This window comes from Phyllobates terribilis, unplaced genomic scaffold (genome assembly GCF_046119375.1).
Source record: "Phyllobates terribilis strain yellow unplaced genomic scaffold, ASM4611937v1 Scaffold_3__8_contigs__length_932513732, whole genome shotgun sequence".
Classification (NCBI taxonomy): Eukaryota; Metazoa; Chordata; class Amphibia; order Anura; family Dendrobatidae; genus Phyllobates; species Phyllobates terribilis.
The window spans coordinates 723,345,653-723,634,010 of record NW_027362763.1 but is presented as its reverse complement, the minus strand read 5'-3'; the positions used below and the strand labels follow the sequence as shown (position 1 = coordinate 723,634,010).

At 44.2% G+C, this 288,358-nt stretch overlaps 1 protein-coding gene across 2 annotated transcripts; it reads left to right on the top strand.

Moving 5' to 3' along the window:
- Window positions 1-49,095: 49,095 nt before the first annotated feature.
- SRBD1 (S1 RNA binding domain 1) lies at window positions 49,096-232,685 on the top strand. 2 transcript variants are annotated; one of them, XM_073672054.1, is made up of 23 exons: window positions 49,096-49,228; window positions 55,566-55,611; window positions 57,179-57,252; window positions 57,388-57,523; window positions 57,788-57,832; window positions 58,414-58,764; window positions 60,170-60,336; window positions 62,198-62,315; window positions 62,394-62,532; window positions 66,534-66,630; window positions 70,019-70,160; window positions 84,050-84,153; window positions 84,754-84,861; window positions 87,466-87,623; window positions 88,735-88,831; window positions 92,318-92,425; window positions 105,980-106,071; window positions 137,886-137,968; window positions 209,393-209,499; window positions 210,701-210,877; window positions 215,563-215,721; window positions 226,318-226,502; window positions 232,025-232,685. In XM_073672054.1, the coding sequence occupies exons 3-23, from the start codon at window positions 57,179-57,181 to the stop codon at window positions 232,312-232,314; spliced, it is 2,937 nt and encodes a 978-aa protein (XP_073528155.1). In that variant the 5' UTR covers window positions 49,096-49,228; window positions 55,566-55,611; the 3' UTR covers window positions 232,315-232,685. The 2 variants fall into 2 exon arrangements, with proteins under 2 accessions (XP_073528155.1, XP_073528154.1); XM_073672053.1 differs by having other exon boundaries at window positions 57,788-57,892; window positions 232,025-232,682.
- Window positions 232,686-288,358: the final 55,673 nt, after the last annotated feature.

The following is a 288,358-nucleotide window of genomic DNA, read 5'->3' as shown; positions in this document are numbered from 1 at the left end:
GCCTCAGTAGTCCATTGGACCGTATTCGCACCTTTCCTGGTGAAATCAGTTAAAGGCTTAACAATTATAGAAAAATTCTTAATGAATTTCCTGTAATAATTGGCAAAACCCAAAAATCTCTGTATAGATTTCAAACCAATAGGCCTAGGCCATTCCTGCACAGCCTGAACCTTCACCGGGTCCATCTCAAAGCCCTCGCTGAAGACAATGTAGCCCAAAAAACTAATTTTCTGCACAGCGAACTCACATTTCTCCAGCTTAGCAAAGAGTGAATTATCACTCAATAACTGCAAAATTTCACTACAGTCTGCCAATGGGACTCCAGATCTGTCGAATAAATCAAAATGTCATCCAAATACACAACCACATTTTTACCAATCAAAGGTCTCAAGATGTCATTAATAAGGTTCTGAAAAAATGCAGGTGCATTGGTAAGACCGAAAGGCATCACTAGATTCTCAAAATGACCTACCAGAGTGTTAAAAGCAGTTTTCCACTCATCACCCTCCTTCACTCGTAACAAATTGTATGCCCCCCCGGAGATCAATCTTAGAGAACCACTTGGCCCCCACTAACTGGTTAAACAAATCAGGAATTAACGGTAATGGGTAGGAATTGCGTATGGTAATCTTATTAATTTCCCGAAAATCCAGACATGGACGCAAACCCCCGTCCTTTTTTATAACAATGAAAAATCCAACTGCCACAGGCGACTTAGAAGGTCTAATGCGACCAGCAGCCAGGCTAGTCTGTATGTACTTCTCCAAGGCCTTTCTTTCAGGGATAGTTAGATTAAACAAGAGAGTCTTGGGAAGAGTAGCTTATGGAATAAACTCAATGGCGCAATCATAATCTCTATGAGGAGGTAAAACTTGCGACTCCTCCTCCGAAAAAAACCTCCAAAAATCTTGAATAGGCACAGGTAATTCCCCTTTTCCCACAGCCACAATGTGACCATTACAACATTTATCAAAGAGGAGACAAGAAAACCAGAATAGTCCATCGGAATTTACTACTACCCTTTGATTATCTCCCACCACAACAAGACTTCCCAGAAGTAGACTGACATCGTCCAAGATCGACTAAGGGACCACCACAGATTGCAGCTGCGGAGGTGGATAGTGACCTTGTAAGTTCCGATGAAAAAGAACACACCGTTGTATTTCTCGGACCGGCAAGGAGAGGAATGTACCATCCTCAGGAGGGTGAACTAAGTCCCGAGGCTCCAGAATTTGTACCAAGGAGTACAGATGAAGTCCGATTCAGATTTGATGATCGAACACCGGTCCCTGAAGAGACCGTTCGACACTCAGGAGGAGCGGAGTTACCAGACCGTGTGGAAACAGGCGATTCAGAAGAAGTACAGGAACTTACAGAGGCAGCTCCAAGAGCATCTGAGGAAGCACTGGAAATGAGTGTGGCGGAAGAAACTCCTGTGACCGAAGAACCCGTAGTATCTGAGGAACAACCCATCAGGAGGATATCGACTCCGTGATGCTGACGTATGAGACACTTGGTGAACCGAGTCAAGTGCCAAGTGTTACGGATCCGGGTGGTGGAACCTCTGTGCTGCGGTGCAAGGAGGGACCCAGAGGGACGTAACTAAGTATCAACTCGGACTGACCCTGGTCGTACGGCGGCTAACGACTCCGTGACCAGGGAGGGACCCAGCAGAGAGACCAGGTGCTACTCTGGGGACGACCTTGTAAGAGAGCAGGTGACTCCCACGGGTCAGATGGCTGAGACTGACCGATACTGCAGATGGGCACAGCAGGCAGGCAGACGAGCGGTCCAGGTAGATGAACTGGCAGAGACAGCAGGCGACAGGCGGAAGTCTCTAGGTAGGCTGTCAGGTGGTCATGGCAAGTGACGGGCAGGAGCCTCCGGGTAGGCAGACAGGTGGTCACGGCAAGTGGCCGGGGACTCCTTAGGGTGAAGCGCGCGGCCCCTTAAAAAGAGGAAGGGAGCGCGCGCGCGTGCCCTAAGCACGGTGCCCGGGAAGCTGCGTGCGCCGGCAGCAGAAGCAGGAAGAGGAGCGCTGGAGGACGCCGGGCAGGGAGCGCGGCGGTGAGAGGGACGGCGTCTCTGCCTGGCAGAGGGCAGAGGCACCGATGCTACAGTACCCCCCTTACGCCCCCTCTTTTTTAGGCCAGAAAGAAATTTTTCAAGAAGAAACGGGGCATGAATGTTCTCCTTGGGTTCCCAAGTTCTCTCCTCTGGGCCAAACCCATTCCAATCCACCAGAAAAAAGGTTTTTCCTCTTACCCTCTTGGTGGCCAGAATGTTCTCTACCTCAAAACCGTCCTCAGCGGAAACCGGAGCAGGGGGAGTACCTGGATTGTTGGAAAAAGAATTAAACACAACTGGTTTGAGGAGAGATACGTGGAAGGAGTTGGGAATCCGTAAGGTGGCCGGGAGTTTTAACTTGTAGGCCACTGGGTTGATTTGTTTGAGGACTTCAAATGGACCGATGAACCGAGGACCCAACTTGTAGGAGGGTATTTTGAGCCGATCATGTTTGGAGGAGAGCCAAACCTTGTCTCCCAGATGGAATTGAGGCGGATCCAGACGTCTCTTGTCAGCATATCTCTTCATCCGCTCGGAGGACTGAAGAAGTGCGGACCTAGTATTCTCCCAAATGGAAAATTCGCTGACCAGAGACTCCGCGGCAGGGTTGTCCACAGAAGCGGAGACAGGAAACGGAATCCGGGGATGTTGACCATAGACTGCAAAGAACGGGGACTTGGAAGTCGATTCGCTCTCATGGTTGTTGTAGGAGAATTCGGCCCATGGTAGAAGGTCCACCCAATCGGTAAGGTGTGCATTAACAAAGTGCCGGAGGTAGCTGGTAAGGATCTGGTTGATACGCTCCACTTGGCCATTGGACTGTGGATGGTAATCGGAGGAGAAATCCAGGGTGACATCCAGCAGCTTACACGTAGCTCTCCAGAAGCGTGAGGTGAACTGAACCCCTCGATCCGACACAATGTGGAGGGGAAGGCCATGGAGACGGAAAATGTGAAGGAAGAAGTCCTTAGCCAGCTCTGATGCAGACGGGAGACCAGGCAGAGGGATGAAGTGGGCCATTTTAGAAAAGCGGTCGGCGACCACCCAAATGACTGTACAGCCGGCAGAAACAGGGAGATCTGTAATAAAGTCCATAGCAATGTGTTGCCAAGGGGCAGCAGGTACGAGAAGAGGCAGGAGGTGACCGGCTGGAAGTTGTCTGGGAACTTTGTTGCGGGCACAAGACGAACAGGCCGAGACGAAGTCTATTACATCCTTGCGCAGGGTGGGCCACCAGTAATGCCGGGTAATGAGCAGGAAAGTCTTCTACTGACCTGCATGGCCGGCTAGTTTAGAAGAATGACCCCAGTGAAGAATCTTCTCCCGATCTGGAACTGCTACAAACATCTTACCGGGTGGGAGACGAGTCAAATCTAAGGGGGCCATACTCATTACTTTGGAGGGGTCGATGATGTGCATAGGCTCCTCCTCTAGATCGGAGGACAGGAAGGATCAGGACAAGGCGTCAGCTTTAACATTCTTGACCGCTGGGCGGAAATGTAGGATAAAGTCGAAGCGAGCAAAGAACAAAGACCACCAGGCCTGACGCGGATTGAGTCTTTGGGCATCCTGGAGATATGCAAGATTTTTGTGATCAGTATAGATGATCACTGGGTATAGAGGCCCTTCAAGCAGGTAACGCCACTCCTCCAGCGCCAATTTGATGGCTAGCAGTTCTCGGTCTCCTATGGAGTAGTTGCGCTCAGACGAGGAGAAGAGTTTGGAGAAGAAGCCGCAGGTTACCATTCTCCCGGATGAAGATTTTTGGGTGAGCACCGCTCCGGCTCCGGAGGAGGAAGCATCAACCTAGAGGAAGAACTGTTTGTTGCAGTCTGGACGGTGCAGCACTGGGGCAGAGGAGAAGGCTTGCTTTAAGGAAAGGAAGGCCTCCTCAGCTTCGGGCGGCCATACCTTGGGATTTGCTCCCTTACTGGTGAGCGCAGAGATGGGAGCATTCCGAGAAGAGAAGTGCAGGATGAAGAGACGGTAGTAGTTGGCGAAGCCCAGGAATCGCTGAATCGCCTTCAACCCCTCCAGACGGGGCCATTTTAAGACGGCAGAGAGCTTCTCGGGGTCCATTCGTAGACCTGTCTGGGAGATAATATAACCCAGGAACAGAAGGGAGGTCTGCTCGAAGAGGCACTTCTCAAATTTGGCATAGAGGTGATTCTGCCTGAGCCTAAGCAGGACCTGACGAACATCCCTCCGGTGTGTGGGAAGGTCCGGAGAGAAGACCAAGATGTCATCCAGGTACACGACCACGCAGGAATATAGAAGATCACGGAAGATGTCATTGACTAATTCTTGGAAGATGGCGGGGGCATTGCAGAGACCGAAGGGCATTACACGGTATTAATAGAGACCGTCCCGGGTATTGAATGCCGTCTTCCACTCGTCTCCTTGACAGATCCGGACCAGGTTATACGCCCCAGCTTGGAAAAGATCCTAGCACCCTTAAGGCGGTCAAACAACTCGGAGATGAGTGGCAGGGGGTATTTGTATTTGACCGTGATTTGGTTAAGTCCTCGATAGTCTATACAGGGGCGTAGTGAACCATCCTTCTTCTTAACGAAGAAGAATCCGGCTCCAGCCGGGGAGGTAGATTTCTGGATGAATCCCCTAGCCAGATTCTCCTTAATGTATTCCGACATGGCCCGGGTTTCGGCCGACGACAACGGGTAAATACGCCCACGGGGTGGAGTTGCACCGGGTACCAGGTCGATCGGGCAATCATATGGCCTATGAGGTGGCAGTGTCTCTGCTTCCTTTTTGTCGAAGACATCTGCATAGGACCAGTAAGGTGCCGGTAAACCGGGTAGATTAGCCGGGGTGAGGGGCGGACGAACCGGGCGGACCAGAACCAGGCAGGTCTCATGGCAATCCTGCCCCCAACGGAGAACTTCACCGGATTGCCAGTTCAGCACAGGTTCATGTCTCTGAAGCCAGGGTAGACCTAGCAGAAGGGAGTGAGAGAGACCGGAAAGCACATGGAAGGAGATCCTCTCAGAGTGCAGCATTCCCACCTGCAGGGTTATAGGTTCTGTGACGAGCAGGATGGTCACCGGAAGGAGTCTTCCATCCACGGAGGCGACTGCCAATGGTTCAGCCAGAGGTTTGGTGGGAATGTGATATTTCTCTACCAAGGACTGGGAAATGAGGTTCCCAGCAGCTCTGGAATCTAGGTGTGCAATTTCAAAGTAGCGGTTCTCTCCCCAGGAGATGGAGACAGATAAAGTCAGGGAAGGAGAGGGTTTACTTTTGCCTAGGACGACCTCTCCGAGTGGTCCTAGGTACTGGCGTTTCCCGGCTTCACCGGGCAGGAACGGATGAAGTGCTCCTTACTGCCACAATAGAAACAGCTCCCCTCGGCTCGGCGTGACTCTTGGCGATACTTGACCATCTTGGTCTGGTCGACTTGCATAGGTTCGGGCGAGCGTGCCCGGAGAGTAGCTAATTGAGAGACAGGTCTCTGGAAAGTCGGAGCAAGGCGAGGAAATCTTCGCTCCCGGGTAGTCTCTTTAGCACGTTCCAGGAAACGGATGTTGATCCGGGTAGCTAGCGACACCAGATCATCCAGGGTAGTAGGAATGTCCCGGCCGGCCAACTCATCCTTAATCCGGCCAGAAAGGCCCTCCCAGAAGATGGACACCACGGGCTCGTTGTCCCAGGCAAGCTCAGAAGCGAGGGTACGGAACTGTATGGCATACTGGCCCACGGTGAGACTCCCTTGGCGGAGATGGAGCAAAGAGGAGGCAGTAGAGGATTTTTGTCCTGATTCATCGAAGACTTTCCGGAATGCAGCAAGGAAAGACGATAGATCGGACACCAGGCGATCCCCTCTCTCCCACAGGAGATTAAGCCATGGCAGTGCTTCCCCAGTGAGGTGAAACATGATGAACGCCACCTTGGCCCGGTCGGAGGGAAACTGATGTGCCAAAAGTTCAAAGTGTAGGGTGCACTGGTTTATGAAACCCCGAGCTAGAGCGGGGTCGCCTCCAAAACAAGGAGGTGCAGAAAGCCGGGGACCTGGGTTGGATGCCGTGGTATTGATGGGCAGCAGCGCTGCCGGAGCGGGAGTCGCACGACTCGAGGCGGACACAGGTGGAACAGGTAGTGTGTCCAGGCGGGAGTTGACACTCCGCAGGAAGTTCAGGATGGTTTCCTGTTGGGCTCTCTGACGAGAAACCTCCTGGTACAGGTCAGAGAGCGAGGGGGCTTGGGGGCCACCGGGTTCCATGGCCCGAGCAAACTGTTGCGGATCCGGGTGGTGGAACCTCTGTGCTGCGGTGCAAGGAGGGACCCAGAGGGGCGTAAATAAGTATCAACTCGGACCGACCCTGGTCGTACGGCGGCTAACAACTCCGTGACCAGGGAGGGACCGAGCAGAGGGACCAGGTGCAACTCTGGGGACGACCTTGTAAGAGAGCAGGTGACTCCCACGGGTCAGATGGCTGAGACTGACCGATACTGCAGATGGGCACAGCAGGCAGGCTGACGAGAGGTCCGGGTAGATGAACTGGCAGAGACAGCAGGCGACAGGCGGAAGTCTCTAGGTAGGCTGTCAGGTGGTCACGGCAAGTGACAGGCGGGAGCCTCCGGGTAGGCAGACAGGTGGTCACGGCAAGTGACAGGCGGGAGCCTCTAGGTAGGCTGTCAGGTGCTCACGGCAAGTGACGGGCAGGAGCCTCCGGGTAGGCAGACAGGTGGTCACGGCAAGTGACAGGCGGGAGCCTCCAGGTAGGCTGACAGGTAACAGGCAGGTGCTCCCAGGTAAGCAGGCGGGCGAAGCCCATAGACAGACTGGCGGACTGAACGGAAGACAGACTGTCAGGCTGGAGAGTAGTCAGGCTGGCGGACTGGACTGATAGTCAGGCTGGCGGGCAGGACTAGTAGTCAGGCTAGCAGTGGGACCTGAGGGCTGAAGCAGAGGTAAGTACACTGTGCATCAACTATTGCTCGGGCACCTCCATTTTGGAGGAGGTGCCTTATATATGGGAGGACCTCTGGCAATTGGCCGGGGACTCCTTAGGGCGACGCGCGCGGCCCCTTTAAGAGGAAGGGAGCGCACGCGCACCCTAAGCACAGTGCCCGGGAAGCTGCGCGCGCTGGCAGCAGAAGCAGGAAGAGGAGCACTGGAGGACGCCGGGCAGGGAGCGCAGCGGTGAGAGGGACGGCATCTCTGCCTGGCAGAGACACCGATGCTACATCAAGGACTGTCGACTGGAAACAGGTATCTCTGCCTACGGAGCAGGTAAGCCCACTGAAGTGGTATTCACCACCGCGAGGCAGTATGGAAGATGTTGCCTGGTGGAAAGACTTGCTTTCATGCTTTGACTTTCCTTAAAAGACTTTGTAGAAACAAAGAACTGTTAAGGCTTAGTGAGAGAGAGAGCTGGTTGAAGATGTACGAAAAGCTCCAGCTGAAGAGACGCTGATTGTGTTAATTGTTTATTTCTTACATTTCTTACTACAAGAAAAAAGTCGTGGAATAGGTTGTTATAAATGGTTATAAATATTATGCCAATTTGTATATAAAGTTACTCAACTTTCACCACTGTTTCAGAATTGGTCAGATTGACCAATTAAGACGAATGTCGAGGATGACATACAAAAAGGAGGGAAGAGTGTGACATGCAGAAGTAGTGCTGTTGCTTCAAAAGCATGCAGCAACTGTTACAAATAACACAAACACAGGGGACAGGAAGTGTTGTGCTTCAGAAGCATCCAGCAACTAGAGGGGTTAACACAGTCACAGGAGACAGTGAGTGTTTTAGCAGAGCCCCAGGGGGATTATGGGGAACTTGTTATTGTAGTCTGGCTGAAGCCAAAGAGAAAGGTGGTGTGTTATCCAGATCTGACAGAAGGCAACTGAACAGGATTCAGATCAGGAGAGAAACTAAACACAGGTCAGATAAACTCCCTGAACTAAAGACCCCGTCACACTTAGCGACGCTGCAACGATCCCAACAACGATACAACCTGTCAGGGATCGTTGCTGCTTCGCTATGTGGTCGCTGGTGAGCTGTCAAACAGGCAGGCTCACCAACGATCAGGGGAGCAGCGACATCGTGGAAAGAATCTTTCCACAATGTCCTGCTCCTGGTTACCAGCCTGCTGAAGCAGAAGCAGGCTGGTAACCATGACAAACATCGGGTTACTAGGGGCACACGCGCACCTAGTAACCCGTTGTTTAACATGGTTACCACTCTGCTACGGGAGGTTACCGCTCACTTTAGCAGGCTCGTAACCATGATAAACAGCGGGTTACTAAGTGCGCGTGTGCCCCTAGTAACCCGATGTTTATCATGGTTACCAGCCTGATCGCTGCTCCCGCTGGTCACACACAGTGATGTGTGCTGACCAGCGGGAGGGCAACGACCAAAAAATGGTCCAGGACACTTTGCAGCGATCAGTGACCTCACAGCAGGGGCCTGATCGCTGCAAAGTGTCACACATAGCGACATCGCTGGTGAGGTCGCTGTTGCGTCACCAAAACCGTGACACAGCAGCGATCTCGCTAGCGATCTCGCTATGTGAGATGGGGGCTTTACAGTGCAGAGTATTATCAGGCAGGAAGATCAAGACTAGAAGGAATTGTGTCACAGGGATCATCTCCCTCATCAAACCCATCTCCCCTCCATCTCCATGCAGGATAAAAATGCTGTGCACTATTGTGTTCTTGTGAAGGAAAAGTTTGTGGTTGTGCATGCATAGAAGTGTGCTGCTAAGAGATCTAATCTATGCTGAATTATGCTACTGAAGAGACTGTAATATTGTGCCTTGTGAAGAAACTACTGTATTGTTACTGGAGCCGGTTGCTCAAGAAACTCAGACTGTACTGTAATGAAAATTGTTGCTGTAATATCCCTGAATTGCACTGACCGAGCTTCAGATTAAATTCTACTATTAAACTGTTGAAAAAGACTCTTGTCAGATGTGTCTGGTCAGCAATTGAATCTATTGTGTGCCTGAGAGAAGCTGCAGCCTATGCTCGCCCTGAGTAATGGTTCCCCCAGGATTCCAAAGAATTCATGAAACCCGTATCGCCCTATCTGAACCTAACGGCGTGCGGGTAACACCTTGATGGTATGCTTTATCCTGATCGAGGACAGAGAACCAGGTACTTCCTGATAGACTATCCAGCAAATCATGAATCTTTGGTATTGGGCGCCGATCTGGTACTGACTTTCGGTTTAGTTCCTGGTAATCGTGCAATTTCCTCCCCTGGGCAACTCCTGTTCCTTGGTGGGGAGACTGAATTCACGGAAGATCCCTGGACGGATCTCAAACTGGCTGGATATACAGTTTTAACGGTTTCAATGTGACAGTCTTTGAATCCAGTCTAATTTCGTGTTTCGTAGTATCAACTTGATCTAGGCCTTCCGGAAGTTCTGAGGAGTCTTTTGGCACGAACAGTCTTTTCTTGACTTTTCTTCCCGGTTGTACCCGGACTCCACACCTCACCCCCACTATTTGGTTTGCAGGGATGATGGTTGGACGCCAGCCTACCTTGACTTCTTTTAGGTCCATTGTATTCTGTGCTTTCTTTACTCTATGAATCTCATTTTCTGCCACGGCTTTAGGTATGGCAAGTTATGCGGCAATTGCATCCACCACCAGCGTCCCTGCCTTGTGTTTCGTGATGACCTCACTGATTACATTATAACCCAGGATAGAATACTCTGCCATGTTCTGATCACTGGTCACGGGAAAAGGTACCAAAAGCTCAATGGTGTTGCTGTTCATCGTGGCCCCCAATTGGAAAGTCATTTCCACCCAACCTTTGAAAGGAATTCCGGTCTGGTTGACAGATTTGCCGGGGAGTCCCACTAGTCCTAAGAGTTCTTTTAGCGACTGAAGGCAGGTATGTGGCAGCTAGCGCCTTCTCCATTCTTCATTTAAAAGGCTCGCTTGGGCTCCTGTGTCCCACAGTGCTTTTACCAGGAGTCCATCTAGCTGGCACTGTATAAAGCACCTTTCACCGATTAGGCTGATGAGGCTATCTTTACTGACCGAGGAATCCTCCTTCCAGGAGTACATCATTTGACCTCCGCACTGGGCATTAAGTAACTGATGCCCCTGTCTCTCTTCCAGCTGTTGTAGACGGGAACACACTTGGGGATAGTACTGACGCAGTCCTTTTACCTCATAAGCCGTTCTGGGGTTTGGTGAGATTTGGATTTGCTTCTGGGACCTCCTCCGTGTCGCGGTTACCAGTGGCCCCGCACTGGCAACCTCCTGTCTTTCAACCCAAACGACAGTGACAATTGGCATTCCTTGGCATAATGTCCTTCCTCACCACATCTTAGACAGTGGACACACACCGTACTCTGATTTGATGAACGGCACGCTTCGCAAGCCGGGTATCTTCTATTTTGGAACCCACTCCTGGGTCTGAGGGATACGGGTTCTGGTATGGAACGAATCAACTTTTTCACCTCAATCAACTTGGCTCGCCGTTCTCCTATTACTTCCTCCCAGTCAGCGCTGGCGGTCCTCTCTTTTGTTGGTGATTTAAGGTTCCCTCTCGGAGATGGCACTGGAGGGTCTCCATGATGATCTTCAGACTGGCCACTGTGGGTCTCCAACTTCAGCTGACTCATTTTGGTGATTTTAGGAGCAGAGCCTTTCTTTAACTTCTGTTTGCTCTTGACTCCAAACTAGCTGCCTCATTCATTTTTTCAATTAGGACTTCGTCCAGAATGCCAGGATCTTCTAGGTACTGTTTCAGCTGCAACTTGATGTCTTTGCTGATTAACCCCGTTCCCAATGATCTCAAGAACTTCTTCTGGACTAGTCCAGCAAAAAAACTTCTCCTCCGCTTCTACATCTCTGGATGCAAACAACAGTCTATCCTTCAGTTCAATTGCTCTGAACAAGAAACTTTGGGGTGATTCATTATTTTTCTGTGAGAGGTTAATGAGTTGGTGGAACAATTCTGAAGTACTCTCTTCTTTATAGTGCCATTTTAAAATCATCTTCAGCTGTTGCAAGGTCAATTGACTCTTCATTTCTAGAATACTACGGAGGTTCAGTCCTGGGCTGATCGCTTTCACCACCCCCTTGACGATCTCAACTGGCTGGTAGCCTTTCTGTAAGCCTGCATCGATCTGGTGCAACAAGTTCATATAAGACAGTTTCTCTTTCTGTTCACACTCTCTAATCTGTCCCAGGATCTTGAATTCTTTCCTTATGGTGATTTGTGGTGTTAGAGAGGACTGTCTTACTGATTTATCTAACTCGAACAGTGTAAAGGTTCTGTCTGAGTCTGTCACCTGTTCAGAGGTTTTGGTCGATTCCTGCAGGGCTGTTGTTAGGGCTTTGAATTGTTCTTTCAATTCCTGTAGTTCTGTCTGCGGAGATTCTCGCTTTTGGTAATTGGTGCCGCCCCTCCATCCTCCAACTTCAACCTGGTTAGAAACGGTGTTAGCTCCTGGAGGAACGTCCCTATGACGTCTTCAGCTTCTTTCTCCCCCAGCTCATCCATTTTTGCATTAATGGCAGCTAACAGTTGCCTGCGGTTGTGTGCTTTAGAAATCTGTTCTTTTGACATCTTTATATGTTCTGCTACTGTTCTCAATTCTTCACAGGTTAACTGAAGAACCATCTCACTAATTCTGTCCATTTGTATTTCCACATCCATTGCTGCTAGTGAGTTTTCTTTAGGGCTGGTCCCCTTTAACTGGTGCAGCAGAGTTGAAATGAGGTGCTGTGCTGCTGTGTTTTTCCAGACACTTTTCCTCTTCTCCCTCTACACACTAATTCCCACTCAGGATTCCCCGTACGGGCCACCAATGTTACACGCACGCCGCTAGGTTCAGATAGGGTGAGACCGGTTTCATGAATTCTTTGGAATCCTGGGGGAAACCGTTACTCAGGACGACCATAGGCGGCTTCTTCTCTTAGGCACACGACACATCTGACAAGAGTCTTTTTCAACAGTTTAACAGTGGAATTTAATCTGAAGCACAGCCAGTGCAATTCTGGGATATTACAGCAACAATCTTCATTACAGTACAGTCTGAGTTTCTTGAGCAACCGGCTCCAGTAACAATACAGTAGTTTCTTCACAAGGCACAGTATTACAGTCTCTTCAGTAGCATAATTCAGCATAGATTAGATATTTTAGCAGCACACTTCTATGCATACACAACCACAGGCTTTTCCTTCCCTACGACACAATAGTACACAGCATTCTTTATCCTGCATGGAGATTGAGGGGGGAGGGTTTGATGAGGGACATGATCCCTGTGACACAATTCCTTCCAGTCCTTATCTTCCTGCCTGATAAAACTCTGCACTGTTAGTTCAGGGAGTTTATCTGACCTGTATTTAGTTTCTCTCCTGATCTGAATCCTGTTCAGTTGCCTTCTGTCAGATCCAGATAACACACCACCTTTCTCTTCGGCTTCAGCCAGACTACAATAACAAGTTGCCCACAATTCCCCTGGGGCTCAGCTAAAACACTCCCTGTGTCCTGTGACTGTGTGCTTATTGCTGGATGCTTATGAAGCACAACACTTTCTGTCTCCTGTGCTTGTGTTATTTCTAATAGTTGCTGGAAGCTTTTGAAGCAACAGCACTACTTCTGCATGTCACATACACACTGCACAGTACCACTCCTCCTGTCCTGCCTAAATATACACTGCACAGTACCACTTCTCCTGTCCTGTATATATACACTGCACAGTACCACTCCTCCTGTCCTGTATGTATACACTGCACAGTTCCCCTTCTTCTGTCCTGCATATATATACACTGCACAGTACCACTCCTCTTGTCCTGTGCATAAATACAATGCACTGTACCACTCTTCCGGTCCTGTGTATATATGCACTGCACAATACCACACTTCCTGTCCTGTATATATACATTGCACTGTACCACTCCTCTTGTCCTGTATATATACACTGCACAGTACCACTTCTCCTGTCCTGTGAATATACACTGCACAGTACCACTTCTGTCCTGTGTATATACACTGCACAGTACCACTTCTGTACTGTATACAGTGCCTACAAGTAGTATTCAACCCCCTGCAGATTTAGCTGGTCGACACATGCGGAATTAACTTGGCATTGTGACATTTGTACTGTAGATCAGCCTGGAAGTGGGAAATGCACTGCAGCAAATTTTTTTTTTTTTTTTTTAAACGTAAAAAGTTAATTCAGAGTGTTATTTATTATTCAACCCCTCAAACCACAAGAATTCTGTTTGGTCCCCCTAAAGTATTAAGAAGTAGTTCAGGCACCAAGAATAATGAGCTTCACATGTGTGGATTAAAGATCTCCTTTGCCAGCCTTTTCTGACTATATAAGACCCTCCCCAAACTTGTGAACAGCACTCAGACATGGTCAACATGGGAAAGACAAAGGAGCATTCCAAGGCCATCAGAGACAAGATCGTGGAGGGTCACAAGGCTGGCAAGGGGTATAAAACCCTTTCCAAGGAGTTGGGCTTACCTTTCTCCACTGTTGGGAGCATCATCCGTAAGTGGAAGGCTTATGGAACTACTGTTAGCCTTCCACGGCCAGGACAGCCTTTGAAAGTATCCTCCCGTGCTGAGGCCAGGCTTGTCCGAAGAGTCAAGGCTAACCCAAGGACAACAAGGAAGGAGCTCCGGGAAGATCTCATGGCAGTGGGGACATTGGTTTCAGTCAATACCATAAGTAACGTACTCCACCGCAATGGTCTCCGTTCCAGACGAGCCCGTAAGGTACCTTTACTTTCAAAGCGTCATGTCAAGGCTCGTCTACAGTTTGCTCATGATCACTTGGAGGACTCTGAGACAGACTGGTTCAAGGTTCTATGGTCTGATGAGACCAAGATCGAGATCTTTGGTGCCAACCACACACGTGACGTTTGGAGACTGGATGGCACTGCATACGACCCCAAGAATACCATCCCTACAGTCAAGCATGGTGGTGGCAGCATCATGCTGTGGGGCTGTTTCTCTGCCAAGGGGCCTGGCCATCTGGTCCGCATCCATGGGAAGATGGATAGCACGGCCTACCTGGAGATTTTGGCCAAGAACCTCCGCTCCTCCATCAAGGATCTTAAGATGGGTCGTAGATTCATCTTCCAACAAGACAACGACCCAAAGCACACAGCCAAGAAAACCAAGGCCTGGTTCAATAGGGAAAAAGTCAAGGTGTTGGAGTGGCCTAGTCAGTCTCCTGACCTTAACCCAATTGAAAACTTGTGGAAGGAGCTCAAGAATAAAGTCCACATGAGACACCCAAAGAACCTAGATAACTTGGAGAAGATCTGCATGGAGGAGTGGGCCAAGATAACTCCACAGACCTGTGCCGGCCTGATCAGGTCTTATGAAAGACGATTATTAGCTGTAATTGCAAACAAGGGTTATTCCACAAAATATTAAACATAGGGGTTGTATAATAATTGACCCACACTTTTATGTTTAAAATTTAATAAAATTCAACTGAGCAACATAACTTTTTGGTTTGTAAGATTTATGCTTCTGTTCATAAAACCTACTCTCGTTTGCAGTTTGAAGGCTCTAACTTATTTGCATCTTATCAAACCAGCTAAATCTGCAGGGGGTTGAATACTACTTGTAGGCACTGTATATACACTGCACAGTACTACTTCTCATGTCATGCATATATACATTGCACAGTACCACCTCTCCTGTCCTGTATATATATACTGCACAGTACCACTGCTCTTGTCCTGTATATAGACACTGCACAGTACCACTTTTCCTGTCCTGTATATACACATTGCACAGTACCAATCCTCCTGTCCTGTATATATACACTGCACAGTACCACTTCTCCTGTCCTGTATATATACACGGCACAGTACCACTTCTCCTGTCCTTTATATATACACTGCACAGTACCACTTCTCCTGTCCTGTATATATACACTGCAGGTCTTTTTTTTTATTGATAGAATAAGTACAGTACATGACAGAACAATAATACATTACAGGACACCAAACATAAGAACAAAACAAGACGACAAATCACAGAAAATAGAAACAAAATAAATCCCCCCAGGAATATATACATAGAGAAGAAATAAATATTATAAAACCTATAAAACCCCCGGGCCCAGCTTCATTCATACTACTATATACAATCCCACACAACGCTCACACCGTCCTATATACACATAAAACACTGTCCTATATACAAGATTATATACAATAAAACACTAAACCTAATATAACGTATATACAACCGGGAACTAACACTAACCTACTGGTCCCACTGCCTGACCTTAGTCACACCCTTACCGCACCTCATTCACACCACAGAAAACCAAAAATAACAATATATACAATAGTGACATGAACAATTTTAAACCTTTTTTTTTTTTTTTTGTATATTTTTTTGTATTTTTTTTTTTTTTGTAATTTTTTAATATATATATAAAACACAGACCTACACTAACTATCCCGCCACCCCTGATCCAGCTCTGGCCACAAAGTTCAGGATTACTCCGAGCTAGGATCAGGCCCCAAAGTTTTTCCCCAGGCGGGGCCTGGACCAGGCCAGATCAGTCCTCTTATCACCGCTGATGAAGAACCCCCCCCCAAATCCCCCACCCAACCTAACTAAAAACCCCTATTATACATTATATACAATATAAACAGAACACAACCTACACACTCACCATCCAAGGCTCAAGTTCGATGCCGGCAAACCTTCTATTCAGGAGACAGAAATACAAAACAAAAATCTAGGGTGAAAAGACATCAGCCCACCACCAGGATATAGGAGTACTACCGGACTAAGGCACCCTGAAGGAAAAGCCCCTCCAGAGACGGGCCGCCCTCCGGGCACCCAGTCTTTCATACTCCAGAGAACGTACCTTCACCAGGTCACCTAGGATGTTCCTACAGACTTCATCTACATGGAGGATTTTACTCTGCGTCGAGACTAAAACTCGTGCTTTCCACGTGAAATACCTCACCACTGCGCTGACTATGAATAAAGTGTCTCGGTCCCTTCTCCCAAGGTCTCCGAACGCTCCATAGGCCCACCCGGCGTAGGACAGAGTAGCCAGCCGTGGCCAACCAATGGAAGCCCCCACCCTGTTGTACACCTCTGTATTAAAGGGACAATGAAGCAGGAAGTGCTCCATGCTTTCCAGCACGTTAGCACAAGCCTCACGGGGGCAATTCCTGTCCTCGGAGCTCCTGAACTTCAAATTGTCCCTCACATACAGCTTACCATGGAAGCAGCGCCAAGTCAAGTCCCAGTACTTCTCGGGGATCCTGCTAGAATTTAACAAACTCAACCCAACCTCCAGATCCCGACTTGGGCAGTCTTTGAGGGCCAATGGACTCTGAAAATGAGAAAGTAAGACCCTCATATCGAGGAGTTTCCTAGGGAGGGACCTCACCTCCCACATTCCCAGACCCCACCGGCGGATCATTTTCAGAACCGGGGTAACATAAGCCGGGTGGTGTGCGAAGATCCTTCAATCTTCCCCCTGTCTCCCATTCCTGGAAGAAAGGCTGAAACCATCCCTTGCAGGAGAATACCCACGGAGGAGCCCTCTCTTTCCAGAGGTTTGCCACGTTCACTTTCAAGAAGGTGTTCACTAGGAACACCACGGGGTTCACCATATTCAAACCCCCTAGTCTCCTCGTGCGGTAAGTGACCTCCCGCTTGACTAGGTTCAGTCTGTTCCCCCATAACATCTGGAAGAACAGACTGTAGACCCGTGTCCAGAGAGGCTCTGGCAAGACACAGACGCTGCCCAGGTAGATTAGCAAGGGGAGCAGGAAAGCTTTGCACAGGCCAACCCTTTCCCTCAGGGTCAAAGACCAACCCCTCCATTGGTCCACTCTTTGGGTGACACCTTTGATTCTGCCTTCCCAGTTTTTCGTGGGGTAATCACCCTGGCTGAATTCGATGCCCAGGACTTTGGCATATTCTTGGGGTTCGGGGAGGGTGTCCGGAAGATCAAACCCGGGATCTCCGCCTCCCAGCCAGAGACTCTCACACTTATCCTGGTTGACCTTGGACCCGGATGCCTCCGAGTAGCGTTCCACTTCTGACATCACCACCACTGCCTCCTCTTGCGAAGAAACAAAGACGGTGACATCGTCCGCGTAGGCCACCACCCTCAGGATAGCCTCCGGCGACGCCCCGCCCTTCCGCACCCCCGCCAACGGTCCACAATCGATCCTTCTGAGGAAGGGATCGATCGCAAACGGGCAAAGCAAAGGGCTAAGAGGACAGCCCTGACGGACACCGGATCCTACCCCGAAAGGTCGTCCAATCCACCCATTCACCAGAGGGAAAGTCTCAGCCCCTGCATACAAGGTCTTAAGCCAGTCCACAAACCCTCCAGGCAGACCATACCTCAAAAGAGTGGACCAGAGGTACTCGTGGTTAACTCGATCAAAGGCTTTTGCCTGATCCAGGGTCAGCAAGAACCCCTTCCAGAGGCCCGCCCTGCCTTGCTCCACGGCCTCTCGGACACCTAGAACAGCACTAAAAGTGCTACGGCCAGGAACGCAACAGTGCTGAACCTCCGAAAGGAGCCGGGGTGCAAACTTCACCAGCCTGTTGAAAAGTATCTTAGCCAAAATCTTCCTGTCCACATTGAGAAGTGCTATGGGACGCCAGTTCTCAATGCGTGACGGATCCTTACCCTTTGACAAAATGATCAAAGCTGACCTCCTTAATGATCTCGGCAGAGTGCCCGAGGAGAGACACTCGTTAAACACCTGAGTCAAGAGGGGGACTAAAGAGTCCCTAAAGGTCCTAAAGAACTCGGATGTTAAGCCATCCGGACCTGGCGACTTTTTGGGCCTAAGCCCATCGATCGCCAGTCTCACTTCCTCTTCTTTGATCGCTTCTGCCAAATCGCCCAGCAAGAGGTCAGCCCCTGGCTCAGGAACGGATTCAGCCAGGAAAGCCGACATCCCGTCACGATCAAGCTCCCTCCTTCCCAAGAGGTGCGAGTAGTAGGAACTGACGACCTCCAAGATCCCTGATCTGGACCTTCTCAGGGACCCCGTACTGTCCACCAGCCCCGTCACTATCTTACTATTCACTGACATCTTACAGTTTCTGTAAGGGTCGGGGGAGCAGTACTTCCCGTAGTCCCTCTCGAAAACCAAAGATGCGTGCCTATCGTACTGACACCTCTTCAGCAAGGACTTCACTCTGGAGATCTCCTCGCGGCTACCTCCAGTCGAGACAAGATGCTCGAGTTTCCTCCTCAGGCTCTGATACAGGCGATCCCTGTTCAGGCTTCTGAGGTTCGAGAGCTGCCGGAAGAATCTCGCCACCCGATGTTTGAACATCTCCCACCACTCTGACTTAGTGTTACTTAGGCCCAGCAATGGTACCTGGCTCTGAAAGAATTCCTCAAAAGACCGTCTCACAGCTTCTTCCTCAAGGAGTGACGAATTCAGCTTCCAATAGCCTCTTCCCATCCGAGGAGTCTCTGTAACGTTCAGAGAAAACATAATCAAACAGTGATCGGAGAACTCCACCTCCACAACCGACAACGGTGAAGAGACGGCCTCCTCCTTCAAATAAAACCTGTCTAGCCTAGACCTGCACTGACTACCTCTAAAAAAGGTGAATCCCGTGTCGCCCAGGTTGTGCCGGATGTGAACATCCACCAGGCGAGCCTCACTCACTATCCTGTTTAACGCGACGCAGTCATAAGCCAGCCGGTCTCCGGAACCTCCTCTATCACAGGATCTCGTGACATTGTTGAAATCCCCTCCGAAGACCACCTGTCGACTCGAAAATAAAAAAGGTTTGATCTTCAGGAAGAGACATTTGCGGTGCCACTTGGACTGGGAACCATAGATGTTAATGAGCCGTACCTCTTGTCCCCCCATGGAGACATCTAGGATCAAGCATCTCCCCATTTCTAATTCGATCACTCGTCTGCATTCAACCGCTGCGGTCTTAAAAAGGACCGCCACCCCGCTATACGGCTCGGCTGCAAGAGAACAGTAGGAGGGCCCATGCCTCCGCTCCCGCCTTGCTTTATGCAAGGTTGATATATCGGTCAACCTGGTCTCCTGCAAAAACAAAATGTCGGCGTCAAGTTGGCCGAGAAAATGAAAGGCCGTGTACCTTGCCGCATCTGACTTTATGCTGCAAACATTAATAGTTGCCAGCGTCAACGGGGTGGGTGCCGCCATCATGATTGACTGAATTAGATAGCCTTTTTCTTCCCACCACTGACAGTCCCAACCTCTTCCTCCAATAATGACGGGTTTTTAGTGCGCTTAAGACAAACAGACTCGTCCATTCTCTCCTTACATACATTCTTGCCCTCGTCTGGTGGTCCTGGGTTAGTCCCCCCCCCAGAGGGCTTTGTATTTGCCCCCCGAGAGGAAGACCCAGCCATCTCCTGAGCCCCAACCACCTTGTCTGCAACCTCCGGCCCCGGGTCCCCACTTCCCCCCTCCAGAGGGAGGTCCTGGAGAGCCCCGAACCGGTTGGAGAGATCCACCAGAGGGGGGGCGGCTGAACCCTCCAATGGCGCTTGGATCACGGCCAGAGAGTCAGAGGGGTCGCACTCCAAAGAGGCAGCTCGAGACCTGGTCCCCCTCCTACCTCTGGCCGTTTTTCTGTTACCCTTTTTCTTTTTCTGTGACCACTCCCCCTCTCCCTCATCTAGACTGTCACCAGAAGAGGGTTCCTGGGAAGACGTGGCGTCCTCTCGCTCTTCCCTTTCAAGTCTCTTGACTTCCTCGCTCAATTCACTGTCTTTAGGATCCTCAGCTGCAAGTGAAGTACCTGGGTCAGAGTTTAGGGACATTACTCCCTGCCCCCTGTCCCCACGGCGCTTCTCCTGCCGCCTGATGGTGGATGGCGGCAGCTTGCTCCTCACCAGTTCCCTGCCTCCCCCGCCCCTACTGGTCCCTTCACCGGCAAGATTAGTTCCAGCTTTCGCCTGTCCCGCACTCGCCGCTTTCAGGACCACATTGGCGAAGGAACGCGGACAGCGACTGAACGGGTGACCGAGGTCACCACACAAGTTACACCTAATCCTGCGACAGGCAGCAGCAAGATGACCGAGGTCCCCACACAGTGCGCATTTCTGGGTGGTACACTGCGCACTGAAGTGTGTGGGACTACCGCACCTGTGACAGACCTTAGGCTGCCCCCGGTAGAAAATCAAGATCCTATCCCTCCCCAAAAAGGTTGAGGAGGGGATATGGGTAACAGTGTTTCCCGAAACCTTCAATCTCACCATGAAGGTCCAGGCCCCTGACCAGATACCATGGTCATCCAGATTCTTTTCGGGAATATTGGTGACCTCTCTGTATCGACTCACCCAGGTGGTAATGTCCATACAGGAAAGCGACTCGTTACTAGTCAAAACGGTCACTTTCCTGACTGAATCTTGGCGGGTTATTGCCAGGGGAAAGAGACCATGCCATTCGGGGCGACTCCGAGCCAGCTCATGGCGAGACCAGAAAAGCTCAAGGCCCTCCGGTCTCACGAAGCTGACATCGAAGTAGGAGGTCCCGTAGGGATGGATCAAGGCAAAGATGTCATATGCCGCAAAGCCCATCCCCAGCAGGAGCTCAACCACCTTCGACCTATCAGGACAGGCATCCTTGCTTACCCACTGGAGACGGACCACGTTCCTACGGTTATTCCTCTGCCCCGTTGTCGGCAGAGACCAGACAGTCTCTGCCCCTCTATCTCGGAAGGCTGAAAGACCATGTCTCTCTATCCAGAAAGACAGATCAACCTCCCTCCCCTCTACAGTGATGGTGTTAGAACCTTGCTCTTAGGTTTTTTTTTCCTTTGCTGGTCACATGACCTTGTTGGCCTATTTAATCCTGCTCCGCCCTTCTGGCTTTGCTGGACTTCATTGTATATCTACTTTCTAGCTAGCCTGTGCTCTGTGTCTTGCTCTGTTAGTTTGCTTGGTCTACTGACCTCTATGTTCTATATATTTTGTTTGTTCGTCTGTCTGCTACTATTTCTGTTAGGAGGTGTCCCATATTCCTCCCAGTCCTTAGTACTTGTAGGGATTCCTTCCCCACATCTATAGGTCTCCGTACAGACTAGCTTAGGACTTTAGCAGGTCTGATCGCAGGATCAGGTTCCCTGTTACATCGTAGGGATTAAGCTGAGTTCTATCGTAGGGACAGATCTCCTCTCTTTCCTTAGCTCTGGTAGCAGAACATAACAGTAAGTCCAGCCAGCAAATTCTCTAAGGAAAGATTTTTCTGTTTCATCATGGTGTCGGTTCAGGATTTGGTTCATCGCCTGCAGGGACTCTCTCTGGAGGTGGCCGAGCTCCGTCAGCACGTGAGTAACTGTCCTGGAGCACATTTCTTGGAGCCTAAGGTATGTTTGCCGGATTTATTTTTTGGTGAACACCGAGAATTTTTTTCATTCAAAAATGCTTGCTTATTGTATTTTCGTTTGAGACCTAAGTCCTCTGGGGATGAATCCCAGCGCGTAGGGTTCATAATGTCACTTTTGCGCAAAGAGCCTCAGGAGTGGGCCTTTTCTTTGCAACCTAGTGATACAGTCATATGAAAAAGTTTGGGCACCCCTATTAATCTTAAGCTTAATGTTTTATAAAAATTGGTGTTTTTGCATCAGCTATTTCAGTTTGATATATGTAATAACTGTTGGACACAGTAATGTTTCTGCCTTGAAATGAGTTTTATTGTACTAACAGAAAATGTGCAATCTGCATTCAAACAAAATTTGACAGGTGCATAAGTATGGGCACCTCACCAGAAAAGTGACATTAATATTTAGTAATTCCTCCTTTTGCAAAAATAACAGCCTCTAGTCGCTTCCTGTAGCTTTTAAGGAGTTCCTGGATCCTGGATGAAGGTATTTTTGACCATTCCTCCTTACAAAACAATTCCAGTTCAGTTAAGTTTGATGGTCGCCGAGCATGGACAGCCCTCTTCAAATGATCCCACAGATGTTCAATGATATTCAGGTCTGGGGACTGGGATGGCCATTCCAGAACATTGTAATTGTTCCTCTGCATGAATGCCTGAGTAGATTTGGAGCGGTGTTTTGGATCATTGTCTTGCTGAAAGATCCATCCCCTGCGTAACTTCAACTATATCACTGATACTTGAACATTATTGTCAAGAATCTGCTGATACTGAGTGGAATCCATGCGTCACTCAACTTTAACAAGATTCCTGGTGCCGGCATTGGCCACACAGCCCCAAAGCATGATGGAAGCTCCACCAAATTTTACTGTGGGTAGCAAGTGTTTTTCTTGGAATGCTGTGTTTTTTTGCCGCCATGCATAACACCTTTTTGTATGACCAAACAACTCAATCTTGGTTTCATCAGTCCACAGGACCTTCTTCCAAAAAGAAATTGGCTTCTCCAAATGTGCTTTTGCATACCTCAGCCGACTCTGTTTGTGGCGTGCTTGCAGAAACGGCTTCTTTCGCATCACTCTCCCATACAGCTTCTCCTTGTGCAAAGTGCGTTGTATAGTTGACCGATGCACAGTGACACCATCTGCAGCAAGTTGATGCTGCAGCTCTCTGGAAGTGGTCTGAGGATTGTCCTTGACTGATCTCACCATTCTTCTTCTCTGCCTTTCTGATGTTTTTCTTGGCCTGCCACTTCTGGCCTTAACAAGAACTGTCCCTGTGTTCTTCCATTTCCTTACTATGTTCCTCACAGTGGAAACTGACAGGTTAAATCTCTGAGACAGCTTTTTGTATCCTTCCCCTGAACAACTATGTTGAATAATCTTTGTTTTCAGATCATTTGACAGTTGTTTTGAGAAGCCCATGATGCTGTCTTCAGAGGAGATTCAAACAGGAGAAAAACTTGCAAGTGGCCACTTTAAGTAGCTTTTCTCATGATTGCATATACCTGGCTATGAAGTTCAAAGCTCAATGAGGTTACAAAACAAAAAAAAGTGCTTTAGTAAGTCAGTAAAAAGTATGTAGGAGGATTTAAAACAAGAAAATGATAAGGGTGCCCATACTTATGCACCTGTCAAATTTTGTTTGAATGCAGATTGCACATTTTCTGTTAGTACAATAAACCTCATTTCAAGGCAGAAACATTACTGTGTCCAACAGTTATTACATATATCAAACTGAAATAGCTGTTGCAAAAACACCAATTTTTATAAAACATTAAGCTTAAGATTAATAGGGGTGCCCAAACTTTTTCATATGACTGTACATGCTTCAGATTAGTGGATAGTTTTTTTTTCTGCTTTGGGACTATTATATGATGATCCTGACCGTGTCGCATCAGCTGAGACTGAGTTGAGACGTTTAAAACAAGGATCAGGTAATGTGGAAAAATATTGTACTCATTTCCATCGTTGGTCTACTCAAACAGGGTGGAACGATTCTGCTCTGAAAAGTCTATTTCTTGCTGGGCTCAGTGAAAGGGTTAAACACCTGCTAATTGCTTATCCTACACCTGAAGATTTGCAACAGGCTATGCAATTAGCTATACGGGTGGATAGAAGACTGCGTGCAAGGGTTAATGAGAGCAAATCCTCTGCTATGTCAGTTTCTGGTTATGAGAATGTGTGTACTAACAGTGGTGAACCGATGGAGATTGGATCGGTGGCACCTCGCTCTCAAGAAAAAGACCGTCGATTTTTTGAAGGCTTGTGTTTCTATTGCGGAAAATCTGGTCATTTGATTAAAGGCTGTGAGCTTCGTATGAAGAAAGAAAAAAAAATGGTCAGTCATGCCCGTATTGCCTGTTTAAATTCCAAGGGTGTATTTTTAGCTGCTTCCACGATTGCTCAGGAAAAATTAATGGAATTTCGGGTGTTTGTCGATTGTGGGTCTACTCTGAATGTTATTGATGGGGGATTCGTGGAAAGACTCAATTTAAAACCTGAACCTTTATCATCCCCCATTGCTGTGGTTTCTGTGGATGGTTCCCCTTTGAAGAATATTACTCTCAAGGTCTGTGAATTTCCTCTCACTATTAATGGTGTTCACCATGAGAAATTGGATTTGGTAGTGTTGAATAACTTACCTTCTCCAGTAATATTGGGATTGCCCTGGTTAAAATTTCACAATCCTGTACTGGATTGGTCTACCAGTGAAATTAAATACTGGAGCCATAAATGTTATGACAAGTGTTGTAATGGGCGTATTGCAGCTTTGGATAGGGGAGAATTGCCTGTTCCTATTCAGGATTTTTGGAGAGTTTTTTCTGAGAAGGAATCGCAGGTTTTGCCTCCCCATAGAGACTATGATTGTTCTATTGAATTTGTCCCTGGAGCGACTCTTCCTAAAAGTCGTTTATTTAACCTTACTATTCCTGAGAGGAAGGCTTTGGAGGAATACATACAGACAAGTTTGGCCGCCGGTCACATTAGGCCCTCTAAGTCTCCTGTGGCGGTTGGATTTTTTTTTGTAAAAAAAAAGGACGGCGGTTTACGTCCTTGTCTGGATTTTCGTGAGATTAACAAAATTACTGTACGCAATCCTTACCCACTGCCATTGATTCCTGATCTGTTTAACCAGTTAATGGGGGCCAAGTGGTTCTCTAAAATTGACCTTAAGGGGGCATACAATCTGTTGCGCATGAAGGAGGGTGACGAATGGAAGACTGCTTTTAACACTCCTGTGGGTCATTTTGAGAATCTGGTTATGCCTTTTGGTCTTACTAATGCTCCTGCATTTTTTCAGAATCTGATTAATGACATCCTTAGACCTTTGATCGGTAAAAATGTGGTTGTGTATTTGGATGACATTTTGATTTATTCGCCGGATCTGGAGTCTCATTGGCGGAGCGTGCGTGAGGTATTACAGTTATTAATGGACAATTCGCTTTTTGCTAAGCTGGAGAAATGTGAGTTCGCTGTACAGAGAATTAGTTTTTTGGGCTACATTATCTCCAGCAAAGGTTTTGAGATGGATCCGGTTAAGGTTCAGGCTGTGCAGGAATGGCCTAGGCCTATTGGTTTGAAATCGATACAGAGGTTTTTGGGTTTCGCCAATTACTATAGAAAATTCATAAAAAATTTTTCTAGTATTGTCAAACCTCTGACTGATCTCACCAGGAAAGGTGCTGATGCGGTTCAGTGGTCTTCTGAGGCCATTGAAGCTTTTGTGTATCTCAAGGAGAGGTTCACCTCTGCTCCCATCCTTATGCAGCCTGATGTTACTAGGCCGTTTTTGGTTGAGGTTGATGCTTCCTCTGTGGGGGTTGGCGCAGTATTGTCTCAGGATAACGGGGATGGATTACATCCCTGTGCCTTTTTTTCAAAAAAATTTTCGGAGACTGAACTGAATTACGATATTGGTAATCGGGAATTATTGGCTATTAAACTCGCATTTGAACACTGGCGCCACTTCTTGGAAGGTGCGGAATTTCCCGTTCAGGTTCTTACGGATCATAAAAATCTGATATATCTTGATGCTGCCAAGCGCCTGAATGCCCGTCAGGCTAGGTGGGCACTGTTTTTCTCGCGGTTTAATTTCTCCGTTACTTATGTGACACCCCAGGGGTCTGGTTGCCACAGTGATAGAGATATTATGTCTGAGAGCAGGTGGGAGGTCCTTTGGTCAGGGATCCTGTGCATGCCACACCTCCTGCCCAGTCTTGGGAGGGGAAGAACTTCCCCTATATAAACCCGGGGCTGAAGCAGGGTGAGCAGTCAAGGAGAGTAGAGACAAGAAACAGTCACAGGAAGAAACAGCAGAAGCTCAGTGGGAGCAATACTACTACAAGTCAGGGGCTGGCAGCTGCAGAGCTCGCCCTGACTGAGAAGCTTTCTTACCGGACCCAGCGTCCGAGGCTGTGGGGACTAACTCTTACCCAGCAGCAGAAGCCGACCGGCAGGGGATTTCAGGTCCTCAGGCCCAGAAACCCGAAGGCACGGTCACACGCGTGGGACCAGCACCGCCATCGTGGAGCGGAAGCCATTAGAAGGCCCCGAGTCACCGGCCATACGGGTGAGCACCACACGGTACACTCAGGGACGTGGGCTACTTATATCCGCTTCTAGCAAGGTAGCCAGAAGAGTACAGTCAGTTTGGGAGGCCTACAACTCCGCCTGGCCAGGGGAGATCCCATCTGCTCAAGGACTGACCAGGCCCCGTTCACTAGCAAGTACTCCGGGAGGGTCTATCGTTGTTACCAGTAAAGACCCTGAATTACACCGCACCGTCTCTGAGTGGTTCCTGCTACCCCCATCATCCACATCTGCTGCCCTGAGGCCATACCCCTCCCGTTGGGGGTTATACCATCTACGCTGCACCATCCATCCACCGGCCTCAGCGGACTGTCCTGCAGCGGCAGCTCCATAGCTGCATTCAACGGGTGGCGTAGTCGTCCTGCATCTACCGCTGTTACATCGCCGCTCAGTTTGACTCCCTGGGCACGGACCGGGTCACCGCCACGAGACTACAACCCTCAAGAGATCCGGCTCCGGGTAAGCTCCCGCGTGCGCAACGCAGCGCGACACAGGCCCAGGGGCGCGTCAACTTTGGCGTAGTCGGCAGGATTTCGTGCCCGCAACCACCGGGTACTGCGTGCCTGAAAAAGAGACTTTTCAAACTTACCTGTGGTGAAGATTCCCGCCATCCGGCGCCATCTTCAGCCTTCTTCCCGCCATCGGTGAAGTTTCCCGCCATCCGGCGCCATCTTCTGCCTTCTTCCCGCCATCCGTGGAGTTTTCCCGCCATTGGACGCCATCTTGAGGACGCCGCGCGGGAAGAAGAGGGGCGTGGACTCCGAAAGCGCGCGAGAACTGAAGCCCCGCCTCACGTCCGGACGTTGCGTAAGGTCCTGGAAGGAGCCCAGCAGACGCCGACGTCACAGGAGCGCGACGGAAGGTCCTCAACCCTGACGATCCACTGCGGAGCCGCGGCCTACGGAAGAGGATCATCGCAAGGTAGGCCACGGTCCACTAGGGGGGAGGAAGATGTCGGATACGGAGGAGAGCTTCACTGCCTCAACCCCCGCCAGCGCTACCGCTGCTGCAGTTATGCCCTTCACCATGCCCTATATCCCGGGAGCAGCTTGGCTACCCCAGTACTCAGGGGAGTCACATACCCTGCATGACTTTAGAGAAAAGCTGGATAGCCTCTTCCAGGTGTACCCCCTCACAGAAGAGCAAAAAGTGAGCATCCTGGTGGCCCAACTAACCGGGGCAGCCAAAAGGGAAGTAAAATCCTGGCCACCTGGGAGGAAGACTGTCGCAGGGATACTAACCCGGCTGAAGGACACCTTTGATACCCGCACCTCAGCCGAGATTAAGCTTAGATTCTACGGGTGCAAGCAGCGAGCGCATGAGAGTATAAGGGACTATGCACTAAACCTACAAGAGGCCCTGAGGGCCATTAAGCAGACCGACCCTGATGGAGTGGGAAACGAGGACAGGCTGTTGACCGAACAGTTTATAGAGGGACTGTATTGTAATACCCACCGAACCCAGTTGCGGGCAATGGCCTTACAGGATCCCCATCTGGGCTTTGCCCAGTTCAAGGACAGAGCCATCCGGGTGCTCCGAGAACCGGCACCGGGTGGCGTTGTGACCCACAAGCGCCCTGCTATCACTTACCACCAGGAGGCGGCGCCCTTGTCGGCAGGGCCTGTGGGAGCTGATGCGCAGGCTTTGGACAATGACCCGGCTCCAGACCTACACCATCAGGTCCAAGAGCTAGCTAAGAGCGTTGCTGCGCTAACCCGAACTGTGCAGTCTTTACAGGCTTCCACCCCAGGGAAGATCCAGCTGGCATCCGGACCGGAGGACATCCCGTGGCGTCGACCAAGGAGGACCCCACCGGCCAGAGGAAGACCCAGTGACCGATACAGCGAGGACGGACGACCCATCTGCCGCCGCTGCAATCAACCTGGACATATGGCAAGGTACTGTTCTTTAAACGGGCACAACCTGGGGTAGAGGGCCAACCCCCAGGAAAAAGATCACCAGGCCCATCGAACTGGCGCAACAGATATGTGGGAGGACGTCCAGTCTTGCCTGTGGTACTGGATGGCATTCCCATGAGTGCCCTACTGGACACCGGGTCACAGGTCACCACCATCCCGTACGTGCTCTTTAAGCAGTACTGGAATGACTCGGATATTACCCGCTACCCTGACGACGACTTGAGTATCATCGCCAGCAATGGCCAGCCCGTGCCACAGATCGGATTTAAAGAGGTGACCATCAAAATCGGTAGAGTCGAACTGGCAGCACAGGGATTGATCATTGTAGATATTGACAAACATGAGAGTCACCCAAAAATAACTCTAGGAACTAATGTAATTGAAAATTGTCTTGCAGAGGTGATTTTCCTTTTACAGCAGGTTGCCAAGAACGCCAGCTCCGGCGAGCAGCGGGTGCTCCAGAAAGAGATCCGGGCACTGATGCGACGGCAACAGGTGGAACTCTCCGGCGGTGAGATTGGTAGCGTAAGAATGTGTGACCCTTTTCCTATTGCCATGCCCCCAAAAAGTGAAATGATGATTTGGTGCCGGGCAGCTATTGGTCTGAGAGGTAGAGATTACCAGGCAATGGTAGAACCAGTTTACTCAGACAGTAGGCCCACCATTTTGACAGCACGGGGGGTGGTCAATGTACGCCATGGGAGGGTGCCCGTTCGCATAATCAATATCGGGGAGAGGGAAGTGTACCTGCCCCGGTATGCCACGCTAGCCAAATTATATACCATTAACCAAAATGCTATACAATCTGTGGAACCCTTGCCTCCATCTCACCCGGAGGAAGGTAACGGCTCTAAGAAAACAAAGGAGGACTGGTGTCAGCAACTACATTTGGGTACTGACTCCACTCCCTCACATCAGAAACAGGGAGTCTATCGGGTGGTTCAAGAGTACGAGAGAGTGTTTAGTAAACACCCGTTAGACTTCGGGCGAGTCAAGGGGGTAGAACACCACATCCCCACGGGAGACCATCCTCCCATAAAAGAGAGGTATCGACCCGTACCCCCTGCACACTACCAACACGCCAAGGGGATGCTTAGAGACATGAAGGAGGCTGGGGTGATCAGGGATAGCTGTAGCCCCTGGGCAGCTCCACTAGTCTTAGTCCGAAAGAAAGACAACACCATGAGGATGTGTGTAGATTACCGGAAAATCAATCGTATCACACACAAGGATGCGTACCCCTTACCAAGGATAGAGGAGTCATTGGCTGCTTTAAGATCTGCTAACTTCTTCTCTACCTTGGATCTCACTAGCAGGTACTGGCAGGTTCCTGTAGCAGAGGCGGACCGGGAGAAGACCGCATTCACCACCCCGATGGGACTTAGCGAGTTCACCTGCATGCCGTTCGGACTCTGCAACGCACCGGGAACCTTCCAACGACTAATGGAGTGTTGTCTGGGCCACAGAAACTTCGAGACGGTCCTGTTGTACCTGGACGATGTCATCGTATATTCCAAGACGTATGAGGACCACCTGAAACACCTGGCGGAAGTGTTCGAAGCTCTGGCAAGTTACGGCCTAAAGGTGAAACCCTCCAAGTGTCACCTCCTGAAACCAAAGGTGCAGTACCTGGGACACGTGGTGAGCGCTGACGGAGTGGCTCCCGACCCTGATAAGATCACCGCAATTAAGGAATGGCCAAGCCCCTCCAGCGTAAAAGAAGTGCGGCAGTTCCTCGGGTTGGTAGGCTACTACCGAAGGTTTATTCCCGGTTTCACCAAAAAGGCAGCACCTATGCAGGACCTCCTGATAGGCCAGTCCCGGAAGGCCAAGAACCAGAAGCCGCCCTTCAAATGGGAGGAGCTGGAAGAAGAGTCCTTCCGCCAGCTGAAGATGGCCCTCACGGGGGACGAAATCCTGGCGTACCCGGATTATAGCCAGCCCTTTATCCTCTACACCGACGCCAGTAACATCGGGCTAGGAGCCGTACTGTCCCAGATCCAGCAGGGGAAGGAACGAGTAATCGCCTACGCCAGCCGAAAACTGCGACCCACCGAAAGGAACCCCGAGAATTACAGCTCATTTAAGCTAGAGTTCCTGGCCGTAGTATGGGCAGTCACCGAGCGCTTTAAGCATTACCTCGCTTCTTCCCGGTTCACCGTGTACACGGATAACAACCCGTTGACACACCTGGACACGGCAAGACTCGGTGCCCTGGAGCAGAGGTGGATGGCCCGTCTGTCCAACTACGAGTTCACAATCAAATACCGGGCAGGACGCTCCAATACCAACGCGGACGCCCTGTCCAGGATGCCCAACCTGCCGGACGGGGGAGAAGATCCGGAGGGACTGGAAGAAGTTGAACTCCCTGCGTTCCACCGTCATGGGACTATTCAGTATTCCCACCAGGTAAGGAGTAAGCAGACTGCTACGTTGAACCCCTTACCCCACTACAACTGGGCGGAAACGCAAGACAGCGACCCTGCCGTCCGACTGGTGAAGGAGATGCTGACTCGGCCGGAGGCTCGCCTTGAACCAGACGCTCCGGAGGAAGCCAAACAACTATGGGCAGAGAAGAGTCGACTGTTCCTTTACAAAGGGAAGTTGTGCCGCAGAATGGTTAACTCCCGGACGCATGAATTACTCTGGCAAGTAGTGGTGCCACGAAGAGACGCAGCCATGGTGATGGAGGCATACCACGACGGAGCTGGACACTTCGGGTGGAAGAAGCTGGAGTTCCTGCTGAGCGAGCGGTTCCACTGGGTAGGCATGAGGGGAACCATCGAGAAGTGGTGCAGAGACTGTGGCCCGTGCAATCTGAGAAGGAAGGACCGTGCCAGCCAGAAGACTCCCCTGCAGTCCATCGTCACCCGGCAACCGTTGGAACTGGTAGCCTTGGATCATGTAAAACTGACCCCAAGCAGAAGTGGCTACGTCTACGCGTTAACCATCGTGGATCATTACTCCCGGTTTCTGGTTGTCGTCCCCGTCAAGGACTTAACGGCTCAAACAGCAGCTAGAGCCTTCCAGCAGCACTTTTGCCGTCCACACGGGTACCCGGACCAAGTGCTGACGGACCAGGGACCTGCCTTTGAAGCGGAGGTCTTCCAGGAATTCTGCAATCTGTATGGCTGCCGGAAGATAAGGACGACACCCTACCATCCGCAAACTAATGGACTTTGTGAGAAAATGAACCAGGTGGTAATGGATCTTTTAAAAACGTTGCCCCTGGAAGAACGCAGTCTGTGGCCTGAGAAGTTGCCCGATCTGGTGGACCTATACAACCACATCCCGGTAGGTTCCACCAACTGTACCCCGGCTTACCTAATGAGGGCAAGACCTGGTAAGTTACCTGTTGACCTGGAAATGGGAGTCCTGACACCCGAGGACACTTCACCAGAAACAGACTGGGACACAGAGAGGCAGCAGCAGTACCGGAGAGTACAGGAGAGCGTGGAGCGAAGTCTCTGTCAGGCTAGGGAAAGACAAGAGAAAACTTACAACCAGTATGCTCCCGCTGTTCCCCTGGTACCCGGAGAGCAGGTCTTGAAGAGGAAGAGACGGCTCCACAAGTTGGACGACCAGTGGGAAAAGGACCCGTACACCGTACTGCCCTCAAGCCACGAGAACCCGAAGGTTTGTACCATCAGTAAAGACGGAGGGGAAACCACAGCTATTGTATCCCGGGACCACCTGAAGAAGTGTCCCGAACAACTGAGGAACCCTGAAGAGGAACAAGAAGACCATCGACCCGTAGAGGAAAGGGAAGATATGGTTAGTACTGTGCTCGGGGACTTCCCTCGGTCTTGGACTCAAGTCAATGGTGCAGTTGTGGTACCCGTACTCACCTTCCTCCAACCAGCATCCCAAGCACCTACGGAGCAACAGGTAGAGCTGGAAGAACAGCCGGTCCAGGAGGCAGAAGACTCCACACAAGCAGAACAGGAGGATCAACCCTCTGTTTATAGTGAGCCTGCCGTACCCCTAGTGAGACAAAGAGCCGGTAGACAGCTGCCCAGTTTACCCTTGACAGCTCCTACACCCTGTAGTTCAGGGCCAGACAGTCAGCTCCGTAGGTCCACTAGGGCCACTAGAGGCCAGTTACCCGCACGCTGGAGGATTTGAAGTGTATAAATTGTTTTATTTATGTTTATCTGTGTATTGTTGCTTGTGTATAATTTTGTGTTTCCAGTTATTTTTAGGAATCCTTGGTGGATTTACCGGGAATCCTTGTACATAGTTGGAGCGTAACCCAGGATGGACTAGAGACTGTTAAGGACTCGGGGTAGGACAGACCCCTACCTGGTTACGTCTCCCTGTTTTGGTGAAATGGACACCTTGCTTTCTTCAAAGACTGCACCCGGTTACGGACATGCCGTGACCACCTTTATGTGTTTCTTTATTGTATTGTTATTGTTATATCTTGTTATGTTTTTCTAAAATATGTTTAGTCCCGGAGTACTAAATTTCACTAGGGGGGAATGTGACACCCCAGGGGTCTGGTTGCCACAGTGATAGAGATATTATGTCTGAGAGCAGGTGGGAGGTCCTTTGGTCAGGGATCCTGTGCATGCCACACCTCCTGCCCAGTCTTGGGAGGGGAAGAACTTCCCCTATATAAACCCGGGGCTGAAGCAGGGTGAGCAGTCAAGGAGAGTAGAGACAAGAAACAGTCACAGGAAGAAACAGCAGAAGCTCAGTGGGAGCAATACTACTACAAGTCAGGGGCTGGCAGCTGCAGAGCTCGCCCTGACTGAGAAGCTTTCTTACCGGACCCAGCGTCCGAGGCTGTGGGGACTAACTCTTACCCAGCAGCAGAAGCCGACCGGCAGGGGATTTCAGGTCCTCAGGCCCAGAAACCCGAAGGCACGGTCACACGCGTGGGACCAGCACCGCCATCGTGGAGCGGAAGCCATTAGAAGGCCCCGAGTCACCGGCCATACGTGTGAGCACCACACGGTACACTCAGGGACATGGGCTACTTATATCCGCTTCTAGCAAGGTAGCCAGAAGAGTACAGTCAGTTTGGGAGGCCTACAACTCCGCCTGGCCAGGGGAGATCCCATCTGCTCAAGGACTGACCAGGCCCCGTTCACTAGCAAGTACTCCGGGAGGGTCTATCGTTGTTACCAGTAAAGACCCTGAATTACACCGCACCGTCTCTGAGTGGTTCCTGCTACCCCCATCATCCACATCTGCTGCCCTGAGGCCATACCCCTCCCGTTGGGGGTTATACCATCTACGCTGCACCATCCATCCACCGGCCTCAGCGGACTGTCCTGCAGCGGCAGCTCCATAGCTGCATTCAACGGGTGGCGTAGTCGTCCTGCATCTACCGCTGTTACATCGCCGCTCAGTTTGACTCCCTGGGCACGGACCGGGTCACCGCCACGAGACTACAACCCTCAAGAGATCCGGCTCCGGGTAAGCTCCCGCGTGCGCAACGCAGCGCGACACAGGCCCAGGGGCGCGTCACTTACATCCCTGGTACTAAGAATGTTAAGGCGGATGCCTTGTCTCGCAGTTTTTCTCCCATAGTCGGTGCTGAGAAAGAGGAGAACATTTTACAAGAAGGTGTTGTGATAGCTGCTTTGGACTCCGTTTTGGAAAATGAGATTCTTAAAGCACAGGAGAATGCCCCTTCTAACACTCCTCATGGGAGGTTGTTTGTGCCTGGGACCTTTAGGAGAGATTTGTTTGTTGAGTGTCACGAATCTCGGTTGGCAGGTCATCCCGGAATCTCTGAGACCAAGAGACTGGTGGGTCGCAGTTTTTGGTGGCCTGGATGACAGAAGGAAGTCATTAAGTGGGTGCGTCAATGTACTATATGTGCTAGATCTAAGTCCTCACATACTCCTGCTGCGGGGTTGCTTTGTCCTTTGGAGGTTCCCAGTGCTCCTTGGACACATTTGGCTATGGACTTTATAACTGACCTTCCCCCCTCTGAGGGTTTTACTGTCATCTGGGTGGTCGTGGACCGTTTTAGCAAGATGTGTCACTTGGTTCCTTTCGTCAAACTGCCCTGCGCTAAAACTCTCGCTAAGGCCTTTGTCAAGGAAATTGTCAGACTTCATGGCGTTCCTACTGACATTGTTTCTGATAGGGGTCCTCAGTTCATGGCTCGTTTTTGGCGTGCCTTTTGTGATAGGTTGGGAGTTCATTTGTCGTTCTCGTCCGGATATCATCCTGAATCTAATGGCCAGACAGAAAGGAAAAACCAGGATGTTGAGCAGTTCTTGCGTTGTTTTGTGGCAATCAAGAGGGGTGGTCTGAGTTTCTGCCACTTGCTGAATTTGCTCTGAACAATCATACATCTTCTTCTGCTGGTTGTTCGCCTTTTTTTTGTTGTTCTGGGAGACATCCGTCGTTTGGGTCGTTCTCCAAGTTGGGATCTGCCGTGCCTGAGGAGGAGAATTTTTCCGGTGATTTGGAGAGAGTTTGGACGGATGTGCGTGGTAATCTTCAGGAGGCCAACAGAAAATCTAAAGACTACTTTGATAGGAAACGACAGGAGGTTTTGTTCGCTGTTGGTGACATGGTTTGGTTGTCCTCTAGGAATCTGCGGTTGAGGATTCCTTCAAAGAAATTGGGTCCCAAGTTTGTAGGGCCCTTTAAGGTGCTTCAGGTTGTCAACCAATCTGCTGTTAGGTTGGAGGTTCCTACCTCCTGGAGAATTAATCCGGTATTTCATGTCTCTCTGTTGAAAAAAGCTGTTGTATCGGATTGTGACGCCTCTGTCTCTGTTCCTCCGGTGGTGGAGGACGGGGAATATGAAATTTCTCGCATCCTTAACTCTAGACGGTATAGAGGTAGTTTGCAGTATCTTGTGGCCTGGAAAGGTTTCGGTCCCGAGGATAACTCTTGGGTGAGGTCGGATGATGTTTCCGCGTCCAGACTTATCAGAGCGTTTCACAGGAGATTTCCTGATAAGCCTGGTCCTAGGGGATCCGGAGGATCCTCTTAGAAGGGGGGGTACTGTTAGAACCTTGCTCTTAGGTTTTTTTTTCCTTTGCTGGTCACATGACCTTGTTGGCCTATTTAATCCTGCTCCGCCCTTCTGGCTTTGCTGGACTTCATTGTATATCTACTTTCTAGCTAGCCTGTGCTCTGTGTCTTGCTCTGTTAGTTTGCTTGGTCTACTGACCTCTATGTTCTATATATTTTGTTTGTTCGTCTGTCTGCTACTATTTCTGTTAGGAGGTGTCCCATATTCCTCCCAGTCCTTAGTACTTGTAGGGATTCCTTCCCCACATCTATAGGTCTCCGTACAGACTAGCTTAGGACTTTAGCAGGTCTGATCGCAGGATCAGGTTCCCTGTTACATCGTAGGGATTAAGCTGAGTTCTATCGTAGGGACAGATCTCCTCTCTTTCCTTAGCTCTGGTAGCAGAACATAACAGATGGAGCTCTCCCCTCTCCTCAGGGCGTCCAGGAGCTGCTGTTTCAAGTCACCATCCCCAGGGCCACCAGACGAGGGTGCACTACTACCCCCAGCACTGACAGCTCCTGAATAGCTTTGGGCTGAAGCCCCCGCCAATGCTGGGGGGGCAGCGGGACCAGCGCCTACTTCCCCCCCACCAACACCAGTGCTGCTCCCACCATTCACTCCAGTACTATTCACACCATTCGCAGGACCATTACTCCCACCATTCATTACACCACTACCCCCAACATTTGCTACACCACAACTCCCACCATTCCCACAACTCCCAGCATTCATTCCACCACTACCCCCACCATTTGCTGCATCATTCACTGCACCACTACCCCCACCATTTGCTGCATCATCATTCACTGTACCACTACTTCCACCATTCCTACTACTCTCACCATCTGCTCCACCATTACTCCCATCATCTGCTCCACCATTACTCCCATCATTCATTGCACCACTACTTCCATTCCCTTTACTTGTAACCCCATTACCTCTGCTGTTCTCTGCACCTTCCACAGTCACCTCCATTTCTTCCTCCCTTGTGTCTGGTGTCTCTGCACTCACACCTGCTGGGCCGGGGGAGGGGAGCACTCCCAGAGACTCCTTTCCCTGCAGCACCACACCCGTTTCCCTTTGGTTGCTGCTGGGTTTCTGCAGGTCGTCTCCTGGAGCGCCCCGCCCCCCTACTGCAGCATTTTGGTCCTTGTTCTGGCCAGACTGTTTTCTCGGCATCTCTGCCCGCCCTGCACCCACAGACTTTGGGGTCTTAGTGTCCTTTTTGGGCGCTGGGGCACACTGCCCCCCTGTCGCAGCAGTGTGCCCAGTGTTCTTTGCAGATGTGTTTTTCACATCCTTCCCTGCCCCCCCAGCCCCGGTGATAACCGGCTTAGCCGCAGAGGGCAGGGTGGGAAACTCCACAGAACTTCCTATGTCCGGCGCTGTGAGTACCTCCACAGCCTCGCCCCCTGCACTGTTCCCCGCACAGATGGCAGCATCGCCGGACGTCCTCCTCCTCTCCCCACCTTGCCTCTGCCTCGAGCCCACTGCAGAGCCCGTGCCTTTAGGTTTGGTGGGATTTAAACAGAAGGTGCAACATCAGACATTGGTACATACTTGTAACTCACCACCTCCTGTGCAGCTCCTCCGGTCTTCCTCTTCCTCCTCTTGGTCTCCTCCACTGGTTTGTCCTCACCGAAGGAAAACCGCGTCAAGTCCACTGGAGACTCCAGCAGTCGGATCTCCCTCAGCAGTCCCCCTTCCTCCTCCTCCCCCGACACTCCAGCCTCTGCTGTCGGAGTCCTCTGCCCTGCAGGGAGACCACTTGAGCTCCGGCTCTGCCCCTCACTGGCTCCAGCAACTGAGACTCCAGTCACCTCTTCATCCTCCTCCTCTTCTTCACTAAGGACGCCGGCTGGCGGTTCTCCTGAGGTGTTTAACCCCTTCATTTCTGAGAACCGCCGCTGGTTCTTAAACCTCTCCAGGAAGGGACCTGCGCTTTTCTCAATCCCCTCCCGGAGGAGCACTAACCTGACCACCTCGTCTCTGAGGGCTTTAAACCTCTGGGAGGTCGCGGGTCTTTCCTTGTTGGACGCCCGGGTGTTCAGGACCCGGGACTCCCTCAGCTCCTCTTTCAGCTGGGTTAGTGCTTTGCCGGCGTCCTCGTACTCTCGCAACGTGGCGACCACTCGGGAGGAGAAGGAACTTGTTGACTCGCTGGAGCTCATCTCCCCCCAGGATCTTGCTGGGCTCTTGTTCCTGGGGCCTGGGGTGCCCCGGTCTCCCTCTCTGGGCGGGCGGTGAACAGTCTCGGGGTTGGAGCAGGTGGATGTGCTCTTCCTCACCCTTCCCGATCTCCTCACTCCCTCCTGGGCCGGTTGTTGAGGCTCCTTCTCCCCCGCCGGCATAGACCGGGGGATAGGAGGCTGGGAAGCCATGCCGGCCTCCCAGTAGGCCTGCCTCTCCCTGGGGAGAAGAGAGGCAGACGACGACCCTCCTCCTGGAAGTGCTTGAGCTCAGGAGGCAGGTGCTACTCTCAGCACCACTTCTCCTGTCCTGTATATATGCACTGCACAGTACCACTTCTCCTGTCCTGTATATATACACTGCACAGTACCACTTCTCCTATCCTGTATATATACACTGTACAGTACCAATTCTCCTGTCCTGTATATATACACTGCACAGAACCACTCCTCCTGTCCTGTATATATACACTGCACAGTACCACTTCTCCTGTCCTGTATATATACACCGCACAGTACCACTTCTCCTGTCCTGTATATATACACTGCACAGTACCACTTCTCCTGTCCTGTATATATACACTGCTCAGTACCACTGCTCCTGTCCTGTATATATACACCGAACAGTACTACTCCTCCTGTCCTGAATATATACACCGCACAGTACCACTTCTCATGTCCTGTATATATACACCGCACAGTACCACTTCTCCTGTCCTCTGTATATACACTGCGCAGTACCACTTCTGTACTGTATATATACACTGCACAGTACCACTTCTCCTGTCTTGCATATATACATTGCACAGTACCACCTCTCCTGTCCTGTATATATAGACTGCACATTACCACTCCTCCTGTCCTGTATATATACACTGCACAGTACCACTCCTCCAGTCCTGTATATATACACCGCACAGTACCACTCCTCCTGTCCTGTATATATACACCGCACAGTACCACTTCTCCTGTCCTGTATATATACACCGCAGAGTGCCACTTCTCCTGTCCTGTATATATACAACGCACAGAACCACTTCTCCTGTCCTGTATATATACACCACACAGTACCACTTATCCTGTCCTGTATATATACACTGCACAGGACCACTCCTCCTGTCCTGTATATACACTGTACAGTACCACTCCTCCTGACCTGTATATATACACTGAACAGTACCACTTCTCCTGTCCTGTATATATGCAATGCACAGTACCACTTCTCCTGTCCTGTATATATACACTGCACAGTACCACTTCTCCTGTCCTGTATATATACACTGCACAGTACCAATTCTCCTGTCCTGTATATATACACTGCACAGTACCACTCCTCCTGTCCTGTATATATACACAGAACAGTACCACTCCTCCTATCCTGTATATATATACCGAATAGTACCACTTCTCCTGACCTGTATATATACACCGAACAGTACCACTCCTCCTGTCCTGTAAACATACACAGCACAGTACCACTCCTCCAGTCCTGTATATATATACCGCACAGTACCACTCCTCGTGTCCTGTATATATACACCGCACAGTACCACTTCTCCTGTCCTGTATGTAGACACCGAACAGTACCACTCCTCCAGTCCTGTATATATACACCGCACATTACCACTCCTCCTGTCCTGAATATATACACCGCACAGTACCACTACTCCTGTCCTGTAAACATACACCGCACAGTACCACTCCTCCAGTCCTGTATATATACAGGTCACAGTACCACTTCTCCTGTCCTGTATGTACACACAGAACAGTACCACTCCTCCAGTCCTGTATATATACACCGCACATTACCACTCCTGTCCTGTATATATACACCGCACAGTACCACTCCTCCTGTCCTGTATATATACACCGCACAGTACCACTTCTCCTGTCCTGTATATATACACTGCACAGGAACACTCCTCCTGTCCTGTATATACACCGAACAGTACCACTCCTCCTGACCTGTATATATACACTGAACAGTACCACTTCTCCTGTCCTGTATATATACACTGCACAGTACCACTTCTCCTGTCCTGTATATATACACTGCACAGTACCACTTCTCCTGTCCTGTATATATACACTGCACAGTACCAATTCTCCTGTCCTGTATATATACACTGCACAGTACCACTCCTCCTGTCCTGTATATATACACCGAACAGTACTGCTCCTCCTATCCTGTATATATACAACGAACAGTACCACTTCTCCTGACCTGTATATATACACCGAACAGTACCACTCCTCCTGTCCTGTAAACATACACCGCACAGTACCACTCCTCCAGTCCTGTATATATACACCGCACAGTACCACTCCTCCTGTCCTGTATATATACACCGCACAGTACCACTTCTCCTGTCCTGTATGTACACACCGAACAGTACCACTCCTCCAGTCCTGTATATATACACCGCACATTACCACTCCTCCTGTCCTGTATATATACACCGCACAGTACCACTCCTCCTGTCCTGTAAACATACACCGCACAGTACCACTCCTCCAGTCCTGTATATATACACCGCACAGTACCACTTCTCCTGTCCTGTATATATACACTGTACAGTACCACTCCTCCTGACCTGTATATATACAGGTCACAGTACTACTTCTCCTGTCCTGTATGTACACACCGCACAGTACCACTCCTCCTGTCCTGTAAACATACACCGCACAGTACCACTCCTCCAGTCCTGTATATATACACCGCACAGTACCACTCCTCCTGTCCTGTATATATACACTGTACAGTACCACTCCTCCTGACCTGTATATATACAGGTCACAGTACCACTTCTCCTGTCCTGTATGTACACACCGAACAGTACCACTCCTCCAGTCCTGTATATATACACCGCACAGTACCACTCCTCCAGTCCTGTATATATACACCGCACATTACCACTCCTCCTGTCCTGTATATATGCACCGCACAGTACCACTTCTCCTGTCCTGTATATATACACTGTACAGTACAACTCCTCCTGACCTGTATATATATACAGGTCACAGTACCACTTCTCCTGTCCTGTATGTACACACCGAACAGTACCACTCCTCCTGTCCTGTATATATACACCGCACATTACCACTCCTCCTATCCTGTATATATACACCGCACAGTACCAGTCCTCCTGTCCTGTATATATATACCGCACAGTACCACTTCTCCTGTCCTGTATATATACACTGTACAGTACCACTCCTCCTGACCTGTATATATACAGGTCACAGTACCACTTCTCCTGTCCTGTATGTACACACCGAACAGTACCACTCCTCCTGTCCTGTATATATACACCGCACATTACCACTCCTCCAGTCCTGTATATATACACCGCACAGTACCACTCCTCCTGTACTCTATATATACACTGCACAGTACCACTTCTCCTGTCCTGTATATATACACTGTACAGTACCACTCCTCCTGACCTGTATATATACAGGTCACAGTACCACTTCTCCTGTCCTGTATGTACACACCGAACAGTACCACTCCTCCAGTCCGGTATATATACACCGCACATTACCACTCCTCCTGACCTGTATATATACACCGCACAGTACCACTTCTCCTGTCCTGTATATATACACTGTACAGTACCACTCCTCCTGACCTGTATATATATATACAGGTCACAGTACCACTTCTCCTGTCCTGTATGTACACACCGAACAGTACCACTCCTCCTGTCCTGTATATATACACCGCACAGTACCACTTCTGCGGTCCTGTATATACACACTGCACAGTAACACTTCTCGTGTCCTGTTGTCGGAGAGGTGGCATTGCACTTCTGGATTGTCATTATTGGTTTATTATTTTCTACATTCCTATAGGCAATTAGCAAAAATGTCCACAGTCACATACTCAATAAAGCAACACCCCCATAGAGGTGTTTTGTATTGGAAGTGCCACATGGCAAGTGTAGCTGATTCAATACATACCACAACATATATCCCATAAGAAAAGAATGTACATAAGAACCACATAGATGTATTAACCATATCAACACCTTATTTAGAAAAATTATACAAAAGTTAAAATCACATAAAAGACATACAGTATAAACAGTGAATTAACCACTAGGTGGCACCACAAAACACTAAAAGACATCAGCATGAATATCCTATAGGCAAGTAAAAATAAATCTTGAAAAACCTGTTTAAATGGGTTATCCCAAGTTTGGAAGTTATCCCCTTTCTTCTGGATAGGGGATAACTTTCTGTTTGCTGTGGATCTGACACTGGGACCCCCATGATCCTGAGAAACGTAGCTTTGAAGAGCACCATGTAAATGGAGCTGTGGTTGATCATCTGCATTCCGGCGCCATTCACAAGTGACTCTTCAAATAACTCCTTTAAGAGAATGGTGAGGGGCACGACAAAGTAAAAGCAAAATTCACTTATTGGGGCTAATGGGTGTTACAGTATGTGGGCTGGTGGGGTTTGTGTACCAGGGCTGCTTTTTTAGTCCCAGTCCCGGCCCTGATTGCAGCTCTGCTGCAGAGGGGACCGAGAAAGTAATTTCTCCATCTCCTTTGTTGCTGGCATCGGCGGGAATCGCACTGCACTCAGGTGATATCCGAGTGCAGTGCGATGTTTCACACGCACCCATAGGCTTATATGGTTGCGTGCGATCCGAATCCAGCATGCTGCGATTTTGTTTCAGACCGATCGCCATCCGATTGGAGCTGGAAAAAAAAACGCCACTGAGCACACCATCATAGGATTAAATTAGTCCAAATACCTTCAGATTTTTTATTGGATTGCATCCGTCCGATTTAATCGCAAGCGAGAGTGAGCCCTCAGTCTTTGTGTAGAGATTTGTTTTTTCTTTAACAGAGGAGTCATCTGCTGAGATTCCTCTATACTCACGATCAGTGTGTGCCACCATACTTGTACTCAGAGTTATCAGATAGGAGCCCACTCAAAAGTTTCGCCTCCCACCTTCCCCCCTTCCCACCGAGATGAACCCCTAGCTACGTCTCTGGCTGGGATTCATAGGAAAATGGCATTTTCACTAGATACTGCAATAATGTGGTGTTGCTACTCTTGCGCTTTGCGTGTTTCGCGCGAGCGTGGATTGTGGTCCCACGAACCAAGGAGTGCCTGGAAGGGCGTGACTAAGTGCCACTCCCAGACTGACTTTGGATGCACGACAACTGATTGTGCCATGATCCGAGGAGAGCCCGGGAGGGGCGGAACAGGCGCTACACCAGGGCAGACCTCAGACACACGGCTGTTGACCCTCAACGAGGTATGCAAGTACTGGCAGGTTCAGCTGGTATACAGATAAGCCCTGGCAGGTGCGGACAGGCCAGGCTGGTATACAGGCAGGTACTGGCAGACACAGCTGATATACAGACACAGGTAGGACCCAGTTCAGACTGGACGGACAGGCAAGGAAACCGCAGACACAGCAAGTCAGGGCAAGACTGTTCACAAGGAGTAGACAGGGTCAGGTTCACACAGGACGCATACAAGGATAGGCACGGACAAGACAGACTGGAACAAGTTCACATAGGGTACTTACAATGTTCGCTCTTTTTACACTGCTCAAAAAAATAAAGGGAACACTCAAATAGCACATCCTAGAACTGAATGAATGAAATATTCTCATTGAATACTTTGTTCTGTACAAAGTTGAATGTGCGGACAACAAAATCACACAAAAATCATCAATGGAAATCAAATTTATTAACCAATGGAGGCCTGGATTTGGAGTCACCCCCAAAATTAAAGTGGAAAAACACTCTACAGACTGATCCAACTTTGATGTAATGTCCTTAAAACAAGTCAAAATGAGGCTCAGTATTGTGTGTGGCCTCCACGTGCCTGTATGACCTCCCTACAATGCCTGGGCATGCTCCTGATGAGGTTGCGGATGGTCTCATGTGGGATCTCCTCCCAGACCTGGACTAAAGCATCCGCCAACTCCTGGACAGCATGTGGTGCAACGTGACGTTGGTGGATGGAGCGAGACATGATGTCCCAGATGTGCTCAATCGGATTCAGGTCTGGGGAACGGGCGGGCCAGTCCATAGCTTCAATGCCTTCTTCTTGCAGGAACTGCTGACACACTCCAGCCACATGAGGTCTGGCATTGTCCTGCATTAGGAGGAACCCAGGGCCAACCGCACCAGCATATGGTCTCACAAGGGGTCTGAGGATCTCATCTCTGTACCTAATGGCAGTCAGGCTTCCTCTGGCGAGCACATGGAGGGCTGTGCGGCCCTCTAAAGAAATGCCACCCCACACCATTATTGACCCACTGCCAAACCGGTCATGCTGAAGGATGTTGCAGACAGCAGATCGCTCTCCACGGCGTCTCCAGACTCTGTCACATGTGCTCAGTGTGAACCTGCTTTCATCTGTGAAGAGCACAGGGCGCCAGTGGCGACTTTGCCAATCCTGGTGTTCTGTGGCAAATGCCAAGAGTCCTGCACGCTGTTGGGCTGTGAGCACAACCCCCATCTGTGGACGTCGGGCCCTCATACCATCCTCATGGAGTTGGTTTCTAACCGTTTGTGCAGACACATGCACATTTGTGGCCTGCTGGAGGTCATTTTGCTGGGCTCTGGCAGTGCTCCTCCTGTTCCTCCTTGCACAAAGGCAGAGGTAGCGGTCCTGCTGCTGGGTTGTTGCCCTCCTACAGCCCCCTCCACGTCTCCTGGTGTACTGGCCTGTCTCCTGGTAGCGCCTCCAGCCTCTACGCTGACAGACACAGCAAACCTTCTTGCCACAGCTCGCATTGATGTGCCATCCTGGAGGAGATCCCACAGGAGACCATCCCCAACCTCATCAGGAGCATGCCCAGGCATTGTAGGGAGGTCATACAGGCACGTGGAGGCCACACACAATACTGAGCCTCATTTTGACTTGTTTTAAGGACATTACATCTAAGTTGGATCAGCCTGTAGTGTGTTTTTCCACTTTAATTTTGGGGGTGACTCCAAATCCAGGCCTCCATTGGTTAATAAATTTGATTTCCATTGATGATTTTTGTGTGATTTTGTTGTCAGCACATTCAACTTTGTACAGAACAAAGTATTCAATGAGAATATTTCATTCATTCAGATCTAGGATGTGTTATTTGAGTGTTCCCTTTATTTTTTTGAGCAGTGTATTTTGAAGCTCTATAATAATTACTGTACATAGTCTGGTCTTTTCTGTGCTAACATACAGATGCGAAACCTGGATGATAAAGGAACAAGACGGAAGAAGAATCAACGCCTTCAAAATGTGGCGCTGGAGAAAGATGTTATCAATACCCTTGATGGCAAGAAGAACAAAGAAATCAACTCAGACATGTCACTCGAACCAAGGATCATCAGGCTACGACTTGCCTACTTTGGACACATCAAAGAGAGCAATCACTGGAGAAGGACATCATGGTTGGAAGAACAGAAGGAACAAGGCGATGAGGAAGACTAGCAACTCGCTGGCTTGAAACTATCAAGATAATGGGGAGAAGATCCTGGTGGACCTATCTAAGTTTGCACAAGATCGATCTTCCTAGAGAGCGTTCTTCCATCAAGTCTCCATGGCCGTTAAATAATTACTGATCAGATCCCTTCATGTCCAGCTTGAGATGATGGCGATCAGCTCTTCCGGTCGATCTTCTGGTTCGCCATGTTTAGCAATATTCTGATAGTGAAGTAGGAGGAGATCCAGGAGAGGGCAGCTGTGATGTCAAGAGAAGAGAGGATCTGTAGTAGTTGACGGTGTTGAAGGCAGAAGACCGATCTAGAATGAGGAGTATTGAGAATTGACTGTTAGCTTTAGCGGTAAGTCAATAGTAATTTTGGTCAGGGGAGTTTTGGTGGAGTGTAGGTTGTCAAATGGTGAGTTGGATGAGACTTGAGAGGAAAGTTCAGCGTGGAGATGCTGTTCAAGGAGTTTGGAGTTAACTGGAGCAATGATATGGGACGATAGCTGGACGTAGAGGTCCAGTCGAGGGATGGTTTCTTCAGGATAGGTGTGACTGTGGCATGTTTAAAGCAGAAGGAAAAACACGAAAGGTTAATGACAGGTTTATCATGTAGAATTCAGAATAGACCCATCTCTGCCGTATAGTTTACAGTAACTTTTACCACTTCTGCTAAAATATTGACCACAAGCTTTAAATTATGATACAATTGGGTAGCATGGTGGCTCAGTGGTAAGCACTGCAGTCTTGCAGCGCTGGAGTACTGTGGTCAAATCCCACCAAAGACAACATCTGCAAGGAGTTTGTATGTTCTCCCCGTGTTTGCGTGGGTTTCCTCCGTGTTCTCCGGTTTCCTCCCACACTGCAAAAACATACGGATAGGGAATGTAGATTGTGAGCCTCAATGGGGACAGTCTTTAAATTGTCTGATTTGTAAAGCGCTGCGGAATATGTTGGTGCTGTATAAATAAAAAGATTATTATTATTAAGTAGCAAGTGCACGCACTAAAAACTAATGTTGCACAACGACAACAGATTAGAGATAGGAACTCATTCAGACACTGCAGGTTGCAGACACAAGAGGTGAAGGGAAAGATCCAGACACAAACAGGTTTTGGGATAGGTCCCAATTCAGACAAGAACTGACACAGGTAACGAACGAGCCCCCCAGCCTGGCAAAAACAGGACAGGACCTATCAACTCACAAACACACTGAAAGAGTGTGTTGCTCAGGCACCTCCCTACCAGTGGACATGTTTTAAGTACCAAGTGCCTCCTTGCTATAAGCTGGGGACACATTAGGAATGTGCGCACTGTTCCTTTATGAATCAGGAAGTCCACACGCGGCCGCCCTAAGGATACAGCCAGCCAGGAAGCATGGCCTGGAGTGGTGAGTAAGTCGGTATACCTGCATGGTGGGGGATGGGAAGCCATGCAGGTATGCCAGCAGTGATGTTACAGGTATTTCCATATATACTATAAGCGATTAACAGGGATGTCCGGCCTTAGGGTACAAGTCTGAAGTCATTCTATGTGACTGCAGACTTGTGAATCCTCATATTGCGCGCATTGCTCATTGTGAGGATTCTCTGGTGCCCTGAGCAAATGACCACAAGTATGTGATTTGCATATATGCGGTCACATGCCAACTGGACGAGGCCGGACACGTCTATTTGGAATGTAGCTGGAAGTATGCAAATCGCATACTTGCAGTCACATGACCGTCCGCTCCCAGCGCTGGAGAATCCTCACAATGAGCAGTGTGTCACATAAAGTATACTCAGTGAATACTCAGTGCGAGAGGTATATACCGTATGGGAATAAAAGGGCCAGAAATAAGAGGAAACCAATATGGTTGAATAAGAACGTAAAAGGGGCGTTAAATAGCAAAAAAGAGGCATTCAAGAGATCAAAACAGGAAAACAGCAAGGAGGCACTAATGTGTTACAAGGAAAAAACGAGAACCTGCAAAAAACAAATAAAAATAGCAAAGGAGGAAACAGAGAGACGTATTGCTAGGGAAAGTAGATCAAATCCCAAACTGTTCTTTACGTATATAAATAGTAAAAGGATTAAATCGAATAATATTGGACCGATAAAAAGTGATGAAGGCAAAATCATAGAGAAAGATGAGGATAAAGCTAATCTATTAAATAAATTTTTTTCGTCAACTTTCACAAAGGAAAAAGAACTAACAGGCGAAATGAGAAGTGACAAGCTTAATCCTCCACTAAGTATGACAAATCTAACCCAAGCTGGGGTACAGAAACGCCTCAGTAACATTAAAATAAACAAATCACCAGGACCTGATGGCATACACCCACGGGTACTAAGGGAACTAAGTCATGTGATACACAGACCGTTATATCTTATATTTAAGGACTCTGTTGAGACTGGGTCTGTACCACTTGATTGGCGACAGGCGAATGTAGTGCCAATATTCAAAAAGGGAGCAAAAAGTGACGCCGGAAACTATCGGCCGGTGAGTCTGACGTCCGTTGTGGGCAAAATTTTTGAAGGCTTTATTAATGAGGCAATCATGGAGCATCTTGATGCTAATAATCTATTAACCCCGAACCAACATGGATTCATGAGGAATCGCTCCTGCCAAACAAACCTGATTGACTTCTACGAGGAGGTTAGCTCTCGAGTAGATCAGGGGGAACCAGTGGATGTCGTGTATCTCGACTTCTCAAAAGCGTTCGATAGCGTGCCACATAATAGGTTGGTATACAAAATGAGAATGATGGGGCTGGGGGAAAATGTCTGCAAGTGGGTAGCTAACTGGCTAAAGGATAGAAGGCAGAGGGTGGTTATAAATGGAATATACTCAGATTGGGTAAGCGTCACTAGTGGGGTACCACAGGGGTCTGTACTAGGCCCAATGTTATTTAATATCTTTATTAACGACATAGTCAACGGGATAAATAGTAAAATATCAATATTTGCAGATGACACAAAGTTATGTAAAACAATTAATACAAAAGAGGACAGTGCAGACCTACAGAGGGACTTGGATAAGCTGGGTAGGTGGAGCATTAAATGGCAAATGAGGTTTAACGAGGAGAAATGTAAGGTCATACATATGGGAAGGAAAAATGGAAGTCACCAGTACTCACTGAATGGGAAATCATTGGGGAATTCAGAGATGGAGAAGGACTTGGGCATCTTGATTGATAGCAAACTAAATTGGAGTGCCCAAAGTCAGGCCGCTGCTGTAAGGGCAAACAGGGTAATGGGATGTATCAGAAGAGGTATAGCTGCAAAGGATGAGAACATTGTTCTTCCACTGTACAAAGCACTGGTCAGACCACACTTGGAATACTGTGCTCAGTTATGGGCCCCAATATATAGAAAGGATATAAATGAGCTTGAAAAGGTACAAAGGAGGGCAACAAAATTAATAAAGGGAATGGAGGGACTGCAATACCCAGAGAGGTTGGCAAAACTAGGACTATTCAGCCTGGAAAAGAGAAGGTTGAGGGGGGACATAATAAATGTGTACAAATATGTTAGGGGACATTATAGAGACCTTGCCCGGGATTTGTTCAAAAGGAGGGATATTACGGTAACAAGAGGGCACTCACTAAGACTGGAAGAGAAAAGGTTTCAGCACCAGCATAGGAAGGGGTTCTTTACGGTAAGAGCAGTGAGAATATGGAATTCACTGAGTGAGGAGACGGTAATGTCGGATTCACTACACCAGTTCAAGCGGGGACTGGATGCATTTCTAGATACCAGGCAGATTTCAGCGTATACTTAAAAATAGAATAAAATAGTAGGTTGATACAGGGATTTATTCTGACTGCTGGTTTCAGAGTCGGGAGGGAATTTTTCCTCAGGTGAAGATTGGCCAAATCATTTGGGGTTTTTGCCCTCCTCTGGATCAACTTTAGCAACTACAGAACTTACAGGTCGAACTTGATGGACGCAAGTCTTTATTCGGCTTTACAAACTATATACAGACTTATACCCCAAGGCTGGACAATCCCTTTAAATGATCGCATTTCTAAGTCCTTTAGGAATGCTGAAAATTTGATTACAAATAATAAAAAAAAATAACATTTTAAATCTCCGCACTTCGACTGATACAAAAATAAAAAAATTAAGCACATATTGTATCGCAGCGTCAGTAAATGTCCGATGCATCAAAATAGAAAATGAATTAAAGTGCAAATAAAATTCCAGCAAGAAAACAAAAATGAAAACACCAGAAATTAAGTTTTAAAACTACAATAAAAAGCGACTAAAACATTGTATATTCCCAGAAACTGTATCAATAGAAACGTGAGCTCGCCACGCAATAAACAAGCCCCATCGACCGAACAATAAAACCTTACAGGCCGTAAGCTATGGCGACACAAAAAAAAAAATATATATATATATATTTTACAAAGTTCATAATTTTTTTTTAATTAAAAAAAAAATAAAACGACACAAGTTTGGGATCACCGTAATCCTAGTGACCTGGAGAACAGTGCTGCCGCACATTGAATGGCGGAAAAACAAACGCGCAGACTCCCTATAGGTGAGGAAAACTAGGCTGCGCATGCGTGGTTGAATAATACGTTCGAAAATTGTGGAGGTAGTTTGATCCGTTCTGCGCCCTGTAGAATGAGGCGGGGCCGAGGAAAGCGCTGGAAGATTGAAGAGGTGCTGCCGGAGAAGGACGCGTGTGCTGTGCACTCACTGAGGTCAGCGCTCGTATATCCCGGAGCTAGGGCTTTGTGTCTGTATTCGGTCTTGACTCCTCCGCCGGCAGTAGTCCCTGATGCTTCTCACTCCAGTCCTACAGCACACAGCTGAGGCATATGTGACGGCTCTGTGCCGTATGGCTCTCCTGTTGTCGTGAGGCATGCCGGGAACTGTAGTTTTACAACAGCTGGAGAGGCTCAGGCTGCAGACCACCTCTGTAGGATGGTAGACGGGGGTGGTGGCTACTTGTGGCATGTGATGCCAAAATCAGGGTGTTGCATTAGTGTAGAGTGCAAAGTGCCCCTTGAATAAAAGTGGTACAGTCCATTAAAGTGGTAGTCCAAGGGATTCTCCCGCAACATCAGCTGCAATATACTTAAAGGGATGGTCCAGACGGGTGTTTTTAAATTTAAAGCGTTCTTCACAGAGAGGTGTTATTACTTTTGCAACGTACCGCTCATTAAAGTTTTCAGCCGTCCTTGAGATATTTACACTTTTGCTTACAGCTTGTTGCCTTGGAGACAGACCACCAATGCTAGACAGCTGATTGTGCTCACTGCTAACAGGCAGGGCCAGCGTCACCACACAGCGCACCATACCGTGCCGTGGCCCTGAGCAAGCGAGGGGCCCACTCGCCGTTGGGGACATCGGCAAATGGGCCACCCTCCGTGCTTTAAAATGGCCTCATGTCCTGTCTGTTCAGCATCTTCTGACTCTGACGTGTCAGGGCAGAGGGCGCGACGACATCACTACAGCGCGTCCTCTGCTCTGAGCAGTGCAGAGTCAGAAAACGCTGAAGAGACAGGACCTGCGGGGAACGAGGAGAGGGGAGTATTTTATTATTTTTTATGTATGAAGCATTTTATGGGGCCCATTATACTGTATGGAGGACTATGTGGGGCCCATTATACTGTATGGAGGACTATGTGGGGCCCATTATACTGTATGGAGGACTATGTGGGGCCCATTATACTGTATGGAGGACTATACGGGGCCCATAATACTGTATGGAGGACTGTGTGGGGCCCATAATACTGTGTGGAGGACTGTGTGGGGCCCATTATACTGTATGGAGGACTGTGTGGGGCCCATTATACTGTATGGAGGACTGTGTGGGGCCCATTATACTGTATGGAGGACTGTGTGGGGCCCATTATACTGTATGGAGGACTGTGTGGGGCCCATTATACTGTATGGAGGACTGTGTGGGGCCCATTAAACTGTATGGAGGACTGTGTGGGGCCCATTAAACTGTATGGAGGACTGTGTGGGGCCCATTATACTGTATGGAGGACTGTGTGGGGCCCATAATACTGTATGGAGGACTGTGTGGGGCCCATAATACTGTATGGAGGACTGTGTGGGGCCCATAATACTGTATGGAGGACTGTGTGGGGCCCATAATTCTGTATGGAGGACTGTGTGGGGCCCATAATTCTGTATGGAGGACTGTGTGGGGCCCATAATTCTGTATGGAGGACTGTGTGGGGCCCATAATTCTGTATGGAGGACTGTGTGGGGCCCATAATTCTGTATGGAGGACTGTGTGGGGCCCATAATTCTGTATGGAGGACTGTGTGGGGCCCATAATTCTGTATGGAGGACTGTGTGGGGCCCATAATTCTGTATGGAGGACTGTGTGGGGCCCATAATTCTGTATGGAGGACTGTGTGGGGCCCATAATTCTGTATGGAGGACTGTGTGGGGCCCATAATACTGTATGGAGGACTGTGTGGGGCCCATAATACTGTATGGAGGGCTGTGTGGGGCCCATAATACTGTATGGAGGGCTGTGTGGGGCCCATAATACTGTATGGAGGGCTGTGTGGGGCCCATAATTCTGTATGGGGGACTGTGTGGGGCCAATCATACTGTATGGAGGACTATACTGTCCGGTCTGCACTGTGCGCTGCGAGGATCCGGTTTCTGAGCTATTGTAGAATTTACAATAGATATCACTCATGTAATGTAAGAAGTGAAATCTTTGCATTGTACTATATATATATATATATATATATATATATATATATATATATATATATATATATATATATATATATTTCTCTGCGGTATCTGTGCATCATGAATCGTGGTATGTGTTAAAGGGGCCCACTGAGACTCTTTTGCCCGGGGCCCACGAAAACCTGGAGCCTGCCTGGTTACAGGCTCTTTAGTGTTGCACTGGTCTACAGCATACAAGCTAAACCGCAGCGGTGGTCGGTCTCCCAGGCAACGAGCTGTAAACAAAAAATAAAGTGTAAATATCTGAAAATTGGCTGCAGATTTTAATAAGGGGTAAATTGCACAAGCGTTTGTTGTTACGAGCACTATCCAACGATGTCCATCTATGAAGCCTTTAGGCTTCGTTCAGACGTCTGTGAGTCACGTATTTGTTTATTTGCGGGTTTCAAGAATAGAACTTTATAGTCTATGGGGGCGTTCACATGTCCATGTATTTTTGCAGACTGCGTATCTGTGCAAAAACCACGGAGATGTCTGTTTTTTTTTTTGCTGGCATCACAAATGAAAATCATAGACCGCCACGTAGGGCTCAGTATGCAGTCCTGACATTGACCAAACACTGATAACACTCAGATCCAAAACACTGATGACATTTGGACCTTTTTTTTGTGTACGTGAAAAATCACTGTGAACGAGACCTTAGGCCACGTTCACACATTCAGTATTTGGTCAGTATTTTACATCAGTATTTGTAAGCCAAAACCAGGACAGTTTATTTGGCAGAAACAATTTTTTTTTGGTTCATATTTCCCGCTATTCATTTTAAAGGCTTGTTCACACGTTGCATTTTTGCTGCATTTTTTTATCTGTGCTTTTAAGGGTAAAAAAATATATAATGCTTAACCATCCAAGAGTTTTTTTTTCTAACATGCAGCGTGTTCATTCTTTCAGTGTTCATGCAGCGTAGAAAAAAAAAAAAGCGTGAAAAAACGCAATTATTTTACTCAGCGTTTTTTCTTGCCAACACACTGGTTTTTGGTGCAAAACAATTTGCTGCAAACAGTCAGCATGTGCACATACGTTAAAACGCTGCACTGAAATTGCTTTATTTTTTTATATTTTTTTTTTAGTTCATATCCAAAAGAAATGCATAAAAATGCATGAATAAATTCAGAAAATATGTATGGATTTTAGATGCAGAATTAATTTTATTATTCCGGACTAAATATGCAATGTGTGCACCTAGACTAAGGGAGCTTACACGCTGCGCTCAGGCTCCTGTTCACTCGCCCCGTCAATGCATATGCCCGAATCCCCCCCTACCCCATTTTTAACATTACAGGTCATGTGACTTTAAGGCTTCGTTCCCAACATCCGTATTTGATGAGTTTTTGATGTTGCAGAGTTTCGCAAGTAACCTATTTTACAGAAAATCTACAACATCAAAAGCTCACGGTGGGAACGTAGCCTTAGTCATGTGTCATTATAATACCATGATTTTTAGCGTCAAAAACTAGAAGACGCATTGACACACGGTATTATTATAACAGAGGGAATAAAATAATTTCCCGAAAAAAAAAAAGCCAAACCTAGAACGTGCTGAGATTTAAAACAAAAGACACAAACACGAAAAACGCAAGAACAGCAAAAAAAAAAAAACTCCTCGTTGGTTTTGCACCTTTTTATAGTGCCCGTGGTCAGGGAATGCTCATCCTGCACCTACAGATTTGAATTTGAGGCGGAGTTGCAGTACTCTGCTGCGGCCACTAGCAGAAGACAGAGCAGCTCGGCAAGTGAGTACTTCCGGCCGCCGACACCGATAACAGCCAATCAGTGGGGGTGGCAGTTCCAGCCGCCGCTGATCGTCGGCGCAGCATCGGTCAGACATTGATCACCTGTTGTAAGGCTGTCCATGTTGGGGTCCCAGACAACCTCTTAAATGGCAAAGCTCAAAAGACGCCAGGCTGTATTTGAGCGTTTTACCATTGTTATTGCTTAAAAAAACAACAAAAAAGAGCTAGGGGTTTCTTCATTATTCAGTGGAGTGAGAAAAAATGACCTTATGTGCACACAGCGTTTTTTAGATGCCAACGTAGCCGCCAAGTCTTCCGAGGCATATGCACTTCAGAAAAACATTGCTGGTCGTTTTCCAGAAGCAGCTTCGATGGTGGTTTTGCCATGTTGTGGCAGTTCTGACCCTCTAGGAATCTGCCTGAAAAAGACATTCCCTTAAGAAGATGTCACAAAAACCCTCCGAAAAACCTTCCAGTTTCCTGAAGCATCTTCTGCTTGAAAAGCTTGGCCTGAGTTTAAGAAGAAGGCGATGTATTCCGACATGTCTCATCCACGGACTGGTGCATGCGGAGATTTCGTTTTGTTGGTCTGATCCATCGGGGTTTCATCCTCCAACTACTAAAAAGACCTATAGTGGAGGTGAAGTAGAGGACAATCAGTGATTTTATATCCCTGGTTGTTCCCGGTCATCACATCACTGGCCGATCACCAGCACCACATTGCCTGATGAGCTCTAGAAAACTGCCCCCAAGGCGGAGATTGTAGAATATGTCTTCAGGTCTTGTCTTGGGGGGCAGCAAAAGACAGCAATCCCATAACCTTTGTGGATAATTTTTGGGTGTCGTTTATACACTGTTCACTGTGTGGTTCATTGTGATGACAAATATATACAGTATATAATTTTCTTATATTTTACTGCTATAAACAAAATAATTCCCAAAACGTGGTTTCTGTTGCTATTTTTGGTGAGCCATGACTTTTTTTTTCCTGCAGATAGAGCTGCGAAACTTGTATTTTAAAAGACAAGCTTTAGTTAGTTTTGTTTTTTTTTTGCTGGTTTTTGGCTACATGCCGCTTTTTAATTACTTCTTATTTCATATTTTTGGGCAACATGACCCAAAAAACAACAATTCTGGAATTTTTTGTTTTTTTTTCACTATGGGATAGCTATAGAATAAATAATGATATAACAGGTTGGATTGTTACAGGCGTGATGGTATCCTTTACATTTATAATTTTAATATTTAGATTCCTTTACATACTACATTTGATGAGGCTGGTGTATTTACTTTGAGAATTCATGTCAGACTGATTTTGTAAAATCCTCAAATTAAAATGAGAATTTTATGATCTTTGCTGGACTGATAAAATGCAATATCTGGCAGGAAAGCTTTTGTAAGGCAACAGCAAGTCCTGATATGCATTTTCAAAGTAAATACTCCAGTCTCATTAGGTCTAAGAGATCTTTTTATAAATGTCTGCATTGTGAAATGTGGTTAAAGTTTTACTTTAAAGGGAATCTGTCACCACATTTGACCTATGTAAACTATTAATATGGCCATACAGGTCATAGACTGCTGAGGACAGTGATCCCTGTATGTCTCATATCAGATTTTTGGTTGTTGAGAAATCATCTTTTATCACTTTATATAAATGACCTCTTCCAGGCTCTGGAGAGGATTTTGGCTGGAACATAACTGCCTCCAGACCTTATTTTACTTGATACAATTGCAGGGTGCTGGTGGGGTCCAATGGCAGCTGCCTGCCTGCTGAAGGCCCCCATGGCTTCCATATTGGTACTTATTTACTCCACAGGCTTTACAGGAGAGCATGATTTTGGCTATTTATTGCAATATTGGGGTTTTGCAGCTTATAGAACAAGCGAACTGATCATCTCAAGTTCAAGTCCCCTAAGGGGACTGAGAAATGTAATAAATAATTTTTATTTTTTCTTAATAAAAAAAAATAATTTATAGATATAATCTGAATGTTCCCCATTTTTTCACATTAAAAATAAACAAATTTGGCATTGCTGCTTCCGTAAAAGTCCGATCTATCAAAATATAATCCTAATTAATCCGTACAGTGAAAGCCAAAATGATAAACAGAAATGAAAAGTCTAAATTGTGGTTTTTTTTTGAGGGTCGCTGCACCTCATCCAAAAAAAAATGTACCCCCAAAACAGTACCAAGAAAAAAAGAAAAAGTTCCACTCGCCACGCGAAAAAACAAGCCCTCATACAGCTCTATGGACAGAGAGATTATAACATTATGGGTCTCAGAGTATGGTGACATAAACCAAATTTTTTTTATTTTCGTATTGCCATAATTGTACTAACCTGGAGAATCATGTCCACGGGTCCCTTTTAGCGTGCAATGAACACTGTAAAAATGAACCCCCACCCCCTCCAAAATGATGGCATTGTTTTTTTTTATTATTTTTTTTACCGTTCTTGGAATTTATCTCCCATAGCTATACAATGCACAGACATGGTGCGTCCTCCATCACGAGGGATAGATGAGGGACCCCTCTTCCTTTCTCTGTAGTCCATGTCCCTAACTTGTTCATGTCTCTCCACAGGTCCCGTGCTGAACACGTCCACTGCTGACAGACGAGAGTAGTAAAGGTAAAGTACGTGTACACACTGGAAATATAAACTGTGCGTGTCCTACTGCAATAGATACTGCGCCATTAATGGACTTTAAGGTTTTGAGTTATCATCGACTATTATGAAAGTAATGCAGATCTTTCACCAAATTTCATAATGCAACCCGCACATGTTAGTAATTAGATCTTAGCCCCATTGAGGCTGGTGTACTTACCTTGAAAATCCATGTCTGAATGACTATAATCCTTTTAAGAAAGTTTTCCTTCCTGGTATTAAAAAAGAGCATTTTAGGAGTCCAGCTCATAAAATGCTTAGTTATTATCAGGATTATGCAGCCATTCCGACATGGATTTACCAGGTAATTACTCCTGCCTCATCTGGTCAAAGAGATATATTTTAATAATGTATCAGATTGTAATGTGAAATGTGGTGATCGATTCGCCTTAAAAGGATCATCAAGCCTTAGGGTACAAGTCTGCAGTCAATCTATATGACTGCAGACTTGTGAATCCTTACAATGCGTGCGCAGCCAGTGCTGGGAGTGGTGGGCATATGACCACAAGTATTTCATTTGCATACTTGCAGTCACATGCCGACTAGACGTGTAAGTGAATTGAGCGAGGCCGGACAAGTCTAGTCAGAATGTGATCTTAAGTATGCAGATTGCATACTTGTGGTCACATGACTGCCCGGCACCAGAGAAACCTCGCAGTACGCACATTGTGAGGAGTCTGCAGTTATCATTTCACCCAGAATACATGAATTATATGCACCAACCCTAAGTGACTTCATGGTTTATAGATCAGAGCTGCGCTCACAATTCTGCAGGCTGCAGATCAGAAATCTCACAGCTAATGCCGTGCAGCAATTGTCCCTTGCACTAGTTGTTTGATGGAGGCACAATCTTATACTCTTCACAACGTATGACATCCGTATGCCAAAGAGCTCAGGAGCTGCTCCAGACAAGCAGGGTGCCTGGCTGTGTCGGGGGCCGGGTTGCCAGTCGTGTTGTACAGTTGACACCCACTTGCAATTGCAAAGATTGGAGTTACGTCTTATTGCAGCAGGTAAACCCTTTAGGTGCTGTGTTAAGTAATGGCTTTGGCATTTACGCAGTTAAGCAGAGGGACGGGAACTTCTGTCACCCCATGGCCTTCTCTTCGCAGTGTGACAGCTAAGGGACGTAATGATGGTGCCCAGACCTGCTATTATTGTACTATAAAGCTCTGCCCCAGTCCAATACTGTGCTGTACAGAATGATTGCAGTGTGTGGTATCAGCGCCCCAGTGTTCAGCTGATTGCGGAGGTCTCGGGGCATCGGGGAAATGTAGTATTAGATGACTGATGTTCAGATGATGGGGTGAGTCTGCCAGAATGACACCTGCTTTTATAGACACCCATATGCCCTAGTAACGACGCACATGTTGGACATTTCTTTTATGAGGTCACCCCCTTTTTTTTTTAATTGGGATATAAGAACTTCTTTAGGCATCTAGCAAGCTGCCCGGTGCTGGCTGGGACGAGGCTGACCTCCGCCTGCCCCAGGCATCGGTGATGACCCAGGGTTCACATTTCTGTCTCTTAGATGTCTGGATTTCCCAAAAGGCCAAGAAAAACGACCGCGGCCCCTAAGCCGGAGCTTTCCTTTCTGAGTGGAACGTGAGTATTACAAACTTTTTTAATTTTTATATTTTTCATGTGTCAAAACCCCAAATCGATTGATCCAATGTAGAAATAATCATTTTTTTTTCTTTGATGAAAGGTACAATGTTTTTTTTTTTTTTTTTAAATTAGGTCAGACTCGGAAGAAGAACTTTCTGCAGAGGAGGACGAATGGATGCCGGAGAAAAAAGTCTCGAAAAGACAAACCACAGCTGTAAAGAAATCTGCTGCAAAGCCGAAGACTGCCACTGCCCCCAAACCAAGAAAGGTGGGAACTGTAACGGGGGGGTTTCAACCCATTAGAAATGTCTACGACTGTCTCTCTACTGTAAATAAAGTCCATTGAACTCACATAGAAGTCTGTCTTCATCCAGCTCCCTCTAGTGGTGGCTGCTACAAAGCCCCCAACTATCAGACATCTAGGGCATCTCTGGATGGAGTGCCCCTTTAAATGCTTTCGTTTGCATAAGTGAGCTCCATGCAACAACATTTTACAACCGTATCTTTTTTTTTTCTTCTTTTTTTGCTTTAGGTTCCTGCAAAAAAAAACACCAAGACGTCCAGCGCTGCACAAGAAGTAAGAGACACTACTCAGGATAATGAAGATCATATGTCAAAACTGTTAAGCAAGCAAGAGGTAGAATATTTAATTGTTTATGGTCAAGCAGGGCTGCAGTGTAAATCATGGTGGTGACAGGGAAGCAACTTGAGCCTCTATAGAGACAAAAAGTGGATTTTGTACATTGCGTTTTTGAAGGGGTTTTATCCAATTTTTTCTTTAATAAAAGTGGCTAAAGGGAAGGGATTAGTTAAAAGCAAAAAAATAAATAATAAAAAAGTGCTGCTCTGGTAGTCTCTTCAAGGACCGGAAGTGATGACGTCCCATCCATGCTGAGGCCTTGGATTGGCTGTAGGGTCAGACAACTGATGGGAGTGTTGGTACCCCACTAGCAGTGATTATGTTCTATCCAATCCGTGGCCTTAGGTAACTAACTAGATGGGATGTCACCACAGCTGGTCCTGGTGGAGCCCTCCAGAGTGCTGGAGAGGCTGCAGGAGTTTTCACCACATTTTTTTTTTTTTTTTTTTTTTATTATTATTATTATTATTATTATTATTATTATTCTGATTTTTTTACATTTATTTATTTTTTTACAGACAATATCTTTTGATAAACCCATTAAAAAAGAAAAGTCACCAAAATTAAGTCCAAAAAGCCCCAAAAAGAAGATGGTGAATCCTTCACAGCTGCTTATGGTAAAGGAAGAGCGGAGAAGTGTCGGCATTGTAGATTTCCCATCTACTAGCGGCCTGGATATGGGAGCGAATGTCAAGAATGAGTTTCCGTCTAAGGAGGAGGAAGAAGAGCCGCCTGATGACTTCACTTTCGGTGGTCCGCCACTGAAGAAAATGAGAACTTCTTCCGATCCCGCTGGGAAGCCGGTGAAGTATAAGGCCAGCGGTTCTGCCGCCTCTCATGGCAGTGAAATGAACTGGAACATTGTAGAGGTAAGAGCCGGATGGGTTTGGGTAGGAATAAACTTCTGACTTTTTATGTCTGTTTTGAAACTACAACTCCCAGCATGCCCCAATTGTAGTTCTAAAACAGCTTAGAGGCCAATGATCTACAGAAAAAGTCGCCTTCTCGGCTGATAGTGATTTCTCTGGCAATCATGTTGTGTCTATAATGGGGTTGTCAGACACACAGAGAAGGCAGAGACTGTTTATTACCATCTTTGCCTTCCCGGTTGCTACTAAAGAAGTTCTGTATATAAAGTACTGGGAAATACTATAACAGTACCCCCTCCTCTGGACCCAGCTCATGTGATTGCTGGGTGTATGGAGAGAGTAGGAGCTCCTGGGTCCTAAGAGGCTCAGCTCTGCTATGCAGCCAGGAGGCTTTGCCCCTGTACCAGGGAAAATTAAGTATAAAAAAAATCATTTAACGTTGAAATGCCCCCCAAAGGTATTTTATGAATTTATGGGTGGGGGACACTATGTCAAATAAACAAAAATTGCATTCATGCTTTAAAAAAAAAAAAAAAAGCAGGAAAAAGTAAATAAAAAAACAACTGTGGCCAATCCAAAATACTATTACTAGCCCCGCATCCATCAATTTTTTTTTTTATATATAAAAATAATTGTTATGGAAAGGGGAACAAATTTTGAAAATGTGTTTTAGTGCTCAAAAAAATATATATGAAAAACAAACAAATATTTCCTTTATTTTCCCACTGATATTGGCAAAAAAATAAAAGAAGAGTATGAAAATAACATAAATATTATGCTACACATATCATGAAAAAAGACACACAAATTATTTGAAATACGCGAATAAGAACATTTTTTATAGGTCTTTAAACCGCATGGAAAAAACAAAACAAAATGTGCTTAGTCAGGAATGGGCGGGAGGGAGGGAGGATGGCCTTGAGCTGTGGATAAGTGATCACTTGTTTTCACCAGACAGCCCCTTTAATTATATGTAATGCCACATAGGACAAAAAATAGATAAATGGACAGAAATTCAGGAGGGCACAGGTAGGGTGATAGACAGAGATGATGGAGGAGATGTAGGGTGGTGCAGAGCCGTGGAGAGCTTTGTGGGTGAGAGAGACGTTTATATTGCATTCTTTAGCGGATAGGTAACCAGTGCAATGACTGGCACAGGGTGGAGGCATTGTTTTAGCAGCTGGACAGAAATATGACTGCACTCAGCAGAAAAAAAAAAATACTAATGTGTATCATCCCGACGGAGGATAAAAGGAACCTTTTTTTTTGCCTTCGTCGAGTCAGTGGGGCCTATGGATACAAAAAGGATGCACGAACGTCTATGTTGCATCGGGAAAGTACCTGAAATGTTTTCACAAATTGTGAATGTAATATTTGCTCATCCTGAAATATTCTCCTCTTTTAGGTTTTATCAGAGAGGACAAATGTTGAATCCTGGGTTTGCTCCAACCTCATTCAGCTCTTCCAGGATGAAAACACCATACCCTTCATTGCTCGCTACAGGAAGGAGCTCATTAACAATCTTGATGCAGACGCCTTGAGAGAAGTACAGCAAGGCTTAGAGGAATTGCGGTGAGATCACTGCGTGCCGACTGTATGGATTTGTTGGAAAGTTAAAGCGGATCTGACAATGTAGTACGTTGCTCTAGTTAAAGGGGTTGTTTGTCATTAGATTACAAGTCTGCAATCACTCTATGTAACTGCAGACTTGTGAATCCTCACATTGTGCGCACTGCAAGAATTCTTCCAGCCACATTCTGACTAGACTTGTACCCTCTTGCTCAGTACACACGTCTAGTCGGCATGTGACTGCATGTAAACAAATCACATACTTGTGATCACACGCTTGCCTGCTCCCGGCACCGACACTGGAGAATCCCTGCAGTGCACACAATGTGAGTCTGCAGTCACATAGGTTACAAGTCTGCAAGGGCTCTTTCACACGACCGTGTTTCCAGTACGTGTGGTGACAGTTTCCACACGTACACGTACTGGAGACACTGACACATGTAGACCCATTCAAATCTATGGGTCTGCGCACATGTCAGTGTGTTTCCACTGATATTGACATGTCCGTTTTTTACACGCTGCACAGTTCTTAAAATGTCTCACGCTGAACACACACAGATGACATCCATATGTCATCAGTGTGACACGTACCGTCGCCTGGGAATCCGTGTACATTTAGCGCTGTTCCCAAGCGCCGGGTGCTGAACGCTGCCCTCATCATTGTCCCTTGCTTGCGCTGTGATCAGCATGAGCAAGAAACAATATTGGGAGTAGTAGTGTCTGCTCCTGCAGTGTCCCTGTGTGAAAAGAAGAATAAAATAATAAAATCCATATACTCACCTGTACAGAGATGTCCCCCGCTGTAATTCTCTGACCGTTGACGCCGAAGAGCCGGGGAGAATGAGCTGCTCCAGCGAGCGGGCCTCCGGAGCTGAGCTCAAGAGGGGTGTCCTGTCATTCAGTTAGCTCCACTCAGTGTAGGGCCCGCTCTCTGGAGCGGCTCATTCTCCCCAGCTCCTCTGCGTCAGCGGTCAGAGGATTACAGCGGGGGACATCTCCGGACAGGTGAGTATAAGTATTTTATTCTTATTTTTACACAGGGACACTGCGGGAGCAGACACTACTACTGCCAACATTGTCTCTTGCTCATGCTGATCATAGTGCGAGCAAGGAACCATGATGAGGGCAGCGTTCAGCACCCGATGGTTGGGAACAGCTTTAACTGTAGCGCTGATTCCCAGGCGCTGGTCCTTGTGATCCTGATGCGGCACACGGGCAGCACACGGTTGCCACACGTGTGACCCACATGGACACACAGGACACCAATATTTCCGGTTCCGTTTTTTTCCGGTACCGGAAATATACGGATGTGTGAGACTGCCCTAAGGCTGGACAATCCCTTTTAAGAGTAGTATATTTTAGAGACAGGTCCATTGTACTGTCCAACCAATATAAAGCCTTGATATTATAGCCTAGCACAGAATACAGTGCTCTCCATGGCCCTGACTCATCTTTTTTCTCCAGAATTCTGGCATAAAACTGCAAATGTTGCAAAATGTTTGCGCAAACTTTTTTAAACTTTTTGCATTTTTACGCTAGTCACGGCCGACTCTGACACCTTTTCAAAAAAAGCAGAAAGCAGAGATTAGTCTGAAGGGGCATGGCCGAGCGCAGCTCCTGGTGTGGTTGGACCAGGAGGCACGAGACACATAGTCCTGTAGTGATAATCTCCTGCTGATAAAACACTGATTGTATTGAAACCACAAAACACAGTCTAATAAGTGACACATCACTGGAATCAGGGTCTCTGTCCCTACATCAGGCTGCCCTCAGATTACCTGCTAAAAGTTTCCTATTCATTTTATTTTTACTTTTAAAGTCACTGAACTATGGAAAAAAGCAATACGAGTTTCTCTGTTGTCAGGTCCGTTGCAAAAAAAGCCCACAGTCTGGTAGAAAAACTGAAGAAAGAAGGGAAGCTGCACTCAGGTTTACACACCGCCATGCTGAATTGCAGAAGCATGGATGAAATAGAGCACGTGGTCAGTATCTGCCCGTATACATGTATATAGGTCACTGTGCGGACAGGACTTCACTCTTCTCTCCCTTTTTCTGTTCAGTACACGCCGTACAAAACTGGAAGCAAAGGCACCAAAGCCCAGAGAGCGAGACAACTGGGACTGGAAGCTGCAGCCAAAGCGCTGATCGATACCCCGCAGCAACTAAACCTTCACATGTATATAAAGCCTAACACAGAAGGTAGGCGTGACATCAGAAATTCCTTACAGAAAATCTGTCAGTAAGGCGAACCCTATATGGGCATGCAGATCTATGAAATGTAAATCCTTCAACACTTTTATATCTTCTATCTGTTGCTGCATTCCTGAGAAATCAGCGTTTTCAAATGAGGCGTTAAGTCCTGTGGATTTGACAAAGCATTTAACAATTCTTTGCCCCTTTAGGTTGTTTCCCAACCCAGCACCAGACTCTTGTGCTTGATTGATATTCCATTGTCTGATTTCCTTGCCTGACGTCACACAGACTATCAAGCCAAAGAAGTGGGGAAATGCCCTCGAGATGCAGAGGATTGTTAAGTGCTTTGCCACGCTTGGAGCACTTAATGCATCATTTGCATATTGATGAAAACACTAATCACTCGGGAATGCAGCAACAGATAAAAGATATAAAGGTGTTGATAGATTTAGCATTTCACAGACCTGCATGTCAGTATATGCGGTTTGGATAAGTTGATCTTGCTGAGAGATTGCCTTTAAGGGCTCGTGCACACAACCGTTTATATAGGACAGGTGCTATCCATGCTTGTCACGGATATCACTCATACCTATGATATTTTATTGTACTCTATTTTATGGGGCCTGAGTGATCCAAGGAAAAAAATCGGTGATGCTCAATTTTGATCTGATCTGGCAGTACACGTCTATGGGTCCGTGAAAAACATCACTTGGATGACAGATCTTCTCGGAATGTCTGGATGGAGAAGGTGAAAAAACTTGAAAAACTGATCCCACTCTGATCCCACTCCCATCAGCATAAATCGGACCATTTTTCTCGGATGGAGAGAGAAACGGTCATGTGCACCTTCCCTAACTAGCTGCTCCATCAGAAATTACACTTAGCGATTTCTTTCGTAGGCTATGTGCGCACGATGCAGATTTGAAGCAAAAATTTCCTGAGCGTTTTTGCCTCTCCCTGGCAGGAAAAACGCATGCGGATTTTACATGCGTTTTTGACTCGTTTTTACATGCGTTTTTTGAAACGTTTTTGGACATCAATGAATGCTTTTTGCAGCTAAATAAACTTATTTGTGGGATATTGCTTAAACCCTTGGATTACCATAGAACTGGGGTGAGTATATTGGCTCATTTAAATGGTTAAATAATGTGTCTGCTGTAATTCAAATAAAGTATTTACTCTGTATCTTTGTGTTTATTTAACTCTTTACTTTAATTAAGTTTGGTCATGAAAAGGTCTGTTTGACACCTTGTCATCACCAAACAAAAGATCTAGGTGTCAGGTGATCCCATACATCCAATCTTGATTAGAATTTCCATTCATGTAATTTATGCGGCTGCTGTGAGCTGTTATTTTTAGCCTGGGAAGGTGCCATTAGGCAAACATTTTCCCTGGCCATAATTAACATCTCACAGCTGGTTCGTTATCCGTTACATCCCCCTGATCAGCACTCAGCAGCGCTTTGAACGCAGCATATTTTTGTTGCGTCCAAAACGCGGTGTTCTAATACCGCACTTTTGTTGTCGGTACATGTGAATCCACCGCATATAATGACACTTCAATCTGTCAAAATCTGCAGCGGAGACTAGAGTATCCGCTACGAAATTTACATACTGCGGGTGAGTTTGGGTACGTGGCCACGGTCAGGAGCTTCTGCAAGTTTGACGCTGCGTGTTTATACAGCATCAAACCCACAGCGTCCAGATGTTACAGCATAGTGGATTGAATCTCTAGAAATCCCATGTCCGCTATGTGTGCATCAGAGGCTGCAAATCACCTGTGGACACTGACATGCAGCGCATCTTTCAGGACCGCAGCATGTCAAATTCTCTTGTGGAGTTGCTAGTGTCCACAACAGAAATTTGATCACTAGAAAGTATTGAATGAGATAAATCCACATGGTTCAGTGAACACGTGAATTTACCTGCGTTCAATAGAATGGAACGTTTTGGACGCAGAAAAAAATTGCATCCAAAGCGCTGCTACGTCTGAATTATGGGCACAGAGCCTAAAATGAAAAAAGATAAATAAAAAAATGGCGTGGGCTCCAGTGTCATTTTTATAACCAGCTAGGGGCTGATATTCGTAGCTGGAGAAGGGGCCATTAGCTAACAATGTTCTCTGGCTATTAATATCCGCCCACAGTTTGTTTAGCCTTTACTGGTTAGATTACAGTGGGACCCCAGAAAAAAAATGACGTGGGGTCCCCCTATAAAATCTAACCAGCAAAGGCTAAACCAGACCGCTGCAGGCTGATATTAATAGCCATGGAAGGGGCCATGGATACTAGCCCTCATCAGTCCCAGAAATGGCGCATCCATAAGATGCGCCAAATCTGGCGCTTAGCCCCCGCTCTTCCCATTGCCTTGTAGCGGTGGCGAGTGGGGTAATGGGGTTGGGGTTCACGTCAGCCTTGTATTGGCGGCTGACATGAAGCCCAGGTTAGTAATGGGGGTCGTCTATAAGACGTCCCCATTACTAACTTCATAGTAAAATGGTCGCCACTTTTTCAATAAAAGACACGGCCAGAATAAAGTATTTTAATGAAATAAACACACACGGTTCTACAATTTATTTTTATTACCCTCCGTCCGCGAAGCCCTCAATCTCCTGAAAAAAAACAAACAACCATATCCCTCACCTGTCCTCCGTCAACGACGCAGTCCACGATTACGCCGAGTGTCCCGCAGCGATCTGGGTCACTTCTACAGCAGGTACATCAGCCATCACTGATCTGATGTCTCTGCTGAAGAAGACAGCAATGTATACTGACAGGGGTGTAAAATCACTCCTGTCAGTATACATGCTGCTGCAGGAGGTCACTGGGGTTCATCAGCTGAAGATCAGTTCCCAGGGTGACGATCACCTGATCAGTGACGTCACCGCAGGTCCTAGCAGCTCAGTACACTACAGGGCTCGAGCCCGCTCCCTGCAGTGTACCGCTGGCCGCCAGGGAGACCTCAATCCTATTGATATTCATTGAAGCCCAGCAATTCTGCAGATTTAGATATTCTACCTGGGGGTTTGCTGTGATTCAATGCAAGTCAATGGGCTCAAATTTGCAGCGGAATTGCGCAATATATGGTAGTGCTGCGTTTTTTACCACAGTGGTAATCCGGAGCGGAAATTTCCGCATCATGTGCACAGCACATCCGGATTACCATTGCTATACATGACAGACCTATTAACAAGCGGTTTTAATGCGTTTCCGCAGTGGGAAAACAGCTGCGGAAATGCATTAAAACTGCATCGTGTGCACACAGGCTAAGATGTGCATAGAGAAACAGCTGTCAATCAGCGGCATGAATATCCAGGTCTCACACATAATGGGAAAGGTCTTATGCTGCACCTAATAATATGCACTGAGCTTTATCGCCATTTTCTTGATTATATTTCACATTTTTAAGGAATTAAAGACAAAAGAAAATTCAACATTTTTTTTATAAACTTTAGAAGAACATCCAGGAAATTCTGCATAGATTCACAGCAGAATACTACCACTAGAGGGCAGTGTTGTATAGCTAAACTGCTGAAGTGGGAAATCTGATTGCAAATTCTCCCAATGGTTTTTCTCCAATATTTTACCAATTTTTCCACGATTCCATTTCCCTAATTATGCAGAATACCCGGACTTAATTTAATCTGATTTTGTGTAATTTAACTTTGTACGTGTATGAACGTGCTCGTACCTGTATGATCTGCTGCCTTCTTGCTAGCACCTTCCTTTAGAGTGGGGTCCATTGTTTCCCATAGTGAAGTTTCTTTTTTTCTCTTTTTTTATTTTACTGGATTCTTGGTATGAATTGGCGTAATCTGCTACGCTTTTCCATACAGTGAGTACATATTGGCTCATAACATATGCATTGGAAGCAAACAGTAATGTGAACACGTCATATGGTGTTCAGCCCAACTCGACTTATTAGCAGTTTTCCCCTGAAGTCCTGAGTCTGGAATGAAATCATGGTATGTGTATGAACATAATTTTATTTTATTCTCTTCCGTTACAGGACTTTCAAAACTTCCGGATATTGAGGCAGGAGTGCAGCACATCTTAGCAGACATGGTCGCCAAAGATAAGGACTCACTGGAACACATCAGAAACCTGTAAGAGCTAAGACGTTCTCTGCCTCTTGACTATGTCTTATACGTGGATGTGCACGCAGCATTTCCCATGTAGCTTTTGTTGCCACTATACTTTGTGGTTTGCAATAGAGCACATATAAAACATTCTGGTGGTGGGTTTGGGCAGTCAGAGGACCTGACAAGTTTCCTTTAAACATGCGGGTAGAGAAAAAATTGCTGAGAAGACTTTGAGGGTATGGTATAAGTTATATGGGTTTTCCACTGCCTGGAGTGATGGCGTATTGCTGGGCCATGGCCGCACTTATTGTTCCATGAGAGGACAGATGGCCAGAACTCCTATTGATCCTCACAATGAAAAGCCACACTGTTGGTTAGAGGAGTTTTCCGCTCTTCTTTTTTTTTTTCTTATTTAGGCATCCTTTCCCTCTGCAAAGATTTAAAGACTGGAAAACTCCTTTTAAAGAGAACCTACCATCAGGATTTTATAGCCCAAACTAATGGCATGTACCATATTTTTCAGACACACTTTTTAACAAGAAAAAATCTTGCTAAAAAGTGTGTGCGTCTTATATTCCGAAGACAGCATCCTGTGATGGAGGAGAACGCTGACACCTTGTTCTTCCTGGTCACTGACAGAAGTGCTCTCTGTCCTCCTGCCCCACACTGATCTATGCGATCGGTGCAGAGCAGAAGAGGAAGCTACCGGGACCTGCACGGAGGTTGCACGTCTTAAACTGATGAAGATCCTTCCATCCAACCAGATCCAGGACCGTTGAGGTCTTGAGATCAATTACGGGCCTGGAAAAAACTGTAAAGTGTAATAATTTATACTGTGTGTGTGTATGTATGTATGTGCATCTTGCAGAGCTGCATGTAGCACAGCCGTGTCTTTCTAGATGTGCATGTAGCGCAGCCGTGTCTTTCTAGATGTGCATGTAGCGCAGCCGTGTCTTTCTAGATGTGCATGTAGCGCAGCCGTGTCTTTCTAGATGTGCATGTAGCGCAGCCGTGTCTTTGTAGATGTGCATGTAGCGCAGCCGTGTCTTTCTAGATGTGCATGTAGCACAGCCGTGTCTTTGTAGATGTGCATGTAGCGCAGCCGTGTCTTTGTAGATGTGCATGTAGCGCAGCCGTGTCTTTGTAGATGTGCATGTAGCGCAGCCGTGTCTTTGTAGATGTGCATGTAGCGCAGCCGTGTCTTTGTAGATGTGCATGTAGCGCAGCCGTGTCTTTGTAGATGTGCATGTAGCGCAGCCGTGTCTTTGTAGATGTGCATGTAGCGCAGCCGTGTCTTTGTAGATGTGCATGTAGCGCAGCCGTGTCTTTGTAGATGTGCATGTAGCGCAGCCGTGTCTTTGTAGATGTGCATGTAGCGCAGCCGTGTCTTTGTAGATGTGCATGTAGCGCAGCCGTGTCTTTGTAGATGTGCATGTAGCACAGCCGTGTCTTTGTAGATGTGCATGTAGCGCAGCCGTGTCTTTGTAGATGTGCATGTAGCGCAGCCGTGTCTTTGTAGATGTGCATGTAGCGCAGCCGTGTCTTTGTAGATGTGCATGTAGCGCAGCCGTGTCTTTGTAGATGTGCATGTAGCGCAGCCGTGTCTTTGTAGATGTGCATGTAGCGCAGCCGTGTCTTTGTAGATGTGCATGTAGCGCAGCCGTGTCTTTGTAGATGTGCATGTAGCGCAGCCGTGTCTTTGTAGATGTGCATGTAGCGCAGCCGTGTCTTTGTAGATGTGCATGTAGCGCAGCCGTGTCTTTGTAGATGTGCATGTAGCGCAGCCGTGTCTTTGTAGATGTGCATGTAGCGCAGCCGTGTCTTTGTAGATGTGCATGTAGCGCAGCCGTGTCTTTGTAGATGTGCATGTAGCGCAGCCGTGTCTTTGTAGATGTGCATGTAGCGCAGCCGTGTCTTTGTAGATGTGCATGTAGCGCAGCCGTGTCTTTGTAGATGTGCATGTAGCGCAGCCGTGTCTTTGTAGATGTGCATGTAGCGCAGCCGTGTCTTTGTAGATGTGCATGTAGCGCAGCCGTGTCTTTGTAGATGTGCATGTAGCGCAGCCGTGTCTTTGTAGATGTGCATGTAGCGCAGCCGTGTCTTTGTAGATGTGCATGTAGCGCAGCCGTGTCTTTGTAGATGTGCATGTAGCGCAGCCGTGTCTTTGTAGATGTGCATGTAGCGCAGCCGTGTCTTTGTAGATGTGCATGTAGCGCAGCCGTGTCTTTGTAGATGTGCATGTAGCGCAGCCGTGTCTTTGTAGATGTGCATGTAGCGCAGCCGTGTCTTTGTAGATGTGCATGTAGCGCAGCCGTGTCTTTGTAGATGTGCATGTAGCGCAGCCGTGTCTTTGTAGATGTGCATGTAGCGCAGCCGTGTCTTTGTAGATGTGCATGTAGCGCAGCCGTGTCTTTGTAGATGTGCATGTAGCGCAGCCGTGTCTTTGTAGATGTGCATGTAGCGCAGCCGTGTCTTTGTAGATGTGCATGTAGCGCAGCCGTGTCTTTGTAGATGTGCATGTAGCGCAGCCGTGTCTTTGTAGATGTGCATGTAGCGCAGCCGTGTCTTTGTAGATGTGCATGTAGCGCAGCCGTGTCTTTGTAGATGTGCATGTAGCGCAGCCGTGTCTTTGTAGATGTGCATGTAGCGCAGCCGTGTCTTTGTAGATGTGCATGTAGCGCCGCCGTGTCTTTGTAGATGTGCATGTAGCGCCGCCGTGTCTTTGTAGATGTGCATGTAGCGCCGCCGTGTCTTTGTAGATGTGCATGTAGCGCCGCCGTGTCTTTGTAGATGTGCATGTAGCGCCGCCTTGTCTTTGTAGATGTGCATGTAGCGCCGCCGTGTCTTTGTAGATGTGCATGTAGCGCCGCCGTGTCTTTGTAGATGTGCATGTAGCGCCGCCGTGTCTTTGTAGATGTGCATGTAGCGCCGCCGTGTCTTTGTAGATGTGCATGTAGCGCCGCCGTGTCTTTGTAGATGTGCATGTAGCGCCGCCGTGTCTTTGTAGATGTGCATGTAGCGCCGCCGTGTCTTTGTAGATGTGCATGTAGCGCAGCCGTGTCTTTGTAGATGTGCATGTAGCGCAGCCGTGTCTTTGTAGATGTGCATGTAGCGCAGCCGTGTCTTTGTAGATGTGCATGTAGCGCAGCCGTGTCTTTGTAGATGTGCATGTAGCGCAGCCGTGTCTTTGTAGATGTGCATGTAGCGCAGCCGTGTCTTTGTAGATGTGCATGTAGCGCAGCCGTGTCTTTGTAGATGTGCATGTAGCGCAGCCGTGTCTTTGTAGATGTGCATGTAGCGCAGCTGTGTGTGTTCTTATTCTCCCCTAGTGTATTGTGCTTGGTCCTGTAGTGGATACTACTGTGTGTTTATTGCCTCGTGTCATCCAGCTATTGTTTTCTTGTATTTCTAGCTGCAAACAGAATTACGTGGCCCTGCAGTCCGCCCTGGCTAAGTCAACAGGAAAAGAGAAGGAAGGAAACGTGAAAGACGTCGACAAATTCCATTTATATCACAATTTCACCTGCAATATAAATAGGATCCAGCACCATCAGGTAACGCCCGCGCCTGTGCTCACATCATCTGTTTCCTTGTCTGTTTTTATTAAATGTGTGTAATTTCCACGGACTATAATTCTGGAGCATCTTTCCCTTGATTTCTGCATTGTGCCTTTCCTCTGTTCTTCCTCCTGGAAATGTATGAACATATTGACCATTGGGTCCTCCCAGCTGGGGGGCGGGGTGGGTGTCACTACACAGTTTGCTTTTTCCAATCTGAATTTGTAAGGACACAAATGTTTGACAAGAGGAAATGTTCACACCTGGTTGTTAAAGGGGTTTTCTCATTATAAATGGGTAAAATTGCAGCAACTTTGTAATTAACAATCCCTCCGTTCTTGAGAACGAGAGGATTTTTAATATTATAGTTTACTCCTCATGGCCTAGGTTACCGGCCACCTCTGCAGGCTCCCAGCAGTGGCCAGTCTCCTAGGGAAGGAGCACACGCTTGCAACCTCTTTTCTATAAAGCTTGTGAGCGCTGCTCTGAAGCCGGCCGGATCATCACTGCGCTCCTGCGATGTGTCTCTCCCTGCATCATTGGAGAGCTCACAGTTCGGAGCAGCGGCGCGACATTGCTGCTGGTCTGAGCTGTCAATCATTGAGAAGCCTGTCACCCCATCCCCCAAAAATCAGGAAGAACTGCAATCCTGAGAACAAAACTTTAATTTATTCTTAAATATTCGGGAAGAGCGAAAGACAGATTTATAAGCAAAATTGCTACTTCATGGAGAATGCTTGTATTTTTCTAAAATTGATGCGTCAGGAGTGTCAACAGGTTCTCATTAAAGCCGTCAGCCCTTTTTTCACATATGGAAGTAGTTGTATGTCTCGATAGGAGGTCGCCCCCCCAACAAAAAGATACTCGCCACCAGTTTATTACTTTTTAAGAAATCTGATGTATCAGGCTGAAAGTGCACTTGGGGGATGGGGTATCAATTTCACTTGTGCTGCTTCTTTCAAGTGCATTGACCCGCCCCCAGTGCACTTGCAGCTTAATTTGCACATGGCTTCTATTTTAGAATTATCATGTCTGGCACATTGGGTGTATACTAATAATGGTATCCTTGTTATTAGGGGTCAGTGCTTATACGGCCATACCACTACTTCCATATGTAATAACGAGCCGACTGTGACACAATATGCTTTCACTGCATAGAAATTACATTTGACCTCTGAAATCCTCAGAATTGACTCAATTGTACAATTATTTTACTATGTATAAGGCCGGGGTGACCTCTCCGATATATTCTCGTTCTGAGTCCGGACTGGCTGACGAGGGAGCCCTGACTCAAATTCAATAATTCAATAGCCTTTTGGGCATCTATGAGGCTGGTTAGGAGACCTGTGTCCGATGTGAGAAAGTGGCCTAATTATGTGACAATGCGAGTGCCGGCGCACGCGATTCGTATAGCATAACCAATCTTTGAATGAGTTGCACAGATGGCGTAGGGGGCGCTATGCCATTGCTGTGCCGTCATGTCCGTGTGTCCCTGTCGCTGTGCCGTCATGTCCGCGTGTCCCTGTCGCTGGGCCGTCATGTCCGTGTGTCCCTGTCGCTGGGCCGTCATGTCCGTGTGTCCCTGTCGCTGGGCCGTCATGTCCGTGTGTCCCTGTCGCTGGGCCGTCATGTCCGTGTGTCCCTGTCGCTGGGCCGTCATGTCCGTGTGTCCCTGTCGCTGGGCCGTCATGTCCATGTGTCCCTGTCTCTGTGCCGTCATGTCCGTGTGTCCCTGTCGCTGTGCTGTCATATCCGTGTGTCCCTGTCGCTGGGCCGTCATATCCGTGTGTCCCTGTCGCTGGGCCGTCATGTCCGTGTGTCCCTGTCGCTGGGCCGTCATGTCCGTGTGTCCCTGTCGCTGTGCTGTCATGTCCGTGTGTCCCTGTCGCTGGGCCGTCATGTCCGTGTGTCCCTGTCGCTGGGCCGTCATGTCCGTGTGTCCCTGTCGCTGGGCCGTCATGTCCGTGTGTCCCTGTCGCTGGGCCGTCCAGGCTGATCACTGTGATATTTCGTCTCCCTTGTTCTCCCGCTTCTCTTCGCTGCTGCTGATCCCGTCTTGCCCTTTTCTGCGCTGTACATGAATCAATATCCTAACCTTTACTGAGTATTGAAGATACCGGTACAATAAGATTCTGACCTGGCGCCGCTCCCTGGGGCAAGGACTAATTTCACTAAAATATATATTTTTTTGGAAGTCGAGTTGAGATCAAGGCTGTTTTTATGAAATCATTGATTTTTTTAGATGCCAGGAGACTTAAGTATCAGAAGCTCGGACCTCTCACCTTTATCGACACGACATAAGAATATGTCACCTTCACAGTTGGGTTTGTTGTTGTGCCGCTCACAGCAAAATAGAAATCCTGAATCCTCTCCGGCCGTTCTATTAGTAACATGAAATGCCAGGGTCTGGACTTAAGGGATTATTTCTATGTAGAGATGGTGCAAATCAATTCTCAGGAGCCGTCAGTGATCTGTGACCGATGGACGGGAGCCCTGCGAATGGACTCCTACCTCTCTGCATTCCCAGCTCTTCTTTATTCTTCTATTAACCGACCACATACCAACTTGCATATAATCAATTGGCAGCCGTTAATTGGCCTGGATCGGCCCGCCTAAAGGGGCTGTTACTCATTTATAGTCTTAAATTACTTTTATTAAATATTTATAAAAAAAAAAAAATCCTATTGAGTTATCTGAGTGTCCATCAGTGAGCTCATTCTGACCGAAGGGTTTATAGCTCCTATTCTCCTTCTGAACTCCTCTAATGTGATTTCTGACCTCATAAGGCTACGTTCCCACAATGAGTTTTTGATGAGTTTTGAAAAAATGCAAGTAACCTATTTTACTATTAATGGGTGTCAAAATAGTGCAGAAAAACTGCAACATCAAAAGCTCATGGTGATCCTATCCCAGTATGTAGTAGGTGTAATAATAATATCAGCAAATACCTCCAATAGAAATGTTGTATAGTTCTTCTGATTCGCTGTCTTTTTTCATGTGCAGGCTTTGCAGGACCTTATGTATCCATGGTTACGACCACTAGCAACTAGCTGTCACTATATCAGTGGTCGTAACCATGAAAACCTAAGGTCCTGCAATGCCTGTACATGAGGAAAGAGACAGCAAATCAGAAGAACTATACTACATTTCTAATTGGAGGTATTTGCTAATATTATTATTATTACACCTACTACATATTGGGATAGGATCTTGGAGATGGGAATACCCCTTTAAAGTTGAGCTGGTCTTTGAGAAATACTGAGTTAGAAACTCTCCTGTCAGAAACAGCTCACTGATTGATTCTAAGTTAACTCATTCTTCAGCCAGCAAAAGACAGTGCAACCATGAAAGTCGAAGTTACTATTGAAATCAAATAGTAAAAATTAGCCAAAAATACAGGCATTTAAGTAAAAATAAATAAATAAATAAGATATAGACCCCCTCAAATATTTCACTTAACCCTTTTCCACTCCAAGACATTCATGGTAAAATTAATGGTATATATCTTTCATGGAGCAGATGTAGGGCTTCACCCACGTCTGTTAATCTGTTATATCCCGCTGTTAGTCTCTGACAGTGGCATTTAACACGCGATGACAGGGGCATCATTCCATTCTCCCATCGTTGCGCCCCTGACGTGATCGCAGGGTGCTGAAGGGTTGCAGTGACAGCCGAGGGTCTGCTGATGCCCCCCGTGCCTGTCATTACAATCTTCCGGTGTCATCGGAGATCGTGATTTTCTCCATACAAAGCAGTGCTGATGCTCTGCAATGTACAGCATAAGCGATCCCTAAAGGGACCATTAAATACAGTAAAAAGTGGAAAATAAAGTTTTAAAAACTATATGAAAAAAATCAAAAACACAAGTTCAGATCACTCCTCTTTTGCCCTATTAAAACTAAAACAATAAAAAAATACATATATTTGTTATCGCTACGTTCAGAATCACCCGATCTATCAAAATATATAGTAAATTAATCCGATCGGTAAATGGCATAATGAGAAAAAAAAAAATCGAAACTCCAAAAAAATGTTTTGTTTTGGCCTCTGCAACATTGTAATGAAATGCAATAACAGACAATCAAAACATCGTATCTACCCCAAAATGGTATCAATAAAAAGGTCAACTAATGGTTCAAAAAATAAGCCCTCACCCAGCCCCAGATCCTGAAAAATCTTGGAAAATGGCCACAAAAGCAAAAAAAAATTTTATTACAAATTTTTTTATTTTTTTTCACCACTTATATAAAAAAAACTCCCAAAACTATACATGTTTGGTATCTGTGTACTCTTACTGATCAGGAAAATCATATTGCCAAGTCAGTTTTAACATATAGTGAACATGATAAATATAAAACTCAAAAAACAATTGTGAAATTGCACATTTTTTGCAATTTCAACGCACCTGGAATTTTTTCCCCACTTTCCAGTGCATCACATTATAAAAAGAATAGTGTCATTCAAAAGTACAACTGATCCTGCAAAAAACAAGTCCTCATACGGCTTTGGGGGACGGAAAAATAAAACTAGTTATGGCTTTTGGAAGAAGGGGAGGATAAAAACGACAACGAAAAAAAAAATGGCCATGGCCTGAAGGGGTTATTGAATGGGGCCGATTTTTTTTTTCCTCGGCATGTACGATTTGGAACTCACTCAGCCATGCAAGTCAATGAGTCTGTAGAAAACATCGGACTGCACTCGGATGACACCTGAGTACAGTCTGATTTTCACTCACTAACAGAATGGAGAAAATGGAGGAATATTTTTGTTTCTCATCTGAGAAAATCGGATTACACCCTGATCCGAGTGTGATTTAATCTAAATAAATAAATAAAAAATAATTAAAAAAAAGTTACGGCTTTTGAAAGAAGAGGAGGAAAAAAAAGATTAAAAATTACCTTTTTCCTTAAAGGGTTTATCTGCACTGAATTGTAGACCTATTTCCAATACAAGAAGGGAATTTTTTTTTTTTTATATATATAAATTTTTGTGTTTTTGGATCATAAATATTGACTAAACGCCACGATGTCCAAAAGGAAGAGTCAGATTGCCACCACCTCTGTAGCACTGACAGATGAGACCTCTGGGACATGGCGGCTCTCTGCTCGCAGACATGGACTCTGGATCCCTGACCCTGTGTGATAGCGGCTCGCCCGCCCTGTCCTCACGTCTCTCCAGCGCTGGCAGAGTCAAGTGTCTCTGGTGTCAGGACCCATCATCTCTCAAGTAGGTGCCAAGTTGCTTGGCTTAAAGCATTTGGTTTGGTAGCGGCGGCAAACATTTTAGCCTGAGACCGGCACAAAAGAAAGCTTTCTAATTACACTTCCAAATGTATTTTTTTTTCTTTCTCTCGACCTCGCTATATTACATTTCACCTTTTTTTCTGGGAATGCTGCCAACCGAAATACATTTAATGTGCAGGTGTTAATAGTATTGACTCATTAGTTTGTGGTATTAGCTTATAGTGCCGGGTTGTTTTTCTCAGACTGCTCACCTTAGACATGACCTCAGTATTACAGATTGTGATTACATCTAATTCCAAGGAACAGGATTCAGATCTATTACTTGTGCTGCAAAGAAATCATTGCTCTCCAAAAGTTGCATTTCAATTGAAATAGTAGATCTCTTATTTTTTGATTATGAAAGATATATATATTTTTAATTATTATAGTTCTTTTATTTTCTATATATTTTTTTTCTCATGAAACTCTAGATCATTTCTTTTATTAGTAAATTATGGCTTTTTCTAAACTTGTCATTTTTTTTTATTCTGAAATAAAATCTTAATATAACGTTAATATATATTTATTATTATTATTTGTTATTGTTAATAATATCAACATGATATTAAGATTTTATTTCAGAATAAAAATATTAATGAAAAGTTTAGAAAAATCCAATAATAAAATAAATGATCCGGAATTTCATGATTACTAAACAATAGATCTAGAATATAATAATAATAATAATCTTTATTTTTATATAGCGCTAACATATTCCGCAGCGCTTTACATACATTGTCATCGCTGTCCCCATCGGGGCTCACAATCTAGATATATATAATAATATTTATTTTTATATTCTAGGTCTATTCTTTTTTAATTATGAAATTCCAGGACATTTGATCATGAAACTCTGGATCATTTATTTTATTATTGGATTTTCCTTAACTTTCCATTAATATTTTTATTCTGAAATAAAATATTAATGTTAATATTAATAATAGCATATACATAATAATAATATTTTTATATTCTAGGTCTACTATTTTTTAATTATGAAATTCTAGGCCATTTTTTATCATGAACCTCTAGGTCATTTCTTTTATTAGTAAATGATAGATTCTTTTTACTTTTTAATTAATAGTTATATATTGAAATACAATATTAATATATTATAAATACTTTATTAATAATATTTATTTTTATATTCTAGAGCTCTTATATTTTAATTATGACATTTTAGGCCATTTTTTTTAGCATGAATGTAGATTATTTTTATTTAATTTCAGTGTGAAATTACATTTTTTTTATTAATAAGTTCTAGATTATATTAATATTACTATTATTCGCTTTCCCCCGATCTGTAACTTTTTGGTTATTTTCTTAATAAAATGCACATAAGGTGATGTTGTATTTTCATTATAGTAATTTTTTTTTTCTCTGTGTCAGAGAAAAAAAATTATTATGACAGTAAGGGCATGTTCCCGTGCAGTGTAAATTCTGCACTTTTCCTACAGGTGTCCACCCCACAATTTCCAATACTTTTCTGTTTAATTTGTTCTCGTTCTTTTTTTCATATGCTTTTTCCTTTTATGCCTTTCTGGTGCGGATTTGATGTACCGGTATATTTTTTTGTTGTTGATGCAGAAACTCTGCAATTCTACTCCTAAAAATTCTATATGCCTTGTTATGTCATTGGAGAAAAGATGCACCAAAAACTGCACCGCGCTGCGTCTTTAGACGTACGGTGGCTGTGAGGGTTCATGAAATCACATACATTTTTCTTGAACTATTAAAAGCAGCGTATTTGTGCAATAAAAAGCAAACAGCAGGAAAAATACAGCATTTATGCTTTGTAGAAACATGATCATAAGGGCAAGTTCATGCAGAGTTTATTTAGGCTATGATCAGAGTTTTTTTTTGATAATTTTTCCTTCAAAAAGCGCCTTAAGGTTAAGTTCCCACGATGAGTTTTTGACGTTGATTATTTTCGCTGCACAAAAAAACCCGCAGCGTCTTACAGTTCTAGAAAAGTGGATTAGATTTATAGAAATCTCATGTCCGCTGTGCTTTTTTTTTTTACGATACATAAACTCCCCCGCGGCACGTTTTTCAAATCCGAAACGCGTCAATTTCTCTTGCGGGTACGCTAAGTTTTATGTGCAGATTTTCCCCATTAGATGCGGAAAATCTGCAGGTAAAAAACGCATCGCAACGCGCCCGGTTTGCCTCCGATAATCTGATGGCACCCATTTAACTCCATGGGTCCTTGAAAAAAAATCGGACCACACACGCTGGTCAAATTTTCACAGACTGACAATACAGACAAGGTGGAGAAACTTTTTTTTTTTCTCCACTTCTGAGAAAATCGGATCCCAGTGTGATCAGAGTGTGATTAGCATAATGGGACCGATTTTCTCGGATGAGAGAGAAACGGTTGTGTGACCCTAGCCTAAGGTGGATCCATCCTGGAATCCGCTCCAAACTTAACACGTCATGCCAAAAAAGCTGTAAAGGACACTTCAGAATAGAAACGACTCAAAACTTCTTCAAAACTTTGCAGGAAAATAAACTAAACTAAAAAAAAAAACCTTTTTAAAAAGTAGTGTTTCCTGAAGTGGTTTCCTCTTGAAAAAAACTCTTTGGTTTTTAACTCTATGTGATCGTAGCTTTAGGCTATGTTCACACATCATGTTTTTTTTGGCCTCGGTTTTCTGCAGCAAAACCTGATCTTCAAGGGCATTTTGTTCAGGATTTGTCTTTCAGTTTTGGTGCTTTTTTTTTTTTAAGTGTTTTTTTTCCACTGTCCCTCTGTCTCTTTTTATGCATGTATATAAAGTTCTGTGAAAAAAATGAACCCCATTCTATTTTGGCATCAAAAAAGCTGATACAGATTTTGATGCTTTTTTTTTCAGCGTTTTTTTCACCACCCATTACTTCCTATGGATGAAAAAACGTTGAAAAAACGCTGAAAGTGACATGCTCTATTTTCCAAAAAAACATTCAAGGCACAAAATCCTGAACAAAAAAAAAACCATGATGAATTCTGGAATCTCATAGACTTTGCTGGAACTGCAAAAAGCAGCTGAAAATTTGCATAAAAAACTGCATCAAAAAACGCTGAAAAACCATGATGTGTGAACATAGCCTTAGGGTATGTGCACACAATCAGTATTTGCTGCAGATTGGACGCAGCACACGTGCCAGATGTTACAGCATAGTGGATGGGATTTGTAGAAATCCCATGTCCACCAATTTTTTTCTCATTCAGAGTGGTGCTCAGAAAATATCGGAGACCATGCAAGTCTATGAAAAAAATCAGGAAAAAGAATTGGACTGCACTTGGATGCGACAGTTTTGACAAAGAAGGTGAAGAACTTTTTTCCCTCTCTCCACATCAGAGAAAAGCTGTTGACACTTTGATCGAGCTCCGATCAGAACGCTCAGACTGTTTTTCTTCGATGTGGAGAAATCGGTCATGTGAAGCTACACTAATAGTGAAAAAAAAAAGGGGGGGAACAAAACGGAAAAACAACCAAAAGTATACTCTAGAAAAAATAATGAACAAAAATTCAATTAACATCTGTAATAAATAGACTGCACAGGAAATCACAGACAGAATGGTACATAGGATGGCGTACTGCGTCATTTGTAATTTTATATTTTTTGGGGGAAAAAAAAAAAAGTTTATTGAAGTCAACAATATAATAATGGAATAAAAATGAAACCTTTTTTTGTGCATGCAATTCTGTGAACAGTGTGTGCATTTGTGTGTGTGTGTATATAGATATGCCTGTATGTATCTGTAGATAGACATGAGTGTGTGTGCATACACTGTATGTGTGTATATGTATGTAGAGATATATGTGTGTGTGTGTGTGTGTATATATATATATATATATATATATATATATATATATATATATATATATATATATATATATATATATATATATATCATATACATTTTTTAATATTTTTTTTCTATACTCAAACACACACACACATATAGGTATTGTATGTACTAACTAACACCCATATATATATATATATATATATATATATATATATATATATATATATATATATATATATATATATATATTCTCAAAGCACATACAGTATATATTTACATATAAACATGAAAAAACCATGAAATGTTTTGCCTTGGGAATGTTGGTACCTTGCGCTCTAGAATTTCATCTGATATTTTTCTTGCTAACTTTCTTGCTCAGTGATATGTCAGGCTTAGTATGTCACTCGCACTGTAAAGTTGAGGAATATAAATTGTTACTATGTCCCGAGGAGGTTTTAAAATGTTGCATTTAACATATGTGACATGTCTGAGTTCTCCAGTGATTGAATTAAACATCTTGATTGACAGGGCACGGCCGGCCGTGACAGTGCTCTGGGCCGATGTGTACAGCTGCAAAATCACCCACAGAGAAAGCCAGAGCTACATACTTTATATTTTCTTTGCTTGACTGTGACTGTAATCACTTCTACCAATCTGTTCTCAATCATTATCTTGTTTTTTAAAGTTAGTGAGAATTAAGGGAAATCTGATGCACTTTTTATTCATAGGGAGAGATGGTGATAGATAGACAGATACTGTAGATCGAGATATAGTTGCAATTAAAAGTATTCACACCCCCTGATTGCAAATTTTGTTTATTAATAATATTTACAAACGTCCTCGGCTCCCCTTTAATTCTGGTGCCGCCCCCACTTCTTGATTTGTCATAGCAGACAATTCAACACAAAGTGGCACTTTTAATCACCTCTGAAGTCTCCGAATTATTCACCTTTTTCATGAGCAGCATCTTTTGTACTTAGTAGAGCACCTCTAGCTGTTATGACCTGCTGCAAGCACCTCTAACTGTTGTGACCTGCTGCAAACGTGATGCCCAGCCAGACACCAGCTTCTAGCAGCGTTTCTAAGGAATATTCGCTCATTCCTGAGTTATTGGCAGTTTCTTCTAGTTTACAAATATTCTTGGGTTTTCAACAGATTGATCCAAAAAGTTAAAAGAAAGAGATCATTGCCCTGTACAAAACATTGAATGCTCCTAGAGGTAGAGTTGGAAGCAGAGTTTACTGTTCAATGATAGAGGAACATTGGCCACTTTACCTGGATGTGGCAGAAAGAGGAATCTGTCACCAGCTGCCATGAGATGCCTGAGGAGGCAAGTGGTCAAAATCCCTTGAGTGTCTGCAGCAAGATGTGGGGGGAGCAGGCACTGTGGTTTTAGTTTGCACAGTAAGGTGCATATTAAACACTGAAGGTCTCCATGCTTGGGCTGAAAACTTGCTGCATCTGGAAGGAATGATGGATTCCATCAAGTATCAGGAAGTCCTAGTAGAAACCATCATGCTTTCTGTGAAGATGCTGACTGCATTAGACCTCCCAACAGGACAATGATCCCAGGCATACCTCACAGTCCACCGACACTTGGCTTCAGAAGATGTTCTGGGAGATTCTGGAGTGGTCATCATAGTCACCTGACATGAACCCCATAGAAAGTTTTTGATGGGATTTGAAGAAGGCAGCAAATCCAAGAATATGAATGAACTGATGACCATTACCGATGAGGAATGGGCTAAGATTCCCCAGGAACGCTGGCAGAAGCTGGTGTCTGGTTATGCATCACATTTACAACAGGTGATAGCAGCCAGAGGGCCAGTAGGTCATAACAGCCTTAGGGGCTCAACTAAGTACTGAACTTCAGTAGTCATTAAAGTAAACCTACCAAGAACAATGTACCTAGAAAACCTGACGTCCTGCGAGATGGGACAGGGAAACACATTTCCAATTACACCTAGTCGTTATCTCGGGCTCAGTGGTGTTGAAATTCATGTTTTATTCTTGTGGTCTGCGGTCCTGCTTCATTTCTCCCAACCAGTGCCGCCCCTGCTTTTTGAATGGCGAGCAGAGGTGGCGTCGTACAGCAGAGCCTCTGTGCTATCAATCGGGAAGTGGGGATGCCGCTGGTGGGGAGAAGTGAAGATGAGCCAAGGACTGCAAGTGCGCTAATATGCCCACAAGTTCACTTGCAGACCTAATTTGCATACAGTATATGCAAAACATGAATTTTGGCACAACGGAGCACTGGCTAACTACTGAATAGACATAATTGGAAATATGTTTCCCTGCTATTTCTTAAAGTGCCTCAGGTTTCTCCGGCACATCCTTTTAAAAGCAGGGCTGTGGAGTTTGTATAAAATGGACCGACTCTGACTCCTAAAATATATAATAAATTGGGTACAGTAGTTCAATGCGGTTTGTGGGGAATATTTTTTCATAAGAATTTGGGAAAGTTATGAAATGCCCTATAAATGTCTGTCCTATTCCTGATCTAAGGGTCTAGACTTTTAGCTGAGATGAATCTGTGCTACAGTAAATTTATCACTTAAACATGAGCCATGTATGAGGGAGTCGGAGTCGGTGTCATGGAAATTGAGGAGTCGGAGGTTTGGCTTACCGACTCCACAGTCCTGTTTAAAAGTGGTATTTTGTGCTGAATTTGGAGTAACTACTTGTATTTAGTTGCTTTGAGCTATTTACATTGTTTGTATCTATCTGTGTCTATGTATCCTCTTATCCAGCACTAGTGTTAGTTACTCTTCACAGTACACCTCTTCTCTCCTGTAATTTATGCCTTTTTCTATATGGAGTACTCACTTTAAATTTGTAAATGAGAACATTACTTCAAAACCAGTGACTGACTTTTTTCTCTGTTTTCGGGAGCCGTGACGTTGAAGGGATTTTCCCACGAACAAAAGTTGATTTTAATCAATAGATCTTGGAATAATAATAATTTCCACAATTGGATGTGTTTAAATAAAATGTTCCTGTGCTGAGATAATCTTATACATGTGCCCCTGCTGTGTACTGTGTAATGGCTGTGTCTGACCGTACAGGAACATGGTCTGATCATACCACAGCTCCTGGGCAGGGGAGGAAGCAAAAGAGAATACGGACATTACAGCAGGGGATCGCAGCTGATTCTTTTTGTGAGGTAAAACATTTCCCTGCTTGTTTTTAAACAATGTTTTACTTCAAAGAAAGACTCAGCTGTGATCCCATACTGTAATGTCTGTATACTCTCTTGCTTTTTGTGAATTAACAAAATACAAAGTGAATGAACAAAAAATAAATTACATCAAATCTATATTTGGTGATCGCCCTTTGCCTTCCGAACAGCATCTATTCTTCTACGTACACCTACACACAGTTTTTGATGGAACTCAGCAGTGGGGTTGTTCCAAACATTTTGGAGAACTAACCACATATCTTCTGTGGATGTCACTTGAGATGATGTTGAGATCAGGGATCTTTGGGGTCATATCATCACTACTAGGACTCCTTGTTCTTGTTTACTCTGAAAATCATTCTTAATGACATTGGCTGGATGTTTGGAGTAGTTGTCCTCTTGAAGAATATAAATGTGGAGCCAATCAGATGCCTCCTTGATCGTATTACATGATGGATAAGTATTTACCTGTATCTTAAGAGGAAAAAAGAACATGGAGTCCTGGAAGTGATGATGCTGCCCCAACAGAGCCCTGATCTCAACATCAACCAGTGGTTATATGAAGAGATTTGCACATGCCTGCATTCACAGAAGATCTGCGGTTGGTTATCCAAGATGTTTGGAACAACTTGTCTGTCAAGTTACTTCAAAAACTCTGTAAGTGACAAGTACCTAGCAGAAACGATAAAGTTAAAAGACGGTCACCAAATATTCATGTGATTTATATTTCTCCATTTGTTCATTCACTTTGGATTTTGTTGATGAAAAGCAGTCTTCTTTTTGAAGGCGTTCCCACTGCGCAGCATATTAACTACACCTGCCTGAAACCTGTATATATAGATCTATATATAATGTGTGTGTATATATATATGTGTGTGTGTATATATATATATGTGTATATATATACACACACACACACACACACACACACACACACACACACGCGCAGGTGCATCTCACAGAATTAGAATATCATCAAAAAGTTAATTTATTTGAAAATTGGAACTCTCGGACCTTGTGGAGTGTGTCTATGACTGCCTTCTGGACATCTGTCAAGTCATCAGTCTTCCCCATGATTGTGGAGCCTACTGAAACAGACTAAGGAACCTTTTTAAATGCTTAGGAAGCCTTTGCAGGTGTTTTTTGTTAATTATTTTAATTTACTGAGATAAAGACTTGTGTGTTTTCATTGGCTGTAAGCCATAATCATCAACATTAACAGAAATAAACACTTTAAATAGATCACTCTGTTTGTAATGACTCTGTATAATATATGAGGTTCACTTTTTGTATTGAAGAACTGAAATAAATTAACTTTTTGATGTTATTCTAATTTTGTGAGATGCACCTGTATGTATGTATATATAATATATCTGTCACTCGCACACACGTAGTGTGAAATGTTCAGTTTAGTTTTGCCCTGCTTGTTGTTAGTATTATTTAATATAATTAATTATATTTTAATGTATTAGTAGTAGTATTATGTTTATTACATTATTATTATTATTTATTATTAGTAAATGTTTAAAAAAAGAAAAAAAAAAAAGGTTCTTCCATGGATGATGGCGTGATAGTTTATCTTTTGGGTATTTGTGTGTCATCTGTCTTTGCCATTTATGTTTGTTCTCAGATTCTGGCCATTAACCGTGGGGAAAATCTGAAAGTCCTGACAGTAAAGGTCAATGTTCCTGACAGGGTGAAGGATGCTTTCTGTAGGTGGTGTGTGAATGAAAGGTCTGTATACATTCTTCCAGATTGCCTTGTATTCGTCTTCTGCTGCTTCTCCGTGTCCAGTCCTATTACTCCGGGGTTACGTTAATATTTTATGTTGGGCTAAAAGGAGGTTTTTGGAGTTTGAGTGATTTTCCTACATGTGTTTTGTGGCAATGCTACACACATCAGGATCTGAGAGAAGACGATTCCCGGCAGTTTGAAGACGTGGAAATTATTGAAAGCTTCCTCTTATATTTTATTTTAGAGATGTCGACGTAGAACAGTCTGTGAGATTTTATTTTTTATGTAGAGATGTTTTTCATTCATCTTTAGATTTTTTTATTTTTTTTTTTACTGAATTTGTTTCGGGTTAGGTCATAGAAGAAAGCCGAGAAATATGTCCTGGTCATACAGGCTCTGAAACCTGTACTCAGGGACTTGCTATTTTAAACTAGTTTTTTTTGGGGTTAATGCAATTTTTTTTTTCTATAAATGTGATTTATTTTTAATACTTTCTATACTATCTATCTATAAATAAAAAAAAAATCAGCCTGCAATTATCACACTGGACACCGACACGTGATCAGGATTAATATTCATCTTTTCTTGTGTTTTTTGAAGATGGAGGCCAAAGCAATTTGCCAGACCCGAGCTCATGAAAATACTTCACAACTCCGTAGAAGACTCCTACAAACGTCTCATTTATCCTCTTCTCTGCAGAGAGTACCGGTATGTCAGTCCATAGAACTAGGAATGTCTTTTCCCTACAACCAACTGGGCGTGTACCACAGGACTTTTTTATTTTGGGTGGGAGGGGACATATTTTGATTGGCCAGAGGAGAAAAAGAAAACGCCCACAAGTTCTGTAATATACGCCCGGTTGGTTGTAGGGACAATTTGCACCATTATTACCGGGGGGAATAACTTTGGAACAGCGAGACACAGAAAAAAAAGAAAATCTGTTCCGGAATCAGTGGAGCAGCAGCATTTGGACGAGGGACTCGGTTTATACTTGAAAGATCAAATGAAATGTCTTCTTTAACCCCTTCACGACATACGACTTACAGCTACATCATATGTCGTGCCCCTGATTTTGATGCGGGCTAGCAAGTCGAGCCTTCATCTTTCTCGACAGATGATGGCTGAGTTATTCAGCCATCATCTGCTTCTAACATCCGTGGGTCGATCGGAGCGCTGATGAGTTGATATGACAGTGGAGGGTCTGCTGAAGACCCCCGTGCTTGTCATGACGATTCTCCTGTAAAAGCCAGCGTTTAGCTGGAGTTCATAGGAGATCGTGATTTTCGCTATACATATTATAGCTGATCAGATGATCTCAGTGTCAAGTCCCCTAAGGGGACTAACAAATACAAGTAAAAGTGAAAAAAAATGTACTTAAATATATGAAAAAAAAAGGAAAAAAAATACAAAAGTTCAAATCACCCCCCTTTTGCCCCATTAAAAATAATAAAAAAATCGCTGCATTCGTAAAAGTCTGATCTATCAAAATATAAAATAAATTAATCCGATCGATTTAAATAACATAACGATAAAAAAATGAAAACGCCAGAATTAAGTTTTCATGGCCACCGCAGCGTTGGAGTAAAATCCAATAACAGGCAATCAAAACATTGTATCTACCCCAAAATGGTATCAATAAAAAATGTCAGCTCGGAGTGCAAAAAATAAGACCTCACACAGCTGCATATCCCAAACATCGAAAACGTTACTAGTCTCGAAAAATGGCGACACAAGCAAAATCTTTTCTTTTTGCAAATTTCAGAATTTTTTTTTCACCACCTAAATAAAAAACAAAACCCAAACTATACATGTTTGCAATCTGCGTACTTTTATTGACCTGGAGAATCATATTACCATTTCAGTTTTACCCTATAGTGAGCATGGTAACAAGAAAAACCCTGAAAACAATTGTGAAATTGCACCTTTTTTGCAGTTTTAACACACTTGATGTTTTTTTTTTCTGCCTTCCAGTGTATCACATGATAAAATGAATGATATTATTCAATTGTACAACTCATCCCATAAAAAAAAAAAAACAGTCATACAGTTATATGGACAGAAAAATAAAAAAAAAGGTTATGGCTCTTGGAAGAAGGGGAGGGAAAAACGAAAAGAGAGAATAGCCCGGTCATGATGAAGGGGTTAAAGGTGTATGACCATAGCATTTGGATTGGTATCTTTGGTAAATACTTTATATTTTTCGTGCTCCACATTTATTCATTCTTTTCACCAGATATTTTATTATACAAATCAATCATTTGCTTCCCCTATAAACCTCCGCCATGCGGTGTTATAGGATCCGTCTGTGGGCACACGGCACCAGGACCCGCTTTCCACGCTTGCTCGCGCCAGTGGAATAGTTTATTATTTAGTGACAGGTGGGGAAATATTCCCGTTGATTTGTGCAATTACCGGCCTGTTATTTCATTCCTTGTCTTCACGCCTCCTTCTACAAGTCATATTGTCTTTCCCGTCTGAGAACCCGAGACTGTTGTCCTTGGCAGTGCGTGACGTGTTTTTATAGGATTTTTTATGCAGATAAGATGATGAAGTTTATACTGAAATATGTTGGCGTTTAGTTTGTCGGAGCCCGCCGTAGTAGTGTCGTTTTCTGTGTCAATAGGATATTAGATGAATTTTTGGGTGAAGTGTTAATGTGCTGTAATGGAGTCAGACGACAACAGGAGAAAATGAAAAAAAAATTAAAGGGCAATTTTGTATTTAATTTTTGTGTTCTCAGATAGCTTTTAGCCTGGGTTAAACTAAGAGCTGCAAATGGGCGGCAGCACGCACTCCCCAAATCCCTCTTTAACCAGTGATATCGCGATAATAGCGGCGATTCTAATGTCATTTTAAAGTTGTTTTAAAAGCAGGCCTGAATCACTCCTGGATAAACTCTTCCATTTGAACAAGTTCACTGACAGATTCTCAGTTAACTCATTCTGCAGTTAGCAATATATAGAGAATATAGAAGACAAACGGTGCAAACGTTTTTAATGAAACCCAATTGCAAAAATTATTTTTAACCCCAAATACAAGGATTTAAGTAAGGAAAAAAAATGATGAACAACCTCTTTAGGGTGTATGTTTAAAGAATTAGTCTCCCAATAATCGGGAAATGTCTATATTAAAGAACTGGTTATATATGTACGATCACTGTCCATTGAAATGAGTCCAAGTCCTCTCTGGATCCTTTTCTGATTTAAATAAAAATCTGTTTATCTGATAGAGATCTGTATAGATGTATTATGTGTCTATTGGCTTTATTGCTATTGTAAGTGTCTCCAGCTTTCTTTTATATTATCTCGATAGCTCGAAGTTGACCTCGGATGCAGAGAAGGAATCCATCATGATGTTTGGAAGAAACCTGCGCCAGTTGCTCCTTGCGAATCCAGTTCGAGGGCGAACGATAATGGGTGTTGATCCTGGATATAAGCACGGCTGTAAACTGGCAATCATTTCAGCCACCAGTGAGTGCATCCTTATACTACAAGCTGCTGTCTTCTCATCTGCTCTCTACAGTAGGCGATCAGTACAGTTTTAGCACCACCAAATAATCTTTGCTTGCTACATCTGTACATGGAGGATTGAACAAGTCTGCATCTCCTTAAATCCTTAAAAAAAAATAATAAAAAAAAAATAAATAAATATATATATATATATATATATATATATATATATATATATATATATATACATACATATATATACATACACGCACACTTGGAAAATGTGTTTCTTAAAGGGAATCTGTCAGCAGACTATTGCTACCTCATCTGAGAGCAGCATAATGTAGGCAAGGAGAAGCTGAATTCAACGATGTATCACATAGTTTACTTGGTGCAGCCGTTCTAACACAATCAGAGCTTTTAGATTTAGAATGAAGCAGAGCTGAGAAAGCTAACCACACCCACACCACAGCTAACCCCGCCCACAGCAGGCTCTGTGTGTACAAAGTCCATAGACAGTGAGCTGCTTATCACAGTGGGAGTTGGACTAATGTAGTCCTGCAATGTTAATCTCTTAGTGATGAATCCTTCACAGTTAGTAAACAACAGCACGGCACTTTGGCAAGTGACACATCCCTGAATTCTGTGTTTCAGCCTCTATCTCCGCCCATACCATGATTGTATTAACGCTCGTTCTGTGCGCATAGAACGATCATCAGCAAGTCTCATCAGGCCAGTAAACGGCCACCGATCGGCTTGTAGATGGGCGATGGTTTCATCGCCTGGATCAGTCCAGGGTTTTAAGAAGTAGAGGACGGGAGAATGTCACTTCTTAACTAGGTAGATTTTTTTATGTATAAGTTCAGGAAACTCAATATCTCAATTAATGGGACATGTCAGCCAGATTCTGATAAACGAGGCGCAGCGAGGAAATCAAATTCTTTTCTGTGACTTAGTTAGGAGATTGAGCAGATTGTAATCCCTGGTATAAAAAGAGCGCAGATTCCCTCTCCACATCATTTCCGCATTGTTCCGTGTATTGATGATAGTTGTTACAGCTGGAGGGACACTGTAATTCGCAATGAATGGTGTTTATGATCTTTTATACTGTTTTTTATTTTTTTCATTTCAGATCAAATTCTACATACAGATGTTGTGTATTTGCACACAGGACACGGGCGCGGGATGCAAGAAGCAGAAAAAATTAGAAAACTTTTGCTGGATTTCAAGTAAGCACAACTTATTTTTCCATCTGATGCATCCTCTGTGTGCAGCTAATCTGTTCTATCCCTCTAGGGGTCTTAAAGTAGTATTCCCATCTCCAAGATCTTATTCCAATATGTAGTAGGTGTAATATTAATAATATTAGCAGATACCTCCTATTAGAAATGAAGTATAGTTCTTCTGATTCGCTATGTTGCTTACCCCATGTGCAGGGCATTGCAGTAGCTTCGGTATCCATGGTTACAACCACTCATATAGTGACAGTTAGACAGCTCTTAGTGGTCATAACCATGGATACCTAAGCAATGGAATGCCCTGCACATGAGGTAAGTGACATAGAAATGTAGTATAGTTCTTCTGATTCGCTAATTGGAAGTATTTGCTATTATTATTACACCTACTACATTTTTGGGATAGGATCTTGGAGATCGGAATACCCCTGTAAGTAAATAAAATAAGCCACAAGGGTTAATATGGTTGCATTTCCCTCCCTTTAATTTCAGTGGACGCAATGGTCTCAGAAATGGCTTTTTGACCTCAACCAACCAAAGCCAACTGGAGTGCAATAAGACAATTTTATTAAAGTGGTTGTCCACTACTCGGACCAGCCCTTCTTAATACCTGTGTCCCCCCCCCGCTGTTCTCACTTCCTCCGGATATCAATTATGTCCGTAAGAGGGGAGAGTGAAAGCCTGCTCTGAGGGATCGCATGACATAGCAATGTCACACAAGCCCCGGGAGAGCCAGTACTGCCACCGCTGGAACGACACCGGCTCTGGAGGTATGTATAGGTGTTATTCTTTTACTCGTGGGAAAACATGGGAATTGAGAAGGAGTTGTTTGAGTAGTGGACAACCCCATTAAGTCTGATTTCCATTATATCTTGCTCAATTCCTAGTAGGTTATGACTGACCGCACGCTCCCGTACAGTACTCCACCTATTTAAAAACGTCAAGAGCAGGGTAAAAAAAAAAGCACATTCTAGAGCGCACACATATCCCCCGATAGCGATTGCTGCATGAGGCTGACAACGACTAATTATTCTCCGCCGGTGATTGATTCTCCCTTCCTATGGGGCTGATATCTCCATTCAACAGCAAAAAGACATTGCAACAATTACCCGGCAGCGGAGAAGTGGCGATGAGCGTCTGAGCACGTCGTCTGTCTGATAATTAGAAATAGGTTAATTTGCAGGGCAATACATAATAGATAGCGCAGGCATAATTAAATCTGAGCTAATTATCATGTTTTCAGGGCAATACCTATCAAAGGAAAAGTTTTTGGAGGGATAATTGGAGAGAGGCTAATTGATCAATTATATGTTAATTACATTGACCCGCCGTTTTGTCGGCTGCAGTCCCGGGTAATTGTGTTTTGCTGAATACGATCATGAGAGCGAGGTCAATGTGTAAAGATGAAGAACGCGCTTAATGATTTAGCGTCTGTTTGTTTATGAAGGTGAAAGTTTCTTGCGTTTATTACGGCACTTGGCGAAGTGACGCGAGAAGCAGGGTGGTGGTGACGTCGTCAGATTGGGGATTGGCTGCTGGAGACACAGAAATAGAGGGTCAGCGCTGACCACCACTTTTGTTAGAAGGGTCCCAAAATGAGATGATCACAGGGTATCCGTCTACTGCAGCACCTCCACTGCATTAGGTCAAATTAGGAGTTAGACCACATTCACACATTCAGTACTTGGTCAGTATTTTACATCAGTAATTGTAAGCCAGATCCAGAGGAAAAGTATAATAGAAACACCTCACCACTTCTGTATTTATCACTCACTCCTGATTTTGTCTTACAAATACTGATGCAAAATACTGACCAAATACTCAATGTGTGAACATGGTCTTACTAAAGCACATTTTTGGAGTTGTCCAACTAATGCATGGATGTGCTGGGTCCCCTGGACAGAGAGATCCTCTTTAGTTGCTGGTGTCCTTGTCACTACTGGTGGTACCTGCTGCATGATGAGCTCGCAGAGGCAGTGCAGCTCCTCCAGGATGGAGCATCAATACCTGCCATCTCAAGAAGGTTTTCTGTGTCCAAATACAGTCTCAAGAGCAAGGACCAAATGCCAGTACACGGACTGATACAAGGAGAGAGCCGGGCAATGCGATAGAAGTCCATCAACCCGGCAACGAGGCCGGTATCTGCTCGTTTGTTCGAGGAGGATCAGGAGGACAGCTGCCAGAGCCCTGCAAAATAACCTCCATTGACTACTGGTGTGCATTTATCCAATGAAACGGTTAGAAACCAACTCCATGAGGGTGGCAAGAGGGCCTGATGTTCTGTAATGGGACCTGTGCCCTCAGCTGGGTATCGGACAGCGTTCGCCAGACAATACCAGAGCTGACAGGTCCACCAATTGCGCCCCGTTCTCTTCACAGATGAGAGCAGGTCCACACTGAATCTCGTTGCGATCCTTGTCTGAGTTATACGGCTGTCTAACTCTCCCCTTACACTGAATTTGGGAAGATTCATTGATCCGGCCAGCTTCAGAGTAGAGCTTTCAGGCTCTAAAGCAAAGTGCTTACAAACACTCCTTTTGACCAATTGCTTGTCTCGGGAACTGTCCACCTCTAATAGACTTCAAAGTGGATGGTTATTAGGAAATGAGCAGTACACACTTGTTTTTACAAGCTGTTTGCAATCTTGTCCATGTAAGACGATGGAAAAACCTCTTTAATTCTTTTGAGCAGTGTTCCCGGTATATACGGTAGCTACCTCTCGTAGGCTTACAGGGGAATCTGCTTCCCGTAGGCTCTCATTGTAAAACAAAAATTGAATCATGTGACTCACTTGTGAATAATGTGACTCCTGTCTATTAAATTCAGTGCTATTCCTACTTTTGTGGTTCCTGAGGCTTCCGATTTGTTATCATAAGTCCCGTACATTGGAATAAACAAGTTAGAAGATCGTAAAGTTGGTATGTACTCCACCAGGCATCCAGCTGAAAAAGAAATGTGAGAGAAGCATTTACATACCTGAAGTCCTCTTCAGCTGGATTCCAGGCATAACTGGTTCGAGGACCTAATTCCACCATTTCACATTTTGCAGATTCTCTTCTATTTACAAAAACATTAGTCCACATCCATAGAACCCACCTATTGTATCAGTAATGTCTGACCATGTAATGTATGATGGCGTGTCCTGACTTTCCACAAGAGGAAGATGTTGGAGTTATAAAGGATTGGGCATGTTGGACTTCAGCATGCCCGATCCTTTATTTTCAGGGTATATACTCCCCTTTCCTATTGAAGGCACAGGTGACGTGCATGTGTGTAGCTGGGTCTGGAGGAATAGCTGTAGGCTATCTAGCATTTATGGCAACCTGTAAATTCACTGACGGCAGAGATATTTTACAAGTAAAATTCTGTTATTTTTTTCATATATAAGTCAGTAATTTTTTAGAATATTTTGCTATCTTCTTCATACGGTCAGTGAGAGATTATAGACTAATCCTCCATTCTGCCTCCTTCATTTTCCAGCTGTTATACTGTCGCTATTGGAAATGGAACAGCGTGTAGAGAAACGGAAAGATATCTCGCCGATCTCATTCAAAGGAAGTTTTTTTCACCGCTCAGTGTCGTCTACTGGTAAGTCCTGCTTTTGTTTTTTAGGTATGAAGTATTAAAAACGAGATGTTACTAATACACTAGCATGATTCCTGGACCCCCATCGATCCTGAAAATGAAGGTCCCCTATAGTCTTCTGTGTGAATGGAGCAGTTGTGTTCATTAATGATAGCTGTTCTAATAGTCCCATAGAAGTGAATGGAGCTGCAGATGCGTATGTGCACTACCGTGTCCTTAAGGATCTCTGGATTGTTTGAATCCCCAGCGATCCTAAATGTATCACATTTCCTATTTATTGGTGACTATTTGGTAGGAAAACCCTTTTAACCCTTCAGTGATGGCCGCCGTACATATATTGTGTCCATGCACAACCAGTACATGGAGTGGTCTGATTTACTGGGCGGGAGTGGTGGCACCAGTAGTAACTAGCCAGCTCTGATTACATCAGTTTAACCTCTTAAGTGTCTGTCAAGTGTGATCACGACATTTAAAAAAACCTTCAAACTTGTGACTGACAGTCTGAAGCCCACGAGTTACTCTTCAACTACACCAGTAATATATTATATAGTATATAAAATTGTACACTTTTCCCCAAATATAAGTAGCAAAATTAAAAAAGAACATTTAGTAATTAAATGGTGGTTAATTAAAGGTGGTGCTTATCTCTTGGCCAAAGTGGAGGGCAGTTACAAAGAGCGCCTCTCACTCTCTCTCTCTGGCTCTCGCTCTCTCTCTGGCTCTCGCTCTCTCTCTGGCTCTCGCTCTCTCTCTGGCTCTCGCTCTCTCTCTGGCTCTCGCTCTCTCTCTGGCTCTCGCTCTCTCTCTGGCTCTCGCTCTCTCTCTGGCTCTCGCTCTCTCTCTGGCTCTCGCTCTCTCTCTGGCTCTCGCTCTCGTTCTGGCTCTCGCTCTCGCTCTCTCTCTAGGTCTCTCTCTGGCTCTCGCTCTCTCTGGCTCTCGGGCTCTCTCACTCACTCACTCTCGGGCTCTGGCACTCACTCACTCTCGGGCTCTGGCACTCACTCACTCTCGGGCTCTTTCACTCACTCTTTCTCGGGCTCTCTCACTCACTCTTTCTCGGGCTCTCTCACTCACTCTTTCTCTCTCTCACTCACTCTCTCTCTCGGGCACTCGCTCTCTCTCTCGGGCACTCGCTCTCTCTCGAGCACTCGCTCTCGCGCTCTGGCTCTCGCTCTTTCTCTGGCTCTTGCTCTCTCTGGCTCTTGCTCTCTCTGGCTCTCGCTCTTTCTCTGGCTCTTGCTCTCTCTCTGGCTCTCGCTCTCTCTCTGGCTCTCGCTCTCTCTCTGGCTCTCGCTCTCTCTCTGGCTCTCGCTCTCTCTCTGGCTCTCGCTCTCTCTCTGGCTCTCGCTCTCTCTCTGGCTCTCGCTCTCTCTCTGGCTCTCGCTCTCTCTCTGGCTCTCGCTCTCTCTCTGGCTCTCGCTCTCTCTCTGGCTCTCGCTCTCGCTCTCTCTCTGGCTCTTGCTCTCGCTCTCTCTCTGGCTCTTGCTCTCGCTCTCTCTGGCTCTTGCTCTCTCTCTGGCTCTCGCTCTCTCTCTGGCTCTCGGGCTCACTCACTCTCGGGCTCACTCACTCTCTCTCGGGCTCTCTTACTCACTCACTCTCGGGCTCTGGCACTCGCTCTCTCTCTCTCGGGCACTCGCTCTCTCTCGGGCACTCGCTCTCTCTCGGGCACTAGCTCTCTCTCTCGGGCACTTGCTCTCTCTCTCTCGGGCAATCGCTCTCTCTCTTTCTCTCGGGCACTCTCTCTTTCTTTCTCTCTGGCTCTCGCTCTCTCTCTGGCTCTCAGGCTCACTCGCGCTCTCTCACTCGCTCTCTCACTCGCTCTCTCTCGGGCTCTCTTACTCACTCTCGGGCTCTCTTACTCACTCTCGGGCTCTGGCACTCGCTCTCTCTCTCGGGCACTCGCTCTCTAGCACTCTCTTTCAGGCACTCGCTCTCTCTCGGGCACTTGTTCTCGGGCACTCGCTCTCTCTCTCTTTCTGTCGGGCACTCGCTCTCTCTCTCTTTCTGTCGGGCACTCGCTCTCTCTCTCGGGCACTTGCTCTCTCTCTCTTTCTCTCGGGCAATCGCTCTCTCTCTTTCTCTCGGGCACTCGCTCTCTTTCTCTCGGGCGCTCTCTTTCTCTCGGGCGCTCTCTTTCTCTCGGGCGCTCGCTCTCTCTTTCTCTCTGGCGCTCGCTCTCTCTTTCTCTCTGGCGCTCGCTCTCTCTTTCTCTCTGGCGCTCGCTCTCTCTTTCTCTCGGGCGCTCGCTCTCTCTTTCTCTCGGGCGCTCGCTCTCTCTTTCTCTCGGGCACTCGCTCTCTCTTTCTCTCGGGCACTCGCTCTCTCTTTCTCTTGGGCACTCGCTCTCTCTTTCTCTTGGGCACTCGCTCTCTCTTTCTCTTGGGCACTCGCGCTCTCTCTCGGGCCCTAGCGCGCTCCCTCTCTTGGGAACTCGCGCTCTTGCTCTCTCTCGGGCTCTCTCACTCACTCTCGGGCTCTCTCACTCACTCACTCTCGGGCTCTCTCACTCACTCTCTGTCGGGCTCTCTTACTCTCTCTCTGTCGGGCTCTCTTTCTCTCTCTCTCGGGCACTCGCTCTCTCTCTCGGGCACTCGCTCTCTCTCTCGGGCACTCGCTCTCTCTCTCGGGCACTCGCTCTCTCTCTCGGGCACTCACTCTCGCGCTCTGGCTCTCGCTCTCTCTCTGGCTCTCGCTCTCTCTCTGGCTCTCGCTCTCTCTCTGGCTCTCGCTCTCTCTCTGGCTCTCGCTCTCTCTCTGGCTCTCGCTCTCTCTCTGGCTCTCGCTCTCTCTCTGGCTCTCGCTCTCTCTCTGGCTCTCGCTCTCTCTCTGGCTCTCGCTCTCTCTCTGGCTCTCGCTCTCTCTCTGGCTCTCTCTCTCTCTCTGGCTCTCTCTCTCTCTGACTCTCTCACTCACTCGGGCTCTCTCACTCACTCGGGCTCTCTCACTCACTCGGGCTCTCTCACTCTCTCGGGCTCTCTCTCTCTCTCGGGCTCTCTCACTCACTCGGGCTCTCTCACTCACTCGGGCTCTCTCACTCACTCTCTCTCTCGGGCACTCTCTCTCTCGGGCACTCTCTCTCTCGGGCACTCGCTTTCTCTCTCGGGCCGCTTGTGTGAGGGACGCAATGAGTGCCAGCCCACTACAGAGAAATATCTTGGCCAAATACACCCTTATAGATAGCATGGAAAAACCAAACAAGAATAGTCAATGCATAGTATCCCTCACCGTTACAAAATCGAACGATTATACGGATAGACACATTCAAAGTGCATGTGCATATCAGAGAAGAAGGGTATTTGCTATTAAAGTAGTCAGGTAGTTAGACAGCATAAAGTTTTCCCACATGAAGAGCCAACGAACAAAAAAATAGATTATAATACAATATTAAAGTGCATGTGCATGAGGGGTAATCAGAGTCCCCTCACAATAGATCGATATCAATCAGTGAAATAGCTTTTATGGAAAGTGCTTGTACATTCGTTTTGCCAAGAAACAAAAAAATGGACTGGTGTATGTTGTCAGAGGCTCTTAGCCCTATGTAGGTGGAAATCATTTAGCAGGGCACATATATGCCTGAGAGGAGCCTAGACATTGCGCTATACGGGAGAGGAGCCTAGACATTGCGCTATACGGGAGAGGAGCCTAGACATTGCGCTATACGGGAGAGGAGCCTAGACATTGCGCTATACGGGAGAGGAGCCTAGACATTGCGCTATACGGGAGAGGAGCCTAGACATTGCGCTATACGGGAGAGGAGCCTAGACATTGCGCTATACGGGAGAGGAGCCTAGACATTGCACTATACGGGAGAGGAGCCTAGACATTGCGCTATACGGGAGAGGAGCCTAGACATTGCGCTATACGGGAGAGGAGCCTAGACATTGCGCTATACGGGAGAGGAGCCTAGACATTGCGCTATACGGGAGAGGAGCCTAGACATTGCGCTATACGGGAGAGGAGCCTAGACATTGCGCTATACGGGAGAGGAGCCTAGACATTGCACTATACGGGAGAGGAGCCTAGACATTGCGCTATACGGGAGAGGAGCCTAGACATTGCGCTATACGGGAGAGGAGCCTAGACATTGCGCTATACGGGAGAGGAGCCTAGACATTGCGCTATACGGGAGAGGAGCCTAGACATTGCGCTATACGGGAGAGGCCACAAACCTTCGATAACTCTGTGGTACAAGTAAATATAAGAAACTTGTAATATATCTTTATTATTAAAATCTGACTCTTTCTCGACCTATGACCCTCACCTCCCAAACTCATCGTTCACTCTGAAAAACTGCTAAAATCTGTCTTAAAATGTTTAGCTCACTGAAGGATCAGGTTACGGGCTGCTCATAGAAGCTTATGGGGAAGGGATGGGCAAAGATGGCCCAATTCATTAAGACTGGCATTGTACAGTTGGTCAGTCTTGAAGGTGTTGTCCACTACTTTAACATTGATGGCCTATCCCTAGGATAGCTCATCAATGTCTGATCGATCAGGCACCAAGAACAGCTGATCAGCGATGGTGCCGGGAGTCGGACCCCGACCGACCATATCCTAAGGATAGGTCATTAATGCTAAGATAGTGTACAACCTCTTTAATGAAGGGGAGTTTTGCAGTAGGATGTGACACATTCATCAAGATTCAATTGGCGCGTCTTTTCAATATTGTGACTGTTCAGGGACTGAAATAACGTTTCTGGTGTAAGAAACTTTGCCACTGTTGATCAATTTGATAGGTAGGCCTAGCCCCGATTCCATAGCTCCACCCATTTTGGCAGAACTGCCCGAAACTGGGGTGTAAATTCAAAAAAATTTGCAACTATTCGAAAAGTTTTAACTCCAGTTTTCTGGCGTAAGCACTTTAGTGAATCGGGGTCATAGGGTTCGTTCTTGTTTTATTTCACCCTAGTGCTGGATTCACAGCTACACTGCTCAGGACTGTGGTATAATGTCTTCCATGCTGCTGCAGCTTGTGAGCTTGTGCTACAGAGACAGGAGAGCATCAGAGCAGTGAGCCTTCATCCATTATCTCAGAGACAGCTGAAATCTGGAGAGATCCTGTAAAGGGGAAAACTGCTCTAGAAAACACAATTCTTGTAATTGTATGATGGTCAGAAGTAGTATTGTTCCTCGCGCCCCAGGACGGCTTACTCTGAGCAGTCACCTGAAACCACCAATACAGTTTAAGACCTGGAGGAAGGAATTTGGGTCCAACATCTCGAAACTTTACTGACCTTGAGAGGTCTCTTTGACATTTCTTCTGCACAGTAGTGGCTGTGTGTCCCAGTACCCTGCATGGGGGGTATCTGGGGGAGCCAATACTCTGAAAAACAGGGAAGGTTGTGTAACATTTCCGATTCAACATTCTGAGGTTGGGTTTTAAAAAAAAATCCAATCTCCAGCAAAATTTTAAGTGGTGGCACCGTTATATTAGGAATACTCCTTAAAGGGGGTTTCCAGTTTTGGAAAACCCTGGTCCCGGGCATAGTTTTTTCTTTTTAAACTGTCCTTCATTCACCCTCCCTGGGTCCAGCTGAGCCTCACTGCTTCTACCAGTATCTGTTATTAGATGCAGTGCACCACTGCAGCCAATCAGTGCATGAGCTGCTGAGCTCAGTTATTGGCTGCATCATATTCCATGTTAGACAATAACAGACACTGAGAGCAGCGGTGGAGACTCAGTCGGACCCGGGGAGGGTGAATAAAGCACACGTGGTTTTCAGAAAACTGAAGGCCCATCTAATGCAAGATGAGGATTGTTTTTATCATTATTGTTTTATTTTGTTATTGCACCATGTGGATGGTTTCCCTTGATGTGAGCGCTGATCGTGTGCTCCATCTCGTCTCTTCTCTTTATAAGAAGTGACCTCTTCCATGGCTGCTGAAAGTTTTATTACTTTTTTCTTTTTTTTTTGCTTTCAAAGACGTCTTCTCACCTGAATCCCCCCTGACACAACCTGTTTCCACATCCTGTCAATACGTAAAGTGGAGGGAAGCACCCACAGGTAGCTGTCACCTTTAGGCCGGAGAGGTGTCAAACTGGCTTTTCTCTCCTCTCGTCGGTGTCTGAAGACGTTGGTTTTTCTCCCCAGGACGAATGTTCAGGAAGCAGCTCGGCTCCGGTAACAGACCGTGGCACCGGCTTGATGTAACAGGTTGTGAGGTTTGCTCTTTTCAGACGTGCAGTCTCAGCGCAGAGCTCTGCCCGGCTGTGACATGAGCGCACCTCGCCTGCCTCCTAGCATCACACGTGAAGCTAAGGCTCCCTGACACCTGCCATTTGAACCCTTTTCCTCCTGAAAAATGTCATCGTTTTCCGACAAGCTAAAGACAGATATCTGATTGTGGTTCCTTCCATCAGGATGTTCTGGGGGCATGTGCTTCATAGATGAATGGACAGCCTCGGCGTGCCGCAATACTGGACATACCTGCCTCACATCCAGCCTCACTTTTACCCTCGGTGTCTCGTGATTTGGGCTTTCCAGTGAACGCCGGCATCACCTGTCACCGCACACGTAGCGTCAACCTTTATTACGACTGTCGGATATACGGAGGATGACAGGTGTTACAAGTGTGTTCACCTTTTTTTTTTCTTTAAGATTTTACAAGAAATTAGAAAGTTGTTTTTTTTTAACTTTAAAAAGCCTGATTTCTTAAATAATAAATTCTAATGAGAATTCTGGGAAATAATGAGAATTCCGGATAATATAAGTTGTTTCCTATGTGACATATTTTATTAATCTGTTCGGCGCTATCTCATTTTTTTTTTATATAGTTACACTGATGCTCCGTCTCTCAGCTTTCCACAGATCCTGAATGGCAGAGACACGGAGACGATGTGCAGCCAAAAGAGGCAGGGATGACTTCAACATAATAAGATCAGTCTCCCTCACCGGCTCTAACCCCCATGGAGGCGACACCGGCCGTCCAGGCACATGACTGCTGCATCTGGGGGTCCGTGACAACACTGGGATTGATGCCACCTGACGTCATTAATTCCTGTCCTGGCACGGACCTCCTGGAGCGTTCTGCACTGGATGTTCAGAGGGTAGAGGAGGATAGTATACTGGATTTTATTATTTTGAAGCCATCTATGTCACCTATTTAAAAGCTGGACAACCCCCATTGAAACTTGCATTTCATCTTACAGAGAATTTAAGTTTCCATTTCATCACATTATAAAGTTTAGTTTTGTCTATAATGACAAGATGGGGCATTAGTGACTGACCGGCAGATAAAGATTGTATTTTACTGCACGTTTATACATTCAACAGCTACTGCATTTACCTTATACACTATATGGGGAAAAGTATTGTCACATAGGTCTTAATTGAATTCAAGTTTCTCATTCAGTCCCATTGCCCCCGGTGTATAACATCTGGTCCCTCGCCCCCCACAATGTATAACTTCCAGCCCCTGGCCATACTGTCTACCTTTACTAACGTGTGACAGAACGGCTGGTGGTGCAGAGATCACTGATTCCAGTGCGGTCCTGTAATAGGAGCCACCGGTGTAACAAGTCCCTTCATGACATTTCTTCCCTCCTAAATCTTCCCCCATCACCTGTGAGTGATATTATTGAGAAGTGGAAGGAACTGCAGCAACTCAGACACAAAGTGGAGACCCCGTAATGTTACAGTGCAGGGGGCCGAGTGCTGAGGGCAGAAAAGTCACCAACTCTCTGCTAACTCCATAACTGCAGAGTCCAGACCTCCTCTGGAATTAACATCAGTACAAACAATGCGACCCCGCCAGGAACTTCATGCAGCAGCTGCATATAGCCGTATATCACCAAGCACAATGCCGAGTGTCAGATGGAGGGGTGTAAAGCCTCCACCACTGGACTTCTTTATCTGGAATCTGATGGAGGAGTCTGGGTTTGGTGAATGCCAGGAGAACTTTACCCCCTGACTCCATTGTGCAGCTGTACAGTTTGGTAGAGGAGGATAATGCTATGGGGATGTTTTTCAGGGGTCAGCCTTGGCACCTTAGTTTCCACTGAAAGGAAATTTTTATACTTCAGCACAAGAGATTTTGGATGATTGTAGCTTCCAACTTTATGGGAACAGTTTGGGGGGGGGGGGGGGGTGGACCCTCCTCTGTTCCCTCTGACCGTGCCTGGTGCACAAGGTCCATACAGACATGGTTGGGTGAGTTTTGTGTGAAAGAACATGACCGGCCCCAGAGAACTGAGCTCTGCCCCATCCAACACCTTTGGGATGAACTAGAACATAGATTGTGAGCCTGTCCTCTCCTCAACATCTTCTGGATGAGTTCCCACAGACACCTCCAAAATCTTACAGCCTCCGCTCTTCTGGGAAAAGGATCTATAATAGCTGCGGAGGGGGAATCGTTACTAATGCCTTTGGATGGAGAGTGGGAGGTCCGAAAAGCTTCTGTGGGTGTGATGTGGAGGTGTCCTGATACTGGTGTCCATGTAAAGTAGATCTTGCAAATGTCCCCAGTTTGATGCTGATGGAAGCTAGAACTTCCACTCTGCCGTTGATGGCCGGTCGTCTGTTGCCTGTTTCCCGTCACCTTTGCACATTCTGACATTTTGCTGCCTGTCATCACTTATATCATCATGTAAACGGGTCAGTGCTTCTCGCAGGATCCGGCTGCTGTAAACCTCCCGGTGATATTACTGCTGTGGGTGGTTTTGTGTCCATCTATTGAGTGAATCTGGACCTCATTCTCAGAGGAAGCCTCCGTTTCACCAGGATACTAAGATGATCTGAAGTCTTGAGCCTCAATGATGAAAGATCCCGTCCCTTTTTTTCCTAGGATCAGCAGTGTTTGATGTGTTTGGAGCCATTTATCTTCTGTAGAGCTGATGTCCTGATGATCACTCTGCTGACATCTGCCCACTGCCACATTTCATTAAAGGGAGCAATGGTCATACATGTGTATTACTGATCCGTTCACACAGGGCACATGGGACCCCTTTTCTCATGACCACTTGGGGTCCCAGCAGTTGGACCCTTAACGATTATACATTTATGACCTATCCTAAAGTTGGTGCACATGCGTGATCACCCCTCAATTCACTGTCTAGATGTGCACCACCGCTGCCATAGAAGTAATAGAGCGGTGGTCATGTGCACCACCCATCCATTTACACGGATATTTCATTCCCCCATTCTCCGGACTGTGGGGGTTTCAATCCCCTACCAGTCCCACAATTCTGACTTGTCTTGTAGATGATCAACAGATGTCACGGACTAACCTCTTTTAATGTCATGTGGCAGCAGGAAAACCCCTTTAATTTTTTTTTTCACTCATTTCCCCTGTCCCTGGTGTTGGTCCTTTTCTCTTATGCATCCCCAGTCTGAATTGGGGTCAGCGCAGGGGAAAGGATTTCCGCAGAAAACTGGCAGTAGCTTTACTGTATTTTCTGATAGTAGATGGTTTTACCAGTGGAATTGGGATTTTAAACCTGTGGATTACCACCGTACGTATATATACAGGGAGAAGGTCCTTAGCATATAGATGCAGAAGGAGGCTCCAGGTTTGGAGTTGAAGTTATAGTTTATTCTCTTTAGCAATATTTTTTAGTATTATTCTCTTATACATGGCACCAACATGTTCCACAGCGCAGTACAGAGATCATCATCACTTCCTGCCCTAATTACCTTAGGAGTATGTGCAGAATATTGGACTGTGAGTGAAAGCGCAGCAGAAGTGTACAAACCTGGACAGATTCGAACACCCCAGTGCTGCAAGGTAGCAATAGTAACCACTGAGCCACCCTGCTGCCAGCGTTTTTTTCCAGTCCAGCTGATTAGGTGTTGCATTTTAGTAATACCCCTCTTGCACGGGCCAATCCAGACTGTTACGTATCTGCCATATACATGCCATCCGGCAGTCGTTTAATAGCCACTTTGGACCGGAATTCTGTGATCATGTTCTCATGTTCATAATACTTTTTGCGTTTCTGATTGTTGTTCAGGACAGTGGCCACAAGGTGGTGCCAGTGTTACACTTCACATCTTTTCGTCTCTGTTTTAGCTGCTGCAATCGCCTGATTGTGATAAATTATACAGCGAGTGTCTGGAGAGAGCAAATAGTGAGGAATTCTCTCCAGCTCCTTATATTAAAGTCCACCAGACTTTTTGCATTGCATTTAATTTTTTTTTTGCTGGATTTTATGCATTAACGTGCTGCGGCTTTAAGAATAACTGCTAATACATTATTGGACTTCTGAATTTTGTACAAATCACACTGTCACGACCTTTAACAGCTCATTTGTGGATTTTAATACTAGAATTTTCTCTAATATTAAAGAAATGAGAATAGAAAAGTTATAGGCCATTTTAAGGTCACAATGTCATGTCATTTCTTTCTTTTAGGTGATAAATTCTCATTATTGTAATAATTATAAATGAAAAAATATATTGTAATAATAATTATTGTGCAGTATAAATGCTGAATAAATAAAAATAAATGCTGAATAATAAAATAAATAAAATATAAAAATAAAAGTAAATGAAATAAATGCTGAATAAATAAAAATAAATGCTAAATAAAATAAAAATAAATAAAATAAATGCTGAATAATAAAATAAATAAAACAAAATAAAAAATAAAATTAAATAAAAAAATAAATAAAATAAATGCTGAATAATAAAACAAAATAAAAAATAAAATAAATAAAAATAAAATATAAAAATAAATAAAATAAATGCTGAATAATAAAACAATAAAAAAATAAAATAAATAAAAATTAAATAAAAAAATATAAACATAAATAAAATAAATGCTGAATAAATAAAATATTCTGGATTATCAGATTTTCATAGAGTATATTAAACTCAACCGGAAATTCCTAGAAAGTTCTAAATAAAATACCAAACTGAAATCTAACACTTTAACGCTTTATCCACTTCCAATATGCTTTTCGACATCGGTCAATAATGGGCTTTGTTGTAGAGGCTTCCTATTTATGGGGCTCTAAAGTAACGGCTGCGCGGCAGATCAGGCTACTACCTGGCGTTACATGCAGCTGTAGTGATGCCGCTACAACCATCGGCTCCAGTGGTCATAGGATCGCCAGGTGACAGGTCATATGACCATGTGGTGGGCACTAACGAACCCAGCATGTCTTACAGCGATGGGGGCAACTTGTCTGTTTTACCCTGTAACTGACAAATGAGTGATTAGTTAATTAAAAATAGTTTAAAAAAAATAAAGTGTCTGAATTTTTGGTCCTCATATAAAAAACGTGATAAAATAAAAAAAAATGAAATCTAAAAACAAGATATGAAAAAAAAAAAAAAAGAAAGACATGGTGGCATGTCATATGTCATAATAACCATTCTGCTGTGGTGGAAAACAAATAATTTTTTTTTTATTTTTCTTCTTAAAAAAAAAAATGAAAAAATAAAATCTAAAAAGAAAATAAAAAAAATAATGGTAAATAATAGGTACAAACGTGAATTTGTATAAATCATAAAGGAAGACACAGTAGCATGTCATATGTTATAATAACCATCCTGCTGTGGTGGAAAATAAATATTTTTTTTAATTTTCCTTCATTTAAAAAAAAAAATAAAAAATAGTTTCAACATAAAAAAGATTTTTATTTATTTTCTTCCTCACAATGACAGTGCAATCTTAGAAAAGTTTTATTGATCATTAAAGGGGTTGTCTACGACTAACATATTCAGATAGGTGATCAATATCACATTGACGGGGGTCCGAAACCCTATCAGTTGTTTTCGGCAGCCCTGGATGTATAGAATATGTGAGGCCGGAGCAGAACAGCGCCGTACACTGTGTAGTGGCCACTGCCGTATGTTTTTTTTAAATTATTTATTTTATCTATTTTTTGCAGTAAAATAAAATTGATTTTTTAACCCCCCCCCTCCCAAAAATAATAATAAAAAAATACTAATAAAAAATTGGCATATATGACCTGTGTAGCCCAGACGGTTTGCCATGCAAAGGCCAACTGTATGACAATGAAAGGGACCACATATAATAATAGTCATTAATAATGTATTACAGTGTGTATTATGTATTATAATGTGTATAATAATAATAATATAGTGGCAACACATTCCGCAGCACTTTACAATACATACACTGTGCGTGTTGTACAAGGATAGCTGACTTTCCTGATCTTTTTTCTTTTCTTTTCATTACTCCCTTCCCCAATAGTAAAGAATAACTAAACTTTTTTTTTTATCTTTGTTTTGTAATATTTTTGTCCAGCATAGCAAGTTTATGGAACTTTGCAAATCATTTTATTAATGGATTTGTGTTCTTTCCTTAAAAAAAACAACTAAATTACAAATAAAAATTTGCTACTTTTCCCCAGTCTATTTGCCTGCCTTTAGCGGAATTGATATCAGAACATTCTCATTTGGAGTCCGGATGATGGCAGTGATGTGTCAGCTCAGCACCTCGGTCTTTCTTAGGCCTCATTCAGACTTCAGTTTGTTTTTTTTTACGTAAGAGAAAAAAATGACCAATTTTCATCAGTTTATTTCACTGATGAGAAAAAAATAAGTTTTTTCACTTTCTCCTATCAGTCAGTGAAAAATGGACATCTGAATGAGCCCCAACTCTGGGGAGAAGCTGCTGTAGGAGATTGTCCTGATAAGCTCAACCCTCAGAGGAAGAGACAGGAGCTGACCTATCACTGCCATCATCTGTACTCCAAATGAGAACGGTCTGATATCAGTGCAGCTGAAGGCTGGCAAATAGACTGGGGAAAAGCCGGGGTTTGTAATACGACGACATGCATTTTTCTTTTTACTGGAATAAAGTTAAACTTGCCAATAAAGTGATTTGCAAAGTTTCATAACTTTCCCTGCTGGCCAGAATTATATATATATATATTAAAAAAAAAAATTAAAATGAAGGTTTAGTTACTCTTTAATCAATACATTTTATTTATCTCAAAATGCCACCAATAAAAACTGCAATATGGCTACTTCAGCTGATAACTAAAACTCATTTTGAAAAGTACATGTTAATAGGAAAGTGAAAACGTTATGGCTGTTGGGATGTGGCAATGCTAATACCGGCTCCTTCAGGCCCAGACTAGGCCGGCTTGTAGATTTTGTACTGGGTCCAATAAATGTGACCTTTATGTTTGTAGAGACAGCGCAACTCCTGCTTACAGCGTTCAGTCTGACAGATGGAGAGAAGCTGCAGCTGCATCTCCCCCTTATCCCTGTCTAGATATATTAGGAAGGAAAAATCTGTTCTTGAAATTGAGAGTCCACCACGCAACTTACAGGATCTTCTGCTGATGTCTTGGTACCGGACATCACAGGGCTCTCCCGTGGCCTTGTAGATCCTATACCGCCGGGTCAGAGCTGTTTTGGCGGCACGATTCGAGACCTTTTTGGTAAATGATTTCAGTGACATGGCAGGTCCAATGACCTAGAAAATAGCTGCCGTTACCTCCACCACCATGGTGGCCATGTGAGTCCAGAATCAGATGATTATAAGTGGTGCTATCTGGAAATGACAGACGAGGAGCATTCTCCTCCTATATCCTATAGAAGCCATGATGACTAATGTAACGTTCTCCTTAATTTTACAGCATTACTAATGAAGCCGGAGCGTCCATCTACAGTGTAAGCCCAGAAGCTACCAAGGAGATGCCAGACCTGGACCCTAATCTGCGGAGTGCAGGTAACATTACTTCTAGCAGCAACTTGTTGTCCGCCATCACTGACCCGAGTCAGAGGGTTTATTCAGGGAAGACCCAACCTGCAACATCTTATTTGTACCTGATCATGGAAATCCATAGAAGCGATCCTAATTCAGTGTATGTATCAATCCCTTATACTGATCGCGGAGTGATGTGGCCATGGTCCGGGTCCACTGGATCTAAATCAGCAGATCTAGCATTACTCCTGATCCCTCCTTTAAAATTGTTCTCTACCTCTCCAGACATCTTTTTATTTTATCTTTTATTGATTTATTTATATATTATTTTACTTAAATGCATATATTTGGGGATAAAAATTATTTTTTGCAATTGGGTTCCATTAAAAAATATTATACCATTTGCCTTGTACAGGTTATTTTTTTGTTTTCTTGCACATTCTACTTTAATGTGGTCTGCAGTCAGAAATCAGCTAAGAGCAGCTTTAAAAAAAAAAAAAAAAAGTTAGACTTTCCCATTTGACAGTCATAATGAGCTCACTTACAGATTCTCAGTTAACCCATTCTATAGCCACTAATAGACAGTACAACAGAGGCTATTAGAAAGAAAACGGTGCAACGTTTTTAATAAACTCATTTACAAAAATGATTTTTAGCCAAAAAACATGCATTTAAGTAAGAAAAAAATTGTCCTGTCCCCTAAAGGTGGACAACCCCTTTAATTATTTGGCGCATATGTGCGTAACTGTACATCTATGCTAGGGTGACAGTATGTTTAAGGGGTCCAGGAGCTGAACTGCCTCCAGACATAGCTGATGTCCGCTATATTAGTGTGACGCAGAGTCTCTTCTCGTGGACAAGCCGAGAATCAGGGTAGTCTAGGGGTCCGATGTCAAGAGCTAGGAGCGTACGTCATAAACAGAGGTAAGAGACAAAGGCGTAGTCAGGTAACGGTCCGAGGTCAAATTATCAGGAGGAAAGCGGATCAGAGCAAAGAGGCTAGGCAAAACGGATGGTCAGAATGAGGTCCAAGGTCAGGCAGCAAAAAGATCCACAAGAAAAGCACAGAGAGACAAACCGCACAGAGCTGAACGTATGTCTGGCAGAGATCTGGGACTGACAGCTCAGCTAAGTAGCCGGGTAATCACCTGGGACAGGAAACACCTGAAGGCTGCCCAGCACCTCCCAGTCTCAGATTGGATGGCCGAGCCATCAATCAAAACACCGACAGCTCAGCACATCCCTTCACCAGACTGGAAGACTGAGCTGTCAGTAACTGCATCCCAGACACACTGAGGGGTGAAATCGTGACAGTTAGCCTCTGTGTGTCACCGTACATAGCGGACTACAAAATGAGTTACTAGGAAAATCCACCAGTGTACTCATCTGATAGCAGGGCCTGTAACCCTTATTTTCAGGATGTCCCTCCTGACAGAACACCAGTAGGTAGTCCTTTTATTTTCTATAGGGACAGGAAACACAGGAGAGGTTAAGTAGCCCCTCACCCACCAGTATTTTTCCTGTCCTTAGGAGGACAGACACATGAGAGGTGCACCGATGCACTAAGAAGCTTACCATTCAGACAGGCTAAGGAGGATTGGGGGGTTTGTTCTCTCCTTCTTCTTGTCAAGAGGTCTGTGGCTGACTCCCCTCTAGGCAGAGGTCCCTCAGCCTGACCAGTCAAGCAGGACGAGGCTCCTTGTTCCAGCTGCTTCACTCCTTGGAGGCTCTCGGCTCCCTACATCTAACAGTACTCCGCTTCCGGTGACACGCGCGTGGCGTGTATTCCAGCCTGGAATGCACTTTTGGTTTCAAGGGGAGACAGCGCGTAGATCTGCAGGCTTGGCGTGAACTGCACAGGAAGCAGGAATCGTTATTTCCGCAGGGTGCGGTCCTAATTGAAATGGACTCCAGGTAATATATATTTATTCTGATCTTTAGTGGGGGCTTACTGTGCTGCTGCTGACACTATGGAAGGAGATTATCCTGCCCGTTCGAATCTGCCTTTTGAGCAATCCCTGAGACATGACAGAGGAACTCCTACAGGGCCTGTTACAACTGCAAAAAAGAGGGCCAAAAGATGTGCTCCTTCTCAGGTCTTCAGGTGTTTGGCACGGTCCTAGAGGAGTAGGTGGGAGGCTTTGTTATTTTGTGAAAGGGTATCGGGAAATTACTCTAAATCAGTGGGTGCTTCAGACGATATCGCGAGGCTACAAAATAGAATTTACCCAGGTCTACTAGAGAAGTTTCAGCTACCAGCTCCTTAGTCCCCCAAAACCATTCACAGACTCAGGAAACATGTAATGGAGCTATTAAAATCCTAAGCAATTATTCCTGCTCCTCAGAATGGTTCCAGGGCCACTACTCAAGCCTCTTCTCCATAAAGAAACCCTTGGGCAACTTTTTTTTACTGTAATAAACCTAAAACCCTGAAATCAGTCGGTCGCATACAAAAGATTGAGAATGAAATCCATAAGATCGACAGTGCCCTTGGTAGTGAAAGATGCAGTACTGTGTACTCTTGGCTTAAAAGCCGCCTACTACCATGTAGCCATTCATCCCTCATGTCAAACGTTCCTCAGGTTTGCGATAGAAGATCAGATCGTGATTCAGCATTTCCAGTTTCAGTGTCTTCCTTTCTTTCGGTCTATACACCGCCCCGCGTGTCTTCACAAAGTTAATTGTGCGGATAGTAGCTTTTCTGAGGGAGAAGGGAATCCTCATCATCTCATATCTAGAAGATTTCCTCTTGGTAGCAAACTCAACACAGGAACTAGAAAGCCTTCTTGTGGTGACCATCTCCACCTTAAAGAAGTTAGGCTGGATAAGAAACTGGGAGAAATCATATTTAAGGTCAGAAAAAAAAGTGTCTCTCTAGGGATCCTCTTGGATTCTCACCGCGGTTCATCTTTCCTTCCACAATCAAAGCAGGTGGAAGTCAGGAACAAAATTTGGTCCTTTTAATGGGGAAAAGAGAGCTCAGTCAAATCCGCAATTAGTATTCTGGGCATAATGACATCCTGTATACCCAGTGTAGATTCCAAAGGTACTGAAGAAGATTCAACAGGACCATGCCAAAATAATCTTAATAGTTCCCTTCTGGCTGAAGAGGAGCTGGTTTCCCCTACTGAACCAGATGGCTCTGGAAAACCCTGTCCTGCTTTCTTTGAGAGACAAACTCCTGTCGCAGGGCCCTCTCTGTCATCACAACTTGGGATTATTGCACCTGTCGGCTTGGAGCCTGAGAGGAAGATGCTGAGGACACAGGGCCCCTCAGATCCATTAATCTCTACAATCTCGGCAACCAGGAAGCTGGTAACCTTGGCCATATATGTCAAAATCTGGAAGAAATTCTGTACACAGCAAGGAGAAATCATCATAAACACCTCCCTTCCAAATATTCCAAAAATATTGGACTTCCTTCAATCGGGGTTTGAAAAGGGTCTGAAGCAAAGTACTCTAAAGGTCCAGATATCTGCTTTGAGTATCATTTTTGATTACTCTCTGGCTCATCATCCCTGGGTCACCAAATTCTCTAAGCGGTCCACAGGCTGAGGCCCTCAATAAGAAAATCCATACTCCCTTGGGATTTAAACTTAGTGTTGAATGCCCCTTGTAAAGCCCCTTTTGGGGAGGAAGTAAACCTTAAGATGCTTTCCCTAAAGACAACCTTCTTAGTGGCCATCATTGCAGTGAGAAGGATAGGGGAGATTCAGGCCTCATCAGTGAGAGATCCCCATGTCCAAGTTCTAAAGGACCGCATAATACTCAGGTTAGACCCGGCATTTCTCCCAAAGGTAGTGTCGACCTTCAACATGAATCAGGAGATTGTCCTTTCCTCTTTTTGTCAACATCCCAGAAACCAAAAATATTGTTTATTTTATTTATTGGATGTTAGACAAGCCATACTGCAATATATGGAGGCTACTAAAGAGCGGAGGCTGGATTCAAACCTCTTCATTCAATTTGTTGGATGAGAGGGAGGTGGTGGAACAAAGGCAAGAAGGCTTCAAAGTCAACTCTGGCTAGATGGATAAAATCCACAATCTGTCTGCAGTACTCTTAGGAAGGGAGAACACCTCCGGAGGAGATCAAAGCACATTCAACAAGATCAGTTTCCACTTCCTGGGCTGAACCGGCAGGGCACTTGGCGGATCAGATCTGCAGGGCAGCAACGTGGTCAAGCCTAAATACTTTTGCCAGACATTACAAGTTGAATGTTTTGTCAACCCAGCAGGCTGCCTTTGGGAGAAAGGTCCTCCACGTAGTGGTCCTGCCCTAGTCCTTTTATTTGGTTTTCTCCTGATGTACTGTCAGTAGGGACGTCCTGGAACAGAGGAATTGATCCTACCAGTAATTCCAGTAGTCCATCATGACAGGACCCTTACATTCCCTCCCTTGAATTACTTGTGCTTATGTGAAGTTAACATCTGTAGAAGGAAAGTCAATAAAATTGAGTTGCATCCATCCTTGGGTGATGCTTTGTAAAGACACTGGTGGGTGAGGGTGGGAGGTGCTATTTAACCTCTCGTGTGTTTCCTGTCCCTATAGGGGACGAGAGGACTACCTCCTGGTGTGCTGTCATGATGGACTCTAGGAAATACAATTACCAATGAGACTAATTCCTCCTTTCTAAGCTGATTTATGACCAGTATAAAGTTTGAGTTGATCATTAGTCGGCTCAGAAGATCAGTCAGGAGAGGAGAGGCAAGTTACAGACCTCGCTGTCACTGGTAACTCATTCTGCAGTCTGCTGTGTATTGTGATACATAGAGACTGTAGGAACTAAACAGTCCAACATTTTTAATGAAGCCCTGCTGCAGAAATGCTTTACAGCCAAATATAATGTTTCCAATGGAGATCATATCCCATGTAGGCTGTAATGGCCTGATATTGTAGAACCTCTATATGAACGTTAAAGGCAATCTGTCACCAGGTTTTTGCCATGTAATCAGAGAGCAGCATGATGTAGAGGCTGAGACCCTGATTTCAGCGATGTATCACTAACTGGACTGCATGCTGTCTTTTTGATATAATCACAGTTTTCTCTGCTGCAAATCTAGGAGCTGTGTGTAACCCCACCCACAGTATTGATTGTTGTTAATCAGTGGTGGGGGCGTGGTTGGACCAGGAGGCACGATACACCTAGTCCTCTAGTGATTATCTCCTGCTGATAAAACACTGATTTTATTGAAACACCAACACTTAGCCTAGTGAGTGACACATCGCTGGAATCCGGGTCTGTGCCCCTATACCATTCTGCTCTCAGATTACATAAGAAAACCTGCTGACATATTCTCTTTAAATAGAGTATTTAATGGATTTGAAGATGATCCATTCCTTTCATAAATGGAGGATTTAAAATAGACAGAGCTAGCTAGACTTCTGAGCTAGTCTGAGAAGAAACATAACTTTGTGGTCTGCTAATTGTGTAAGTTATACCAGTCTTTTATATTGCTGCTGACGTTCTAAATTAAATCCTTATACTAGTACCAAATGCCAAAGTAGATACCAAGTAACATTCCAAGTGAGGTCCTGGCTTACAGTAACAACCATGCACCAATATCAGTTACAGCAAATGTGAGTGCTGTGTACTGTAGGGTGTATACCGGCTCTTCTGTGCATATAGATAGTAAAACAGTGGCTGCGTTCAGTGACAAGAGCTGTATATATAACTCATACATGATATTGCTAAGTATTTTATATTGCTATATATTTTTTTTTTAGTAAAAGTTCACTGTCGTTTCAACTAATGTTCCATAAATCAGTAATAGAAACTTTGCAATATATCTTATCAGAGAGAGTAGCTTTTTTCTCCATTTATGAGCCACTTCTTTCTCTCCTCTCTACCTCCTGAACTCCTCTTCAACTATTAAAAAAAAATAACAGCTGCCTATTAAAGTCTATGGAAAGGGGAGTTGGAGGGAGGAGCAGAGCGAAAAGGATAATGAAAGAGAGGCTCAAACACATTGACCAATGTTTTTGCTTTTTCTCACCCCATTACTGGATTCACAGCTACACTGCTTTGTACTGATTTATAATGTGCTTCGTACTGCTGATTTTGAATATGTGCTCCATAGACACAAGAAAGCAGGAGTCGCTCTATTATTGGTGAAAAGCCGATGAAAAATGCAGGATACATGGCGTATAACAGCCAGAAATCGTGTCATTTCTCCTGTGCACACAGAACAGCTTATTCTGAAGAGTCACCTAAAATGACAATCTGGGGCAGAGAGATATTTAGTTTTGCTGCTCTAACAGTAAAAAAATCCTAGTCTGCAACCATGACAAGATGTCATCCACTACATCTAGAGACAAGATGGTTTCACCAAGTTTTGACTTGATCCAAACACTGATCTTCCAATAATTTCAGAAAGTGATTCTTCTCATTAGTATCTCTTCCTCTAATCATAGCGTAATTTGTAAATGTCTCTGCATTGTTCTCTTCTATATGGTCTTTTTTCCTTTTTATATCTGTGAAAACGGCCGGTCTATCCTTCATCATGGCTCCTTCATGTGTCACCCAGGTTTAGAATAGAAACCACATTGCTACCTTCGCCAGTATTCTGCACACAGCACTCATTCTGCATTGTGTGTATAAAATCAAAGAAGACCACAGCGATTACTCGAGTGCACACCCTTTAGCTTTATGGTTCTTTTCGGCAGCAGCCCTAAATCTACGCACTCCATGTGCAATAGCTTGGGGTTAAGAGGGTCTTTCCATGTTAGAATATGACTAGGATTTGCCACCACTTTACAACCTCATACCTTCTCAGAATTATGGAGCCCCAGCACCAATGTCGCACTACATCATCTCCACTTATAAGCGTCAGTTTACACATTGCCTAGTTGCAGAAGCTCTACCATGCAGAGAAAAACTAAAAGTAGACCCACTGCTACATCAGTACTTTGGTCATTCTCAGGAGCAGTGGGGGTCCCAGAGGCAATTATAAAGTGATGGAATATCCCAGTGAGGGCGCCAACACTTTCTAAGATGGGAAAACTCTTTTATGGACCAAGACTGCCCTTGGTGTATATTCAGCGGGTGGCCCTTTCCTTTAATGGTTAAGATGCTAATGATGATAGGACTTCTTATACAAATTTGAGAACCATTGGTCTTTAAAGGGACCTGTCATCTCTTAAGAGAGGGTAACGCATTTTTTTTTTAGATAAATAGTGCAGCGTCATCAGGAGCTTACTGTGCATGCACCGCCTTCTCTGCGGAGACAACTCCAGGCAATGACAGCACGGAGTCAGGCAACTGAGACAAAGGTGACTCGTCCGTCAGGTACCGGAGGTCAACGGCGGCGGGGAATAGCGAGAGGTAACAGGATAGCTCTAAGTATAGTGCCCAGCCCATACTTGCAGCTCATTAGCATAAAATGTAAACTAGGGATTTCTATTAAACTTCAAAACGAAATTCTACAATTAAGTTCAGGATTTATTCAGCATTGAAGCACCTTACACTCATGCCATTAAATAGGGGTATAATATTCTGCTAACAGCTTCTCCCCTCAAAATGTCAATTAAGCTGCATAAACATTTATAAGGGACTTGGTTCCTATAAAAGTCATGTCAGGCGTATACAGTTTAACATAAATAAAAGTAGACTTTTCAGCAAATCTTAATATGCAAATGAGGGCACTTGAGTGCACCCTTGGTGTGGTTTATACCTTGGTGCACCGTTATGCCCTCCTATTTGCATATTAAAGCCAGTCGCTTGTCTGGATTGACAGCGCTCTGTTGGTAAGAGTGAACGCTGTCTAAAATCAGTTCATATTTCTGTGCTTGCTCCCTGACTCTGGAGGAGCACCTTGGCGCACGCGCTCTAGGTGTCAATGCAGACCCGCACACAATGTGCCTGCTGGCGTGCTCTTACGCTTGGCTGCTGTCTGTCTGTGGCTGGCGCTCGACTCACCTGGAGGTATAGCAAGCGAGTGGCTTCAGTGAGGCGGAGAGAGCATTGCGACGTGTGGCTGCTGTCAGCCACATTGTGGGCGCACCATTGACGCTTGGAGTTCGCCACTATATAAGTTTGAAACAGCACGGTGGCTCAGTGGTTAGCACTGCAGACTTGCAGCACTGAGGTCCTGGGTTCAAATGCCATCAAGGACAACATCTGCAAGGAGTTTGTATGTTCTTCCTGTGTTTGTGTGGGTTACCTTTGGTTAGGGTTAGGGACCATCTAGACTAAGTACACCTTGGCATGGTTGTATGGCTTTTACACTTTTTAGCTTGTTAACATTTTTTTTATCGAAAAAAAATTTAAAAAGTACTTTGGCCCCAGTTCATGAAGACCGGTAATTCTTTTGGAGCAGACACTCCTGATTCATTAAGAGGCCCATGTCTCTTAATGAGTCAGGCAAGGAGCGTAGTGGCATGTGCCTCCGTGTGCACCTTGCCACAAATCTTACTCCAGTTCCCGCTGTAGTAAGACTTGTGGTGTAGTGAACGCCTACGCTACTCATGAATTTGACGAGTGAGGGGTCGCCCTGCCCTGTCCCTCCCCAGCTCCAATTTGTTGTAGCTATGGTGAAAAAGACGTAAAAAGTGTCGCAATTTTTTGGAACAACCTCGAGTTGTGAAAAAATTGTGCCTTTTCAAAGCTTTGTTTTCTCAGAAATTTGGTGAAAAAGCTTTAATGAATGGCCCCCATTATGTTTTTTAATGTATATAGCAATGTATGAATCATATTTATTAATCACAGTGTGCTGATGCACAGGGTATATAGTTATCAGGCAGTGTTGGGATAGTTTTCTATCTGATGATTGTATGTGATGGATCTCGGGCAGCATTGCCCTTCAGCGGGTGAGAGGAAGGTGGTGAAACCTCCAGGAACCCTGAAAGAGGGTAAATTCAAAAAATGAGTATTTTGGCGTTTATGGTTTCACTTATCTACTGGAGGAGAACACAGTCTGAAGAGCAGGATGTCAATAAAGGAGCTGTGGCCGTGATTACAGCGCACTCATTGGCAGGGCTGTGGAGTCGGTAAGCCAAACCTCTGACTCTTCAATTTCCATGACCCCGACCCCACTCCAACTCCCCCATACATGGCTCATGATTAAGTGATAAACTTACTGCAGCACAGCTTCATCTCAGCTAAAAGTCTAGACCCTTAGATCAGGAATAGGACAGACATTTATAGGACATTTCATAACTTTCCCAAATTCTTATGAAAAAAATATTCCCCACAAACTGCATTGAACTACTGTACCCAATTTATTATATATTTTAGGAGTCGGTCCATTTTATACCGACTCCGACTCCACCAAAATGGGCTCAGACTCCACATCCCTGCTCATTGGGTAGTAAGTGCTGACTGGTCATTGCCCCTGGCGCCGCCCTGATTTACTGTAAGCGAGCAGCTGCAGGGTGAATATTTCATTTTCTCCCTGCAGCTGCACTTCCAATTAGACTGCTGCATATAATTAATTTGCCTGCAGATTACCACTACGGCTGCAGGTAAAACCAGTTTTTCTTGCTGATAGGTTCCCTCTAGCGCCCCATGATGTATATATTCTTATGAGTATTGGTAAATGAACCCTTCCTGATGGATATATATATCAAGCTGATCAGGTAGGTAATACCTGTGCACGTGCACAGCTGGGCTCCTGAAACGGTGAAGATGAGTAAAATAAAAAATCCCAGCAGTTTAATCCCTTTATCAAATGGTAAGAGCGCTCAATCTGTTAGTCCATCATCATTCTAGAACTGACCGTTTTTGTTCATCAGAAAATCTTTCATACCAATAAATGACACCAGTGAAAATAACAGCTCGACGTATGGGACTCTGTGGAAGCATAGAAAAGTTATGAGTCTCAGTATAAAGAAAATGAAAAATAAAAATAAAAAAATATATATTTTTTTTTATTTCTTTTTATTTTCTGTATACTGAGACTCGCTGTACTTCTACACAGAGTCACTAACATTTAAATATATATGTATGTACGGTATATTTAAATTTTAGTGACTTTTGTGCAAAAGTACAGTGAGTCTCCGTATAAAGAAAATGTAAAAAAAATATATATATAATATATATTTAAATTTTTGTAACTTTTTGTGCAAAGGTAATAAAACATAAAAAATATATAAATTCGGTATTGTCATTGTCACATCAATCAATAGAATGAAGTTTACATGTCAATTATATCAAATGGTGTATTAAAAAAAAATATCAAAATTGCTGTTTTTTTTCCCATTCATTCTAGCCCTTGAAAAGTGTAATAAACATGATCAAAAAGTAGTATGCACCACACAATCCTACAATGAAAACTACATCTTGTTGCGCAATTATGCAAGAAAATAAGCCTTTTATGTGGCTCCATTGATGGAAAAAGCTCTAGATGTATGAGCAAGCTTACAGCTCTCAAAATACACTCAAGCAATTTTGTGAGTGTTTTAATTGTACAAATGTAATAAAATAGTATAAATTTGGTATTGCCGTAATCGTACTGATCAGAATACAATTAACACTTTATTTGTGCAGAGCGTGTATAGAGTCAAATTTTAAGATGTTTAAAAACAGAAGTAGAATTGCTGCTTTTTTCCCCCCAATTTATCCCTATAAAAAGTTAGATAATGAGTTCTATGTAACCCTAAATAGTACCACTGACAAATTAAAAAAAAAATGTTTGGTCATTAAGGCCACATTAGGCCCCGTCCTTAAATGGTTCATGTACATAATTTCTACAAGTCCAAGTTTACTAGAAATTAGGTAAATCTTATAGGACTGCCCAGATGTGATTTACACGTTCAATTAAATGCACTCACAAAGTGTATTTTTGCATCAGGTTAGCATGCCGAAAATAGAAAACAGCGCTTTGTAAGTCACTTAACCACTGACAGGCCAGGTTTGGTGTTTTCTTTCAGAGTCATTTTGGAAGTGGGATCAATTTTTCCAGTAATTACATACATGAAGCAAATAAACGTCGTGCTCTTTATTTAGTAAGATTTCCTTCACGCTCTCATACAATGCACTAGTTATACCGGCCAGCCCTGCACGAGGCTGCCAAACCTGTTAAATGTTTGCCCTGGCGAGCCATCAGAGGGAGAAAACAAGTCATCTGAATGCTGCCTCGTTCTGTTTCTGTCCTTACGTTCGGAATGTATTTTATCCTGGCAGCTGGAGACGCTGATGGTACTAAACCACTCAGACACGCCATATTCTTGGACCTGGCAGACCCAGGGGTGGTGATAGGAGGCGACATTCTGACGGCCGTCGTCTTTTTTTTTTTTTTTTTTTTTTTTTATTATTATTTATTGTCGTTGTTTATATTTTTTTTATCTCAAACTATTTTAGGGTTTCAGGAAGCGCCTCGTACAGGCCTCTGCTTTTATGGGAAATGGTCAAATTGGAATGCAGATGAAACTGTCCAAAAATTGCATCAAATCCTTATTTTAGAATTTGGGTTAAATAACTGGGTCTTTTCACAGCTGAAATGTCCAAACTGAAGGCGGAATCTCAGGAAATGAAACAAAACTTTGATTTTCTTTTCTGCTGTTAGCCATGTTCTCGCATAGTTTCTGACAAGTTGGTTAGACTTTTGGAAAGGAGGGAGCCATATATGAAACTGTTCAAACTCGGGGCTGAACTAGCACTGTGTCCCTATATTAAAAGTTTTTGAGCTGGGATTTCCACTGGTTCCAGTGACCTATCAGATGGTCGTGTCAGGCTCTCTTAATGAGATGGATCCACGGAGTCTCAGGTTGGGACATGGACCCTGTGCGTTGGTGTAGTTTCCGAAAGGACATGTAGAACCATGAGGACAATCAAAAATCTCAGGAGCAGTAGGACAGATGAAGTGGAACCCAGCAGGGATGAATGCAAGTAGAAGCACAATATGCATAGATGGTGGAGCATACCTAACACAGGTCTCTAGAGTCTCAATCCTAAGACCCAGGTGTGTATCTTAGTGGGCCTTTAATAGGACTAGAGAGATTATGTATTTGAGCCATGCCTGGTAACTTTTAAAACCCAACTTGGAGCACAACAGAGGGCAGTGAACCCAGGGGAAGGAAGCGGAGCCCGTGATACCCAGGACTGGTGTGTAACTGGTAGCTTTTATTTTAAAGAGTGTTTCTACCCAATTTAAAATATCTCAAGTCCCTGAGCAATCTTCCATCATGTTGACTCTGTTTTATGAAAACTGGGTGACAACCAATATGACCACTATACAGCTGTGTCCAGCCCTTGTCAGGCTGCAATGCACAACACAGCCGTAGGGTAACCACACATAGCATAAATGTCTCCTGACACAGTATTGTGAAAACATGTTTTTTATTTTTAAAGCTGGCTATCTTGTAACACCCATATCCTTCTAAGGTCGAACCGGGAGAAAGGTAAGTTTCGTGTGCGAAGTTATACAAAAACAGAGTACGTTTGAAAACTTGGTGCCAACTACTCACAACTCTTGTAGCTATCACATTGGAGCTTTGCGGATCTACAGTATGTAGGGATTCATGTTATTTTTTTAGTGACACAAAAAAACGGACAATTGAATTAATTTCTGTTTATTGGTTGAAAGTTTTGCAACAGCTGAAGAACAGAACTTTTCAGTCATTTTATGCCATTCAGTGAATAACTGAGAGAGAGCTCTCATAGTGTATGTAAATCTGGAAAAGTGCATATTTAGACGGTTTAAGAACATTCACGTTACCAGCAGTGCAAGTATAGAGACAACTCTGCTATAGCGCATGAAGTAAAAATGGTGCTGCCATTTGTCCTGATTTTTCCTTGTGAGTCTCAGGACTGAGTAGAAGCTTTGGTAAGCAGTTAGGTGGCTTGGATTGGTTTTATTGATGTCCAAGTGAAGGATATCTAAAGGATCAAACCATTCCAATAGAAGCAGGTGTCGTAAAAAGGAATCCATTTATTAGGAAAAGTCTCATGGAAACAGCGCATTTTGGACCTATGAAGCTCCTTTATCAAGGCAAAAGAGACATATACATTCAGCTGTTGATTTTGCCTTTTTTTCTTATTAGATGATGGACTGAGGCAATGGCATTCATCCAGACGATGGCCACTGTCTGACATATACCTCATTATTGCATATGCCTCACAGTAGCAAAACACGCTGTATGCATTTAGCTTTTTTTACATTGTAATAAGACAGTCCCTTCGTTGTTAATGTCTACAGTATATGACGCCATAATAAAGTGAAAAATCCTGGGAGCGAACAATTGTTTCTGAGATTTAACATACAGCTAACTGTAAGGAATGCTCAATATTAAAATTGCAACACCGAAAAGAAAAGTTGTGGAATTATGGAAATCACAGGTTGGATAGACAATGATATGGAAATGATGAAAAATGGATTCGAAATTCTAAAAACTTCAATCTATTCAGTGTAGAGTATGAGCGTTCTTAGAGTTCTTGGCTGCTGTCAGTAAGGTTATTAATGGTTGTCTGGGGAATGTACTGCAACACTGAATGCACTTGGGTTCGGAAATCCTCAAGATCCACTGCTGGCAGCTTCCATTGCAGCTGCCGACTAATGATGTCCCAGATGTGCTTGACAGGAGACAAGCCCAGGGGCTCTGCAGGCCATGGTTAGGCCAAGCAGGCAGCTCGTAGTAGCACAAAAACCATGTGGCCTGGCATTGTTGCACTGAAAAACACCTCCTGGGATACTTTAGAGAAATGGGCACACCACTGGTTCCACAATGAAATCACTGTAACGCCGAGCTGTTAAAGTACCTAAAATAAATATGCCACCCCACACCATAATCCTTGGAGTGAGATTGGTGTGACATTCCCTCGTGAAGGCCTCTTATACAACCCCTGGCAAAAATTATGGAATCACCGGGCTCGGAGGATGTTCATTCAGTTGTTTAATGTTGTTGAAAAAAAAGCAGATCACAGACATGGCACACAACTAAAGTCATTTCAAATGGCAACTTTAGGGCTTTAAGAAACACTAAAAGAAATCAAGATTAAAAATGTGGTACTCAGTAAGGGTAATTTTTTTCAGACTAAGCAGAGGGAAAAAATTATGGAATCGCTAAATTCTGAGGAAAAAATTATGGAATCATGAAAAACAAACACACAAAAGAACACTCCAATACATCACTAGTATTTTGTTGCACCACCTCTGGCTTTAATAACAGCTTGCAGTCTCTGAGGCATGGACTTAATTAGTGACAAACAGTACTCTTCATCAATCTGGCTCCAACTTTCTCTGATTGCTGTTGCTAGATCAGCTTTGCAGGTTGGAGCCTTGTCATGGACCATTTTCTTCAACTTCCACCAAAGATTTTCAATTGGATTGAGATCCGGAGTATTTGCAGGCCATGACATTGACCTTATGTGTCTTCTTTCAAGACATGTTTTCACAGTTTTTGCTCTATGGCAGGATGCATTATCATCTTGAAAAATGATGTCATCAGCGTCAAACATCCTTTCAGTTGATGGGATAAGAAAACTGTCCAAAATATCAATGTAAACTTGGGCATTTATTGAAGATGTAATGACAGCCATCTCCCCAGTGCCTTCACCTGACATGCAGCCCCATATCATCAATGACTGTGGAAATTTGCATGTTCTCTTCATGCAGTCATCTTTATAAATCTCATTGGAACGGGACCAAACAAAAGTTCCAGCATCATCACCTTGCCCAATGCAGATTCGCGATTCATCACTGAATATGACTTTCATCCAGTCATCCACAGTCCACGATTGTTTTTCCTTAGCCCATTGTAACCTTGTATTTTTCTGTTTAGGTGTTTAATGATGGCTTATGTTTAGCTTTTCTGTATGTAAATCCCATTTCCTTTAGGCAGTTTCTTACAGTTCGGTCAAAGACATTGACTCCAGTTTCCTCCCATTCGTTCCTCATTTGTTTTGTTGTGCATTTCCTGTTTTGGAGACATATTGCTTTAAGTTTCCGGTCTTGATGCTTTGACGTCTTCCTTGGTCTACCAGTATGTTTGCCTTTAACAACCTTCCCATATTGTTTGTATTTGGTCCAGATTTTAGACACAGCTGACTGTGAACAACCAACATCTTTTGCAACATTGCGTGATGATTTACCTTCTTTTAAGAGTTTGATAATCCTCTCCTTTGTTTCAATTGACATCTCTCGTGTTAGAGCCATGATTCATGTCAGTCCACTTGGTGCAACAGCTCTCCAAGGTGTGATCACTAGTGTTGAGCGATACCTTCGATATCAGGAAATATCGGATCGGATTGGACCCAAAAAGTATCGGATATCGCCGATTCCGATACCGGAAACCAATGCAAGTCAATGGGACACAAATATCGGAATGAAAATAAACCCTTTCTTTCCTTGTAGGTTAATTCTACATGAAGGAAAACAACTAACAATAATGTAGAATGTATTGGGGGAGGTGGTTGCACAAATCGATGGGAACAGTGCTCACAGTGAAACATGAAAAGCCGGCAATTCAGCAGCGGCATACACCGGTACCCGACAATTTAGAACAGAAAGAATAGAGCTTAACACATAGATTAGATACATAGAAACATGTCAGTCACATATATAATAAGTACAGTGACAGTGTTGCTTACTGTACTTGTCATTTAGTGTAAAGGATTTATTTAAAAAAATATTAGTGTTTTCATGCACCGTCTCTTTAAAAAAGCCGGCCGACAATTCAGCAGCGGTACCCGACAATTTACAACAGAAAGAATAGAGCATCACACATAGATTAGATAGATAGAAACATGTCAGTCACATATATAATAAGTACAGTGACAGTGTTGGTTACTGTACTTGTCATTTAGTGTTAAAATAAAGGATTTATTAAAAAAAAATGGGCGTGGGGTTCCCCGTAATTTTAGTCTCTAGCGGAGGTTAAGCAGACGGCTGGGGCAGATGTTTGAAGCCTGGAAAGAGGGTAATACCCACGGAGCTTCCCAGGCTACTAACATCAGCCCCCAGCTGAATACCTAGCCTTTACTAGCTATTAAAATGGGGGACCCCCCCAAAAAAATGACGTGGGGTCCCCCCTATTTTAATAGCTAGCAAAGGCTAGGCAGACAGCTGGGGGCTGATATTAATAGCCCAGGAAGGGTGCCATGAACATTGGCCCCCTGCCAGGCTAGAAACACCAGCCGTCAGCCGCCCCAGAAATGGCTCATCCATAGGATGCGCCAATTCTGGCACTTAGCCTCGCTCTTCCCACTGCCCTGTAGTGGTGGCAGTGGGGTAATAGGGCTGGGGTTGATGTCAGCTTATAATGCCAGCTGACATCAAGCCCAGGTTAGTAATGGAGAGGCGTCTATAAGACACCCCCATTACTAACCCCATAGTGAAAGTTAAAAAAAGCACAAACACCCAGAATAAAGTCCTTTAATTGAAATAAAGACACAATTCTTTATTGTTCTAAATTAAACCATACTTACCATCACGCCCATTCCAGCTGAAGCCAACGATCTCCTGCAATAGAAGAAAAATAATAAAGCAACATCATCCTTACCTTTCGATGGTTCCCAGGACGGCTTCAGCTCTGCTACATCGATATGACAGGCTGGATCGCAGCAGAAAGCTGCCATCCTGCCTGTCATCCCGCAGACACTGAGAAGCGCAGGCTTGCTTGCGCTCCTCAGTGTCTGGCTGTGACGGCATCCAGATGAGCCGACAATGAACTCAGCTCACCTCATGCACGTCACTGACAGCGTGGGAGAATTCTCCTGCGCATGCGGTGAGCGTGAGAGACTCGGCTCATTTTGGATGCCGTCACAGCCTGACACTGAGGAGCGCAAGCATGCCTGCGCTTCTCAGTGTCCGCGGGATGACAGGCTGGATGGCAGCTTTTGGCTGCGATCCAGCCTGTCATCTCGATGTAGCAGAGCTGAAGCTGTCCTGGGAACCATGGAAAGGTAAGGATGATGTTGGTTTATTATTTTTCTTTTATTGCAGGAGATCGTTGGCTTCAGCTGGAATGGGCATGATGGTAAGTATGGTTTAATTTAGAACAATAAAGAATTGTGTGTTTATTTCAATTAAAGGACTTTATTCTGGGTGTTGTGTTTTTTTTAAATACTTTACTAGAAATTCATGGCAGTCATGTGTAATATTGGCGTGACCCCATGAATTTCGGGCTTAGGGCCAGCTGATAATGCTGAGCTGGCCCTAACCCCTTTATTACCCAGTGAGCCACCGCACCAGGGCCCTGGATGAGTTGGGTACAGCGCTAGAAGATGGCGCTTCGATGAACGCGACATTTTCCGGGGTGGCTGCGGACTGCAATTTGCAGCGGGGGGGGCAGAAAGCTTGGGCCTCCCTGCGCTGCAGATTCCAGCCCCCAGCTGCCTAGTTGTACCTGGCTGGACACGAAAATAGGGCGAAGCCACACGTATTTTTATTTTTTTTTAATTATTTCATGAAATTCATGAAATAATTAAGAAAAAAAGGGCTTCCCTATATTGTTGTGTCTAACCAGGTACAAATAGGCAGCTTGTGGTTGGGGGCAGCCCGTTCCTGCCTGTTGTACCTGGCTGGACACAAATATAGTGCGAAGCCCCACGTCAATTTTTTTTTAATTATTTCATGAAATTAAAAAAAAAGGGCTTCCCTATATTGTTGTGTCCGGCCAGGTACAAATAGGCAGCTGGTGGTTGGGGGCAGCCCTTTCCTGCCTGCTGTACCTGGCTGGACACAAATATAGTGCGAAGCCCCTCGTCAATTTTTTTTTAATTATTTCATGAAATTCATGAAATAATAATAAATAAAAGGGCTTCCCTATATTGTTGTGTCCGGCCAGGTACAAATGGGCAGCTGGGAGTTGGGGGCATCCCGTTCCTGGATGCTGTACCTGGCTGGCATACAAAAATATGGCAAAGCCCACGTCAAAATTTTTTGGAAAAATTAATTAAAAAATAAATAATAATTTAGGGACTGCATCTTTATTAACCCCTCAAGTGTCATTTAGTGTTAAAATAAAGGATTTATTAAAAAAAAAATTGGCGTGGGATCCCCCATAATTTTAGTCTCTAGCGGAGGTTAAGCAGACGGCTGGGGCAGATGTTTGAAGCCTGGGAAGGGGGTAATACCCACGGAGCTTCCCAGGCTACTAATATCAGCCCCCAGCTGAATACCTACCCTTTACTAGCTATTAAAATGGGAGACCCCCAAAAAAAATTACGTGGGGTCCCCCCTATTTTAATAGCTAGCAAAGGCTAGGCAGACAGCTGGGGGCTGATATTAATAGCCCAGGAAGGGTGCCATGAATATTGGCCCGCTCCCAGGCTAGAAACACCAGCCGTCAGCCACCCCAGAAATGGCGCATCCATAGGATGCGCCAATTCTGGCACTTAGCCTCGCTCTTCCCACTGCCCTGGTGCGGTGGCAGGGGGTAATAGTGGTGGGGTTCATGTCAGCGCCAGCTGCCATGAAGCCCAGGTTAGTAATGATGTGCGTCTATAAGACACCCCCATTACTAACGTACAAAGTGTTAAAAAGAAAAAACACACACTACACCGAGAAAAAAATAATTTATTTGAAATAAAACACACCATTTTATTTAATTCTTAGTTTACTAAAAAAAAATAGTTACCTGTCCACGTTCCTGCGCTGATCTCCCATGCACAGCTGTCACATCTGGAGATGGTGACAGCTGTGCATGGCTGCTGTAAGGTCACGCTGCCGGGAACACGTCCTCTCCCGGCAGCGTGAGCCCTGACTGAGGTCACCGGAGTGCATTCAGTCAGCGCAGCTCCGGAGACCTCCTTTACGGCACTGCTGTACCGTGGGAATTTCTCACGGTACAGCAGGGCCGTAAAGGAGCTCACCAGAGCAGCGCTGCCTGAACTCCGGTGAACCCACTTATGCATTGACGGGGCTGCTTTGCGGCCCCATCATTCTAGCGGCGGCAGCGGTTTAGAGCGGTCACATTCTACGTGGCTGCTCTAAACTGGAGATCATCGTGGGACACTCGTGGACTACTACGGAGGGGTAAGGATAAGGTTGTGGTTTATTATTTTATATTTTATTACAGGAGATCGATGGCTTCAGGGAATTAGGTGTCTAGGTGAGTATAGGTGTATTTTTTTATTTTTTACTTTATTTTAGGTGGCGATCGGCGGGGACAGGTAATGTATAAACTAATTTATTTTAGGTAACCACTGGCCACCAATGAAATGTATTTAAAATTTATTGGGGACCAAAAACAAAAAATATATATATATGGGGGCCTAAAAGAATAAAACACGTATAGGGGTAAAAATAACATATGGGGCAGTTTAAATAGCAGGATCAGGCTGATGGGAACTACTGCTCCCATCGAGCTGATCCTGCTGGCACGAGTGGACGGGGGACAGACATAGGCCGATGGGAGTAGTAGTGTCACATCGGCCTATGTCTGCCTGCACGCACACACTAATCATGACTGGTCTGATGGTCTGGGAGGTGAGACTGACCTGTGCGGCCGTGGGAAAGTTCATGTGAGTTTATGCAATGCAGTCAAGCATGAACTCACATGAACCCTCTGAGGGCACCGCGGCTACTTCAAATGAACAGCTGATCAGCATCACCTGATACCTCAGCTGCTCATTTGAAATAACCAGCGGGAAAGCGCAGCACAGAACTGGAAAGCCGGCGATGAAGTCTTTTCACTGCCGGCTTCCCCGCCCGGGTCCTTCGCTCCCCGCTCCTTGGTGCTGCGCTCCCCGCCCGGTCCTAACTTGCGATCGGGATGGGAGGTGGTGAGGGGAGCGGAGGATCGGGGTGGGAGGCTGCGGGGAAGCAGTATGGGGCTGTGTGATTGTTTAAAAGCCGGCGGCTTTTTACCGCCCGCCGGCTTTTAAACAATCAGGAGAATTCTTTCAAGCTGGGATGGCATTTTGATGACAGACTGGATCGCAGCTGAGCGCTGCCATCCAGCTTGTCATCCTTCAGAAACACTGCAGAGCGCAGGCATTATGGGAATTTCCGATTCCGGTATTCGATATTGTAAAAGTATCGGAACTCCAATACCGCGAATATCGGCCGATACCCGATATTACAGTATCGGAATGCTCAACACTAGTGATCACTCCTTTTTAGATGCAGACTAACGAGCAGATCTAATTTGATGCAGTTGTTAGTTTTGGAAATGAAAATTCCAGAATTTTTTCCTCTAAATTGAGTGATTCCACATTTTTTTCCCTCTGCTTGGTCTGAAAAAAATTACCCTTACCCTTAAACAACTGAATGAACATCCTCCGAGCCCGGTGATTCCATAATTTTTGCCAGGGGTTGTAGATAGAGACGAGAGACTGCAATGGAGGTCTATCCTCTTCAGCACTTTTGACTTAGATGCAATGATAGCCAGAGTTTTGTCTGGAGCCAACTTGAGCAACGCCATGAAGAGCCTTCTCAAGAGGACATCACAATGGGTGCTACTCCCAGAACTGTAGCGTGGGGTGGCATAATGTACAGTAGCTAGACCGTTCTACTCTTCATTCCAGGTCCTCTAACAGCTTGGCGTTGCACTGTTTTTGTGGTGGAACAAGTGGTGCAGCCATTTCTCCAAAATGTCCCAGTAGCTGTTTTTTCAACCCAACAACGCCAGGCCTCATGTTGCTCATGCTACTATTAACAGCCTGCATGACCTAAACGTGCTACCATTGTCTGCAGAGTCTACGGACTTGTGCTCATCTGGCACATCATTCATCGGCAACTGCAAATGGAGCTTCCAGCTGAAGCAGATGGGCATCAAATCATCAACAAGTGCATTCAGCACAGCAGAACACTCATCAGACAACCATTAATAACCTCATTGATAGCAGCCAAGACGTATAAGTGCGGTGATTTCTAAATGTGGCAGTCATATAATGAATAAATCGAGATTTAAAAAAAATGTGGATGTGCAGTACCCGGCTGCAGCCACTATACAGTCGACGGAGCTGTACAGTTCCGGGACTGAGCAGTTCCGACCAATACCGGGAACAGCTGATCAGCGGGGGTGTTGGGTGTCACACCCCCGCAGATCACACATTTATTACTTATCCTAAGGATAGGCCATCATTGTTAAAGTCCCAGACAACCTCTTATAACATGTTTATTTCAACGATGAGGTATTGTACGTTCAAAGGTCAGAGGTAGCAAATATCTAAAATTCCGAGACCTTGAATCTGGTTGGTTTTGATGGGCAGCTCCTCCATTTTGTCATATATTAGATCAATTTTATACATCAGTGTCATTTGAAATGCTTGCAGCAATGATATCCAGGTAAACATGCAGAAATTGTATACGTTCTTCAGTCGATAATTTGTTGGTGCCATTTTAAGACCAAATAAACAGTCTGCGAGTCCTGTGGTTGAGGAGCGCCTGCATTTAGACATTTCAGGGTCTGGTGGCCTTACGTGCACTTCATAAAGTGATTGAACAGAAGTCGTTTTTTATATATACATACTAAACTTCATTTTATATCGTCAGCACCAGGACATATAACTCATATATCCCTAAAGGACTTCAGGGGTTAAAGCGGAGGCTCAGCTCGTAGAGTTCACTTTCACCTGGAGTTTAAGTTCAGCTAAGATTTCCTTCACTTTCTCCACAGGTCAATATCAGTTTCTCCAGTTTCAGTGTATCTTACATGTAACTGCTTGCGACTTCCAGGACTGTAATGTATACGATCACGGGGGGAAGATTACAAATACAAGCATGTGCGGGATTTAGTGTGTCATATAAAGGCTCAGTGTGTACTTTATTCAACTTGGGACATATGATTGCTCAATCCCAAATTTCCTGTGCATTGACCGTACAGCATTTCTCTCCTATGGCTCTATAAATGGCCTCCTTGACCCAGTATTTGCCGTTTATGGCAGCCTGTATTCCGCCTTTGGACAGCTTGGTGGTTCAGTAGTTGGCATGCTGGGTTCTGGGTCCAAATCTGACCAGGGGCAACATCTGCAAGGTGCTCATATGTTCTCCCCGTTAGTAGCTTTTCTTCAAATACTACTGCATTCTTCCACAATTACCGCTGCAAAAATGAATAGATTGATATGGCATTTGGTTTGTGAGTCACAATAGGAACAGGGACCGATGTGACTGAAGACAACTGCTATAGAAATTATTAATAATAATAATGTAGATTATTGTACAGCTCAGACGCATGAGTGATCGGTAGGGGTCTCAGGACGGGCAATCCCACCAATCTAAAGCATTTTTAAGGGGCTCCAATATTTAAAAATAAATTTCCCAAATATTTGTAACTCTTCAGAAAATTGCCTATTTTTAAACCAAGTTTTTGTTTCCTTATCAGAGGCAAGATTACAATGACAGGTAACACCTCTATACACAGCTAATAATGCGGGGTTTGGGAAACACTGCTCTAGACTTAGCTGAGATGAATCTGTGCTACAATAAATTTATCAATTAAACATGAGCCATGTATGAGGGAGTCGGAGTCGGTGCCATGGAAATTGAGGAGTCGGAGGTTTGGCTTACCGACTCCACAGCCCTGCTAAGTTGGTCTGTTCCTGTAAAAGGGGTTGTTCAGTTTGGCAGGTTTGTCACTCAGGGCTTGCATTGGGTGTGTTGTCCGGATTCTCTGGGGACTGGAGCAGGCGGTCATGTGACCACAAGTATTCTATATGCATACTTTTGGACACATTCCGACTAGACGTGCGCGGCCTCGCTCAATACAAGAATTAAGGATGGCCATGCACCTCTAGTTGGAATGTGGCTGGAAGTATGCATACGTATTGCACACTTGCGGTTGCATGACTGTCCGCTCCCGGTGCGGTCACTGGAGAATCCTGGCAGAGCGTGCTCTGAGCATTCACAAGTCTGCAGTCAATTATTGACTACAGACTTTTGTGCCAAACCCGGACAACCCCTTTAATGTACATGTAGATTTCCTGAGAGAACAGAAAGTATGAATCTAGAAAATCCCAGTGGTCAATGCGAAAATTGCAAAATTAATTATTTTGATTTTTAATTCAGATTGTGATATGGGGTGAAAAAAAAACATTGCCAACATAAAAAACCCATATAACGCAAACTCAAAAGTAGGCCATTCTCTGATGACACATTCTCGTAGAGTCATACTAATACTAGAAGTATACTAGTTATATACTGTTCCCTTATACACAAGTGTCAGGTCAATAGTAAAAAATTATACATTTCACCAATGATGAATAAAAACCATGGCCCTTGACCTAGCTGAATACCAGATTGTTGGCGCTCAGCATTTTGTACGGCAGATTTTGACTTTGTCCAGATTTGATAGACCATGAAAGACATCCTCGCTTCCAGAGGTGCAATGGGGCTTTTAAAGACGCGAAAGCCAGTTGGTGTGGGTGATATCATCAGTTGTAAAAGTGCACAGTTCTATCTTGAGGCTGATTTAATGTTGTGAATTTTAAGATCATTTTTTTGAGAAACCTAAAGGTTCTTTTTATGTCATTCTATGAAGATCTCAGGAGAACTTTGTGTTATTTGACTTTAAAGGGTTAAAGAGCTTAGCCTTGCATGAGCTGGAACCGCTCCGATTACTCCGCTCTCCTTCTACACATGCTAATTTAACGTAATCTAAAATCATGTAGCACACACTAAATAACTTAATCTAACATCATCTTACATCTGGTAAAGTTTAGAACAATTCATACGTTCCCCCCATAGTCACAACGCATTGAAACGCTAAGAACTGATGGGCAGTAGACTGCACAATAAAACCGCTCGTTGCTTACACAATAGGAGCAAAGTGTAAAAGTTCCTGGGTTTTGCTTATTTATTGATTTTTCCAAATATCCTACAGAGCTCTTACTTTTGGATTAGAACAGATATTGCACATAGGGATTTCTTTAATGGAACACTTTATTAATCACGGATTCCAATACGTGACAAGACTCTTATTTGTTTGAATTGGATTTCATGTGGAACACCCTATGTACAGGAACCTTGTGAAATTAATTTAAGGTTATATATATATATATATATTTTTTTTTTCCGCTATTTAGTGGCACCTTAAGTTCCTTATTCGCATCTTTTACTGTTTAAACATACATTTTCGTTAAAATTTACTACACATTCGGTCACGAGTTCCAAGATGACTTTTGGATTTCATTGCTGAGATTTTGATGAATAAAATATTATAACCAACTGTTACGTTTCCATCATCACATACCTATAAAAAAAATAGTCCAAAGATGGCCAGAAACACAATGTATTAACCGCTTGACAAATATGTTCATCGTTGCCCACAGGCAATAATGTGTAAGTAATACCGCTGTGGTCAAGAGTGGGGCAGTGACCCAATGGCTATGGTAATATGCAGCGGTGCCCGCGATTTGGTCAGTACTGATTGTGGCATACAAGGGCAGAAAAAAGCGGAGAGAAGGGCCCCCATTTGAGTATGATCATTGCCCATATCATATATGGGCATGCATCCCAAAATCCATTGAAGCACCCCAGGGCTGTTAGGCTTTATTACCTGAAAAATTGCAAGATATATTTGCTGGATATTTTCTAGGATACTAATCAAAAAACATTCTTTTCATTGTTAAGGCCTAATGACGAATCCTGAAATGGCCTTTTAGAGAACCTTTCACCAAATTTTTCATGTTGATCTAGACACACGATGGAATAGCAGCTGCGGAATGGAATAAAACCTATATATTTTTTGTAATTTCGCCTCTCTGTTACGGAGATAGTAGCAATCAAAGTTTTTGGCCCATAGTTAACTTTTGTGAAGTCCAAGTGGGTGCTATGAGAGATCCACTCATACTGGGAGAAGTACACGCCCCCAGTGAAAACTATCTGGTAACATCCACTTGGGCCTTAAAAGTGAACTCATTATGTGCCAATACTTTGATCGCTAATATCAACACAATGGAGAGGCAAAAAATGTTTTATTCCGCTTTGCAGCCACTATTATATCGTGTGTCCAGCTCAACATGTAAAATTTGGTGAAATGTCATCTTTAAAGTACACTTTTCAGCAGCCATAACTTTTTTCATCACTAACTTGGCTGTATGAGACTTTGTTTTATGTAGAACAAATTGTATTTTGTAATAATATTATATATAATAATAATCTTTTTATTTATATAGCGCCAACATATTCCGCAGCGCTTTACAATTCAGACAATTTTACAGACATTATATACAGGGTGGTCCAAAAGTAGGTGGACAGAAAGTGTAATAAGGTTATGAAGGTTATGGAACAGTCACAGGAGATAAGTAGCTCGAAATTCTAATGAATCAAGTTGTTCCCCAATTACAGCAACAGCCTAATTGAAATGACCTTTATTTCCAACAAGATGGGGCCCCTCCACATTATTCAAGAGTAGTCCGCGAGTATCTTGATGAAACATTTCCTAATAAATGGATTGGCTGAAGAGGCCCACTTGATTGGCCGGCACGTTCACCAGACTTGACCCCAATGGATTTTTTCTTTTGGGGAGTACTCAAGGACAAAGTTTATAGTCGAAAACCAAAAAGTGTCAGCGATTTGAAAAATTACATAAGAGATGCATTTCAAGAAATTAATACCCAAAGAGACTTGTGCAAAAAAGTTTGTTGAAGCGTAAGAGGCGACTTCAAAGCTGTGCAAATTGTAATGGAAAACAGTTTGAGCGCCTGCGTAGATAAAATTTAAGGGCTTTTGTATTATTGTTCAGAAAAAATATTGTTCGCCACATTCTCCCCTACTTTTGTTATAATTCGTGCAATGGAGCACGTCATCATTCTCTAATGGAGAAAAAAAATTGCTGTGCATCTGTGCAAAATTAAAAGCTCGTGTGGGTTCAATATGGATCCATACAGCTGTCCGCATGGGACCTCAGACTCATAGAAGCACTGGGCGCAAAGTATATCCCACCAGGCAAAAGTTGGATGAAATAAAATATTTATATTGTGTTACTGGGCTTGGATTTGTAGAGGAATCATTGGAAAGTTAGAGCCTGCCATTTCTGTTTTCTTCAGTACACGGTTTCTTTAGGGTCCTAGTTAAGCCAAATTGATGCTACTGGGCTCTATAGTGCACCATATAGAGCCTGCAATCCCTGCAGATTGGGTCTGAGGCAAGGATTTGTGGACTTGATGTGGAAGCCTGACCCACTGAATGCGATATTTGTTGGTTTTACTATATAGGTGAGGAAACCCGCTGGAGTTCAGTTAGTGACCAGACGGCCCAGGATTTATTCTGTGTTGTATTGTGACTTACCTTGCCATGTAGGGAAGTTGTGGTCAGGTATGAAGGTAATGGTCATGTATGATGGTTGAATCAAGGTAATGGTCATGTATGATGGTTGTGGCCCGGTATTACGGTAATGGTCGTGTATGAAGGTAATGGCCGTGTATGATGGTTGTGGTCACGTATCAAGGTAATGGTCATGTGTGATGGTTGAATCAAGGTAATGGTCATGCATGATGGTTGTGGCCCGGTATTACGGTAATGGTCGTGTATGAAGGTAATGGCCGTGTATGATGGTTGTGGTCACGTATCAAGGTAATGGTCATGTGTGATGGTTGTGGCCAGGTATCAAGGTAATGGTCATGTATGATGGTTGTGGCCAGGTATGACGGTAATGGTCGTGTATGAAGGTAATGGCCGTGTATGATGGTTGTGGTCAGGTATGACGGTAATGGGTAGGTATAACGGAAATGGCTGGCTATGAAGATAATTGATAGTTTCTAACATGATCTACTGGGTTGGAGTCAGTATTCCACTTGGGCCAAACTTCTCACCCAGAAAAAGGCAATTCCAAGTGGTTATTTGCCCCTAAATTGTCACAAAACATATAAATGATTATGTTTCAAGTAAATAACCTTTCGGAAATTATTTTGTTATGTTTTGTATTTAGTGGAAAAATAGATAATTGGAATTTTTAACAAATGGTTTCTTTCTGCCTCTGCAAATCACTTAGTTAACAAAATTAGACTGTCATACCTGAAAAATCACTCAAATGCTGGCCACAAAATGTCTCCCTTCTGTGTAACTTGATGTCTACTGCCTGTTGTCAAAAGTAATCGGTCTCTAACAGCAGAAACCCTGAGACGGATTACATGTAGTGGGATCGGGGCTATACAGTTGTGCTCAAAAACTTACATGCCTCGGCAGAATTTTTCTTTTCTTAGCCTTGTTTCAGAGAATATGAATGATAACAAAAAAACTTTTTCTCCACCCATGGTTATTGGTTGGGTGAAGCCATTTATTGTCAAACTATTGTGTTTTCTCTTTTTAAATCTTAATGACAACCAAAAACATCCAAATGACCCTGATTAAAAGTTCACATGCCCTAGTGATTTTGGCCTGATAACATGCACAGAATTTGACACACATGGGTTTGAATGGCTACTAAAGGTAACATACTTACCTGTGACCTGTTTGCTTGCAATCAGTGTGCGTGAATAAAAGCTGAGTGAGTTTCTGGGATTCAGACACTCTTGCATCTTTCATCCAGCCACTGACGTTTCTGGATTGTGAGTCATGGGGAAAGCAAAAGAATTGTCAACGGATCTACGGGAAAAGGTAGTTGAACTGTATAACACAGGAAAGGGATACAAAAAAATATCCAAGGAATTGATAATGCCAGTCAGCAGTGTTCTAACTGTGATTAACAAATGGAAAATCAGGGAATCTGTAAAAACCAAACTACGGTCAGGTAGACCAGCAAAAATTTTGGCCACAACTGCCAGGAAAATTGTTCGGAATGCAAAGAAAAACCCACAAATAACATCAGCTGAAATTCAGGACTCTGAAAACCAGCGGTGTGGCTGTTTCAAGATGCACAATAAGGAGGCACTTGAAGAAAAATGGGTTGCATGGTCGAGTCGCCAGTAGAAAGCCAATTACTGTGCAAATGACACAAAGTATCTCACCTACAATACGCCAAACAGCACAGAGACAAGCCTCAAAACTTCTGGATCAAGGTAATTTGGAGTGATGAGACCAAAATTGAACTTTTTGGCCACAACCATAAACGTTACATTTGGAGAGAGGTCAACAAGGCGTATGATGAAAGGAACACCATTCCAACAGTAAAGCACGGGGGTGGATCGCTGATGTTTTGGGGATGTGTGAGCTATAAAGCCACAGGAAACTTGGTAAAAGTTGAAGGAAAGATGAATGCAGCACGTTATCAGCAAATACTGGAGGCAAATTTGCACTCATCTGCCTGGAAGCTGCGCATGGGACATACTTGGTAGTTCCAACATGACAATGATCCAAAACATAAGGCCAAGTCGACCTGTCATTGGCTACAGCAAAACAAAGTGAAGGTTTTGGAGTGGCCATCTCAGTCTCCTGACCTCAATATCATTGAGTCACTCTGGGGAGATCTCAAGCACGCAGTTCATGCTAGACAGCCCAGGAATTTACAGAAATTGGAGGCTTTTTGCCTAGAAGAATGGGCAGCTTTACCATCTGAGAAAATAAAGAACCTCATCCACAACTACCACAAAAGGCTTCAAGCTGTCATTGATGTTAGAGGGGGCAATACATGGTATTAAGAACTGGTGTATGTGAACTTTTGATCAGGGTCATTTGGATGTTTTTGGTTGTCATTAAGATTTAAAAAGAGAAAACACAGTAGTTTGACAATAAATGGCTTCACCCAACCATTAACCATGAGTGGAGAAAAGGTTTTTTTGTTATCATTCATATTCTTTGAAGCAAGGCCAAGAAAGCAAAAATTCTGCCGGCGTATGTAAACTTTTGAGCACAACTGTATATTTACTCATGCTCTTCTGTATTTCAAACTGCAAACAGAAATTACAGATAGGTGGGCTCTCAGTTCATGGCAAGAGCAATGCATGCTGGGAAATGAGATAGAAGGAAGTTCCGGCACCAATAGTGCTGATAGTGTGCTGATGAAGAGGAACCGCTAACTGATAAAGAGTGGATGAGAAATTGTGGGGCGTGAGAATCAGAACAATTACTGTTACGGCAAAAAAGAGCAGGAAGACCATACTTTTCTACAGGTTTTTATGTGAAAGGACAGGTGTAGCTTAAAGGAAGTAGTGTAGCATCTACAAGAGTCAGGTATGAACCTCAGCGTCTCACCACAGAGAACAAGACCCCGAATTGCATTAATAGAATCAGTAGCTTGTGTATCTACGTAGAACATATGTATCAAACTCTGGCCCGCAGGGTTGTTTTATTTGGCCTGCGACACCAGAACCGCCACCCCTATGTGGGGCCCATTATACTGTATGGAGGACTATGTGGGCCCATTATTCTGTATGGAGAACTATGTGGGGCCCATTATTCTGTATGGAGGACTATGTGGGCCCATTATTCAGTATGGAGGACTATGTGGGCCTATTATTCTGTATGGAGGACTATGTGGGCCTATTATTCTGTATGGAGGACTATGTGGGCCTATTATTCTGTATGGAGGACTATGTGGGGCCATTATACTGTACGGAGGACTATGTGGAGCCATTATACTGTATTGAAGACTATGTGGGGTTCATTATTCTGTATGGAGGACTATGTGGGGCCCATTCTGTATGGAGGACTATGTGAGGCCCATTATACTGTAGAGAACTATGTGGGGCCCATTCTGTGTGGAGGACTATGTGGGGCCCATTATTCTGTGTGGAGGACTATGTGGGGCCCATTATTCTGTATGGAGGACTATGTGGGGCCCATTATTCTGTATGGAGGACTATGTGGGGCCCATTTTTCTGTATGAAGGACTATATAGGGCCCATTATTCTGTATGAAGGACTATGTGGGGCCCATTATTCTGTATGGAGGACTATGTGGGGCCCATTTTTCTGTATGGAGGACTATGTGGGGCCCATTATTCTCTGTGGAGGACTATGTGGGGCCCATTACACTGTATGGAGGACTATGTGGGGCCCATTATACTGTATGGAGGACTATGTGGGGCCCATTTTTCTGTATGGAGGACTATGCGGGGCCCATTTTTCTGTATGGAGGACTATGCGGGGCCCATTATTCTGTATGGAGGACTATGTGGGGCCCATTATTCTGTATGGAAGGCTATGTGGGGCCCATTATTCTGTATACTGGTTGTCCCGCGACTTTGTCCAAGTTGTTAATTTTAGCGCTCTGTGTGTTTGAGTTTGACATCCCTGACGTAGAATAAGCCGATTATCCTGAAATTTCTGATAATTTGTCACCTCTGCACTCCCAAGGTTGTTAGATTATCAGAATTTTAATGTTCCAAGATATTCATATTTTGGAAAGCAAAGAATGCTTTAATATGAAGAAAATAATCTTTGCTCACTTGTTTAATCAGCTTTTGCTCCCTGACCGTCTCTATTTTACTCAGCTTATTGTATGCAATCTATCCCCTATGCCACTACAGCATTCAGTCCAGCGATTGGCTGCCGTGGTTCCGTCGGTACCAAGTGATCACCTGCAAGTGATCTGCTGCAGGAAAATATACTAATAGTAGTATGGATCACCAAAAGGGCAGAGTAGTGGTGGAGCAACGTTTTAAAATTCGTTGTAAAGTATTCCCAGTCTTAAACAAAAAAAAATAATAATCTAAATGATGGACAGGCCCTTTAATGTGACATTTTTGTACATTCTGTCAAAGAAAATCTTAATATTTCTCATAATACTTTTGTTGATAACTGTTATTTGCATTGCATATTCACCATCTGTAGGAGCTGATTTGTCAATGTTTTGCAACCTTAAACCTGTCTTAAAGGGAATCTGTCAGTAGGATCAACCCTTCTAACCCATCTATATGGGCATGTAGGTCATAGGAAGCTGAATAAAATGACACCTTGTTATTTGTGAACTGAAGTATTATTCCAGAGAAATCCACATTTTTCTTAATATGTAAATGAGCTGTGAAGATATATGGGCCGGACATAGATCTCCCTGAGAATCTGACCCCAGAGATTATTTTACATAAAAGGAGACCAATGTGAGACATGTAGCTCAGGAGAGCAGACTGTCAGTTATTACATGTCTCACACTGGTAACTTCCCCTTACATGTAAAATAGGGTCTGATTCTTAAGGAGATCTATGTCCGGCCCATAGATCTTAACAGCTCATTTACATATTAAGAAAAACATGGATTTCTCTGGAAAAAGACATCGGATCACAGATATCAAGGTATCATTTTATTCAGCTTTCTATGACCTGAATGCCAGTAGAGACGGCTTAGGAGGGCTGATCCCACTGTCAGATTCCCTTTAAGGCTACATTCCCACAATGTTTTTAGTGAACTTTTGATGTTGATATTTTGCACCTATTATGTAAATTGCGTTTTTTCCTTCACTTTTTTATTGCATTTTTGATGCTGTGTTTTTTTGTCTCTTGTTATTGTCATGTTTTTTAATATTTCCTGGTATTTGGCTTTGATAAAACTTTATTGATAGTCCTGTGTGGATTACATGTGTTTTTTTTAGTGCATTTCCATAGCAAAAGTGCACTAAAAACGCCTATGTGACTTTGACCTTACGGATTTTTTGCATCTAATGCAATTCCGTGGGAAAAGTCCAGGCATAAAACTAAAATTTGACATTTTTCAGATTTACAACAACGCAACACAGGTTAGTTTACGCTGTGTAAAAAGAAAAAAAATTCTATAAATCCCATTCCCTTTTGCTGGAACTGTAAGACTCTGCATTTTTGCTACGTAGAAATCAAAACTCAATGTAGGAACTTAACCTAAGAGGATCCTTTTAGCTTTATAAAGTCTGTGTTACAAGAGGAGTGACTTACAAGACTGAAACACTGATACGAAGGTCGGAGCCGGCTCGGAGAGCGTGACAAGCGCTTGTGTCGCAGGTATCACTCCACGTGCGTTACCAGCTTGTCTGCTTGAACTCTTCTTCATCAATATGACATTAAGTAGTCAGAACACGGAGATCACAGTCAGCCTTAATTATGTGCTACAAGTTTCTTTTGCATAAAATGACGCGTCTATTCTTTTTTTCTTTTTGTTCTTTTTTTTTCAGTTTCCATAGCAAGACGTGTACAAGATCCTTTAGCTGAGCTGGTGAAAATTGAGCCCAAACACATTGGCGTTGGAATGTACCAGGTAAGTCTGTGCCAATTGTTTCAGCTCTGTAAATCAGCGGCAAAATGTTTAATTTGTAACCGAAAAATATCAACTTTTTTTAATGCTTTTTTGTAATAGAACAGTATAATTTTTTAGATTTGACACCTTTATGAAAAATAAAATACACACACACGTCTACAGGTGCATCTCACAAAATTAGAATATCAAAAAGTTTATTTATTTCAGTTCTTTAGTACAAAAAGTAAAACGCCTATATTATATAGAGTCATTACAAACAGAGTGATCTATTTCAAGTGTTTATTTCTGTTAATGTTGATGATTATGGCTTACAGCCAATGAAAACACAAAAGTCATTATCTCAGTAAATTAGAATAATTAACAAAAAACAGCAGCAAAGGCTTCTTAAGCGTTTAAAAAGGTCCCTTAGTCTGTTTCAGTAGGCTCCACAATCATGGGGAAGACTGCTGACTTGACAGATGTGTCAATGACTGCCTTCTTGACACACTCCACAAGGTCCCAGAGTCTGGAGGAAGAGTGGAGAGGCCACAATCCAAGCGGCTTGAGGTCTAGTGTGAAGTTTCCACAATCAGTGATGGTTTGGGGAGCCATGTCATCTGCTAGTGTAGGTCCACTGTGTTTTATCAAGGCCAAAGTCAGCGCAGCCGTCTACCAGGAAATTTTAGAGCTTCCCTCTGCCAACAAGCTTTTTGGAGATGGAAATTTCATTCTCCAGCAGGACTTGGCACCTGTCCACACTGCCAAAAGTACCAATACCTGGTTTACACACAACAGCATCACTGTGCTTGATTGGCAGCAAACTCGCCTGACCTTAACCCCATAGAGAATCTATTATAGAGAATCTATGGGCTATTGTCAAGAGGAAGATGAGAGACACCAGACCCAACAATGCAGACGAGCTGAAGGCTGCTATCAAAGCAACCTGGGCTTCCATAACACCTCAGCAGTGCCACAGGCTGATCTCCTCCATGCCACGCCGCATTGATGCAGTAATTGATGCAAAACAAGCCCCGACCATTTACTGAACATACATTTCAGATTTTGAAAACATTTTTCTAAAGTATTCTAATTTACTGAGATAATGACTTTTGTGTTTTCTTTGGCTGTAAGCCATAATCATCTACATAAACTGAAATAAACAAGTGAAATAGATCACTCTGTAATGACTCTATATAATATGAGTTTCACTTTTTGATGATATTCTAATTTTGTGAGATGCACCTGTATATATAAATATATAATAAAATATTAAATATAAATATATAAAAAATTTGTATTTAAAAATATATATATACATATATAATAGTTATATAAAAATCTAAATATATGATAAAATATTAAATATATAAAAAATATCTAAAATATTTTATTAAAAAAACAAACAAACATAAAATATATATATATATATGTGTGTGTGTGTGTGTATTCTTGAATTTTGGTTGTATAATTCTTTCTATAATACAAGTTACAGAAAAGTTCTAATAAAAAATAACCACGGTTACACACAGACCAATTAATAATCTGTTAAAAAGACATGTCTGGGTTTGTAACCTGATCTTACCAGGTCCCGCGATTCAAAGGCATTTATACTTCTCATCACTCGTCGTCCGAGCCGTATCTCTCTTTGTCTTTGAAGGGTGGAATGCAGATTTTTATTTTTACCATAATAGTTTGTGGTCAGCGTAAAAAAAAATAATTATTGTTAAAGATGTCGATAATTTTATCTATTTTATCAGTTTGCAAAAAAAAGGAAGAAGACGCTCTTTAGGTTGTAAATTAAAAGCTGTATTTCTAGTAAATATTAATCTCTTTACCATCGCTGCCAATATTCAGTTTTATTTTATTCTTTGCTTCTTCCAAGTGTCGTAACTTTTTTTATTTTTTCATTGACGTGGCCGTATGAGGGCTCGTTTTTTTTTGGTTTAGTAAGTTGTAGTTTTCAATTAACCGTTCATTTTACCATATAATGTGATGGAAAGTGGGGATAAAAATACAAGTACAGTAAAATAGTGGAAAAAAATGTAAGTTTGGTAAAATAGCGGAAAAAAAAAACCAACATAATTCAACCGTTGCAGAAATCCGGTGTTAAGTGTGCTAGGAAAATGACCTGGTGATGTGATGATTCAGGTCAGTTAGAATAAAGCAGATTTATAACATTTTCTTTTTTATATTTTAGTAGTTAAAGGGATTGTTCACTTCTAGGACAACCCCTTCTTGATGTAAATGTTTGGCCCCGATAAAATAAAAAAGCTTATACTCACCTCCCGTGACGGTGCTGTTCCAGCGATGTTGGCACTTGCGGTTCCGGGGCACTCGTGCTGTTGTGACACGTGACCCCGGCGCCCAATCAGCACTGGCATCACTGTCTCCGCCTTCTGTCGAATTGAACATGGAGAGGAAGTCCGGGCTGCGGCTGATCTCTGACTTCCTCTCCATGTTCAATAGAAGGCGGAGTCAGTGACGCCAGTGCTGATTGGGCGCCGGGGTCACGTGTCACAACAACCGCACGGGAACCCCGGGACCTCAAGTGCTGACACCGCTGGAACGGCGCCGCCACGGGAGGTGAGTATAAGCTTTTTTATTTTATCAGGGCCAAGCGTGGGGGATGATAAGGAGTTATCCTAGTAGTGGACAAATTCTTTAAAGAACAATTTAGAAATGTGTTAAAGAAAAATAGTATTGGTTTGTGTCATCATTTTCAAAGACCCACAACTTTAATTTTTGCGTCCATGGACCGGTCCGAAGCCTTATTTGTGCATTAGAAGCTGTAGTTTTGATCGGTACCATGTTGGGTACATATTATGCATTGATTGCTTTTTATTGCATTATTTGTAGGAGGTGTTGCAACTGACAAACGTAATTTCTGGCAGATTAATTAATTTATTTTTTATGCTTTGTGGAGTTTATTGCTTGTGTTAAATCATTTAATATTTTTTTCAATCAGGCCTTTGTGGACATGGTGATACTAAATGTTTTTTTTTTGTTAATCTTTACTTAACTGGGGAAAAGTTACATGAAAACGATCTGAACTTCATAGGGGCACAAAGATGGTAGCGACAGTGGCCTTCAACGGGTTTCCGCCTGCAATGACAAACCATCGGAACCTCTCGATTGTATTGCTGGGGTTGCGACAGCCGCCCAAATCTGGGGTATAATGTCGCTTAAATACCACTGGCAATGATTGATAACAGAATTTCAAGGGTTAAACGGCATCGATCGTCGCCAGCTGGGAAGAGGTTGAAGTTTTTATATTGAATAGTAAATATTTTAAATTGATATAATCTTTTTTAATGAATATATATAATAAAGTGCTATTATTGATGTTAAAAAAAAGAAGTAAAAGCATATAATATATCATTTATTTATAGTTTTTTTGTAGAATTAGTTATTCATTTTAGCTTAAATATATTACTTTTTTATACATATATATATATATACATACACAGTACGACCAAAAGTTTGGGCACACCTTCTCATTTAAAGATTTTTCTGTATTTTCATGAGTTTGAAAATTGTACATTCACACTGAAGGCATCAAAACTATGAATTAACACATGTGGAATTATATACTTAACAAAAAAGTGTGAAACAACTGAAAATATGTCTTATATTCTAGGTTCTTCAAAGTAGCCACCTTTTGCTTTGATGACTGCTTTGCACTCTCTTGGCATTCTCTTGATGAGCTTCAAGACGTAGTCACCGGAAATGGTTTTCACTTCACAGGTGTGCCCTGTCAGGTTTAATAAGTGGGATTTCTTGCCTTATAAATGGGGATGGGACCATCAGTTGTGTTGTGCAGAAGTCAGGTGGATACACAGCTGATAGTCCTACTGAATAGACTGTTAGAATTTGTATTATGGCAAGAAAAAAGCAGCTAAGTAAAGAAAAACGAGTGGCCATCATTACTTTAAGAAATGAAGGTCAGTCAGTCCGAAAAATTGGGAAAACTTTGAATGTGTCCGCAAGTGCAGTTGCAAAAACCATCAAGCGCTACAAAGAAACTGGCTCACATGAGGACCACCCCAGGAAAGGAAGACCAAGAGTCACCTCTGCTTCTGAGGATAAGTTTATCCGAGTCACCAGCCTCTGAAATCGCAGGTTAACAGCAGCTCAGATTAGAGACCAGGTCAATGCCACACAGAGTTCTAGCAGCAGACACATCTCTTCAACAACTATTAAGAGGAGACTTTGTGCAGCAGGCCTTCATGGTAAAATAGCTGCTAGGAAACCACTGCTAAGCACAGGCAACAAGCGGAAGAGACTTGTTTGGGCTAAAGAACACAAGGAATGGACATTAGACCAGTGGAAATCTGTGCTTTGGTCTGATGAGTCCAAATTTGAGATCTTTGGTTCCAACCACCGTGTCTTTGTGCGACGCAGAAAAGGTGAACGGATGGACTCTACATGCCTGGTTCCCACCGTGAAGCATGGAGGAGGAGGTGTGATGGTGTGGGGGTGCTTTGCTGGTGACACTGTTGGGGATTTATTCAAAATTGAAGGCATACTGAACCAGCATAGCTACCACAGCATCTTGCAGCGGCATGCTATTCTATCCGGTTTGCGTTTAGTTGGACCATCATTTATTTTTCAACAGGACAATGACCCCAAACACACCTCCAGGCTGTGTAAGAGCTATTTGACCAAGAAGGAGAGTGATGGGGTGCTACGCCAGATGACCTGGCCACAGTCACCAGACCTGAACCCAATCGAGATGGTTTGGGGTGAGCTGGACCGCAGAGTGAAGGCAAAAGGGCCAACAAGTGCTAAGCATCTCTGGGAACTCCTTCAAGATTGTTGGAAGACCATTTCCGGTGACTACCTCTTGAAGCTCATCACGAGAATGCCAAGAGTGTGCAAAGCAGTCATCAAAGCAAAAGGTGGCTACTTTGAAGAACCTAGAATATAAGATATATTTTCAGTTGTTTCACACTTTTTTGTTAAGTATATAATTTCACATGTGTTAATTCATAGTTTTGATGCCTTCAGTGTGAATGTATAATTTTCATAGTCATGAAAATACAGAAAAATCTTTAAATGAGAAGGTGTGTCCAAACTTTTGGTCTGTACTGTATATATATATAAATTAATCATTTTTAGTATACATATATGATGGTAAAAGAATGTATACATTTTTTATTTATATATAATTATTTCAGCATAATTGGAATAACTATATGATGTTTAAAAAAAAAATATATATATATATATATATACATATTTTTAAACATTATATAGTTATACTAAACATGCTTAAATATTTCTATATATATAAAAAAATAAATATATATATTTTTTAAACATCGTATATTTGTACTAAAAATTCTTAAATAATTCTATATAGAATATATTAAGAATTATATATATTATCTCTTTAGTAATCAGATCTGGTGCAAACGCCGGATGTCTATATAATTTATTACAGTCTGTGTACTTTGGCCATCGATATCTGGTTTCATTTCAGTGTAGACATGCGATATTGTGGCTCGGCTAATGCTAATTGATTAATGGCTGGACACTTCGATATAATCCCGCACAGTTGTTAACATATTTATTATATGTATATACACACCAGTCATCTGTAGCATTAAATGGAATACTTGTTCACATTGGTTATTAATTTAGTTAATGTATTATTGGAGCTTTTGGGACTCAGAGCTATTGATGAATGTGACTCTTTTAAGAATACAGAGAGGTGACTTGATTTTACAGAACCTCGTAGAAAAACATGGGCGGTCGTGTGGTTTGGCAGATCTGCACATGTTTTGTTTCTCCCAATGAATATGTGAAGCCATAAATTTTTACCGGGCAATGATGAGTTACTACCGGGAGCAGATGCTCGTTTTTAAAATATGCGGTCATCAGTTTAATCTGAGTTTGTTCGTTAAATAATCTATTGGGTGGAAAAAGGGTTTTTTTTACAGCCAATTTTTTTTTTCTATAATGCAAGTACATCCAATAAATTACCCTATTTTTCGGACTATGAGATTCACTTTTTTCCTCAAAAATTTTGGAAGAAAGTGGGGAGTGCGTCTTATAGTCCGAACTGTGCCCCGTACTCTGTACCTATGGCTGTGGGTGGTGGGAGCGTGGGGGGAGCAGCAGCGGAGGAGCGGGGCACAGGAGGCAGCTGCCGCCTGCTGCAGCCTACACTGTGCCCGCTGCTAAAGAAAATGAACATTCACTGCTCCCCGTGCCAATGGGCGTGGAGAGAAATGAATATTCACTCTCCTTAATAGTGCGCACCCTGTACCCACAGCGCAGCTCCTGCTGTGGTCTGTGTGCCCGCTATTAAAGCTCATGAATATTCGCTACAACGCACTCCCCTGGGTTGTAGTGAATATTCATGGTCTTTAATAGCGGGCGCACTGACCGCCGACCGCAGCAGGTGCTGCGCTGCGGGTACAGTGTGCGCACTATTAAGGAGAGTGACTGGTCACTGCTCCCCACGCGCATAGTTCTGGCGCGGGGAGCAGTGACTATTCAGTATCTCACACTGTGTGAGGGCGCATGGCAGTAACGCAGCAGAGCGGGACGCAGTGCTGGAGGAGAGAGGAGGTGAGTATAATTGATTATTTTTGTGTGTTTGCTTGATGGGGATCAGGGGTGCCAATCATACCAGGAAGAGGGATGAGGGGATGCATTGCATACCAGGATGGGGATCCGGAGGTGCCATGCATACCAGGATGGGGATCAGGGGGTGCCAGTCATACCAGGAAGAGGGATGAGGGGGTGCATTGCATACCAGGATGGGGATCAGGGGGTGCCATACATACCAGGATGGGGATCAGGGGTACCATACATACCAGGATGGGGATCAGGGGTGCCATGCAGACCAGGATGAGGGATAAGGAGTGCCATGCATACCAGGATGAGGGATAAGGGGTGCCATGCATACCAGGATGAGGGGTACCATGCATACCAGGATGGGGATCAGGGGTGCCATGCATACCAGGATGAGGAATAAGGGGTGCCATACATACCAGGATGAGGGGTACCATGCATACCAGGATGGGGATCAGGGGTGCCATGCATACCAGGATAGGGATGAGAGGTGCCATGCATACCAGGATGGGGATCAGGGGTGCCATGCATACCAGGATGAGGGGTGCCATGCATACCAGGATGGGGAATTGGGGTGCCATGCATATCAGGATGGGAATGAGGGGTGCCATGCATATCAGGATGGGAATGAGGGGTGCCATGCATATCAGGATGGGGATGAGGGGTGCCATGCATATCAAGATGGGGTTGTGGGCCACATATAACAGGAAGGCGGGGGTCATATATACCAGGATGGGGGATATTAACAGAATTGGGAGACATTACGCCTATAGCAGTGTCAGCAGCAGACCCCCCTCCCCCTTAACAGAGCATCATGATTACATTTTGCTTGATTTTTTTTTATATTTTCCTCCTCTAAAACCTAGGTGCGTCTTATGGTCTGAAAATACGGTAAATCAGCTTTGTTAAGAAAAAAAAAAAAGGTACTATTCAAATATCCATGCGCTTCTATATTCACAGACTATGACCACAACGTAATCAGATTTGTCCCCTTTTGGTAAACTACTGAATGTATGTGGCAAAGGTGCACATAGCCTGTAACGAGGATCCTAGATGCTAGAGATAAGCATATGGATTCGTAACTAATAAAAATTTTGCGAAGTTCCCCAAACAAATAAATTTACCAAGAAGAAGTTAAAAGACAAAAAATTCTCCTCTCTTCGACCTTCCTCATACCTCTCCTGCCGCTGCCAGTCCTCCGATTGGCTTCTGTCTTCTTCTTTACAGCGCTGCCGTTCTGCACAAGCCCCCATGCCATCATGTGGGTTGCGACCTACAGCGGAGGGAGAGGTATTGAGAAGTCCCAGGAGAGGAGAGTATAAGATTTGTTTAACCGATTCCTGGCAGATTAGATTATTACTGAATTTATTCCATGCACAACAAATTTCTGAACTGATTTTGAGCTAATCTACCAAATTCAAATTTTTTTGTCACCGCTGCTGCTATATGTTCCCACGAAACAACAATTCTGGAGCAGATTTTTTTTAGAACTGTGCTGTTCCTTTATTATTTCTCCTAGAAATTTATGAATACTTTTATAAATGGATGATACCATTTAGGTGGTGCTACCTACACATTTTCTTCAGTCCCATCAATGTGGACACGCTTTTTTTTATTTTATTTTTTACGAGTGGAATGGTAACATCCACTCGTCAACTTATTCATACTTTTCTAGGAGGAATAACAGAACTTCTAAAAAAAAAAAAAATGCTCTTGATTAGTTATTTTATCGTGAATACAAATATGTACTAAAACAGACATGTCAACAGATCTACCAATATTTACTAAAACAGACATATCAACTGATCTGCCAGATCTACCAATATCTTCCAGATCTACCAATATTTACTAAAACAGACGTTCCAGCAGAACTTTGCCTAATTTGGAACTTCTGTACATGTGCAAACCCAGCATTAATAATCATGCTACTGTGTGTTTTTCTTTTTGTCGTTTACAAATGAGAGACAACATTTGACATATATAATTAGTAAAAATATTTTCTCAGCCAAAAGAGCACTAAACATAGAGATGAGGCATAAAAATAAATAGAGGATGACCTTGCCCTCACTGTTTGTGCATTTTTCTGCATGTTCCAGAAACTGTCTTGTAATTCTGCAGAACACACTGGGGTTGATTTCCTTCTCATATTATCAAATTGCTTCCACTAGTTACACAGCATGAAAATAAGCAACTTTGCAATTGACTTGATTGTTCTAGCTGCTGTCATTCTCCTGCTGTGAGAGCTTTTATCTTACATAATGTACAGCTTGTTTCCAATTAAATCAACCACCAGAGCCTGGTTGAGAGTGCACAATAGTTACATTCAAGGAGAGGAGTTAACTCCCAAGGTCCTAGTCAGCTCTCTCCAGCCCATTGATTTCTATAAAGCAGTTAGCTTCTTACCCCCTTCCCTCTCCCTTTCAGTTTCTAACCAAGGTGCGCTTATTACTCCTAGAGTGAAGAGCAAAAGAGTTTTGAACTTTTGAATTTCAGACTCCATATCTCATCATCCACTACTGCTTTTAACGTGAGACTACTATCATTTTATAGATCTTCATATTGGCTATCTCATACATAAATTTGACTTTGACAACTATTTAGCACATGATTAGTTATGCAAATGCTTGTCATGTCACTGCATTGTTACTGTTTTGCTCCTGGTGGTGGAAAAATCTTTTTCTTCCTGTATGCTACAAAATACAACCTGTTCTCACATTCCCTAATAGTGCAGTGTGTTATTAGGTTGATTACCAAGGGAAAGGTCACTGGTTTGAATCGAGGAGCAGCCATGAAGAAGATTTCCCAAGACAAGAGAAACAGCATCATCCAGCTCATCGATAGCTGTGTCTTGGCCAAGAAAATTATGAAACTGCATCATGTGAGCGCTATGAAGTCCGTCCCTCCATTCAAAACCCAAGAGGTGGATGTCCAGGAAAAATATTGGAGTCTACAAGTTGGCTCATCACAAGGTCTATTATTTCTGGTTCGACAAACCCGGCAGTGGAGGTGACTCGGCTCGAGTTTGCAAAAAAGTACGAAAAGTGAACAGTAGAAGATTGGAAACGGGTGATTTGGAGCAATGAGACAAAAGTCAATAGACGAGGCTCTGATGGGTGCAAATGTATTTGGAAGAAACAAAGGAAAAAGTGGCTAACTGATGGAGAAACTGAAGGAACTGTGAAGTTTGATGGAGGAAGCCTGATGATAGGGGGTTGTTTCACAATCAAAGGTGTTGGATACTTGACCTGGATCGATGGTGGTCTCAAAGCTGAGCTATATGTGAGTATCCTACAAGATGAGTCATTTCGTACACTCGAGTACTATGGGTTTGAAAAGGGCGACATAGTGTTCCAGCAGGACAATAACCCAAAGCATACATTGAGATTGGCAAAGAAATGGTCCAATGACAATTAAGTAGAGGTGCTGGATTGGCCCCATAGTCCCCAGACCTCAACCCAATCGAACACTTGTGGGTAGCGTTGAAGAAAAAACTGTATACATACCCAACTGTGTCGACTAGTATGCACCAACTTTGGGAACATGTACAGTTATATGAAAAAGTTTGAGCACCCCTATTAATCTTAAGCTTAATGTTTTATAAAAATTGGTGTTTTTGCAACAGCTATTTCAGTTTGATATATGTAATAACTGTTGGACACAGTAATGTTTCTGCCTTGAAATGAGGTTTATTGTACTAACAGAAAATGTGCAATCTGCATTCAAACAAAATTTGACAGGTGCATAAGTATGGGCACCTCACCAGAAAAGTGACATTAATATTTAGTAGATCCTCCTTTTGCAAAAATAACAGCCTCTAGTCGCTTCCTGTAGCTTTTAATGAGTTCCTGGATCCTGGATGAAGGTATTTTTGACCATTCCTCTTTACAAAACAATTCCAGTTCAGTTAAGTTTGATGGTCCCCGAGCATGGACAGCCCTCTTCAAATGATCCCACAGATGTTCAATGATATTCAGGTCTGGGGACTGGGATGGCCATTCCAGAACATTGTAATTGTTCCTCTGCATGAATGCCTGAGTAGATTTGGAGCGGTGTTTTGGATCATTGTCTTGCTGAAAGATCCATCCCCTGCGTAACTTCAACTTTGTCACTGATTCTTGAACATTATTGTCAAGAATCTGCTGATACTGAGTGGAATCCATGCGTCCCTCAACTTTAACAAGATTCCTGGTGCCGGCATTGGCCACACAGCCCCAAAGCATGATGGAACCTCCACCAAATTTTACTGTGGGTAGCAAGTGTTTTTCTTGAAATGCTGTGTTTATTCGGTCTCCCATGACAGCACCACGTGAGAGAGAGGATCCACCCATCAAGGACAGGAAACCTACAGGTTAAAAAGGGCGGCCCTCTCTTCCCGCCTCAGTTTAGGTTTCCTGTCCATGATGGGAGACCTCGCAGGCTTACCTGCAGAAGATGGACTCCTGTCCCAGAGAGGGCCACAGCAGGTGGTTGGAGCCGGTCCGTCCCGGTCCTCTGGAGACGCCACGGTAGGGCTCAGTGGGGTGCCTCCGTGAGCGTTGCGGCGGGCGCGACATTGCATCACGGGGAGGTAGATGTCCGCCAGGTGTGGGGCCGCTAGCGGGCTTCCTCCCCCCGCTACAATTTGCAGGAGATCCAGGTTGCGCCGGCGGGGAACGTGACAGGCGCGACCTACTGATGTGACTTCCGGTGCACCGGGCAGGAAGTCCCTGTGACGTCACCGGAAGGGGCGGAGCTCGTTTGAATTTTGCACGCGAGCAGCTGAACGCCGGGGGATTAAGGTCCTGGTGGCGAGGAGCCCACCTGGAACCCACCTGGCCACCTGGGGAGGAAGACCAAGGAGCAGGTAACGCCCTCCTGGGGGAAAAAAAAAAAAAAAAGAGCACACACCCACACATGGTACCGGTATGGCCAGTATATAAAGGGTCTGGTAACATACAGAGGTGCTTCCCAGCCCATTCTTACACTGTAATTATGGAAGTTTCACAAGAGCTGTCACCTAGGCAACAACATCTGCTGCAGGAGCAGCCCTCTGGGGAGCCCTCACAACTAGTGGTGCAGCGCCATTCCCGGCTAGGGTCTGGTCGTTCAGCTAGAAGAGCTGTCACTAAGAGCAGGAAGGACGGTCCGGTGCGGCGTGATTCCTCGCCATGCATGTTGGATTCCTCTGCTTCTACGGTACCGAAGGCTCTGTGGGGTGAGTGGAATCTTCGTGAAAGTTCTACTAATATTTCCTCCTTCTTTCTATCTATGACTTTCTTTTAGAGCAAGAAATGTTCCTCGAAATCCAAGCACAGAGAATGTGCCTTATGCAGCTGTCCACTCCCTGATTCATATAGCAAGAGGTTATGCCAGCTTTGTATTAGCAAAATGATGTCGGAGGAAACCCCAGATTTTTCCCTAGGCCTAAGAACTTTAATAAGGGAAGAAATAGGCAAAGCATTGCAGGGTTCAGAGTCTGGGCATATTCCTCAAGAAACCCAGCCGGGTTCAGACTCTGAACTATCGGTCGCCTCCTCCTCCGCCTTCTCTTCCTCTGACAGTGAGCCAGATAGACAGTGCTTTCCCCTGAAGGAGGTCGATGCCATAGTAAAAGCCGTCCGATCTACAATGGGGATAGTGGACACGAGGGCAGAGAAATCAGCTGAGGATGTTATGTTTGGTGGTCTGGGGCTAAAGAAAAGAAGGGTCTTTCCGGTAAATTCAAAGGTGAAAGACCTCATTGATAAGGAGTGGAGGAAACCTGACAAGAAGGGTAGTGTTCCTCCATCCTTTTAAAGGAAATATCCATTTGAGGATGCTATGTGTTCCTCCTGGTTAAAAGCACCCAAGCTGGATGTTGCTGTTACCAAAGCAGCGAAAAGTTCTTCCCTCCCGTTCGATGATTTGGGTGCATTGAGAGACCCCTTAGACAGACGGGCTGATACTTTCTTGAAAGGGGCATGGGAGACAGCTGCGGGAGCACTGAGACCAACAGTAGTAGCTACCTGCACGTCCAGAGCCCTGATGGTGTGGCTTGAACAGCTAGACAGTCAGTTGAAGGATGGGACTTCTAGGAAAGACATTATTTCTTCCCTTCCACTGGTTCAGGGGGCGGCAACCTTTCTTGCTGAGGCAATTGCGGACTCAGTAAGGTTGGCAGCAAAATCAGCAGCACTGTCAAATGCGGCTCGGCGAGCCTTGTGGATTAAATGCTGGCCAGGGGATTTACAGACTAAATCCAGACTGTGCACAATCCCGTGCGAAGGAGAATACCTCTTTGGTCAGACCATGGATGACTTATTGGAGAAAGCTGGGGACCCTAAGAGGGGGTTTCCATCAGTACCTCTACCCTCCTTTAAGAGATCGTTCCGGAAGAGGAAATTTTTCCGGAAGAGATATTTCAGGGAGCAAGACAAGTCTGACGAAAGGGGTCGAAAAGGTAGAGGTCTACTCTTTGGTCCGTCTCCAAAAATTGAGCAGAAGCCAGGGGATACACAATCAGCCCAGGTGGGAGGGAGATTGTCATTTTTTTGTCCCAGCTTGGGAACAGATTTCTCATAGTAATTGGATTTTAAGCCTGATTAAGTATGGTCTTAAATTTCAATTTAAAGCATTGCCTCACAAAAGATTCATGGTTGTTCCCTCCAGTTCTTCCCCAAAACGCCAGGCTGCCCTCGTTTCGGAAGTACAAACCCTAATAAGAAAGCACGTCCTGATTGAGGTTCCGGAGGCTGAAAAGGGTCTTGGTTTCTACTCCCCGCTCTTCTTGGTTCCGAAACTGGATGGAAGTTTCAGGACAATCATAAATCTGAAATCCCTAAATAATTTCCTTAAAATACACACCTTTAAAATGGAGTCTTTAAAATCTGTAATAAAGTTACTTTTTCCCCACTGCTATATGGTAGTGCTCGATCTCAAAGATGCGTATTACCATATCCCAATTCATAGTCACTATCAGAAATACTTGAGGCTGGCCATTGAAATTGACGGGGTGGTTAAACATTTTCAATACACTGCACTCCCCTTCGGTTTAGCTATAGCCCCGCGAGTTTTTACTAAAGTAATGGCGGAAGTTATGGCACATGTAAGAGAAAGGGACATTCTAATTATCCCTTACCTGGATGATCTCCTGATAGTGGGGAACTCATTGGTTCAGTGCGAGACCCACCTGCGGGAGACCATGTCAGTCTTAAAGAGCTTGGGGTGGTTTCTAAATTTAGAAAAGTCTAGACTATTTCCACTCAAGGTACAACAATATCTGGGGGTCATATTAGATTCCAGGAAACAGCTATGTTGTCTTCCAGAAGAAAAAATTGATAGAATCCGGGGGTTGGTAGCACAATGTATACGTAAACCTTCTATGTCACTCCGTAAGGCCATGTCACTATTGGGAACCTTCACCTCCACTTTTCCTGCGGTTCGTTGGTCACAATTACATTCAAGAGCTTTTCAGTGGGATGTGTTGTACAATAACACAGCTTTAGAGGGGCATCTAGACCGTGAGTTTACGCTAGGTCCTCGTGCCATAAGGTCCCTTCGTTGGTGGTTGCGACAAGACAATCTTGCTAAAGGGGTTCCCTGGGAATGTAGTCCAACTGCAGTCTTGTCCACTGATGCAAGTGCTACAGGTTGGGGAGCTCACTTTGAAGGGAGATTAGTGCAGGGAACCTGGTCAAGCATTGAGCGACAGTTGTCATCAAATGTTAAGGAGCTTCTGGCGGTGCAGCATGCGTTCAACGAGTTCCTTATATATTTTCAGGACCAGCATGTCCGTATACTCTCGGACAATCAAGTCACGGTAGCTTACATAAACCACCAAGGGGGAACCCGCTCAAGAAACTTGATGAGGGTAGCGAACGCACTTCTGCTGAAAGCCGAAGATCATTGTCCCTCTCTTTCGGCTACTCCTCTAAAAGGGAAGGAAAACATCACAGCGGATTTCCTCAGCCGTACTTCCGTAAAAGAGGGAGAGTGGTCCCTAAATACGCGAATATTCTCCAGAATCGTAGAAATGTGGGGCCTTCCGACTGTGGACTTATTCGCCACAAGAGCCAATCGGAAAGTGGAAAATTTTTGTTCCTTAGACCCCAGAGAAGAACCCATGGCAGTGGACGCCTTCATGGTTCCCTGGAGATTTCCTCTGGCATATGCCTTCCCTCCCATGATCCTGCTTCCAGCGGTAATAAGAAAGATCAGGGCAGACCGGGCCAGAGTGATACTCATATGCCCCTTTTGGCCCAAAAGACCGTGGTTCCCTTGTCTCCGAAGATGTCCATATCAGATCCCTGGGTTCTTCCGGAGATTCCGGACCTCCTCACTCAGGGGCCACTTTCCCATCCTCCAACCCCGAGTCTACATTTGACGGCGTGGAATTTGAGAGGGTGTTATTGACCAACAAAGGATTCCCTGCAAAAGTAGCGAATACTCTCCTGGCTAGCAGAAAACCTGTTACCACCCGTATTTATGCCAGGACCTGGAGGAAGTTTCTGTCCTTTGCAGAAGTTAAGGTGGAGGAGGGGCCCCCTATTGGGAAAATTCTGGAATTTCTGCAGCGGGGCTTAGAATTGGGTCTCTCTACCAGTACCTTGAAAGTACAGGTGTCGGCGTTGGGGGCTTTATTTTCTTCCAATATTGCAGATAACTATTGGATAGCCCGTTTTATAAAAGCTTCCTTTAGGTGTAGACCCATTACCAAGGTAAAGATGTCTCCCTGGGATTTGAATTTTGTATTAGATGCCTTGTCCAGTCCTCCTTTTGAGCCACTAGATTTAGTCTCCCCCAAAATTATTTTCCTAAAGACGGTCCTGTTAGTAGCCCTAACTTCAGCCAGGAGAGTCAGTGACCTACAGGCCCTTTCAATATGCCCTCCATTTACGCAAATTCTGGACGATAGGATTATATTAAAACCTGATCCGACCTTTCTTCCTAAAGTGGCCACTCGATTCCATAGAACCCAGGAGATAGTTCTCCCGACTTTTTGCTTCCCGCCCAAAAATCAAAAAGAGGAGAGGCTTCACACTTTAGACGTTAGGAGGTGCGTACTAAAGTACTTAGAAGTATCACGTGGATTTAGAAAGGATAAGTCCCTATTTATTTGCTATCAGGGGGCTAGAAAGGGTTGTAAGGCCTCAAAGGCTACAATCGCCAGATGGATCAAGGAGGCCATTTCCCTCGCATACTCCTCAGGGGATAAAGAGATACCGGAGGGATTGAGGGCGCATTCTACCAGAGCGGTATCCACCTCCTGGGCGGAGAAGACAGGGCTTTCCATTGAGGAAATTTGTAAGGCTGCCACTTGGTCTTCTCCCTCTACTTTCTATAGGCACTATAGATTGGATCTGGGTGGCTCTGCAGATCTCACTTTCGGGAGAAGCGTGCTTCAAGCTGTGGTCCCTCCCTAATTTCCTTCGTCTCTGTAATTCTCTCACGTGGTGCTGTCATGGGAGACCGAATAAAGCCTTAGTTACTTACCAGTAACGGGATTTTTCGGAGCCCATGACAGCACTCGTATATTCCCTCCCTTCACTGGTGTTGTGCACTCCCGTAGAGTTGATTTCTTTTTGTGCACTCTTGCGGGAAATTGATGAAAAGTAATGTACTTAATATGATTATGTTTTGTTATAACTAACCTTGGCGGTACTCTCATGCTCTGTTAACTAAACTGAGGCGGGAAGAGAGGGCCGCCCTTTTTAACCTGTAGGTTTCCTGTCCTTGATGGGTGGATCCTCTCTCTCTCTCTTTTTTTGCCGCCATGCATAACGCCTTTTTGTATGACCAAACAACTCGATCTCGGTTTTATCAGTCCACAGGACCTTCTTCCAAAAATAAATTGGCTTCTCCAAATGTGCTTTTGCATACCTCAGCCGACTCTGTTTGTGGCGTTCTTGCAGAAACGGCTTCTTTCGCATCACTCTCCGATACAGCTTCTCCTTGTGCAAAGTGCGTTGTATAGTTGACCGATGCACAGTGACACCATCTGCAGCAAGTTGATGCTGCAGCTCTCTGGAGGTGGTCTGAAGATTGTCCTTGACTGATCTCACCATTCTTCTTCTCTGCCTTTCTGATGTTTTTCTTGGCCTGCCACTTCTGGCCTTAACAAGAACTGTCCCTGTGTTCTTCCATTTCCTTACTATGTTCCTCACAGTGGAAACTGACAGGTTAAATCTCTGAGACAGCTTTTTGTATCCTTCCCCTGAACAACTATGTTGAATAATCTTTGTTTTCAGATCATTTGACAGTTGTTTTGAGGAGCCCATGATGCCACTCTTCAGAGGAGATTCAAACAGGAGAACAACTTGCAAGTGGCCACTTTAAGTAGCTTTTCTCATGATTGCATACACCTGGCTATGAAGTTCAAAGCTCAATGAGGTTACAAAACAAAAAAAAAGTGCTTTAGTAAGTCAGTAAAAAGTAGGTAGGAGTATTTAAAAAAGAAAATGATAAGGGTGCCCATACTTGTGCACCTGTCAAATTTTGTTTGAATGCAGATTGCACATTTTCTGTTAGAACAATAAACCTCATTTCAAGGCAGAAACATTACTGTGTCCAACAGTTATTACATATATCAAACTGAAATAGCTGTTGCAAAAACACCAATTTTTCTAAAACATTAAGCTTAAGATTAATAGGGGTGCCCAAACTTTTTCATATAATTGTAAAAGAGACCTGGGATAAGGTCAAGACATGTTTCAATCTGATCGAGAACATGCCGAGAAGGATTCAGGCAATGTTGAAAGCCAAAGGTGGATCTATCAAATACAAAACCAAAAATTTAAATGTAGATTTTTAGAAGCAATGCAGTGACATGACAAGAGTCCACATAACTAATCATATGCAAAATAATTGCAAGTCAAATTTATGTATGAGAGAGCCAAGATGATTGTTTATAAAAATATGGTAGTCTCACGTTCAAGGCAGTAGTGAATGGTGCAATATGGAGAATAATCCTTTGGCCTACAGCAAAGGGGGGGGGAACCTGCAGCAGCCAGCTTTCTTACAGCCGGACACAGAGCTATTGGGAATGATGGATTGTGTATTGTCTATGTACATGCGTTTAATCCTGCCTGTGATGATAATGACATGACTGCTGAGAAGTGATCTATGCAAAAAGATTACTTTTTCATATACATTATGCTTTGGAAAATTAGAAAGCCATGTGAGGATACAGGCAATACACCATGTTTTTTTTTTTTTCTGTTTAATCCCGAACCCTGGTCCAAGTCGGGGTTCTCTGGCCACGAACTTCCTTACCCTCCAGTATCCCAGGCTCGATTTATGATTAGGTGGGCTGGCAAAAAGTCACCTGTGCGTCACACACATGACGTCATGCCAAGTCTGCTGAACACCAGGCTTAATGGGAGACCATGATTTAACCTATATACTAAAATACTGTTGTATTGGAGTATATAAAGCAATCATTCAGGCAATTACAAGTTCAAGTCCCCTAAAAAGAAAGTAAAATATAAAAAATAACAAATTCTAGTTGCTGCCTGTTTCACCTATTAAAAATAAAGCGCTCACTCCTCTCAAGCGACAAAAAAAAAAAGAAATAAAAACGTTTTGGATCTCAGAAAATTGCCAATATTTTTTTATTTTTATTACTTTTTATATTTTAACATATTCTGAATTTTTTTTTTTCACCAGTACAAAATAAAGTACTAATCAAGTCTGGTATCGCTGTAATCATACTGACTTATGTTGCCAAGTAATTTTTTACCGCAAAATGAACGCCGTAAAAGCAAAGCCCAAAAAAAACAGTACCGGAATTCTATGTTTGTTCGTTTTTTGCCATTTGACTTCATCTGTAATTTTCTCAATTTTTTTATTTTTTTAAAATATGGTAAAATAAATGATGTCATTCAAAAGTATAACTTGTCCCACAACAAAAAAACAAGCCCTCATATGGCAAAGTCGACACAAAAATAAAAAAAAGTTCTGGCTCTTAGAAGAGGAAAAAAGTTACGTGCAAAACAAGGAAAATCGCCAGGTCATGAAGGGGTTAAATAAATCCTGCAAAATGTTTATTCTTTTTCTTCTCTAAAATAGCTTTCACTTTTTATTCTAAGCCACATTACATGGACATTACATCCGGGCTCGTACCGATTATCATGATTTGATACCACGTGATATTCTAGACATAAAAGTAAATTTTTTATTAGATTTCAATAGAAAATCTGCAAAAAAAATAAATATATATATATGACGCGCCCCCTGGGCCCGTGTTGTTTGGGGGATTACCCGGAGCCGGATCAGATGGGGGGGGTTGTAGTCTCCGAGTGGCGGTGACCCGGTCCGTGCCCAGGGTGTCAAGCTCAGTGTGTGGCAGTCCTTATAGATGTTACTAGATGTTCTTTTATGTCGACTACGCCACCCGTTGAATTGCGGTCAATACGGCCGCCGCTGCAGCAGGGTCCGCTGAGGCTGGTGATGTGTGTGCAGCTCAGGTAGTATAACCCCCAACGGGAGGGGTATAGCCTTAGGGGGTCAGGTGTAGAGGATGGTGGTTGTGGAGGTGCAGTGAGGATGGTAATGAGACTCAGAGTCGGGCTGTGCAGTTCAGGGTTTTTACTTACTGCTGTTGTTCTGGTCACTCCGGCCTTGAGTGACCGCCCGAGCCGTGCTGCGTCCACCAGGTCCTGGACTCGGCCAACCCCCAGGTGATTCTGGAGCGTGGTCCTGAGCTCCCTTTCTGACTTGTCCTTCTCTCTGGCCTTCCCCACCAGGGATCCACCTAAGTCCGGCTCCCTCGGGCCTCTTGTTGGTAAACCCTTGTCTCTGGGTTCCCTGACCCTATTCTTGGTTTGCCTTCCGGGTGGATTTAGTGGGTGGTCGTGGCAGATCCTGCCCACGACCTCCGGTCTCTGGCTAAGGATTAGGGCCCTCCACCAGCTTGGGATCCGGTACCCTTGTGCCAACTCTTCACCCTCTGATCTAATCTTGGGTTCTTGGAGTTCTCTCTTCTCCCCCTCTGGGTCCTTCTTTCTCCTCTCTCTCTCTGGGCCTTGGAGCTGCTCTCCTCCTCTGCTCTCTTCCTCTGACTCACTCTACCAAAGACTGACAGACTGACTGACCCTGATCTAAGATGGTTCCCACCTTATATACTCCCTCTATGTGTGAGCTCAGGTGACCAGCACCCAATGAGCTCCTAGCATTACCCAGACTGCTCCCCCTATCTGCCCCTACACTACTGGGATGTTCCACCCCCCCTCCCACTCCAGCCAGGGACAGACACTGTCGTACCTGCACATTTCTCTAGTGGGAGTACCATTGGTCTGTCCCCCGGAAATGGGATGTGTGTAGTGCATGCAGCCTACTGAGCTCAGTTCCACACTCCATCCTTACCCGGGAGTGGAATATCACACCTCTGGCTGAGGTGCAATACCCCTGTAGCAGCCGAATCCTCAGGGTGCTACATTCCCCCCTGGTAAATCACAGCACGTCCTCGGGCTGTAAGAGAATAAACATCCAAAACATACAAGTTTTTTTTTTTTTTCATAAACATAAACATAGAAAACATCATATATATATCATCAGCAATAAACTTTTCATAAATAACATTCTTGTAAACATTCCTGTCTCTGGTTCCTCCGGTCACGGTGCAACTTGTGACTGGGTAAAGTGCGACAGTCTCTTGAAGAAAAATGGTTTTCCCATAAAACCAGTAGGGGGCGCTTTAGGAAGCGCAACTATATACAAAGGGGATATGGCCGCTCTCAGTCCTCGGCCAGGTATTAGGAACTAGGGACACACGGGCATCAGTTCACACTTTGTCCCAACGGGGAACATATTTTAAATAAGTAACAGTTCTTGGTACCCCGACGGGCAACTTTATACAGTCTCTCTCTACCGTACTTCAACGACGGCGTCCTCCTGCTCTTTCTTGTTGGTTGGTTTCAGTTTCAGACCCGTCCGGGTCCTCTTGCTCCTCCTCACACCGCAGCTCCTCCTCCATCAGGCGATGCACATGGAGGGCGTAGGGTCCTTTGGCACACTTGTGCCGGGTGAAGGTGACCTCGTCCCCTACATACAGGTCACGACCTCTGTGTCCCTCCGGCAGATGGCTTTCTACGTCTCTGCGGGTTACAAAGACGTCGCCGGGGGTATGATGGTCTCTTATGAAGCCCCACCCATGCTGCAGGTTGAATTTAATCACAGTCCCGGTGGTACGGGGACCATGAGCTGCACGGGGGTTCCTCCTGGTCCGGCTCTTCTGCCCTGCGCTCTGTTCTTGCAGCCGCTGCTCTCGGACCCGCCTCTCTCTCCGCTCCTTCTCGAAGACTTCGAGCTGCTGGCGGCAGCACTCTGCACGCTCCGCTGCGGCCGCCCGAATCTCCTGAGTGAACCCCATGAGGTCTTCTCCGGTGGGGTCCCACTCAAACTGTGCCTCCTCCAGCGGGGGTGAGGTCCTCTTTACAGGCTTCGGAGCCGGAATTAGGGGCTCGCACATGGGCCTTGCTCTCTGGAGTTCCAGCTGAATGTACTCCTGGGGCCATACAAAGGGCTGCCCATCCGGGCACGTATGCTGGGCAAATAGATTTTCACCCAGGTGCGGCACTCTAGATGTTGAGGGCGCGTTGATGGTAGCGGCGCCCGGGTTGACCAGGCCTTGCGACCAGGCTTGGGGCACCCTAAAGGCAAAGGGCACCGTAAGAACGGCGGCGCCCTGGGTTACTCGGCCCTGCGACCAGGCCGGTGGCTCCGCGGAGGTAGGGGGCGCTGTTGGAATTGCGGCGCCCAGAGGTACTAGACCTTGCGACCAGGCCGATGGTATTTCCTGCTTCGCCGCGCTCAGGGTTGAGGCGCGTGACGTCACAGGGGTCGCGGCCGCGGTTTCCGGTTGAGGCCTAGTCGGCGGCGGTGACGATGCAGCGACGGGCACGGCAGGGGGAACTTCAGGCTCTGCGACGGGGAGCTGGGGCAGGCACGCGGTTTCCCGGCTTGGGGTAGAGACGTCCCCTTTACCTGCCTCCGTCCGTTCAGCTCCCTTCTCGGCGCCGTCTCCGGCCTTCAGTCCTCCTGCACCATCCTCAGAGGCGGTCTGTCTCCTCGTCTCGGGTGGCGTGCTCCGCTGACGGGTTTCGGTCTGCTGGGCCATCTCTCGGCTCCACTCCGCCAACGTCTCTCGCTGTACCCGGGCCATCCTCCGTGCGAGGCTCTCCAGCGCAGTCTGTGCACACTCCCGGTCTCGGGGGAGCTGTGCCAGGACCTCCACTAAGCCTAGTGGGGTTGTTGCTTGCAGCAGGCTCCTGACCACTGGGTCGGTGCTGCCTGACTCTCCTTCCATCTCCGGGTACGACTTCTCCAGAGTCCTCTCCAGACTTCTTGTCTCCGGGTGCGCTCTCTCCAGACTGCTCCAGGCGACACCCATCTTTGCTCTCTTGTTCTGTCTCCGCCCACATTGAGGGTGGTCCCGGGGCAACTTCAGTTCCAGGGGCAGTTCTCTCACGCTGATGGACACTTCCAGCATCACAGTCTCTGTTGGTGGGCGCGGTTTCCGCTTTTGGCGCCATTCTTCGACCTGGCCCACGATGGGAGGTGGCCTCTTGCCACCCTCTGGCACGTCCATAATGGCGTCCACTCTTCCAAGGCGGGAAATCTTTGGAGATGGCGGGAATCGTCTCCCAGTGGCGGGAAACTCCATGGATGGCGGGAAAAAGCTGCAAATGGCGGACAACCGGCGGGAAACGACCTGTGATGGGGTCCGTTGGCGGGGACCCTCCGGAACCGGCGGGAGACTTCTTTTTAAGGTAACGGTGAACTTCTCTTCAGGCACGCAGTACCCGGTTGTTGCGGGCACGTTATCCTGCCGACTACGCCAAAGTTGACGCGCCCCCTGGGCCCGTGTTGTTTGGGGGATTACCCGGAGCCGGATCAGATGGGGGGGGTTGTAGTCTCCGAGTGGCGGTGACCCGGTCCGTGCCCAGGGTGTCAAGCTCAGTGTGTGGCAGTCCTTATAGATGTTACTAGATGTTCTTTTATGTCGACTACGCCACCCGTTGAATTGCGGTCAATACGGCCGCCGCTGCAGCAGGGTCCGCTGAGGCTGGTGATGTGTGTGCAGCTCAGGTAGTATAACCCCCAACGGGAGGGGTATAGCCTCAGGGGGTCAGGTGTAGAGGATGGTGGTTGTGGAGGTGCAGTGAGGATGGTAATGAGACTCAGAGTCGGGCTGTGCAGTTCAGGGTTTTTACTTACTGCTGTTGTTCTGGTCACTCCGGCCTTGAGTGACCGCCCGAGCCGTGCTGCGTCCACCAGGTCCTGGACTCGGCCAACCCCCAGGTGATTCTGGAGCGTGGTCCTGAGCTCCCTTTCTGACTTGTCCTTCTCTCTGGCCTTCCCCACCAGGGATCCACCTAAGTCCGGCTCCCTCGGGCCTCTTGTTGGTAAACCCTTGTCTCTGGGTTCCCTGACCCTATTCTTGGTTTGCCTTCCGGGTGGATTTAGTGGGTGGTCGTGGCAGATCCTGCCCACGACCTCCGGTCTCTGGCTAAGGATTAGGGCCCTCCACCAGCTTGGGATCCGGTACCCTTGTGCCAACTCTTCACCCTCTGATCTAATCTTGGGTTCTTGGAGTTCTCTCTTCTCCCCCTCTGGGTCCTTCTTTCTCCTCTCTCTCTCTGGGCCTTGGAGCTGCTCTCCTCCTCTGCTCTCTTCCTCTGACTCACTCTACCAAAGACTGACAGACTGACTGACCCTGATCTAAGATGGTTCCCACCTTATATACTCCCTCTATGTGTGAGCTCAGGTGACCAGCACCCAATGAGCTCCTAGCATTACCCAGACTGCTCCCCCTATCTGCCCCTACACTACTGGGATGTTCCACCCCCCCTCCCACTCCAGCCAGGGACAGACACTGTCGTACCTGCACATTTCTCTAGTGGGAGTACCATTGGTCTGTCCCCCGGAAATGGGATGTGTGTAGTGCATGCAGCCTACTGAGCTCAGTTCCACACTCCATCCTTACCCGGGAGTGGAATATCACACCTCTGGCTGAGGTGCAATACCCCTGTAGCAGCCGAATCCTCAGGGTGCTACATATATATATATATATATATATATATATATATATATATATATATATATGTATTTAATTTTTAGATTTGGGTAGGGTATATTTACTAAGAATATTACAAACGATAACATTTTTTTTCTTACACCTTGTTGCTAGTAGTAATATCAGCTCCATAAATATTTCAACTCCAAGATCTTCCAGAATGTTAAATTAATCTGCGACTCCTTTATAAATGCAGGAAATAGATTGTACATTATATTACAGTTTGTGTACTCCGTAGGCTGACAGCTGGATGTGATGCTTTCTGTAAAATAGGCTTTAGCGTGAAGGATGGTTCAAATGAGTAAAGTGATGAATTTGACACAGTGGTAATGTGAATTTTTTAATTATTCGTGTAGAAATTCCCCCCAAACTATTGCATGTTATTTTTATTTATGTTGCACTGTTTCCACTTCAATAATACACTTTGCTTTTATTTATTTAAAAAAAAACAAACACCTTCTGTGACCCCCTCAACACCCCTTCTAATCTATGCTACTGTGAGGAGGTTGCTGGGCAGTGTCAAGTGACCTTTTTTTTTTTTGCCAACCACTTTATGATCCAAATTACCAGTCATTTCCCCCCTCCTTTTGTAGTTGTAGATTTAGTCCCCAGTAAGTTCCTAGTTATTCTCCTTTTCCCTCTGGCAGCTTTAAATATAGTCCTTAGTAGGCTCTTAGTCTTCAACCCCCTCTTGCAGCAGTATATTCTCCTAGCCCCTCTGACAGCTGTAAATCTTCTCTTTAGTATGTTACCAGTCAGGCTTGTACCTTTCCCACCCCCCAGGCAGCTGTAAATATAGTCCCTAGTAAGTTCCCAGACAGTCCTGTACCCCCCCCCCCCCTAGACAGCTGCAACTATAGTCCCCAATAAATTCCCAGTTTGTCTTTTACCTCGTAAATATAGACCCTAGTAAGTTCCCAGTCTGTCTCCTACACCCTCCGGCAGCTGTACTTATAATACCTAGTAAGTTCCCAGTCTGTCTCCTACACCCTCCGGCAGCTGTATTTATAATACCTAGTAAGTTCCCAGTCTGTCTCCTACACCCTCTGGCAGCTGTATTTATAATACCTAGTAAGTTCCCAGTCTGTCTCCTACACCCTCCGGCAGCTGTATTTATAATACCTGGTAAGTTCCCAGTCTGTCTCCTACACCCTCTTGCAGCTGTATTTATAATACCTAGTAAGTTCCCAGTCTGTCTCCTACCCCCTCCGGCAGCAGTAAATACAATTATTAAGTTCCAACCACCTCTCACTATGTACTGTGCAGTGACAGAAGCTGCGTCGGATCCGCCTCTATGACTGAAAGCTGGAGACTGTCAGGAAAAATAAAGTTAATTTTCTCCCGGCAATCAGGCTTTCAAGGCTTTCGGTGCAGAGACTGCATAGCTTTAGAATGCTATTAACCTGGAAATTCACCCCATAACTGATAGTGTTTGGGGAGATGACAAGTTTCCTCTAAGGTCCATTTCTTAAAGGGAAAAACCCCTTTACGAAATTAAACCTTACACCGCGCCCATGAAATCCAACGGGTTGTCTGTGTAATGCAGGAGAAGACCGCCTCTCTAGATAGAAAGACCCTCATTATAAGCGCTCTCCACGCTGATCAAGAAATGAGGATCTTCAATTGTAAATCCCCCTCTTACTTCCTAAAATAAAAAGGTGTTCCCATAATAGATAACCCATTTAATCCAAGTTATTGCTTATCAGGGAATCGGCTAATAACTTTTTCTTCCGGCACCTCGACGTGGATAACAAACACTAAAAAGAGTAAAATAAAGTAGGTTATATAGAAAACTTTTTGAAAGGTTAAATCAATAAATAAAAAAAACCAAAAAACCCTGAATGACGGAAACTTCTTTAATTTCCTATGACATTGGCACGTTCTCCATAGTAATCTCCTGCACAATTTCGGACTCTACATATATCTCTTAGGGTGTCCTGAATCCCAGTGACACACGGCAGGACTTTTCTTTCCTTTAGTAATTTGTATCAGCCTAAATCTGGCTTCAAACTGCATTTTTCCCCCTCTTTTAGCAACGATAGGAAATATTGTTTTAGAGACGGAATTCATATTTTATTAGATGATGATCATTATCTTCGACCTTTCCCGGGATCGGCTCTATAAACACACAATCTTCTATGTCAGTCATTGTCTAGAGTTTCATCTCTGCCCTTCTTTCCCTCCATGACGTAGCGCGATTTCTATGAATTCGATGTTGCAGCTACTTCGAGCACAAAATTAAGTCTCTTAATCCCGACTTACGTTGTTTGCTTTCACAACTGTAAGTCATAAGTAATTAATTTTCTTTGGAAAATTAGTTGGGTTACCATTCCCAGTAGCATCATTTGTTGACACATGGTTATAGATAGGTTAATATTTTTTCTTCTGCCCATTGGCCTCAACTTTGCGAGACCTTAAATAAAAAGCAAATATGCACAAGTTCAACGGCAAATAATTCCCTCTTATTCCAGATGAATGTCTTTATTTTTTTTATTTTTTTTTTACCATCCAGAAAATATGATTTCTCGAGTGACGTGTAAACCCCAGGATTGAACTTCCAACCTGTAAGGAAATTATTTTTTGTTTTTCTATTATGATTTAAAAAAAAAAAAAAAAGTCCTTAGAAATCTGTCAGTCAAGGCTTTAATACAAGCTTTCCTCGTGTTTGTTATTCTTGCCGTCGGAAGGGCTGCGACTTCTTTGTTTTGTGGTTTGTGCATTGTGTCACTTGCCTGTCATCTCCTGCTAAAATATAAGTCAAAGCTTTAGAAATTATGGAAAGGTTATGTTCCACGAGGATTGTACAAGTCACCTGAAATCACTTCACTAGGCTCGTCGTAGGGTATGTAAGTCTCTAAACACAAATTGGCCTCCGTAAAGAAGCTATTAATAATATTTCGGTTACGTCGCAGGAATAACGCGCCTTGAGCATGAGGTGATGGGGTTAATACAAAGACGATATCATGCAGTGCAAAAGTTAAAAAAAATCTTTTATAATATATTACAAAATCCCACTTTTCCCCTTATAAAAGGTTTAAGATGTCAAAAAGAAATGGAAGAAACATTAAATCGAATCCTTCAGCAGGTTTTGTTATGTAATCTGAGAGCGGCATAATGTAGGGGCAAGACCCTGATTCCAGCGATGTACCACTTGCTGGTCTGCATACTGGCATTTTCAAACAATCCCTGTTTTCTCTGCTGCAGATCTAGCAGTGCTCTGAATGCTGAGCTGTTTATAACCCCACCCACACCACTGATTGGAATATTTTTGTCAATGCACAGTATACACAGAAAGCAGGCCAATCAGTAGTGGGGGCGTGGTTGGACCAGAAGGCACGAGACACCTAGTCCTGATTCATAATCTCCTGCTGATAAAACACTGATTTTAATCAAACAGCAGCACACAGCGTAGTAAGTGACACATCGCTGGAATCAGGGTCTACGCCCCTGCATCATGCTGCTCTAAGATTACATAGCCAAAATATGCTCACATATTTTCTTTAAATTATGAAGTACCAGCAATTACACAACCTATGAATGGAGTTGTGCCTGGTAGAGATGAAGAGTCCACAACCGTGGAGCGAACACTATGGCCTCGTCAATTAGTCAATCAGTGGAGTTGGATCTCACCAATCTAATATTAAGGGCTAAGTGATTTAATCACTGGCAATGGTATTTAAATGGATTCCCATCTCCCCCACCCAACCCCCGTGTCAATACTAATTTAACTATATAGAGGTTCAAGGTTTCTAAGGAACTTAATAAAATCAAAATAAGAAAAAATTTAATGAAACGTGAAATAAAATACAAAAGTTTAAATTGAAACTTTGTCCCAGTTAAAAATAAAAAATTAAATACATAATAAACATATTTGATATTTTTGTGTCCTTTTAAAAAGTCCAATATACTAAACTCGAAGATTATTATAACTGTAAGTTACAAGAAAAAAAAGAAAACTCCAGAATTGCTATTTTTTGATCACCCAAAAATTGCACTAAAAAGAAATCCATACTGTGTATATACCTTTAATTGGTATCCATAAAAAAAACAAAAGTTCGTCACACAAAAAACAAGCCCTTGTACAGATCCATCCACGGAAATTAAGAAAAAAATGTTCTGAATTTTTTTTTAATCATTAAAGGAGTATTCCCATCTCCAACATCCTATCCCAATATGTAGTAGGTGTAATAATAATAATAATATTAGCAAATATCTCCAATTGGAACTGTAGTATAGTATTTTTGATTCACTATCTTTTTCCTCATGTGCAGGCATCGCAGGACCTTAGGTATCCATGGTTACGACTACTAGCAACTAGCCAACTAACTGTGACTTTATCAGTGGACGTAACCATGGATACCTAAGGTCCTGCAATGCCTGCACATGAGGAAAGAGAAATAGTGAATCAGAATAAATATACTACATTTGTAATCGGAGATATTTGCTAATATTACTATTATTACACCTACTACATATTGGGATAGGATCTTGGAGATGGGAATATCCCTTTAAATATATAAAAATCATACATCTATGTCAACGGAAAAACAGAAAAAGTTATGGCTTTAGAAGAAAGGAAGAAAATAATGAAAACAAAAAGTTGTCTGGTCTCATATATCACTGTAGCCCCTTTGCCCTGTACTTTAGCCCCTTTGCCAAAGCATTAGTTTATTCCACACACAATTTTAGGTTTTCCCGTGTGAACTGTTCAATTCAGGTCTTGCCGCAACCTTTTCATCACTTTCAGATTTTGACTTTACCCAGCCAATAGTTTTATACTTCACTTCACAGATAGATGATCAAATGATTTTCCTTAAAGAGGTTATCCCTTGAGAACAAGGCTTTGTTGAATGCAGACCTGCTGACCAGTGATCGCCAAGTTGTCAAACCCCCCCAAACCGCTGATAATTAGTGAGGTTTGCACTTAGGCGTTCCATGTGGCCACTCGATTCCTTTCCTACATTTGCTTCGTGGCACCTATTAGAATAAATGTGCAGCGGCCACATGGGCAGTCTGTGACCTTCTGACTAGAGTTCTGCGATCCCCTTTCCTACCTGCCGGCATGCCCTGTGCGTCTTCTCATTAGCATGCCGTTATGTTATGGGTGCTTCATGTCACAACGATGACATTGTGGTGGACCTACAAATCAGAAGAGGCATCGGGATGCTGGTAGATAGGAGAAGGTTCACCGAGCTCTGGTCTAGCAGCCACTAAGTCCTTACTCGGCCACTGGACCAGTTTCTTACGACTGGTTTTGATCACCTCTGATCGCTTTTGTTTTGGGCCCATGGGTTTATGTCCATCAGACGTTCATGTTCTCACTTCAGCTTTTTAAGATACTTGCTATGGAAATTTTGCAGTCCCTTCTCTGCCGTGTACCATGGAAATAGCTACTTTGGCCAACGTACCTACAAAATTATCAGGAGTCAGAGCTGAGAGCTGTCGGACAAAATATATCACAATGTCTCTGATTAGTGGTCTACGTGATCTAAGTATTCGCTGTATCTCAGACATTTATCTTTAGGTCTATGAACTATTTTATCTGGTAATTCAATCTTCCACGAGCCATTCAGTTTTATATACTATTACTGTAGTGAAAACTGATGTTTTATTGGGATTTTCTTACAGGTTTATTAGAGTTAAAGCATGTCCCAGGCCAATTAATCAGATTTTTTTTTGCTGTTGAGGTTTTTAAAAACCTCAGTTACTCATTTTTTTTTTAAATGTTTCTTTTCTATAGCAGCAAACGGTCCAAGAAAAAAAACAAAAACTTTTTGATACACAGGTTGCTACTGGGTGTAGATCTCATTCACACAACCACTGTGACCACAGCCTTGAGTGGTGGACTAACTAACAGATGTGTGACGTAGACTCTGTTCCATGGTGGAGCCCTAAGGGACCGTGTGTTCTTCACGCTTCCTGTTGAGCCTCATTCAGATGTCCGCATATGAAAAAAAAAAGGTACCGGTGTCATCAATGTTTTGGATCCGAGTGTCACCAGTTGTCAGGAGATACAACTCCGCTGCCTTCAATTGTCAGGACAATTTACGGAATTGACTGACGAGTGGTGGACGAAGCCATGGCTGTTTTCCCTATTAGGCCAGTTATTGGGGAACTCACAGTTAGCGTATAGTGTATTTACACCTTCAATTCCAGCGCATTGAGTATATGTATGTATGTATATGTGTGTATATGTATATATATATTATATATATATATATATATATATATACATATACACACAAACACATTATACCCCAATAAGATCTCCACAATAACAAAAGGAACTAGCTGCCACCACCAATCGTTTATACAGGCCGATTGGACACCCATTGAGATAGCGTAATGCTTCAGGGGCGCGGTTTACAGAGCAAGAGGAACGGAGCTATAAAATTTTTATGTTTAATCTGGAAAAGTAAGCCGTTTTTATAAAAAAAAATATACAAAGATGTTACAAAATGGGAACAAAACAGTGTGGTATATACAATCACATAAAATAAAAGGGATAATAAAAGAAAAGTACTTAACCGGTGTCACAGAAATAGCTCAGAGCTTAGTGAAGGGAAGTACTCCTTTTGAGCATTCGGACAGAACCACAGGGCACTGTGTCTTCCAGTACTGGCAAATGACAAAAACCCAAACTCTGATTTTTTATTAGATCAAGGTTATGCCCACATACCTCCCCTTGGTGAGCTTGTATGGGGGCTGGCGGTGGTATGTGCTAGGTCTTTAGAAGATTGAGATCTCCAACTTTCAGAAAACCTTTGCTGCTGGAGGTCCCAGGCGGGAGATATTGTTGTCATGTTTCCTATCACGATTTTATCTTTCTGTAGAGCTGAAACATGGCATGGATTGCATAATCCATCTGACCAATATTAAATTGGAGGTGTATGGCCGACCTTATCGTGATGTGAGTAAAGGAGTTATGTTCGTCCCTTCGCCACAACACCGAAAATATATCTCCCATAAATATCGGATCGATGCAAACCTCAATACTCATCACTGACCACTGGCTTCAGAGTGTCAGAGATTCCTTTGAACAAAGGAATCCCCTGTACTTCCCTTCCTCTAAGTATACGAATCCTAGATTTGATTGCTGGCTCTCAGCAGATCCCTTGTTGTAATTACCTGTTTATGGCAGGAGGTTCTACTTCAATGGAGATTGAAGTGTCAGCTCTTTCTCACTACACCAGTTACAATTAATCCCTTATGTTCAATGTGAGGGTGATATGTCCCCTCTCCGGAGTTGTCTTTTATAGGTTTTGCAATTTTTCTCTACAGCACCAGTGTTTTGGATTTGAGTGTCACCAGTGCTTGGTCAGTTTTTCATCATTGCTTGGTCAGTGTGTCATCAGCATTTTTCAGATATGGATAAATAAATTACAAAGCTTCTCCTATGCATTGAGTTGTTAATCATGTAAAGCACACGGATGCCTTATGTTTGCTGTCCCTGATTTTCATTGATCCGTAGACTTGTATTGGCACTTTTCATCCGTGCTGCTGGTGAAAAACAGACATGTCTCCCTGAACAGCCCCATAGACTATAATGGGTACATGTTATGTTCTACAAGTGAATGAGGCCTTACAAGGAGGTACGCACTTTCCCACAGGGAATCGCTAGTACTTCCCTAATGGTAGCCCCCATTGACAACAACTCATAGAAACAGGCCGGTGATTTAAGTCATGGCACAGGGAATGGTAGGCTAAAATCATAGATGGATCACAGTTTGTGGCGGCCTACTTCTGTCGTAAGCAGAGGTCAGATCTGGCCGCAAACACAAAAAACAAGGTAGCAGATTCATAAACACTGAAAGCAAACAGAAGTCTTTGACAGAGTGGGAACCAAATGGACCTTATTAGCCATAAAACTTGGCTTCATACGCTGCTGTTACATGCAGATGCCGGCTGTGTAGGACAGTCTGCATCTGCTGAGTATGCCGCGTGCTCTGTTCCTTGCCTATCTCCATATTTCCGCACCTGCCTTGTCCAATACATGTACATCACATGTTAGGAAGGGGTTAATGCCTAAATATAGGTTTCAAAGGTAATGAGGACTTGAGCTTAAAAGTGTTGGGGGACCTGACAAGTTCCCTTTAAAAAAGTTTGCCCATCTTTGTGATATCTCCTGTGGACAATGAACTGAAATGTAGGCCGATATCAGACACGATGGTAAATGTGTAGATCTCTGCTACAGCAACCCCTTATGCTACTTTAAAAAAACAAATGGTATATTGTGCATATGCAACTTTTTTATACCAGAAAACATACATTTATCATCAATAAATCCCCTCTATGTCTGAGGCTAACACAGCATATTTTGACCTTTTAGGCTACACTGGCATGACCGTATTTTCTGTCCAAGTGCTGTCCTTGAAAAAAGCGGACAGCACTCAGTACAATGTTATTCAATGGGGCCGTTAAGTTATTTATTTTTTTTTCACAGACCGAATGTCTACGTGACAAAAATTACAGGATGTCACTAATCTGCCCCATATTTTGGATGAGACTCGCTCATGGGTGCGGAAAAAAAATCGGATCCCACACGGATCATCTGTATAACATCTGATTTTTATGGATAAATTACAGTTATTAACATTGGAAACTATATTTGGTCTTGTAACTTTTATTAACTGCTGATGTATAAACACGGATGGAAGAAATGGACAAACGTATTGCACGCAGATGAAAAAATGTCCACTTTTTCTGCATGAAAATCGGGAGATTTTTTTTCAAAGCCCGTGTACACATACCCTTATTGTGTTTTGGTGATTTCCTTACGTGGTTTATCTTTAGATTTTTCCTTGATTTTACTTTTGTCAAAAATTTACAAATTACACTTTTTTTTTTTTTACTGTTCTCGAGACACTCTGATCACTGTCGGAGTAAAGTAACTGCCCAGTTCAAAAATTTTTTACCACTTACTGACCTGCATTGTTCAGCGGCATTACATGGAGGTTGTGACCTCTTTATCTTAAGGGTCACAGCATCATATATTATATGTTTAACACTTGTCCTTAAGATGAATCAAGCGCGTGTGTCGTTTTCTGTATATGAAGCGTAAGTTCTCTCAGCACATGCGCTTGTCACATTAACACGGGACAGACTGGATCTTGCGTCATCTTAGAACCAGATATCGCTGGAATGTAACAAGTCCCTGAACGTAGAATGACGCCCAGCCCCTGCGCATTTGACAGAGATTGACAGTGGCTTTTAACAGGTTAACAGCCGTGGGGCGTCATCTGCCAAGAAAGATGCAGGACTGCTAGTGAGCCAGCATCAAAGTCAGGGACCCGACATGATGTAACTGTAGGTTATATGTCTGGAAGGGGTTAAATGGTCACTGTAATTTTAGCAAGCTTTTCAATAGTAGAAGTAAATATAATAAACTTTGTAATATATCTTATCAGAAAAATCTGACTCCTTATCCATTTATGAGCCACTTCTTCTCCTCCCCCTTCCTCCAGAACTCATCATTCTGTTTTAAAAAAACTGCTCAAATCTGTTTTTGAACAAGGCAGCCTCACTGCGGGATCAGATTACTGTTGCCTATTAAAGTCTATGCAGAGAAGAGAGGGTTCAGGTCCAGAGTGACAGATATATAGTGTTGTGTGTTATCTCAATGGATTCACTGCTACTCTGCTCAGTACTCGATTAGCCAATAAATGAGTGTTTTTGCTCGTTTGTCTGCTGATTACTTGGCATTTTGGAATGGTCGGGAACTATAATCAGCCTGTGTAAATTGACCTTCAGTGATATTACATATTAGTGCCATGAAATGATTACCTTAACTCGGCCAAGGAGCACAAATAAAATGTCATCTGGTGATTTCCATTGATTCAATATTTAATTGGGTATTGTATAGTCTCTTTTAAAGTGCTCACGAGAGCTTGGCTGCAATGGCAGAGAGATAATTCGAGAGACATTCTGCTAACAAGTGCCCAATTGGACATATATCCAGCTATTCAGAGGCCACCAAGAAGTCTATTATAACTGACACTTACTCTGCAGAGTTTTTCTTTCTGAATCCTAAAGTCAGTTTAAGTACATAGACAAAGCCAAGTGAATACCAGTTTCCCCTGAACGGGGGCTATTTTTTCAGGAAATCTAATACAAACCAGATGTCCTGCAGAGACCCAGAGTTTTCCTTCTGCCAAGCATCTCATCAGAGGTCAGGGTTCTGGGCTCGGGGCCCTGCTCAAATTCTTTCACAAATTGCTATTCGGTGAGGTTTTTAATCCTAATGGAAAGAATAATGTGCTTGTAAAATCTGCAGTTATTAAAAACACAGCATAGGTACCGCGGACATCAATTCACTGTATATTTTATTTCAATAAACAGATTTCTGACGAGTGAACCGAGGTTTCCCCGGCAAACTGTGATTTTGTCAATTGGGGCATTATCACTTGGTAACTCCCTCTGAGGTCAGTTGCAGTGTGCACTGTCGCCCCTGTGATTGACACTGTCAGTACTCAATAAGTCTTCCTTTTGTGTCTAAATTCTGCTAGACTCATCATTTACCATATCACATATTATAGCTTGTCTGATAAATGTATTCTAGAAGATAAAATACTCTTCCACCTAAAATATTTAGACTTTTTAAGCCATGTCTGTATTTGGGACACCAACAGAAGGTGACCAGCAAATGGCTGTCATTATAGAATCCATGATCATGATCATTGTGGTTTGTCCTGATGAAGAGGTATGATGACCTCGAAACACTTTTATAAAACCGCACCCGTGCCGCATCTTGTCTCCTATTGTATATTGGATTTTCGGCAGCGCAGTTTTACATCCACTTTCATTTCCAAGTTTGCTTATTATTGTTGACCCTTAGCATTCAGAGTGGCATCTGGAGTTCTCCCGACTCGAGCGACACAACTGCATAGAAATACATGAAGCTGTTACACTCGAGTTGGGAGAGCCGCCGACCAATCCCTGCATTGCTTTCCGATCTCTCTACGATCCATGTCCTGGGTGCCCATATAGACAACTTAGGAGGGCTGATCCTACTGACAGATTCCCTTTAACCTTCAGTTAGACACGCCAAAATATTTACACCATTAGTCACATGCACCTCGCTGTGGCAATGTATAGTCAACGCCGCATCTTGCGATGCACTGAGGAGGTAGAGGTGCCCGAGCTAGGAATCTACTGAAACGGACAGTTACCTACCTTCCATACTTGAAGATATATGACAAAAACAAACTCTCTTGGGGTCCAATGCTCCCCACTTGACCAATTAAAGGTTAAGGGCAATACTGCTGCTATGTCTCATCAAAGACAACCTTTTTAATGTCAAAGTCATGCCCTGCTCTAAAGGCCTCCAGCATTGCTGCTTACTGAGGACTGCTTATTTTCTCTGCAATGGCCACTTCCAGGGAGACTTAATAGTACACATGGCCATTGAAATATAATGCATGGATGGAGCAAGTTCTCAATAGCTCGGCACACATGCTGCAGAGCAGGCTGTCAATCAATGTGCTGGGGAGTGATTATAACCCTCACTGTATAGGGAGCTGTGACTGTAACCGCTCCCTGCACCACCCCCATTACTGGAAGTAAGCGGCTGCAGGGAGGTTATAACTTCATATTCTCCCTGTTACCGATCGCTGCTCCAGGAAAGGCAGCATAACATGATTTTAACACTATTTTAACCCTTTAGCTGCAGATAAATAGAATTTCTGGACAAGACAGGTTCGCTTTAAGTGATAGAAGATGACAATTTGCATATTTATTTTCGCAGAGGAGCATGCATGGCTTTTAAGTCTCCTCACTCTGACATGCCAGGCTTAACATTTCTCCTTGTGGACAGTGACATGTTACTCCTTCAACAACTGATCTGCTTAAAAGTTCTATAGCTGTGGTCTGTAGACTTTACCTTTTTGTATTTTTTTAAACAATGGTGTCATGGCAGCTTAAAGTCTTGTTCACATGTAGCATTGTTAGCACAGTGTTTTTTCCTTGCTTTATATATGCAGAAAAATAATAGCAAAATGAATTAAATTTCTAACATTTATTCTGTGCTTTTTTTTTTTCCTTGTGGATTTGACCCCTGCACAGGAGCTGTGGTATGATCAGACCATGTTCCTGTACGGTCAGACACAGCCATTACACAGTACACAGCAGGGACACATTTATAAGATTATCTCAGAACAGGAACATTTTATTTAAACACATCCAATTGTGGAAACTATTATTATTCCAAGATGTATTGATTAAAATTAACTTTTATTCGTGGGAAAACCGCTTTAAATTTGGAGGCTGGCTGTAGAATAGCAAGGCAACATTATTTTTAGCCGGTCATCTATGTGACCCCAAGCTGTGGGCTGTAGGTCACCTCCAGGCACACGATTATTTTCCTCTATATTGAAATAGTAGGCTTCTAAGGATATTTGGGTCTCTATTGATCTGATCATTAATGGAGGTGGGCTGGTAGCCTTGGTTTAAAAATGTCTTTTTAAGATGAGTTAGGTCTTTATCCCTGTGTATTGGGTTGATTATATCTGAGGGTTTGGCTGTAGACAATGGACTTTTTAATGTGTTTTGGGTGGAAGCTGTCCCATCTGCGGTATGTGGACCGGTCAATTGGTTTCCAATACACGGATGTCTGGATTGAGCCATTTTGAATTAACCAAAAACACACAAGTTTCCTATGTGGTTTTCTAGCTACAGTCTGCGGTCTTCATGCAATCAAATTGAACTGTCAAACGCGATGGATTTTCTGTACAAAGAAAAATACAGCGGAAAAAAAAACACATAAAAAAAGCTCATGTTCCTACGTAGCGTAAATACTACACTTTTTCCTAGGTATTTTTATTTGCTAAGAAAATCCACTGCACTTGACAGTTTGAGAAAAGTGGATGTGATTTCATGACAACTCTTACATTTGCATTTAAAGCTGTTGAACTATATTTATTTTTGGTGCATTTTTTTTCTCTGTTGGCTTCTATGTGAATCCTGAAAAACAGTTGTATTTTTAAGTACAGAATCCCAGCGCGTCAGCACAGAAAAACAATAAAAAAGACAATAAAAAAGTGCTTCTTCAAATATGCCCCAAAAACGTGTAAAAGAGATGAAAATTGGGTGAAAACGCAATGAAAAAGGTGGCAAAACACAATAATAAATGTTATGATGCATTTTGATGACTAATAAGTGCAGCGGGAAAAAATGAAGCATTTTTAAATGTGTGAACGGTGCCCTAAGTATCATGAAAAGTATAGAACTAACCATAACCGTCCCGGAAACAATAGAGCTTTGCAGAAAGTTCCGATGTCCCCGGGAGGTCTGCCATGCTTTCACGATTGGTGATAGATTACTTTTGCCATAAAAAATGCATAAAGCCAAATAATCAGTGCTACTAATCATGGACTGTTCTGCTGAGCTCCAAACACCATAGATACATGGTCATAATTTACAGAAAACTACTTTTTGTTGGATAACTTCCACTTTAACCCTTTGTAGTTTATGGTGACTTGTACATTTAAAAATGGCACAAAGTGTGGACACTTTTTTTTTTTACCTTTGAAAATGTTCGATAGGAAATTCCCAAAAGCCATTTCCTGCCCCCTTTGTCCCAGTAGGTAATTTGCAAATACGAGGTATACATTGGGGCACAGGAAATTTAAAGGGAGGGATATAGGGGGTAATGAATTTGATGAAACAGATCTTCCAGTTTCGATAGTTAGAAGGAAGCAGGTTTATTGTACTGTAACTTTTACCTGCGTCAAACATTGCAAATCTCCGACCACAATTTGCAAAACTGTTGGAGGATTTATGACGGCCAAAGCAAAATATCCATGCACAGTGGTAACGGATGAGCACAAACACACAGTGCAACCAGTATACACCACAAAAATAGTGTTTTCTCTGCAATTAGGGAGTTCATTATTACAAATGTTAAAAAAAAGTATAAAAACGTTATTTTGACAACTTGATGACTTTTTTAAATAAAATGGGTCCCCTCAACAACTCATAGCTGGCCCAACTTATTATGGCCATACATTACTAATACTATTTTTTTAAAATTTTTTGGAAACCTTCCCATTTAACCTGCTTGATAACTCGGAGCCTGCACTTCAATACTTGTGTATTGCAATGTATAGTCATTTTAATGCATTCCTAGCACTAACATGGCAGACACGGGGGGTCTTTAACATGCCTTTGGCTGCCATGATAGCCCATTGGCAATGATTGGTTTGCTGTGAGAAGAGGCAATGGGGTGAGACTGGATTACCCCCCCCCCCCCCTCCGTCAAGCTGCTCAGATGCCGCAGTAGTTAATGGGTTGAACTGCTGTAATCAGAGCTAGTAGTTGGCTAGTTACAGGTGCTAATGGACTTGACAAATACATTGTGATGCATCAGGCTTGGAGGACTATGGAAGCTGAGGAGGGCCAAAAAGAAAAACTGCAAAACACTTAATTTTTGTTGATATTAGAATTTATTTTTTGTGGAATTGTAATAATAAACTCTGGTCATTCAAAAAAGGCCTGATACATAGTCAGGTCAAATCTGTTCAAAGAAGAACTTTTTTTCTATTCTGTCTCCTTTATGGCTCATAGAGGGGATGCTACATAGTGAACTGCCCTCTAATACATCCATAGGCCCTAATACGAATCGTGTCATCCTAGGTGCTAGGCTGCAGTTTGATAGATCATCAATATCATATCAATGGGGGTCCGACACCTGACAACCTCACAGATCAGCTGTGTACACAGGGTACAAAGCCATCGCAGGACAGCTCCATAGATAATTTAGTGGCCATTCTAGGGTACTGCAGCTCAAGTGTTATTCACATCAACCTAGCCACTGGGGGGAGCTGCAACAGCTGATTAGTGGAGGTCCCGGGTGTCAGATACCCAACTAATCTGATATTCATGACTTATCCTAAGGATATATAGTTGGTGGTTTCACCTCTAGGTAAAATGGAGATCCTATGCCCCCCATTCTTCAAGCTAAAATGGCGGGTGGTGGTATTAAACAGGATAAGAAATGTGAGAGATCTCTCCGTTAAGAGCTATGAGCACAGTCTAGTGCAAATATGTCAAACTCTGGCCCGCAGGGTGGTTTTATTTGGCCCGCAACACCATAACCACCACCCCTATGTGAGGCCTATTGTACTGTATGGAGGACTGTGTGGGGCCATTATACTGCATGGAGGGCTATGTGGGGCCCATTCTATATGGGGGGCTTTGTCGGGCCATTATTCTGTATGGAGGACTATGTGGAGCCCACCATTATTCTATATGGGGGACTATGTGGGGCCCATTATTTTGCATGGAGGACTGTGCGGGGCCCATTATACTGTATGGAGGACTATGTGGGGCCATTATTCTGTATGGAGGACTATGTGGGGCCCATTATTTTGCATGGAGGACTGTGCGGGGCCCATTATACTGTATGGAGGACTATGTGGTGCCCATTATACTGTATGGAGGACTATGTGGGGCCATTCTGTATGGAGGACTATGTGGGGCCCATTAGTTTGCATGGATGACTGTGTGGGGCCCATTATACTGTATGGAGGACTATGTGGGGCCCATTATTCTGTATGGAGGACTATGTAGGGCCCATTATTCTGTATGAAGGACTATGTGGGCTCATTATTCTGTATGGAGGACTATGTGGGGCCATTATTCTGTATGGAGTACTATGTGGGGCCCATTATTCTGTATGGAGAACTATGTGGGGCCCATTAGTCTGTATGGAAGACAATGTGAGGCTCATTATACTGTATGGGGACTATGTGGGGCCATTATTCTGTATGGAGGACAATATGGAACCATTATTCTGTATGGAGGACTATGTGGGGCCATTATTCTGTATGGGGGACTAAGTGGGACCCATTATTCTGTATGGAGGACTATGTGGGGCCATTATTCTGTGTGGAGGACTATGTGGGGCCATTATTCTGTATGGAGGACTATGTGGGGCCCATTATTCTATATGGGGGACTATGTGAGGCCATTATTCTGTATGGAGGACTATGTGGGGCCCATTATTCTATATGGGGGACTATGTGGGGCCCATTATACTGTATGGGCGACTATGTGGGGCCCATTATACTGTATGGAGGACTATGTGGGGCCAATTATACTGTATGGAGGACTATGTGGGGCCCATTATACTGTATGGAGGACTATGTGGGGCCCATTATACTGTATGGAGGACTATGTGGGGCCCATTATTCTGTATGGAGGACTATGTGAGGCCCATTATTCTGTATGGAGGACTGTGGGACCCATTATTCTGTATGGAGGATTATGTGGTGCCCATAATTCTGCATGGAGGACTATGTGGTGCCCATTATTCTGCATGGAGGACTATGTGGGGCCCATTATTCTGTATGGAGGTCTATGTGGGGCCCATTATTCTGTATGGAGGACTATGTGGGGCCCATTATTCTGTATGGAGGTCTATGTGGGGCCCATTATTCTGTATGGAGGACTATGTGGGGCCCATTATTCTGTATGGAGGACTATGTGGGGCCATTATTCTGTATGGAGAACTATGTGGAGCCATTATTCTGTATGGAGCACTATGTGGGGCCCATTATACTGTATGGAGGACTATGTGGGGCCCATTCTATATGGGGGGCTTTGTCGGGCCATTATTCTGTATGGAGGACTATGTGGAGCCCACCATTATTCTATATGGGGGACTATGTGGGGCCCATTATACTGTATGGAGGACTATGTGGGGCCATTATTCTGTATGGAGGACTATGTGGGGCCCATTATTCTGTATGGGGGACTATGTGGGACCCATTATTCTGTATGGAGGACTATGTGGGGCCATTATTCTGTATGGAGGACTATGTAGGGCCATTATTCTGTATGGAGGACTATGTGGGGCCATTATTCTGTATGGAGGACTATGTGGGGCCATTATTCTGTATGGAGGACTATGTGGGGCCCATTATCCTGTATGGGGGACTATGTGGGGCCCATTATCCTGTATGGGGGACTATGTGAGGCCATTATTCTGTATGGAGGACTATGTGGGGCCCATTATTCTATGTGGGGGACTATGTGAGGCCCATTATACTGTATGGAGGACTATGTGGGGCCCATTATTCTGTATGGAGGACTATGTGAGGCCCATTATTCTGTATGGAGGACTATGTGGGGCCCATTATTCTATATGGACGACTATGTGGGGCCATTATACTGTATGGAGGACTATGTGTGGCCCATTATACTGTATGGAGGACTATGTGGGGCCATTATTCTATAGAGAGGACTATGTGGGGCCCATTATTCTGTATGGAGGACTATGTGGGGCACATTATACTGTATAGAGGACTATGTGGGGCCATTATTCTGTATGGAGGACTATGTGGGGCCCATTATTCTGTATGGAGGACTATGTTGGGCCCATTATACTGTATGGAGGACTATGTGGGGCACATTATTCTGTATGGAGGACTATGTTGGGCCCATTATACTGTATGGAGGACTATGTGGGGCCCATTATTCTGTATGGAGGACTATGTGGGGCCATTATTCTGTATGGAGGACTATGTGGGGCCATTATTCTGTATAGCCAAGTTTTTCATTTTGGCCCTCTGTGTGTTTGACATCCCTGATCTAGTGCGATGGATCCGCTGTTACTGTAACGCCCAAATACTTTAATGGAAAGTTATACTAGGTAAACTTGCTATTAATACGCAGCCTTTTCCTTTTTTCATGTGTCTATTTACTCTTATTTTTTATTCCGAATGACATATTTTTTTCTTTACTACGCTTATGTTACCCAGTGAGCTTTTATGAGTTCATTAATAAGGACCCTATTTGTGGCCGACTTGTAAAATGCAGGAATAAATCAGCCATTTTATTTGTCTGTATTTTGTAGTTGCCGATTTATGAGCGGCTTCTTGTAAGGCGCCTGCCAAAATTGCATGCCTTTTAAATAAGGATTTTTTTGTTCCTTTGCTTAAGTTTTGAAATTGACTTTAACATTTTACACATTTGATCTCGGGATCCCCTGAGTACTCGCTTACTTCTGCCTAATTTTTAATGATTTCATCTGTCTCTGTGTTTTATATACAGTACATTAGCAATTGATTAGGCCAGAAGGTTACGGGATTTTTTTTTTTGCAGTATATGCAGTCAGTATGCCAAGGGATCCAGATTATTTTACATTTATAGCCATTGAAATCTTGCATATTTGGTCTGTTTTGAGATGGAATTGAACAAAACCTGTTATTGATTATGTCCGGCTTCCTGATTTGTGGTACAGGATACAGTCCAAATGCTTTGGGGATGTTTGAGTGAATATCTCTAAGGATGAGGGGTACTTAAAGTGGATTTCTACTCAAGATGTAAAATTGCCCATGTGTTAGTAAATGAGAAGTTAAAACACTAGCTGAAGTTTGGTAATTATGTTTTTTTGCAGACATGGTCATTTTTTCTGTTTTATTGTGACAGGAAGTGCAGCCATATTGTCACTTGTACCAGTCTTTTCACACATTATCCAGCTGTTTCAGTTTCAGAAAACTTAAAAAAACGAAGGTATAAAAGAACAAAGTTCTTACATTTTTTCATTCCACATAAATAAACTCAATTTTTATATAACCCTAAGCCCCTTTAAGGCTATTCCTTACTATGTGAACAAACACTTTACATACTTCTCTGGCCCAAGCTGTAGGACTACTGTTACTCTAGCAGGTAATTGCATAGACACAGCTTCTGCACCCTGTACGATCATCACATAAATATCACAATGCCAGAAGAGGACCTTTTCGTCATGTACCTGTAGGTGTTTTTTTTTTCCGAAATGGGTTGAATAAAACATATCTATCAAGATGTTCTACTTTTTCACATTAATCATTTTCTTGATAATGTTCTTGCTAAGAGAATCTATGATTCTGGGACCAAGAGGATTATAGCTGGCCATTTTTCTGAGACCATTTGCCCATCTAATGTGTATGGGGGTATTCCAACTTTCCCCCCGATTACAGATGTCAGAGTATGAAGACATTTGGTCTTCCAATAATAGTGTATTTCTCTTGGCTTAACAAATTTAATCATCTAGTTTATAAGATTATAAGATGTATCGTGACACAGGGGATAGAGGAATCGGGCTGTTAGATTTTTAAATTCCCACTCCTATTGTATTAAGGGAAAATAAATCGCTGCCTAACGCATATGGTAAGTGTTATACACCTGTCTCTGGTATCCCGGGCTCTGTTTCCTTCCCTTGGGTCCGCTGCCCTCTGCTGTGCTCCACATCGGATTTTACAAGTTTTTCGGAGTGAATCAGGGACATCATCTCCCTAGACCTACTTAAGGCCCATTTAGACACACACATGTGTTTTTGGATTGAGACTCTTAATCCTATGTTTCGTGTGCTCCACCATCTGTGCTTTTTATGTTTGTGCTTGCATTCATCCCTGCACTGTTCGACTTCATCTGTACTACTGCTCATGAGATTCCTGTGTGTGCCAACATACATACAGGTAGACAGCGTCCAATCCAGGGTGTTCAATCAAAAGTGAAGTTTATTCCACCATAAATATGCACTACGTTTCGACCCATTACAGGTCTTTATCTAGTACAAACACTAACATAAGGGGTTGACTTATATACTATATATCACCAGAGCTTTGTGTGCCAAGTCCTCACTGTCCACATGCCCTCTTTGCTGCATAAACGTTGAGGGTCTGTGTGCCCACCCAGACCGAAGGCTTAGAGGACCCACCTCACCTTGTGAGCCTTACAGCAAGGTTTTCCCTTCCTCACAAAGAACATATTGGCAGAGTTAAGTATGCCTACGTATGGAGGAATCGGAAGAGATAGCTGTTGGTCAAACAAGTTTTCAGCCACAGCAATTAGATGTTTTTGGCCAGCTTTAAGGAAGTGACCCGGGTATGTCCCCACATTGCAAAAACCCAACATCAATATAACAACACACAATTAGTCTTGCCAAAGGGACGTGATTATTTCAATGGGGAGAGAAGCCTAACAGCGGCTTATCTTATTCAGAAACAAAGGATCGGGTATGTTGAAATCTAACATGTCCAATACTCCCCCCACAACATATGTCTAGGGCCAGTTAGGAGACCCCAATTATGAGATTGCTGACATTGATGGGTTCGGTTGTCCTATATCGCAAGTGCATGGCCAGATTTAGATGTTTCTGAGCCATTTGCTACATAAAACTCACTAAATAAAGGGGTGTGCAGTTTAGAAACTTCCAATTTCACATAGTCTTTCAGTAAATATATTAGGCCAGAATGAAGAATGCTTACAAATTTGCTTCCTCTGTAGTACCCATCCTGTCTTGCATTATACAGACATACTATGGATATGAATGGGTGCTGTGTAATACACAGGGGTTGTCCGGTCTAAATCGATAAGTCTGCAGTCACTCGCCGGTTTCTGAGCCGGGACCGGTGGGTAGGTATGTGTTATACATACTCCCGGACAGAAGACGTCTAGTGGGCGCGCCGTCGATCCATACACTAAAGCCAGGTCACATCCACTGGATGGCCACGCCCACTGGACTGCCACGCCCACTGGACTGCCACGTCTCTAGACGGGGCGCAGCCGCGCTCCAGTCGGGCTCTGGCCGGGAGTATGCATAATGCATACGTACCCGCCAGTCCCGGCTCAGAAAACAGCAAATCTTTGCAGTGCACAGTGTGTGCGCTGGAGGGATTCATAAGTCACTTATGACTATGGATTATGGATTCATAAGTTGTTTATTATCTGTTTAGACCGGACAACCCCTAAAAAGGGGTATTCCCTTCCCTAAGATCCTATCTCATATAGTAGGTGTAATATTAATATTAGCCAATACCTCCAATTAGAAATGTTCTATAGTTCTTCTGATTCGCTATGTCACTTACCCCTTGTCTAGGGCATTGCAGTAGCTTAGGTATCCATGGTTATGACCTCTCATATACAGTACAGACCAAAAGTTTGGACACACCTTCTCATTTAAAGATTTTTCTGTATTTTCATGACTATGAACATTGTACATTCACACTGAAGGCATCAAAACTATGAATTAACACAAGTGGAATTATATACTTAGCAAAAAAGTGTGAAACAACTGAAAATATGTCCTATATTCTAGGTTCTTCAAAGTAGCCACCTTTTGCTTTGATGACTGCTTTGCACACTCTTGGCATTCTCTTGATGAGCTTCAAGAGGTAGTCACCGGACTTCCAACAATCTTGAAGGAGTTCCCAGAGATGCTTAGCCCTTGTTGGCCCTTTTGCCTTCACTCTGCGGTCCAGCTCACCCCAAACCATCTCGATTGGGTTCAGGGATGGTGACTGTGGAGGCCAGGTCATCTGGCGTAGCACCCCATCACTCTCCTTCTTGGTCAAATAGCTCTTACACAGCCTGGAGGTGTGTTTGGGGTCATTGTCCTGTTGAAAAATAAATGATGGTCCAACTAAACGCAAACCGGATGGAATAGCATGCTGCTGCAAGATGCTGTGGTAGCCATGCTGGTTCAGTATGCCTTCAATTTTGAATAAATCCCCAACAGTGTCACCAGCAAAGCACCATCACACCTCCTCCTCCATGCTTCACGGTGGGAAGCAGGCATGTAGAGTCCATCCGTTCACCTTTTCTGCGTCGCACAAAGACACGGTGGTTGGAACCAAAGATCTCAAATTTGGACTCATCAGACCAAAGCACAGATTTCCACTAGTCTAATGTCCATTCCTTGTGCTCTTTAGCCCAAACAAGTCTCTCCTGCTTGTTGCCTGTCCTTAGCAGTGGTTTCCTAGCAGCTATTTTACCATGAAAGCCTGCTGTACAAAGTCTCCTCTTAATAGTTGTTGCAGAGATGTGTCTGCTGCTAGAACTCTGTGTGGCATTGACCTGGTCTCTAATCTGAGCTGCTGTTAACCTGCGATTTCTGAGGCTGGCGACTCGGATAAACTTATCCTCAGAAGCAGAGGTGACTCTTGGTCTTCCTTTCCTGGGGCGGTCCTCATGTGAGCCAGTTTCTTTGTAGCGCTTGATGGTTTTTGCAACTGCACTTGGGGACACTTTCAAAGTTTGCCCAATTTTTCGGACTGACTGACCTTCATTACTTAAAGTAATGATGTCCACTCGTTTTTCTTTACTTAGCTGCTTTTTTCTTGCCATAATAGAAATTCTAACAGTCTATTCAGTAGGACTATCAGCTGTGTATCCACCAGACTTCTGCACAACACAACTGATGGTCCCAACCCCATTTATAAGGCAAGAAATCCCACTTATTAAACCTGACAGGGCACACCTGTGAAGTGAAAACCATTTCCGGTGACTACCTCTTGAAGCTCATCAAGAGAATGCCAAGAGTGTGCAAAGCAGTCATCAAAGCAAAAGGTGGCTACTTTGAAGAACCTAGAATATAAGACATATTTTCAGTTGTTTCACACTTTTTTGTTAAGTATATAATTCCACATGTGTTAATTCATAGTTTTGATGCCTTCAGTGTGAATGTACAATTTTCATGGTCATGAAAATACAGAAAAATCTTTAAATGAGAAGGTGTGTCCAAACTTTTGGTCTGTACTGTAGTTAGACAGCTCTTAGTGGATACCTAAGCTTCTGCAATGCCCTGCACATGGTGTAATCAGAAGAACTATACTACATTTCTAATTGGAGGTATTTGCTAATTTTATTATTATTACTACACCTACTACATATTGGGATAGGATCTTGGAAATAGGAATACCCCTTTTAAATTCCCCTATGGTGGCGCTGAAGGAAAATGTGAAACTTATTGCTAGATTCCTTCTCAGATCTCACTTGATCGTTAGGGGGTCGTAGCAGGAGAACACTATCATGAAATTATTGTCAAGAGAATCCTCCGAACAAGTAAGGATTGTCCTAAGCAGAGTGTCCCTTTAATTTCACCATCATCCAGAACGGATGGCAGGGATTTTATTGCCAATTGTTCCAGACTAAATCGGTTATCAGGTTGCAAAATGTTATTTCAAGTCCTTATTTGCAATTTCATCTTCTGTTTTGTTATTTAAAAAGAAAAAAAAAATGGCCTTCTAATATTTCGCGAATGAAAACGGATCCCATTCAAACATCATTTGTGTTTCCACTTTCAGTAAAAAAAAAATAAATATATATATATCTGTTTTTCAAACCTGCAGCTGGTTATGTCTGCAGGAGTTCCCACTTATGGCCGGCTTTGATTGACATCTTGAAATGGCAGCTTTTCATGAATAGCTGTTAACTTGTAGAATTCACTTATGGCTCTCAGACAGACTCACTTTGTTCTACTGTTGGGGGCCGTCCAATATAAACAGGACCTTGCATCTGAATTTAATAATGCTGTAAAGTCCTCCGAGAAAACTTTTTTTTTTTTCTTCTTTTTTCTTACACTTAAACTTCTGATGCGTTTTTGAACCTGATCTGACGGAGATTTAACCTAACATGCTTACTGCGTGATAATTGCTTTAATTGCCGCCGCCACACTTGTGATGTTTTTCCTGTATGTATCGGTTCTGGTCAATCTATATGCGGATGACTGCTTGTAAGCCTTACTATACTGATAGTTTATTTTAAATCACCCGGCCTGGCAGGAAGATGTCAACAACTTTCTTTAATCTTACTACTATTCCATATATTGCTTTAACATTTGACATAAATGTTTCATTTCTGAAAATAAAAGCAAAAGTGAAGTTTAAATTTTAGTAACAGCAACCAATCAAGTTACTGAATATATTACTAGAAAAATATAAGCTGTAATCTGGTTAATTTGGAAATATATTGTAGCTATATCCAGCTGTATACAATTGGCATCCATCATATATAATGTGTGCTCTGACGTGAATGTCCTCTCTTGTGTTTTTTTTTCCCAAGTAGGTAAAAATTCTGTGCTGATTAATTTCGTAATATAACTTTATAGTGGTCATGACTTTTTTTTTATTTTTATGCAAAATACCAAATCCCCTGCAGCCATCACTAGAAGGAGCTCACTATGTACTATTGATGCATTGAGCTCCCTCTAGTAGTGGTTGCAGATAAACAGAATGTTGTTTTGGACCCATCGCTTCTCCTGGCTTGTATTATCCATAATATAACAATTTTTAATCATGTTTTAGTAGAATTCTGCAATCTATTATTCCTACACTTCTGTCACGCAAGGTGTGGGAAAGACTAAGTGCAACACGAAGGGAAGAGGGTGAGGAAGCCTAAACACTAGGAAAAGGGGGAGTGGAAACCCCTAGGCAGATCTAATAACACCATTGCCTACCCTACCGTCCCTATATTGGTTCCACACCAATCGCCGAGCAGGACCCTAAACCCTGTATATCGCTAGAGGTTGTCCCTAGATAGGGAGGGGGAGTGCTGAGCACTGGTCAGGCCCCACTACAAACTAAAGACAACAAGGTAGACAAACAAAGGGAATTAACTTACCTTGAGTAGACACCAGAGGAGTAACGCCAACTGTCCTCCAAGGGCACCAGAGAAGAAGCTAACCAACAGCTAGTGCTCCAAGCATGCACAAAAGTAAATAGAAGTATCACTGGCGATCTCCTGCAGCAAACTGATAGGTTAACTCCCGTGCATGGGTGTGTCAATTAACAGCAGGAGGGAGGTCGCCGCTGAGTCCCAACAGAAGAAGGATTAAGAAGGCGTCTGCAGTGCCAAGAGCAGAGACCTTCTACAGCCAGATCCAGAGCGACTGTCTATAACACCTGACACACCCGTGACAACTTCTCACGGACAAGCAGTGAGTCAGGGTAGTCAAGGAGTCCGAGGGTCAAGAGTCAGGAGGGTACGTCATAAACAGAGGGAAGAGACAAAGACGTAGTCAGGTCAGAATTCGAAGGGCAGATTACGTCAAGGCAAAAGGGGTAATACAAACGGGTAGTCAAAAGGAAAATCCAAGGTCCGGCAACAGAAGATTAGAATGTCTGAATACGGAACAAAGCACAGAGAACACATCACACTGAGCTGAAAACTACGACTGACAGCTCTCTAGGACTGACAGCTTAGTTAAGTAGCTGGTAATCACTGGGAACAGGAAACACCTGAATCAAGCTTAGCACCTCTCTGTCTCAGATTGGACGGCAGAGCTAGCAATCAAAATATCGACCGCTCAGCACACCTCTGCACCAGATTGGACGACTGAGCTGTCGGTCACTGCGTGCAATACACACTGAGCGGTGGAATCGAGACACTAAAAAGTTATAAGCTGGGAGGGTGTCCCTGCACACTCTGTCATTGTCCAATGAGTGCTGCTAGTGTTTGATTGTGTAGATAGAGAGTCTCCCCTTTGACTTAGCAAACAGTAACACCCAGCAGTAATAATAGAGGAACTGCACAATAAAGAGTCATTGGAAAATATGCCAGAGTTAATAAAACTGTTTACTGAAACAGATAAGTCAAAAGTGATTTTAAATTTATGGGTAGCATTTATTATTAGAGCTTTTATTTTATTTATAAATATATATTTTTTTGCTAAATATGTGAAAACAGGTACACTATAATGAGTTATCTGGCTTGTAACATTTATTAACCATTTGCACTAAAGTTTAGAGGCATTTACTTGATGCACACCAGTTTGTGAAAATGGAGAAGGATATAGATATATTTCTGAAAATCAACTTTTTTTGGAAGTCGCAAATGGGCAAAAAAATTTGCACCTCTATTCCATACAAAAACCCTGGTGTGAAAAAAAACCTGATATAATTCATGAAAGTTTTTGGCCATTGTGCATCTTGTGACTGATTTATCTATTGGGGAAAAAACCTGGACAATCCACTTAACGAACCTTTAATAGGACCTTTTACCAAATTTTTCATGTTTAACTGAATGTAGGATGTAATGTGGCTGCAGAGTAGAGTAAAATGTTAAATATATACAGTGTGTATATATGTGTGTGTGTGTATATAGAGAGAGAGAGATATGTATATATATTATTTCTATTCTATATTATTTCTATTATTTAAATTCGCCTCTCTATTGCAGAGATTTTAGCAATCAAAATATTTCGAACCTAATGAGTTAACTTTTTGTTACATTAAAGTGGGTGATATTAGAAAGTTTTCACTGGGGGCTTGTACTTCTTCTCCCTGAATGAAACTGACCAATCATAAACAGGCAACAACACTCTGGGGAAAGGAGAACATGCCCCCACCATAGTGTAGAGCAGATTTCCCAGTGTGGGAGATGTAGGACAGACAGCCCAAATCTCATGGTCGAAGCTCCTGCGTGAGCCAGTGTGGAGGGAGGGCCAATGAAGAGGAGTTTACCTTTGTCTCATTTCAAACCCATCTATCGGCTCTCCTGATTAGAGTGCGTCAGTAATCACATTATAGGGTGTTGTGCTCAAGCAGATTGTACTCACTCTGCAGTGAGATCAGGCTGTTATTACGTCTCACACAGGAGTAACCTGCCTGTTCTGGATTACTCCTGTGTGAGATGTAATGACACCCTGCTCTACTCTCACAGCAGAGTGATTACAAGTTGAAAACAACAGACAACACAAGTGTGACTCCTGTGGACAGATAGTGTGAGGGGAGCGACAGCACAGCAGAGCTTACCAGGAGGAGAGCTGATAGAAAGGTGTGTAATGTGACACAGCTAAACTCCACCCACACGGACCATATCTGAAAGGAGTTCATCATCTGTGCTTTCTAATCATCGGGGCGGTTAGACAAGGAGATCAGAGCTGTATCATTACATCTCACACACTGAGAAATCTACCCTGAGCTATGGTGGGGGTGTGTTCTCCTTTCCTTTAATTGTTGATACCTGCTTATGATTGGTCAGCACCATACAGGGAGAAGAAGTAAACACTCCCCCATGAAAACTGTCTATTAAGGATATGTGCGCACGATCAGGATTTGCTTGCAGATATTTCTGCAGCGTTTCTGCAAGGTTTTGCACCTCTTTGCAACAAAAACGCCGCGGAAATTCCGTGCGTTTTTGATGCGTTTTTTTTTGCTTTTTCATGCTTTTTTTTGTGCATTTTTGCCTGGGGATTTGCCTGCGTTTTCTCCAATGCATTGAATAGGGAAAACGCAGGCAAATCCATACAAAGAATGGACATGTTGCTTATTTAAACACACACATGAAATTCTATCAGGAAAATTCCTGATCATGTGCACAGATCTTGCAAATTTTCATAGAAAATGCTGGGATAAGGTTTGCAATGTGTTTTTGGGGCCAATTCCGCGCGGATTTACCTAATCAAAAACGCATAAACAAAGCACCATGTGCACATAGCCTAAGAGCCCCTTGGACATAAAAAAAAGTAAAATCATTAGGTGCCAAATACTTCGATTGCTAATATCTCTGCAACAGAGAGGTGACATTAAAAAAAGAATAAAATTATTTTTCTCTCCAGCCACTATTTACATCCTGTGTCCAGATCAACATGAAAAATTTGATGAAAGATCTTTTTTAAAGGAGTTGTCCACTACTTTTGATATTGAAGGCTGATCCTTAGGATAACTCATCAACATTAGATTGTGGAGGTCGATGACCTGGCATCCCCACCGACCGGCCATTAGCAGCTGCAGCGGCAGCCGAGCAGCACAGCGCTGTACAATGTGTTGTGGCCATTTTTAAGTACTGCAGCCTAGCTCCTTTTTCCTTGACTTTTTTGCTGGTTGCCATAATTATGCACCATTGGCATCATGAAGTACATCACAATGATAAATTAGAAAATGTTGAATGCTACCCCTTAAACACCATTTTTTTATTTATATGTATCCAAAACTTTGTACTTAAATTATACATTTCTGACTGTCTGAAACCATAGAGCTTAGTACCGTACTGCACTGACCTAAATAATAACGTGGTAAGTTACCTAGCTCCCCCTAGTGGTGGTTACTGGGAGGAAGCATTTTAGCACTTAAAAGGAGTCTTATCACCAGGTATTTGCTATCACATATGAGAGCAGGTAGGGGCAGGCACCCTGACTCCAGCGATTTGTGCTGCTTGTTGCAGTTTTGATAAAATCCCTGTTTTACCTGCTACAGGTCTAACAGTTCTCTGAATGCTGAGCTGTGTACAGCCTCCCCTCACGCCCCCACTACTGTTGAGTAGCTTGCCGCCTATGCACAGTGTACACAGAAAGCCAATCAGTGGTGGGGGTGTGGTTGGACTACTTAGCAGCAGGTTTACTAGTCCTCTAGTGATAATCTCCTGCTGATAAAACTATGATTTTATAAAATCTTTATCAAGTATCCCAGTAATTGACACACCGCTGGAATCAGGGTCTCTGTCTTTACATTATGCTGCTCTCAGATTACATAGCAAAACCTGCTAACAGACTCTCTTTAACGCTACGATTGTGTGGAAGGGAAGCAGAGGATTTGGAGCTCTGACTTGGGTTAAGATATATCAAGAAGTTCATTAAGATGGATTGTTAGGTCTAAAAGTGGAAATTCACTTTAAGTCTTCTACATTCACACATCCTTCCATTTCATATCTGGACGTTGGCTCTGTGAAGTCAGTTTAATACTCCAGAACGTGTATTATGTGTTAAGAAGGTTTATTTCAGAAGGAATTTGCCGCAATTTGATCCCTTGTCTGTAAATCCTTTATCCAGAAGAGCTTCAATCCTGAACAGAGAAGGAAAACGGAGGAGCTGAGTGAGATGTTTCTGCACTTTGGTGACGTTCATATGATCTGTTAGAGCTACAATTTCTACGAGGGGCAATGCTACACAATATTAAATATAATATGATAATGTATATATATAATTACATAGTATGTAAAAATATATTATTATAATTATAGGAATGCAATGGCAGGCGATAGTTGTAGTGTCATTCAGTCTATCTCTGATCTGGTGCCACTAGTTCTATGCAACATACCTTATAAATGCTGGTAAGGGGCTAGGAAAGCTAATATTTATACTGTACAACAAATTAGTGTGAAAATTGATCTGAAGTTATATAATTCGAGTATTAGGCCTCATTCAGATGTTAATTTTTCACGTAATAGTGCGATCTGTGTTTTTCCCGTACCTACAATAGTGAATGGGGTCATTCACATGTCCGTGATTTTCCACAGACCGAGTGGTAACAGACATGTCTGACTTTGATCTGAGTGTAGGATCAAAGTCCACAGTGCAAGTCCGTGGGTCTGTGAAAATATTGGACTGCATCCGAGTTCGGTCCGATTTTTCATGAACTGTTGCATAGGAAAAGAATAGAGAATTCTTTTTTTCATGTACGAGAAAAACTGATGACACTCGGATGAAACTCTGACCAAAAATCACTGATGAAACTCAGTTTTTCAAGGTATGTGAAAAAAAATGTGTGAATGAGGCCTTAGAAAACAAACCGACATTATATTACGGAATGGGCATTGCCACTGAAATATATTCTGATTTTCCAAACTCAGCCAGTTATGTTTCTTTCTGAGTGCTTTGAGTATAGTCACTACAGGGTGGGCCATTTATATGGATACACCTAAATAAAATGGGAATGTTTGGTGATATCAACTTCCTGTTTGTGGCACATTAGTATATGCAAGGGGGGAAACTTTTCCAGATGGGTGGTGACCATGGCGGCCATTTTGAAGTCGGCCATTTTGGATCCAACTTTATTTTTTTCAATGGGAAGACGGTCATGTGACACATCAAACTTATTGAGAATTTCATAAGAAAAACAATTGTGTGCTTGGTTTTAATGTAACTTTATTCTTTCATGAGTTTTTTACAAGTTTATGACCACTTATAAAATGTGTTCAAAGTGCTGCCCATTGTGTTGGATTGTCAATGCAACCCTCTTCTCCCACTTTTGACACACTGATAGCAAACACCGCAGAAGAAATGCTAGTACAGGCTTCCAGTATCCGTTGTTTCAGATGCTGCACATCTCGTATCTTGATGGTATGGTGTGGTATATGGGGTGCAAAGATAATGGGGCCATTCTTCATCAATGGAAACCTCAGTGCCACTGGATATCTGAAATTGCTACATGATGATGTGTTGCCCTCTTTATGCACTGAAGATGGCACGTTTCCTGAGTTTTTCCAACAAGATAGTGCACCACCACATTATGGGTGTCAGGTGTGGTGTGGGTATGGGTCCGAGCATTCCTACATGAACAGTTTCCTGGAAAGTGGATTGGTCATCGTGGGCCAGTTGAATGGCCACCAAGGTCTCCTGATCTGACACCCTTAGACTTTTATCTTTGGGGTCATCTGAAGGCAATTGTCTATGCTGTGAAGATACGAGATGTGCAGCATCTGAAACAACGGATACTGGAAGCCTGTGCTAGCATTTCTTCTGCGGTGTGTCAAGTGTGTCAAGAGTGGGAGAAGAGGGTTGCATTGACAATCCAACACAATGGGCAGTACTTTGAACACATTTTAAAAGTGGTCATAAACTTGTAAAAAACTCATGAAAGAATAAAGTTACGTTAAAACCAAGCACACCATTGTTTTTCTTATGAAATTCTCAATAAGTTTGATGTGTCACATGACCCTCTTCCCATTGAAAAAAATAAAGTTGGATCCAAAATGGCCGCCATGGTCATCACCCATTTGGAAAAGTATTCCCCCTCCCATATACTAATGTGCCACAAACAAGAAGTTGATATCACCAACCATTCTCATTTAATTTAGGTGTACCATATAAATGGCCCACCTTGTAGAATGGAACAGCTAAAGTGCAATGTGACAAATGTTCAGCTAAATTCAGCTAATTCTTGCTTTACACATCTTTTTTTTAGACAGCCGTAAATCTAACTAGCCATCAGTTGAGAAAACCCCTTTAATTTTTTTTAGTGCGTGTTAGAATTTGAAATGTATTGGGGTCAAAGCTACATTGGCACTAAATGCAAATTATGTGCCAAGAATGACTAAAATTGGATCTACTCTCTGCCTAAATTAAGAACTGTATAATGTTAACTGAATTACCTACATTTTCCATGATACATCTTGCCTTTAAGAGGGACTGGGAGGGGGGTCTCATCACAATACTTTTGCGTCTACCTAGATCAGCGACATTGAGCTGCTGTTCCCTGATACATGTTGCAGAGTTTCAATGTATCTTTTGTGATGTAGCTTCAGCCTGTCTCCTCTGCCTTCTGCCAGTGATAGGTTTCTAACTGTCAGTTCTTGCAAGCAGGAGGCAGAGGAAACAGTCTGTACCTGCGTCTCACAGGATACACTGGAGAATTCTGCACACAAACAAAGAGGTTGGACCTTGATGTGGAAGGGGCTGAGAGTTCTATAGATGTTTTGATTTATTTTGGCTAAAAGCGGCCATTTAGGATAATGTCAAATAAAGCTGTATTATCCTATCTACTGTCGACATAAACTCCTTCACTAGATCTTCTTCTACCATTTCCTGAGCGCTCTGTGAAGCTTAAGTAGATTTATTAAAATATCAAAAGATTTCTCTTTTCCCTAATCGGATCGCTCGTAGTAACTACTCCGATAACCCCCCACCCTCTTCCGTGGATTTTATATACATTAATGCTTCTTTAGTACTATATTATCAGTGGGCTTTACTCCGCATGTGTCGTTACATGACGTTCACCACTTTCCATGAGAAATACCTTGCAAATTTCGTGTTGATAGCACTTCAAAAGTAGCTTTTCTCCCCCCTCGATATTGCAGACTTTTTACTTTTTCATTGGTGTTGACTTTTTTCCCTTTTTTTTTTCTTTTTTAGCAGGTTTAATACATCACAGCTGTGACTACAGCCTCGTGAAATAACATCCGCCCAAATATTATGCCCACTGTTTTTTCTGATTTTATAAAATACAAGAGATCACTCTTTGGAGGGGGAAGAGCGGCCCATACCTGTATAGAGGAAACCTTTTGAAGTTTTTTAGTTTTTTTTCTCTTTACTACATTCTAGCTGAATACATTTCCTCACTTTTTTTTTTTTTCTGCGGCTGAATTTCCAGATGTGGCCGTCCAGCGTTAAATACTTGGGGCCGGTGTAGGCGACAGATACGACCGCCATTTGGCTCCCGTTCTATGGCCGTGAACTGTTTATTGTTATGATTCTTTAAAAGATATTTTATATATATTATACGGCCGCAGTATAACGTTTCATAGACGATTGTGTACATTAAAGTCCCCGCAGTGTTTGACTTCTGTTGCTTGAAAAATGCGCCCAATATAAATATTATATGAACATTATTATGCCGACGCGGTCCTGTTACATAGATACAGAGGAAGAATGCAGGCACGGAGCTTTTGTACTAGTAGTGTTTCATTACTGCGATAATAACGACACTGATATATTATATACATGGACTGTATTAGAGCAGTACTTTATATGCTGGCGGAGAGTTTCTCTGCCCGTTTTACCTTTTTTCAGGTCATTTGCAGAACAGTTTTACAATCTGTATTGTAGATTATACAGTAATTGCTGTATTATACGGAATTATACCGCACAAGCCAAGAACGGCTACAATTGGAAATTAGTGGGATTGAAATACTTTTTTTTTTTTCTTCTCTGATTTTCTTTTATTTTTTATTCCATAGTTTTGTTCACATCAGTTCCCAGAGGGTTTTACAATCATTAGGGTCAATTTCACAGGAAGCCGGTTAACCTAAGCAACATGTTTTGGCCGCGGCGTACGCAGAATGGATTCACTCAAATTGATGCCTCTTCCCAATGGGGTTTGCACATTCACGTCACATATTGGCCCATGTTTACGAAGAACTACGTGTCTTACGCAAGCGAAAAAAAAAAAAAGAGAGCGGTTTGCGGAAAATGGGAATAAGTGGTACAAACTGTCTGAAATACGGAAAGTAAAACTTTTGGGCCCAAATTTGGCTTTTAGTTTTAAAAATAGGCCTAAAATTTGCACCCCCCCGTTTACTCCTTTATAACCAATTTTCAATTTATTTTCAAATTTTGAGGAGTGAAATGAAAGAAGTAAAATTTTTGTGCAATTTTGGCTCATATGATTATGAAATTTGGGCCAGCAATTTACATCAAAGGGGTTGTGCCGGACTTTAACATTGATAGCCTATCCTTAAGATATGTGATCAATGTCTGATCGGTGGGGGTGGGATCAGTGTAGAGCAGGGATCTTATGCGCAGGCTTCGGGAAGTCAGAGTGACTCACCTGTGGACAAGATCCCTGCATCACCTGTATGCCCATATTAGTAGGTCAGATAAGTCCCAGGGGCCGACAGATTCCCTTTAAGTATATTTAAATAGTATAGATGCACCTTGATCCCACACACACAGTATGATATCCCCACACCTCTCCACACACAGTATGATGTCCCCACAGCCCTCCACACACAGTATGATGTCCCCACAGCCCTCCACACACAGTATGATGTCCCCACAGCCCTCCACACACAGTATGATGTCCCCACAGCCCTCCACACACAGTATGATGTCCCCACAGCCCTCCACACACAGTATGATGTCCCCACAGCCCTCCACACACAGTATGATGTCCCCACAGCCCTCCGCACACAGTATGATGTCCCCACAGTCCTCAATACACAGTATGATGTCCCCACAGCCCTGCACACACACACACACACACACACACAGTCTATAATGTTCCCACAGCCTCTTATACAGTAAATGGCCCCACAAACCCAACTATATTTTCTCCACAGCCACTCACACAGTATTATGGCCCCCCACACAAGTATGATCTCCCCACAGACAAGTGTGCTGTTCCACAGCCCATCATACAGACTTATGGTCCCCCACACAAGCATGATGTCCTCAGAAAGTATTATGGCCCCCACATTTCCAAAGTGAGACGCTGGGCAAGGAGCGGCCACATGGTACGTGACACCACTGTATTCAGCTGTACTGGGCAGGTAAAAGGCTGCACGGGAACAGCCAAAGGGCTGTATGTGGCCCGTGGGCTGAAATTTGCCCAGTTTGACTTGGATGGGTCCTGCTAGAGAAGGTAGCGTATCCAAGTCAAGCCAATAAAATATCCAGTCTTTTTGAAGAACCTTTAATGGTAAATGCCTAAATAGTCCACTAAGATAGCCAGCACCAGATGGTCCGTAGGTGATCTATAAAATACAGTTCACAGAATAAATAGTGTGTGATGGACCACATTCTTGTCCATTGACCCAGGATCCCTTGTCTAGGAGAGCTAGGAGTCTCTACAGAACCTCGAAATCCGTACTTGGCATGGCTCAGCTCTGAATAGTGAATATATTGGAGGTCTATTCATTTGCACGTAGAAGTTTACAGAAACATGATTATAATTGAGGGAACACTTCAAACATTCCTTGATTTATAAAGCCTTTTTCTTTACCAGTAGAGGCTCTTCCCAAGAACTGGGATGTGATCTCCACTGATTACTAGAAATCATTGAGCACTGCCAGTAATAAACTACATAAAGATATGCAGCCGGCAGATGTGTTACCGGCATTTCAGAGCAAATAGAGTTAAACTCTTGGAGCGTGTGCAGTCTTCTGTCTGGTCGCTGTATTTCATGGGTCACTCACCCAGTGCCATTGTTGATTAGTGCTTTGAACTGCCACATGCCAATCCAAATGAAGAGGATATTTTATATGGCACAGGAGAAGAAATGTCCTTTTATTTAAAATCGCATGTGCTTTTCATGAAGCCTCTTCTGGACAGCTTTCCTGTAGCCTCCAGCTATGGCTCTTACTAAAGGAATCGAAGACCAGTTAGAAGGCATTTGTGTAACTTTTAAGCGGTCTACAGTATTTAGTATCTTGTCACATTTCATCAAGAACTGGTAAATGCTTACTTGACCTTTTTTGGCTCAAAAAAACAAACAAACTTTTTTTTATATTAGATAATTTTTAAATACAATTTTATATGAACTTACCAAAAACCAAACCCTAATCTATAGGTTGCAAAACTAAGACTGAACATGTAAATCCCAATTTAACATTTAATTTGACATTTTGTTGCAGCTTAATTATTAATGAGTTGTAAACATTACACCCCCCCCAAATTTTTTTTTTTAAAAAAGTATATAACCATAGTGTAATATGTATCAGAGCTACTCACAGAATCATTATTATTTCCCCCTGAAGATTAGCAACGTTACTAATAATCGCACTTCTGTAAAAGAAGAGAAGTTGTGGTTTTGATAGACATTGAGCTTGGCTTCCAACAATCTGCCACATATGTGGTGCTTTTAGCATTTGGTTGGAAAGCTGACCTCCCACTTTATTATTCTGTATTACAGGGGTTTTCCAGGACTTTAAAGGCTATGATTACTTTGGAAATGGAAATATTTTTTCCTATGGCAGTGATTACCCCTAATTAATAAAATTGTACTAAGTTTCAGTCTACAATCTTCATCTTTTCACTAATTTTCGGCTCCGCTGATATGCAGTTTGCAGCCTGATCCCAGTTTCAGATTTTTTTCTGTTCTGGGAGTGTCTTTCTCAGTAATATAGGATGGATGTATTCCAGGTTACTGATGTCTTCACTTACTTTCATATATCAGCACATCTCTAATATTGCACGTATTTCTTCTGAATGTGCTTTCCTTTTTTTTCTCTACAGCCCGATTTCTCTGCCCTCCTAGAGAAAGTAAATGCTTTCTCCCCTCACCACGTTGTGTACAACCCCATCCCCTTCCCTGCTGCTATCTCTAGCAATGAGAGAAGGGAGGGGGAAAGCAGAGAGCCTTGAGAACCAGGAGCTTTGAGACTTGTTACATATTTACACAGCTTTGGATTTAGAAAGCAAATAAACAGTAAAAAAAATTTGAGTGCAAAAGTGTACATAACCTTTAATATTAATGATTCATTGGGGGTCCAACTCATGGCACCACCACCTGTCTGTGTGCCAAACTGGCACAGCTCCATACATTTTGTAGCCGGTGTGAACAGTATTGAGCTGTCAGAGTGGACTCCCACCAATCTGATATTTATGACCTATCCCAAGGACATCTATGTTAAAGGGTCATTTTCATTTCAGCCAGTCATGCCTTATCTAAGGATATCGGCCACAGGTATTCAGAAGTACGGAACAGGCTGAAAAGGCTGTGCAATGCTGTCTCCTTAATATAAATGGAGGTAAAAGGGAGCCATGGAGAAAGGGTAGCACACTACTCTGACAACCCCTTCCAAATCACAATTTTTCCCCTTGTAAAATAACACCACCTATACTCACCTCTGGTGCCAGCGTCATTCCAGCGGTGTCCTCACTGGCTCTCCAGGTAGTGTACACTCCTTTTAATTAAAAATATTTTTTTTAGTATCTACAGGTCGTGCACAGATTTATGCATTTCCATGGTAACAGACTACAAACAAATGTGTAGTCAGGTCCAGCAGTCATCTCTCCATCTGCCCCCAGCTTTCTGGTTATACCACTGAAAGAAAGCTAATCAGAACTAGACTTTATTCAAGTGTTGTAGTCATGCTGCATTTTTGCCATGATTGTCCAAAATGGTCTTTTGTTTCCCAACTTCACAGGTTTTACTGCCATTTTGTAAAAATCACGGCAAATACTGTGTCACGACCACACCGTGTAAATAAACATTAAAGAAAAGATATAAAGATTAGACAACACAAAGTTTGTTTGTAATCGGTTACCATAGAAATATATAGATCTGCATAGAAGCTGTAGACCCAAAACCATGGGAGGTTTAGCAAGCACTATTTACCAAATTAATGACCAATAATAAACCCAAAAACACATACCGTATTTAAATATCCAAATAATAATTACGGTATTAACATTCATCAGAGCACCCCAACGCACGTTTCTCATTTTAGCTTCTTCACTCTTGCACTTTATTTTGAAGCTCTGGTTCAGGGGTCTTTCTATATGAATAGCGTTATATTAATTATTTATTATCTTTGGTTGGTCAGAACTTTTGAATGATTATTATATGAACTGATAATGTTATAAATATGGTTATGGTTCCCTGATTCGTATTATGTCTGGTTACCCTCTGTGCATGCGCCATAAAATCTTCCCCTTTCTTTGAGGTATTTATTATTGTATTTATTTTGTGCCATACTGTGATATGCCGGTGACCACACTACCGTCTCCTCTGTTCGGGTTTTAAAACTTTTCTGCTTTGTTTTTTTCTGGAGTGTCTATAATTACTATTTACAAAGTTGTTTTATGTTTAAAGAACAACTGAACTCACATTTTTTTTAATGATTTTGACCAGCATGGAAATTTTATAAAATTTTGCGAGTTTCTTTATTAGAGGTTTTGTCTTCATTCCTTTTAAAAAAAAAAAGATTGCATGTAAATGGCTTCCTATCCCCGGATTTTCCCCAGTCTATTTCTCTGCCTTCAGCTGCATTGATATCAGAACGTTCTCATTTGGAGTCTGGATGATGGCAGTGATGGGTCAGCACTTGTCTCCTCTGAGTATGCTGCCTAGGGTTCGCTCACACTGGCGTATAACACAGCCGAATGTTATCTGATGTTTTATCGGATAGCACTCAACCCAATGTTATACTTTGGGCAGTGCAGAACTGTGTTTTTTATTTTCTCCTGCCAATTCGGGATGCTGCAGGTGCATCTGATATTCACATCACACGCACTATGGGTGTGTGTGAAACATCAGACTGCACTCGGATGTTATCGGAGTGCAGTCCGATGTATGCACACAGAGACAATGGAGAAATTAAGTTCTCCTTCTTCTCCGCACCTGTGATACAATTGCCTCTTGCAAGAGAATCAAATCACACTCACATGACACTCGGACTACAGTCTGACAGAGTTTGATCCGAGTGACCGTAGCATCGGCCCGATTCTCTCGCATGAGAAAATCATCGCCCCTGTGACCCCGGACTTATCAGAACAATCTCCTACAGCTGCTTCTCCCCAGAGTTACTGAGCTCAGTCAGCGCTTCTGCCGCTTGGCTGGTCTAAAGCCCCCGTCACACTAAGCGAGATCGCTAGCGAGACCGCTGCTGAGTCACAAGTTTTGTGACCCAGCAGCGACCTCAGTAGCGATCTCGCTATGTTTGACACTTAGCAGCGACCAGGCCCCTGCTGTGAGATCGCTGGTCGTGTCGGAATGGTCTGGACATTTCTTTGATCGTTGAGGTCCCGCTGGGTAGCATGCATCGGTGTGTTTGACACCTTACCAACGACCTTGTTGACGACTCAGACACAGAAACACATAGGCGTGCATCGTTATACAGATCGTTATGGGTCGCCGCATCGTTGCTGCGTCGTTGGGAAGATCTGACTGTTTGACATCTCACCAGTAACCACATAGCGACGCAGCAACGATCCCTGACAGGTCGTATCGTTGTCGGGATCGCTGTAGCGTCGCTTAGTGTGACGGGGCCTTAAGCCACAGCAATATCTCCTTACACTCCAGTAAGATAAGTAATGTGTGTAATCTGTGTCAATAAACAGACCCTCACTGCCCCCATTATACTGCAATGGAAGCAGTGGATTTGCTCAAAGCACCCGGTATGTAGTGTCGGACTAGGGTGCCAAGGGCCCACCAGTAACCATTTCCAGGACCCCACTTTTCAGCTACATACAAATGTGACATTATCCTCAATCACAAATGTATATAACAATGAACTGGGTAGATTGTTAAATGAATAAGATGCCGCCTTTGTCTGTACAGAGTGATTCAAGTATATTCTGCCAAGTACTGCTCATATAAGAGGGTGGTGGCCCACCGGAGGATTCTCCTGTTCTCCTGTGTGCCAGTCCAAGCCTGTCGGTATGTATAACTTGGGGGACATCATGAGAACATGGTTCTTGTAGAAATAAATCCAAAGCTTTACTATACAAGGGGCAGTGAGGGTCTCTCCAGGCTGCTGGAGAAGATTCCTACAATAAGAGCTCACTCACATTGGCGTATATTCTCTTGTGCGAGCGACTCGGGCTTATTATGCTGATGACACTCGGCTCAAACTCTGTCAGTGTGATCCAAGTGTCATCTGAGTGTGATCCTATTCTCTCGCATGATAGAATTGCAGCTCAGATGCAGAGAAGAAGGAGAACTTAATTTTTCCATCTTCTCCATTTTCTCTGAGAGAGTACAACGGACTGCACTCGGAAAACATCCTGTTTCACACACACCTATAAACTTGTATCCAAATGTCGAAGCAACTTGTATCATGCTGAATCGTCATGAGAAAATAATCGCAGATCTGCACTGCCCCATAGTATAACATTGGGCCGAGTGCTATCCGATAAAACATCGTCTAGCACTCAGCCGGGTTATACACCAGTGAGAGTGTACCATTAGCCCAACACTCAGGGGAGGAGACAGAAGCTGACCCATCACTGCCATCAGCTGTACTCCAAATGAGCACGTTCTTATATCAATGCAGCTGAAGGCAGGCAAATAGACTGGGGAAAAGCAGAGGTTTTAAGCCACTTACATGCATTTTTTTTACAGGAATGAAGACAAGACCCCATAATAAAGTGATTTGCAAAGTTTCATAACTTCCTTTACTGGGCAAAATTATTAAAAACAGAAAAAAACAAAAATAGAGTAAGTCCACTTTTGACTGCCCATAGAAAATAAATGTCTGGGTGGTTCGCGTTCTACTCTACAGTGTCACTCTAAAATGTCCCTGCATAATACAGTAGCTGCAGGTAATCGTGCATGAGTGGGGGGCCGACTGTCACACAGCCAGACTATCCATAAGAGAAGGTAGAGACGACTGGTTACCGCCTCTGCCTTCTCGATTGCTGCATAGTCGGTACTTTCTCCACTGGACCCGGCGGTCATGTGGTCGCTTGGTTTAGGGATGGAGGAGGAACTGCCGGGTTCTAGGAGACAGTCAGCTTTGCTACAGTATGTATCCAGGAGGCTGTATTTCCACTGTAACTGGGGCTGGTATACCAGCCTCAGTTAAATCAGGGAAAAAAAAGGATTTACATATTGAAATGTCCTCTAAAAGTCTTTTATGACCTTACAGGAGAACAGTATGTGACATAGATGAAAAATAAATATACAAAAGTAGGTAAAAAAAAAATAAAAATATCACTATCAATTCAAATCCCTATCACTAGCCCTGTCAGGAAAAAAAAAACGGATCCATTATATAAAATAATTGTTACAAAAAGAGTAACACGTTTTTTAATGTGTTTTAGTCATCCTGTGTGGTCATAAAAAATAATAAAAAATAATGCAAAAAACATACATATTTTCTTTATGTATGTATGTTGTGTCTTTATGTATTATGTATTTTCATACATATTTTTCTTTATCAATAACAAAAACGGGAATGACAAAGCCCAATGTATCACGAAAAAAAGATGCAAAACTGATTTCAATTTCTCAACGGGGAAAATGTTTACAGCTCTTTAAACCTGAAAATGTGTCTTGTCATTAATGGGGGGTAAATGGCCCAGTCCAGAACTGGTTAAAATACATTGGAGCAATAAAAAAGAAAAACTTATTTGTAAAGGTAGGTATACCATTTATAATTCACAATGGACTCATGGTCAGCGTTCAAAGGTGTGACAGCCTGAAGACTTAAATGGATTGTCCAGACTTGGGGTTCAAATTTGCAGTCACTTGATGTGTGCACAGGATTCTCCGGTACAAGGAGCAGGCGGGCGCGTAACTGCAAGTAAGCAATTGGCATACATGTGGTCACATGCCAACTAGACATGCACGGTATCACTCAGCACAAGGGAATCGAGCAAAGCCGGACATGTCTAGTTGGAATGTGGCTGAAGTCAGCATATCGCAAACTTGTAGCCACATGATTGCCCGCTCCTGGCATACTGTGCGCGCTGTGAGAATTCACAAGTCTCCAGTCACATGGATAGACTGCAGACTTGAGCCCCAAGCCTGGACAACCCCTTTAATTTCATTCCTCATTATCTGTTATTTTATTGCAGGTCTAGCCTCTATATGTGAGAAGCTCAAGTTTCATTTCTGGGAACTGAAAATTATGGGAACTCTTAAAAATTACATTATTTTTCCCCATTATCTCCATAGATTTACAGTTACCTCCAACCTCAGGTTCATGTATTTTGATGCGCATATAGAAAAATCTTTACCAGGTATTTATACTCTGGACGAAGATCGTGCCAAAGTACAGTCTGGGATTCAGAAGAGTATGAATTAAATCGCAATTTTTATTTCATTTTTTTTTTTTTGAAGGTATAGACATATTTTTAATGAAAGGGCAGGTCGCCAGGTATTTGCCTTTTTAATCGTGCCAGCTCTCACCACGCAGTTGCTGAAATGCTTAAACCGACTATTGAGTAGACAGAAAGGAAAAAAAAAAAGTGCCGTCTTCACGCTTCACTTGGTCATAAACATTGACATTGCTGATATTAGCGTCTTTTGTTGAGTGATGTGTGAACTGTTGTCAGGAAGAGGTGGAGACGCAGGCACAGTTATGAGCTTGTTTTCAGGTGTTGCAAGGATAGACCGATGATGGAGACGGCCCGATCAAAGGAAGTTTTGTTTGCCAGATGTCAAGTGAAGGAAATGCATGAATGTATACATGAGCGCTGCAGGACTTCACAAATGTGTGACTATTCGCCAGCACAGCAGTGCCTTCTGCTATACGATGGCATGTACAAGGTTGACTAGCAGATGGAAAGAGGCCGCTGCCATTTTGGGCCAATAAATCCATCTACTATCAACTTATTCCAACTAGTTATGAAAAAGTTACTTTAAGGACTCAGACGGCGTATAAATCGGACCCAAATCGGACTGCAATGCGTGGACTGGCCGGCAGCTCTCCCCACCTGAGCTTGGCAGCTGCATAGAAATATATAGAGCTGTCAGGAGAGGAGAGCTGCTGGCCAGTCCATGCATTACAGTCCGATCTCAGTCCAATTTTTACGGCCATCTGACTGCTCCCTAATAAGTAAAAAAAAATAATAATAATAATTAATTAAGCACCATTTTTTCACCTGGAATATAAAGTTTGCCAATCCTCCAAGAAGTAAAGGATAGATCTACGATTCCAACCTTCGTTTTGTGACAATATTTCTGAATTAAAGAAAAAAATGGAAGCAATTTTTCAAATTGTAAACTAGATAAAATATTTTATCATTTTACCCCCATCCTAAAAAAAATTTAAAAAAAAATGCGTAATACAGTGCAGCTATTTGGTATCACTATACCCAGGAGAACTAGAGAATTATTTTTTTGTTGTTGTAAATGTCTCTCATTTTGTAAACTACTATTAGAGATTGTTCACACGTAGAGTCTTTGCTGCCCTTCTTTTTTTTTCTTCATTTTACAGTAACAGCAAAATGAAAGAGACATCTAAAATCTCCTGTGCAAGGCACGTAAATTTTGCTTGTGTGTTTTTTTTTTTACTTTTTTTTACCTGTGATGCATTTTTTTAGAAAACGTGGTACGTCAATTATTTCCCCCATTGCCCTTTCTCCAAAAAAAAAAAAAATTAAAATCCACATGAAAACGCACAAAAAATGTGTAATTCACGTTGCTGTTTTCTGTCCATAACCTGTGTCTTTCATGCAAAAAGAAAAAAAAAAACACATCAATAACATTGTGTGTGAACATACCTTTAAAAAGAACATGGGAAATTTTTTTTTTCTCTTTCTTACATTATTTGTATGAATAACGTGTTCAAAATGAAATGATATTGGCATCAATTCAAAAATATTTTCCGTGCAGATTTTCTCCATAGGGTATGTACACACGTTAAGTATTTGGTGCAGAAATTTCTGCATCTCTTGGCAGGAAAAACGCTGCCCATTTCCAGTTAGGATGTGAAAAACCAGTGAATCTTCACCCTGGGATCGTGATCTACAATGCTTAACATGTTCGATCACCCCTGTGAGGCATGAGCATTGGCAGTTAGTCAATTAACTCTTTACATGCCAAAATCAATAGCTACAATAGGTACGGAAAGTATTCAGACCCCTTTACATTTTTAACTCTTTGTTTCATTGCAGCCATTTGGTAAATTCTAAAAAGTTCATTTTTTTTCTCATTAAAGTACACTCTGCACCCCATCTTGACTGAAACAAAATAGAAATGTAGAAAGTTTTGCAAATTTATTTAAAAAGAAACACTGAAATATCACATGGTCATAAGTATTCAGACGCTTTGCTCAGACACTCATTTAAATCACATGCTGTCCATTTCCTTGTGATCCTCCTTGAGATGGTTCTACTCCTTCATTGGAGTCCAGCTGGGTTTAATTAAACTGATAGGACTTGATTTGGAAAGGCACACACCTGTCTATATAAGACCTCACAGCTCACAGTGCATGTCAGACCAAATGAGAATCATGAGCTCAAAGGAACTGCCCAAGGAGCTCAGAGACAGAATTGTGGCAAGGCACAGATCTGACCAAGGTTACAAAAGAATTTCTGCGTTACTCAAGGTTCATAAGAGCACAGTGGCCTCCATAATCCTTAAATAGAAGAAGTTTGGAACCACCAGAAGTCTTCCTAGACCTGGCCGTCCAGCCAAACTGTGCAATTGCGGGTGAAGAGCCTTGGTGAGAGAGGTAAAGAAGAACCCCAAGATCACTGTGGCTGAGCTCCAGAGATGCAGTAGGGAGATGGGAAAGAGTTACACAAAGTCAACTATCACTGCAGCCCTCCAACAGTCGGGCCTTTATGGCAGAATGGCCCGACGGAAGCCTCTCCTCAGTGCAAGACATATGAAAGCCCGCATAGAGTTTGCTCAAAAACACATGAAGGACTCCCAGACTATGAGAAATGAGATTCTATGGTCTGATGAGACGAAGATAGAACTTTTTGGTGATAATTCTAAGCGGTATGTGTGGAGAAAACCGGGCACTGCTCATCACCTGGCCAATACAATCCCAACAGGGAAACATGGTGGTGGCAGCATCATGCTATGGGGGTGTTTTTCAGCTGCAGGGACATGACGACTGGTTGCAATTGAAGGAAAAATGAATGCGGCCAAGTACTTAGATATCCTGGATGAAAACCTCTTCCAGAGTGTTCTGGACCTCAGACTTGGCCGAAGGTTCACATTCCAACAAAACAATGACCCTAAGCACACAGCTAAAATAACAAAGGAGTGGCTTCAGAAGAACTCTGTGACCATTCTTGACTGGCCCAACCAGAGCCCTGCCCTAAACCCAATTGAACATCTCTGGAGAGACCTAAAAATGGCTGTCCACCAACGTTCACCATCCAACCTGACGGAGCTGGAGAGGATCTGCAAGGAAGAATGGCAGAGGATCCCCAAATCCAGGTGTGAAAAACTTGTTGCATCATTCCCAAGAAGACTCATGGCTGTACTAGCTCAAAAGGGTGCTTTTACTCAATACTGAGCAAAGGGTCTGAATACTTATGACCATGTGATATTTCAGTTTTTCTTTTTTAATAAATTTGCAAAAATTTCTACATTTCTGTTTTTTTTCAGTCAAGATGGGGTGCAGAGTGTACTTTAATGAGAAAAAAATTAACTTTTTAGAATTTACCAAATGGCTGCAATGAAACAAAGAGTGAAAAATTGAAAGGGGTCTGAATACTTTCCGTACCCATTGTACTGCCGCATGTAAAGAGTATGACAGAGGGAGATAGCTCCCTCTGTCACTTCCTCGGCTCTAATGACAGTCCATTAGGCTACCTATCAACATAGGGCCCATATGTCAAACTCTGGCTGCACTGTGAGTTTATTTGGCCTGTGACACCAGGTGGGTCCCCAGAGTATATTTGACCTGCAATGCCCCCCCCCTCCCCCAGCATTGCACTTTCAACTATATTGTCATCCTAGATGCTGATACAATTGCAAGCAATAACATCTCATCACAGCGGGTGCGATGCCGTCATTACAACAGGCCCGCTGTACCAAGATGTGCAGTGGATCTGAAGACACCATGTAGAGACCAGAGCAATGGGAGAAGGGAGTATTTTTTTTTTCTTCACTATGGGGCATATTGTTCTGTATGGAGGACTATGTGGGCCATTATACTGTATGGATGACTATATGGGACCACTATTCTGTATGGAGGACTATGTGGGCCATTATACTGTATGGAGGACTATATGGGACCATTATTCTGTATGGAGAACTATACAGGCCCATTATTCTGTATGGAGGACTATGTGGGGCCCATTATTCTGTATGGAGGACTATGTGGGGCCATTATACTGTATGGAGGGCTATGTGGGGCCCATTATTCTCTATGGAGGACTATGTGAGGCCCATTATACTGTATGAAGGACTATGTGAGGCCCATTATTCTGTATGAAGGACTATGTAAGGCCATTATACTGTATGGAGGGCTATGTGGGGCCCATTATTCTCTATGGAGGACTATGTGAGGCCCATTATACTGTATGAAGGACTATGTGAGGCCCATTATATTGTATGGAGCACTATGTGGGGTCCATTATTCTGTATGGAGGACTATGTGGGGCCATTATACTGTATTGAGGGCTATGTGGGGCCATTATATTGTATGGAGGACTGTGTAGGGCCATTATACTGTATGGAGGGCTATGTGGGGCCCATTATTCTTTATGGAGGACTATGTGAGGCCCATTATATTGTATGGAGGACTATGTGAGGCCCATTATATTGTATGGAGGACTATGTGAGGCCCATTATTCTGTATGGAGGACTATGTAAGGCCATTATACTGTTTGGAGGACTATGTAGGCCCATTATACTGTATGGAGGACTATGTGAGGCCCATTATACTGTATGGAGGACTATGTGAGGACCATTATACTGTATGGAGGACTATGTGAAGCCCATTATTCTGTATGGAGGACTATGTGAGACCCATTATACTGTATGGCGGGCTATGTGGGAACCATTACACTGTATGGAGCACTTTTTGTAACCATTATACTGTATGGAGGGCTGTGTGGGGATTACAGTTAGAGAATCATACTGTGATAGGATCACCATTCTTTGTGTGGGGATATTTCTCAAGGTTTTTTATCCTTTGTTATCGCATACTTACATTGGGCCATATGCTTCTTACATAACATATTATATTATTCCAATATGCTAAGATCTATTAATTAAAATGCACTTTGTTCGTGGGCCAACCCCTTTAAGTTTGTTTCCATATGAAAATGTTTATTGTTATGATTGATGATAATGAAAAACTTCCTCAATTTTAGACATTTTATATAATAAATACCAAGGTCGGCCCGCGACTTTGGCCCTCTGTATTTTTTAGTTTGGCATTCCTGGTATAGGGCTTAGACTACATTTACTGATTTGATTGTAACTCTTTAGCTACAGCTGTAGCACAGAACAATACATTGAGTTCTATGCTATTGTTTGTACTGCTGCTGCCTTTTAGTGGTTAAAATCAATCAGTAGTTTTACAAAAAAGTGACAGTATAGACCAGGCCTTAAGCCCCCGTCTCACATAGCGAGATCACTGCTGTGTCACGGTTTTGGTGACGCAACAGCGACCTCACCAGCGATGTCGCTATGTGTGACACTTTGCAACGATCAGGCCCCTGCTGTGAGGTCGCTGATCGCTGCATAGTATCCTGGACCATTTTTTGGTTGTTGCTCTCCCGCTGGTCAGCACACATCGCTGTGTGTGACCAGCAGGAGCAGCGATCAGGCTGGTAACTATGGTAAACATCAGGTTACTAGGGGCACACGCGCACCTAGTAACCCGTTGTTTATCATGGTTACGAGCCTGCTAAAGTGAGCGGTAACCTCCCGCTCACTGTAGCAGAGTGGTAACCATGATAAACAACGGGTTAGTAGGTGCGCGTGTGCCCCTAGTAACCTGATGTTTACCATAGTTACCAGCCTGCTCCTGCTTCAGCAGGCTGGTAACCAGGAGCAGGACATCGTGGAAAGATTCTTTCCATGATGTCGCTGCTCCCCTGATCGTTGGGGAGCCTGCCTGTTTGACAGCTCACCAGCGACCACATAGCGACGCAGCAACGATCCCTGACAGGTCATATCGTTGTCGGGATCGTTGCAGCGTCGCTAAGTGTGACGGGGCCTTAACACTGACGAGCTGGATAAGGCTCTGTACTACATATGTAACAAGAATTGGTTAGTTGGGGTTTTTTTTTTAAATATTTTTTCCATAAAGAGTTCATAAAGTTAGGTATTAGGCTGTATATACCACCCCAAAATGGTGTCACTGACAAATACAACTCATTCCACACACACAAAAAAAAAAAGAAGTCCTTAAAGGGAACCTGTCACCAAGTTTGGCCGATATGAGCAAAAAAAGTAAAACGTTATAGCTCCTAGAATGTGACAATGAAAAATCGAAAAACAAAATGTGTCGACATGAAGACCAAATTAAGCCTAGTGCTTATTGGGTTATCTATGGAAAAAAAAGTTTTCCAAAATTAATTTTTAATGAATACTGTATAATATGTAAAAAATCATTCCAGAAGTCCCTTTTTTTGTTTTTCCTGTTTCCCAAAAAACAGACACAAAAGTCACATGAATCCCAAAATGATGCCATCGAGACTTCAACTCATCCTGCAAACAATAAGCCCCCGTACAGTCCCGTCCACAGAGATACAAACGTGTTCTGACTCTTGGAACGCAGGGACACAAAAGCTTTTTTTTATTACTTTTTTGTTGTACAAAAGTAGTGAAACATAAAAGACAATATTACTTTATTATGAGCGTAACTGCAATGACTCGCAGAAGAAAGTTAAAATCTTACATCTACCGCTTGATAAATGCTTTTTGTACAATACATCCAAAGCAAAGGACAAATTACTATCTTTCCACCCCCAACAAAACTTAACGGAAGCTAAATATGAAGCCCTAAACTAATGCCATTAAAATTACAAATAGTGCTGCAAAAAGTCAACCACCATATGGCTACGATGACTGAAAAATAAAAACAAAAATTCAGGTTTTCAGAATGCAGAGATAAAAGAAGAACAAACAGAAATTCTGCTAAAAACAACATGGTGTTTACAGGTCACCAAAGCAATAACTGTAGTTTTCTATGTCGCATTAGTTCATGGTCAGTGTGGATATAACACAAGCAGCGGCCGCTCTCTGAAGTTAACCCTTTGTCTCTTGCAGCATGACGTCTCGCAGGTGCTGCTGAAAGGCACCCTGGACAGTGTGGTGGAGGAGTGCGTCAGCTTTGTAGGGGTGGATATAAACATCTGCTCCGAAATATTATTAAGGTAAAGCCATCCTTGTACATTGCTCAGTCCCTGTATCACAGTCATCTCCCCCGATACTGCCACCTGCTCTGGAGACTCGCGTATTGAGCTGGCACAATGGTGCACCTTGTGTGCCGCAGGCTGTTGGCATAGTGGTGTTTGTCTTTCTGCAGTGTACATAGTGTTATGTGAGCAGCGCTGCACCTAACGAGCCTTTGTTAGGTCTTCTCATTTACTACAAACAAAGCAATAGATCTTCACTGTGCTATTTATATATCCATCCATTTATCTCTCTCTGTCTAACTCTATAGATGTGAGATATGGTGTCTGCAAAATATATAGTAAAGTCCAATCAGATATTCGGTCCGATTAGATAAAAGAAAAATAAGCAGCACTCCAATTTAAATGTGCAAAATGTGGAGAACTCTGTATTCGCCCATGTGGCTTGAGAAAGGGTCTGTTATGGAACCACAACATTGCCACATTTGGCTAATATAGAGTCCTCCGCCTTTTGCACTTTTATATTGGAGTGCTGCTTATTTTTCTTTTTCATCTATCAATCTGTCTATCTGAGGACAAGTGCAAACGACCATTTTCTCTCCATCTGAGAAAATCAGTCCTATTATGCCAATCAGATTCTGATCAGAGTGGGCTCTAATTTTCTCGGAGATGGAGAGAAAAAAAAAAAAAAGTTTCTCCACCTTCTCTATGTTGTCAGGCTGTGAAAATCGGACCTGACTCGGACGTCTGATTTTTTTCATGGACCCAAAGACTTGAATGGGCGAGTGCAATCCGATTCTCGGAGGCAAATCGTGCATGACCATGCATGCGGTCCGAGGAAAAAATCGGACATGTACATGGGTATGAGTGCTATCTGTCAAAACCGCAGATAGCACTCATCCGATTTATACAGTTGTCTACGCGAGCCCTTATCATATCTAATCATCTAGAACATAGGGAAACTTAAGCATCACCAGTACCAATATCACTGACTGCACGTCATTAGAAGATTAAAGTTCATCTTTTTTGCACATGAAATTTTGGAGTGCTGCCCTCCTTTTTTAGTTAATTATCTATCTTTCTATCTATCTTATATCTGTCTATATCTATCTGTTTATCTTGCCTAATTATCTATTAGTCTCTCTGTCGGACTATTTATTTATGCTGTGATATCAAGAGAACTTATATTTGGTATTTTGGTATTTTTTTCTTATTATTTTAGGCATATCGCCGGGTTGAATTCTGTCAGGGCCAAAAATGTCATTGAATGGAGAGAGAAGAATGGACCTTTTATTACCAGAGCGCAGCTGAAGTGTGTGAAGGGGCTGGGGCCAAAGAGCTTCCAACAATGTGCCGGCTTCATCAGAGTTAATCAGGAGTACGTCAGGAACCTGCTCAGGTAGGTGTCCGGTCTCCCCCCACCGTGCGTAGAGCGTTTATCTGTGCGCTAAATATCGCCGCAATAAAAATAGCGTATCACCAACACACAGATTATGGGATGCAGCCTCGTCTCATAATCTAATCAGAAGGGAGCCAGCACTTCATTCATTCATTCTCTATGGGGCGGCCGGAGATAGCAGCCACCACTCCATTAATTCTGCATTGTCACAAATGGCCACTTCTCCATTGTTTTCTTTATGGGACTGCCAGAGATGGTGGCCACCACTCCATTCACTCTGTTTGGGACTGCCAGAAATGGTGGCCACAACTCCATTCACTTTGTTTAGGACTGCCGGAGATGACCGCCATCACTCCATTCACTGTGTTTGTGACTGCTGGAGATGGCGGCCACCACTCCATTCACTCAGTTTGGGACTGCGGGAGATGGTGGCCATCTCTCCATTCACTCAGTTTAGGACTGCGGGAGATGGCGGCCATCTCTCCATTCACTCTGTTTGGGACTGCAGGAGATGGTGTACACCACTCCATTCACTCTGTTTGGGACTGCCGGAGATGTCGGCCATCTCTCCATTCACTCTGCTTGGGACTGCAGGAGATGGCGTACACCACTCCATTCACTCTGTTTGGGACTGCCGGAGATGTCGGCCATCTCTCCATTCACTCTGCTTGGGACTGCAGGAGATGGCGTACACCACTCCATTCACTCTGTTTGGGACTGCCGGAGATGTCGGCCATCTCTCCATTCACTCTGTTTGGGACTGCAGGAGATGGCGTACACCACTCCAATCACTCTGTTTGGGACTGCCGGAGATGTCGGCCATCTCTCCATTCACTCTGTTTAGGACTGCCGGAGATGGCGGCCACCACTCCATTCTAAAAATATATCTAAGAGCTGTTCTGAGATCCGTGGTGGTCCCAGTAGTCAGACCTACACAGATCTGCCAGCTATCATTTATACTTTATATACAGTGCCTTGTGAAAGTATTTGGCCCCCTTGAACTTTTCTATCTTTTGCCACATTTCTGGCTTCAAACATAAAGATATAAAATTCTATTTTTTTTGGGAAGAATCAACAACAAGTGGGACACAATCGTGAAGTAGAACGAAATTTATTGGATATTTTAAACTTTTTTAACAAATTAAAAACTGAAAAGTGGGGCGTGCAATATTATTCAGCCCCTTTACTTTCAGTGCAGCAAACTCACTCCTGAAGTTCAGTGCTTATCTCTGAATGATCCAATGTTGTCCTAAATGACTGGTAATGACAAATAGAATCCACCTGTGTGTAATCAGGTCTCGGTATAAATGCACCTGCTCTGTCATAGTCTCAGGGTTCTGTTTCAAGTGCAGAGAGCATCATGAAGACCAAGGAACACACCAGGCAGGTCCGAGATACTGTTGTGGCGAAGTTTAAAGCTGGATTTCGATACAAAAAGATTTCCCAAGTTTTAAACATCTCAAGGAGCACTGTGCAAGCGATCATATTGAAATGGAAGGAGTACCAGACCACTGCAAATCTACCAAGACCCGGCCGTCCCTCTAAACTTTCATCTCGAACAAGGAGAAGAGTGATCAGAGATGCAGCCAAAAGGCCCATGATCACTGGATGAACTGCAGAGATCTACAGCTGAGGTGGGAGAGTCTGTCCATAGGACAACAATCAGTTGTACACTACACAAATCTGGCCTTTATGGAAGAGTGGCAAGAAGAAAGCCATTTCTCAAAGATATCCATAAAAAGTCTCGTTTGAAGTTTGCCACAAGCCACCTGGGAGACACACCAAACATGTGGAATAAGGTGCTCTGGTCAGATGAAACCAAATCGAACTTTTTGGCCACAATGCAAAACGATATGTTTGGCGTAAAAGCAACACAGCTCATCACCCTCAAAACACCATCCCCACTGTCAAACATGGTGGTGGCAGCGTCATGGTTTGGGCATGCTTTTCTTCAGCAGGGACAGGGAAGATGGTTAAAATTGATGGGAAGATGGACGGAGCCAAATACAGGACCATTCTGGAAGAAAACCTGTTGAAGTCTGCAAAAGACCTGAGACTGGGACGGAGATTTATCTTCCAACAAGACAATGATCCCAAATATAAAGCAAAATCTACAATGGACTGGTTCAAAAATAAACGTATCCAGGTGTTAGAATGGTCAAGTCAACATACAGACCTGAATCCAATCGAGAATCTGTGGAAAGAGCTAAAAACTGCTGTTCACAAACGCCCTCCATCCAACCTCAATGAGCTCGAGCTGTTTTGCAAGTAAGAATGGGCAAGAATTTCAGCCTCTCGATGTGCAAAACTGATAGAGACATACCCCAAGCGACTTGCAGCTGTAATCGCAGCAAAAGGTGGCGCTACAAAGTATTAACTCAAGGGGGCCGAATAATATTGCTTTTTCAGTTTTAAATTTTTTAAAAAAGTTTAAAATATCCAATAAATTTCGTTCCACTTCACAATTGTGTCCCACTTGTTGTTGATTCTTCCCCAAAAATTAGAATTTTATATCTTTATGTTTGAAGCCAGAAATGTGGCAAAAGGTAGAAAAGTTCAAGGGGGTCAAATACTTTCACAAGGCACTGTAGATGATAACTTATAATGTTAACCCTTTAAGGGCTGCAGCTCCTTTGCAGCTTTCCATACACAATGCTACTTTCTAGGTAGCAGTTTCAGTTCACACGGTCAGTATTTGGTCAGTATTTTACATCAGTATTTGTAGCCAAAACCAGGGGTGGAACAAACAGAGGAAAAGTATAATAGAAACACGTCACCACTTCTGTATTTATCACCCACTCCTGGTTTTGGCTTACACATACTGATATAAAATACTGACCGAATACTGAATGTCTGAACGTGGCCTAATAGTGGACTCTGCTAATAGGGCTTTTCCTTATTGTTTCTTAAAGTAAGGAAGTGATGGCATATGCTAGAGATGTGCTATCACTTTATAAGATGGAATAATTTGTGATTAATAGTCTCGTATAATTGATCAGTGGGGGTCTGACCTCTGGGACAACCCTATTCCCCGATATCAGAATGTAGTGGACTCCTTCATTCTAATAAATGAGGTTTTTTAATGTATAGCAAACTGATCCAAATGTAAATGTGTTCCTTTTATGATACTAATTAAAGATACACCGTATAATAAAATTATATATTTTTTATTATTGTGTTATATTTTATTTCCATTACTGTTATTGGAGAAGTCCTCTTACCAGAACTCCGGCTCCAGCTGCCACACTTGGGCGTGGGAAGAAACCTCAGTCATCGAAAAACCTATTGACTTCTATGGGAGAGCATAGTGGGCATACTTTGAGACCTGTGCAGGAAGGAGGAGGAAGTGAGCTCTGTAATTGTAACCGGTGGATCCTGCATTATCTTCCCCCAGCTTTGCATTGTGACACTTCCCGCAGTGTACTCTGCACAAGCTGAAATGTAACATGCAATCATAGTAACATGGAAAATAAAAAATAAACGCAAATTGTATTTCTTATTATATATGGTCAAAGTGTAACTATCATTAAAAAAAAAAAAAAAATTGACGTTACAGAAACTTGTCAAAAATTTGATTTGTAATGTCCATTGCTGAGAATACCCACTAAAATTATGGAGCAGAAATCATTGGGGACTTTATTTTTTAATGCATATATTTGGGGCTAAGAAAAATCACTTTTGTAATTGGGTTTCATTAAAAATTTTGCACTGTTTCCCTGTGATCATAAATCAGCTGAGAGGAGCTCAGAAAAAGATGGACAAAGAGTTACAAACTCTCCTGTCTGACCATCAGGACAAGCTCACTGATAGATTGTCATTCTGCAACCAGCAGTGGACAGTACAGCACAAAGGCTATGGAAGACTAATGGTAAAATATGTTCAGAGGAGAGCAGTACTGAACACATCTACTCCAGTGTTTAAAGGGAATTTGTCAGTAGGATCAGCCCTCCTAAGCCGTCTACATGAGCATTTAGGTCATAGGAAGCTGAATAAAATGATACCTCGATATCTGCGATCTGTTGTTTTATGCCAGAGAAATTCATGTTTTTCTTACTATGTAAATGATCAGTTAAGATCTATGGGCCGGACATAGATCTCCCTGAGAATCTGCCTTCACAGCTTATTTTAGATGAAAGGGACATGTAGATCAGGAGAGCAGACTGTCAGTTATTACATGTCTTACACTGGTATCGCCTCCTTTCATTTATAATAATCTCTGGAGGCAGATTCTCAGGGAGATCTATGTCCGGCCCATAGATCTCAACAGCTCATTTGCATATAAGAAAAATGTGAATTTCTCGTGAACCATTCATCGGGTTGCAAATATCAAGGTATCATTTTATTCAGCTAACTATGACCTACATGCCCATATAGACGGCTTAGGAGGGTTGATCCTAATAACAGATTCCCTTTAAGTGATTTTGGGAGGGTCTTTGTACTCATACCTCCACAAAGCAAAACTGCTCACACATTTCTGTGACTTTAAAAGCTTTTTATGATTTACGATTTAACATAAAAAGTCGGCCAGTTATTTTAGCATTTTTTAGTATTTTATGCTCTTGGATATTTAAAAGGAAAAGAGATGGTTATACAGTCTGGCGATACAGTCATATAAATGCAGAATGTTCGGTGGAGCAGTGAACAGTCAGACGTTAAATCATGGAAAAATTATTTTGCTTTCTTAGGGACCAATCAGGAGGCCAGGGATCAAGCGTGAAAGTTCCCGAGGTCACTGTAGCTAAAAAAGGCAAAAAAACGGCAAAATCTGCACAGACACTTGCTACCAGGCCAGACCCGTTGGATCAAACGTGCATTCACCCCGAGTCATACGACTTAGCAATGAGGTAAGGCGAGGCCTGCTCACCACAGAGCCAACTCAATTTCAGTGTCTGCAAATGTTTCCTGTACTTTAGTTTTCATTTTCCAAAAGTATAAATTCAAGACCATGACATATCTGATGCCTAAACCAGTAAAACATTACATTATACTGGAAATTATTTCCATCCTATAAATGTGATGTATATTCGTAAAACAGAGATGTAACATAAGCCTCCGAGCTGCGGTGCACAATGTGTTCTCGCAGCCCTTTGAAATTCTTTATATTGGTGCATATGGTGTCACAGATGTATAGCGACACCGCAAAGTATGTGGGATGACCATCTTAGCCTATAACAATCTAATTGGAAGGTTTCTACTGATTTGTATTTTTGATATAAGCTAGATTCCGCATATCGGCAACAGTATAGCAGTATATAGTGGCTAGCAAAATATTCAACCCCATAAAATAATTGTCTGCAAGTCACATCAGTCTCTGTGTCCATACAAAGGGCTGTCAGTGTCAGAGGAAACCCATGTTGCCAGAAGGAAACACACAAAAACATATGGAGAACATATGGACACCGTACAGATGTAAAATGGGTCCATATTATATAGTGTACTATATGGCAGGGATGTCAAACTCAAATACACAGAGGGCCGAAATAAAAAACTTGGACAAAGACCACCTTGATATCTATTAACAGCCCTCCACACAATATGATGGGTCCCACACAGTCCTCCATACAGTAAAATGGCCCCACATAGTCCTCCATATAGAATAATGGCCCCACATAGTCCTCCATACAGTATTATGTGTTACGGGTCCGGGTGGTGGAACCTCTGTGCTGCTGTGCAAGGAGGGACCAGAGGGGCGTAACTAAGTGCCTACTCGGACCGACCCAGGTCACACGGCGGCTCAGTTGACTCCGTGAACCAGGGAGGGACCGGGCAGGTGGACCAGGTGCTACTCTGGGACCGACCTTGTGTGACAGCAGGTGACTCCCACAGGTCAGATGACAGGAGCTGACCGGTACAGCGGATGAGCACGGCAGGAAGGCTGACGGGTGGTCCAGGTAGATAAGCAGGCAGGTACGGCTGATAGCCAGACAGGCGCTCCGGGGAGGCAAGCAGGCGGGCACGACAGGTTACTTGGCAGGTGCTCCGGGTTGGTAGGCTGGCGGGCACAGCAGGTAACTGGCAGGTGCTCCAGGTAGGCAGGTGGGCACGGCAGGTATCTGGCAGACTGGCAGGCAGAACTATTAGACAGACTGGCGTGCTGGACTGTAGACGAACTGGCGGGCTGGACTGTTAGACAGACAGCGGGACCTGAGGGCTGAAGCAAGTGTTAGCACGCAGAACAACAACCTTGCATATGCACCTCCATTTTGGAGGAGGTGCCTTATATAGGAGAAGTCCTCCGGCCATTGGCCGGGGACTCTATAGGACGGCGCGTGCAGCCCCTTTAAAAGGGAGGGAGCGCATCCTAAGCACAGTGCCCGGGAAGCTGCACGCGGTGCGTGCCACAGCAGCAGGGGCGCAGGAAGACGCCGGACCTGGACCACGGCGGTGAGGGGAACGGCGTCTCTGCCCGGCAGGAGGCAGAGACGCCGATGCTACATTATGGGCCCTACATAGTCCTCCATACAGTATAATGGTCCCACATAGTCCTCCATACAGAATAATGGGCCCCACACATAATCCTCCATACAGTATAATGACCCCACATAGTCCTCCATACAGAATAATGGGCCTACATAGTGCTCTATATAGTATAATGGGGAGTAGGTGCTGGCGTCGCGAACCAAATATAATCACCCTGAGGGCCAGAGTTTGACATGTGTGCTATATAGTATAGCCAGGTTTCTGTCTTCCTGCTCTTGCTCTCCTGTCTGTCAAACTACATACTAGCATAACAGCAGGCACAATTCATACAGAAACTTGCATTCAGTACATAGACAAGACAAGTGCATCAATCCATATATTTATTATGGGACACATGATGTAACACATATTAAAATCATGTAAACACAGAAGCCGAGGAGCGGACGTAATACAGTTGTAAAGTTTAGGCCAGAGACAAATATCAGTGCAGTAAGTACTAAGGCATAAAGGCACCAAGTAGGAATGCCAAGAGTGTGCAAAGCAGTCATCAAAGCAAAAGGTGGCTACTTTGAAGAACGTAGAATATAAGACATATTTTCAGTTGTTTCACACTTTTTTGTTAAGTATATAATTCCACATGTGTTAATTCATAGTTTTGATGCCTTCAGTGTGAATGTACAATTTTCATAGTCATGAAAATACAGAAAAATCTTTAAATGAGAAGGTGTGTCCAAACTTTTGGTCTGTACTGTATATGTAACAGATTATACTCAAAAGCGTAAACACTTATTCAGATTATGATGATGTACTGTGCTGTTTCTTCTTCCCCCACACCCCGACACGCGTTTCATAACAGGTTATGTAGGGAGAGAAGAGCAAAGGTTTCAGTTCAGGGCAGACAAGTCATTGTACAAGCCCAGGAGTAATGCATGCTGGAAAGTGACAGAAGGGACGTTCCAGCTCTTTTAGTGCTGATCGAATGCTGATGAAAAAAGAATTCAGATCATGATGTTGTACTGTGCTGTTCCTACCACCCCACCCCACAACACGTTTCAGGATTGGTTCCTCGGGGTAGAGAAGAGGAAGATTTCCAGTTCAGAGCAGACAAGTCATTTTACCATGGCAAAAGCGATACATGCTGGGAAATGAGAAAAATTAAGTTCCAGCACCTATAACACCAACAGAATGCTGATGAAAAAGGAAACTCACTCAAAAAGAAGTGGATGGCAAGTTAAAGAACAATGTGAATGGGGACAGTTCCAGGACATATTAGACTAGTATGTGCATCAAAGCAGTTTTAATTTGATGTGGGGGGTGAGGGCAGCAATACCATGCTTTTCTACAGTTTTGGATAAAAGAACAGTAATAAAAGTATTTTTTGACTCTACATCTCTCTTCTCCATGGGCACAGCCCAACACAGGCAATAGACAAGAGTGGCGCTGTTTTAGGAAACCCATTTAACAAATGGCAGCATGGAAAGCATGAAGGGAGATTGTTCTTCTGAGAATATAAGGTGCAGTATTGCTCCTTGCTCAGTCATATAGAGTTAATCCCTAGGGCTATAGACGCACAGTCAGATCGCTTTTTAAAGCGTACGTGCCCTTTCACATAAAACCTGTTGAAAAGCATGGTCTTTGTGCCCTTTTCACCCACAACCTTTTGATGCACTAGTCTAAAATCTCCAGGAACTGTCCTAATTTTCAAGCTCTCTAATTTTGCTTTCTCTGTTTCAGTGCATGGGTACTCTCAACAAATTCTGCTAGAGTGCTGGAACTTATTTTTTTTTCACTTCCCTGCGTGTATTGCTCTTGTTATTTTTCAATGGCTTGTCTGCCCTAAAGTAAAAGCCCACATCTCTGTTATCTCTGTATGCAGTTTAAAAGCAGGAGCAGAGATGAGGTGCAGCTCCCACTTTGACAGACAGGAGAGCATGAGCTGAGATGAGGAGCAGCTCCCACTTTGACAGACAGGAGAGCATGAGCTGAGATGAGGAGCAGCTCCCACTTTGACAGGAGAGCAGGAGCTGAGATGAGGAGCAGCTCCCACTTTGTGCAATCCTGAGATTCTCTGCTGCTAGAGATGGATTACACTGGCAAATTAAATAAATCACAACCAATTGAACATCAGTCAAACATATATCCCCAATGAACATGATTCGGGTCTATGGACCAGCTTAGGGGTATTCCACTGTCCCCACTTCTCTGAAATCCCATGCTTCATGTATATTTAGGAAAGCCTCTCTAACTCTACCTTTCTTAAGCATATCTAGTGCACTACTACAGCGCATACATAAGAATACATAATTCTACACATTTTAACCACATAAATGTCCAGTGTGTTGGTTTTTATTGCATTTGTAATTGAAATAGCTGGTATATTACCTCTTAATTACAGTACCTGATATGCCTGTGATGCCATTCACTTTCTTCCCGTGTCTCTCAGCATGTCTTTTTTATTTGTATGATGATAGCTCATACATATTTTACACCACATAACAGCATATAATGATTTTTTGTTTTGTTTTGCAAGAGCTAGTGTTGCAGCACCATTAATCTTGGGGTATTGGAACAAAATGTAATGGGGTATCACATTGCTGTAGTGTAACACATGATACTATTTGCACTCCAGTCATGTTACTTGAGCATGCTTTTGCTGTGTAGAGAGTAACCACACTGCGCAGTCTAATGTTAACTCTTTACTTGCTGCTTTCATGTGTATAGACAGATCTAGGTGATAACAAAGAGGTAAGACCTATGACAGCCCATAGTGTTACTTTTGAAAGATAGGACTGAGATGATCCATTTAGTGTAGGGATCCCTTTACAGCAAGAAATAATTTTAACTGTATCCATTACCAGCTTTATGTTTAATTATAGACACAAAAGGGGGATTTGATTAACCAATTTTTCAAAGCTGCCCCTTGTCTCCACCTTTATACTATACTGCTTCTTTTCTCCACTTCTATACTAAGCTGCGTCTTGTCTCCACCTCTTTACTAAGCTGCCCCATGTCTCCACCTCTATACTATACTCCCCCCTTATCTCCTCCTCTATATTAAGCTGCCCCATGTCTTTTTTCCTTTATACTACGCGCCCCCTTGTCTCCACCTCTATAGTAAGCTGTCCCTTGTCTCCACCTCTATACTAAGCTGCCCCTTGTCTCCACCTCTATATTAAGCTGTCCCTTGTCTCCACCTCTATACTAAGCTGCCCCTTGTCTCCACCTCTATACTAAGCTGGCCCTTGTCTCCACCTCTATATTAAGCTGTCCCTTGTCTCCACCTCTATACTAAGCTGCCCCTTGTCTCCACCTCTATACTAAGCTGCCCCTTGTCTCCACCTCTATACTAAGCTGCCCCTTGTCTCCACCTCTATACTAAGCTGTCCCTTGTCTCCACCTCTATACTAAGCTGTCCCTTTTCTCCACCTCTATACTAAGCTGGCCCTTGTCTCCACCTCTATACTAAGCTGCCCCTTGTCTCCACCTCTATACTAAGCTGGCCCTTGTCTCCACCTCTATATTAAGCTGTCCCTTGTCTCCACCTCTATACTAAGCTGCCCCTTGTCTCCACCTCTATACTAAGCTGCCCCTTGTCTCCACCTCTATACTAAGCTGCCCCTTGTCTCCACCTCTATACTAAGCTGTCCCTTGTCTCCACCTCTATACTAAGCTGTCCCTTGTCTCCACCTCTATACTAAGCTGCCCCTTGTCTCCACCTGTATTCTAAGCTACCCCTTGTCCCCACCTCTGTAATAAACTGCTTCTAGTCTCCACCTCTATACTACACTCCCTTTTGTCTCCTCCTCTGTTAAGCTGCCCCACGTCTTTTCCTTTATACTATGTGCCCTCTTGTCTTCTCCTCTGTAGTAAGCTGCCCCTTGTCTCCACCTCTATACTAAGCTGTCCCTTGTCTCCACCTCTATACTAAGGTGCCCCTGGTCTCCACCTCTATACTAAGGTGCCCCTTGTCTCCACCTCTATACTAAGGTGCCCCTTGTCTCAACCTCTATATTAAGCTGTCCCATATCTCCACCTCTATACTAAGCTGTCCCTTGTCTCCACCTCTATACTAAGGTGCCCCTTGTCTCCACCTCTATACTAAGGTGCCCCTTGTCTCAACCTCTATATTAAGCTGTCCCTTATCTCCACCTCTATACTAAGCTGTCCCTTGTCTCCACCTCTATACTAAGCTGCCCCTTGTCTCCACCTCTATACTAAGCTGCCCCTTGTCTCCACCTCTATACTAAGCTGTCCCTTGTCTCCACCTCTATATTAAGCTGTCCCTTGTCTCCACCTCTATACTAAGCTGCCCCTTGTCTCCACCTCTATACTAAGGTGCCCCTTGTCTCCACCTCTATACTAAGGTGCCCCTTGTCTCAACCTCTATATTAAGCTGTCCCTTATCTCCACCTCTATACTAAGCTGTTCCTTGTCTCCACCTCTATACTAAGCTGCCCCTTGTCTCCACCTCTGTACTAAGCTGTCCCTTGTCTCCACCTCTATACTAAGCTGGCCCTTGTCTCCACCTCTATATTAAGCTGTCCCTTGTCTCCACCTCTATACTAAGGTGCCCCTTGTCTCCACCTCTATACTAAGGTGCCCCTTGTCTCAACCTCTATATTAAGCTGTCCCTTATCTCCACCTATATACTAAGCTGTCCCTTGTCTCCACCTCTATACTAAGCTGCCCCTTGTCTCCACCTCTATACTAAGCTGCCCCTTGTCTCCACCTCTATACTAAGCTGGCCCTTGTCTCCACCTCTATATTAAGCTGTCCCTTGTCTCCACCTCTATACTAAGCTGCCCCTTGTCTCCACCTCTATACTAAGCTGGCCCTTGTCTCCACCTCTATATTAAGCTGTCCCTTGTCTCCACCTCTATACTAAGCTGGCCCTTGTCTCCACCTCTATATTAAGCTGTCCCTTGTCTCCACCTCTATACTAAGCTGCCCCTTGTCTCCACCTCTATATTAAGCTGTCCCTTGTCTCCACCTCTATACTAAGCTGCCCCTTGTCTCCACCTCTATACTAAGCTGTCCCTTGTCTCCACCTCTATACTAAGCTGGCCCTTGTCTCCACCTCTATATTAAGCTGTCCCTTGTCTCCACCTGTATTCTAAGCTACCCCTTGTCACCACCTCCATACTAAGCTGCCCCTTGTCTCCACCTCTATATTAAGCTGCCCCATGTCTTTTCCTTTATACTATGTGCCCCCTTGTCCTCTCCTCTGTAGTAAGCTGGCCCTTGTCTCCACCTGTATTCTAAGCTGCCCCTTGTCTCCACCTGTATTCTAAGCTGCCCCTTGTCACCACCTCCATACTAAGCTGCCCATTGTCTCAACCTCTATATTAAGCTGCACCTTGTCTCCACCTGTATTCTAAGCTGCCCCTTGTCACCACCTCCATACTAAGCTGACCCTTGTCACCACCTCTATATTAAGCTGCCCCATGTCTTTTCCTTTATACTATGTGCCCCCTTGTCCTCTCCTCTGTAGTAAGCTGTCCCTTGTCTCCACCTCTATACTAAGCTGCCCCTTGTCTCCACCTCTATACTAAGCTGCCCCTTGTCTCCACCTCTATACTAAGCTGCCCCTTGTCTCCACCTGTATTCTAAGCTGCCCCTTGTCACCACCTCCATACTAAGCTGCCCCTTGTCTCCACCTCTATACTAAGCTGTCCCTTGTCTCCACCTCTATACTAAGCTGCCCCTTGTCTCCACCTCTATACTAAGCTGCCCCTTGTCTCCACCTGTATTCTAAGCTGCCCCTTGTCACCACCTCCATACTAAGCTGCCCCTTGTCACCACCTGTATTCTAAGCTACCCCTTGTCTCCACCTGTATTCTAAGCTACCCCTTGTCTCCACCTCTATGCTAAGCTGCCCCTTGCCTCCACCTGTATTCTAAGCTGCCCATTGTCTCAACATCTATATTAAGCTGCACCTAGTCTCCACCACTATATTGAGCTGCTCCTTGTCTCCCCCAGTATACTAAGCTGCCTCGTCTCCTCCTCTATATTAAGCTGCCCCTTGTCTTTTCCTTTATACTTTGCTCCCCTTGTCTTCTCTATACTGAACTGCCCCTTGTCTCCTCCTCAATACTAAGCTGCTCATTGCCTCTTCCTCTTTACTAAGCTGACCCATGTTTCCTCCTCTATAAAGAGCTGCCACTTGTTTCCACTTCTATACTAGGCTGCCTGTTGTCACCTGCTCTGTACTAAACTGCACTTTGTCACCTTCTTTATGTTATGTTTTATGTTTATTTATTGTCTTCATCTGCACTGTACTAAGCTGCCCCATGTCTCCATCCCAATACTAAGATGAGCTTTGTCACCTCCTTTATATTAAGCTTCTTTTTGTCACCTCCTCCATACTTGGCTACTGCTTTTCTCCTACTGTATACTAACATGTCCCTTGCTTCCTCCTCTTTACTAAGCTGTGCCTTGTCACCACCTCTATACTAACCTGTCCCTTGCCTCCTCCCCATACTAAGCTGCCTCTTGTCTCCTCCTCCTTACCAAGGTCTCCCTTGTCACCTGCTCTCCTATGTAGTAAATTGCCCCTTGTCACTTGTCTCCTCTTCTATACACCACTGCTTGTCTTCTCGTCTATACTAAGTTTGCCATTATCTCCTCTTCTATAACAAGTCGCCTCTTGTCTCCTCCTCTATACTAACCTACCCCTTGTCTCGACCTTCATACTCCACTGCCCCTTGACTCTTTCTCTTCTTGGCCACATCTATAAATTTCAGCACATGTAAATGTACACTTATTATTGGAGCAGCGCAAGGTACAGTAATGTTCTTAGGGCATCTGATAGAGGATGATACATTGAACCTGGCAAGAAATGATTTTGCCTTGTTTCATAACTTGCCCACCTTGAAGTGCTCTCAAGTCATCCTTCAACTTTCTCCTTAGCAATGACTTTTAAAAATAGAGGCAATCGATACAATGCATTATCACTAAAGCATAACATTGTGTATTGATTGCTCTCCTGTCTTCAGCTTTATCCTGGGCATCCTCAAGCCGCGTTTGAGCAGGAGCTGGATATTAAATATCCATCCAGATTAAGTCCTTCAAAGTCTAGAAACAAGGATGCGTTGGCAATCTTACATCCTGTTATAAATGGGCCAGTTCTGTCACTAGTCATTCTGCAAGTGATAGCTGAGTATTATGCTGCTTTTCTCAGTTTAGTATATGACCCTCGTTTGAAGGTGGATAATCACTTTACGTAATCTCTGTGTATGGCATGTAAAAAGTCAGATTGGGTTTTCAAAGGCTTTACGTGGTGTTTTCTTTCTCATGATGTATAAAGCTACTACAAGGACTTTTCATTCATGTTTTCCTGGAGGTGACCGGATTAACAGTCTTCCGGTAATTTGGTTACAGTGCTTAAATCTGTTCATGTATGTGACTCAAAAATGAATTTAGGCACTTTAGTTCTCATTTTTCATCGTCTTCAGTTGTGGTCAGACAGGAGAGTCATCTTTCGTAACAGTTTCTGTAAGAAGTATGACTTGCCATTAAATCATTTTTGTTAATGTGTTTTTTTGTTTGATGCTGAACTAAAGGGTACATGATAATGTTATAAAGATCATCATATGTAAAATGTAGTAGGTAGCTCTCTTGTCTACACACCATTGGATATGTTCATGGTCAGGTCAGGATCTATAGAGTCCTGGTCACAACATTTTTTGAAGGGGCATATTGGAGAGTAGTAATGTGTAAAGGTCCCCATCCATGTTTGGCTGACTGTTATTTCTCCTGACATCCCCATACACAAGAACGATCGGTTCGGCCAAGCGTTCCTTTGCACTTTGAGAGAGCAGCTGTCAAAATCCTCTGGCCAACACTTATCTCCAGGAACAACAAAAGGATTGTCCTCTGAAATTCAGCATGCCTTTTATTCTGTTTGCCAATATCATCTATAATGGTAGAGCCGAGAGGCCCTCATGTACATTAGATAGTCTGCCGATCCCGCCGATTTAAAGAGGTTATCCACTACTTTTCATTGATGACCCATGCTTAGGATAGGTCAACAATGTCTGATCGGCCGAGGTCCGACACCCGGCACCCTTTCCAATCAACTGTTGCCGGTGACAGCGGCGGCTGCCTGACGAATGTACTCACTTGCGGAGCTGGCCGTCTTCTGATAGTGGCCACCGTAGGGTACTACACATCCGCCTCCTATTGATTTGAATAGGAGGCAGATATGCAGTACCAAGCCTCGGCCACTACCAGAAGACGGCCAGCTCTACAATTGAGTACTTCCGGCTGGCAGTCGCCGCCGTCACCGGCAACAGCTGATCGGCAGGGGTGCCTAGTGTCGAACCCCTCCCGATCAGACATTGATGACCTATCCTAAGGATGGATCATCAATGAAAAAGCAGTGGATAACCTCTCTAAGTCTAATAAGTACGGGATTTTTAATATGGCCCTAATATTATGCCTAAATAACACCCTAGTACTTGTCGAAATAACAGCGTTTTATAGTATCCATTAAACAGATCAATAGATCAAAATCAGCCTTAGACTGCATGATGTTCTATAAAATGTCATCTTCTGACAAAACTAGTCAACCCTTCTCTATTATTGTGCACAATATAGAGATCAAGTTCAGAGTGTTTTATAGTGCAGATTCAACAGATCTAAGTCGTAACCAAATAATTAAAAAAAAATTAATTGAAATGGACTACAGTAGTAGACCATTGCAATGGCAGAGGAGTGGTGGTCCTGAATCGGTGCGGACCCTAAAATTTTAGTGGCTGGCACTGATCTTCGGTTGAGCGAGACGTGTCATAACGAATTGTTTTGTCATTCTTCATTACTTTTCCTTTCCTTTTTGGATCCTGTTGAGTCTCCGGACAGTTTTGTATCACTGTCGTAGTGTTTGCTAGTGCAGCCAATTAGTAGTTACTGCTTCTGCACATGCTCTCTACGCTATGATCTTCTAGAATGGTTAGATAATTGTCACCACCTTATTCTTAATTTGCCCCTTCATTAAAAAATTTTGTATATATCTATTACAGGTTTCTGGCACTTGTCGGTGGAAGTACTGATGACATAGGAACGGAGAAAATACAAAAGCAAATTAATGGGTACATCCAGCAAGAAGGAATTGATAGAGTAGCCGAAAAAGTTAAAACGACAGTACACACTTTACAGCTCATCATTGATGGTTTCTGTCAACCCGAAGGTTACGACATGCGTACAGGTAAAGAGTTCATGGTCCTACATTATACATACACATTGTATGACGATTGTAATTTACTTAGGGATGCTCCTGAATATCATTTATTTAAAAAAAAAAAAATAATACTGCTCATGAATATTAACAGCGCTACCTCTGTCCCGCCCTGTAAGGATACATAGTATAATAGTGTGACCAATCAAATCCCATGACTGAAGTCCTTCATCTCCAACTCACAAGACTTACAGAGTACGCTTCAATAACTATTGGCTGAAAACTTATTTGGCCTACATCTGTTTTTACAGATCCCAAGCCGTCAAAGGTGCTTGTGTTTTTTGTCGGGAGAAAGGAGGAAACCACTCCCAAGATACGTTTGTTGTCTGCTCATGTACATGGAAAACAAAGGATTGGACATGTTGAAATTCAGGATGCTAGACCATTTTTTCCATGAACATTATCTGACAGTGGTGTATTAGTAGACACCTTTATACCTAATCATGTCACTTCTCCCGGCAAAGCCAACTCGTTTGGCCAACTTTGCTCTTCCCCTTTCTTATTTGTTCATATTCCTGAAAAACAGCCTTCCTAATTTTTGATGACTATTACAAGAAATCATAACGCTAGTTTATAGCACTCTCTACCTTTTGGTGAATCTTAACAATCATACCATTTCTTGATGTATTCTTTTATCTGGAATTAAACAGTGCACAATTGAAATCTCTTGTTCAATTGAATCCATTGATAATAAAATGTTGACTGTTTATAGTAATGTTCAAAGGGAATTTGATCTGTAATATTTCAAAGTGCTCATCCTTTTACAGCTGGCCTTTCCGATTGATTAAAGGAACACTAAAATACAGAAATAAATCCAAAGGTATCTCAGCACTTTGCCCTTAATCTCTTCCTTTCCTTTAGTCTTGTATTACAATTAAAACTGAGGAATATATGAAGAAATTTTCTGTGGGCCTGAGGATTTAAGTCACCTTATCCTCTTCTCCTCACTGTCATAGAATCATAGAAGGTTAGAGTTGGAAGGGACCCCCGGGGTCATCGTGTCCAACCCCCTGCTCAATTCAGGAGTCACTAAACCATCTCAGACAGATGTCTGTCTAGCCTCTGTATGAAGACTTCCGTTGAAGGAGAACTCACCACCTCTCATAAACTATCAAGAAGTTTTTTCTAATATCTAATCTGTATCTTCTCCCTTTCAGTTTCATTCCATTGCTTCTCGTGTTTCCATGTGCAAATGAGAATAAGGATGATCCCTCTACACTGTGACATCCCTTCAGATATTTGTAGACAGCTATTAAGTCTCCTCTTACCCTTCTTTTTTGCAAGCTAAACATTCCCAGATCCTTTAACCTTTAACTAGGGCATAGTTTTCAGTTCGCTCACCATCCTGGTTTCTCTTCTCTGAACTTGCTCCAGTTTTTCAATGTCTTTTTTTTAAATGTGATGCCCAGAACTGGACGCAGTATTCCAGATGAGGTCTGACCAAGGAGGAGTAGAGGGGGATGATTACTTCACGTGATCTAGACTCTATTCTTCCCTTAATACTGTCCTGTGTGCTGGCTATGAAATGCATACTCCCAGCAACATTGCAGCTAAACGTGCTTGGCCTCACTCAATATTTAGCGAGGCTGTGCATTTAGTCGGAATATGGCAAGAAGTATGCATATTGCACCCCTGCGGTCACATGACCACCCACTCTCGCTGCCGACCCCTGAGGATCTTGACCACATGCTATGCGCGATGTGACGATTCACAAGTCTGCAATCACATAGAGTGACTGCAGACTATTGTGCCAAACATGGACATCCCCCTTAATTTCTAGGATCTGATTAGCTGAGCTTGTACATCTACTGACATTAGAGAGAAAGAGATAAATTCTGCCCGATAATCATGATGATACTTAGCCCAAAGTAACAAATGAATGAACATGTTTGAAGGGGTTGTCCACTTCTTAGACAACCATGTCTTACATACTATATTGCCACGGATCTCCCAGGGCTCACATGACATTGTTATGTATCGTGAGCACTGCAGCCAACCAGCGGTCATTAAAGGGCTTCAATTCTCACACTTCCTTTGTGTCGGAAGTGCGAGAATTGCAGCCCATTAGTGGCCCCTGGTTGGCTGCAGTGCTCACGATACATACCAATGTCATGGAAGACTTGGTGCAGACATCTCTGGTATGTCGCCGGTGCTGGATGTGCTCTTATTTTTATTTTATACTGGTATTACAAAGTATTTAATAAAAGGTGGTCAGAGGACTGGACAACTCCTTTAAGCATACTTAATGGTCAGACACGGTAACTCTATAAACATTACAATGTTGGTGGAACCTCCATTGTAGATATACAAGAATTAGAATATAGTTGACATACACACCTGACATGTAGACTGGCAAGGGCTTTTGTGAGTCCTCTGGTTGCATCTCTGCCCACTTGACATAATGGTCAGTGGTCAATGGATGACCTCTCCTGGCCTAATCCATGTATGCCACCTCTGAATTCCATTTCCTTTCTCCCTTAGAAGCGTATTTATGTAGCATTTTATATATGAAGAAACCTACAGTACTCCGTACAAGTATTAAGGATTAAAGGCCCTTTTCTTTTGGGGCCGTTAAACAGAACATGGCTTCACTCTGAAATAATAATCACTATTTTGAGTCTGGTTGTAGGACACTGTATCCTCTCCATCTCCTGGACTACAAAGAGTTTGATTGAAGAGATCACTGAAAACTGTATTTGTCTTTGTTGCTCGAGCTCATAAATCACCCATTTATCAGATCCAGCATCAACCGTCCCAAGAAATAACATTTAGCCCTTGAAGTCGGCCCTGTCATGAGCTAACCACAGTCTTCCACAGGTCTCCGGTGGCTTTATTTAATAAGTGCGCATTTCTTGATTCACAATTTATATGGCATGTAATTTATTTTCAGATTTGAATTCATTTCCTGAATATGTGGTCGCCTGACCACAAAAATGAGTCGTTTCACAGTAGAGCTTTCCTTCTTACTCACGTATTATTTGCCTTTCTTTATAGATGTTCCCTAGATGATTCAAATGATTTTTTTTACATGTCTATAGAATTTACGGCAATTATTTTGCCGGCATTAATGTTCTATTTCTATTGAAGGGAAATTATTCGGCTGGAGAGAAATGATTTGTTATAATGTGACGTCTTTTAGTGTGTTTCCGTATGAATGTAATCTTAAGAAGAATGACCCTCGGTCTAGGAATACAGACGTCAGCCCACTGTATCTGCTCTCGGGAACACTTGTTGGTTTCCAGTAAACCACACTTGCATTAGTATATTAGTTCATCGTTTAGTTGGAATCTTTACCTTTTATTGGTATGTTGTATTATTTTTAATATTTAAATTATATTTATGGGGGACTGCATGGTGGCTCAGTGATTAGCATTACCTTCATCAAATCCTACAGGACAATATCTTTCTCCATTGATCCCAACAGACATCATTGCTCCTTTGGGGGGTTTTATCCTTTTTATTTCAAGAATATGGAGGCATGTTGTTCAATTCTTACTGTCAAATATGGTGGAAACCTCAACCGAAGCCCTTAACAGATGTAAACAGAGCCCTTGACCAAGATATAACATACAAATATATACGGTAGATACAAAAAGTCTACACACCCCTATTAAAATGGCTTTTTTTGTCATGTGAAAAAAAAAATCATACCAAGAAGAATCATTTCAGAACTTTTTCCATATTTACAATCACCCATAATTTGTACAAATCCTTTGAGAAACAAACTGAAATCATTTTGAGGGGTAAAATAAACATAGCAAAAATAAAAATGTGGCTGCATAAGTGTGGACAGCCTCTTATAATTGGGGATGTGGTTGTGTTCAGAATTAGCGATCACATGTAACCTCATGTTACATAGTAGTCAGTACACAGCTGCTATCATTCTGTTTAACCCTATATAAAGTTTAGCTGTTTTAGTAGGATTATTTTTTTTTACATCTTCGTAGTTGCATTTTAGAGCTGAAGCCATTTTATGTAAACGGCTTACAACACAGCAAAGGGATCTCATTGTTGAAAGTTATCAGTTAGAAGAAGGGTACAAAGAAAATTCCAGGGCATTTGATCTACTATGGATCACTGTGAAAACGGTTATTAAGAAGTGGCTTAAATCTTACACAACAGTGACATTATCTAAAACCAGATGTCCCTCAAAAATGATGAAAAGACAAGAAGAAAATTGGTCTGATTGGCTGGCAAGAGGCCTACTGCAACATTATAGAACCTGCAGGAATTTCTGGCAAGTACTGGTTGTGTAGTGCATGTGACAATTATCTCCTGTATTCTTCATATTTCTGGCCTGTGGGGTAGAGTGGCAAGATGGAAGAATTTTCTGATGAAGAAAAACATCGGAGAATGGCTGTGTTTTGCCAAGTCCTATGTAAAGTCTGCCAAAGGCATGTGGTAAAATATGTTCTGGTCTGATAAGACCAAGGTTTAAACGTTTTTGGCCATAATTCCAAAAGATGTATTTGGTGCAAACCCAACACTGCGAATCACCAAAAGAACACCATACCCACAGTGAAGCATGGTGGAGGCAGCATTATGGTTTATGGCTGTTTTTCAGCAACTTAGGCTTTAGTTAAGGTGGAGAGAATTATGAACAATTCCAAATATCATAAGCTGGAGAGAATTATGAATAATTCCAAATATCAGTAAATTTTGCAACAAAACATTCATGCCTCTGCTAAAAAGTTGAAGAGGAATTTCACCTTTCAGCACGATAATGACCCTAAGCATCTCCAAATCAAGAAAGCAATGGCTTCACCAGAAGATCAAAGTTTTAAAATGGCCCAACTAGAGCCCAGACCTGAATCCAGTTGTGGGTGACCTGTAGAGGGCGCTGTACACAGGAGATGCCCTTGCAATCTGACAGATTTGGAGATTATACAAGGAAGACTGGTCAAAGATTGACAATTCTAGATGGGCCATGCTGATGGTCTCCTACACAAAAAGACTGAATACTGTCATAAATTCAAATGATACTTTAATAAAATATTAGTTTAAGGGTGTGCATATTTATGCTATCACATTATTTTAGTTCTTTTTTTTTTTCTTTTTCCAACCAAGAAGATTTGTTTATTTTTAATTTTAATTGAAAAGAATTTGGGTGACTTTAAAAGAGGAAAAAGTTCTGAAAGGATTCTTCTAGGTATGATTTATTTTTTTTATCTTTTTAACGTAACAAAAACCTGGCATTTTAAAAGGGATGTGTAGACTTTTTCTATCCACTGTGTGTATATATTGACTGGTCGAAGGGGAGACCAACAGTGACTATTGGTTGTGGTGATTAAAGGGCTAAATGGTTAGAAATGGTGCAGCTGCTCCTTACCTGGTAAGATAAATACAACTTTTTTTTGTTCTTTGAAACCTTGCTCAATTGCTTTTATGTTGATTGAAAGTCCCTTTAAGGAATTCATATATTTCTCAGCTACTAATGCAAATTATTAAAGCCATTGTCGTAATGCTGTGTGGAAATGTTCCCTCTATTTCAGAATTTGACAAAACCGATTTTAAGACCAATATCGTTTGCCTCGAAGATTTGAAGGTGGGGACCATTCTAACCGGGAAAGTGGAAAACGCCACATTGTTCGGAGTCTTTGTTGACATCGGTGTGGGCAAAGCCGGGTTAATTCCAATGCGGTATATCACAGAAAATAAACTTTCCAAGGAGAAGAGAAGGAGAAGTCTTGGACTAGGACCCGGAGAGAGGGTGGAAGTGAAAGTTCTAAATGTTGACATTAGACAGTCAAGGATTTCGTTGGACCTTTTACGCGTTTTATAATTCTTTTTCAATGCTCTAAGCTTCTGTTAGGAGAAATTCTGCTCTCCTGACATGTAAAGTGCCTCCGTGATTTAGGATTTGGAGCCGAAATGCCAGTCAGGAATAAACTCTGGCAGGATACTTTGTTATTTTTGTAACGCCAAGTTATTTCCTCTCACGTCAGCGTCTGAAATGTCCTCTCCTTGTTTTATACGCTCCACAATATAGAGCAGAATCGCCAAGACGGGGAGCACTTTACGAGGGGTAATCGAACATTATTTTTTTTCCAGCTTTTATTCAAAGTGAATTCTTTTGTTTAAAAAAAAACAACTTACATCTCCTAAAGAAAAAAATTTGTAACCGAGACCAACCCGAAAACATAAATTTTTTTTAATATTCTATTTTGTGTGTTCGAGTACATTTTTTTTTTTCATCCAGAGAAAAAAATATATACCGCGGCACAACCAGGGCTGTGGAGTCGGTAAGCCAAACCTCCAACTCCGACTCCTCAATTTCCACGACTCCGACTCCCTCATACACGGCTCATGTTTAAGTGATAAATTTACTGTAGCACAGAATCATCTCAGCTAAAAGTCTAGACCCTTAGATCAGGAATAGGACAGACATTTATAGGACATTTCACTACTTTCCCAAATTCTTATGAAAAAAATATTCCCCACAAACTGCATTGAACTACTGTACCCAATTTATTATATATTTTAGGAGTTGGAGTCGGTCCATTTTATACCGACTTCGATTCCGACTCCACCAAAATGGACACCCACTCCATGACTCCGACTCCACAGCCGTGGGCACAACACTTTAAAAGGATGTTCATTTTTATCTAATGTGTTAAAAATAATAAAATCATCTGTTAATTCCACTCCCCAGGTCCAGTGTCTCCATCGCAGCTCCAGGGATTGCGTACAGGCTGCAGTGATGACGTTAAGTCAACAGCGCTGCAACCAATCACTTGGCTCAGTGCCTCTACCAATGTAGACAGCACCAGCTGCTGAGCTCAGTGATTTGGCTGCAACCTGTAAACAATCACCTGAATCTGGGAAAGGAAAATAGTGATTTTATTATTTTTAACATGGCCATGATGAAATAGTTAAAAGTTGAAAGGACAAGCTCCTGTAACATATCACAAGAGGACAATTTTGGCGTAATTTTGCTCTGTTGGAACCTGTTCGGATGTATCCACCCTTTGCTTAGTTTTTCATGCAGTTTGTCATTATATCAATACATTAGAATCTCACAGCATTCTATAAAAAAAACATACTTTTTTCGGTGTGATCTAGTTATAAACTTATACATTAAAGGGGCGTTTTCAACTTTAAGTTATATCCTATCCATTAGATAGGGGAAAACTTTCCAATTGCTGGGGGTCCGAAGCCGTGGCCCTCACCGATCCCAAGAACCGGTGCTTCCCTGGTTGAATAGAGTGGAGGGGTGAACAAGCTCACTACCGTTTCATTCATTCTTAATGGGAGCGCCGGACATTGCCAAGCTTCAGTGAACCTGCCTCTAGAAATATACACATATTTACTTTCATTAGTGCCATGTAGGGTGTAGAGATCGAGAAAGAAACTCAGACTTTAGCCCTTTATATTCAACTTCTCATATCTCAGCATGAAAATCAGGTATTTTCACATTTTAATATACACTTAACCAGATTTTTCCTGCCCAGGCCAGCACCAGGTGCTGAGACCTTGAATCCTGCTCTGTCACTTGCTGGGCTTCTTGCTGTTATTTTGAGAAGACACGGCTTTAACTACTGCAGCTCTGCTAGTCTTCTTAGTGATGAACCCCTGCTCTTTAATCTTTGATATTCATGAGCTCCAGCTATCACAGTCCCCCACTGATTGCCAGCTTTCTGTCTATGCACAGTGTACGCAGAAAACTGTCAATTGATCGTAACAGCATGTATCTTTAAGAAGACTAGCAGAGTTGCAGCAGAAAAAGCAGGGATTTTATAACAACCACAGCAAGAAGTCCAGTAAGTGACCCAGCACTGGAATCGGGGTTCCTATCCGTTTTTTATACTGCTCTCCAATTTAGAAACATACATTTGGTGACAGATTCCCTGTAAGGGCCTTCTGTGATTCTTTTTCTGGTATGTCTCCTTTGATTATTGATGACCGTAGTCATTTTACTTGCTCATGATGCAACCAATTTTGAAGAGTACGCTGGAGACCACATCCACCTGCACAGTTACACCGCACCCTCCCCATCTGATCTTACAGACTCAAACTCTGTGCTCTTGGGGGGTATACAAGCAGCTGTGTAGCTTAAGAAGTTGTAGATCCAAGGCAGCCAAGCAGCTGGGAGACCTATTCAGTTTATGCAGATGACACCCACACACTTCTGTGCATATGTACACGGCCGCTGTGTTCACACATTGCGGACAAAATTGCGTCCGGAAACTGTGCCAACATGGTGAGCAGCTAAAAGTTGTGTTAATGGCCATGTGGGGAATGGCATAATCACACGGAAAGTTTTTGATAACTTGGCTGCACTGTGTGCATTTACTGCTAACAATTCTCTTGTATACATATTGTAGGGCTTCACGCTCAGCAGTAGGCATCGTTCACACAGGCACTGGATTCTTGTGTCAAAACAATGTGATGTTTATTTCCACAGATTGCACAGTACTAAAAACCATAAATATAAATCCCTAGACTTGTCCAGGCGCTAGCTAAACAAAATAGACCTTGGCTCCTCAGACACGGCTGAGCTAGTCCCAGTTCGGTCAGACAAATTGGCTATTGTCCACAACGATCACTGATTCACTGATACTCGTAGTTTGGTGCACACGGCCTGTGCAGTCTCCTCTGAGAGGGATTCTGGCTTATCTATCTCTCTCCAGCTTCAACACAATCCGCTCTGCTCAGCTTCCCCCAGCTGACTGCCCAAGGTGAACACCTAGCCTGGTTATATGCAGAACAAGCCAGGTGCACCTAACCCTAGCCAACCTAGCTTTGCTATAATATGTATAGGCCGAGTTTAATTTAAACTGAACCCATCTGGTAATTGTTGCAGCTCTGAGTGCAAGATATGATGGAGAGAGAGGAGGTTTGTGGTTCATATGATTTGGCACAGGATTTCTGAGTGAAAAGCAGAATAAGACCGGACATGACACCGGAGAAACATGGGGAGTCCGGTTTACCCGTCCACACAGCCTGCTTATCAACTCTTTCTGTACCAGTGTCTGTCAATCCTCCTGTGACGGTGGGGTAATTAGGACTCATGCAGATGTCCGTGCAAATTGGTCCGAGCACGGCCGCAATACACAGACCGGCTGCAGATCTCCCCATCCGAGTGTGACAGCTCCCTATATCTATGAGACTGTGACAACGGGTTGGGAGAGCTGCGGCCAGTCCATGCATTGCGGTCCGTGCTTGCACCGATTTGCACGGACGCCTTCATGAGCCCTTAGTGTGAACATAGCCTAAGGGTCCTAATTACCCCTCTGAGTTTTTTGTGTTCTAAAAAGCTTTGAATGCTCTTCTTGTTCATTTCAATGAAAAAAATCAACTTTACCGTTCATACAGCAGCCTTTTTTCAGTTGTTTTTTTTCCCGCCATGGAAATTTGCTGTGGAACAAAAGAAGTGACATGTCAACACTTTGAGGTGCATTCATCCACAGTCAAGTCAAAAGGCTTCTGTGTGGGAAAAATTAACCCTTCAAAATCCTCTTTGAAAAAAAAAAATGTTTTTTTGGTGTCAATTCCTCTTGAAAAACTCTTATGTATTTTTCCACCTTCAAAAAACTCTTTGAATACACCAGAACACTTTTCCTGAAGAGCTGCTCTGACAGTTGTCTAATGTGTATGGGTGCATAAAGATAGTCTGGCATGATCTTATAGACTGTTATATGCGAAATACCAAGTTATATGTTAACATTATTGCTTTTGCATCATATTGGTGTCAAGGTTTCAGGAGATAATGTGCGATACCCAAGGGAGCCTGTGTATCCTCTTGAGGACCCATCACAGTTTGGTCTTAGAGGAGATAAAAATGCTTATATTTAACCACGAGAATGCAGAGAAGTAATTTATTTTGTGTTGCTGAATGAGGCCTTATTTTTGTTAGAACAAGTTTTGCTTTCTTTTGGAGCCATTTTATATTCATTTTTATTTTGGAAAAATGCATAGGAAATAAAGCAAAGCCACCACAATGTTGTTACAAAGTAAATCCTTCATTTGACTATACTCCAGCATACAACAGTTAGACCAGAGCTAGTTGGTGACTGTGGCCGCCATGTGAGTGAAGTTGGCTTTGTGCCGCGGCTACATCGCAACGCTGTACAATTGAATGGGATCATATTGCGACACCTACACTAGCACAACAAGCAAGTCGGAAAAAATCAGATTCGGCTGGATTTTATAAGACTTGCTTGTTGCGGTAGTGTAGGTGTCGCTATACGAACACATTCACTTGTATAGCCCTGTGATGTGGCTGTGGCATCATGTGAACTTTGCAACAGCTTTCGCTGCCAGTGTCACCGTATAACCCTAGCCATAGCGTTGATTGCAGGGTACAAGTGGTTTAACATCAGAGATTTCTGTTTTCCACTAACGGAGAAACCTATTTTCTGGATAATGGACTCCTTCCATGAGGAGCAATCTTGTCATAGTGTGGCTCTTGTTAGTTCATTAGGGATTTAGGGCTAGATCTTTTGACTTGCTAATGGATAGCAAGTTATTAGTAAAGACTTGTTAATTCTTAAGACCTTCTTCTAATGTCCTTAAGCACAGCTACAGGACTTGATGCAGCAGAGATGACAATACCCTAATACTGGTATATCTAGTTGTATTAGTTAATGCTTCTGTCATAAATGATGACTCAAAGAGGACCGGTCAGTTCTTGTCACTTGTCTGAATCGTATTCCAGATAACCTCAATTTGGAGCATCTTTTCTTCATCAATCTGCATTGTACCATACCTGTGTCATTCCTCGTGGAAATTTATGAATAAATTGACATCAGGGTGTTGCCGTTCTAGCGATAAAAGGGGTGTGTCCCAACACAACCTAAAACTGTCAACACTGATTGGACAGTGTGAGATACTGTTGGGACACGCCCCGACTGATGATAATGGCGGAGCATCTGGAAAGTTTACGTTGTGTCGCTCCTCTGTTATTCCTTCTAGAAATATATGAATATACTGACAGCTGGGGGTTACCAGTAAGGCCGTGGTCCCCAACCTTTCTTATATTCAGCTCTGAGAAAGGTTCATGAGCCACATCCAGATCCCACCACCCTCCCTGCTGGAGCAGTGACATCCATTTTCCATGCCCCCTCAAAGTAGCAACACCCAGAGCCCTCATTACTGGTGAAATGACAGAAAAAACTTTCTCACACAACTCACACAGAGGCAATATACTACATTCAGAGGTTCCCATCTTACTCTGATTTGGTATTCTTGCATCTAGCGATCGCATCCGGCTACCAGCACCTCCTCTGACTGGTGGTATCATCCTATCTCCAGAGTGCTTTCCTTAATTTATTTCTAAACCCCCAAGGCCAGTATATGTATCCAGATCTGCTCTTCTGTGTTGGGCTATGCATAAAAGTCATCTTCTGGAGGTCCACTCTTCATTTCTGTTTGTTAGACAGAGTGATAATGCACCAAGCTGGCAGACAATCATGAGCCAGGATTCATAAGCCCCCGAGTCACAGGTTGGGGATCCCTGAAATAGGGTGTACCTACACACTCATATTAACCAATCAGTGCTGACTGTGTCAGACTATGTAGGCAAATTGTCTCTTCAGAGTGGAAGAGGACTAGAACTGTAGTGTCATCTATTGGATGTAGCAATCCTAAAAGTCAATATCGACCCTCTAACAAGCCTTGCCACATGACTTAGGATAAAAGTCAAAGCCAAAATCTCAATTTGCAGACGCTGTGTTTTGGGGTACTACCCCTCATCAGTGAAAAGTATGAGATCTGGTTTGGCTGGATGAGAGGCGTCTGACCGGGATCCAAGGGGCAACCTTTCTTCTTGTGGAGACGAATATGTCAAGCCTGGTATGCTAAGGCGAGGAGACTTAAGCCTTGCAATGCTCCTCTGGGAAATATCCATATTGTCTCTTCATGCTATGTAGGGATATACCTATTTGACAAAGAAAATGGTAACTCCCAATTGTCAATTTATTCAAGGAATGATAACAAAAAAGGGCATAATTAACAGTAAAAGGAAAAGATAGTTCAAAATTTTTATTTCACAGGAATTGGAAGTATTTATTAAAACAGATTTCTCGGAAGTGGTGGTGGGTCTCTTTTAGGTACCTAAATTCCGATAGTTACAAGAAAGTAAATTATACACTTAGTTAATAAACCTGCAGGTTTTGGTTTCTGACACTTATTGCTTTGTGTAATCCTCTTCCCCAGCAGGTTCACAATTGTTCTCTCCCTAATGGGTCTCCCATCTGCAAGAGTTGATTGACAGGCCCGTTCGGGAGGTAGAGTTGCCAGACTCCAATAAAGAAGGGTCTTGGGAAAATCTTAAGGTAATTATTGATGGGCAACAATCCACTAATCAGACAATTTGCAAAATGAATCCCATATTCCCTTACTAGATTAGTTTTCTTTCTTGTTTGTGTTTATAGTTCACATTTACAACTCCAGTAACTGCCCGTCTCCCCGCAGTCCAATTAAACTTCTCAAAGGGTTATACATTAAAGGGAAGGAATATTGGAAGTAGCTTGTAATTGGTTTTGCTCTTGTTGTTGCCACATTCGTTTGCCGGTTGAGTTTTATAATCCGATAATAAAAGCAGAAAGAAAAGTATAAAAGGTAATGGAGTGTTTTACTGTTACAAGGTAGAACATGAGCTTGGGGTGTGCGGGGCTCTCTGTTGCTTCCACGGCCTTCTGAGTCTTTTATTTGCCGGTTTACTAGGTTCTAGCTTCTCATTCTTGGCGACTAGGGCTGGGCTTTGTCGCAAGACACTAATTACAATGACACAATACAAGATCAATGCCTAAACTAGACACAGAGGAAAAGATTTTTTTTTTTCTAATTATCCCATCATGGCAAACTTTCTCATGTCAAATCTTTTCTGTATTGGAGATTCTCAGCTGATTACTTAGTCTTACTTGCCATATCGTACACATATGTAGCCAAATTTACAGACTGGGTCCAAGCAATTTGGCACAGAGTTATTAAATATAAAAATAAAAGGTTTTCCAATATACTTAAATTTTTCATTGTATAGTGTACCCTCGCCGCTGATTCCCAACATGTCAGATTATTCCACCTTGCCTGGCATATTTTAGTTGTATTTCATATCTCACTTATCTGGTGCCAGCATGCAGTTGTGCCGACCATTTCTGCACATTTTGTTTAAAGGGGTCATCCACTACTCGGACAATCCCAATATTCCCCCATGTAGAATAAAAACACCTTATACTCTCCTCCGGTTACGTGACGTGAGCCCTGCAGCCAATCAGCGGCTGCTAACTGGCCGCTTCTTTCTGACTTACTTCAGGCAAAACTGACATCCAGAAGAAGTAAGAGCTGCTGCTGCTCTCCGAGTCCCTCCGAATGTCAGATACATGCAAAGGAAGTCAGAGTAGAGTGGCCACTGATTGTCTGCAGGGTTCACACAACAGGAGACCGGACGTCGCTGGCACCGGAGGTGATTATAAGATGTTTTTTACTGTACGCGCGGGAATATTGTAACTGAAGAAGGGGCTATGCAGTACTTTAAGAACTTCAACATCTCACAATACAGGCAGATGGGCTCACACAATTTGATCGAAATGTACACTTACAACCTCAAATGAATAAGTATTGTCTGTATAGCAATAATGTTCAAAATTCATGTATTCAGTGTATTTGTTTGTCTGTATGCTATACCAATGCATTTACAGCAGACTGCACCAGTGCATTTATTTCATTTTACTAGTAGGTGCTTGTCAAGTCTGTTTTTTGTATTGTTAGAAAATCCTTAACAGGCTGTAACTGATATCACAACAACTAGGGGTTGAAAAATCATGTTGTTTTTTAAAGCTCGTCACTGTACGCCGATCATTTTGAGGAAAGATAAGGAAGGACGAATCTAAAGTCTGGAAAATATAATGGTCAACTTCATAGGAAACCAGTTAACCTATAATTTTTGGAGAAACTGGAAAAAAATTTCCATGTAGATTTTGCCTTTTGTCCAATTTAAAGTGAACCTGACATGTTCCCAAACGTTATTAACCTGGAGATATCGTGTTAATCTGCAAGTTTATAGTGTTCGGAAGCCCGGCTACTGGGAGGAAATGAACTTTATTCCTCCTGACAGCCTTAGACTTTGTCATAAGAGGTGCAGCATCTGCAGCTTGGTGAGCAGTGGCTGTGACCACTGATGCACTGCTGAGCCGGCTGTCAGTCAATGCCGGGGCGCGGTTACAGCCGCTGCTCACTATGTACTGAGCAGTGACTGAAGCTGCGCTGGCTGTGCTTCCATAACTGAAAGCCAGAGGCTTCCAGGAAAAATAAAGTTAATTTCTTCCCTGCAGCTGCGCTTTAAGTGTGGCTGCAGCACAGCTTTAGAACCTGCAAATTAACACCATCTCTGCATGTTTAATTTTTGAAATTGCTGGATCCCTTTGAACCTAGGACTCCAATTATTATTATTTATTTTTCAAGCACCATTGATTCCATGGTGCCATACATGTGAAAAGAGATCTACATACAGAATACAAATATAAATAACAATGAACAGACTAACAATGACAGACTGGTACAGAGGGGAGAGGGCTTTACCTTTGTGGGCTTACAGTCTACAGGGTAATGTGGAAGTAGACAAAAGGTTCGGGGCTGCAGCAGCTCCGATGGTGGTGAGGTGGCAGCAGGGTCATTGCCGGGTGTAAGCGTTTTGAAGAGATTTGTTTCCAAGTTCTGTATCAAAGTTCCGAATGTGGGAGATAATCGGCATGGAATTCCAAAGGATGAGGGATACTCTGGAGAAGTCTTGGAGGCGATTGGGTGAGGAACATACTGAAGCGGAGGAGAAAAGGAGGTATTGTGAGGACTGGAGATTATTCTGCAAAGCAACAGTGCTAACCTCTGAGCCCCTAGACTCCATTGTCTGACCATAGAGTCCAGTCATCATATTGTTTGAACCTTCACAGTGTTACGCTCGCGCCCGGACTGACTGGCGTGAGCGTGATTAGTGATCTCACTGAACCATGAACTGAGGAGTGCCTGGAGGGGCGTAACTAAGTATCAACCCGGTCCAAACAAGGTCGCACGGCGGCTCAGTCGACTCCGTGAACCAGGGAGGAACCTAGCAGAGGGACCAGGTGCTACTCCAGGTCAGAGCCTGGTCACAGCTGTTGACCTATACCAGGAAATGCAGGAACAGGCAGGTTAGACTGGCTTATAGACAGGTGAGTACTGGCAGGCACGGCTGGCGTGCAGACAGGTGGGCACAGGCAGGCATGGCTGACATGCAGTGGCGGGTACTGGCAGGTAGGAACGTAGGCAGGATAGGGACTAGTACAGACTGGGATACAGGAATGGAGCCGCAGGTGCGGTAGACAAGCAGAGCGGAGCAAAACCGCAGATGCGGTGAACAAGCAAAGCAGAGCAAAACCCGCAGATGCAGTGAACAAGCAGAGCAAAACCGCAGGTGCGGTGAAGAAGCAGAGAAAAGCAAAACCCGCAGATCCGGTGAACAAGCAAAGCAGAGTAAAACCGCAGGTGTGGTAAACAAGCAGAGCGAAGCCCGCAGATGCGGTGAACAAGCAAATCAGAGCAAAACCGCAGGTGCAGTGAACAAGCAGAGCAAAACAAAATCCGCAGATGCGGTGAACAAGCAAAGCAGAGCAAAACGGCAGATGCGGTGAACAAGCAAAGCAGAGCAAAACCGCAGGTGCGGTAAACAAGCAAAGCAGAGCAAAACCGCAGGTGCGGTGAACAAGTAGAGCAAAGCAAAACCGCAGATACGGTGAACAAGCAAAGCAGAGCAAAACCGCAGATGCGGTGAACAAGCAGAGCAGAGCAAAACCCTCAGATGCGGTGAACAAGCAAAGCAGAGCAAAACCGCAGGTGCGGTGAACAAGCAGAGCAAAGCAAAACGCACAGATGCGGTGAACAAGCAAAGCAGAGCAGAACAGCAGATGCGGTGAACAAGCAGAGCAGAGCAAACCCGCAGATGCGGTGAACAAGCGGAGCAGAGCAAACCCGCAGATGTGGTGAACAAGCAAAGCAGAGCAAAACCGCAGGTGCGGTGAACAAGCAGAGCAGAGCAAAACCCGCAGATGCGGTGAACAAGCGGAGCAGAGCAAAACCGCAGATGCGGTGAACAAGCAAAGCAGAGCAAAACCCGCAGATGCGGTGAACAAGCAGAGCAAAGCAAAACCGCAGAAGCGGTGAATGTAACATACCTGGCGGCGTCCTTGCATAGTGGTCCATCTCCCACTGTGCAAGAGCGCGCACTTGATCTCCAGTCCAGTCTGCTAGCCTGGCTTCCCTCCATGCTGTCTGCTTGCCTCTGTTTCTTCTGCTTAAGGGCGGCGCCCGATCACTTCCTGCTTCTTGTAGCTGCTGCAGGCACACCCCTTCTGCGTCCTCAGCCTATTGCTGTCTGTCACCTGGTATTTAACCCAGCTCCTCCCTGGAATCCATGCCTGAGCATTGTGTTCTGTCAGTTGGCTTCCTGTCACTGATGTGCCAGGTCCTGTCTATGCTTCCTGCTTTGCGGTTTCAGTTCCCGTGTCTGAACTGTGTCCTGTATGAACTATCTTCTAGTCTGTTGTCTTCTGCCTATCCTGGAGGCTGTATTTCCAGGCCAGTGTGAACACGCTCCTAGCTTGTTCTTTCCGCCTTCTAAGGGCCGCATACCTAGACCTGTTCCTGTATCTTGCCTGTTCCTGTCTGAACACGCTCCTAGCCTTTTCGTTCCGCCTTCTAGGGGCCGCATACCTAGACCCACTCCTGTATCTTGCTGCTGTGTCTGTTCTTGTCTGTATACTCTCCTAGCCTGTTACCTGTTTTTCTCTATGTCCGTACCTTCTCTTTTCCTGCAGAATCTGATCCCGTACCTAACTCCTACTCGTTGTCCCTGTACTCCCGTTTGTGAGTTTAGAGTCCACTCGCTACTTCATTGCAAGTATCCTGTGTGTACCTGGTTCTGCCTTTCCCTTCCAGTCTGTTCCGTGTGAACAGAGCCCTGTCCCCTCTGCTCTGCCTTGCTCACCGCTCCGGCAGTTTTTGCTCTGCTCTGACCCTTTGCTCGCTGCTCCGGCAGTCTCGCTCTGCTCTGACCCTTTGCTCGCTGCTCCGGCAGTCTCGCTCTGCTCTGACCCTTTGCTCACTGCTCCGGCAGTCTCGCTCTGCTTGACCCTTTGCTCGCTGCTCCGGCAGTCTCGCTCTGCTCTGACCCTTTGCTCGCTGCTCCGGCAGTCTCGCTCTGCTCTGACCCTTTGCTCGCTGCTCCGGCAGTCTCGCTCTGCTCTGACCCTTTGCTCGCTGCTTCGGCAGTCTCGCTCTGCTCTGATCCTTTGCTCGCTGCTCCGGCAGTCTCGCTCTGCTCTGACCCTTTGCTCGCTGCTCCGGCAGTCTCGCTCTGCTCTGACCCTTTGCTCGCTGCTTCGGCAGTCTCGCTCTGCTCTGACCCTATGCTCGCTGCTCCGGCAGTCTCGCTCTGCTCTGACCCTTTGCTCGCTGCTCCGGCAGTCTCGCTGTGCTCTGACCCTTTGCTCGCTGCTCCGGCAGTCTCGCTCTGCTCTGACCCTTTGCTCTCTGCTCCGGCAGTCTCGTCCTGTTCCTCTCTCGCTCACCGCTCCAGGCGGCCTTGTCCTGCTCTTCTCTCGCTCACCGCTCCAGGCGGTCTCGTCTTGTTCTGCTCTTGCTCGCGGCTCTGGGCGGCCTCACTCTGCGGTTTGTCCACCGCATCTGCGGTTCTGTTCCTGAGTCCCAGTCTGTACTGGGTCCTATCCACTCGGTGCTCCAACCTGTCGTACCTGCCAGTACCTCCCTGCCTGCATACCAGTCGTGCATACCAGCCGTGTCTGCCTATACCCAGCAGTCTGTGTGCCAGCCTAACCTGCCTGTTCCTGTATTCCCCTGTGTGGGTCAACAGTCGTGTCCGGGATCTGTCCTGGAGTAGCACCTGGTCCCTCTGCTCGGTTCCTCCTTGGTGCACTGGCGTCGTATGCCGTCGTGCGACCCTGGTCGGATCGGGTGGATACTTAGTTACTCCCCTCCAGGTATTCACTCTCCGGCACGGTCCAGTGGAATCACTACATACACACGCACACGCCACTCAGCCCAGGCGTGTGCATTACAGCATGCTCAGGCCATGGTTCCCGTTGAGCCCCACGGCCTTCGCTCTCTGAGACCTTTTCCAGCGAATACTTGCATCTAGAAGAAATTTATTATTTTTTTTTTTGCTACTAGCTGAGTTCCAGGCGAATTTCGCACCCGTCCAGATGGAGCTTTCTGCACCCGTTCCTGCGGATCCGCCACGGTACTATGGAGATCCAAGACAGAGTCGTGCATTTGTGGAGCAATGCATGTTACACTTCAAGTTCTATCCTCTTTATTTTCCCACCGATCGGGTTAAGGTGGGATTCATGATGTCTTACCTAGCGGGTGATGCCTTGAATTGGATCACCCCCCTATGGGACGCACAGGATCCTATCGTCCTGGACATAATGGCTTTCCTGGTGGCCTTTCTAATGGTCTTCGATGACCCTAATCCGGAGGCTCCTGCTGAAGCTTCACTTCCCAATAACCCGGAGCAGCCCCGTTGGGTAATGTGTGTGGGTAGCGCACTAGAACTCCTGCCCGAAGAGACTACTGCCCATCCAGAATCCACACAGGATCACTACGCTCTCCGGAATACTTCTCCCAACCTCAAGAGGCAGTCCAGACGTGCTAGGCGTAGAGGCAAGCCGTCACGCCAGGGTCTGTCCTCCCAAAGACCTCCTGACCCCAACCTTGAAGTCCCTGCTGAAGCTTCACTTCCCTGTATCCCGGAGCAGCCCCGACGGGTAATGTGCGTGGGTAGCGCACCAGTTCTCCTGCCCGAAGAGACTTCTGCCCACCTAGAATCCACACAGGAGGACTTCCTGCACCCGGTATCTGATGCTTCACCCACTTTAACCGGTGAGCCTGTCTAAGGGTACTCCGAAGCAGTGATTACCTCTGAGTCTGTGCATCTCTACTACCTGGCGGAGGACCCCCTGTTGCCTCCTGAATCCTCCGGGATACCACCTGATAACAAATGGAGAGAGACTTCCCTACACCCGGTACCCGATACTTCGTCCGCTCCGTCCTGTGAGCCTGACAATGGGTACCTCAAAGCGGTAGTTAACCCTGAGTCTCTACACCCCTCCGACCAGGCGGAGGTCCTCCAGTTGTCTCCAGAACCCTTCGGGGTGCTACCTGATAGCGAATGGACAGGGACTCTCCTATACTCGGTACCTGATACCTCTCCCGCTTCTTCCAGCGAGTCCGACCTAGTGTACTCCGAAGCAGAGGTTACCCCCGAGTCTCTGCACTCTTCCGACCCGGCGGAGGACCCCCAGTTGTTTCCTGAATCCTCCGGGGTACCACCAGATAACAAAGAGACGGTGACTTTTCTACACCTTTTACCTGATACCTCGCCCATTTCATCCTGTGAGCTTGACAAGATGTACCCCGAAGCAGAGGTTACCCCCGAGTCTCTGCACCCCTCCAACCCGGTGGAGGACTTCCAGTTGTCTCCTGAACCCTCTGGGGTGCTACCTGATAATAAGTGGAGACAGTCTTCCTTGTGTGCTGTTCCTGGTACTCCACCCGTTTCGTCTGTTAGTGAGGATGGCTGGATAGGAGGTAGCATCCTAGCTACTCAGATGAGACCAGTTTTTCCTGTGGAGAGTGGAAGTGATCTCGTTGAAGTGAAGGATTGGCCCTCGAATTCCCTGCGGAACATTCTGGCAGGCCTGAAGAAGAGGGGGCATAAGGGGGGGGGGGTACTGTAACATACCTGGCGGCGTCCTTGCATAGTGGTCCATCTCCCACTGTGCAAGAGCGCGCACTTGATCTCCAGTCCAGTCTGCTAGCCTGGCTTCCCTCCATGCTGTCTGCTTGACTCTGTTTCTTCTGCTTAAGGGCGGCGCCCGATCACTTCCTGCTTCTTGTAGCTGCTGCAGGCACACCCCTTCTGCGTCCTCAGCCTATTGCTGTCTGTCACCTGGTATTTAACCCAGCTCCTCCCTGGAATCCATGCCTGAGCATTGTGTTCTGTCAGTTGGCTTCCTGTCACTGATGTGCCAGGTCCTGTCTATGCTTCCTGCTTTGCGGTTTCAGTTCCCGTGTCTGAACTGTGTCCTGTCTGAACTATCTTCTAGTCTGTTGTCTTCTGCCTATCCTGGAGGCTGTATTTCCAGGCCAGTGTGAACACGCTCCTAGCTTGTTCTTTCCGCCTTCTAAGGGCCGCATACCTAGACCTGTTCCTGTATCTTGCCTGTTCCTGTCTGAACACGCTCCTAGCCTTTTCGTTCCGCCTTCTAGGGGCCGCATACCTAGACCCACTCCTGTATCTTGCTGCTGTGTCTGTTCTTGTCTGTATTCTCTCCTAGCCTGTTACCTGTTTTTCTCTATGTCCATACCTTCCCTTTTCCTGCAGAATCTGATCCTGTACCTAACTCCTCGTTGTCCCTGTACTCCCGTTTGTGAGTTTAGAGTCCACTCGCTACTTCATTGCAAGTATCCTGTGTGTACCTGGTTCTGTCTTTCCCTTCCAGTCTGTTCCGTGTGAACAGAGCCCTGTCCCCTCTGCTCTGCCTTGCTCACCGCTCCGGAGGTTCTTGCTCTGCTCTGACCCTTTGCTCGCTGCTCTGGCAGTCTCGCTCTGCTCTGACCCTTTGCTCGCTGCTCCGGCAGTCTCGCTCTGCTCTGACCCTTTGCTCGCTGCTCCGGCAGTATCGCTCTGCTCTGACCCTTTGCTCGCTGCTCCGGCAGTCTCGCTTTGCTCTGACCCTTTGCTCACTGCTTCGGCAGTCTCGCTCTGCTCTGACCCTTTGCTCACTGCTTCGGCAGTCTCGCTCTGCTCTGACCCTTTGCTCGCTGCTCCGGCAGTCTCGCTCTGCTCTGACCCTTTGCTCACTGCTTCGGCAGTCTCGTCCTGCTCCTCTCTCGCTCACCGCTCAAGGCGGCCTTGTCCTGCTCTTCTCTCGCTCACCGCTCCAGGCGGTCTCATCTTGTTCTGCTCTTGCTCACCGCTCTGGGCGGCCTCACTCTGCTGTTTGTCCACCGCATCTGCGGTTCTGTTCCTGAGTCCCTGTCTGTACTGGGTCCTATCCACTCGGTGCTCCAACCTGTCGTACCTGCCAGTACCTCCCTGCCTGCATACCAGTCATGCTTACCAGCATCCGCCAGTCTGCATACCAGCCGTGTCTGCCTATACCCAGCAGTCTGTGTGCCAGCCTAACCTGCCTGTTCCTGTATTCCCCTGTGTGGGTCAACAGTCGTGTCCGGGGTCTGTCCTGGAGTAGCACCTGGTCCCTCTGCTCGGTTCCTCCTTGGTGCACTTGCGTCGTATGCCGTCGTGCGACCCTGGTAGGATCGGGTGGATACTTAGTTACGCCCCTCCAGGTATTCACTCTCCGGCACGGTCCAGTGGAATTGACGCGCCCCCTGGGCCTGTGCGCTGCTGCTGTGCAGGGGGAATACCCGGAGCCGGATCGCTGGGGGTTGTAGTTCTCCGTGGCGATGACCCGGTCCGTGCCCAGGGCGGTCAAACCAGTGGCAGTCTAATTGTTGAAATAAGTGTCCGACTACGCCACCCGTGGATTGCGGTCAGTGGGGACCGCCGCTGCGCTGCTGACCGCTGAGGCTGATGTTGGTTGCGCAGCCGAGTATGGGATAACTCCCCACGGGAGGAGTATTGCCTCAGGGCAGCTAATGTGGATGATGATGGGAGTGATGGTGTGAGGGTCCCAGTGCTAATGGTGCTGGAGCGGCAAGGAATCACAGAGACGTGAGGTGCAGTTCAGGGTCTTTACTGATGGTGCAAGACAGACCCTCCCGGGAGTACTGGCTAGTATAAGGGGCCTGGTCAGTCTGCGAGCAAGCAGGAGTTCCCCTGGCCAGTTGGAGTTGTAGGCCTCCCCGTTAATCTGCACTCTTCCTGGCTACCTTGCTGTCAGCGGTTACAAGTAGCCCACGTCCCTGAGTATACCGTGTGGTGCTCACCCGTATGGCTGGTGACTTGGGGCCTTCTGTTAGCCTCCGCTCCTGGATGGCGGCGCTGGTCCCTTCTCTGTGACTGAGCCTCCGGGCCTCTATGGCCAGAGGACCTGGAATCCCCTGCCGGCTGGTTTCTACTGCTGGACCTGGATGTCCCCACAGCCTCGGACTCCTGTGTCCGGTTTTAGTATCTTCGTCCAGGGCGAACTCTGCTCAGCTCCAGCCCCTGGACTTCTGCTACTGCTCCTACAGAGCTCCTAGTTCTTCCTTTCCCTCTCCAGGCTCTGACTCTGTCTGCAGCTTCACTCTGGCTCTGACTGCTCAAATCCCGCCCAGACCCAGTTTAAAAGGGCAGATTCCTCCCCTCCCAGGTCTGGGCGGACCGTGTTGCATGTTTAGGGATCCTGACCAGAGAAACCTCCCACTTGCTCTCAGACATAATATCTCTATTACTGCGGCAACCAGACCCCTGGGGTGTCGCATTCCCCCCTAGTAAATTTTAGTACTCCGGGACTAAACACATTTTTGAAGAAACATAAATACAAGGTATAACAATAACAAGACAACATATTTACAAGAAGCTTTAGTCTGTAGAGGTCACGGCGTTTCCGTGACCGGGTGTCCATATCACCCAAGGTGAAGTTTTAAGGGAAGTAGGGGACCTGTCCAAAGCAAACCCCTTGCGTTGTCCTTGGGCGTGGCTGCAAGGCTGGAGCTAGCTACTTTGGGCCGCAAGTAGGCCACGCCAGACAGGTTTTCTCTTCCGCGGCCGTCTTCGCAAGAGGCACCAAGGTGCAACTATCTACAATGTAGTTCCGGTTATTCAGCGTCCATAACCTGTCAGTCCAAATAAACCTGAAGGGTAACTAGAGAAACATAATTAATAAACAGGCAACAAACATAAACCATTTTCAACATTTGCAGTTTACAGGTAAATTCACATTACAGGTTAGATTCTCCAGCGAGCGGGCATCTGACCTCTAGTGACTCTAGTGGACCTACGGAGCTCACTAACTGGTCCTGCACTACAGGGTGTAGGAGGTGTTATGGGCAAGCTGGGCAGCTTTCTGCGCACTCTTTGGCTCACTAGGGGCACAGCAGGCTCACTACTAGCAGAGGGTTGATCCTCCTGTACTGCTGGTGTGGACTCTTCTGCCTCTTGGGCCGGCTGCTCTTCCAGCTCTACCGGTTCCTCTGTAGGCACTTGCGGGGCTGGCTGGAGAAAGGTGAGGACGGGTACCACGACAGCGCCGTTTACTTGTGTCCAAGACCGGGGGAAGTCTCCGAGTACGGTACTGATCATTTCTTCCCTTTCCTCTGCGGGTTGAGGGTTTTCTTGATCTTCTTCAGGGCTTTGCAGCTGCTCGGGACACTTCTTCAGGTGGTCTCTGGAGACAATGGCTGTGGTTTCTCCTCCATCCTTACTGATTACGCAGATTTTTGGGTTCTCATGGCTTGATGGCAGTACGGTGTACGGGTCCTTCTCCCACTGGTCGTCCAACTTGTGGAGCCGCCTCTTCCTCTTCAAGACCTGCTCTCCAGGTACCAGGGGAACAGCGGGAGCATACTGGTTATAAGCCTTCTCTTGCCTTTCTCTGGCTTGAGACAGACTTCGCTCGACGCTCTCCTGCACTTTCCGATACTGCTGCTGCCGTTCTGTATCCCAGTCTGCCTCTGGCGAGGTGTCCTCAGGCGTCAGGACTCCCATATCCAGGTCAATAGGCAGCTTACCAGGTCTTGCTCTCATTAGGTAAGCCGGGGTACAGTTGGTGGAACCTACAGGGATGTGGTTATACAGGTCCACCAGATCGGGCAGTTTCTCAGGCCACAGACTGCGTTCTTCCAGGGGCAGTGTTTTTAGCAGATCTATCACCACCTGGTTCATCTTCTCGCAGAGTCCATTGGTTTGAGGGTGATAGGGCGTTGTTCTTATCTTCTTGCAGCCATACAGGTTGCAGAACTCCTGGAAGACCTCCGCTTCGAAGGCTGGTCCTTGGTCTGTCAACACTTGGTCCGGGTACCCGTGTGGACGGCAGAAGTGCTGCTGGAAGGCTCTAGCTGCTGTTTGAGCCGTTAAGTCCTTGACCGGGACCACCACCAGGAACCGGGAGTAATGATCTACGATTGTGAGGGCGTAGACATACCCAGATCTGCTTGGAGCCAGTTTCACATGGTCCAGGGCTACCAGTTCCAGTGGCTGTCTGGTGATGATGGGCTGCAAGGGAGTCTTCTGGCTGGCACGGTCCTTTCTTCTCAGGTGGCACGGGCCACAGTCTCTGCACCACCTCTCGATGGCTCCTCTCATGCCTACCCAGTAGAACCGTTCACGCAACAAGAACTCCAGCTTCTTCCATCCGAAATGCCCCGCTCCGTTGTGGTATGCCTCCAGAATCATAGCCGCGTCTCGTCTTGGGACCACTACCTGCCAGGTCAACTCATGTGTTCGAGAGTTAACCATTCTCCGGCACAGCTTCTCCCTGTAGAGGAACAGCTTACTTTTCTCCTTCCACAGTTGCTTGGTCTCCTCTGGAGCGTCTGGGTCAAGACTGGCATCGGCCTGGGTCAGCATTTCCTTCACCAAACGGACTGCGGGATCACTGTCTTGCGTCTCCGCCCAGTTGTAGTGGGGCAAGGGATTGAACGTCACGGAGCGCCTGTCCTTCACACGGTGGGAATACAGGGTAATCCCATGACGGTGGAACGCAGGGAGCTCAACTTCTTCCAGATCTTCTGGATCTTCCCCTACATCCGGTAAGTTCGGCATTCTAGACAGGGCATCCGCGTTGGCATTTGAGCGTCCTGCCCGGTATTTGATGGTGAATTCAAAGTTGGACAGGCGGGCCATCCATCTCTGTTCCAGGGCACCGAGCCTTGCAGTGTCCAGGTGTGTCAACGGGTTGTTATCCGTGTACACGGTGAATTTGGAGGAGGCAAGGTAATGCTTGAAACGTTCGGTCACTGCCCACACTACTGCCAGGAACTCCAGCTTGAATGAGCTATAATTCTCAGGGTTCCTCTCCGTGGGCCGTAGCTTTCGGCTGGCGTAAGCGATTACCCGTTCTTTCCCCTGCTGGATCTGGGACAGTACGGCTCCTAGCCCGATGTTGCTTGCGTCCGTGTGGAGGATAAAGGGCTGGCTGTAGTCTGGATATGCCAGGATTTCATCCCCCGTGAGGGCCATCTTCAGCTGGCAGAAGGACTCCTCTTCCAGCTTTTCCCACCTGAAGGGCGGCTTCTGGTTTTTGGCTTTCCGAGATTGACCTATCAGGAGGTCCTGCATAGGGGCTGCCATTTTGGTGAAACCGGGAATGAATCTTCGGTAGTAGCCTACCAACCCGAGGAACTGCCGCACTTCCTTTATGCTGGAGGGTCTTGGCCAGTCCTTAATTACGGTGATCTTATCAGGGTCGGGAGCCACTCCGTCAGCACTCACCACGTGTCCCAGGTATTGCACCTTTGGTTTCAGGAGGTGACACTTGGAGGGTTTCACCTTTAGGCCGTAGTTTGCCAGAGCTTCAAACACTTCCGCCAGGTGTTTCAGGTGATCCTCGTAGGTCTTGGAATAGACGATGACATCGTCCAGGTATAACAGGACCGTCTCGAAGTTCCGGTGTCCCAGACAGCATTCCATCAACCGTTGGAAGGTTCCTGGTGCGTTGCAGAGCCCGAACGGCATACAGTTAAATTCGCTGAGACCCATCGGGGTGGTGAATGCGGTCTTCTCCCGGTCCGCCTCTGCTACAGGAACCTGCCAGTATCCGCTAGTGAGATCCAAAGTAGAGAAGAAGTTAGCCGATTTTAATGCAGCTAAGGACTCTTCTATCCTTGGTAACGGGTACGCATCTTCGTGTGTGATACGGTTGACCTTCCTGTAGTCTACACACATTCTCATAGTGTTGTCTTTCTTTTTCACTAAGACTAGTGGAGCTGCCCAGGGGCTACAGCTGTCCCTGATTACCCCGGCCTCCTTCATGTCTCTAAGCATCCCCTTGGCGTGTTGGTAGTGTGCCGGGGGTACGGGTCGGTATCTCTCCTTTATGGGAGGATGGTCTCCCGTGGGGATGTGGTGTTCTACCCCCTTTACTCGCCCGAAGTCTAACGGGTGTTTACTAAACACTCTCTCGTACTCTTGAACCACCCGATAGACTCCCTGTTTCTGGTGTGAGGGAGTGGAGTCAGTACCCAAATGTAGTTGCTGACACCAGTCCTCCATTGGTTTCTTAGAGCCGTTACCTTCCTCTGGTTGAGATGGAGGCAAGGGTTCCACGGCCTGTACAGAATTCTGGTTTATGGTGAACAATTTGGCTAGCGTGGCATACCGGGGCAGGTGTACTTCTCTCTCCCCGATATTTATGATGCGAACGGGCACCCTCCCATGGCGTACATCGACCACCCCCCGTGCTGTCAAAATGGTGGGCCTACTGTCTGAGTAGACGGGTTCTACCATTGCTTGGTAGTCTCTACCTCTTAGACCAATAGCTGCCCGACACCAAATCATCATCTCACTTTTTGGGGGCATGGCAATAGGGAACGGGTCACACATTCTCACACTACCTATCTCACCACCAGATAGTTCCACCTGTTGCCGCTTCATCAGTGCCCGGATCTCTTTTTGGAGCACACGCTGCTGGCCGGAACTGGCGTTCTTGGCAACCTGCTGTAAAATGAAAATCACCTCTGCAAGACAATTTTCAATCACATTAGTTCCCAAGGTTATTCTAGGGTGACTCTCATGACGGTCTATGTCCACTATTATCAGTCCTTGTGCCGCCAGTTCGACTTTACCGATCTTAATGGTCACTTCTTTGAATCCCACCTGCGGCACGGGCTGACCATTGCTGGCGATGATACTCAGGTCGTCATCTGGGTAGCGGGTTATGTCCGAGTCATTCCAGTACTGCTTGAAGAGCACGTACGGGATGGTGGTGACCTGTGACCCGGTGTCTAGTAGGGCACTCATTGGAATCCTATCCAGTACCACAGGCAAGATTGGACGTCCCCCTACGTATTTATCACGCCAGTTTGATGGGCCTGATGGTCTTATGCCTGGGGGTTGGCCCTCTACCCCAGGTTGTGCCCGTTTAAATGACAGTACCTTGCTACATGTCCGGGTTGATTGCAGCGGCTGCAGATGGGTCGTCCGTCCTCGTTGTATCTGTCGCTGGGTCTTCCTCTGGCCGGTGGGGTCCTCCTCAGTCGGCGCCACGGGACGTCCTCCCGTCCGGAGGCCAGCTGGATCTTTCCCGGAGAAGAGACCTGTAAAGACTGCACAGTTCTGGTTAGCGCGGCAACGCTCTTAGTCAGCTCTTGGACCTGATGGTGCAGGTCTGTAGCCGGGTCACTGTTTAAAGCCTGCGCATCAGCTCCCACAGGCTCTGCAGACAAGGGCGCCGTCCCCTGGTGGTAAGTGATAGCAGGGCGCCTGTGGGTCACAGCGCCACCTGGTGCCGGTTCTCGGAGCACCCGGATGGCTCTGTCCTTGAACTGTGCAAAGTCCAGGTCAGGGTCCTGTAAGGCCATTGCCCGCAACTGGGTCCGGTGGGCATTGCACAGTAGACCCTCAATAAATTGTTCAGTCAACAGCTTATCTTCATTTCCCACGCTGTCAGGGTCTGCCTGCTTAATGGCTCTCAGGGCCTCTTGTAGGTTTAAAGCATAGTCTCTTATACTCTCATGTGCCTGCTGTTTGCACCCGTAAAATCGGAGCTTTATTTCGGCTGAGGTGCGGGTGTCAAATGTGTCTTTCAGCCGGGCTAGTATCTCTCTGACAGTCCTCTTCCTCCCAGGTGGCCAGGACTTTACCTCCCTTTGGGCTGCCCCGATTAATTGGGCCACCAGGATGCTCACTTTTTGCTCTTCTGTGAGGGGGTACACCTGGAAGAGGCTATCCAGTCTTTCTCTAAAGTCATTTAGGGTATGTGACTCCCCTGAGTACTGGGGTAGCCAGGTTGCCCCCGGGATATAGGGCATGGTGAATGGCATGACTGCTGCAGCGGTTGCGCTGGCGGTGGCTGTGGCAGTGGAGCTCCCCTCGGTGTCCGGCATCCTCCTCCCCCCTAGTGGACCGTGGCCTACCTTGCGATGCTCTTCTTCCGTAGGCCGCGGCTCCGCAGTCGATCGTCGGGGTTGAGGACCTGGCGTCGCGCTCCGATGACGTCAGCGTCGCTCTTCCTCCCTTCCAGGACCTTGCGCAGCGTCAGCGTGGGGCGGAGCTTCGGATCTCGCGCGCTTTCGGCGTCCACGCCCCTCTTCTTCCTGCTCGGCGTCCCGAAGATGGCGTCCGATGGCGGGAAGCAGCTGCGGATGGCGGGAAGAAGGCAGAAGACGGCGGGAAACGGTCCAAGATGGTGTCTGATGGCGGGAATCCGCTCCTGACGGCGGGAAACTTCACCACAGGTAAGTATAAAAGTCTCTTTTTCAGGCACGCAGTACCCGGTGGTTGCGGGCACGAAATCCTGCCGACTACGCCAAAGTTGACGCGCCCCCTGGGCCTGTGCGCTGCTGCTGTGCAGGGGGAATACCCGGAGCCGGATCGCTGGGGGTTGTAGTTCTCCGTAGCGGTGACCCGGTCCGTGCCCAGGGCGGTCAAACCAGTGGCAGTCTAATTGTTGAAATAAGTGTCCGACTACGCCACCCGTGGATTGCGGTCAGTGGGGACCGCCGCTGCGCTGCTGACCGCTGAGGCTGATGTTGGTTGCGCAGCCGAGTATGGGATAACTCCCCACGGGAGGAGTATTGCCTCAGGGCAGCTAATGTGGATGATGATGGGAGTGATGGTGTGAGGGTCCCAGTGCTAATGGTGCTGGAGCGGCAAGGAATCACAGAGACGTGAGGTGCAGTTCAGGGTCTTTACTGATGGTACAAGACAGACCCTCCCGGGAGTACTGGCTAGTATAAGGGGCCTGGTCAGTCTGCGAGCAAGCAGGAGTTCCCCTGGCCAGGTGGAGTTGTAGGCCTCCCCGTTAATCTGCACTCTTCCTGGCTACCTTGCTGTCAGCGGTTACAAGTAGCCCACGTCCCTGAGTATACCGTGTGGTGCTCACCCGTATGGCTGGTGACTTGGGGCCTTCTGTTAGCCTCCGCTCCTGGATGGCGGCGCTGGTCCCTTCTCTGTGACTGAGCCTCCGGGCTTCTATGGCCAGAGGACCTGGAATCCCCTGCCGGCTGGTTTCTGCTGCTGGACCTGGATGTCCCCACAGCCTCGGACTCCTGTGTCCGGTTTTAGTATCTTCGTCCAGGGCGAACTCTGCTCAGCTCCAGCCCCTGGACTTCTGCTACTGCTCCTACAGAGCTCCTAGTTCTTCCTTTCCCTCTCCAGGCTCTGACTCTGTCTGCAGCTTCACTCTGGCTCTGACTGCTCAAATCAAACCCAGACCCAGTTTAAAAGGGCAGATTCCTCCCCTCCCAGGTCTCGGCGGACCGTGTTGCATGTTTAGGGATCCTGACCAGAGAAACCTCCCACTTGCTCTCAGACATAATATCTCTATTACTGCGGCAACCAGACCCCTGGGGTGTCGCAGAATCACTACATACACACGCACACGCCACTCAGCCTGGGCGTGTGCATTACAGTGAACAAGCAAAGCAGAGCAAAACCACAGGTGCGGTAAACAAGCTAAGCAGAGCAAAACCCGCAGATGCAGTGAACAAGCAGAGCAAAGCAAAACCGCAGATGCAGTGAACAAGCAAAGCAGAGCAGAACCCGCAGATGCGGTGAACAAGCAAAGCAGAGCAAAACTGCCAGTGCGGTGAACAAGCAGAGCAAAGCAAAACCGCAGATGCGGTGAACAAGCAAAGCAGAGCAAAACCCGCAGATGCGGTGAACAAGCAAAGCAGAGCAAAACCGCAGGTGCGGTGAACAAGCAGAGCAAAGCAATACCCACAGATGCGGTAGACAGGACAGGGCTCTGTTCACTTGGAACAGACTGGAAACACAAGAAGATAGCTGGAACACAAAAGTTAGATACGGAGGCAGGGAAACAGAACGAGCAGAACCAGATACACACAAGGTACTTGCAATGAAGTAGAGAGTGGACACAAAACTCACAAACAGAACTACAGAGACAACGAGTTGGAGTTAGGTGCAGGTTCAGATACTGCAGGAAAAGGGGAAGGTACAGACATAGAGACAAACAGGTAATGGACTAGGACACTGTTCAGACAGGATCTGAACCAGGAATAAGATACAGGAACGAGCCTGGGAACTCAGCCCCCAGGGTGGCGGAAACTGACTAGAAGTCACAAGTACAGGTAACAGGCCTAGGTATACAGCGCCCAGGGTGGCAGAAACAGAGTAGTTACAGGACAAGACCTGGCAACTCAGTTGCACAGAACACACTGAATGAAAGTGTTGCTCAGGCACCTCCTACTGGGTGGAGGGGGTTTAAGTATCCAGTGACTCACAGCTATAGGCTGGGGACACATTAGGGCTGCGCACACTGCAGCTTTAAGAATCAAGAAGCAACTGCGCCGCCGCCCTAACCCAGCAGACAAGAGACATACAAACAGCAGGTACTGGAGCAAAGTGTGCAGCCTGGCCTGATAGGTAAGATTGCGGTCTTGCATGGTGAGAGGTGGTAAGCCATGCCAGCACGCCGCCAGGGATGTTACACACAGGAATAGCAGTCGGGGTTACATGGGACATATGGCTGATTTATGAACAATTATCCCGTGAAAAATCTTTTGTGTGAAAGATCTTCTGTCTTTCTATAATGAATATCACTTCTGACAATACATCTGAACAGCATGGATGCTTTTTTCAAGTGTAGCAGCCAAGATCAACTAACCAGTGTATGGCAGCTTCGGGGAATCAATCGTTCACTAGACGAACCTTTGTTCAATGGTTGTTCAATTGTCAACCTACTTCTATCTAATGTCTGGCCACATTCAGAACTACCAAAATTCACCAAACTCAGCTTTCGGTGGTCAACATTGGTCAATCTGGAATCTTACGGATGTAGTAAAGGAAAACCTTTAAATTGGACGACATTTCCTCACAGATCTTATTCCCCCACAGATCTTCTTTCCTCACAGAACTTCTTCCCCCACAGATCTTCTTCCCTCACAGATCTTCTTCCCTCACAGATCTTCTTCCCCCACAGATCTTCTTCCCCCACAGATCTTCTTCCCCCACAGATCTTCTTCCCCCACAGATCTTCTTCCCTCACAGATCTTCTTCTTTCACAGATCTTCTTCCCTCAGACTTGACACAAGTGGTGTCTATATAAGTGATTACTCAGTACCTCAAAATACTTTATCTGTGGATGGAACTTGGATTCATGTCAACGTCTTGTTAAAACATCTACATTTCAGCGGCTTGCTAGTTATCTGCCACTATCCATTAAATCTCAGTTATAAATCCCAGTTAGGACCAGTATATGACTGACTTGCAAATGTATTCTTCTTTTCTACTATTAATATAACACACATCCAATTGATAGGAGGATATTACAGCTGACAGCCCTTAAGTGATCTAACTTGCAAATATTAAAATGAACCCCCCGCCACCATTGCAGTGCCATGGGATTCCCACTATATCTACACGAGCATTCTTCTCTGCCCCCATGGATCCAAAATGCCATATTTCTTTCTTAATCATTAACCCCTGATTCACATAATTGATCTAGCTCTTTAGTAGTCATTGAAGAAGTTCTTAAGAGATGCATAAATTAAGTAGATGCTTCCTGAGGCTAGACGGATTTCAGTGGAGACGACATCACTGTAGGCTTCTGGGACGTTCCCCGGAGATGCGGATTTCTAACTATAAGCATATTTCTATTAGTATTTGTAATGTAAACAGGCGGCTGATGCCTGGAGCCTGCGAATAACTGATGAGGAGAAGATTCCATCGGGTGTAGATTTTATTAGCCCAATTCTTAATAAAACAAAAAATAAATTAAAGGAAAAACACCATGACGGGCGGATAATGTGATAATTAGACCCGCTGCAGGGAACGCTCTTACCTAGATCGTGTTAGATGAGTAAACCTCTCATAATAAGAGAAATATCCCCAGTCTTTCATATGATGCAGATGCAACTAGGAGGTATGAGATGACGGACGTTTTATGTTTCATCGGCGTAGGCTCTTGTACTATTCATGAAACATTTTGTGAAAGTTGGAAAATGTAAAGCTAGAGATGAAGAAGAACAGATGCCGCCATTTACCCTGTCTCCTACAGCATTTCAGCTGCAGTTTTACATGTGCCGTAAAGTGTTTTACCACCATGTTGTTGTTTTTCACATTCGAATTATTTGTCCAAATGTGCAGGAAATATTGATTTATAGGGTATTCTCAAGTTCTAAAGTTATCCTATCTTCAGGATCGGGTATAACTCCAAACTGCCGGGGGTCCGTCTGCTAGGGTCCTCACCAATCCGAAAAAAACGGGGATCTTCAGAGAACTGATTAATAGAATAGTTGTTGATCATGTGTCCACTGCTGCTGAATTAATTCTTAAAGGGACCACCGGTGATGGCCAATCACTGCGCTCGGCTGGTCTATGGCACTCCCATTAAGGATGAATAGAGTTGGCACTGTGTATGATCGGCCACTGCTCTATCCACACAGAGCTCATTCAGACGTCCGATTTTCGCATACAAGTACTATCCGTGGTTTTTACGGATACACTCATACCTGTGATAGTCTATGGGGCCATTCACATGTCTGTGAATCCGGAAAATCTCAGAGACAAGTCTGATTTTGATCTGAGGCTTAGATGGGTCAGTGAAAAATTGTGACCGCATTCAGATGACGTCCGAGTGTGATCCGGTTTTCATGGACTATGAGAAAGGAGAAGGTGGAGAAAATCGATCAGTGTTTTCTCATATGTGCCTTACTAATATGTGTAATTGCAGAGCAGCGGTAATGTCTTCATTTCTAAGATACTTCCCCTTTGCAGTATGGTACAACGATCCAGAACATGATCCAGATCCAGAACATGGTTGCTGATGGGAGGGGCCTGTAAGCAAACTCATCTTTTAGTGACCTCGATTGAATAACACTGTGGACATCACTGCTAATAATATATGAAGTGTTCCTGAAAGCCGCTGATGGACACGTCCCGTCACGTGCCCTTCCATCATGTGTCAGACCAGAGCGCCTGGAACAGGAGGAACCTGCTCAGTGTGCACCTGTCAGGAGATTTAGGCTATGTTCACATGTTGCATTTTTGCAACATTTTTTTATGCATTTTTTATGCAAATTAAAAGCTGCTTTTTACAGTACCAGGAAAAGCTATGAGACTTCAGAAATCTCATTCAAACACGTTGTTTTTTTTCTTGACTAAATTGGAAAACTGTAGTTTTTTTTTAAACTGCAGCGTGTCAATTCTTTAAATGTTTTTGCAGCATTTTTTCCACCATAGAAAGAAATGAGAAAGTGCAAAAAAAAACTGCTAGCATGCATTTTTGCTGTTTTTTTTTTTTTGGCAAATGAAACAAACTTTATTTAACTTGTACTGTAGTTAAATGACACATAATCTGCACCAAAAAAAAGTAGCAAAACCTGTTTTTGTACGCAGCTTTTTTACTGCCAAGAAAGCAGGTTCTGGCTGCAGAAAAAAACTCCTCTAAAAAGCAACGTGTGAACATATTCTGAATGCAACTTGAGCAGAATTAAGCTAAGCCAGACGCAGGGAGAAAATCCAGACAAAAGATTAGGAATCCACTGGGCAGCGTCGTCCTTGTTCTGGGCTTGATTGACATGTCCAGGAAGCCACCCAGTGGACTCTTTTTCCCATGTCTTGAGGTCCGGACTTTTTTTTTGGCTCATTCTGAATGCAGCTCCGGCAGCATGGATCTCCTGACGTGCACTTTAAGAGATTGGTAGCAATGGTTCATGCTGCAGTGTGGAGAATATTGCATTGTAGACTAGATATACGTATTATGGCCCCGATTGTTGAAGACTTACATTGTTCACACTGGTCTTGATGAGGGGATGTGCTGGAGCCTCTTGATGAATTTGGCGCGTCTGAAAAATGGAGTTTGCATCCATGCGCCTAGCCACAAATCCTATTCCAGTCAAAGACTGGAGTAAGATTTATGGTGGAAGACATGCCACAGCTTGGCATGAATTAGACAAGCCTTGGCATCACGTCCTAGTTCTGACAGAGCTGGGCAAAACAGCAAAAAAAGTAAGTTGTTTTTTGCAAAACTCTGTATGGCGCAAAAAATGTACAACTTTTCAAAGCGATTTACGCGCTATCGCTTTGATGAATTGGAGCCTTCATGTTTTTCATGTTTGGGTTGTGCCAATTGCCAATTATAATATAATTATCATTTGTTTGTATGAAAACATTTAGGCTCTGTTAAAAAAAAAAAAAAAAAATACATTTAGGCTGAGGATAGTTATTATTTTTACATGGAAATTCTCAGGAGTTGATTGCAGTCAGATCTTGTAAACCTAAATTACATTTCACCACTCATTTTATAATAATTGTAAGTGGTACAAATGGTAAATCTCCAGGGGGAGGGCTGATTGTCAGAAGGCTTCCTTTTCTTATTTAATACCATTAATATAATCTCATTATCAAGCATTGAGAAATTACATGTGAGTGAGGAGGACGATCTGTATCCAGCGAGCGCCGTCTCCTCAGTCCTGATTGATGGCTAATCATTTACTCACTTGCCATAAATGATTGATGGCCCAATACTTGTGTTCCAGCTGCGGTACAGATGTGTATTTACATACGGCACTAAAGATGTTAACATCTCAATTATTTCTCGTGGTTGGGGAGGGTCGTGCCTGGTGAATAACTGATATTTGATTAGTCAGAATTAAAGGAATACTCCAGAAAAAAACTGGTACACAGTGTTTTAGCTAGTGTATGGCTTTAGGGGGCAGTGTATGGCTTAAAAAACACTCTCTGATTATAGGTGAAACTCTTAAGCTATGTTCACATGCTGCTTTTTTTCCGCAGCAAAACCTGCTCTCTTGGCAGTAAAAAGCTGTGTTCAAAACGCCCGTTTTGTGGCATAGGGCAGCACGGTGGCTCAGTGGTTAGCACTGCAGCCTTGCAGTGCTGGGGTCCTGGGTTCAAATCCCACCAAGGACATCTGCAAGGAGTTTGTATGTTCTCCCCGTGTTTGTGTGGGTTTCCTCCAGGTTCTCCATTTTCCTTCCACACTTCAAAGACATACTGATAGGGAATGTAGATTGTGAGCCCCAATGGGGACAGTGCCCATAATGTCTGTAAAATTGTCTGAATTGTGAAGCGCTGTGGAATATGTTGGCGCTATGTAAATAAAAAGATTATTATTAAAAAAGATTGTTATATTCTCTGTTTTTTTGCAGCGTTTCTGGTTTGGCTTTTATCCCAAGACTAAAAAGGCAATTTGCATATTTAGTTTCCCAGAGGAGCATTGCAATGCATAAAAGTCTCCTCACTTTGGCAAGACAGGCTTAGCATGTCACTCTCCACAAGGAGAAACGTTACCCCTTTGTCCCAAAATCCGCAGCTTTTCAGAATCACACGTACTTGTCTAAAATCATACCGTCCGTGTCTGATGCATGTATCACCTGTCCGGTTCTCCCCTTTTAGCCAAATTCACACGTACGTGATATCTGGACCTGGAGTTCAGTCAGGAGACCTGCAGCCGTCCTGACATCCCAATAAGTAATCAGACCATGTTTCACAGACACGTGAATCCAGCCTAAGGTCCAGCTAACAGCCACTGTATAATATATACAGTATGAGGTTAAAGGTGTTTTCCAGTCCAAACAGATAAGTCTGCAGTCACTCTGTGTGACTGCAGACTTATGAATCCCACCTGCGGGGTTATACATACCCCCATCCAGTGGGAGCAGCCTCGCTCCATACACTTGTATTGAGCGAGGTCATGCCACATCTAGTGACGTGGACAGCCAGTGGGTGTGTGCGAATAGAGGTCACGGCCTCGCTCAATACAAGTTTATGGAGAGAGAGGCCATACCCACTGGCCGGGAGTATGTATAATGCATACATACCCTCCATTACCGGATCTGAAACAGGCGAATCCCCGAAGCACCTGCGCTGGTGGGATTCATAAGTCTGCAGTCACACAGAGTGACTGCAGACTTATCGGTTTTGACTGGACAACCACTTTAAGGTCAAGAAACCAAATGGTTGGGCAGGATATTGTGATCCGTGCACAGTCCGTGTTTCACTGACGTGCGAATTGACCAAAGGGTCTGCACATTGTCTAAATGCCAATGATAATGTTCCAAAAACACTCTGACCTTCAAGAACTTCAACATCCAGACCTTATCCAAATAAAGACCAGTCATGGACAATTTGTTTGGCACCTGCACCTCTTTTTTTTAAACAATAAATGCATTTAGAAACTTAACTTGAATCACCTGGACCCCAATGCAAAATCTGTACAAGAGCCCCCTACCTGCCCTGTGCCATTTATAATACGGGGCACCAGGTGAGCCACCTCTGGACCTCTGCACCCCCTAAAAGCTACGTCTCTCAATGTATTTCACTTATGTAAAACGCCCTGATATGTGCTCTTACATTGTAAAACCAGATTGATTTCCCGTAAGCCGTGGATCCGATGAACAATTGCTGAGGCTTCTGTGGAGTTGGCAGGATTTACGAATGGCTTTCTAAGTCCGGTCTTTCTAGACCATATGTGTATGATCATGTTCTAAACTCCCCTTTTAAACATGTGCAGAAGAAGCCAACAATGACATTTTTCTTATTGCTACTAACCAGGAAATGAAATTGGAAAAAAAAAATCTGTATAATTTCAATGTGCAGGTCTTTAGGGATACCTTATGGCGGTTTTAATTTTTTGCTTATAAAATAGTTGGCTCCCCTGTATCCCAGCATATGGCTTATCAATCATATTTCACATTTTAAAACTATGGACATTTATTGCCTTTGCAGTGACCAGATCTCATTTTATTCCTGTAATTAGTTTTGTACCGGGGAGATATAGTTTTATTTTAATATAAATAATGGCTTCCTATTATGTATTTATTTCAATAGAAATTCAGTTTAATGAGAATTACTCCCATATGGACAGGAGGAAGGTTTGACAAATCACTGTTTATGTTTCATTCTAACGTCTTTGGCGTTTTCTTTCAGTCATCGTATATTTATTTTTAATTAAACACATCGTCAAGAAATAAAAATAATTACGGGCAAAACCTGATATTAATAATTGAATTATTTTTAAGATCCAAAAATATTTTACCAACAGTTAAAATACTGAATGTTTATACAGTACAGACCAAAAGTTTGGACACACCTTCTCATTTAAAGATTTTTCTGTATTTTCCTGACTATGAAAATTGTACATTCACACTGAAGGCATCAAAACTATGAATTAACATATGTGGAATTATATACTTAAGAAAAAAGTGTGAAACAATTGAAAATATGTCTTATATTCTAGGTTCTTCAAAGTAGCCGCCTTTTGCTTTGATGACTGCTTTGCACACTCTTGGCATTCTCTTGATGAGCTTCAAGAGGTAGTCACCGGAAATGGTTTTCACTTCACAGGTGTGCCCTGTCAGGTTTAATAAGTGGGATTTCTTGCCTTATAAATGGGGATGAGACCATCAGTTGTGTTGTGCAGAAGTCTGGTGGATGTGCAGCTGATAGTCCTACTGAATAGACTGTTAGAATTTGTATTATGGCAAGAAAAAAGCTGCTAAGTAAAGAAAAACGAGTGGCCATCATTACTTTAAGAAATGAAGGTCAGTCAGTCCGAAAAATTGGGCAAACTTTGAAAGTGTCCCCAAGTGCAGTTGCAAAAACCATCAAGCGCTACAAAGAAACTGGCTCACATGAGGACCGCCCCAGGAAAGAAAGACCAAGAGTCACCTCTGCTTCTGAGGATAAGTTTATCCGAGTCACCAGCCTCAGAAATCGCAGGTTAACAGCAGCTCAGATTAGAAACCAGGTCAATGCCACACAGAGTTCTAGCAGCAGACACATCTCTACAACAACTGTTAAGAGGAGACTTTGTGCAGCAGGCCTTCATGGTAAAATAGCTGCTAAGAAACCACTGCTAAGGACAGGCAACAAGCAGAAGAGACTTGTTTGGGCTAAAGAACACAAGAAATGGACATTAGACCAGTGGAAATCTGTGCTTTGGTCTGATGAGTCCAAATTTGAGATCTTTGGTTCCAACCACCGTGTCTTTGTGCGACGCAGAAAAGGTGAACGGATGGACTCTACATGCCTGGTTCCCACCGTTAAACATGGAGGAGGAGGTGTGATGGTGTGGGGGTGCTTTGCTGGTGACACTGTTGGGGATTTATTCAAAATTGAAGGCATACTGAACCAGCATGGCTACCACAGCATCTTGCAGCGGCATGCTATTCCATCCGGTTTGCATTTAGTTGGACCATCATTTATTTTTCAACAGAACAATGACCCCAAACACACCTCCAGACTGTGTAAGGGCTATTTGACCAAGGAGGAGAGTGATGGGGTGCTACGGCAGATGATCTGGCCTCCACAGTCACCAGACCTGAACCCAATCGAGATGGTTTGGGGTGAGCTGGACCGCAGAGTGAAGGCATGTGTTAATTCATAGTTTTGATGCCTTCAGTGTGAATGTACAATTTTCAGTCATGAAAATACAGAAAAATCTTTAAATGAGAAGGTGTGTCCAAACGTTTGGTCTGTACTGTGTGTATATATATATATATATATATATATATATATATATATATATATATATATATTAAAAAATCTTTTGATCTCTATACAGTGTTTGCTGAATATATACACAGTCCTGCAATTTAAGGCATCGCCCACTATATTGTACATTGAGATGAACAAATTGTATTTGCTTTGAATTTTTTAAAAAAAAATCAGCTCAGCCTGAATCCAAATCTTGAGATTTGCTCCATGCAAATCCAGCAAATTGGCACATGGCCGCTCATTCTGCTCCTATTTTGTAACATATTGGTTAGAAATTAGCAAAATCGGTTTGCAGGACCCTGACTTACAGTGGTGGCCAAAAGTATTGGCACCCCTGCAATTCTGTCCGATAATACTCAGTTTCTTCCTGAAATGATTGCAATCACAAATTCTTTGGTATTATTATCTTCATTTAATTTGCTTGCAAGGAAAAAACACAAAAGAGAATGAAGCAAAAATCAAATCATTGAACATTTCACACAAAACTCCAAAAATGGGCCAGACAAAAGTATTGGCACCCTCAGCCTAATACTTGGTTGCACAACCTTTAGCCAAAATAACTGCGAACAACCGCTTCAGGTAACCATCAATGAGTTTCTTACAATGCTCTGCTGGAATTGTAGACCATTCTTCTTTGGCAAACTGCTCCAGGTCCCTGATATTTGAAGGGTGCCTTCTCCAAACTGCCATTTTGAGATCTCTCCACAGGTGTTCTATGGGATTCAGGTCTGGACTCATTGCTGGCCACCTTAGAAGTCTCCAGTGCTTTCTCTCAAACCATTTTATAGTGATTTTGGAAGTGTGTTTTGGGTTATTGTCCTGCTGAAAGACCCATGACCTCTGAGGGAGACCCAGCTTTCTCACACTGGGCCCTACATTATGCTGCAAAATTTTGTTGGTAGTCTTCAGACTTCATAATGCCATGCAAATGGTCAAGCAGTCCAGTGCCAGAGGCAACAAAGCAACCCCAAAATATCAGGGAACCTCCGCCATGTTTGACTGTAGGGACCGTGTTCTTTTCTTTGAATGCCTTTTTTTTTTTTCCTGTACACTCTGTGTTGATGCTTTTTCCCAAAAAACTCTACTTTTGTCTCATCTGACCAGAGAACATTCTTCCAAAACGTTTTAGGCTTTCTCAGGTAAGTTTTGGCAAACTCCAGCCTGGCTTTTTTATGTCTCGGAGTAAGAAGTGGGATCTTCCTGGGTATCCTACCATACAGTCCCTTTTCATTCAGACGCCGACGGATAGTACGGGTTGACACTGTTGTACCCTCGGACTGCAGGGCAGCTTGAACTTGTTTGGATGTTAGCCGAGGTTCTTTATCCACCATCCGCACAATCTTGCGTTGAAATCTCTCGTCAATTTTTCTTTTCCGTCCACATCTAGGGAGGTTAGCCACAGTGCCATGGGCTTTAAACTTCTTGATGACACTGCACACGGAAGACACAGGAACATTCAGGTCTTTGGAGATGGACTTGTAGCCTTGAGATTGCTCATGCTTCCTCACAATTTGGTTTCTCAAGTCCTCAGACAGTTCTTTGGTCTTCTTTCTTTTCTCCATGCTCAATGTGGTACACACAAGGACACAGGACAGAGGTTGAGTCAACTTTAATCCATGTTAACTGGCTGCAAGTGTGATTTAGTTATTGCCAACACCTGTTAGGTGCCACAGGTAAGTTACAGGTGCTGTTAATTACACGAATTAGAGAAGCATCACATGATTTTTCAAACAGTGCCAATACTTTTGTCCACCCCCTTTTTTAGGTTTGGTGTGGAATTATATCCAATTTGGCTTTAGGACTATTCTTTTTGTGTTTTTTCATTGAAGACAAATTAAATGAAGATAATAATACCAAAGAATTTGTGATTGCAATCATTTTCACGAAGAAACTGAGTATTATCTGACAGAATTGCAGGGGTGCCAATACTTTTGGCCACCACTGTAGGTCAGTACTCCATGGCCATAGGATGGGAACCCATCAAATGGCCTACTACTTGCTGTCATCTAGGGCTCTGCTTTTGATTAGCTGGCCTGGTGCAACATGATTGTTGCGGTATGATGGACACAAGATGTCACACCAGGCCAACTAATCAAAGCATGAGCTGTGGATGCTGACAAATAGGAGGTGGTTCACATGGCTCCAGTCCGACGTTCACGGCATACTGACATGGCTGCTGGCCCAGTGTCCTCTGAATTTATTCGCTCATCTCTGATATTGGGCCTTATTTATCACAACTGAGAGAAAAAAACTCTTTGTTGCCCATAGCAACCAATGAGTGCTTTCACTTTTTGTATAGGTCTGGAGAAACGAAAGCTGCACTGAGATTGGTTGCTATGGGCAACAAAGGCCGATTTCATAACTCTGCCCTTCTCTTTGCACTGATGCAAGCCCTGAAAGGAAATCTCAGAACTACATGAACTGTAATGTCGGTTCATAGAAGAAATCCTGTTGAAGTTTGTTTCAATAAACTTTATTTACTATAAACAGGACAGTATGGAAATGAGCTGTCCTCCAGTAGAAAGAAAAACTCACTAGTGCCACCTATAGGAAAATTCATTGTAAGTCAACGTTTCCCAACTGGGGTGCCTTTCAATCACCTCCTCTCCCCACTCTCCATGCAAGCCAAGAGGTGCCCCAAAGCCAAAAAAGATGGCAGTGAGTTAATATTTGACCCATTTAAGAGACTTCAACATGATTAAGAATATAACATGGGTGTCTCTAATTTTGTAAGTTTCCTAATAGAGATGACGGATCAGTTTCAAATCAAATTCACCTTTTTTCTTAGTTATTCTCCCCGAACTTAATGTCTCTTATTATATACTCTGGGGTCTCTCCAGACCCTAGACCATAATATGTAAAAAATAAATCCTTATATTCACCTTACCATTCACTTCTCAATCCCCTCCGCTACTCACCACCAGCCATCTGGTCCTCACTGTTCTGATCCCTCGCTGCTCGAGCTGGAAATCCCGGAGACTTCTGGATGTAATGAGGCCTGGGAGGGTTCTGCACAAGTGCCCAGAAGGTCATGACGTCACGATGTGCACTGTGACCTTCTACGCGGATGCGCAGAACCCTCCCAGGCCTCATTACATCCAGAAGTCCTGTCTCAGCATGAGAGGTCTGAAGATTTCAGCAGGGGATCAGAAGATGCGGCGAGGACCGGATGAGTGGGGGTGAGTAGCAGAGGGTGAGCATTAGGACTCGCTCACACTAGCGTAATATACGGAGGCATGCAATGCGAGAAAATCTCAGATTGCACTCTGACCAATGTTATTTAGTGAAGCAGAGCAGATCTGCAAATTTTTTCTCATGCCGATATGCGATTGGCAGCGTATCTCACACAACGCGCACTCATTCAAGTCAATGGATGCGTGCAAAACATCGGACTGCACTCGGATGTAATCCGATATCCACTGAGACAGGCAATGGAGAAGATGGACAGACTAAGGGTATGTGCACACGATGCAGAAATGAAGCAGAAAATTTCTGCATCATTTCTGCATCTCCCTGGCAGAAAAAACGCATGCAGATTGTGCATGCGTTTTTCCTGCAGAATACATGCGGATCCACATGCAGATTCACATGCGTTTCCGCATGCAGATTGACAAGCGCTTTCCAGGCGATTTTAGCATCACTTGGAAAGTGCTTGACAACTAGGTCACACTATATAAATCCATGCAAACAGCATGGATTTATATAGTGTGACCCGAGAGAGTGTATATACTTACCTCCGATGGCCCGCGCTGTCCTGCTCAATCTGTTCTCCCGGCTGCCGGCAACTTTGAATTGAAAGACCTGCCGACGTCAGCGTCACGTGACCCGTCACATGACTCTGACGTCACCGCAGGTCCTACAACTCACTGTAAGTGCCGGGAACCAAGCGGGAGCGCTGCGCGGGCCGACAGATGGTAAGAATACATTTATTTTTTATTTTATTCTTCTTTTTACAGCTTTTTCAATGGTACCTGGGTGTGGAGGAGACTCTCCTCTCCTCCACACCCGGGTACCATCCGCACATTAGAACGCACCAATTACGCAAGTACAAATGCTGTCTTGCGGAATTGGCGCGTTCTAATGCAAGTCAATGGCGGCGAAATCGCCGCGTTTCCGCAAAATTAATTGACATGCTGCGGATTTTTGACCGCAGCGTTAACGCTGCGGAAAAATCCGCATCATGGGCACAGCACATGCGGATTTCCATTGGGGAACATTGCTGCCCTTCTACCATGCGTTTTTCATGCGTTTCCGCGGCGTTTACGCAACTGCAAAAACGCCGCGGAAACGCATGAAATACGCATCGTGTGAACACAGCCTAATACCTCCTTCTTCTGCTAACCTGCGATCCAATTCACGCATGCGAAAGGATCAGATCACAGTAGCATGATACTCGGCTCAAGCTTGCAGCAGAGTTTGAGATGAGTGTCTTTAGCATATTGTATCAGATGCTATACGCTAATGTGACCCCAGTCTTAAGGTGAGTATAAGGTTGTTTTTTTTATCTTTATGGTTAATGGCTTTATGGTCCTTTTATGGTTCAGAAAATTGGTGGCCAGAAGAGAATTACAAAAAAAATTGGTGAAAATTCCACTCAAATTTATTTGGTCATCTCTACTAGTAATGTTTCAAGGCTTTTAAAAGGGTCGGACATTCTACCACTTTACACCGTCTATGTAACTCAATCTCTAGAGATAGTTGATGAAAGTTACTGATTCTTCTTGCTGCGATCCAACAAGTAGTGAATCTTAAGAGCAATGCTACTTGGTAAAAGTATACAAAATAGCTCTTCTTCAGAAAGAAGAAAACTGTTTCTCTAGTGACACTTATTGGAGACTGATATCCTGTAATTGAATGTCTTACACCTGTGACAGAGTCACAGGTATGGTATATGAGGGGAGGTATGTGTCACGGAGGTTGCTAGCCTGTGTGAACTAGAACCAATATACTTTTTGACAGCATGTTATATGCTGGGGGTTAACTCTTTTAAAGGGTGTGGTTTTATGGGAATGATATAGAGATGGAAGGGACGTCATTCCCCATACCTCCACCTCAGGGTGTGGCTGAGCAACGTTTAAATGTTCAGTCCTGTTTTTTTTCTCCGTTGTTGAGTTTGGAGTGGCAAAGCTTCCAGACTGGAAGGCCACAGCTCATAGAGGAGCTGAAAGCTGGGACTACAACCTGTGTGGCTAATCCCACACTGCTATGGAGTATGCTATCATTTATTTTTGTTTTGTTGTTTTGCCGTTTTGCCAGTAAGGCTGTGTTTATTTTTGCTGGAGCTGCATAGCTTTATCCCACTAAATAAAGCCTGCAGAGCAAACATGGCTCCTGACACTACTTCCAGAAGCGGCCGAGTGAGGCATCTTACCACAGTTGGTGTGAGAGTACGAGCAAGATTCCAGGAACAGATGTACCTGCTACAGAGACCAGTGGATGTCTTGAGTGAAGGCTGCCAGCCAGCAGGGGACGTCCAGCAGCGTGAAAGAACTAATTAAGCACCTGGTGCAGGGCCAGCAGAGCATGCAGCAGCAGCACCATGAGAAGCTACAACAGCAACAAGAGACCACTAAGCTGCTGATACAACAGGTTCAGCTCCAGAAACTACAGCAACAGCAGATCGAGTTACTTGCAGAGGCGATCCGTGGCAAGGCGACGGCTCCGACAAGTCCAGGTGATGACACATACGTCAGGAAGACGGTAAGGAGAGCGTTGCAGAAGATGACTCCGGGGGATGATGTTGAGGCATTCCTGACTGTTTTTGAGAGCGTGCCGGAACGGGAAAAATTGCCGCTGGAGCAGTGCGCGGAGGTTCTGGCGCCATATTTGACTAGGGAGCTGCAGAAGGCTTATTATGATCTGACTTTACAGGACACAAAAGAATACGCCAAATTAAAAACCAAAATATTGGCACGCGCTGGAGTGACTGTCTGTTATAGCACAAAGGGTCCACCTCCGCGCTCACAGATGTTTGCCTTGCTACATCTTGTACAGAAATGGCTGCAGCCAGAGTCTTCCTCTCCTGCCCAGATGGTTGAGCGTGTGGTTATGAACAGGTTCATCCATTCCCTACCCAGGCCGGTGCAGACCTGGGTTGCCCAGGGCGATCCTCGAAATGCAGGCGACCTCGGAAATCTGGTAGAAAGATACCAAGTGGTCGAAAAATCCCTAGAGAAACCCGACATAGCCACCTCCCCTTACTGGAGTGCCAAAGAGGGGGTGGGTTCACCACGGAAGGGGTTCAGAGCCACAACTGGGGGGCGTTCCACTTCCACTGAAGGGGCTGCAAGGTCTGTTGTGAAGGATGTGATCTGTTGGCGATGTCGCAGTCTGGGACACGTAGCCGCCCAGTGTCATACGTCTGCTGAGTCAATGGACTGCAGCCTAGGCAGACAATGTTCATACTATGCTTACCCAGCCTGCAGGGGCTGTCAACCCGGCGAGGGGCCGCAGGTGTGTGCCGTGTCCGTTAATGGAGTGATAGTCCTGGGGCTGTTGGACTCCGGGAGTCAGGTGACCTTGATCAGTGCCACCCTTCCCCACCAGCTGATCCCCGCCAGATCTGTGGGCATCTGCTGCATACGTGGGGACGCCAAAAACTACCCGGTGGCCAGAGTGACAGTCAGAACAGACTGGGGCGCTCAATCCCACGAGGTCGCGGTGGTCAAGGACCTGATACATCCTGTCATATTGGGGCGTAGTCTACCTTGTTCTGGGATTTGTGGGGGAAGGGAACCAGACTCACGGGGACAAAAGCCAGGACCCTAGAGAAATACCCCAGTCTACATCAGAAGTGGATGGGTTTCCACTGTATGTCCTTGTCGGTGATGAGGACGAGACTGTGACTGAGGAGGCTGACCTCCCTGAGTTAGAGGTGCCTGGAGAGAACTTTGGGGTAGCTCAAGTCCGGGACTTGACCTTGAAAGGGGCGTGGGACAATGTTACGGTTTGTAATGGTGTTGCCCAAAAGCCGGGGGCGGACACCAGGTACCCACACTTTGCATTTCAGGGGGAGTTGTTATATCTGGTAACCAAACTGAAAGGTGAAGAGGTAGTTAGTTAGTTAGTTCCAGGGCCATACCGTCGGAGGGTTTTAGACATGGCCCACTCACATATTCTGGGGGGACACCTAGGAGTTGAAAAAAACTCCGGAGCGAAGAGTGAGGAGGTTTTATTGGCCAGGATGTTACCGAGAGATCTTAAACTATTGTAGGTCCTGCCCCACCTGCCAGATAACCGCGCCCACCTCCCACTTCTGTAGTCCCTTAGTTCCACTACCTGTGATAGAAGTTCCCTTTGAGAGGATTGCCATGGACCTCGTGGGTCCCTAAGTTAAATCGGCCCAGGCCATCAATACATCTTGGTCGTCTTGGACTATGCGACCCGGTACCCCGAAGCGGTACCCTTAAGGAACTCGTCCAGTAGGAGCAAAGCTCGGGAACTTGTCCACATCTTTGCCAGGACCGGCGTAACGAAGGAAATCGATGGACCAAGGAACCCCATTCATGAGCAAGGTGATGAAGGAGCTGTGTAAAGTGCTTCAGATTACCCAGCTGCGAACCTCTGTTTACCATCTGCAGACCGATGGCCTGGTGGAGCGCTTCAATAAGACCCTGAAAGCGATGGTCAAAAAGGTTCTCAAGAAGGATGGTTGAGACTGGGACTACCTGCTTCCGTTTCTGCTTTTTTCTGTCAGAGAAGTTCCCGAGCCTATACTGACTTCTCTCCGTTCAAGCTTCTATATGGCCGACACCCAAGGGGTCTCCTAGACATCGCCAAGGAAACCTGGGAGTCCGAGGTCACGCCCCACCAGAGCATCATCGAACATGTTGCCCACTTACAGGAGAGAATGGCGAAAGTGATGCCCATCTTGAAGGAACATCTATTCTCGGCGCAGAAAGCCAAGGCGAAGGTGTATCTAACCGGTCGGCAAGACTGAGACAGTTCCAGCCTGGGGTTCTCACTCCCATTGTCGAAAGTAAGTTCCTGGCCAAGTGACAAGGCCCGTATGAGGTGGTGGAGAAAGTCGGTGAAGTGAACTACCGAGTCCACCAGCCTGGCCGAAGAAAACCGCACCAAATATACCATGTGAACTTGCTCAAGCCGTGGTGGGACCGGAAGCCTGGGGAAACTCCTTGTCTGGGAGCCGCTCCCAAAGGCAACGTGTAAGAGGTCACTATAGCAGAGACTCTATCGCCAGCCCAGGAGCAACTACAACAGCGGAATCGGGAGCTGTTCTCAGAGTTGCCAGGGCATACTAAGGTGATAGAGCATGACGTGCTAACAGAACCACATGTAAGAGTTAATCTGAAGTCGTATCGGATTCCGGAAGCACGCCGGGAGGTGATCTCGGCCGAGGTGAAGAGGATGTTAGACCTCGGGGTGATAGAGGAGTCAAAGAGTGAGTGGTCCAGCCCAATCGTCCTCGTGCCAAAACCCAACGGAAAGTGGAGGTTTTGTAACGACTAGTGCCGGCTGAATGAGGTGTCCAAGTGTGACGCATACCCGATGCCCTGAGTCAACGAACTCATTGAGAAGCTTGGACCGGCGAGATACATCACCACTCTCGACCTGATGAAGGGCTATTGGCAGATCCACAAGTCCCAGACGGCCAAGGAGAAGACGGCTTTCTCGACACCGGATGAGTGCTTTCAATACACTCGGATTCCTTTCAGGCTGTAGGGGGCCCCAGAAACCTTCCAGAGGGCTATGGATCATATCCTAGCCCCATGTAAGCCGCAGCCTACCTTGACAACATTGTAGTTTTTAGCCCAGACTGGGCTAGTCATCTACCTAAACTACAGGCCGTTCTGGATGCTCTAAGGAAGGCAGGATTTACAATAAATCCGAAAAAATGCGCAGTTGGAAACGAGGAGGCCAAATACTTGGGCTATGTCGTCGGGAGAGGCGAAATAAAGCCGCAAGTTAATAAAGTGGAGGCAATCCAGACCTGTCCGCAACCGCTCTCCAAGAAGGAAATGAGAGCATTCCTGGGAATGGTGGGATATTACCGGCAGTTTATCCCAAATTTTGCCATGATTGCTGCGCCACTGGCAGATCTCCAAAAAAACACCAGGTCAACCATGGTGAAGTGGACGGAGGAAACAGAGACCGCGTTTCAACTGTTGAAGTCAGCACTGTGTAAACAGACGGTCGTGGTCACACCAGACTTTAAGAAAGAGTTTGTGACCAAGACAGACGCTTCAGAGGTTGGTCTAGGAGCCGCATTCTCTCAAGAGATAAATGGGGAAGAACATCCCATTCTCTATCTGATCCGGAAGCGTTCCTGTCCCTAGAAAAACTATGCAGTAGTAGAAAAGGAGTGTTTAGCCATCAATCTGGGCCATAGATACACTAAGATACTACCTACTAGGCCGGAAGTTTAAGTTGGTGTCAGACCATGCCCAGTTGAGATGGTTGAGGGAAAAGAGGGGTAAAAATGCCAGGGTAACTAGATGGTTCCTAGCTCTTTAGGACTTCAACTTTCATGTAGAGCATAGGCCTGGGAAGTTACACAGGAACGTTGATGCCCTGTCTAGAATTCCCTGTCTCATATCAGAAGGTGCCCAAATCCCCTGCTTTGGGCAGAGGGGAGGAATATGTGACAGAGTCACTGGTATGGTATATGAGGGGAGGTATGTGTCACTACAACCTACAACCTGTGTGGCTAATCCCACACTGCTATGGACTGTGCTATTGTTTATCTTTTGTTTTGTTGTTTTGCTAGTAAGGCTGTGTTTACTTTTGCTGGAGCTGCATGGCTTTATGCCACTAAATAAAGCCTGCAGAGAAAACACGGTTCCTGAGTCTACTTCCGGAAGTGGCCGAGTGAGGCATCTTACCACTCACCCTAAAGAGTTTTGAAAAAAAATATCAACCAAACCAGAGACATTCATTAGTAGATGACACAGAGGGTTTGGTTGGCTTGATGAGATGACGTTCACCAACCTATAGGTGGCACTTGAGAAGATGGGTTTATTCCTTCTGGAGGAGTGCTATTTTGGAAAAATGATTCAGTACTATCGCACACCTCCAACTCACTATAGCAGTTTTCTTTGTATACAGAGGTATTTAATTGTAGTGACTAGTTAGTCTCACATGACCCCAACTATCAGCCATGTCCATGATCTGTGGCATGGGCTGTCACTAGGAATTTCAGGGCCCCATTCTGGCAAAATTTTAAGACTCCTCCCAGGCTCCACCCCAGCTCCGCCTCCACCGCTCGAACATTCCACAGTCCCACCGCCCACTCTTGGAAAAACTCTACTTTCTGCACCACGTCTTCACCAATCACACATTAACAGTTCCCATTGAACACCATATCACACACATAGCCAGCAGCTTTTGTTTTGGCCAAAAGATTTTTAAGCCGCCACCACGACAAGGAGACTCTTCTGGCCGGACTCTACTCTACTCTAACCTATTAAACATTTATTATAATACCCAATACTCTTTTAGGTTCATTTTTATTTATGGGAATGTGTCACATACATTTTTTAAAATGACCAATAATATCACATACAAGGGATAAATACCACCACACTATGACCATATCACATATTTCCACCGCATAGTGACCGAATAATACCACATAGTAGGGACAAATACCGCCACACCATGACCGGACCACATATTACCACCACATAGTGACCGAATAATACCACATACAAGGGACAAATACCGCCACACTATGGCCGAACCACAAATTACCACCACAGAGTGACCGAATAATACCACATACAAGGGACAAATACCGCTAGATCATGACCAGACCACATATTACCACCACATAGTGACCGAATAATACCACATACAAGGAACAAATACCGCCACACCATGACAAGATCACATATTAACATCACATAGTGACCGAATACTACAATACTGATCATTAATAAAAAAACAGAATTCTAATATTACCATAAGTACCATTATACACAGGATCGCTGTACATAGTGTACAGTGTCAGTGTACAGATAACACACTGACTCACCGGTGACGTCTCTAGTTGAAGTCTTTCATCTTCGCTTTTCCTCTTCATCAAGTGCAGACCACCATCACTTCTTCCAGCCAGGACTCGTTTCTGTATAAAATAACACAGTTATCTAGAGCTCTGCTTACAGAGCTCATTCCCCAATTTTTCCCAAATTATACACTACACCAGATGAAGAAAAAAAGTGACATAGCGCCACCCTGCACAATAACAGGACCCCCCCCCCCACTGAAAACAGTGTCCTCAAAAATAACATACATCACAGCAGTAATAATATCCTTAAATTAGTCCCTACAGTTATAATGTCCCACATCCTGCCCTCATGTCTCTCCATCCTGTCCCCATGTCTTCCATCCTGTCCCCATGTCTCCATTCTATCCCCCATGTTTTCATTCTGCCCCCATGTCTCCATTCTTCCCCCCATGTCTCCATTCTTCCCCCATGTCTCCATTCTGCCCCCCCATGTCTCCATTGTGTCCCCCATGTCTCCATTGTATCCCCATGTCTCCATTGTATCCCCATGTCTCCATTCTGCCCCCCATGTCTCCATTCTGCCCCCCATGTTTCCATTCTGCCCCTATGTCTCTCCATCCTGCCCCAGTGTCTCCCATTCTGCCCCCGTGTTTTCATTCTGCTCCCAATGTGTCACATTCTGCCTCCATGTTTTCATCCTGCACCCATGTTTTCTGCCTCCAATGTCCCCCATGTTTTCATCCTGCCCTCAATGTCCCCAATGTTTTCATCCTGCTCCCAATGTCCCACATGTTTTCATCCTGCCCCCATGTTTTTTGCCCACAATGTCCCCCATGTTTTCATCCTGCCCCCATGTTTTCTGTGGCTGTCCACAATGTTCCCCATCCTGTCCTGGTGCGACTTTAAAAAAAAAAAGAAAAAAAAAAGTTTCTTCTTACCTTGCGGCGCTCCCGCGGTGTCCTGCTCTGCCATCGCCGGAAGCACAATCACTGGTGCATGGTGGTGACGTCATACGCCAGCAACATGGGCGCTGACGTCAGCTGACGGTCAATCACTGTGATTGGCCGGCGGCTGTTAACTATTGCTTCCCGCATGGTTCACTGAACTGGCAGAATGCTGCCGCCCAGGCCCGGTAAGCAGAAGAACGGGGCCCCGACCAAGCCCTCACAGGGCCCCATACACCAGTAAGGGCAGTAATGCCCTGATGACGGCTGTTTTTCTGGCCACAGAGAATTGTCCCCTACCTTATAGCATTCCAAGCTCTTCTTTTGATTAGCCGGTGTGATATCATGTCATTGTTCCAGCGTTATATACATGTGATGTCGCTCCAGGCTGGCTAATCATAAAAAAGGACACAAAGGCCATCAGTTAATAGATGGATTTCAGGGCTCACAGATTGCTCAAGTGTTCGATGGATTGGGTCCTACAAATCGATTTTCACCAACTCTAGTAGCGACTAATACAGTACGGAACGTATTCAGACCCCTTTAAATTTTTCACTCTTTGTTTCATTGCAGCCATTTGGTAAATTCTAAAAACTTCATTTTTTCCTCATTAAAGTACACTCTGCACCCCATCTTGACTGAAAAAAAAACAGAAATGTAGATATTTTTGCAAATTTATTGAAAAAGGAAAACTGAAATATCACATGGTCATAAGTATTCAGACCCTTTGCTCAGACACTCATATTTAAGTCACATGCTGTCCATTTTCTTATGATCCTCCTTGAGATGGTTCTACTCCTTCATTGGAGTCCAGCTGTGTTTAATTAAACTGATAGGACTTGATTTGGAAAGGCACACACTTGTCTATATAAGACCTCACAGCTCACAGTGTATGTCAGACTAAATGAGAATCATGAGCTCAAAGGAACTACCCAAAGAGCTCAGAGAGAGAATTGTGGCAAGGCACAGGTCTTGCCAAGGTTACAAAAGAATTTCTGCATTACTCAAGGTTCCTAAGAGCACAGTGTCCTCCATAATCCTTAAATGGAAGAAGTTTGGGACCACCAGAAGTCTTCCTAGACCTGGCCGTCCAGTCAAACTGAGCAATCGTGGGAGAAGAGCCTTGGTGAGAGAGGTAAAGAAGAACCCCAAGATCACTGTGGCTGAGCTCCAGAGATGCAGTAGGGAGATGAGAGAAAGTTCCACAAAGTCAACTATCACTGCAGCAATACATATGAAAGCCCGCATAGAGTTTGCTCAAAAACACATGAAGGACTCCCAGACTATGAGAAATAAGATTCTCTGGTCTGATGAGATGAAGATAGAACTTTTTGGTGATAATTCTAAGTGGTATGTGTGGAGAAAACCAGGCACTGCTCATCACCTGCCCAATACAATCCCAACAGTGAAACATGGTGGTGGCAGCATCATGCTATGGGGGTGTTTTTCAGCTGCAAGGACAGGACGACTGGTTGCAATTGAAGGAAACATGAATGCAGCCAAGTACAGAGATATCCTGGATGAAAACCTCTTCCAGAGTGCTCTGGACCTCAGACTTGGCCGAAGGTTCACCTTCCGACAAGACAATGACCCTAAACACACTGCTAAAATAACAAAGGAGTGGCTTCAGAACAACTCTGTGACCATTCGTGACTGGCCCAACCAGAGCCCTGACCTAAATCCAATTGAGCATCTCGGGAGAGACCTGACAATGGCTGTCCACCAACGTTCACCATCCAACCTGACGGAACTGGAGAGGATCTGCAAGGAAAAATTGCAGAGGATCCCCAAATCCAAGTGTGAAATAGTTGTTCATCATTCCCAAGAAGACTCATGGCTGTACTAGCTCAAAAGGGTGCTTCTACTCAATACTGAGCAAAGGGTCTGAATACTTATGACCATGTGATATTTCAGTTTTTCTTTTTAAATAAATTTTAAAAATTTCTAAATTTCTGTTTTTTTTCCAGTCAAGATGGGGTGCAGAGTGTACTTTAATGAGAAAAAATTAACTTTTTAAAATTTACCAAATGACTGCAATGAAACAAAGAGTGAAAAATTTAAATGTGGTCTGAATACTTTCCGTACCCACTGTATGATGGGGTCCAGAGCTGCTGTTCCAGGGGCAGTTTAGTATTATAAAAAAAAGAAATAGATAACCATGTAATATACCTGAGCTCTTTGTCGTGGGAGCAGAAGGAATAAAGCATGTTTCAGATGCTACAAACAGAAAAACTTAAAGAAAGACTGTACTAAATGGAAATCAGCCCAACACGAGCAATTTCCAAAAGGCACTAAGCAAAATGTCAAAGCTACAAATGGAAACGCATCTTTAAAGGGGCAAATAATTAGACATTACAAGGATGGTGCATTGACTATAGAGCAACAAGTCAAATGACAAGCCAGAGCGCACACACTGCAGAGCGGGGCTTTAGTCTGGTCTTCCAATAAGATATATGATCATGTTTAAAATGGTATTTACCTGCAAATTACCCAGCAGGTAAATACCGATTTTTAGCTGACAGATTTTTCCCTTGTTCTTTAAAGGGAATTTATCTTGCTGATGGAAGCAGAATAAATGCAGAATGAACTGGACATAAAGTCCTCATGTGCCCCTCTAAAAATATACAGAATTTAACTATACCTGTGAAAGATGTGTTGTACATTCCCAGTCTGGAAGGAGGACTGTTATCTGTAAAGCTTATGACAGTTAAAGGAGTCACTGTAAAACTCCAAAGTAACAAGTTTGCTATCCTGGATGGACAGCAAGTGATCACCAATGCCAGTGGATAAGCATTTATATCTTCTTAACATCTTAAAGGAACAGTTGAGACCCTGCAGACACAATGACTGTTTCCATGAGTGGTTTAGAAGTCGCAAAAAGCATTAAAGGGGTTTTCCTACGAACAAAAGTTCATTTTAAAAATTGTTTGTCTGACCATGTATGGAACATACCACAGCTCCTGGGCAGGGGAGGAAGCAAAAGAATATACATTACAGCAGGGGCTCACAGAGGATTCATTTTGTGAGGTAAAACATTTCACTGCCTGTTTTTAAACAATATTTTACCTCACAAAATGAATCCTCTGTGATACATTGCTGTAATGTCTGTATTCTCTTTTGCTTCCTCCCTTGCCCAGGAGATGTGGTATGATCAGACCATGTTCCTGCACGGTCAGACACAGCCAATTTTTAAAATGAACTTTTATTAGTGGGAAAACCCCTTTAAGGAACTGCAAAACCGAAACCACCTGACAAAAGATCTCATAGTGTCCACTTGTCCAAATACTGTAAGATGTGAGTATGGCATTAAATCAAAAGCTGCAATTGCACCACTTCCTAAAGAGAGTGAGAACACCGTTTCACGACTGCTTCAAGAGGCTTGTTAGAGAGTCGATATTGGCTTTTAGGATTGCTACTTCCTACAGGTAGCACTAGAGTTCTAGTCCTCTTCCTCTCTGAAGAGACAATTTGCACATTTCCTAGAGGAGCATTGTGACTTAAAAGTCTCCTCACCTTGGCATGTCAGGCTTGACAAGGAGAAACGTGACCCCTTGGATCATGACTGCTTCACTAAATTCACAGTGACAATCTGTAGTATGAACATGAAAAATGGCTATTTTATATTTCAAATCCATATTGAAAAAAATAGGAACCGGACATGTAAGCATTTGTAAGTATCCTACCTCAGTAGACTAAGGGTTGTTAGTCCAGACATACTCAAACATAGCTTTAGGTTGAGTTTGCTAACAGTCTGAGGTTTAATCTTTATTACTGAATGGAATTAGCCTTTGTATGCGCTGTGTTTGCCATGAGAGATCCGAGGTAGAACCAGACACCAAGACGATTGCGCAATATTGTAAATAAGACTACAGGCATATGGCTTAAGATGGAGAAGCTTATTGTAGTACCAAAAATATAAGTGGCTATCTAAAACCCATTATGATATATCCAAACTTTAATTAATATTCTGATTATATATTCTGTGTTAAGGTATACTTTATCTGTGAATGTATCTCACTGATACATAGCTTCTTAACACAATATACTGTCTGGGAAGAAAACCTTGTTCTGATTTATAACCGGGTGTAGGATTTACTGTTATCATATGTAAACATTATGACAGAAGTAGAATGGTCCGTGAACAGGTCTTGTCCGGCACTGCTTATCTGTGATAGCTGGCCACTGTCACGGAATTGGAATGTTGGACAACAACCTATGTACTTTCATGCTTACGTAATATTAGGTTGTGTAAGCCTTTTTCTAAAATGTATAAAAGCTGTTGAAGAATTCAGTTATGGCAGAAGCATTGTGGACCTGTGAAGAGGACGCTCTTCACAGTGTAGAACCTAGGATGTATTCTCTGCCCATCGCTGAACGCTTCTCCAGCTGAAATTTCTGGACGGATGATGTACATGCTACTAGGGAAATCTTCTTTCTTTTTCTATCTAATAGTAAGTATGTAACCTTTATAAGTATTTAACCTCTGTACGTTAGAACCTACAAAAGTGTACGCAAGAAATAGAAGGCTTGGAAAGACAGATGGAATTTATGAGGGAACAGACAAAACAGTTGTGATAAAGTTTGGTAGATAAAGTCAAGAGAGAAAAGTGCATGAAGAAGAGAGAAGCACTTGAGACAGAAAGTGTTAGGTTTTGTTCAGGCTACAGAAGAAAAGACAAAGAAATAGATACAGGTGCATCTCACTAAATTAGAATATCATCAAAAAGTTAATTTATTTCAGTTCTTCAATACAAAAAGTGAAACTCATATTATATAGAGTCATTACACACAGAGTGATCTATTTCAGGTGTTTATTTCTGTTAATGTTGATGATTATGGCTTACAGCCAATGAAACACACCAATCATTATCTCAGTAAATTTGAATTCTTTATAACAACAGCTTGAAAAATGTTTTTAAAATCCGAAATGTTGGCCTACTGAAATGTGTGTTCAGTAAATGCACTCAATACTTGGTCAGGGCTCCTTTTGCATCAATTACTTAAGGGAGAGATGTCTCTGGCTGACCAAGAGGCTGGGCTGAGCTTCAGCTGTTAAAAATGAATGTTGGAGACGAGTAAAACAGCTACAGACTTATGTAGATGGAGGAACTGTGCTAAGACAACTGCAGAAGGTGCTATGCTAACAGCTTCTTGATATGTAAATCCTACAAAAAGATAATCAGAACTTCTCTTGGTAGAAAAATATATAAAACATATAATTTTATTATCAAAATAATGTTAACAACATTAAAGGTTAAAAACAATCAGGGTCAGAAGAGAGAGCTCAGGTGTATAAAGGGCTCATAGAGACACTTGGTATAGAGAGGCAGCAGCTACAGTGAAGGAAATAATTATTTGATCCCTTGCTGTTTTTGTAAGTTTGCCCACTGACAAAGACATGAACAGTCTATAGTTTTAAGGGTAGGTTAATTTTAACATTGAGAGATAGAATATCCAAAAAAACATTAAGAAAATCACATTGTATAAATTAGATAAATTTATTTGCATTTTGCAGTGAGAAATAAGTATTCGATTCCTCTGGCAAACAACACTTAATACTTGGTGGCAAAATCCTTGTTGGCAACCACAGCAGCCAGACATTGTTTGTAGTTGATGATGAAGGGTTGCGCACATGTCAGGAGGAATTTTGGTCCACTTCTCTTTGCAGATCATCTCTAAATCATTAAGATTTTGAGGTTGTCGCTTGGCAACTCGGAGCTTCAACTCCCTCCAATAAGTTTTCTATGGGATTAAGGTCTGGAGACTGGCTAGGCCCCTCCATGACCTTAATGTGCTTCTTTTTGAGCCATTCCTTTGGTGCCTTGGCTGTATGTTTTGGGTCATTGTCTTGCTGGAATACCCAGGGGATAATGGGAAATGTAATCAGTAGTGAGCAGAAACTTCTGAGGAGGATGAGATGGCTGTGACAGGAGATCTGATGGCAGTGCACAGTAAGCAAACCAGAAAGGCTTAAAACAACATGAAACTGACAGAAAAAGTATAGGGAGATCTTTAAGAGCATTATTCTTAATGGTAAAAACCATAACGGAGTCAGAGAAGTGGACAACCACTTTAACTGTAGTAGCTGTAGCCTGCATCTGACCCTGATGTTATCCTTTATCTTCTATTTACAATGGGATCTCAGCAGCTTTTGTGTCTGATTTTGAGTTTTTATAACCATTGGAAAAGCATTACGATTATGTGTGGGTGATTTTTACCTCAATTACGATGCAGAAATTTCATGGAACCCCACAGTGCCACATACCTTGTGATGGGAGCCAAAATCAGTGGAGGCTTGTCTCTCTTGTATGTCACATTGTATAATCTGCTGTCATACTTATGGCCTGGTGCACATGTGCTAAATGTTGCCAGATTGATCCATAGCAAATGTTCCCCATAGGAGAGTGTGTTGTAATGACTTTGTATCATGCGTATATCAAGCACATATGATTTTTGAATTAAAAGGTGTCTGAGAAATCCAGAATGGCTCACGTCATAGTTTTCTTACTTAAAACAAATAAATAAACTTACAAGGAATTTCAAAAATTTTAATAAACGTCGTCATTATTTCAAACAAGACGTCTGCTTGTTGTTGGTTCTGGCAGTACACCTAGTGAAGTGTTGGACTGATATTTCTCAGTTAAAGCCTACATCCTTATTAAAATTTAAAAAATATTAAATTCAGACAGTAAAAGGCTACTTTACACAGGATGACAATCTAACTTTCATTTCTTATAATAAGAGACGGAAGCAGCCCACTCCTCAATTCGGCTAAGTGCCCACGATGCAGAAATGCTTCATATTTTTTCCGCATCTCCCTGGCAGGAAAAACGCATGCGGATTTTACATGCGCTTTTCCTGCCAGGTAGAAGCGTTTATTAAGCGTTTTTGCATGCATTTCTGCATGTGGGTTATCAAGCGCTTTTCCAAGCGATTTTAGCATCACTTGGAAAAGTGCTTCACAACTTGGTCACACTATATAAATCCATGTAACCGGCATGGATTTATATAGTGTGACCAAGTAACCAAGTAATAGTTAAAAAAAAAAAAAAAAAAGAAGAAGAATGGTAAAAAATAAAGATTATACTCACCTTCTGATGGCCCGCGGTCTTCTCTCCGCTGCGTCCAGTCTCTTGTACTGCTAGCGGTGGTGTGAAAGGACCTTTCATGACATCATTTAGTCATGTGACAGGTCACGCGACCGCCGACGTCAGTGGTCGTGTGACCTGTCACATGACTAAATGACGTCATGGAAGTTCCTTTTAGACCATCGCCAGCCGTACAACAGACCGGACGCATCACTGAGGAGACCGGGGGCCATCAGAAGGTAAGTATAATCTTTATTTTTTATTTGAAATTATTTTTAACAGGTACCATGGTACCCGGGTCTGGAGGAGAGTCTCCTCTTCTCCAGACCCAGGTACCATCCGCACATTGAATCGCTTAATTAATGGACATGCTGCGTATTTTTCCGCAATGATAATCCGCAGCGGAAATTTCCGCAGCATGTGCACAGCACATGCGGATTATCATTGGGGACCATGGGGCACGTATTACCAAACGTTGTTTAAGCGTTTTCACTGTGGAAATTCCACACTTGAAAAATGCATAGTGGGCACACAGCCTTACATTCCCACAGAAAGGGTACAAGATGGTGACAATATTGAGCTTGGTGCGGGTGGTGCGTGCTTACAAGAAAAAATGGCTAGATATAAAGAGCTTGTTAAGAAACGAACCCGTACCTGGTGGAATTGAACATTTCTTAAGAAGTATATATCAAAGTGTCTAATACTAAAGGGGTTGAGGATACAAGTGTTTTCATCATTCCCTGTGGACAATGAAGTATTTAAAGAGAAGTGGGAGGAATTGTCAGGCACTTGCTCCATTGGTTTTATGAAGTTTTTACTGTCTGAATTCAACTCTTCCTCCCTCTCTGAGATTTGAGATGGAGGCAGAGATGGATGATCTACAAACTACCATCAAAAGCAAACTTTTGGCAGATGCCCTAAAAAAGTTCAATGAAGGGCTTGACCTTGACTATCAGAAATGGGAAAAAGAGGTCAGAGAAGTCAAATTAAAAAAAAAATCCAAAGGGATGTAAATCACCAAAATATGAATAGGGTGTATAGGTGGCGGACACCAACAAATCGATCAAGGGCGCCCTCGAGGTCCAGCTCGGCCTCCATTAGGTCAGCCACTTCTGGCAATGAGTCCAATCTTGAGAATGGTACAAAGAACAAGGGATATAGAGGAGGAAACCTCAATGTCTGTGACAAGAAACGGAGGTAGACAAACTACACGCCAACTACCCAATTTTAAAACCAATAAAAATGTCTTGCAGGTGATTAATCTCTCTAATCACATACTTACTGAATCACAAATCGAGGTGCTTGCCAAAGGTCTGACTTTTTCGCCTACTAATCCTTTCAAATTTCTTGCAGCATTAAGGGATCTTCATAATTTTTCACGCAAATTAATTCTGAGAAAACTTAATTATAACAAAAAGATGCAAATCCATGGCTTTGACACACCAGCAGAAATTAAGGCCCTTGAGGATCTTGAGGATCTCCATAGGGAACAGATACCTATCCGTCGCCTATGTTGCCCAAATCTACCTAGGTTCCCCCCCTGTCCCTCTGTGCACCCGTTGAAATCTTCACCAAACTAGTTACAGAGGAACTTAAGAGTATATCAATGAGGAGACAATTTGACAATCTCACACATCATCAGAGATTGGCACTGACTGATCTTCAGTCGCTTGATGATGTGGTGATAAAAGCAGCGGACAAGTAGGGGAACATAGTGATTTGGTCTAATACATTATATGAAAGGGAGGCCTTCCAACAGCTAAGAGATAAAAATACTAACATCAGACTCTTTCATAGCCCCCTTTCATCCTTTTCTGGATTACTTTATGATATACTGTCCAAGGAGCTTGATGATGGCATTATTACCAAAAAGGATCTTTGAGGGACTTATTGTGACCTACCCCAAGATTCCAACCTTTTATCTACTTCCAAAGGTCCAGAAGGACCCCGTCAACCCTCTGGGGCGTCCTATCGTGTCCGGTAATGATGGTGTTAGAACTCTCCTGTTAGGTTTTTTCTATCTTGCTGGTCACATGACCTTTTTTGCCTATTTAATCCTGCTCCGCCCTCCTGGCCTTGCTGGACTTCATTGTAATTTCTACTCTTAAGTTAGCCTGGTGCTTAGTTACCTTTCTCAGTCAGTTTAGCTAGGTCTTCGGACCTTTATGTTCTATGTTGTGTGTTTGTCTTTTTCTGCTACAATTTCTGCTAGGAGGTGTCCAACTTTATCCCAGTCCCTAGTTCTTGTAGGGATCCCTCCCTTGCATCGTACAGACTAGCCGAGGACTTTAGCGGGTCTGATCGCAGGATCAGGTTCCCCGTTACACCGTAGGGATCTAGCTTAGTTCTATTGTAGGGACAGATCTCCTTTCTTTCCTTAGTGCTTGTAGCAGATCATAACAGATGGTCTCTGCCACCCAATATGTAGGTTCCATTGATTATTATCTTAAACCATTGGTGGAAATGCTTCCATCCTACGTGAAGGACACAACGGATGACCTGAATAGGGTAAACGGGATCACTATGGACCCAAACTGGATCATAATTACAGCTGACATCGAGTCACTATATACGTGTATTGACCATAAGGAAGGTCTGGAGGCATCCGCTTCTTTCTGAGGGGCAGTAAACGGGACGCCCTACTGTGTGAGTTGATAGTTGAGCTCCTCCAGTTTTGTGCTAACCCATAACTTTTTTTTTTTAAAGATTGCTATTACCTTGAGCAGCGCGGCACTGCCATGGGTGCGGCTTGTGTGCATTTTTGGTGGCGAGGGCGCGCGAGCCGTAGACCATGTGTAGTGTTGGCTGAGGTATATCCATGACGTTCTATTCTTTTGGCAAGGCACTCTAGAGGAGCTTGACGATTTCATGGGTGGCCTGAATGAAAATTCACTGAACATTAAATTAACCTAAAAACATGACACCCGACGTATTGACTTCCTGGATGTCAATCTGGAGATGGATGATGATGCTTCCCTCCAGACTACTGTATTTAGGAAGACTACTTCAATGAATTCTCTTCTCCATGCCTCTTCTGCTCATCACAGTTCTATAATCAGAGCCATGCCAGTTGGCCAGTTCCTCCGATGAGGCAGATATGTTCCATGGAGGAACGGTTTTGGAAAAAGGCGGGTGATCTGAGAGAGAGATTCTCTCAAAGAGGCCAAAAATACCACTCGTGGTCAAATACTTCAACAAAAGGATAAGGTACATGGATCTGACCAAAGGATCAGGTTCATCTCCTCGTATACCCACGAGTGGGAAACAATGTGGACGGCCATGGGAAAACATTGGTCTATCATGACAGAACCCTGCTTGGCCAAATGCTAAGGGACTGCTCCTTTGATGACTCCACGGCACTGTAAGAACCTTAGGGACCTCATCACGCGCAGCCATTATGTCCCCCACATTCCCAACCCCTTTGGTTCTCGATGCCCCTTTCATGGTCTTGTGGTAGATTCTTCGATCTACCACCTTTAGCTGGGTTGATGGGACGTGTCAGTTCAACATAAACCATTACGTTTCTTGTGGTACCACACACGTGGTATATTACACCACGTGCGGTTGTCCCAAGGTTTATGTGGGATTGATGTCTAGGGAGTTGAGGGTCAGGACCAGGGAACACGTCGGTGATATTGGCGCAGCTAGGACTGTGGCGGACGTCCCACTCTCAAGACATTGCAACGTCATTTTAGACAGTTCCACAACTGTAGCGCTAAGACACTGGCTATCAGGGGCATTGATGTAGTGCATGGTGGCATTAGAGGGGACAACCTCAAGAGAGTGCTCACCCAGAAGAAAACTTGATGGATAATCATATTGGGGCCCATGGTACCACATGGTCTCAATGAGACCATCAGTTTCTCACCTTTCTTGTATACATCTACCACCGTCACTTGTTCTTTTATTAGTTTTTGTTCCCCTTTTCCTTTTTTGATGTTATTATTTATGTATTATGTTCTTTATTTATATTTTTCTTTTTTTATCTGACAATGACCTTTTTTCCTTGGGGTAGTTGGTCTGGAACCATTACATACCTACCTGAATTTAAGGGGGGACCCTGATATTCACGCAATAATATCTCTGTGCAGGACAAACTACCTACCTTGAAATTCATATGATCAAGAGGATCTCTCTCAATATCTTTATATGCCTGTTTCTTTATTTGTTTGATAGGTTTTTATATGTTGGTCCCAGCGTTGGTGCTATTTCTGAACTCCAGTCCATTTACATGTCATTGGTGGTGAAGTGCG

Coding starts and splice junctions, on each gene's coding strand:
- SRBD1 (XM_073672053.1), top strand. CDS start 57,179: ATGTCTGGATTTCCCAAAAGGCCAAGAAAAACGACCGCGGCCCCTAAG. Junction 60,337..62,197: donor CAAGGCTTAGAGGAATTGCG/GTGAGATCACTG, acceptor CTCTGTTGTCAG/GTCCGTTGCAAAAAAAGCCC. Junction 70,161..84,049: donor ATAGGATCCAGCACCATCAG/GTAACGCCCGCG, acceptor GTTTGTTCTCAG/ATTCTGGCCATTAACCGTGG.